Genomic DNA, 247,477 nt, shown 5'->3' on the forward strand with positions numbered 1-247,477 from the left:
TACAGCCAGCTTTCAAGAATTTTTAGAAAGTAGAACAGAACATTAAATATGGACATACACAACAAGACCCTCATGGAACTACCACTGCTTCTAAGCAGTTTATGTCAACAGCAATATAAATGAAACTTCTACAATTGTGCTGCCCATCTTATTGTATAGAATAGTATTTACATTAGAAACTGGAACCAGAGAAGCTGACACGAATAAATGGAGTGTGTATCTACCTTCTTTAAGTGGGGCGACCAAGTACACGTATCTTTTTTTCAGCCGGTAACTGGCTGCAGCATTACAACTATTCTCTGCTGTAAGATAACATTGTTAGGATCAAGACTACAAACATAGAAACAGCACCTTCTGAGTAACAAACGAAGAAAAATTAATGTCACATTTAGTTGGCTTTGTATCACAAAATTTTGGAATCATTTTTAACATTTATGGCAGTTGCCAGAGTCATTCATTCCAAATTTGAACATGTGATGTATTCTGGATCCTTTCAAAGACAAAATTTTATACCAGAATGGTTTCTTCACAACAATTATAGTACAATGGAAGTTCAGTACAAATACACTACTTCTGAAAATGTAATTTATGATAGCAAGAAAATGAAGCAAAGGTGTTAAAATGTTCAAAGAAATTGTTAAACAGCACAGCAGCACATGGCACATGCATATCTTCAGAAACTACATCTCATACACTTAGTTCCTTCACTCCCGCACACAATTACAAAATAAAGGGATTCTACAGCAGCCATACAGCTTACTGTTATTGACACAAGTATTTAAAATGTTCAACTGACTTATTGAATGTGCTAACATAAAGCAAAAATAGTTTAACAGTAACACTGAGTCCAGCTTGTCTAAATAAGACAATTTCTGGCACAAAGGTGATCATGCTTGACATACAAAAAAACATTTTATACTGGTAAGGATTTTTTTTAAGTTTGATGAATCATTGCAGACAGTATTCTGGATCTACATGGATTATGACAAATACCACCATGTATTATGCTGTTATTTTATTATATGTAGTTTTCTATGATACAAAGACTGTTCTTAAAAGTTCTCAAGACCACTGACCCAGTGAGAAATTGAACTTACCTCTTTGTAAGACTTGTTATGACTTTAATAGACAACTAATCACAAAATATTAATGGCACAGTCTGCAGAGACACATATACTGCACACGATAATGGCTGGGATCGGTTAGTAGGTTTATAAAATCTAGTACTGTACTAATCAAAATGTAATGCAGTTTACATTACTTACATCTCTAATTATTGCAGTGGTACTGAGATCACACAGTCAGTAGTCTTTTATTTTTGGCATCAACATCCATTTTAAACCACAATTAAGCAAGTAAGAAAGGCCACCAATACTTAGTAAAGATAACAGATGATCACTACTAATAATATTTTAATTCAGTTAGCAATGCTGAATATATTTAGTGAATATTAAGTTTTTAAACTTAATATTTTTGTCAAAGAAAAATGATTTTTTTTTCTAACGAACACAGGAAACATTTATTGGTATGTAACTTTTAAAGTCAAAGAAATAAAATTTGGAAGAAGAGGAGTGAAACTGTGGGTGGAATGTTGCAAGTATAATTGTAACACGAAATCCAACTCAACCAAACTGGAACGTAAATCCTCCATTTCCAAAGCTGTACTGATCGCCAAAGAAGGCTTGGAACACAGTTGAGGGATCCACCTCACCTGAAAAAAGTTACATGTTTAGATTTTATTAAATATGATATTCATACACCTTGGTATTATAAACAATGTTCGCAGAATTGCACAAATAATAAGACAGAAAACATTTTCAAAATAAAAGTCCACTTTCCATTTAAGCATAGCTCAAAGTGCTTAAAAAATCCAATGCTATATACAATTTTGCAGACATTGTGCATAATGGCAAAATCCATATTGATTCTGAACTGCAACATGTTACAAAACTTAACCAATGATTTGTTGGCTCTTATTATAATGACCACTTCAGGCAACAGAGTCTAAACTCTAAAAGCCTAACATACTGGAACTGCTCAAGAATTTACTGGTGCATAAACAATTGCATACAATTGGGTTATGCCAATTAGGTCTCAGCCCTGAGGAGGAGGACGGGGTGGGGGTGCATAGATTGCTGGCACTCAGAAGGTGACAAAGTTATTTTCTGCCACTGACTGATGACTTTTGGTGACTCAGGCTACAACTCCAGTATTATGCATACTTCCACCTGCATATTAGCAGCACTTTCCACCTTGCTGCCTCATGCTGGTGTGTGTAGGTCTGGTCATTACTGCCAGAGGAAAAGCAGATTACAGCCTGCTCTGTTTACACTACTAGGTAACAAATTTCTGTAGCCTCTCAAATTTTCTGCTTGTACAGTGTCAGCTTGTTTGATGCTATGCATACTCCATCAAAGTTTGTTCGTTACATCCTTTTATGTCCCATTAGAATGGTCTTATGAACCATATGTATTTATTAGATTCAGTTTCTCTTGTACGTAATGTTGGGGTCCAATTTTTCCATAAAGAATTCATTACAGCCACAGCTTAGATTATACATGGCATCCTTTATGGAACTCAGGTCTTTTTTAATCTTTTGCGATTGTAATACATCCTTTGATGCCTATTTGTGATGGTATTTTACCTATCTGTTTAGTCCCTCTTCAGAATATGTCATATGATAGCTCATGAAATTAAATCCACAATTTAAGAAATGCTACAGTTGCTGTAATAGTCCTGTTACTTAAAAGCTGTGCAAAATGGGCAGAGTTCTTCACACACAACTGGTTGCTAAACCAATCTCTGCAGTAAGCCAACTGGATTGATACAGAGCAATGAATATTACTGACTACCAGACATAGATAACTAGTTCTTGTGTATCTTGGAAACCCTGAAAATTCTTAGTGGGTCAGTTGACTTTTGTACTACTTGGCTACAGGTAAATTTATTCTATACTCTAATATTTGGGTCCTCCTGAGTGCTTTTGTCATGTCTTGTAGACTGGACTGTTTAACTGATTATCTCTATTTAATTCACAGTGTTCATCACAACAGTAACATTCCCTTTCTCTGCAAACATGACAACAGTGACACCATGCCTGGTCCAGCACACATACTCACACTTAAAATGATGATAGTCTTAACATAAAACACTAGTTTATATAATGAAGACTAGTACAATAAAAAGCACAACTTTCTATACACACGTGGCTGGCTGTCCAACAACATAACAGAAGGAGCCAGACAGTCAACTGCCAAAATCTGCTCCCCAACAACATCAGGATGAGTCCAGATACCTCACAAAATTTAAAACCTAAACTATATTCTTCCAATCATCACTCAAAACATAGGCTGTGGCTTACAAACAACATATATTCAAAATGCAAGAAACTGTTGTTGTGACACCACTTGTGTTACATTCATAAAAACTTTTTGTGGTTCGCCTGCCATTCTCTTTCCCACAACTGTCCTCCTCACCAGTGACATCAATGCTCATAGAGGAACCTCAAATGACACCACTGAATTCTCCTCACAAGCTTGCTTGGCTGCCACATCTGTTATTCATTAACATGACTGGCACCCAACACAATGACTGATTCTGTGGTATCCTGAATGTTCTGTACAAGATTTACTGCTGGGTACATTTTCTGGATGCTTGCAGGGCACTAAGGCTGAGCAGATGAGGAATATCTTCATATGGGCTCATCTCATCTGAGAGCCACAAGGATTGCACAAGACACAGCACGAAAAACACTTAATTCAGCTCGTAGATTGTCTGGGAGAACAATGGAACTTCTAACTAAGTCCCTTGCTTGGAGCTATCTTTGTAAACCAACGAGTGATTACAATGCTTATATAAAATACGGAGTAATGTATCCTGGTAGATAAATCTAACAATGAAAGTAATCAGTTTTTGACAATATAATGTAGGTTTTCAAATTTCGTCTTGTGCAGTCCCCAACAATCAGTCTTTCCTTCGCATCCTGTTGGATAAGTCTCCCATGATCTGGGGACTTTTCCAAACACTACCCTCTTTTCCCAAACCTCTGTAGTCCTTTTCCTTCAGTCCATTGATACAGATGCTAGGGTAGAGCTCATTTTGTAAATCCATCTTACCAATCTGATGCTCACACGGTGCATCTTTAAGTATTAAGAGGCTGAACCATAAACGGTACACCTGTAGTCTAGACGGGTTGGACAAATACTTTTTAAAATTTTAGTAGGCTAGATATGTCTGGAACACAACTGTTTCCACTGAGACACTTAAAAAAATTTTTAACATCACTGTAGAAAACAGCTACCGCAAGTCCAATTTTAATAAAAAGCAGGTGATTTGGACTTACTTTTTTAGTAGTAAGTAACTGTCCCTAACCCCTACACTGCTATCCTTCCCCTCTCCACACAGTCTCCTCCTAATCCCCCCCCCACCTGTTTGCTTCTCCCATCATGCACAGCTGCTCACAGTCTGGCGTCATCAGCCAGAGACTGTGTGTGTGTGTGTGTGTGTGTGTGTGTGTGTGTGTGTGTGTGTGTGTGTGTGTGTGTGTGTGTGTTGGGGGGGGGGGGGGGCTATGTCGGACAAAAGCCTTGTTGGCGGAATGCTTAGTTTCTAACAGTTTTTTTGGTGTCCCTATCTGTGACTCAGCATCTTCGCTACATGGTGAGTAGCAACTATCCTTTTCATAATATTGTTGCATTCTATCCTGGGTTTTTCATTGTTTGATTTTGTTCATTAATCTGGTTCACAAGATTGTTTAAAAAAACTGTTCAGTACAAGTGAATGCTATTTTGGATTTACTGAAGTGGACACTAATAATATGAGACATCTAGTGGGGATTTTTTTTTTTTTTGCAATGTTTTGTTATTTATTTACATTTAAAAGCAACAAAACAAGTTTATTTTCAGTACCTATATTTTTAAGTGGCTGCCATTTTTGAAATGCTTTTCAGGATGTTTCATTTTTGAGGTTCAAACCATGGAGACTAAGTCTGATAATGGAGGTAAGTTTAATTTTGATTGCAGACCTATACTTCACCTTCAATCGTGCAAACCATTTAGCTATTTGCCATACATGATAAAATCATGAAGTGTAACTAGAAATTCTTTTTTATTAAAAATGATTGTCAAAACCTTTTCATAGCAAATGTGCTACTAAGGTATTTAGGAGGATTGGATTATACAAATGTGTGTCAGTTAATAGGCTGTTGTGTGCCAATTCAGTGGCCATATGTGTATGATGAGGTTCTTATGTCTAATGATATTTTATTATTTTATAGTTTTTGGCAAATCAATTTTAGAGACTCCCATTTTGTCGAATGGACTGTGGGGGAGTACAATACGTACGTTCCATGTATTTTCTTGATTTTCATTTATCAAACTGCAGAGTTACTCCCTTATTCCCTCCTTTTTCCTCCATTTGCATTTTAATAAGATTTCCTTGTACAGTGATACTGTGCACAGAATACAAAATTGTTTAACTTATTTGATAACAAAAAACTGTGCATGTTCACAAGAGACTCTTTACATTGTTCCATTACTTTTCTGTGAGCCATTTTATCCATCCATTGTTTTATTTATGAGCCAAAAATTTGAAATATCAAACAGTTATGCTGTACAGTGGCTTGGGATTCCTGATGTGGCATGTATGCGACTATATCTTTCTAGACTATCTAACACCTATTTTAGCACACTGATATTTATGGTGGTTGTATGGATGATGCGTGGCAATGGTGCTGTGGTGCCCAATAACATTTTTGTTCCATTTTACTGTTGTGCCTGTGGTTTATGGTGAGCTACCCTCTGGTGTGTGTGCTGTGTGAGCACACTGTCTACATTTGATAATGTTTTCACTAGTGAGCTATAATTAAATTGTTTCAATTGTGTAAAGACAATAAGTAACTTTGTAACACAGGCATTTGTTTTAATAAAGCAGCTTTTCCCATTATCTATATTGTGTAAGCACAAGAATTTCTGTTTTATATTCTACATTTCCTTTTATAAAATGTGGGCTAAATTTTTATGTACCTGAGTATAAGGAATGTATTTCTTTGCCATAGGGGAACAGACACAGCTGCTAAAGGAAAAGTGTTTACATGTCAAACAGGAGGCGTGTGGTGCCTTAAAAGACAAAGTAAAACCTTATCAGAAGCTCTCTCATAAAACCCAAAGAAATTCTGGTCATTCGTAAAGGCTGTTAGTGGCACCAAAGTTCTAGCCCAGACACTCATGAGTGACACAGCAACTGAAACTGATGGTAGCAAAGTACAGCGGAAAGACAGAATTCACGTTTCAAATGTTCCTTTACAAAGGAAAATTAAGAAACACTGTCTCAGATTAATTCTTGCACTAATGCAAGGCTATCTGATATTGAAATCTGTGTTGAGAAACAACAAACTGGACAAAGCTCCAGAGTTGTAATGTTACCCTTATCAGGTTCTATATAGAATGTGTTGAAGCAGGCTTTATTTAAACCGTAATGTATTTACATTCCTCAAACAAAAATCTTTTCCCAGTAAATGGATCAAACTCAGGTCAAACTACCTATAAGATTTGTCAGAAGTGATCCACAGAATTAACATTTATTATCGTTGACATCCATCTGTTGTAGAATCTTAGCTCATTTTCTGAGTCCAAACATAATTACAGTGGAACTTCGATTTTATGTTGTCCAATTTTACATTTCAATACATGACAAAGGGACCCAGCTGCCAGCCTTTCTAGTGCCACTTATAATGCAGTCTCATCTTTTGTGAGTATTGCTGATGTACTCTATTCAGCAACAAGATCCATCATCAACCTTTTAAATTTAAACTGATTCTTGAAGAATATGCTCGGTCAGAATCAAGGAAACGTCAGCCACTTCCAGTTAGTGAGCTCTTATTGGCTGGTGACACTCCAACAGCCAGGGTAGCCACCACACCACATTAACACACAAAACGAGATCGCCATTTTGTTTAGCCCACTACGTATTAAGTTCACATACCTCAGCCTACGAAACATTCAAAATTCCTTAAGTATCAACACACACATAAGCTATATATCACAGTTGGTGCAAGAATTTCAGTCTTCTCCTCCTAGGTGGCAATTTTACCAACACTCAATATCACTGAACATAACCAAATCACACCTCCAATAAACAAATAAGAAAGAAATGTCAAAATTTTAAATCATATAATAAATCTATTAGGAAACAAGTGAGTTTTGCCACTACTAATAGAGCAGGGTTTGTAACTGAAAAGACTAATTTTTTCTAATGATGTACAAAGTAATTGAGGTGTTTCCCAGCACACTATTACCACAAATTATACCTTAAAAGATATAATTTTGAAGGTTCTTTCATTTTATGTTCACCTCGAAAATAGTAAAAATTTATGGCCTATATAGCGCAATAAACTGAAAACTGTGGGATTACAACATCTCAGATGTCTGTTTTCCACTTGCAGTGTAGCATAGCGACATCATGTTAATGTAGTGGCTTCTAGCATAGAGTGAGAAACAGCAAGCTTACTTGTTGCCTTGTTCCGAAGTATGGCTGATGTGATCAGTGTACAGCAAATTGGGAGTGTGGCTTCTATTTCAATTTAATTTATATAGTTATACCCTATATGCCCTTCGCTACCATGCATCGGTTTTACTTACAGTAGTTCTGCTCCGAGCACGTTGACAGAATCCAGAATGTACCATGTATCTAAGGTAGCACCCAACATAGGATACTCCATTTGCTATGTGTGGCACCACAATTAACAGGATGTAGTTGTGCGATGGCTTGTTCGTCTTTGTTGCAGTCCACGGTGGTGTTTAATGTGTAGTGATGGCAGACAGATTGTTATGTGTGACGGATTGTTGGGACAGAGAAACAGTGAAATCACAGCAGGCTTGACTTTATTCCACAATCATTGGTATAAATAAGTACCTACTGTGAAGGAAAACTTGTGTGTATACATGTGCTTTCATAAAATCTGCTGTGGTTACACTACAGCAAGTGCTGAGTTTGAAGAGCTTATGGTGTGCGTTGGCAATACTGCAGAATGCTCCACTTCAACTACTCAGAAAAATGCACAAGGAAAAGTTTACAAGCAATACACCACAGGTCACCGGGTTTGCATCACCAGAGTATGCTCTGCTTTCATTGACTACAGAAGGAAACCTCACCTCTCACCACCCCTCACACCTCACCTCACACCTCACCTCACCCCACACCTCACCCCACCCCTCACCCCACCCCACCCCTCACCCCACCCCACCCCACCCCACCCCACCCCACCCCACCCCACCCCACCCCACCCCACCTCCGCAAACACGTTACATTCTGATGCCTATCATACTTCACACTTTTTGGTTTAATTCACCATGTTCATCAATTTTTGATTTTTTTCTAGGTGAGCACAATGGAACGATCTCTCGGAAACATGTGTTTTGATGTATAATTTGTGGTCGTAGCCCATCAGAAAATAGCTCTATTATCTTGCACCCAGACACCAATTTCAGTTTTTTGACCCATTTTTACTTGCTGTTATATATCTGATTTTTTAAAAACTGATGAAATTCATTATCACATATTATTGTATAAATATTGTATTGTATATTTAATTTCCTTCACTTGTATAGATTTTATAAGATGTAATGGAGATGATTAGGATTTTTAATCAGATACACCAATTACATATGTTTTGGCTAATATTTTGAGGGTTTTAATGTTTTACTCTATTTTGGATTTCTCAATTTTGCATTTTTTAAGTCTGGACCACCCAAAAACATAAAATAGGGGTTTCACTGTATGTATATGGAACTGAACAACTATCTCCTTAACAAATAGCATGAATTTCAAAAACGTTTGTATTGTGAATCCCAATGTATACTTTTCTCACATATCATCCCGAAAGACATGGATCAAAGCAGTCAGGTGAATGCAGTATTTCCTGAGTTATGAAAAACAGACTTGGTATCACATAAACCTTTATTAACAAAAAATACAATTATCTGCGGTATTAAACAAAATTTGTGACTGAAGTGGGGATATCTTGGTATGGAAGATGCAACATATATTCTGGAATGCTGAATGACCAACAGAAGTAGTAACTACAGGTGTGCACCAGGTAAGTGTGTTGCAACCCTTACTGTTAATACTGTACATTAACTAGCAATTTCTAATGCCGAACAATTTGCCTGGTGTAGTGACAAATTATATCCATACAAACTTTTCTCTTGACTCAGGCTATCTAGTAGTGATAATTGAACTAAAATATCCAGTAGTTCCTGAGATTAGCCTTTACAGATAAAGAAAAAACACAGCTGTGGACTTCAATGCATAGTACAGGTACATGTAGATGACTTGCCAGACAACATTAATAGTAACCTCAGACATTTTGTGGACTATGCAGTTATCTATGATGAACTAATACCTCAGGAAACCAAAGATGTATCAAGTCAGAGCTCAATATGATTCCAATCTGGCACAATGATTGGCAACTTGCTTCAAATATTCAGAAATGTAAATATTCACACTTCACAAAATGCAGCAAAGTAGTATCCTATAAACACAACATCAATGAGTCACAACTAGAGTTACTTAAGTCACATAAATACTTCGATGCAACAATTTATAGGGATATGAAACTGATTCATCACAAGACTCAGTCACAGCTAAAACAGGTGGCACACTTTGGTACACTGGTACGATAGTGGGTAAGTGCATTCAGTCCACAAAGGATATTGCCTACAAAACAATAGTGTGACCTACACTGGACTGTTGGTCAAGTTGTGTGGAACCAGTATCAAATAGGGCTAACAGGGGATATTAAAGGAATACAGAGAGGAGCAGCACAAATTGTCACAAGTTGGTTTGTGTAACAGGAGAGAATCACTCAAATGCTGAGAAACCTGAAATGGCAAATGCTTGAAGACAGACTCAACTGTCTCTTGAAAGTATACTGATACAACTTCAAGAAACATTACTAAGTGGGCAATGCAGAAATGTACTGTAACCCCCTACATATAACTGCTGCACAGACAGAGATTAGTGTACACAATGACATTCAAGCAGTCTTTCTCCCCAGACACATTATATGAATGGAACGGAAAGAAATCTTAAAATCTTTTACACTGTGCCACACATTTCACAGTGGACACACAAACAGGATGTACATAAAGCCCGGGAACACTTTCAATTATTTATTGTACAAGAACTAAACAGTGTACAGATGTCATGCATATTGCATTCTGAAGAAAAACTATTTTTTTTTTTTTTTTTAAAAAAAAAAAACATTTGATATGCGAAGCACGAGTGATCCAGCAGACGTCAATACCGTAATCGAATTCTTGCCGCACCTGTCCCAGCACAGCATTGTCAACTGTGGCAGTCTCTTTCCGTATTCTCTCCCAGAGCTCTGCTATATAAAGTTTGTCATCATCGTTTGTCATCATCATTGAGTTTCTGCACTAGCTCCAATTTGAATGGTTTCATTGACAGCTTTTGTCACAGGACTTTCCACACCGTCAATGGAGCCATTTCGAGTTCACGGGATGCATGACGCAAAGATTTCTTTGGACTCCTTATGAATGTGTGTCGTACGTGTTCCACATTCACTTCACTCACAATTGGATGTCCACATATCTTTGCCGGGTGCAAGCAACCCGTCATAACAAATTTGTTGTACCAGTGGTAAATGGCCTTCCTTGTTTGTGGCTTCTTACCGTACTTTGTTCTAAACATCCGTCAAGAAGAGCTGTAGTACACTTCTTTTTGTCGAACTCCAACACACAGAAAGCTTGCTCTGCACCTGAACTCGCCATGGTTGCTACTAGCGCTATCGGCCAACTACCAAACTACGCTGTGGAGCTATATAAAAACTTTCAGGGTTTCTCTTCAAAATTACATATGTATGATATGTGTACCATGTTTGGTTCTTGTGCAATATATAATAGAAAGTGTTCCCGGACTTTATGTACACACACGGGAATAGACAATGATCAGTGCTGGGCTTTTTCTTGATTTTAGTTGAGAGATGCTGCTTTGTATCAAGATTACTACTAATGTGAGAAGTTTATGAATGCTTACATACTCTCATAATCAAAACTGAAATTGATTTATAAAGTGAAAGGTGAACAGCAATATTGTATCTTTTTATAAAACAACTTACAATTATACAATGGCTCAAGAATGGAGATTTGGCTGCTATTCACAGCAGATTTTCAAACATTTCCAGACGGCAGCCACTACGAAATGTTTAAAAGCTATGGGCACCCACCCACAATACCCTCCACCTGGTTCAGATTCATTGATGACACCATCATCTGGTTCGAGGGTGAAGAGGCACAATGCATGTTCTTCCAGAATCTCAACACCTTCCCCCCATTTGCATCACCTGGTCCTACTCAACCCAATAAGCCATCTTCCTCAATGTTGACCACCACAAAAAGATGGCAACATCAGCACCTCTGTCCATACCAAACCTACAAACCACCAGCAATACCTCCACTTTGACAGCTGCCTCTCATTCCATACGCAGAAGTCCCTTTCATACAGACTAGCTACCTGTGGCCGTCTCATCTGTAGTGATGAGTGATCACCGTCAAAATATACTAAAGGTCTCACGGAGGCCTTTACACATCATAATTACCCTCTCAACCCTTACTTATCTTTCCAGTCACCCACTATCTCCCAAAGCCCCGCCATTTGGCCACAGAGGAGCATTCCCCTTATGACTCAGTACCACCAAAGACTGGACCAATTGACTAACATTCTCTGACAGGATTTCAATAACCTATCTTCATGCCCTGAAATGAGAAATGTTCTACCAAAGTGGTGTTCTGCAGCCCATCAAACCTACACAATAACCCGTCATGTTCTACAAGCCAAGCTGCAACCACTGTGCTGCATTCTATGTGGGCATGACAACCAACAAGCTGTCTTTCCACATGAATGGCCACCGATGAACTGTGGCCAAGAAACGACTGGACCACCCTGTTGCTGAGCATGCTGCCGAACAAGATACTCTTCATTTTAATGATAGCTTCACAGCTTGTGCCATTTGGATGCTTCCTATTAACACCAGGTTTTCTGAATTACACATGTGGGAACTCTCCCTGCAACATATCCTACATTCCCGCAACCCTCTTGGCCTCCACTTTCGTTACTCATTGTGCTTACCCATCTAGCCCCTTCTGTGTTCCCATTTCAGCACTATACATCCCTCATTCCACCGATACTCCCAGTCTTTTTACTTCTCTCGTTTCCCGCTACCCTCCCCTCCCTCCGTCTAACCTACCAACTGCACCTAGCGGCTCTACTCTTCACCAGGTTTGTGTACACTATCACTAGCAGTACTTTACTGTCCCCCACCCCTACCCTGCTATCCCTCCTCCTCACCCGCACATGGTTGCCTCTCCCACCAGGCACTGCTGCTCGCAGTCTGGTTCCAGGTGTCAGAGACTGTGGTCATGTGCGTGCGCATTGCGTTTGCATGTGCGTGTGCATTTTATGTTTGACAATGGTCTTGTTATCCGAAAGCTTACTTTCCGACAATCTTCTTGTTGTGCCTATCTGCTACCAAGCATCGCCGTTAGGTGGTGAGTAGCCACTATCCTTTTCTTAATATTGTAACAATGTGTTTCGTATTTTTGTATCTATGTGTCCATGGGTTTTCTTGTACACTTGTCTGCTATTGGTGTTGGACTGTGTGACTGAGCATTTTGTTCCAGGAACTACAATAATTTTGTCTAGGCAGGAAGATGGTTTTCCTCTAATTTTCAGGTGTCCACCCAGTTCCTGAATTCTTTGAACAAAGAGATGGTGTCGCCATGGGGAGCCCTTTGTCCCCTGTGATGACTAATCTTTTTGTGGAGGACTTTCAGGAGTCTGCTGTTTTAAAGTCCGTAGTTTTCTGGTGTTGTATAAATGAGACTTTTGTTGTATGGCCTCAAGGCAGACAAGAACTGGAGAAATTCCTTTATCATGAACTCATTACATGAGAACTTCAAGTTTACGATGGAAATTGAGAAAGATGGTCTGTACTAGACAGGCTAGTATGCCAGAACGATGTATCATTGGGTCATTCTGTGAACAGAAAACACGCACACACACACACACACACACACACACACAGACAGACACACACAGACCTGTACCACAAAGAGTCTAGCTGCCATCACCCCGCACAAAAAGCCTGAGCTTAGTACCTTATACACTGGATGCTTGTAATATTGAACGATGCAGTATTAGAGAACTTTGATAAGGGATTTAAAAAAAAAAAAGCTACACTTCACACCAAATGATAAGGAAAGCCATGCACAATTGTAATAAGAAGTAACACACTCAGAACAACCATAAATCAACCATGTTCCTTTCATATGCTGGGAATGTTTCTTGTAAAATAGGCAGATAACTTAAGAAAAATAAAATCAAGGCTATCTTCCATCCACCAGCTAAAAGGTCCTGGTTTGAGCTGTTAAAGATGACTTACGACTGAGAAAAGTGGGTGTTTACAAAATTCCCTGTGAGTGTGGTGCTGCATATACAGACCAAATGATATGGATTATCCAGGAGCATTGTACAAAACATGAAAGGTACACCTGTCTTTGCAAACCATTAAAATCAGCAGTAGAAAACATTATTTCCATGGGAGACTAAATGGAATACAGTACAACAAAGTTTTAGCTCCAGTTTCTAGTTTCTGGGATTCAGTAATCAAGAATCAGTGGAAATGTATCTTGCTCATAATTTATAAACTGTGATAATGGGTTTCAACTGTATAAAAACTGAAATCCTATAGTTAAAATTATATTGTGACAGTGAAATCAACAGGGTCATTTGATATTCAATGAGTAGATCATCCCTCACTTCCACGACTGAAGGCAGCACCTACAACTCGGTTGTCCCATGCACATCATCACCTGATGCATGCACTGAAAGATGCCATCACATTTCGCATGCGCGAAATTTGGAATGAATACCATGACTGCACCTGTACTCTGCTCACACTGAAGATGGCCAGATAGCTCTAGGCAGAATGTTGATGGAAATCAGCTGCACAACTGAAAATTATTAGATAAAGCAATACACTGGGAAAATTTCAGATGGTTTTCCATTTTCAACTTATGGGGACAATTACAACTACATTACTAAGGAATCTATGAATTAGAGAAAAAAAATATACTGGTTTTAAGGATCTCCACACCAGAAGAAAATATGTTGTAAATAAGTCCAGAAATCATTATGTAACTTGTTTAGAGGCATGAGAAGAGGAGTGTAGATTTGCGAATTGTTGTAATACAGTGTGGTGTGATGGTCTCTCTGAATGACCCTGCCACTTCAAAACTAAAGTGGATCACACTCAAACAACCATGCAGAAAAGCCTCCTAACATGGCCCAGAGAAATGTGTGCTTGGCTTGACGATAGCATATTTTTAACCAAATGTTGGTTACCAGCCAGTACAGTCTATTGTATTCAACAATCAGAATTGCTTGCATATAACACAAGGTGTAAAGCAACAATAAAGAAACCAATACGGCACTGCCTTCATTGTTTTTGATGAAACCAGTATTTAGACTGTTGTAAAATTATATTCCTTCTTCAAAAGGAAAACAATACAGACTATTCCTTTTCTCATTTATGCAATTATCTAACTCCTCCCCCCCCCCCCCCCCCCCCCCCGAAACTCTCAATGAATCACAACACTGTTCAGTGTTTCTGGAAACTGTGTTTAGGCACACAATCTCATTTAACCAAGCTGTAGCAATCTTAAGAGTTTTTTAATATATATATATATATATATATATATATATATATATATATATATATATATATATATATATATATATATATATATATATATATATATATTTAAAAAGAAAGATGATGGGACTTACCAAACAAAAGCGCTGGCAGGTCGATAGACACACAGACAAACACAAACATACACACAAAATCTAGCTTTCGCAACCAATGGTTGCCTCGTCAGGAAAGAGGGAAGGAGAGGGAAAGACAAAAGGATTTGGGTTTTAAGGGAGAGGGTAAGGAGTCATTCCAATCCCGGGAGCGGAAAGACTTACCTTAGGGGGAAAAAAGGAGGGAAAAAGGGGTGTATACACTCGCACACACACACATATCCATCCTCATATACACAGACACAAGCAGACATTTGTAAAGGCCTTTACAAATGTCTGCTTGTGTCTGTGTATATGAGGATGGATATGTGTGTGTGTGCGAGTGTATACACCCCTTTTTCCCTCCTTTTTTCCCCCTAAGGTAAGTCTTTCCGCTCCCGGGATTGGAATGACTCCTTACCCTCTCCCTTAAAACCCAAATCCTTTTGTCTTTCCCTCTCCTTCCCTCTTTCCTGACGAGGCAACCATTGGTTGCGAAAGCTAGATTTTGTGTGTATGTTTGTGTTTGTCTGTGTGTCTATCGACCTGCCAGCGCTTTTGTTTGGTAAGTCCCATCATCTTTCTTTTTAAATATATTTTTCCCACGTGGAACGTTTCCCTCTATTATATTCATATCATATATATATATATATATATATATGCGCGCGCATGCATGCATGCACAGAGGAACAACAAATTTTGTGCCTACCTATATACATGACAAGGCATGCAATTTTTACTATTAACAGCACTGTCAATTTTTACTCTGATCAGATCATTTCACAACAATTCAGCACTTCAGCAGCAATAAAGTTGCAGTTTCTTCATGTTTTGCGATCATAATAGTAAAACAATTATGTCTTCACTGTCCACATGCTACTTTTACTTACTCCCCATTCCTTCAAGGTCTTCTAAATCTTGGCCATTGTCATATCTTGCTCTCTTCTTTGGATCTGAGAGTATTCCATATGCTTCTCCAACTTCCTTGAATTTCTTTTCTTGTTCTTTTTTCTCATCACTTGAAGCACTTGCATGACGATCTGGTGCAGCACACATGAGGAAATATAAAAAATATTTCAACACCATTCTGCTGCACCAAGCAGCAAAAATTACCAAAGTCAAGAAACATACAGACTACAAAGAACACCACTAATGATACTATGTTAATATTATGAAAAATATTAGTAAACAATAGATGAGAAACTCTCAAAATGATAACCCCGATTTTAATATATACTATTGTCAGCTACATTTATCACCACTTGGTCTGAGCTAAGTTACGTGTAACTTTTAGCATATAACTAAATGAAAGTAATAATGTTACACAACATATACTTTAAAACTGATTTTACTAAAATGTTCCATATAACAACAAATACTTGAAACAGTTTAAGAAACAGAAAAAGTTTCAAGAATGTGTAATAGCCAAAAGTGTGGGCAGTTTGTTAAATGGTTAGCAGCAACACAACTTAACTAATGCAATATTTTTTATGAATGGATAATATACCACTACTTATGCAGTCTTCATGACCTCTTGAAAATAGTAATACAGATGTCATACTTACACTCGCACTAAACCATTTAGTAATAATAAGCAAGTAATGTGCTATAAAGGAGGAATAAGGTTGACAGTTCTGTACAGTTTCACTTCCATTACCAAAAAGGCATCATAACATAGCCAAAATCTTGAGGTACTATCTGCCTCAGACTTTTCACGTAATACTATTTTCATTTGACACAACAACAAAACACTGTTTAAAAAGGGAAGAAGAAGAAGAAGAAGAAGAAAAAGAAGAAGAAGAGGAGGAGGAGGAGGAGGAGGAGGAGAGTTTAACATCCTATCCAGTGTCGTGGTCATTAGAGACAGAGTTTAAATCTAGATTATGAAACGATGTGGAAGGAAATCGGCCCTGCCCTTTTCAAAGGAACCATCCTAGCTAACAAACTGTGCCACTTCACTTGGTAATGATGACAGACAGTTCTGACATACACCGTACATACGGCCTAAATGGGCAGTGTAGTCCAACAGTTAATATTCTGAATCATTTTGTGAATGTGTCAAATGAAAAAAAGTTGTAATTTTATCACTAATGTTCTACAATGAGAAAATGCCTTTCTTTCCAAAATTATACATCTATTCTTGGTCATTTGTGAGAAACGTTCCACTTCAAACACAAACAGGCTTATATAACTGAATATTCAAAAGCATTCAAATACTGTTAAGAATTATACAACATTTCTATTTAAAGTCACAGCTGGTTACTATGATTAGTAGATCAATTTATGACTGTTGGTCATGCTGCAACACTCCTATTGAAAATTATGTTTCAATATTTAACTGTTTCTCTCATTTTATGGACCTACAATTTTGTGATTTTGTGCCATTCCCATCCAGAGATCCAAATGTGAGGTTAATTTAACTCTGCAATATTTTACTTTACTGTTTCACATTTTGGCTCAAAAGTGAGAAGCGTAATAAGGCAACTCCTAGTAGAAAGCATTAGATATCAGATGTAAAACAAAGGTCAGTGACATAATGGAAAGAATGAATGCAGGAGTTCAAGTCTCGGTCTGGCAAGCAGTTTTAATATGCCAGGTAGTTTCATATCACTGCACATGCCACTGCAGAGTGAAAATTTCATTCTGGAGAGGCAACTCCTAGTAGAAAGCATTAGATATCAGATGTAAAACAAAGGTCAGTGACATAATGGAAAGAATGAATGCAGGAGTTCAAGTCTCGGTCTGGCAAGCAGTTTTAATATGCCAGGTAGTTTCATATCACTGCACATGCCACTGCAGAGTGAAAATTTCATTCTGGAGAGTGTGTTATCCAAACATCTATCAACTGAATGACCGCTAAACCAAACTGTCATTACTCTCACTCATATCTGCCTCTCTCTCCGTAATGGTCTTGTCATACCATGATGAGCTGCCGACAATAGTAACTGTTTGATCTCTGTCATGATCATTTATATCAACTATGCCATCTAAAGTATACTTGTGATACAAAATACCTAAACATGAATGTGTTGTCCTTTCTAAGAGAGATAAATACAAAATTAGTAACAGTTAGAAGAAGGTGAATCTACAACCAAGTTATCTAATGTTTAAAACATTGGTAAGTTGGCAATTACGGATATAAAAACAAAAGACAAGCATTACATATTTTATGCCTAAACTACTAAAGGATCGACAAATCTTAAGACTAAGAAGCTTGTTGCAAACATGAATCTGGAGGCTGTTTACAACCGGTTTATACAAAAAAGATCACAAGGCAAACAGATCTCTGATCCCAGTCTATGCAAAAATTCAATTCAATTTAAAGAAAGTCTTGATGGGCTGTTGAATTTTAAAGCAAGGATAATCTGGTTAAAATGCATTAAATCAAGACAACATTTTTGAGCTTCAAATACAAGGAGAAAAACTGCTGATTCTTTCAAAATCAAACTAAGAGATGTATTGAGAAGACAAGCAGTTACAATGCTGATGACAATGGGCTTAATTGGAAAGCTTTTTTAAGAGAAACTCCTGCTTCAAACTGGAATTGGGAGCATCTGGTACTAAAATAAGCAAGGATTGTATTACTGCTTTGGGCTGTGCTAATGCTAATGGTGACCGCTGACTGCGTATGCTCATCATAGGTAAAAATAAGAAACCGCATTGTTTCAAACACATTAATATGTCTACGACACCCGTTGGTTACACCTAACAAAAAAGCATCAGGGTGTATAGTATGATTTTCACTGTATGGTTTATGGAAGTTTTTGTATCCTCTGTAATTGCTTTGCAAATTTAAAAATGTTTCTACATTAATCTTTACCTCCATATTTGAAAGAAGGAAAGAAAGAAAGAAAGAGTGAAAGATATGACTGAAGAAATGAAGGAAGGAAGCTGTGGCTGTGTCCTTGTCAAAGCAGACTACTTCAGCATTTAGCTTAACTGATTTATGAAAACCACAGAAATCTTAAATCTGGGTTATTAAGACAGGGACACTCAGAAAAGAAGTTGGGCCTGTGTGAACGTGGTTGTGAAAATTGTTATCAGCTGTCACACACAGCTAATATAAACAGAAAATACAATGTGTGCATTCCTGCTGTTAGTCCTTTTATGTAGTCCATGGAAGATTCTAGACCATTAGGTGTCACGCCAGTGTTCTAAGGTAACCACACACCAGCACAGATACTATATGCTCTCTGATCGTATCAAGCTAGTAGACGACATTTACTGACTAGCTGCATGGCATGTTATTTGAAATAAGAAGGAGGAGTTGAAAAGCTAATCACAAAAAGCTTAACCACTCATTTTCAAGGATAAAATTATCACAGTTAAGAATTATTAACTGAAGTAACATTTTCATATAAAGTGAATTACAAATGTAAACACAAATGTAACATATTTTCAATCAAATGCCTAGCAGTTTTTCAGTCTTCTACGAACTGATGTTCCGGCTTTATAAAGGATGCATACAGATACTAGATTTGTGTGTTGCAAACAATTCATTAAAGAAATAATAACAGTGTCAAATCTATATCTACATACATACTCCACAAGCCATTGTATGGTGCATGGTACAGGGGACTTTGTATCACTGCTAGAAATTTTTTTTGTCCTGTTCCACTTGCAAATAGAGTAAGAGAAAAACAACTGTCTTTATGCCAATGTATAAGCCTTAATTTCTCTTATCTTTGTGGTTCTTATGCAAGAAGTATGTTGGTGGCAGTAGAATCATTCTGCAGTCAGATTCAAATGGTGGTTCATCAAATTTTCTCAATAATGTTCCATGAAAATAATGTCTTCCCTCCAGGGATTCTCATTTGAGTTCATGAAATATATCCATAATACTTGTGTGATGATCTAACCTACTAGTCACAAATCTAGCAGCACATCTCTGAATTGCTTTGGTGTCTTCATTTAATCCAACCTGGTGGGGATCCTAAACACACTAGCAATACTCAATAACTGATCGCACTAGTGTTTTCGATGCGGTCTGCTTTATAGGTGAGATACAATTTCCTAAAGTACTCCCAATAATTCGAAGTCATTAATTCACTTCCTTACTACTGTCCTATGTGCTCACTCCATTTCAATCACTTTGCAATAGTTTGCCTACACATTTTTAACTGATGTGACAGTGTCAAGCAGCACACTACTAATGCTGCATTTGAATATTACAGGAGTGTTTTTTCTAGTGGTCCACATTAATTTACATTCTTCTAAATTTACTGCAAGGTGCCACTCATCACAGAAACTACAAATCTTGTCTATGTCACTTTGTATCATCCTACAGTCATTCAACAGTGATACCTTCTCCTACACCATAGCTGTATAAGAAATCAGCCACAGACTGCTGCTTACCTGCTCCATCAGATCATTTATGTATATAGAGAATAAGAGCAGCCCTATCACACTTCCCTGGGGCACCCCTGATGATACTTTGTATCTCATGAACACCCCCCCCCCCCCCCCCCCCCCCCAGAGGACAACAGATGGGTTCTATTACTTCAGATGTCTTTGAGCCAATCTCATATCTTGGAACTTAATCTGTATGATAGGACTTTTAATTAACAGCCTGCAGTGGGGCACCGTATCTAATGCTTTCCAGAAATCTAGGGATATGGAATCTGCCTGTTGCCCTTCATCCACAATTCACAAGATACACAAGAGAAAAGTGCCTATTGAGTTTCGAACGAGCAAAGCTTTGTAAATCGATGCTGATTTGTGGACAAACTTTTCAGTTTCAAGGAAATTTATTATTTTCAAATTCAAAATATAGTGACAAATTCTGCAATAAACCAATGTTGAAGATATTGGTCTGTTAACTTGGAGGTCCTATTCATTTACCCTTCCTGTGCACAGAAGTCACATGTACTTTTTTCCAGACACTTGGGACTTTGCTGTGGATGAGAGATTTGTGATAAATGCAACTAAATAAGGGGCCAATGCCCTATGACACTCACTGCAAAACACTACTGGGATTCCATCTGACCTGGTGGCTTACTTGTTTTCAGCTCCTTCAATTTCTTCTCTACACCAAAAAGACCTATTACTGCATGCTCCGTATGGGAGTCCGTGCGATGGTCAAACAACAGAATGATCTTCCTGCCTGAATCATTTCTTAAATGCAAAATTTAGGACTTCAGCTTTCCTTCTGCTGTCTACTGCCACACCAGACTGGTCAACAAGGTATGACTGGATAGAAGCCTTAGAACCACTTTGTGATTTGACACAGGACTAGAATTTTCTCTGCTCTGGTTATCAGCGAGATCTTTTGCTAAGGTATGACAGTGGTAGGTGCACGCTTCATACATCCATCTTTTTACAGACACTTGAATTTATACTAATTTTTGCCTGTCATCATTTGCATGTTTTGTTTGGAAGCAAGAGTGTAATACTGTTTCCTTCCTCAGCATTTACAAATGTCCATCACATTGGAACTAAATGATGTGCGCTTGCTGTCTTAGTGGGATGTTAACAACTGATTATCTGATCTTTCTAGCAAAAATACTCTCCGAGTCTTCTTGATGGATTTGCTAACTTTAGTAACCACCTTCACTAAGTGACACGATCACTATGTCACTCTGTCAATAAGGTCAGGCCTGTTTGTAGCTACAATGTCTAAAATATTTCCAGTGTGCATGGGTTGTCAAACCAGTTGCTCATGACAGTTTTTGGAAAACATGTTCCAACCTAATTCACAAGACTGTGTCTGTACTACCTGCAATGAGTCTGCAGATGTTAGAGTCTACAGTCTTGAACCAATGTTGCATGATATGGTTATTTCCGCACTAGAAGAGAAGGGACATACTTTGAATGATTCTGAAAGTTTCACAGTGGAATCAGGTGGCCAATAAAAATTCTCCAACAATTAACTTGAATTCACTTACGCCTCTCACTTGTGTCCAGGTAAGTTCACAGTCTGACTCAATTTCAACATATATAGGCACAGTATTTTTATTGATTTCAATGAACACTCTTCAATCTGACACTGCACTGAATCACACTGACAGAACAAGACAAACTTGTTTTTTCTGATGACATTGGCAATTAGTTGTTCACTGCAGCTTAGTGCAAACATGTTAGATTCTTATTTCCTAATGCTAGGAGAGATATATGGCTTTTTAGGAGGTTATTCATTGGCTAGTACTTGAGTTACTATCAATTAGGAGGCTGTACACCATACACAATTGTGTATTTTGTCTCCTCTAATATGACTTTTTGATGTACATTCCATGCCTAGCTAAATATTTCAAAAAGCTTTCTACTTCTGGTTTCAGCCAGCTCTCAGTCCCAAGAATAATTTGAGTGCAACAACTTCTATGCAGGGCAGTTAATTGAGAAACTTTGTTACAAATACATTGACAGTTTACTGTTAAAATTTTTGACAGCCACACATCTTTACTTTGAACTGGTTTGATTTTGCTCTTTGCATATGAACTTGCAAGTGTTCAGAGGACCTCAAACTATCATCACTAGCCCAAGAAACCCCAAGTGCACTCCACAACCACACTGCTACTAGAGTAGCTGCTTCCTGTATGTTGTCCAATTCTGACTTATCTTGATAAGTCCCACAATTCTCCACCCCAAAATGCAGGTCCTGAAATTTGCAGTCAACACTGTCACAGAATCAATGGAGCCTTTAGTTGAGATCCTGCACTCATCTCCAAACCAAAGGATCCTGATCAACACTGGGTATGATGCAATGAACTGTGAGCTCTGCCTGCACTGCCCTACTAAAACGAAGCATTGAATAGGTATGACAACATTAAGCCCTGCCTTATTCCCTCCATCCCTATTTTAAATTCAGACACAATGAAGTTCTAAGTTACAGGTCAGTAGTTTTTTATCATCACTACCAGTTTCAGTTAATAACCATCAACAGAATATGAAGGTTCACATAGTATTTATACATCATCTCATATCAATATGGTAATGTTAATACAAGCATATCAGAACTGCTGAGTATGAAAAGAACAAACTAGTACCCATACTCTGGGTACTTTCTGAGAGCAGTTACCAATTTGTTCTTTTGATATTCAGCAGTTATGACGGGGCTGTATTAATAACATTCCCATACTGATGTGACATGACATGGTACACATATAATATATAACCAGAACTGGTAATGGTAGTAAAGGACATACAAACAGCTATGTGTCGCGTTTTATAAAGTACTGAACAATGAACTCAAAATTGGAATATTAAATACCACAATTTAAAATGTATTCACACACGAATGCACTATCACATCAATGTTTAACCACTGCTCTCGTTCAGAAATTTGTGATATTGCAAGTAGCCCTGTGCTGTAGGGACTGTAGCAGGCCTGTGTAGCCCATATGAATATGTTACAGAGATGCTCAGGGTTTTCGACAGAAAGGCTATGTTCTTATGAGGTCCTGTTGCACAAATTCTGAGAACAAATATTTGAGAAGCACTGTCTAACAATTCTCCTGCTCCATGATTTATCTTGCACAGGAATCATGATAATCCAAATATGAAAGATCAGAATGTGTGTTCCAAAATATAGAATTTTCCCCTGTACTCAATATTTCTGCATAATTAATACAAATATGGAGTAAATACAAAGCCACTAATATTAGAAAGATGTACCCTCTACCATGCAGTTGCAGTGGAGCAAAGTATATTATATGCTGATGTACAAATGTGATCACTAAACACAGAAATGTCCTAAAGTTTTTGCCTCCAGGTTAGTTCAGACTGATAACTGCCACCTCACTAACACCATGCGATGTACTGCATTGAATCACATTGAGAGTACACGATGAATTTGTCTTTTCTGATGACATTGGCAATTAGGTTTTCACTGGAGCTTAGTGAAAACAGGTTAGATTCTTATTTCCTAATGCAAGGAGAGATATACAGCTTTTTCGGAAATTATTCATTAGCTAGTACTTGAGTTACTATCGATTAGGAGGCTGTACACTGTACGCAATTGTGTATTTTGTCTCCCAGCTTTAAACCTTAATGCTGTGACTAAAGAATAAACTGCAACACAATAGTTACTCATAATAATAATAATACTTCAGGAAGCAGTCTTTAGCTCTTTCATATGTATCTAAAGGCTTACTACTAACCTGGATGATGAACCAAAGCTCTTTTGCGATAAGCTTTCTTTATTTCATCTGTGGATGCGTTCTTGTCAATGCCCAGTATTTTGTAGTAGTCTTTACGTTTGGATTTTTTAAGAGCTAATTTGGCTTCTTGTAATAGTCTTCTGTTCTCTGAAGATAAAGCAAAATGTACAAATATACTCTTTACTTATCACAACATATCTACAAAATTTTAATAAAATGTATGTACTAACCTCTGCTTTTATCCATTTTGCAAACATTTTCATAATCACGTACTGCATCTTCATATTCACCTAGTTCCATATAGTTCTTCGCTCTTCGTAGCAGAGCCTTTAAGTAATTAGGATCCAATGACAGTGCTGCTGTGCAATCTGCTACAGACTCATTTAACCTCCCAAGCTGAAAGTTTTGAGGAGGCAGATTATAACTTCAGCCATATATAAGGCTCCTGAGACACTTCTACTAACAATAATAAAGAATGAAGAGGGAACTATAAACAGAACACGAACAATTATTAGCCATTAAATAGTGCAACAATAAAAATTTTAATTCATGACCCACCCCTGTATCCTTACTGTTCTGCTGCTCCTTTCATCACATGTCACAAATTCTTCAGTGAATGGAGCTACTAATTTCTCACTCATGTATTTGCTATGCTATTTATCCACAAAAAAAATCTATAATCTACAGCTGGAAAACACAACTCTGCAATATGCAACATCTCAATATTTTTACTGACCTGCTTTTAAATGCTAGTAATCCCAACAATGTTTACTTGGCTACAATGCCATTTCTGATGCCTGAACTTTTAAATGGTTTTTGGCATTGTTTTACGAGCAAATATTTGTGAACTTAAAGACATGTACTGGAATTATTTCTTAAACTAATTGCTACCCAGCAAGTTACATTGATGATGTATGGACTAATCTTGCGTGTAACATACAATATCTTCTGTAATTGGATGGATAAAAAAAGGTGCTAGCAAGCGGTGGCTGGAGAAAAAACATATGAAAGGTATTATAGTTTGCAAGTTTTTGTACAAAGTGGCTCTTTCTTCTGGCAGAAGGGTTGAAGGGGAAGAAAGACGGGTGACTAAAACGGACTGGGAGGTTTAAGAAAAGGGATGGAGTTTGGAAAAGTCACCCACAATTCCAGGTCAGGAGACACCTATCAAATGGGATGAGAAGGAAAGACCGACTGTTGAGGACTGATCTGTATGAGATTTGAAAAGCTGAGAGCTTAAAGGTGGAAGATACTGTAATATGAAAGACAGAGATTACTGCTAAAACATCATGGACAGGTTAATATGAGCAGAAAGCTACCGTATTTACTCGAATCTAAGCCGCACTTTTTTTCCGGTTTTTGTAATCCAAAAAACCGCCTGCGGCTTAGAATCGAGTGCAAAGCAAGCGGAAGTTCTGAAAAATGTTGGTAGGTGCCGCAACTAACTTCTGCCGTCGAATATAAGTAGCGCTACACAGACATGCTTTGTAGGCACAAAGATAAATACTGGCGCCAAAACCTCTGCATCATTAAAAAAAAAAGGGCGGAAGACGAGCTTTTTTTTCTCCGCCCCGAGTTTCGACCACTGCATTTTCATACATTATCCAACGAAGTAAATACAAATTCCGTATTGTTCATCTTCGAATGTATTAGAATTTCAATGTACTACGAAAATCCGACTGGCAAGACTGTTTGGGATGTTTTTCAATATGGCCAACTCTACGTTCTGAATTTTTTCCTACCTGTGAGAAGAGATGGTTGCTAATAGTAACCTGATGAAATGTGAATCACAAGCAGTATTCTCTTCACCATTCACCATAAGATAATACGAATATAAACATTTTGCCATGTGTTCTTCCGTGTTTGTTGCTATCTCATTTAAATCCTGTCTGCCTAATAAGCTACGAAACTAGAGTGAGACAACAGCAAACGCGGAAGAATACACTTATCGTGTCATGTTTATATTCGTATTATTCTTAGCCTAATAGTGATACCGTCAGAAATGAACCACGGCAACTGACTAGATTTTTAAATCTAAGATGACTAATTTCTGTGCAGAATTTGATGTACTAAAGAAGCGGCCGCAAAGATTTTCAAACGGAGAAAAATTTTCGCCTAACTCTCGTTCAGAACATGTTCTATCATACGCAGCCTATTATTTGGTTCTTGTTGATCATTCTCAAAGAAAGCAGCAGTGTAAGTAACAACAAATAGCAATCTCTTGACATTGCTTCGCTAATGAGACGATTCCTCTCTTTTTAGTTGTAAGCGGCGGTAGCACGCACAAAAGCAAGCCATGTCGCGAACGGCGACAGGCCATAAACACGCACTATCAGAATGCGACAAACAATGCATGACACAGTACAGTGATGCATTTTCAGCTTAGAGTGACTTTTTTTTCTCTCTCTCTCTCAAAAAAAAAAAAAAAAAAAAAAGAGTGACGTAAACACCTATAACAGAGAAAACGGCACGTATCAGATCAAACAAAATAAGCAATCGATTCAAACCAGACGAAGCACGTGAAAAAGGAAGGGTACCCGTATAAATACGGACGCAGCGCCTGACGCATAGCAATGGCTACCTGGTAAAGCTTACGACTCGAACCAAACTACTGTAGCTGTATCGTCATTCATTCGACCTAAATTGTCTCTCATATTACAATGGACCAACTTTGTTTCGATTTGGAGGTGCGCCCTAAAACTTTTCTCTCCCCTTGAATTTCGAGTCTCAAATTTCAGGTGCGGCTTAGATTCGGGAAATCTTTTTTTCCTTTGTTTCGAGTCTCATTTTTCAGGTGCGGCTTAGATTCGAGTGCGGCTTAGATTCGGGTAAATACGGTAAGTGAATTTTAGAGGCGGGAGAAGGATGGCTAAAAATAGACAGGTCAGAAAATGAAAGATGTAGAAAACTAAAAGGTAGTGAAGAAAGGAATATAAATGCCGAGAGTGAAGAAATTAACATACATTAAGACCAGGTGGGCAGGGAGACCCAACGACGCGTTGTAGCGCCAGTTCCCACTTGCGGACTTCTGAGAAACTGGTGTCTGGGGGGAAGAACCCAAATTACACTTGAGGTCACAACTGTCATTTTTTTTGAGTATGCCCTGCAACAGAATGCGTGTGTTGCCAGTATACACCCTCTGTCCATTCATCCTAAATGATAACCTGGTGATAGTCATGCTGATGTAAAAGGCTGAACAGTGTTCACACAAGAGTTGGTATATGGTGTCGTTTCACTGGTGGCTCTCCCTTTGAGATCATGTTTTGCCAGTTAAAGGGCTGGTGTAGGCAGTGGTAGGAGGGTGCTTAGGGCAAGTCTTGCAATGGGGATGGTCACTGGGGTACGAGCCGTAGGGTAGGGAGATGAGTGCAGAAAGAGCCAAGGGTCTGACAAGGATACTGTGAACATTGGGAGGGCGACAAATAGCTGGTCTATGTGTGGTGGGTAAAATCTGACAGAAAGGACTTCATTTCAGAGCATGATTTTTGAAAGTCATAGCCTTGTCAAAGTAACTGGTTAATACATTCAAGACCAGGATAATATTTAGTGACAATTGATGCACTCCTAAGCTGTTTTTTGGAGGGGTCAGCAATACCAGGATTGGATATGATGGCCTGGGAAATCTGCTTTTTAAATAGGCTGGCAGAGTAATTGCATCCAGTGAAGGCCGAGATGAGAATGGTGGTCTACTGCTGTAAAGAGTCTGTATCTGAACAAATATGTTTGCCTCAAATGCCAAGGCTGTATGGGAAGAAATGTTTGACATGGAAAGGATGGCAACTGTCAAAATATTATGGGAAGAAATGTTTGACATGGAAAGGATGGCAACTGTCAAAATATAAGTATTGTTGTTTGTTAGTAGATTTAATATGAACAGACGTGTGAAGCTGATCGTTGGTGAGGATCAGATCAATATCAAGAAAGTAGCATGGGAGTCTGAAGAGGACCATGTGAAATTTAATTGCGAGAATGTATTAGGAGATTCCAGGAATTTTAGCAGGTCACCTATCATGAATCCATATGGCAAAAACATCATCAATGTATCTAAACCAAACCAGAGACTGAAGGCTTATAGGTCTCAGGAAAGGCCCCCTCCAAGTCACCCATGAAAAGGTTGGCATAGGAAAGAGTCACCCTGGTTCCCGTGGCTGTACCCCTGATCTGTCTGTACACCTGCCCCTCAAAGGTGAAATAGTCGTTGGTAAGTGTAAGGTCAACTAAGGTGAGCAGGAAGGATATCATGAGGGCACTGACTGAGGAAATGGTCAGCAGCAGACAGATCATGTACATGGGGGATGTTGATATAGAGGGAGGTGGTATCAATGGCGACAAGCAAGGTGTGTGGTGAGAGTAAATGGGCATCAATTTCAGATGATATAGGAAATGGCTGGTGTCTTTCATATGGGAGGCAAGTCTCTTCTTTACTATGGATTGCAGGTGTTGATCAAGTAAGGCAGATGTACCCAGCAACTTGGGACAAATAGACTGATTGGGTTTGTGCATCTTAGGAAAAAGGTAGAAGGTGAGGGTGCATGATTTGGGTAGGGTAAGAAGTTCTATGGACTAAGGTGTTAGTCCTTGTGACTGACCCGAAGTTTCGAGGAACTGCACGTTAGTCTCAATCACAAGGATGGCATCTTGATAGCAGATGCTGTATGTAGAGATGCCGGACAGCTGGCATAGATCTTCACTGATATACTACCCTCGGTCAATACGAGTGGTAGGTGGATAATGATGGAATCCTCAGCTTTTATGGAACAAAGAGCATGCAGTTCTGCAGAGAACAGGTTAGGATCATGTTGTAGGGACCTGAAAAAGGGTTGTGAAGCAATGGTGGATAATGATGGAATCCTCAGCTTTTATGGAACAAAGAGCATGCAGTTCTGCAGAGAACAGGTTAGGATCATGTTGTAGGGACCTGAAAAAGGGTTGTGAAGCAATGCTGGGTGTGAGAAATTCTTGGAAGCCATGTAAGGGATGATTTTGAGGTAGTGGTTGTGGATCTGTTGGGATCGTGATTGGAACTGTTCAGGGCAGGCGTCAATATCAGGTTTTCTGCTGGAATGGTTTTGGAATTGGGTTGCAAAGTGACATTTCCAGTTGACATTGTGTGAACGAAAGTAAGTCCTTCACCAAAGCAGCTCGATTAAAGGCAGGGTTAGGGCTGAAAGTGAGACCCTTGGATAATACAGATAATTAAGGAGGGAAGAGTGTTTTAGACAAATGTTTGAGACTATTTCACTGTTATGACTGTTTCTTGTGACATGTTATTACTGGTCTGGAAGCGATGGTGAGGCCAGGTGATGTTACGGAGGTTGGTCAAGCTTGGATTTTAGGGGAGGAGTGCTGGTTGATGGTGTAGCTATTAAAGGAGCTGTAGAGCAACAGGAAGGAATACACCACTCTTGAGGCAGTTCAGGAGAAAGTGGGACAGCTTTCTGAGGTGTAGTCTAACAAGCTGTCACAGTCTGAAGTTTGCTTGGTGGATGATACCAACAAGGAAACATGAGGGGCAGATAACAGCAGGATTTTCTAGGAGAGAAGCCTGGTGGAGTGAAAATTGGCAGATGAGGCATATAGGTCACAGATTATTAGGGTAAGTGCAAGAGATTGTTGTATTTGAAACAGTGAAAGAGGCTGGTATAGAGAAGGATTACATCCATATACAGGGACTTTCAATTTTAGGCCTTTGGGACTAACTCCAAGGGACAAGCAGGTTTCAAGAAACAAATCTTGTCCAGTGCAGTCCCCAACAAAAAGTCTTTCCTTTTCATCCCATCTACTAAGTCTCCCCTGACCTGGGATTCTGGATGACTTTTCTGAACTCTACTTTTCCTATGCCTCACCTGGCCTTTTCCATCACCCCTCTTCTTCCCCCTTAACCCTTCTGCCAGGAGGAGGAGCCACCAGTTCTGAAAGCCTGCAAACTGTAATAACTTTTATACATGTATTCTCCTGCCACCACTTGTTGAGTAGATTTCATATCCATCCAGTTCCATTATATTTTCAAAAATTGATTATTTTAACTGATATAGAATATCTTCTGGAATTTTGAAAACTGAGTGAGGTTTAAATTGTTAGACAGGGCATCTTATTATGTAAGCTTCTCTAAGAATTTCAACTAATATCTTACTGTATTTAAGCACATCTAATGCACACTTCTTTCTACCATGTGCAGTATACAAAATTAAGGTTTGCATAAGATTTGATGGTGCAATTCATTCAAGTACAAATTAAAATCTATCACTCCCTGGCATTATTATTGAAATTTAGGTGTTGTACCTTACCCCATAATGAATTATTGTAATTCTCACTTTCATTACATAACATTTGGCCTATTACTGTGTAATGTGTTTCCATTAGGTAGTCACAAAAGAGAAGGCAAGCAGAGAAGAACATTGTACGACACTGCTTTCAAGTGTAAAGTAAATCTTTATGCTGAAAAATATGGTAACAGGAGGGCAGGAAGAGAGTTCAATGTAGCTGAGAATACCTACACCTGTGTCATACTCCATAAGCCACTTAATGGTGTGTGGTAGAGATGCTTCCGTTACCATTAACTGATCCTCCTCCCTTCATCCATTTGTGAATCGTACATGCGAAGAATGCTTATCAATAAGCCTCTGTATTGGCTCTAATCTATCGAATTTTCTGATTCTAGTCATTACATGAGATATACATGTGAGGAAGTAATACGAAATACTTGCTTATGGAAAAAATAGAAATCAGCATTCCGTGACTCGAACTTGGGACCTTTGCTTTTCGCGGGCAAGTGCTCTACCAACTGAGCTACCCAAGCACAACTCACGCCCTGTCCTCACAACTTCTGCCAGTACCTCATCTCCTACCTTCCAAACTTTACATAAGCTCTCCTGCGAACCTTGCAGAACTAGCACTCGGGGCGTGAGTCATGTTTGGGTAGCTCAGTTGGTAGAGCACTTGCCCGCGAAAGGCAAAGGTCCCGAGTTCGAGTCTCGGTCCGGCACACAGTTTTAATCTGCCAGGAAAGTTTCGTAACAGTGCACACTCCGCTCCAGAGTGAAAATCTCATTCTGGGATTTTGGAATTTGTCTGTGAAAGGAGGGTGAATGAACAACCAGTCACTAGGACACCATAAGAAACAAAGCAAAAGAGGAACCTATGATTCTTAATATACTGTGGTAACTGTTTAAGGCTCTCCATGGTGGGGTTAATCGCTGTATGAAACATGTGGGCTTATATCTACAAAGCTGTACAACAGTATGCCAAGTGCTTCAATAGGATTTTGAGAAGAAATTTCAAGAATTTCAGCTTTATGTCATCACCCTTCAGAAAAAGAAGAATTTTTAGATGGGCCAAATAGGCAATGCTGATGAGATGCCAATTTGGTTTGATATGCCATGTAATTACGCGAGTGACGAGAAGGGGACAAACAAAATTGCTGTCAAAACATTATGGTGTGAAAAAACAGCATTTAACTGTAATGTTGGCAATCACAGCAGGTGGGCACATACTTCCTTTTTCTTAATCTTCAAAGGGAAAACAAACCCCAGGACTCCTAAAAATGAAAAGCTGTTCCTTGATGATGTCATTCTTTGAAATCAAGAGAAGGGACAGACGACAAACTTTAATGGTTGATTGGCTCCGAAAAATATGGAAACTCTGTCCTAGTGGGCTTTCCAAACTATTGTCAAAGCTTTGTCTCAATGCATTTTGCATTTATTTAACTGATGATGTAAAGAAGAAAAACCACAGCCAAACCAGTGACCTTCATATCATTCCTGGAGGAATGACTTCCATGTTACAACAGCTGGATGTTAACATAAATATACCTTTTAAAAGTTCATTAGGAATAATACAAATAATGGTTTTGTAAATTAAGCCATGAATTGAATCTGACAGGAGAAATTAAGCATGCTGCACCCCACATATTGCACACTGAGTTTTGGCTGCCTGGAAAAGAACTGAAGCACCAACAGCTATAAAATCATTCAAGAAATCATGTATTTCAAATACTCTGGATGGCAGTGAAGATGGTGTAATATGGAACGGCACCAAGGATCATGGGGAAAGAGGAAATGAATCTGCTTTTGACACAGACACCTTCAAGGATACCAGCAGTGATGACAGTGATTAATGATTATTAACACCTGTAATTTATGGTATGTTTGTTAGCATATCTTGTAGGTAATCACATTAGACATTCTTTTTTTAATAATGACTGTCTCAATTAAAAATTATTATTGTTTTGATAGTTCATGTATACATTCATTGCTGAGTGAAATAAATTTAACCCCTCAGTGATAAGCTAAGAGCTCCTTTTATGATTTTTATTTTTATAACTGGGGTGTGTGTTACATTCAGTGGCACATCAGATTTGCACAAATATGGTATTTCATCACCAGGTTAATTTAGATCAACAAATGTACCACTCAATAAAAATAAAAATCTTACCTTTGAACACACTGTTGCACGGTTAAAATACAATTTTGCATTTGTAGAGTTATTGTATGGGTCAATTTTCAGTGCTTCTGTGTACAACGCATAAGCTTCTGCTAGTTTATTTGATTTGAATGCTTCATTACCTTCCTCTTTTTTCTGTTTTAGCAACTTGGCTTTCTGAAAACACAACAAAATTTATCTAGAAAGAAAAAGTGTACTCAAAGTTTCAAAGGCTTACTATGTGTCTACATAACAAGAAAATTATCATGAAGATTTAATTTCAGAACACATATATGTAACATAGAACAAAATAGGTCAGAAACAGGTAACAAAGATAATGTGTCACTTTCAAGCAGGAAGAACATTAAATATCAGACAAAAGATCTAGTGTCTTGTGAATTTATTCTTCAACAATTATTCCAAATACTACACATAGCAGAAGTTTATTTTTACTAGATCTGTGCTCTGACCCTCAAAACCAAAAGGCTTCTCTCCTACAGCTCATACAGCATTTTTCAACCCTTTATGGTATGACTACACTTATAAAAAAGGTATCCTAAATCGTCCCAAATCTCACATTACTTATTTTCTTGTAAAAGTGAAATAAATGGAAGAGAAATGAGAACTGAAATAAATTGTGCAATTAAGAACTAGGAGGAAAGTGGAAAGGGAACTGGGAAAAAACCAAAACATGGAGGGGGAGAGGGGAAGAGTGAGGGAGGAGGGTTTAGGGGGGAGCGGGGGAGAGAGAGTGAGGGAGGGGCGAGGGGGGGAGACGGGGGGCGAGGGGGGGAGACGGAGGGGGGGACGGAGGGGGGGGAGACGGAGGGGGGGACAGAGGGGGGAGACGGAGGGGGGGGAGACGGAGGGGGGGACGGAGGGGGGGGGGAGAGAGAGAGAGAGAGAGAGAGAGAGAGAGAGAGAGAGAGAGAGAGAGTTGTGCAGTGGGATCGAGTATCTGATTTAAATCAAAACAAAAAAATCCACTGTTGGTCAAAAGAAGAAGATGATGATGATGAAAAAGATCACATTTAGAAGATGCTTACAGCTGACATTTCAGCTGAACTTCTTGGTGAAGTGACCTACAGTAGTCCCCCATCATTTTGGTGCTCCAGTGGCCTTGGTAGAGTTTTTCCATCACTTTAATGTCCTGGTGAAAACACTCTCCTTGCTCTTCACTAACATCTCCCATATTGTCTGGGAAGTAATCAAGGTAACTGTTCAAAAAGGGAACTTTCAGGCTCATTAAACATCCTAAAGCTTTAACTTCTTTAACATTGTAGCTATAATAGAAACATATTCTGGGTCTTTTGCATGCCGTAAGAACTTCTTAACAACTTGCTTGAATGATACCCATGCTACTTTCTCATTTAAGGTCACTGTGGATTCAAAGTTAACATCAAACATCAATTTTCTAATGTCAGGTCCAACAAAGCTTCTGAAAGGTGTGGAAACTTTTGGCAGAGATACTTAAACCAGAGTCCATCTTTAGCCAAAGCCTTTACAAACTGATTCATTAGGCCTAACTTTATATGTAGAGATGGTAGGAGTATGTTTTTTGGATCTACAAGGGTTTTGCATAGAATGTTATTCTCACCAGGTTTTAAAGGCTCCCTCACAGGCCAGTTCTTTCTGCACCAGTGTTGATCCCTAGCCCTACTGACCTATTCACACAAGAAACATGGAAATTTGGTAAAGCAACTTAGTTGACCAAAGAGCACGCATGTTGCTTTTAGGTCGCCACGTATCATCGAACCGAGAGCAGAATAGCCTATTTTATTTAGCACTATTTCTAGATTTTCATAGCATTCTTTCATATGTACAGAATGTCCATCAGGTATAGATGCATACTTGTTACCACTGTGTAATAAAACAGCCTTTAAGCTAGTTTTGGGTGAATCAATAAACAGCCTCCAGTCTTCCTTTTTTGTATTCAATAACAAACTCATTCATCAGACCGGGAATGTCTGAGCAGTACACTAAATCACCTTCTTGTTGAAGAAACTTGGAAAATTGCTGCTATCTCTTTCTATACATGTATATACTGGTTCCAACTGCAAGTACGTTGTTCTCTTTTAATCTAGAGCCAAGCAATTCAGCTTTTTCTTTTGTTAAGCCCAGATCCCTAACCAAATTGTTAAGCTCGGTCTGAGTAAATTTGGGCTCTAGACTTCCTGTATTACAATGGAAATCATCATCATCTGGTTTATCTAAATCATATTGTTCATCAGAAAATACTTCAGTTGGAACAGAATTTAAATCATCTGGTGGTTCAGGAACCAGCAAATCTACACCATGCCCTACTGGGCGGAAGGTTAGGGTAGCTTATTACCTTCTTGTTTTTCAAATTATGACCAGTAATATCAACACTGCAAAAGTAGCAATCATCAGAATGATTTCTTGGCTCCCTCAATACCATAGGAACAGCAAATCTAATGGCCTTTCTTCTCCTTTTTGGACCTTTTTCTCAGATTTTCAACACACACATAACATACCTTATGTGGTGCTCAAGACTTATCTTGATCAAGTTTAGATCCTAAGTATGATAGATAAATCTTTTTCACAAAGACTGTAATGTTTCTTTGGTGTTTTTTAATCACAAATTCACCACAAAAATAACAAAAAACTGTCAGCAGAGTTTTTACAACCACGATTAGACATTGTACTGAGCACATGTACAGGAAACGGGAGAGTGAGGTTAGGTTGACAGTAAACAAAACACCATCTATTGACACAAAAATAGAATCGAGCTTTTTTTGCCAACAAACGTTTTTCAGCAGTGCTACCAACATCATCTACATTCATTACACCTTTTTAAATTATTTTAACTATATAAAAGCTGCTAAAGTCTTTAAAAAATGCTTAATTTAATAAATTTAACAGTTTTAAGTATCATACTTGGATTTTCCACCCTAAAAAACATAAGAATAAGGTATGTTCAACAAAAAAGTTTTTCCATCATTGGCCTATGTTATCTTTTGCCCAACTGCAACAAACTTAATGTGAAATTTTGTTTCCAGCTGTCTCTTCCTTTCCAGCTAAAGAAGAAGAAAATGGCAAGATAACATGACGTTAAACAAAATACAGTTATGTAACTCAAATGAATTAATAAATACCAGTAGCTCTTAAAAGTTTTTTCATCATGGGTGATGTTATAGATAAACAGATTACACCAGTAGAAAATTTGTGCACTTTTCACGGAGACCTTGCACACCAACTGGCAACTTATTTATAATAGTAAACAAAATGTACATCAGGAAAGATGCTGCAATGGTTCTCACAAATTAGTGAAAAAAAAATCACAAAAAGAGCAACAACTTATGAAAGCAGTACTGCAAACAGCTATAACTTGCAAACTGGGATATCTGTAAATAAAATACAGTAGAATGATTCAGATTAGTATGGCAGCTAGTGCTGTGTGAGTGAGAAGACAACCAACGCAGCAAGATGGGAGCTAACGCTATTATTTGCAAGATGAACAAGGATGGGAGACCATTGTCAGACTACATGTAACTAACACTGACATCTGCGGTCCAGTTATTAAATTCTCATTCTCTTGTTATATACAGACTGTGCCAACAATTTAAAATCACAGTTTTGCTGTACGGAAAGTAAACAGAAGGAGCAAAATGTGACACTTTCATCTTCCAAGGCCTCAGAAATTTTTTATCATCAATGTCTCCAACAAAAAACAATAGACTGGACAGTGCAGTCAGTTAAGGTTTTTGACTTTAGTCAAACAGTATGTCACAAACACGAAGAAATATAATTCTGCTCAAGGTCTTCCTCCTCCGACCTTGGCCGCACAGATCAGCTTTGAAAGAAGCACGTTTGCTTTTAATGTAGTGTAAAAACAAGTATTAACAGCATCACACATTACTGTGAGGCATTACTGTAAGCAGTAATTAGTAAATGTTAACATTACTTGTGATACAGCCAACTGCCACATTCATTTTTTACATTTGAATCATGTTTTTAAGTTTACACATATTTTTTCTGTCTAAAGTGTGGTTTAATGTTTAATTTGTGTCAGTCCTCTGTTTTACTATGATGGCTGAGTTTCATCAGATTCAAGGCTCAACTTTTTGAACTATAATTTACTTTTTCTTCAATTTTTTGATACCCACTTTACACAGATTATCTTATGTCAAAAGTTACTTGAGCCAGCCATGGAACATCAGCTAACAGATAAAATACAGCAAAACAATTCTTGGAAATCAGAGTTCTGTTACAGATTTGGTGTATTGTTTTTCTTCTTGGGCTGCCCACCAAAGAGGACTATTCAGAGGAAATGGGAAATGAGCATGGAGATGCAAAAGTGTCAAATTTTTGTTTACCAGAGCAAGTCACACATGCCACATAAACAGCATTCTCAATCATAAAAAGGACTGCTCTTGAAATTTAAAGAATCCTATTTGTGAAATGAACCAAAAAATACATATCACATAATGAACATGGCAATAAATTTAAGGAAACATTTACAAGCACACACAAATGTAGCACTTCCTGCACAACATTTTGTAAGTAGAATATCACAGTCAGCAAAAGAGTACGTAACTTTTGTCACTCTATAAGATGACTTTCTGGGTACAAATATATTTTCAGAGGAGATTTACGTGTATTTATTTAACTTACATCTCAATATATCACTTAAGCATGTAACATGACTACTTCCAGGACAGACAAATCGCCCCCCCCCCTCCTCCTCCTGCTCCCCCCTCCCCCTCCCCTCCTCCTTCCTCATCAGCAACACTGTATGTACTGTTCTGAAACTTCCAAACAGATTTAAACTGTATATCAGCAGGAACTCAAACCTGGAAGCTTACACTTGTGATAAAAACAAAGTTCCAATTTTGAGTTCCAGTCCAGCATACAGTTTTAATCTGCTAGGCGGTTTTAAAATAGTTCATGTCACCTGCCACAACAAACAATGTGGTTGGCAGTCTGCTACAATAGAAAAAATACCAACAACTGTAAATTGTCTTGTTCTGTCAGCAAGCTACTGTCATTGTCAGACCGAAATGTTCAGGATATTTCAGTTAGTTGGATGTATGAAAATTTTAGATAGCACACATTTTAAAGGAATTGTGAACTGTGTTTTATTCACCTCATGATGTAAATTTGCAATCCATTTGGTTTGCGTACGGGAGACAGGTCAAAAATTTATAAAACAGTTACAATGACTTTTACATTAATAAATAATAGCACAATAAGGATATTTCTTGGAATGTGTAACACATTGTATCCAGCTCAAATTTCCAGTTTGTCCAGCATGAATTCATCCACTGAGTAGTAAACACTTCAGTGTCAGTACCTCATATAGCTTTCTTTTAAGTAAACCTAAATTCATCTGCATCAACTTCTTCCCTTTTAATTTATAACAAACTTTCATTCTCATGTATTGAGGTCCCTGGATATACAGACTGAGACAGTGGGTGGGGAGCATTAAATTTTCTTCGTTTCTAGTATCATGTGAATGGACAAAATGGTTTCCCTCAAATAATTCATGTCTGGTACACAAAAATATAATAATCTCATAGGTATAAGGATGGCAGAGTTAATATTTAATGGTTGACATGGTTCTCTGTGATTTGCAGTGCTCATATTTCATATGATTTTTTTCTATATTTTTAGTATCCACACTGTTTGTAGAGTTAGCCCAAAAAGGTATTGGTGACTGCTCTTCTGTGTTTTTTAATTGAAGAGACTGCCTGAGTCTCAATGGCGGAGCAAGACTGTCATACGTGTCATCTGGTATTGTAATACAGAAAGACATATTTGCATTAAAGCAAATTGCTAAGAAATACAATATTGAAAGTTCCTAGCAAATTTAAACTGTGAGCCAGTCTGGGACTCAAACCTGGGGCTTTTGTCTATCACAGGCGAATACTCTACTGAATGAGCTATCAAAGCATGGCTCACGATTGGCCCAGAGAGCTTTACTTCAGCTGATACTTGTCTTACACCTTAATTTTCAGTATATCACTAAAGTAAAGTAAGGAATCTTTTTTATTGAACTCTCACACAGTTTTATTAATTCATATTGCATATTTCAGATAACTAGAATTTCTTAATCCTCAGGAGAGGCATATATAAAGTAAGTGTTTCACTATCTTTTTAAGGTGCACAGCCTTTTATGTTGTTTTATCAAAGAGAAAACTCATTATGAGCAAAGGTTTCTTCTTTAAACTCAATTTGCATTCATACTGATCTACGAGTACATTACCCTTAGTTTAATTAGTACTTGATACTATAACTTTCTAGAGACTGCAAGATAGAATATGTTCTGGATTACTATCCCATTTCTCTTGGGTGCTTTCGACTAACAACATACTAACACTATCATTTTCACACTCATTCTGATTAATTGGGAAGGTAACAATGTTTCACAATTACACTGAGAATGTGCGACAGTTTATACCTGGTTACATTTGCATATGCATATGCGTGACTGAGTTAAGTTGCAGCACTTATGAATTACTAAGGAATTCCCAAGACAACTATCACTGTTTTTATTGTAACAATGTAGCAGTTAACAGCATCATAATTAAAGTGCTTTGGAACAAACCCATCTTTAACCATCTATATTTTTACCAAACCTCAAGCCAACAAATGAATATGTACCACTGCACTAATTTAATAGGTATCACCAAATTCTATAGTTAGAGGATCAAACAATGGAAACTCCAGGTAGGAATATCAATAATGTAGGAAAAAACAGATTGCTACTTACTCTAAAGATGACACGTCAAGTTGCAGACAGGCACAATTAAAAGACACACACATAGCTTTCAGCCCAGCCTCTGTCAGTAGAAAACGCACACACGCGCATCACGCACACTAACTTCAGCTCTTGGGCTGACCCGAAATGCTGGAGTTGGCGGTTGTGTGTATGTGCATATGCGTATGCGTATTCTACTGACGAAGGCTGTGGCTGAAAACTATATGCGCGTGTGTGTGTGTGTGTGTGTGTGTGTGTGTGTGTGTGTGTGTGTGTGTGTGTGTGTGTTTCAATTGTGCCTGTCTCCAACTTCACATATCTTCTTTACAGTCAGTAAATTGTTTACGATTAGAGGATCATACATATGAGAACATCCTTGACTTATCAGGCTCTAAGTGTATCACACAATAGCAGAAGTATGTGTACATGTTCATCATTAACTACAAAAAGATGATATCTTTTAGGAAGATAAGGTGAACTATTTAGGGTTCATACACATGAATAACGGAATATTATTACACAAAATGCCTGTAAGATTTACATATTAGTATGTATTGACTAGACTGCAGTAAAAATCCCTATTTTACAGTTGACAGGGACTTTAAATAACTCTGTACCGGTAAACTACAGGAAGATGTAAATGGTGGAAAATTACTTTTTAAGCACATAGTTTATAAACCTCAATTTTCAATTTCATTATTTGTACCTTTAATCTGAAACCCTTGTTCTTACATAAGTTTTACTTTTCATGAACATATTTGTATCCCGGGACGGTGAAACATGTCACTTGACAGCTCGCATGTAGTTAGCTATACTGTGATTGCGAGGTTGCAATAGCTGCCACCGCACACATCCACAGCTCCGAACTATGTTTTGTAAATGTAATCTACAATCAAACTTTATACGTAAGTACAACAAAGTATGTTTTTCTAACACTGGAGAGGACGATGACGACGACGACTGAGACTAGGCGTTTGATAGTGTATGAAACTGGGAAACAAAAACAGCCGAAGTTAATGACAATATCTACAAAGAGTGGTTCCAAATTGTTACTGCAACAGCTGCATGTAAAATGTTGTATGGCAATGTAAAGCTAAGCATTCCAAAGATCACGTCATCCCACACATCGAAAGAAATAAAGCCAAACATGCACAGCCTACTCGATTGCAGAGAGAAAGAATTAATTCTGTATATATTTACACTCACCAATTTACAACGTCAATGGCGCAATTCCACCCAGTTCTCCTTCACTATCGTAGGAATCAGTGCCAAAACCATCATCATCATCATCATCATCATCATCATCATCATCATCAATTGTTAATTGTTAATTTTCATTTATAATTCCATCTATAGTCTGTGCTTCTCTTATGAGTTTAGCAACATGGTCTTTCTTCCTACATGAGGAAGCGTGTACAGTACTAAGACCTTCACGTGGCAGTCTTTCCACTTATGTTATAGTAAAAACATTCTTGTTACTCCTAATGTACACCTTGACATCACTCCAAACCAACTGAATTGGATTTATATAGCTGTGATTAGACAGTAGCCTAATTACCAAGTGACTGTTCTCTTGCAATTTCGCTTACAATGTATTTGGGTGTCACAGGCTTATTTTGTTTTATGAGCGAATATAAAAATGGGTTTGTCAAGCTCATGTCCACAGCAATGTCTCTTGCCTGCAACCACTGCATCATAGTTTCTATGCGGTCACTAGTGGTGGGAGTCTTGTCAAACCACAGAATAGTAGGGTGCATTGTCCATCACCAACACTGTTGGAACACTAAACTGGAGCAACAGATTTTTATATCACTGTAGAAACTGTGGGTGGTCCATATCCTCGTGAGTGTCACCGGTTTTTCTCAATCAAAAAACTAAAAATCCTTCAGGCAAAAAGCCGTTTGAAGATCCTGCATGGGCCACAATCAATCTGGATCCTCTTCCTGTTGGCTGATGACTGCTGATATTTGGAGTATCATCTGTCCAGCATTTATGAACTGATTCTCCAGCATTGACCCAGGTTTCATCTAACCACATGACTGAGTGTATACAATTTTGTACAATTCTGTGTAAGAAAACGCTACAAGCTGCAATGACATGAGCTTTTTCAAGTACAGTTTTCAGGAATCGACGCATGCCCATGAACAGAAACAAATTAATTTTCTTGCTTCACGTGTCCTCTCTAGCAATTCCAAAGCCTGACTATTTAATGCCACTCCACAGCACAACGAATTGTCACTTGGTGAATGATGTCGTTTTGGTGACACTATTTAACCCTTTATGGCCTGAATTTATTTTTTGACTGACATTTCAAAATTTTTCTGTGGTGTTCTAGTTGTTAGGAAATAAAGAAAAAATAAATCAAATAATATTACGCGAATTTTATTAATTTTTTCCAAAAAGTGACTTGAGAGTCACGTCAGGTCACAATGGTACAGACAGTAACAAATATTACTTCATGAAAAGTGGTACTCATAAAAAAAGGCCTTTCTTTCATTGACACACAAAAATACTTTACAATGAGAACATTTGGAATGAGGTCTTGATTTTATATTACGAACAGCTCAGTTTTCACATCAACCATGATCTGCAACAAAATCTGAGCAATAAGCTCCGAGATTTTGGGTTCTAATTTCATTTGAAGTGGAAAATTATTATGAAGGTCAGATTCTCACAGGAAATGCACGGAATAAAAACTGAAGGATCACCCTGTAACTGCATACAACCAAATACCACGAGGATTGCACGTGCTGAAATTCAAATTGCTTTAGCGTCACAGATAACACATCCATGAAAGAACTGCGATAGATTAACAGTGTATGAAAGCTAGAATAAGTGGCGTGCTACATTTCTGCGACAACTCAAATGACGAATGTTTTACACTCATTTTTATAACATGGGTCTTTGAAGTCCTGTCAGATCACAAAGGGTTAATAAACGGAAACTGTAGTCAAGGCAGTAACACAACACAAAAAAAGCAGGTGGTTGTGGACTAACATACGATGTTTACACGGAAGCCAGAAATGTGGTAGAGTCGACGCGGGGACTGTTATTGGTTCAGAAGATGCACCACCTTGCATTCCTCATTTGTTTGTTAGTCATATTGAGAACTTTGTGGCACTTGGGGAGCGACCTGGAAGCGACATGTTTCAGCGACCCGGTTATAGTCCATACATTTCTTTTTTGTAAAAAAAAAAGGGAATTATAGTTTGTTTCAATTTCTTCTGGTGGATTTTTCCCTACCTGTTTTTCTAGGTCAAAAATATATTTGAGAGTTTGGTGTCTACAACAAAAATTTACTAGAAGCCAGAAAGTGATCACACAGCCTGGACCTGGGCATATATAAATGTGTTACATACCTATTATGACCACAAACTTCAGAAACACTGTACATCCAACTTCCAAATTATGAAAGTATGTACATCACCATTACAAATGATTTTTTTAATGAAAAATATGTGAAATATGGGATATCAGTTGGCAACCAGTGATGGCCAATTACTTAAGATAGTGGACTCAATGAGGAGAACTGTGTTCCACAAATATCACAATGTTACTTGTATGTAGATAAGTGGTGGCAGAACAAGATATACAGTGGACTGTAAAGTTGAAGGTCAGCTGACCCATCACGTCCTAACTTAATCAACTCCTCAGAAATCAGGACATATTCGAAAAATTGCCAAGTGTTTGACATATATGATTATATATAAATACTGTTGTGCTCATTTCACTCACTGCTATTGAAGCTCTACTATTTGGTGTCAAAATAACCACCACCTTAGAAATTGCTAAACATTCTGGCAAGTGGGAGGAACAACATGTGTCACACACTAAACAAAATTCAGTTCCTGTTAGGTGGCCCAGTACCTTTTAACTACCATGTCAAACACAAGCAGTATAAATTGTTCCAACTTTTAGTGACTTTTACCATATCAGAATTAGAAACTCCATGGTTGAAAAAGTTGACTGCAAAATATTTGTAAACACTACTTGAAAATTAGCATCTTGCCAATGTCACTTTATAACAAGTACACTGTTTTGTTTGCTTCTCTCCATGAAGCATAAATGACATGAAATTTATAATTGTGACAATGCAAAACTGGATGAGAATTAATATTATGGACACAGAAAATTTAAGGGAATGATAAAAGAAGTCAAACAGTGGGAAAACATTAATTCAAGGAACATGAAAGTGGTGTTTCACTGTATACTCAAAAATTCATTCATTCTGTTTAAAATCAAAGTTGTAATGGTACAGTTCTCGCTGGCAGAGCACAACTAGGAATCAAAGACAAATGACAACCTCAAACTATAGTCCTATTTGTAAGAGCAATACTAGGTAAATACTACATGGTGAATAATTAAGAACACACCAACATAAAAGATACAGTTTATTATTGTGATGTGTCAAATGTGTCTAGTAACAAGCTGGCGAAACACTAACATCTGGAGCAAAGCTGGAAGACAAATGGCAGAGAAAAAAAATGAGTCTTGAGTTTTCTGAAATTTAAAAACAGAAAGCACAAATAAGTAATGGGACAGGATCAGCAACAACAGGATGCCATGAATGAGAGTAAAGCTGCTGAGCAACTGATATTCTACTGTCACACAGTGTAGTACTGCTGCTAGTAAAAGAACGACAATTAGGTTTTAATGCTCCAATGATAAAGAAGTATTTAAGTAACAGCTCAAGCTCTGTGAACAGATGGGTAAGGAAATCCTACAAACCTTTTTTGTAGAAACCATTTTGGCTTTTGTCTTAAATTTAGGAAAATCATGGAAAACCTAAATATGGATGGGTGAATAAGGATCTGAACCTCAGTCCTTCCAAATGCAAGTCCAGTATCTTACCATTGTGCTGCTACTAATAAAACTGTCCACATGAAAATGCTACAGTAACACTAGTCAATGAACAATAGATAATGGCGGTTTGTTCTGTATAATATAGCAAAGGTAAAGGCAATTGCAGATGAGCATCAAAATATGGCAAGGAAGTAAAATAAATTTTACAAAATGTTGACCAAGTTCCAATGTGACACATGATGGATGAATAAAGAAAAACAATAAGCATATTAGCTTAAGTCAAGAAATCTTTTCCAATTGAATGGAGTACAAATATCAGTGATCTACAAATGAGACAGATGTCTGTGAAAAGAAGACTGGGTCAAAGTAGTACATGGAAGTAAAATGTAGACATAGGAAACCTCAAAAAGGAGAAACTAAGTGTTCTAAAAGAAATATCAAAGAATATTACTGACAAAAAGAGACCAAAATAAGAACAAAATATAAAAAATATATCAAAAAATTGACTGAAAGAGGAGAATGTTGATGGGATTTATGATAAGCCATCCAGAAATTAGCAGATTAGCACCTGAGAAATTAGATAAGGGGGAAACAAAAGTTATGTATAAACAAAATGCATGAAAAAAAACCAAAAACATATTGAGGAATTGAAAATTCTATTTATAAGAGTATTTTTTCAATACTCATACCAATTTTGTATCACGATATCAGTACTGAAATATTACAAACCTTATAAATATCCATTGCTTTTGTGTGGTCTGGTGCCAGTTTAAGAACATGCTGAAAATGGCTGAATGCTTTCTCCACATTATCCTGGTAGTACAAACACATTCCTCTAACATATATTGCATCTGCATTCTGTTTATCAAAATGCAGTATGTCACTGAAATGGTCAAATGACAAATTATCGTACACTACTCTGACTGAAGAGAGAATAATTATCATACACTGACTGGAGAGAGAATAGATAATTTACAAAACAATAACATCAAATTACACACACAATGCTATGAAATGCTATTACAATGAGTAAAAAGAGAATAAAAAGAAACAAAAAATTAATGATGAAATTCCTTATTTGTTACTGTACAAACATGTATTTTAAGATAAACAGGATGGAGAAAATAATTACTCACCAGCTAAGATATCAGTAAGGTAGAGCACAGCTTGAAGCCAAGTATTTGTTTAAAAATAGTGAGTGATGAGATGAACACTTTCTTATCTAACCTCTTTGAATTATGGTAAATCAATTCGCTCCTCTCGTACTATGTTAAATCTGATTTTTAAAAAAAAAGCTTTTCACTAATGCGTGCATACTGATAGAAGGCACAAAATAATGTTTGAAATTATGGGAAATATTAAAAGTAGAAGAGTGAGTTACAAGGATGTGTCTAATGTCATACAGGAATAGCTGAACTGACAATGCAGCAAGAAACAGAGCAGAAAATTTGATGATGAGGACAAGAATTAGAATGTGTACTTTGACAATGGAGTGCAGACTAATCAGAGAATGCTCTTCCACAACTTACTTTGCAACTTCTTGAGCTTCCTGATATCTTCCTATCAGGGCAAGACACTCAGCTCTCTGCAATTTGTACAGACTGCAAGGCACTTGCTCCAGCATACGGTCCATGCAGTACACAACCTATGTGTGACATGTTTCAAATTGACAAATTATTCTCACTTAGCAAAAAACACACACACTACTACTCAGACTCTTACACCTAAAAAAGACCAATGTTGTCAATTTTTTAAACAACACTGAGTTAGAACATATACTTACTGAATTTCTCTTTCGTAATATCAACAGGACAAGCATGATACAAGATCATCAAATACACTTCTTAAAATAAATTTCCACATTTGAATTTTTAAAACAGTTTGCATATTAATTAACACTTCGAAACAACAATGTTTAAATTTCTGAAATGTTATAAATACCTTTCTGTAGTCATTTTTCAAATAAGCTTTCTTTGCTTCTTCTTCAAATCTTCGAACAACTTCAATTTTTTTTTTCTCAGGTAATATTGCAGTGTTAGCAGGCTCCAGCTCGTTAACAAATGAAATGGCATTTTCTGCAGCAGTAATGTCTCCAAGGGCAAGGCTGCACTTTGCAATTCGTATATAGCCCTTAAATAAATTCGCTGATGTAATTATTCACACAAAAAATTTAAAGAAAAGATTGACCTTAATTTCTTTCATATATTCTTTAATATCAGTTAAAAACTAAAAGAAAAAAGAAAACAAAACCACAATGAGCTACATTTACTCCTTTAGGACACAAAACACTTATAACAATTATGAAACTAAACCTCTCGAATAACAAGACTTATCAGATAAACAATGGATTTAATTAAATTTTACTGACAATTCAGATTAAAGCAGGTCACAAACACTGTTATCCATCCATCATATTCTATAGACCTAACAAAGGAGGAAAGTATTCACGGATGTAGAGTAAGTCAAAGCATATATTAACAGGAGATAAGCAAACCATGTATCTTGAACCGCTGATGCGTTACCAGAAAACTATCACTGTGCAGTTTGTAATGCAATGACTGTCACAAACAAAAAGCACTTGGTTAGGTCACAGAGTCTGTCCACAACAGTCCTTACCACAAAGGACCTTCAATTGTGAATAAACTGATACTCACACCATTCAGTTGATTAACAATTCATCAAACCTGATTACTGAACTGATACTACTAAATTAATTTTCCAAAGTACACAGACACCACCAAGGTATTGCCCACATGGACGACAATTGATTGGAGGGGAGGGGGCGGAGAGAACAAATTTGACGTTCCCCATTTAATTAATATAGAAAATACCAAGATAGTGAAATCTGGCTTTATTTTCTGACTGTTATATTGAATCATCCTTAAAGCCATGCAGTGGCAGATGCATAAACAGTTCTCCTGCATTCTGAGAATTTGCACCAATTCAAATCACCCAACTTGGGGGTTGGAACTCTGCCACTCCATGTGGCCAGGATGCCAGGAATGGTTCCACCTCTCACCCCTGTTACATGGGCTACAAGGACCGTTTCACATACAGAGGTGCACTATAACTCATCAACAGAGTCAATAAATAAACTGGGGAGCAGCTCTCCAGCCCACTGAACTGCAGTTTCTAGAGGTGTCAATATCATGAGGTACAGCATTTACCACCATTTAGTGGCTACCTCTTATCCATTATCTCAGGAACAGCCTAGGTTATACATCCACGACCCACTCATGATGTTTAGGGTTACTACGCACATCACAATTTTAACGGCTGTGACTGTACTATTGCTTTGCCTGTGCCACAAGATAATGAAACTGCAGATCAACATGTAGTGCGATATGCTGTTTTGTCTGACCCTTGTTGCCATCATCATATGCATGATCCGGGATTAGTTTCTTCTGTCAAAAGTGATATCCATTATTTAATTTTTATGCTCACTCTGGAAACTGGTCTTTATCTGAAGAGGGTTTTGCTGTGTGAACTCTTGTTACTTTCAACTTGTTCTACAGCAAGTCTATTGCTCTATTATGTGAGTGATAATTTATGGAAACTTGTGACACAGGATATTCTCATTTGTGTGTTTGTTTTTTAAAATATTTCTCCTCCAGATTATCCAGAGTCTTATCGTCTGTAGCTTTGCTATTGTACCCTTTGTAAATCAATTCCTTACAGGCAATGAAACACCAAATAAGAAAAAGTATGATGCCTGGGACAGAAGATCCACAGGGGAATGATCGGCTAGGGTACAATTATAGTTGGTGCTTCTTTCGTAATCTGCTACAGCTACATCCATGAATACCCAAATGCTACAATTTCAGTATTATTCATGCTCATGCCAGTAAAATTTAAATTCAGAAAGAAAGTAACTACTCTGGAAAAAAAAGCTGTTGCTCTCTTATATCAAACAGCTGCTCTTTATCTCTTAGAGGTAAATTAAGATTCAGTTGATTATATAGGTATGTTCCACAGAAAATAATTACCTACAGCTATCAATACAGAGCTGGATTTACAGTACACTAATATTTGTCAATCGGTTTTATAATGAAAACTTATTTATCATGCACCTAAAATTTTTTAAGACCTCTGATCTAGATATTCAGGTTACTCATAAAAAGATTGATACACGTTTTTCATTTTCTATTTAGGTGGTAGGGATTCTCAATTCCTTCCTTTATGTTAAATGGGACCATCTTTAACATCGTTGCACAGGAGTACTCGACTCTGCTCTCAACCTTAAAATGGCAAAAGTGTATGCGAAAATTGTGTTTGTTTCTTATTAAAATTGTCTACATGACAGTGATTTTTACAGCCCACAACAAAAATCGTTTTTGACGTGAGTGAAGTGAGAATTCTCAGATCTATTATGGGACCTCTGCAAGCTTTGCAGTTATCTACTTTACATAATATTATTACACCTTGCTTCTGCAGAATGAATACTCTACTTTGTGTGAACTGTCTCAGAAGATAGTTCTGTACAATAAAGGAGTGAAAATTGCAAATAAGCCACAACTTATTAGTCAATGCATAGAGATACTTTTAATGTAGCTTTTTAAATTCTGTTTTTACCAGCCAGCAGCAGATTGATACATATTAACAACAGATGACAACCTAAGCTTCAGAAGCAGCATGTCTTCATTCGGCATGTAAGAGAAGGCACAGACGTAATGGAACTATTCAAGACTTAGACAAGTTATTTGGGAGGAAAGGTCAGGAGAGAGATAGCAGGATAAGATCACAGTGGAATCAGCAGTGGGATGTCAATGAACATACAATAACTCCCATCTACATAGTACAGAGAAGCTGGTGTTGGTCACCAAGCTTCTACACAGATGGGACTTGTCCTTTAAGCACATTCTTCATTCCCATAAATCTCCTGGGCTCAATTTCCACATGCTCCCTCCCCATACCCTTTTCCAACCAGCCCCAGGACCCTAATTTCACTTATCCTCCACCCATGCCATCTTCCCTGCAGTCTCCTCTTCCTCTGTTGTCACCACTTCCCAATGCACTCCTCCTCCAAGTAATTTTCATTGTGCACTGCACAAACTTACCAGAGTCCATGTAATTCCTATCCCATGCACCTGATGCCTTTCCCTCCAGCATTCCTATCTGCATTCCCATCCCATTCCCCTGCTGCCTCGCTCTGAGCCATCAGTCATCTTTCCACAACCATCACCCACTCTCCCCCTCCTATCTCCTCTCTCCCTCTCCACCCAACAATCCACCACTCTAGTCAAGCTGCAGAACTGCAGTCTTGTTATTACAAAGGAGGAGGGGTGGGGGTGGGGGTGAAGAAAAACAAATGTGAATGTGTGTTTTCAGGATGAAAGGAAGGGTTTAGGGGTGAAAAGATTAGTATTTTAACAGAATCACATAACTGCCGGCAATGTGGGAAGGCAGATTTTTAACAAATGGTAGCTAAGTGATACAACTTTCAGTAAACTGACCTCTGAACAGTCCCCAAACAATTCCTCTTTCCACCCCAAGAAAGGAACTAATTTTTCCAGAAGGACAGACAGTTTCTTGTGCTTTTGTGTGTATTTACCAATAGTAGTGAATTTCAACTCCCGAAGGTAATATTTAGCCAGAATTCTAATAATAATGTTTTACATATATACGTACAACTCATTCTTCCTAAACTGTTCAGATGTTCTCTATTATCTCCACAGCTGGATTTATAAAAAACAATGTATCTTTTTTTGGTTGGCAGCACGAATCGAGCACATGATGTAATACTAATTCTGGTGCTGGAGGACCAATCTGTGTCATCCATACGGTGATGCACACACAAAGGTCTTTACTATAGGACTGCACAACCAATTCAGTTACAGAATATGGTGTGTAACTTACAAGGAGGTCAGAGTCAGTGGTCTAGCAGTTACGGAGTGTGTCTGAAAACCAGAAGGTCATGGGGTTGAATCCTAGTTGTATCATGGATTTTTTCAGTGGCCTTTAACATAGCATCCACCTCTCAATAATGTAAAGATTAACCAGAAAGGACACGTGGATTAGATTTCATATTAAACTAGAGGTCCTTGTTCCCTAGGTGGATAACTGGGGTGTGTTAGGCTATGCAAGTTGCTGAAGTTCTATCCAATTTAAACATCTGGACCACACCAAATTATCATCGTTACTTACAAATTTTACCAGTTGCCATTCCTACTTAAAGACAGCTTAAAGACTGTCACACAAATATAGAAATCTAGACAATTGTAGCACTCCTGATAAGCAAAATTGTGTGTCTTAGTTAACTCTTTCACTGGCAAACCAAGTCTGATCACTGATTGGGCCAGCATGCATGTTTAGAGAAGGGTACAAAACTCTACATGAACCACAGACCTTGCCACTGGTGGGGTGGCTTGAGTATCTCAGCAATACAGGTTGCCATACTGTAGGTGCAACCACATCAGAGGAGTATCTGTTGCAGGTCACACAAATGTGTGGTTCCCAAAGAGGGGCAGCGGCCTTTTCAGTAGTTGCAGAGGCAACAGTCTGGATGACTGACTGATCTGGCCTTGTAACATCAACAAAAATGGCCTTGCTGTGCTGGTACTGCAAATGGCTGGAAGCAAAGGCGAACTATAGCCGTAATTTTTCCTGAAGGGCATACAGCTATACTGTATGGTTAATTAATAATGGCATACTCTTCAATAAAATAATCCTGAGATAAAATAATCCCCTTTTGGATCTCCAGGTGGGGCCTACTCAGGAAAATGTTGTTATTAGGAGAAACGAAACAGACTTTCTACGGATCGGAGCATGGAATGTTAGTTCCTGTAATCAGAAGGTAGGTTACAAAATTTTTTAAGATCAATGGCAGGAAGAACAAGACACCTAGTCAGGTGAATACATGGTTGTAAGTATAAAATCAAAGAGAAGTAACGCAGGAGTATGTTTAATAATGAATAAAATATAGGAATGTGGGTAAGCTACTATGAACAGGATAGTGAAAAGATTATCGCAGCCGAGGTAGACAAAGCCCACAACAACCACAGTAATATAAGTTTATATGCCAACTAGCTCCGTAGACAGTGAAGAGAGAGAGAGAAAATGTATGATGAGAGAAAAGAAATTATTCAAATAATTAAGGGAGATGAAATTTTAATTGCGATGGGGAAATGGAATTTGATATTAGGAAAAAGAAGAGAAGGAAAAATAGTAGGTGAAAATATAGACTGGGGGTAAAGAATGAAAGAGAAAACTGCCTGATAGGATTTTGCACAGAACATAATTTAATCATCGGTAACACTTGCTTTATGAATTATGATTGAAAACTGCACACATGGAAGAGACATTGGAAGGTTTCCGACTGATTATATAATGGTTAGACAGATTTAGGAAATTGTAAGACATTTCCAGGTGCAGATGTAGACTGCCAACAATTTATTAATTATGAACCTTAGATTAAAACTAAAGAAACTGCAAAAAGACAGGGGAGTTAGGAGCGGTATAATTTGAAAGAACCGGAGTTTGTAGAGTGTTTCTGAGGAAGCATTAGAAAATGGTTAACTAGAACGGGGGGACGGAATACAGTAAAAGACAAAATGGTAGCTTCTAGAGATGGAAAAGTGAAGGCAGCTGAGGATCAAATAGGTAAAAAGACTAGGCCTAGTAGAAATACTTGGGTGACACAGGAGACAATGAAATTGACGAAAGGAGAAAATACAAAAATTCAACAGGCAAAAGGGAATACAAACATCTAAAAACAGACTGACAGGAAATGCAAAACAGCTAAGCAGGAATAGCTAGAGGACAAATTTAAGGAATTAGAAGCATATATCACTAGCAGGAAGATAAATATTGTTTACTGAAAAATTAAAGAGGCCTTTGAGAGAAGAGAAGCAGCAATATAAATACAAAGATCTCTGACATATGACCACTCCTCAGCAAAGAAGGGAAAGCTGAAAGGAGTATGTAGAGGGCGTATACAACGGGGAAAAACTTGCAGGAAATATTAGAGAAACGAAAGAGGACCGAGATGAAGATGAGATTGGAAACATGCTACTGTGAGAAGAATTTTACAGAGCACTTAAAGACCTCAGTCAAAACAAGGGCCCAGGAGTGGACCACATGCTGTCAGACCTATTGATAGAATTGAGAGAGCCAGCCATGACAAAATCCTTCGATTTGGTGCACAAGACATATGAGACAAGCAAAATACCCACAGTCTTCATGAAGAATGTAATAATTCCAATTCCACAGAAAGCTGGTGCTGACAGGTGTGAATATTACCCAACTACTAGTTTAATAAGTCATTGTTGCAAAATACTAACACAAATTCTTTACATAAGAATGAAGAAACTGGTAGAAGCCGACCTGGGAGAAGATCAGTTTGGATTCCGGAGAAATGTGGGCATACGCGAAGCAATACTGACGCTATGACATATCTTAGAACACTGGTCATTTTTAGACTTAGAGAAAGCTTGACAATGTTGACTGCAACACACTCTTTGAAATCATGAAGGTAGCAGCAGTAACACACTGGGAACAAAAGGCTATTTACAACTTGTACAGAAATTAGACGGCAGTTGTAAGAGTTGAGGGGCATGAAGAGGAAGCAGTTATTGACAAGGGAGTGAGACAGGTTTGTAGCCTACCCCTGATCTTGTTCAATCTATACATTGAACAAGCAGTAAAGGAAACCAAGGAAATATTTGGAATAGGAATTAAAGTTAAGGGAAACAAATAAAAACTTTGAGATTTGCTGATGACATTTTAATTCTGTCAGAGACAGCAAAGGACTTGGAAGAACAGTTGAATACAATGGGTAGTGTGTTGAAAGAAGGATATATGATGAACATCAACAAAAGCAGAACAAGGATAATGGAATGTATTCCAATTAAATCAGGTGATGCTAAGGGAATTAGATTAGGAAATAAGACATTAAGTAGTAGATGTGTTTTGCTATTTTGGCAGCAAAATAACTGATGATGGCCAAAGTAAAGAGGTTATAAAATTTAGATTAGCAATACCAAGAAAAGTGTTTCTGAAAAAGAGAAATTTACAAACACAGAATATGGATTTAGGTGTTAGGAAATTTTTTCCGGAAGTATTTGTATGGAGCACGGAAATATATGAAAGAGAAACACAGACAAACAGTTTAGACATGAAGAGAACATAAGCTTTAGAAATGTGGTGCTACAGAATAGACCACATGACTAATGTGGAGGTACCGAATGAATTGGGAAGAAGTGATATCTTTGGCACAACATGACAAGAAGAAGAGATCAGCTGATAGGACACATTCTACGACATCAAGGAATCACCAACTTAGTATTGGGGGGGGGGGGGGGGGGGGGGAGCACAGGGGTAAACATTGTAGAGGGAGACAGAGATGAATACAGTATGCAGATTCAGAAGGCTGTTAAGTTGCAGTACTTATCTGATGATGATGATGAGACTTACACAGAGAGCTGCATCACCAGTCTTTGGAATGGATACCACCACCACCACCACCACCACCACCACCACCACAACAACAACAACAACAAAAAGTTTGCACTAGTAGTATAGATATTGCCAGGAAAGCCATATTTTTAATGAAATAAATGTCATACTTCATACTTCAGAATGTATTTTTGCTGTAGCTGGTAAAAATGGTGTTCACAGAGCAAGGAAATTTTATTTGTTATGTAAATATAAAATAATTGCAGCACATCCTTAGTTTGGCACAACATTTTTGATTGAGTAATACATAAGCTCTGTTACAAAAAAATTATATGATGAAATATCCCCCGTAGATCACCACACACAAAAACAACAGCCTGACATACTTGCAGAGTTAGTATATTAATACGATGAAACAGTTTCACAAGTTATCTAGCTGTATGTAGTGCCCTAATAAAAAAAGACATATGGGGACTACAAAGTTCTTTCAGCTGATTTCCTGATACTTCCTATATGGTGAAACACATACAAATCCTGTATGAGAATGCAGGCTTTCTCGGCGAATCTCGATGATAAGATCTTCTCGGGTTGACAGCAGAGTCAATGTGTTTTTTCCCCCGGCAACATTTCAGTAAGTTTCTTACTTGCCATCTTCACTTCGCCTGAAGATGTCAAGTACGAAAGATATCAAGTACGAAACTTGCTGAAACGTTGCTGGGAAAAACACATTGACTCTACTGTCAACCCGAGAAGATTTTATCACATACAAATCCTTTCAAACTTTCACATATTCAGGAAGAAAATCCAGTTTTGACAATATTCAGTAACTTACTCTTTCGCAAAAATGAATTATCGTAAAGTAAATATTACAGTATACTTGCTTTAACAAATCTTGGATCCAGAAGAACTGATTTCCTGGCATCTTCTAGAGCCTCCTTATACTGATGTAGCATCATGTAACAAGCAGAGCGATTCCCATAGTATGATGGCGAATCAGGACACAGTTCTATGTGAAATTAATGAAAAGTATTAGAAGTGAAAACTGGGAAACAATTAAGCATTAGTCAATAAATTATGAAGAGTGTGTGTATTACATTGAAATTCTGATCTTGTTGTAGAAGAATAGTAACATGCAACATCTGTAAAATTTATGGGACCAGTTTACTAATGGCTTCCCACACATTTACCACAAAGCATAGGCCTTACATTATTAGGTTGGTGCAAAAGTTCATAGCGTTTTTCCATATGTTTAATAAACATGACAAATACACATAATAGTTACTTTAGTCATCAATAATATATTCTCCTTCACTGTTTGTAACAGTCTGCCAATCCTGGGGTAACTTTTGATTTCACGACTGTAGAAATCACATGGTTTTGAGACTAAGAACTCATCGAGCCATGTTCGGAATGCATTTTCAGCTGCAAAGGAAGTTCTTTGAAGGTTGTTCGATAGAAAATGGAAAATCTGTGGGTGCGAGATAAGGTGAAGAAGGTGAGTGCGGAATGAGTTCCTGACAGCTCCTGTATAGTGTTTCTTGTCACTCTAGCAGAATGTGGGCGGGTATTATGGAGTAGCCTCACTTCAGGCCATCTCGAAATGACAAAATGTAAACTCAAATACCAACCATAAACTACAAATAAAATATGACAGTCAATAAATAAACTCACAGCAACTGGAACACCAACATTGGGGAGGGGGAAAGGGAACCATGCTATGAACTAATGCACTAACCTAATAGTCTAACAGTAACAGATACTGTGAGCAATTATGAATAGTAAAGATGACGCAGCAGGTTATTCTCAGTAGTCAATAACATAATGACAATGTTAAACAATCAAATTACATTCAATTTTCATTCCACAGACCCAAAACTGAGACGATTCTTGTGAATATGAAACATGTCATAAAATATAACATAGAACATTTGGATATAATGCTCACTTCCCAAATCATTTGTCAGGAGGTTGTCACAAATGGCAATACATTAAAGTAAACAAACTTTTAATATTTACAGAATACACTATCAGAATGAAACGCAGATAGAACTTTTATTGTCATACACCAAATACCTAATCTTGACTGTTGTGACTAAGCTCTGTCAAAATTGAAACCTAACAGACACTTTTACTTAAGCTGGTCTAATAATTCCCATTAAGATCTTCATCTATAGAATAGAAGAAGTTGTCTACCGAAAAGTCTTTCAAACTCTGTATAAACTGTTTTTTATCTGGAACAAAGTTTTTAATGGTTGCTGGCAAGTTATTGAAATGTGTCTTCCTGAATACTGGATCTCTTTTTGGACCAAGGTAAGTGATTTTAGGTGTTTATGTAGATTGTTCTTGTTACCAGTATTGATATGTATTGAGCTATTGCTTGGAAAGAGACATTATTTGCAACAAATTTCAGTAAGGAATAAATATACTGAGAAACAGTGGTTAGACTAAGCAGTTCTGAACAGGTTTTTCCACCATGTTCTTTAATCTACACCACAAACAAGTCTTATTACACACTTTTGTACTCCAAAACTTTTTCTTGGTTTGATGACTTATGCCACAACATGATCCCATATAACATAATGGAATGAAAGTACGCAAAGCATGCTTTTTTTTTTATATTTGTATCTCCTACATCTAACTTCATTCACATTGCAAATACAGACTTGGTTAGGTGCTTCAGCAATTCTGTGGTATACCCTTGCCAACTGAATTTATTATCGAGTTGTAATACCACAAATTTAACACTGCCAACCTCTTCTATCTGCATATCTTTGTATGTTATATACATGTTTGTTTATTGGTCCAGTAAATCTTATATACATATAATGTATTACAGGTGTTGGACATATTTTACAGTACAATAGTATTAGGCAACTGTTCTACTTTGTTACTCATATAATATGAGAAACTGTAAAAACAATTCTTTAATAAAAAAGTTTTCACAACTTTTTTGAATGCATTTATATGTTTGATATTCATAAACATTTATGGAAGCTTATTGTAGATTGTTACACCAGGACAATAAGCACCCTTTTGAGATAGATGTTTGCTGGAATAATTCACATGGATATTTCCACTTAAAGTAGTATGGTGCTCATGCACAGCAGTGTTTTGTATAAAGAGATTTGTATAGAGAGATTTCCACCACCCCGTACACAAGAAAGCTGTCCTTAACATGTTGGTTCATAGAGCCAAGATTATCTCTGATGACGACCACCTACAGTCTGAATTGCAGAACTTGAAACGTGTTTTCGGGGAAAATGGATATAGCAAAAAAGACATGGCAAATGCTTTCAAGGGCCGCCGACGAAAGAAAGCTGGTGAATCAGAAGAAGAAGCCCAACGGACTGTATTCCTGCTATACTGTGGAGCAACTAGCAGTAAGTTAGGACGTCTGCTGCAGAAACATGGGCTAAAACCAGTGTTCCGGCCCGCCCCCAAGATACGGGACATGTTGCGCCCTGTTAAGGACAACATTGCTCTCCGAGTGTCCGGTGTGTATGGTGTACCTTGTGAATGTGGCAGCATGTACATTGGACAGACAATTTGCACGGTTGCGGAGCATTGTACTGAGCACAAGCGCCATATAAAACAAAGGGAGCTTGACAAGTCGGCCATAGCAGAGCATTGCCTAGAAAATGGACATCAGATACAGTTCGAAAATACAAGTGCTGGCTCATGCTTCTACATATTGGGACTCAATTATAAAGGAAGCTGCCGAGATTCGCTTAAACAGAAACAATTTCAACAGAGACCAGGGATACACACTCAGCAGGGCATGGGGACAGGCGTTGGACATCGAAAGAAAGCAGAGACAGATGCACAACGCGGGAGCGGCAGTTTCAAACGTGGCGCCTCCCCCTGGCGCCACCTGACGTCACTGGTGCTGCCACAAGCTGCCAGGGTCGACTTACGCGCGTGCGCCGCATTGGATCGATCTGATTGGCTGCTGATGATGTCATCACGCCTATATAAGCAAGAGACCGTAACAGCCCCGGCAGTCAGTGAACTCCTGACGACGATGGCGGAGATGGCCATCGAAAGCTCGAGCATTTTATTTGAATTGACGCGGCTGGAAAACCGAGAACGTTTTATTCATGTATGCCGTCGCGAAAGACTCCGAGGACACAAAGAGATTCTCTTTCTTCATCACACTTTTTTACAATGAGCATAATTTCTAGGATATAAATGCAGGGAAGAGGGTGAATATTTAAATCTTTAAAAAATTGCTCAGAGAAACTTCTATTTTTTTTCAATTTTTATAATTCAGATTATTTTCTTCTGCTTCCTCACCATTGTTATGGCAGGAGGAGAATTTTCCCAAAATATAATACAATGTCTTAACAGTGTCACAAGTTTTACAGTTTCAAGAGTTGCATTGCTGGGTGATATTCTAACTACGTATGTTAGTTTAGAGTATTAGAAGTTCACAGATGTTATGTGAGAGTTCCATTTCAGATTTCTGGCAGTCAAAGGCCTAGAAATTGTCATAGTGACATTCTGAATTATTTCATGGTTGTTCATGTAAATTGCTGACTTTACAGTATATTTATTTTGGTGGGGCTGAAAGTCTAGAGTAGGGTGAAGGCTCTAGTTTTGGCCACTACCCCACTTATGGCCACCTTGATGTCAAAGGTTAATTTTTAAGCTTCTCTGGAATACCAGCCAGTTCTACTATAGATTATTATAAACTTTGTGAAAGGCTCTCTTCATTTGTCTACATAATAATTCTTTTGTCTGTTTTTGTTTGGAGACACCATTTTGTGAAATGATCAGTGTTGCAGAAGCTGGGTTTTGCAGAAGTTTTCTTTAAGCAACACATGATCTGTTTTTTTGTATTTTACATGTTTAAATAAAACATCAGAAGAAACTTAATCTGTTCAGAGGTAAGATAAGACATTATATTTTCATTTCTTTTAAGTTTTATATCGCTCAGCCTAAAAACATGTTATCAAAAGTATGTGGCCATTAACAGATCCATATTTAGCCCTGGTTCCGTGTTATGGCCACGCATGTGGCCATAAGTGGAGACATATATGTATCCTGTTTTGGCCACTTCTAAAAACTGATACAAAAACATCAATATTAGTGTTCTGTCCTACATTACACTAGGCTAATTTTATTTAAATAGGCTTATTAAAATATTTTTGGTATTTTTATATCAATATATACCTCATTGTTAGTATTGTCTTGGCATATCATACTAATTTACCTATGCTTGTAAGATACAAAATATGCAATAGGCACTATTCAAATATGCAACATTCTTTAACTAAATCTTTGTGCATTATTTATAGGAAAAATGAGTCAATCAAAGAATAAGAAGTTTCAGTATTCTCCCAGCAAAGTTAAAGATGCTTTAAAGGCTATTGATGAGGGAATGAAGGTTGCTACTGCAAGCAAGTTGTACAAAGTTCCAAGGACAACATTAAGAAACAAAATTTCTGGTGTATCTCCAAAAGAATCTACAGGGCACTGTGGTCCACAATCTGTCTTAGGAGAACAAATTGAAAAAAAAATTGGTGGACTGGGTTTTGGACTGTTCTAGCATGGGATTTCCAGTTACTAAAGAAAATCTCTGTGCATCTGTGCACAAACTTATTGAGAATGCAGATATGGAAAGTTGTAAGGCTACATTTACTAACAATCGACCTGGAAAAAAGTGGTATTATGGATTTCTTAAGAGGCACAAGGTTCTGTCACAAAAACATGCAGAATATGTCAATAGGTCTAGAGGTTCTGTTACAGAAGAGAAAATAAGAAACTGGTTTCACGAAGTATCCATCACTTTAAATGATATGGATGTGTTAAATGACCCAAATAGAATTTTTAATATGGATGAAACTTCTTTTTTTCTGGCTCCTAAATGGGAATTAATCATAGGTCCTCGTGGCCATCATGTTTATGAAGAGTCGTGTAACTCTGACAAAGATAACGTTACTACATTGTTTGCAGTGAATGCTGCTGGAAAATTTGCTCCTCCCTTAACACTGTTCAAATATGCAAGGATTCCAGCATCATTGGTGAAAGCAGCTCCTCCAAACTGGGGCATTGGAAAAACAGAAAATGGGTGGATGACAGGTGAAAGTTTTTTTGAGTATATAACAAATGTATTTGATCCATACTTGAAAGAAGCTGAAATTCCCCGGCCTGTAGTAATATTTTTAGATGGGCACTGCTCTCATTTGACACTTCATTTGAGCCGATATTGTAGGGAAAATCAGATCATTCTAGTTGCTCTCCATCCCAATTCTACACACATCTTGCAACCATTAGATGTAGCTGTCTTTGGACCTATGAAAAAAATGTGGAAGAAGATTGTTCAGAAATGGCATTTTGAAAATAATGGCACTGAAATTTCAAAATCTGATGTACCTTCTGTTCTGTCACAAATTATTACAGAACCTAAAATGGTGGCAAATATTCGTGCTGGTTTCAGGGCCACTGGTCTGTTTCCATTTAATGTGAACAATGTAGATTACAGCAAGATAGTTGTTCGTAGTATACCAGCCTCAACCACAGTTCAGACAAATGAGGAACTTCAGAGACATTTCTCATACATAGAAAAGCAAATTGATCCTGTCCTTCTAGATGAGTTCAGAGCAACCAAGAGAAGCAATCATGAGTGGGAAGGAAATCAAGAAGCATTATTACTTTTCAAGTTCTGGAGAAAAATAGCTGATGAGGTTGAAATGCATGGTGCTAGTGGTAACACTGATGACATTCTGACAGATAGCATAGCGCCTCCCTCTGAAGATAATCAAACAGAGAATGTTTCACAAAATGCAGACAGACTTAATCAAAATGTTGATAATATTGACATATTTTCAACACGCAATTCAGATATTCCTTCAACACCCACCAACAGTCTTATTCCTGCAGATATATCAACAACCCCCAACAGTATTTCACATAATTCAGTTACTCCAATATCCAACCATAGTCCATCTTCAGTGTGTATCCAAGTGACACCACCAAAATCATTAGCAACAGTTTTTGAAAGTGTCATCACTTGGCCAGAACCTAAACAACGAGGCACAAAGAGAAAGAAAGAACATACACCCACTGTTGTGACTAGTGACAAGTGGGTGGAATATCATGAACTGAAGGAAAAAGAGAAGCAGGAGAAGGAGCAGGAAAAAAGGAAGAGAAAAGCTATGAAGGAATTAAAGTCCAAAGAGCAGCACTTGGCATTCTCACACGTAAAAAAGGGGAAAACAAGAAACAGACAAGAGTTAAGTGATAGGCCAACAAGTTCTTCCGAGGAATGAGAATGGACGGACAATGGAAGCAGTTTCGATGACTATGTAGAAGGAGATGAAGATGAAATACCAGAAAATGTGAAACTATCTTCGAGTGAGAATTTGAAAGTAGGGGACTTTATTTTGGTAAAATTTAGTTTAACAGGAAATAGAAGAACAAGACCTGCAATTTTTAAGTATGTATCTGTAATTTTGAAAGTGCTTTCTGACTCTGAATATGAAATTCAGTGTCTAAAAAGTTCTAATGTTCAGAAAACTTGTTTCGAATACATTGCAAATGATGTTTCGACTATAACGGGTGAAGATATTATAGGGAAACTGCCAGATCCAGTCTTGATGCAAGAAGGACGTTCATTAAAAACAAAGTTCCCTGGTTCCATTGATACTCGTGAGAAATAAACTTGTGTGGAAATTGATTTAAGTAATTACTGGGACAATTCTTTGCCTAACGAATTTTTTTTTCTGTTCATTCAGTTTCTGTACCTTTTACCTATTTGATGTATGTTTGTTGTCTGTTGTCTTATATACTTGTATAAAGCAGAAATTACTTTCTGGCACATGGATTGACAATTATTTTAGCCATAGTTTTATTATAATATGAAGTGGCCATAAGTGGGGAAACAACTGGCCATAGGTGGGGTTAACATGGCCAAAACTGGGGAAATGCGCCATTTATTTTTCAATATTTTTTTCTGCTTTTGTTAAATAACTTAGAATATTTGTTTTTACATGGTTGTAATATGTAGACTTTGAAGCAATAGATACAATTTTTTTAAGTAATTCGTATACTTTCTTCCTATACTAAAAATGTGGTGTATCTCGAATTGCCCTTAATGTGGCCATAACTGGGGCCTCGACCCTAACTGTACTGTTTTTATGTGGGCCATTGCACAGCTTTATCTGTGATGACACCTGCAGCAGTGGTAAGATCATTATTTTTCACCTCAATAAGCAGACTGGTATCATCTGCAAATAGTACTACTTTTGCGTTATTTACAAGAGGGTAGATAATTAATGTAGACTAGAAAAAGAAATGATCTTATGAAACAGCCCTGAGGTACATTGTGTGTAAGTGAGGGCAGAAGTGGGAGGTAGTTCTGGGTCGTGTTAATGTGTCTGTGTTGGACTTCTGTAACCTGAGACTGATTACTTAAGCAGGATTTCAGCCTCTCATTTGGCACCCCTCCCACACTGTAACAATCAAGCTTTTTTTAAGATAACTTAATGATCTATAACATCAAAAGCCTTTGTCACGTCCAAAAAAGTACCTGAAATTTGTGAGTGATTGACCATTGCAGCGTGGCTGACAAGATGAAAGGTAGCAGTCTCAGTGGAATGTTGTCCTCTGAAACGATGCTGGCAAACTGACAGTATATTACTCTGACTAAAAATTCCGTTAGCTGAGCCAGGAAGATTTGTTCTATACTCTTTGAAAAAGCCAGATTGCAATGCTACATGTCTATAATTTGACATTTTCAAAGAGTCGCCTTTCTTATAGTGAGATGTATAACTTTAGCAGTTTTTAGCACACGTGGAAAAATGCCCTTTGACAGTGAAGAATTGCAAATGTCTAGTAATGGTGTGATGACAAAGTTTGTTGACAGTTTTATTATATGATCAGGGGTCTGATATTGCGGTTTTATAATGAACTTATTATTTTTCGTACCTTACCTTGACTAGCAGGAGCAAGGAACACTGTGTTTTTGTTGGTACTGAGGTTTGTAAGTGAAGTGCCCAGACATCCTTCACAGCTAATTTACCAAATTTTTTGGGCACTAAATCTTTGCAATTGTATGTAGCAAAGCTCAAATTAAACAGGTGTGCAATTAACTTTGGATTGGTCATTATGGAATAGAGCAACACTCTTATCAGTTTCAATTTTCCCATTAAGTTTCTGCACAGCTTTCCATAATGCCTTAGTCTTGTTTGACAATTCCCTGGTATATTGGTAATTTTCTCTTAATTTAGCTTCTTTACAACCTACTTCAGAACTGATTTGTATTTTTTTTAATAGCTTAGAAATTCTAGATCACTGTTTTTTTTTTAAATTAGAATAAAGCTCTCGTCCTGTTACAGGAGACTAATTCCTACTGTAACCCAGTTTTTGTTTGTTAGGATTAGATTTACAAAGAGTTTTATCAAACAATTCATTAGATAGCAAATGCAGAAAATGTTCTATATTTCACTTCTCTTATATACAAGAGGGTCCTCCACATATGGAGGGCAGCTGATGGGCACAGTATGTAGCTGAGCCCAATGATCAATATATCCCGTGTTGAATGTCTGAGCTGATTATCTATCTTCATTTACTCAAACTTGGTCAGGCAGAGTGGCACTAGTTTTTGTAATATGGTTCGGGGAGTTTATTGTTACATGCAGGTTGTGACTTTTGATGACATTAAGAAAGCTCTCTCTTTCTGTACTGCTGCTTATGAAATTGCTGTTAAGATCACCACATAGTACACCAGTTCTTTCATAATTTTTGAATTTACTTACAAAAAGATCAAGATATTTTAAAAATCTGATGATCTATAAATCCATAATATTATTACCTTCAATATGGTTAATTATGGCTGTATCCTCAAACACCACCTCTTTTGCAGTTTTACACACAGAGTCTAATATCTTGTAATCTGAGTTCTGTTTGCCATATATACAACTTCCTCCATGTTTTGATACAGTTTTGCAAAAGGGAGCCTGTTAGTTTAAAGTTCTCAATTTTTAGGTTTTGTAAATAGTCATTGTGCACCCAATGTTCGTACATGCCTAAAACTGAAACATCTCTCCAGTCACAAATTGACTTTTCGGGTTTATCACTGAACCTCATCGTGTAAATCCCACAATATTTCAGCAGTGTGCTGCATCTAGTCATGAATCTGATGTTCTTTTTTTCCCTGTTTTGATTGAATGGCAGCCAGTGCTGGATTCCAGATGGCATGTAACTGAAAACCTGCATTCATGTTAAGATTGACCACTGTACACTTATGTATAGCCTCCTTAACAACACAGTCCCAGGAAAAGGATGCTAACGATAAAATTTCCATCTTTTTGTAAAATGTGATCCCCATGTCCAGGCAAAGTTCACCACCAATGATTTACTTGGTTGCTCCAGGTGTGGTATTGATGGTGTCCCATGAAACGTTCTTGCACAATTCAGCATGTCTGCCTAATAAGATTTTCCACATTGGCACAGGATGTTATATGCACCACATTTCCTAAGGCCAAGGTCATCTTTGACCAAGCACAGTAAAATCCTCAATTTTGCTAGAGGCCAAAAAACACCCTTGATGTCATGCCTTTTGAGGATTCTTTCTATTCTTTAAGACAAGGCACAAAAATAGGGCAATAACTCGATTGCAATGGTTGCCTCCGCATCTTCATTTACATCCCTGCTTTGAATTTGCTTAGAACAGAATGCATGGCGTATCTGTCTATCGGAATAGCCATTCTGTCGGTATACCTTTTTTAGGAGTTGCGGCTCACCAGGTAGACTGTTGGCATCTGAGACCATGTGTGGTCTATGCACCAAAGAGCATAGGACACTACCACATTGTGCAGGGCGATGACAACTTGTGGCCTGCAAATGTAGCTCCATTTAAGTTTGTTTATGATACACACTTTGTACCATTGTACCATTGGCTTTTCTTCTGACCATGACATCCAGGAATGGTAAAATGGCATCTTTTTCCAATTCCACTGTGAACTGTATACTTGGGTGAAGTGAGTTGGATGCTGGAGAAACACAGGTCTGTATTCTGTGGGACCACGCCAAAAATGTACTATCTACATACCACCAAAAACAGGACGATTTGAGACTTCCCAACTGCAGTGCTGTTTCCTCAGTCTTCCATAAAATAGTTGGCCACCATGGGAGACACCACACATTTGTTCAAAATACTGGTCATTGAATAATAAATAAGTTGAGGTAATCACATGTTGAACAATGTCACAATGTCTTTCTCACATTGGCTGCTGATAAGTTGTAACGAGTCCTGCAGAGGCACTTTTGTAAATAAAGATAGAACGTCAAAGCTAACCGAAAGATCTGACTGTTGCAGCTTAAGTGTCTTCAGGTAGCCTATGAAGTCCTCTGAATTTTGGATATGGTGGCCATACTTGCCTGTGAGAGGTTCCAACAGCATACTAAGAGGTTTGGCCAGAAAATCTGATGACACCATGGTGTACAGTAAGGTGTCAAAGTTGAGTGACTGTAGGTACATACAAGACTACTTGGGCAAAAATTTCCAGTTGGTGTGATGAATGGCAGCTAGCCCTAAATACGGAAAAACTTAAGTTAGTGTGGATGAGCAGGAGGATTAAACCTGTGATGTTTGGATACAGTATTACTAGTGTCCTGCTTGTCACAGGCAAGTCATTTAAATATCTGGGCATAGCATTGTGGAGCAAAATGAGGTGGTACGAGCATGTGAGAACTGTGGTAGGGAAGGTGAATGGTTGACTTCGGTTTATTGGGAGACTTTTACGAAAGAGTGCTTCACCTGCAAACGAGACCACTTATAGGACGCTGGTGCGACCTATTCTAGAATACTGCTCGAGTGTTCGGTATTCATACCAGGTCGGATTGAAGGAAGACACTGAAGCAATTCAGAGGGGGGGGGGGGGGGGGTTACTAGATTTGTTACAGATAGGTTCAAACAACACGTATGTGTTATGGAGATACTTTGGGAACTTAAAAGGGAACCCCTGAAGGGAAGATGACGTTCTTTTCAAGAAACACTATTGAGAAAATTTAGAGAACCGGCATTTGAAGCTGACTGCCAAACGATTCTACTGCCACCAATATAAATTGAGTATAAGGCAACAAAGACAAGACAAATTAGGGCTTGTATGAAGGCAAATAGACACTAGTTTTCCCTCGCTTTATTTGAGAATGGAACAGGAAAGGAAATAAAAAGTAGTGGTACAGGGTACCCTGTGCCATACATCATATGGTGGCTTGCGGGTATCTATGTAGATGTTGTAATGTCTCTTACAGCGGTCTCTCCATGATATTTTCAGGAATTTTATAAATTATATAACTCAGTACATATCTCGAAATATCTCTTCTTATCTTACCGATTCCTAAACTTTAATATACGATGATTATCAATGCAAAGTAGTTTCAAGCCCTATTATTCCTTGTAGCGTCCATTTACTCCATGGAATAGCTTCTCTGCTATCTGTTTTCTCTTATGAAAAGAATGAGGCAATGCTTGCCGATTAGCCGTGAAAGGAGGAGGATGTTGAGCTAGTCGCCATCTTGATGAGATTCTGTATGAGAAGGAATTTAATACATGAACTACACTAAAGTAAGTGCGTTCGCGTATTATTTAACTGATTATTAATGACAGTGTCTGCTTACTACGCTGTGTTGCACGGGATCAGTGGGGAACGTCTGATTTACACTGGACGAACCTGCCGTTTCGTATGCTAAAGATATCCAGTTTATTATTTAAAAAAAAATAGGCTAACACAGTCTTACCAGCAGATCTCCGGTCTTCCCCATGTGATCACCGAAAGTTAATAATTATTACAAATGTTTTCAGGAGATCGACTGACAATTTTTGTCGCATCGAGACTTCAAAATTGCTTCACTGCCTTATGGAATTTAACTTAAGCTCAATTTAATCAGGATAGAACCGTATTGAACTGTGTGAATGTGATAAGCCTGCTTTGTGAATGAAAAGTCCCTTCATATAGGCATGTTTTTTTACTATCCTGATCAGTGAAGCTAAATCAGGCCGGTGTGAGAGAGGTTTTAAATTTTAGAGTCCACAAAAAAATATTAAAATGTACATGTTGATGAAAATAGGTAGGAGCTCCAATGTTGCTCACTTCGCCCAATAGCGGCCAGTCTTATCAATAGGGAAGCAGATTTTCAATGAAATGCCACCTGGAATCCAGCACTGGCTGCCATTAAATTAAAACAGGGAAAACAGAACTTTCAATTCATGTCTTGACACCATACACTGCTGAGATTTAATTTAGCTTTCAACCAAAGGAGTGTCAGGCAGCACAGTTGTTGCCTACAGCGCACAAATGAAAGGCCTTCCTGCAGCTCCCAGCAGGGAGCACTAGGAGCACCACTTTCCTCCAACTCTGACTGTCTTCCCTCACATACATATTGGCCGCTTCCGATCTGATAAATTTTGCTGCCACCACGCAATCATCAGCCACGTCTTGCAGCTGTGACAGCAGCATCTATCACCACCTGACATCGAGCAGTTGCCTCGATGAAATATGAGAATTACACAATATGATCTGACAGAAAACCCAAGAAGATTATTTGCAACAGATCTGTCAGGGAAGCCTGAAAAGTCACATCTCTCCAGTCATCAATAAGGAGAACACTGAGCTCATTAAGTTTGTTTGGCAGTGACTGAAAATTGTGATGAGCTACTTTTAGAACATAATTGTTCTTTTGTTTTATTTCATCACCTGTGGATGATCATTATTCAAAACTGACTATTTTGTTTTTTTGTTTCCTAAACCTTGTACAGAAGAGTGAAAAAATGGTAGACTGTTCTCATGTATGTTTAAACCTGTGTGAGGTAGAGGCCTATTTGAATCACTCACACTGTCACTGAGTGGTGTAACATTGGTGGAGAGATTTATTAACATAAAAAAAAACATTACTCTTGTCTTGCTGATGCACTGTTTCACTGACTTGACATTTTGTTGTTATTTTTCCCAAGAGCCAATGATTTTTGTCATTGAGGGTTATATCCTCTGTAGCACAGTATTGCACATTCAATTTGCTGCTTACTATTTCTTTGACCTGCATACTACAAAGTTCTTCCCTCATTTGTTGATGTGTGGACCCAGGGATGTGGAATTTTCTTCGTAAACAGCTTATGTTGACAAAAATTACATATCTTGGATCTCTTTATTTGTACTACGCACTACTTTATTTATACATGACCAACTGGTAAGTCGTGATGGTGTGGGACAGAACAGACAATCATATTTGAGCTTCTCGGCTAATTGAGTCTTCTTTCGAGTGAGGTCAAAAGATCTTTAGCTTCATTTCTTACAACATCAATTGTTCCTGACAAGAACATGAAGTCAGTCTGTTGAGCCTGTTGCCCTGTCATGATTCATAGAAGGCAGTGCCTTCAATTTAGCATCTGGTTTCACTATGCTGGTTATAATATGCCTGGTTCTAGATTTCAGTTCAGCTGCTAAATTCTGCCTTCACTGCCTATTCTAGGTGGCTGGTAGTTACTTGAATTTTCTTCCAAGCTTCGTTCTCTCATTTGCCACAAGTTGATTTCTGCTACACATTTTTTTGAAGAATAAGAAATTCTATCACTTTGCTGATTTTCACATCTTTGTCAGTTACTCTTACTTCGTGAATGTTCTTTGTTATGGTATATAGCTGATGTTTCCACTCTACAACAATTTTATCGACACTTCTGATGTTTGATTTCTTTCTTCAGAAAAATCACTTTTTAGAACATCTATATCACTTAACACCACTTTTATAATTTCATCTTTCACCTGCACTGCCAATGCTAAATATGCATTTTCTTCTTCTAAACAGTCTGAACATGGCCATTGAAAATCATCACTGATAAATTTTAGACATGCTTTGGTGCACTTTTCATGCTACCAAAAGCTGCATTTAACACAATGAATTCCTTTGACTACCCAAACTGATTAATTTATTCCTTTTTGGAGTGATGTGATTAGATCTACACCCAGTGCCATCTTGTACAATGTTGGAAGGGAATTTCCTACCGGTTCTGAACAGCATATAATGAGACTTTTCGAAGTTTAATGACAGTGAATTAGTTTTAAACCATTTATTAATGGCCATAAAAATTTGATTAACAGCCATTTCTAAATCTGTACATGACTTGCTATTTATTGCAATGTTTGTATCACCTGCAAGCAAAATAAACTTAGCATATGGGAATGTAACAGATGAGAGGTCATTAACAGAAAAAAAACAGTGGACCAAAGATGGAATCTGCACATAATTTACTTCCCAATGAGATGAAGATGATTGCTTACTCCACAAGTATAGGTAAGGTTTGATCCATTTTGCAGCACTACCATTGACACCATATTATTCTAATTTACTGAAGAGAATGCTACGTTTCACACAGTCAAAGGCTTTTGACAGGTCACAGAATATTTTTGAAAACACCAGCAAAAGTGAAACTGGTTCATAGCAGCAGTATCTCCTCATCCCCCATTCTTGTAAAAAGGCTTAATTTCAGTATATCTTAACCAGTCTGGGAACGTTCTTCTAATAAGAGACTGATTACAAAAATTACTTAAGACATAAAACAACTCTCACGAATGCTACTTGATTAATTTCGTTGATATGTTATCATACCCACTAGAATACTTTGATTTTAGGAATTTTATGATGGATGCTACTTATTTGGGAGAAGTGGGTGTTATTCCCATTTTACTTTAGTCATTTGTAGATATTGGTCTCAGCTATTCCATTACACTCTTTACTGTACCTGATAACCCCAAGTTGTCAGTAACAGAGAAAGTAATTGTTTAAGAGGTTTGCAACACTACAGCATTTATTACCAATGTCTCATTTATTTTTAGAGCTATATGTTCCTCTTCCTTCCTGGCCCCATGTCACTGAGTTCACTATTTCCCATGCAGTTTTTATTTTGTTGCCTGATGTAATTGTCTTTTTCTCATAATAAAGCTGCTTATGTTTGTAAATATTTATTACTAAAAATGTAAAAATTAGCATTTTTACACATTCTAACAAATTATTTACTCGAAAACCCCCATCCGAAACCTTTTGATGTTATTGTCTGTTTAATATGTTGGTAGTCAGTGCAACCACAGTTGGCAATATTTTTCTGTGTAAATTTTTTTTCAGTATTCTGTATATTTCACATCACTGAATTTCTAGTGTAAAATATGCATGTTGGCAACACTCTTTCCAGCACTCTTCTGGTTATAATAAGCAAGTGAGAACTTGCATATAAACCATTCAGCACTGAGTTTTTCGTTTGGTTTGAACTTTTTGTTAGATACAACGTCAGTGATGAAATATCAGAGGCCACCCCTACCACTCCCCGCAATCCTACCTTCTACATGCTTCCTAAAATCTATAAACCTAAACACCCAGGACGCCCCATTTTGGCCGTTTACTGTGTCTCCACTGAAAGAATCTTTGCTCTTGTAGACGAACAACTTCAACCTATTACCCAGAACCTACCCTCCTATATAAAAGATACCAACCATTTCCTCCACAGACTCTCCATAGTTCCTGTCCCTTAACCACACAGTGTCCTGCTCATCACTATTGATGCCACATCCCTGTACACTTACATTACTAATGCCCATGGCCTTACTGCTATTTAACACTACCTTTCCCAACACCCCATGGATTCCAAATCAAGAACCTCTTTCCTAGTCACCAAGACCAACTATATCCTCACCCACAATTACTTCTCCTTTGAAGGCATTACCAAGAAACAAATCTGGGGTACAGCTATGGGCACCCGCATGTCACCATCCTATGCCAACGCATTCATGGGCCATCTAAAAGAATCCTTCCTAAAAACCCAGAATCCCAGACCCCTCACCTGATTCAGATTCATTGATGACATCTCTGCTATCTGGGTTGAACGTGAGGACACCCTATCCACATTCCTCCAGGACCTCAAAAACTCCTCCCTCATTTGCTTCACGTGGTCCTATTCAACCCAACAAGCCATGTTCCTCGATGTTGACCTCCACCTCAAAGATGGCTACATCAGTACCTCTGTCCACATCAAACCTACTAACCACCAGCAATACCTCCATTTCAACAGCTGCCACCGTTCCACACCAAGATATCCCTTCTGTACAGCGTAGCCACCCGTGGTCATTTCACCCTCTCTAAATATACCGAGGGTCTCACTGAAGCCTTCACAGACTAATTATCCTTCCAACCTTGTACAAAACCAAATCTCCCTTGCCTTATCCTTCTAGCCTCCCACGACCTCCCAAAGTCCAACTGTCCGGCCACAAATAAGCATTCCCCTCATAATTCAGTACCACCCAGGACTGGAGCAACTGAATTATATTCTCCGCCAGGGTTTCGATAACCTCTCATCGTGCCCTGAAATGAGAAATGTCCTGCCCACTATCCTTCCCACAGTGGTATTCTGCCATTCACCAAACCTACACAATAGTTGTCCATCCTTTCACAACCAATGCTTCCAATCCCTTGCCTCATGGCTCATATCCCTGTAATAGGCCTAGACGCAAGATCTGTCCCAGACATCCCCCACCACCATCTGGTCACTAATATCACCTATCCCATCAAAGGCAGGGCTACCTGTAAAACCAGTCATGTGATTTACAAGCTAAGCTGCAACCACTGTGCTGCATTCTATGTAGGCATGACAACCAACACAAGCTGTCTGCATGAATGGCCACTGACAAGCTGTGGCCAAGAAACAAGTGTACCACACTGTTGCTGAACACACTTCCAAACATGATATCCTTCATTTCAATGACTACTTCACAACCTGTGCCATATGTATCCTTCCCACCAACACCAGCTTTTCTGAATTGCACAGGTGGGAACTTTCCCTGCAATACATGCTACGTTCCCTTAACCCTCCTGGCCTTAACCTTCGTTAGTCACTGCCCTCACTCATCCAGCCCCTTCCCCATTCCAGCTTTCATTCCACCACTACACCCAGTCTTTTTATTTTTCTCCTTTGCCACTTGCCACACTGCCCCCCCCCCTCCTTACATTCCCTTGTGTAAACAAACTACTGTGCCATTACTAACGCATCTGGTGCCTTAAAACCACTGGAAGTAGGCCTCGCTTATGTACGAGAGGTTTTTTGTTACTCTAGTGCTAATCACTGTGCTAAACATTTAACCCATGTAACAAATCACACAACAGAAATTTTCATTGTGGCTACCCATACAGATGTGTCATTCAGATGCATACAGGCCTACCCAGCTGTAGAAAAAACTGCAGAACAGTAGTTCTGCGTTGGATACACACAGATTTAGCAGTTCCGACAGGGGTGCAAGGTCACTTCAGTATGGCTCTGACTTTTTAATGCACACAACTGCAGTGCACAGTACAGCCCTTGGAAACTTTAATGGAATGCATCATTTTATTTTACATTGTTCGGAATGAGGAAAAAGCAATGGAAGAAAGTAAGCCCACTTACAATGAAGCTAATCACACAATCTCTTTAGACAAATATAAAAAATAATGTTGTCTCTTTTTTGTAAAGTTGCAAGATCACTTTCACACCTATCGAAATATTAATCATTAATGATACGCAATTTCTGGAGAAAATGAGTTTTTATGAATATACCTTTGGTTGTCTATCCAAGAATCATTTTGCAATGCTGTAGGATTTTTCACCTAAACATAAGGGAAAAAATGTCACATATAAAGGCATACGAACACAAACGATGTGTGTTTAGAGAGGACACTCCAGTATTTGCCTGAAGTGATCTCAGAAGTACGGAATACCAAGATCACCTTCCAGAATCTAAGGCCAGTATCTTAACAAGTGCGTAACCTCATTTGGTTGATGAGAAATTGAACATGGGGGGGGGGGGGGGGGGGGGGGAGGTGTAAAGAGCTGACAAAGAAAAAGTTGGAAGATACATTTGTGTACAGTTCAAATTACACCACCTTTTTCCTACTTCCTTTCCACTTGTCCCTCTGCTTCAACTTCCTTTTCACTATTAAAAAAAAAAAAATGTTAAAAGTTTGAGGTACTCTCTCATGTCTGCATACTACTGACAAATGGTTTTCCCCTTCCAGTGAAAGAGGGTTTTTTAACTCATGTATTATTTGTAACTTTTTTATATAGTTTCCGTTCAAGAAATAAATATGATAAATTTGGACTCACCTATTGCTTCTGTATAGTACGGAATGGCTTGTATGTACTTTTTTGTTTTGTATAATTGATTGCCCGTTTCCTTTTTGATCTCTGCCAACCTGGAAAAGAATAGTAATGTGGAGCATAAAAATTTTACAATATGTGTAGATAAAATTTATAGTTGAAAATTGTTACAGACTAATCTAGTTATATTCTGAAGTGGTGTAGTACAAGAAATTTGCATATCAAGACACTGCAAGGTCTACAAAAGGGAGTTGTTAGGCATATTGTTTGAATGCCCTCAATAAAATGTTGTATGCCTGAATCTACAGAATAAAATATACTGATGACACTATGGGTCTATAAAACTATTGTGTTGGTGGGAAACTACAGTGCATTATTAAATATGGAAGTACATGGCCATACCACAGGAAAAAGAATAACTATATACGTTAACTATGAACCTAAGGAACCTTTAAATGCCAATTTAACACCGATTATGGTGTGGTCTTTTCGCATGAAGATCATAAAAGAAGTACATGAACATAAATAAATTAATATTTCAACTTTTCCACATTGTATTAGATAAGATTTGGTGAATTAATATGAAATCTACATACTGAAAGAAATATACTACATATGGAAATGCATTCTGTACTGGACTTACTAACAGCTTCAATGGTAGAATGTAACTGCTGCTGTTCTGTTTCAGGAACCACTGGACATATGAGAGCATAAAGTACACCAGAGAAGTGAAGTGAACTGTTGAGTGAAGCTCAGAACATGATTGTGTGCAGGTTCATACACAACTTGCCACGGGGAGTGAAAAAGACAATATAAATCCACATTTATACTCCATAAGTAGCTTTATGCTGTATGGTGGAATGTACTTAATGTACCACTCTTACTTCTGTCTTTTCCTGTTCCAGTTGAAAGAGGTGGTAGGGAAACATGGTTGAAAAGCCCAAATAAGAGCTCAAATATCTCTAATATTACATTCATGATCATTTCAGGAGATATATGTAAGAGAAAATAATACGTTTTATGACTTTCTAGGTATGTACACATCTAACAGTGCCTCACAGTGTGGTGCACAACAATCCTCTTGGGCTTGAATGAATATCTTCATGACCCTTACACACTTGCTAAATGAACCCATTACAATTTGTTCCTCTTCTTCTTTTCCTCTATCAATCGTATCTGGTATAAATCATAGACTTAGGTGCAAAGTCAGTGATCAAGGTTGGCAAGGCTGTGTCCCACGCAATAAGAACTCTTTTATAAGTATTTCACACGTGCATTTTTAAAAATGACATTTATTATCTACACACTAAGTTGGTTGTGATCTTCTGCACAAGTATTAGACATCTGTTTGTTACATCACCACACAGTTTATGTCCATCATTTACTGTTGCTTTCTTTTGGGATGTAGTTCAGTATTTTCTTGGGTAGTATTTTGTCTTCCAGTTTATTCACACGTTACTTCCACTGTTCCCTACATTCAGTTACTTCCTCATTAACAGCAAATACATTCCACTCATACTAAGCATCTGCATTCTCCATTACATCTCTCACTATCCTCAAGAATCTCCTCTGTTGCTTACATTTTCCTGTCATTTTTTTCTTTCTATTTTTCCCAGTCACCCTAGTTTCCTAACTTTTTCATGTATTGTAATTAAGTTCTCTGTTTACTGTTCCACATGTCACTTTAAATTCATACAACTTTTCATCTATATCATTATAATAATCATAAATCATGTCACAGTCCAGATATTTATAATGAGACATTCTTACAAATGGCTTCAAGCACTACGGGACTTAACATCTGAGGTCATCAGTCCCCTAGACTTAGAACTACTTAAACCTAGCTAACCTAAGGACATCACACACATCCATGCCTGAGGCAGGATTCGAACCTGCGACCATAGCAGCAGTGCGGTTCCGGACTGAAGCATCTAGAACCGCTTGGCCACAGTGACTGGCTGACATTCTTTCAATTAGCTTGTTGGTACTTAGTATTTTTGACTAAACTGGTTATTTATCTTGAAAAAACTATAATTTATGTAATGAAATTTTAAGAGTGCATTCTGTAAATATTTGGTTTAGCCAATTTATGCTGACGAAGTTTTTTCACTTTTTGGTATTATTACTTGATCGTCTGCAAATAGCAAATCACTTAGATTAGTGTGTCTATCTAAATCAATTCCTGGATATTTTCTGATTTCTAAAATTCCTGGATATTTTCTGATTTCCAACTGAAAGAACATTGACAAGAACATTGCCAATACAAATGTTAAAAAGACTGGTTGAAAGTGAACACCCATCTCAGTCTGATTAATTTTTATTCCATTTGTTCTTTTCTCTCCTGTATTTTATTATCTCTCTTGTTTTACAACGTAAACTTTTTGATTGTCCTTTTGTGGCATAGTGGGTAGCCACTATCATTCACTATTACCCGTAATTTAGTTGGATCAATTCAATTGAGATGTTTTCAAAATTAATAAAAACAATGTTGGTTGCACGTTTAAATTCTTTTCGTTGTTCTATGAGCAATTTTATTGTAAAAATGTTGTCACCACATGAATGACATTTCCTAAATCCACTTCAGTGATCTTTGAGAAGTGTCTCAGCTTGAACTGTTATTCTATTGTTCAACTCTGAGTAGATTTTGAATACAGTATTCAACAGACTAATGGCTATGTAGTTCCAAAGTCTGCTTCTATTGCCCTTTTTTGAACAGATGTAACTCACCTGTATTCCATAGGCTTGGTATTTTGCACCATTGCCAGCAAATATTTATAAAAGACGAAAGGAAGTTCCCATGTATTTGATTAATTTTGTATTTATTCAATCTGTTTTTGCAGCTTGCCTCCTCCTCTTGTGTGCATTTTGTGGTTCATCCACTTTCTTCACCGAAACACAAAATTCACAATGTCTACACCATAACTCTTGTTACCATCTAATCCATTGATCTTTAATTACATCAAGTTTTGCTCTCTCTGCTTCTGACCGGTATTCAAACTATTATGGAGTTATTGACTATCACTGTAATATTGACTGTTCTCTTTCATATTTCTGAACCCCCACCCCCTTCAAAATCTCAAATGTGCAGTGTGATGATAGAAAAGTCGTACCTCTCATAGGCAGGAAGTGCGTGTTACCTGGAGACTCAAATGTGAAATCTGCTGTCAGTGAAGCTACACCTCTCCACGACAAACGTGAAATATTATTAATGCAAATGAACACCCCAAATGTTAACAATTCACAGAAAGGCACGGCAGTTGTGGAACAACAAACACCAGAAATAAGTGAAACAGCAGCAGCATCATTATCATCAGAAGCAGAAGCAGCAGCAGCAGCAGCAGCAGCAACTGGAGCAGCAACACAGAAATGGTTAAGGAGGAGCCAAAGGAAAATTACATCTGTGTCATTCAGTGATAATTTTTTATGGTTTCAAGCCAAGAAGAAAATCAAAATATGAAAAACCAGCCTGCTAACTCACAGATAAGTCACGGCAACATCCTATTTTTAAACAATCAGGGTCTTGAAAGTACAGTTGAAATTCTGGAGGACTCATTGCCACAGAATAATTATTCTTTCTTATGTCTATCTGAACAGTGGCTTAAACCAAAACAAATAAAATACTATGTACCAGAAGGTTATAAACATGGAAACAGTTTTTGTAGATCTCAGTACCGTAATGTTGGTACTGTTATCTATGTTTCAAATGAAGTAGAGTGTAGAGCACTAGATCTCAGTTGGGCATGTGTAGAGAAACACTTTGAAATTACCGGGATCATATGCGATATAATGAAACTTATCACAGTATGTATCTATCATTTCCCTGACTCAGATGATAAACTTTTTTAGATGATTTAGACAGTGTACTCTGCTACACAACAAAGTAGAAACAATATGTAACTGTAATTGGGGGAGACCTTAATTCAAGCTTTGATGTAACATACCCAGTGTAAATAAGTTACTGAATATGCTAAGGCAGCACAACTTCCATCATGTAAATTCAGAACCAACAAGACTAAAAGCGTGCTTGGATAATGCTTTTGTCAACTGTGCTCATGATATGTATTCCACCAAAGTAAAGGAACTTGTTTTTTCAGACCACTCCATATTAACAGTAGAATTAAGACATTTTATAAAAGGGGATGAGAGCAAGGCTGCACAAAAGTTAACAAAATCTAATACCTTAATATTAACAAAACACAATCTCAGAAAACTAACACCAACTGAGCATTACAAACTGGGACAAATTATTTCAAAACTGTGATTCCAGTGCCCAAACAGTTTATGAAACATTCCACAATTACTTAATAGGTACTTTAAAAGCCCATCTTGTTTAAAAGAAATATCATAAAACAAGAAGGGGTAAATTGTGGTACACCAAAGAACTGGAGAATCTAAAAAATAAGCTACTGCTGTTGAAGCGCCTTGGCAAAAGTAAATAATTCTAATGAAATTAAGGATCTCGAAAAAACCACTAAGAAACTGTATAAGAAAGAGTTACAATTGGTGAAACAAAGATGCAACACAAATCTCATAAAAAATAGTAAAAACCAATGCAAAACAGCCTGGTCAGTAATTAATACTGTTAAAGGTGAAGTCAGAAACTGACAAGTCTCAATACTAGCAGATACATTCAACAAATATTTTGTAAGCTGTGCTGGTGATATGAAAAAGTTGATCAGTAAACCCAATGTGTAACATATATAGATTATCTTAAGAGTGCAAAACTAAATCATAATAGGGCCAGATCAATGAAACACTTTAAAGAGGTACGCCAACATGAAGTTCTTAAAATAGTCAAAGACATGAAAAATTCATACAAAACATATTTTTAATATGTCAAACAATCTATTGAAAGAAATCATACATTACATTGCAGCACCATTAACATATTCTATAAAAATGTGTGTCATAGAAGCGGTTTTTCCTGATCCTCTCAAACTATCCAAGGTGACTCCAGTCTTTAAGAAGGGTATCAAATCAGATGCTGCAAACTACAGACCAATTTCACTAATTCCAGTACTAGGAAAAGTCTTTGAAGGCATAATATATCAGCAGATGTATGAGTACCTAGAACTAAATGATATGTTAAGTGCATCACAGTTTGGTTACAGAAAAGGAAGGTGCCACAGAGTTCTTAGAGACATTTTAGCAGCATTTGAGGGCCATGCTCATACACAGGTAACCTTATATGATCTGAGCAAAGCCTTTGACTGTGTTGACCACTCACTTTTGCTCTCTAAACTTGAGTACTAGGGAATGTGTGATAAAAGTTTAAAACTCATCAAATCATACCTCAATAAAAGGAAACAGGTGGTGAGTTCAGGAAGTCATCTGTCAAACACACTCGAGGTTCAACACAAGAGTGCCGAAGGGATCTAAATTGGGACCACTTCTCTTCCTTGAACACATAAATGACTTACCAGGAAACAGAGATGTAAAGATGTACATGTCTGCAGATGATACAACTTTTCTATCTGCAAACCATAAGTATTTGATAACCTCGTAAGCGGTATGAAATTGGCAAAAGAAAATGCATCATTGTTTAATGCAAATGGTCTACTATTAAATGAGGAAAAGACTCAGAATATGTGGTTCAGTCTACCAAAGACTACAAAAATAGAAAAACAAAAGGCAAAGTTTTTAGGTATCATACTTGACAACATGTTGATCACATAGTGGTTATGTTGTCAAGAGTTACATATCTATTGAAGAGACTGATGTGTTGTGTGACGTTTGAGTATGTAAGGAGAGTGTACTTTGCCTTTTATCAATATGTTTTAATGTATGGGTTAATATTCTGGGGAAACAGCAGAAAAATAAATGAAATTATGGTGATCCAGAAGAAAGCAATCAGAGTAATGGCTAAGGTAGATAATAGGACACATTGTAAACCATTGTTCATTAAATATAGAATTTTAACAGTTATTAACTTATATATTCTTGACAGCATTAACTACATACTTGCTGAACTACCTAATTTAAGTGTAACAAATCAAAGGCATGACTACTATACAAGAACCTGTACTTCTCTGCTGTTGCCACAAAATAGATGAGCTAAAACTAACAATAGGCATAAGTATATGGCAATTAAAATATATAACAAATTGTCTAAGAATGTGTCAATCAAGCCCGACAAATTATTTAAAGAAAATGTACATAGCTTCTTGTTAACTAATCCATTCTATTCATTAGAAGAATTTTTAGAAATGTCCAATATCAACTTAAATATGTAAAAATTTATTTTGTAAAATTAATAGGTTAAGTGAACTGACGAAGTCTATTGCATGTAATAATGCTGAATGACCAATAAAGAATCTGAATCTTCCCTCTATCTCCATCCCAAAAAACTGGCAACTTCACTGTTTCACTTTCAAACACTTTCTTTTTATTTTGTCTGTTAGTAGCCTTCAAAAAAGGCTTTTAGAGGAGCAATTATGGATAAATAAATGACACCTCAAAATGTTAATGAAAAACTAACAAAATCTAGCTGAATCAGCAATGAATTATAAGGGTTTCACTGGATGTGACCCCCTACGAGAGTTCAGGATAGCCAAGTGGCGAGTCAGTGGTGACGACCTGTTTCATGCCCAAAGTGTCAATGAGACAACATCCAATTAACATCCATTTATTGACAAGAGTTTTACAGTTATTCAGTCTCCTCTTCAGCATGGTTTGGTAGCAGTCTTGCCACGTCCACATTGCAGGAAAGTGCCGATTGGTACATCAGTGCCTCCCACGGAATCTGCAGTCTAGACCAGGGGGCTGTCCCATGGTACAACTGGTAAGATGGTGCCTACACAAGCACTGCTATGGAGCAGTGGCACTAGGCATCCTACTCCCAAATCAAACAGCTTGCAGTCATTCAGATCCATTCTTCATTCACAGGAGATCCGCTCTATCCTCTCTTCAGTCAGTCACCACTATGACTGGCAGGAATGGGAGTTGAAGTCTCACAGTCTCACCCCCCCCCCCCCCCCCCCCACTTTTCAGATTCACTTAAAACACTTAAAACTAGGTACCAAGTGCTTTGGGGTCTCCCAGCCAATAATGCCACTGACTATTTTTGAAACAATAAAGGTTGAATGCATGCGAAATGGAGCACAAATGCATGCTATTTTTTAATGCTGAAGTTCTAGAGCTGCTACATAATTACTCTTATTCAGCAAAAGTAAATAGTGGCAACTTCATAACAGATGGGTTAATTGAAGAAACAAATTATATTTTGAGACAGGGAGAGAATCAAGAATTACATCACTATACAAGTTGTTTATCATGGCAAGAAAATCAGGATATGGCTTTCCGGTGATGAATGACTGTCATCAAAGATGAATAGAAGTTGAGTTTGGTGTTTGATGTAATGGAACATTTGCAAGCTGATGGCTACAATGTACATACAAAGAAACTCCAACATTGATGTGCACAGCAGACGAACATGCTGACAGACTAAATTTTAAATCTGGCCAAGAAATTCTTGAAGAGAAGGACAAATTTTGTTATCTCTGAAGTAGGTTATATACAGGAAGAAGCAAGGTAGCAAGGTGTGTGCAAAGTAAAAGGACTTTCTTTGAAAAAATATCTGCTAGCATCCAATAATATAGACCTTGACGCCAGGAAAAAATTCGTGAAAAGTTAGGCTGGGAGCTCTGTATGGGTGAAGACATGGACAGTGAAAAAGACAAAAATGAAATAGTAATTATTAAATTAAACTGCAATAAAGCTTTTACACTTCTGTGGAACATACATTTTCAGTTACACAGATTATATACTTTCACTAAAGGAATGCGCTGCTTTCAAGCTAACTGACACACACACACACACACACACACACACACACACACACACACACACACACACTGTTTCATTGTCCTTGCACTGCAGCTCTGTAGGCATAAAGGGTTAAGTACGGAGGAAAGGGTGAGGCGAGAAAGGAGGCAGAGCATGAGATGCAGCATTCATTTCAATACGCTTAATTTTATTCATTGAAATTTTATTGTAAATTCTCTTCATTCTGAAACTATATATACAGGGGGTCCATAAAGTCCCTTTACAACTTCAAAATGTTATTACAGCGGCAGTTGTCTAAATATTTTAACAAAATTTCTTTTATTGTAATTACTGTTTACTAAAGTTTCTATGTATACTAAAATTTTGTTTCAGATACTCTGTTGATGGAAGGAACTGAATCTCTATAAAATGGCAACTCCTCAAGAGAAGGCAAAATGTGTGTCCTGGTTTATTGAGACAAAATCAGATGTTCAGACTCAACGAAACCATCACGCCATTCAGTCCATGCATGGCACAAAAAATTTATGAAGACAGGGACAGTATTGGATAAGAGGAGGAGCGGGTGACCAAGAACATCCGAGGAAAACATCGATCGCGTTTTAAATGTCTTCACTCATTCATTCACTTACGAAGCCCATCCGCACTGCTGCCAGACAGTTGCAACTACCACATTCACCTGTGCATAAAGTCCTCCGCAAGAACTTATGGTTGTACACTTACAAAGCGCAACTGTTACAGACACTTGAGCCAAATGACAAGCCAAAACAGACAGAGTCTGTACTCAACATGGTGGAAAGCCTTTTGGAGGATGAAGCACTCCTCAAGTGAGTTTGTTTCAGTGACAAGGCCACTTTTCATGTTTCTGGGACATTAAACAGACACAGTGTGAGAATCTGGGGATCTGAACACCCCTACATTAGTAGGGAGTTTCACTGGGATAGTCCAAACGTGAGTGTGTGGTGTGGAATCATATGCAACCGAATAATTGGTCCATTTTTCTTCAATGAATCAACAGTTACTGTAGATAGAATGAGATTTTCACTCTGCAGCAGAGTGTGCACTGATATGAAACTTCTTGGTAGACTAAAGCTGTGTGCCGGACCGAGACTAACTCGGGACCTTTGCCTTTCACGGGCAAGTGCTCTACCAACTGAACTACCCAAGCACGACTCACACCCCGTCCTCACAGCTTTACTTCTGCCAGTACCTTGTAAAGTTTGGAAGGTAGGAGACGAGGTACTGGCAGAAGTAAAGCTGTGAGGATGGGGCGTGAGTTGTGCTTGGGTAGCTCAGTTGGTAGAGCACTTGCCCGCGAAAGGCAAAGGTCCCGAGTTCGAGTCTTGGTCCAGCACACAGTTTTAATCTGCCAGGAAGTTTCAATTATTGTAGATGTTTACCTTGACATTCTGACTGAATGTGTAGCACCACAGTTGATTGACTTACAACCAACTATCATTTTCCAGCAAAGTGGTGCACCACCACATTGGGGACTGCATGTTCACTGGTTCCTCAATGAAACATTTCCAGGCATATGGATTGGGAGGAATGAGCCAATTCCTTGGCCACTGTATTCACCAGATATCACTCCCTTGGACTTTTTTATGGGGGTATGTAGAAGATATCATGTATCAGACACAGATATGGGGCATTGCTTACTTTAAGCAGCAAAGGATTCATAATGCCATTGCCACCACTGATAACACTACGCTACAGCGAACTTGGCAAGAAATCGAGTAGTCTCGATGTGCTTCGTGCAACTAAAGGTGCCCACATAGAGGTCTATTAAACAGGATCAAAAAAACTTTTATAAACACTGATTGTAATAAAAGAAATGATGTTAAAATATTGCAACAACTGCCATTGTAATAAAATTTTGAAGTTGTAAAGGGACTTTATGGACACCCTGTCTATATCTGTAATTAGCATCATGAGTTACGACAACAAGGATATGTTGCTGTAGCCAATCCATGTCCAACTGCTTGTTTTAAAATGCATTATTCAGTTATCAGTTATCTGGATGACCTAGATAAGAGAGTTTTGAATACTGGCCACAACTACAGAAACTGCTGTTGTATTTCATTGAAGAATATCAGATATGTTGATTCAGTACTTTAGCTTCCAAACACATTTAGACTGCAATGTCAAATTATGACCATGAAACAAAGGTAAAAGATGAATCTGGTTGCAAGGGCAATGAGTCAGTGGAAGCATCCAATTCCAACTGTCTGTTTTGACCTGTGACACAATGGTGTTGTGGTGTGTAATGTCACTACGGTGTGTAGTTTTTGAATTGGTTGTGTTTGTAGACATTGTGTAGTTGTATCTGATGATGTCTTCTGGTGGTGGATGTGGACGTGTTGAGTTTAATGGGTGGTATTGGGTTCATCTGAATTCTGGTTGTCATCACGCAAAGCAGTTTTGAGTTTAGGTACTTGGGGCGCTAACAAGGGCTCTCTAAGCATTTTCAGTGAGTTAAGAGTTTTTGTTTGTATATTTGGCATATTTGTTAGGTATGATTAGTCTGGTGCTTGTTGTGCAGGAAGAAGTCTAAATTTTTGTTATTGCTTATTTATTAGGAATGGATATGACAGTGAAGTTCATGAATTTATCACTACATTCTGAGATAGGTGGTGATACGATGTCTGTAATACAGTTGCTGTAGACGTTCGGTCTTATTGCTGAATATGGTATGCTGGTTGTGTTTTAACTGATGTAGTGAGTATGGGGTACTTGAATTTCTGAGTCGTTGGGGTTTTGGATTCATTTTTCATAGTTATATAGTTTATTGGTATCAATAGCTGCAGTTAAGCTATGTAAGTTAATGGATATGGTTCAATCACTAAAATCCCAGATGATAATGGGTGGACAGCACATCTGCAGTGATGCGCAATCCCTTTTTTCAGTGTGCTGTAGCTCATATTACAGCCTTCACAGACAGGTACTATCCCTAAAACTTCGTCTCTCCTCCATTCCTCTACATTTAACTTTTTCTTAACACTAGTCCATGCATTGCAACAGCCATAAATGAGGCTATCAGTACTATAGTGGCCTAACCCACAGCATACTGGTTTGTGGGAATGGCCATTGGAAGATATTGACATTTGCAGAATTGATACGTAAGATAGTGATTGCAGCGTATAGCAATGATTGTGGTATACATAACGTGCTATGGCCTCCAGTAATTGGCTATACATGGAGTGAACTGTAACAGTGTTTTTAGACTTTTTTTGTATGTGGGTTAGGCCACTGTTGTTTTGGCACACTTGGCCATAATACATGAAACAAGTGGGATAGGCTTTACACACTGTAGTCAACCTGGACAAGATACACATGAGGTGTTAATGTTCATCATCCGTATCATCATTTACAGGAATGGTGTCACTACTCGGCCATGCAGATGTCTTCAAGTTATGGTAATAACCAAGGTACACCAGGGGTACGAATTGCAGCAAGGTCATTAAATCAGTCTTTTTCAATCCGCTAATAGCATTTCCATTGGGGTATAGTATGTCCAGAGTCAATTACTTTCGACCCTCATTTAGCAAAACTGATGTCAGCAAACAGGACATCTGGCTCATTGGAGTATTTATAAAACATGATATAGTGGGGGATGCTTTATACTGAAGCCACTGAATATGGAGCCATTGCACCCTGGTATTTTGTGTAGACACTTTACGGTTACGTATGTTTCTCTCTAAACGTACTGTGGATATGAAATCATTCCTTGCCAGCGGTATAGCGACGAAGGGTGGTTGTTTTTGTGAAGTAATAATGACATCCAGTCAGAGGGTGTGTATATGTTCGGGTGAAATTTCCTGTTCTTCGTGATGATACTGAATTCCTGGTCACGTGGTAGGTACGAATGCCCACTGATTATGAATTTATGGTGGATTACTTTCAGTGTGAAGTCTGCATGCAGAACCATGAATTGACACAGTAAGGACATTTTTATATTCTGATTTTGTCTGCCACATTGATCTGAGCAGATAATCAGTCATTTTGTTTGGACATTATATTTAATGTAATACATGAGACACAATCCAATTTCTTGTGGTCCTCGGGATGCTTTGCCCTCACTCCATACATCCATGGTAGCTTTCTTGGTACATAGATTGTGTATGCCCACAACTGCCGCTTGTAGTAACAGATACCTGTCAATAAGTACCGGTGTCAGTATAGTCCTCATCAAATCAAAGGCAATCATGGTCGCATCATTGTCCTGATGCCTCCCTTCTGCTGGATCGCAATGCACTCCCGTCTGCACGCTCTCGGCCTTACGTTGATGTAACTCTCTTTCACGTTCCCATTTCCCCTTCTCTTCCACAGTGTCGGCTGCAGCATGTTTGATGTTACAGAGGTCACATTTATGGCAGGAATCACTTACAGGAGGATGAAAGGAGAGATTAAATCTTGCATTAAATACCTGACCGAACATGTAGTATGAGACTGGATCATTATGCTCAACTTTATATAAATGGTATAACTTCCCCATGCTCAGATCTGGTAACAAATACTTCCGATCCACTGTTTCATTCATTCGTGCATAATGGCCCTGTTATGCTGGAAACCATTTTATGAAGCTCTCTACCGCAAGTCTTCGCTATTGGTGTTTTGTTTCTAGCAAGTTATGCACCTCGCTTATCGATGGGTGGGGTCTGGTGCCCACTTTGTGCAAAAGAAACCTTGTAATCCAACCATCTAATATCTGCAAAATGTTCTTAAAGAACATTTTACACACCTTCATATCCACTCCCTCTTCATTCTGGAAATGGTATAGACGTGTTATTGCTCATCGCGACTCTGTAATATCAGAGGAATATGTGTGTGCCGCAGGGACTATCTTCACCACAGCAAAAATGTTTGCCGACTGCAAGTAGAAACTACTTAATGCATAGAACAAGTCAAACAGATGTTGCTGGTGTTCAGGTGAAAAATGTCGACCACATTCCCTCCGACATGTGCATGCTCCGAGGGTGGGACAATTCTTTGGTACTTCATTTCCCTTCACGCTACTGTATTCTTCCCCTTTTTATCACTTTTCTCTTTGAATGTACTGCACCCACAGGTGTGCAATCCAGACTCATTTTCTTCCTCATTGCAGTGCAATTATGGTACCGGTGCTACGATCCCCTCCGATACGTCCTTGGTTGACATAATGGGTGTGGTATCCTTCGATGTATTGGGCAGATTGGGCTCTGCTAACATGACACATAACTCATCCACTGTACCACTTGCATGCTGGCTGAATCGGCCAGGTGCACATTCCATGTCTAAGGCATTGGCCGTAGTGTCCAATTCAAACAGGTCTGAAATGGAAATGTTCCTTATCTGTACCGGTGTTCATATAAAATCGTACGAGTCCAACAAGGGAATATAACACAATCCCTACGTCACGATGTGGCTTTGACATCATCACCGGGGCTACTGCACATGTCGTTCCTTAGTACACACGCACTAATGACCATTCAGTGGCATAAGTCACTATTGTGCTGCGTTTCGTATGGCACTGCACGCTGCATAAACAACATCTGACACTACCACATTGTCCATGATGTCCAAATACATGTCTGGTGTAATGGTAGAGCGTTAAGTGATGTTCTCTGTGAATATCTCATTTTTTCCAAAAATGTGGGTTAGGCCACTACTGCACTGATAGCCTGAAATATGGTTTCTAATCTGTGATTATAACTCTTTGAAGCATGTTGTTAAAGGGAACTGACAAAGGATAAATGGATTAATCAAGTGAGAAATGAAGGCCTGGAGTCAATAATTAATGCCTAATAAAGACTGTCATGAGAAAGAGACCAAATGAGGCAAAAAAAGTTTAAAATGAGAAGTGCTGAAAGAAAGCATAAGCATTCCTCAAATACAGTTAACAGCTGCAGCTCTAACACTGCATCTGGTTAAATTTTATGCTGTCTCTTTATATCGAAATACTTGTTTGTGTGTGTGTGTGTGTGTGTGTGCGTGCGTGCCACAACACACAAACTATAGGCACTTTACTAATTGTGACATTTTCACAACACTTAGAAGCTGGTAAAACATGTCTTGGATAAAGTGCGAAGGTGAGGTAAGAAACTATTTAGGTGCAGTAAGTTAAAAACAGGTGTGAAAACTGCTTTATGAAACCTATTTTGTTAGAAAACTAAATGTTTCAGATAACCCTTGAGTATTCTTAATGCAATGTCAATGTATCATCATACAAGGTCCAGAATTTTTAAAAAAATTTAGCCTAACTACGCCTACTTCTATGCATTTTACACAGACTTATGATTAATTACCGACAAATGCAGTTTTTGTGGCGTGGGATAAAAAAGGTTACTGGAGAGTGAGTACGTTTACGTCTGTTCTACATAACGTGAAAGTCAACATTAGTTAAAACTACGTGTAAATTCTGTTTTCAGGGATTTTGTTACTGGCGAATGACCGCGATTACAAAAAAAAAAAGGCTGCCAATATCTACAGTTCACCCCCAGGATTTCTGATTTTGATTAATAACTAAATTTTAAAACGCAGTTACTATTACCAGATTACAGCATACAACTACGTAACTCTACATTGATCCTCGACAGTCGTCTCTCAGCTGGTAACAGCATTACAACGAAACAACATCGACTGAGCAATAGACAGTACTTTTTCCAGACAGTTTAAGTAAGCTGACTTTTCTCCTGAACGATTCACAAATTAGAGAGCGGTCGGGAAAACAGAAAGATTACTTTAACGTTGCACAATTCGGTGCGTTGTTTTGTGCCATATACGCCTAGTCTCTGAATAACTGTAATAAATTTTATGCACTTAACATTCTCATAACGCGAGTCATACTAATATCACAAATTCCACTTACTCCTCTTCATTATGATCTACAATTTCCGGTGCACTTTCTGTTGGTGCCATCTCCAAATCAATCAATGTATCAGCCATGTTGCCCACTAGAACGCCAAGCTAGCAGAACACAATCCACTGGCAGTTCACGAATAGTATCTCTGGCAAGAACGGCCAAAGAAGTAGGTTTATATAATATTTCACACAATGGCCAATCAAAATCATGCAGTGGTATGTACAACTGTGGCTGGGTGGCAATGGCTGCCAAAGAAAGTTGTCGGTGGGGAAATACACAGTAAAGTTGTAGTAGGTGCGCTATGAGTGACGTCGGAGTGTTACAGGTTGTTTACACCAACATAGTAGTTATTTACAGTGTTTAATATTCAAGCGGTCAGTAACAATTTAGATATAAGAATGACGTTTGAGACCATGCCGGCAACCTAATTTTGGTGAGTAGGCGTAGTCCAGGTTTATGGCTCTGGATGCAGGTGTACAGGGACATAAACGGGTGGTATCGGGGTCTGTGTTGCAAGTGTCAGTTTTGATAAAGATGGTTTCATCAAATCACAGATATGAGAACGCAAAGGTAAGTGAACAGTTACTAGGACACTTGTTATTTTTTGATTATGGAAGCCATAAAAAGCAAAGTAGTGGTTTGATATATTATCTTCATCTTCGTTTTACCCACTTTGTAAGTTCCCTACTTTAAAACTTATCACATTCTTCACTAAGGAATGTTATGACTGCAAATTCAGTGTCTCATATGTGAACTATTATCTCAACCAATAGGTGCATAGACATCCATATCAGTCTACATAATAAGGCTGCATCACGTCATGTTTGTTCTTTCTTTTTAATGTACACTCTCCTCCTGAATGTGACACTTGTTTGTAAAGATGTTTTGTGAGTCGATATTTGCAATTGCATCCTATGTTACATGTACAGTTGGCCCCTATCAGTTTGTTGCTCTGTTGGTAATTGTGGAATAAGTTTTTGCATCAGTAGTACACAGTATTCCAACACAGTTCAGTAGTCTACTTATTAGTACACATTGTGCATTACAGTTTTCTTTATTGCCATAGGCTACATCCATCTTAACACCCTGGGTTGGGTGGAATGATACTGAATATTTAAGTTTTTAAAGGTAGGCTACCAAGCAAGTAAGTGATGACAAGCCTAATTATTTTAGTCCACATTAAATAGGACAGTTACAGTATGTTATGCTAGGTACTGACAGACTTATGACCTACTTTCAAAGCCTAAGAGAAAAAGATTATTATTTAACCTCATTGCCTTGGATGTGAAAAAAGTATTGGTCTCATGACTCACATTTGCAGTTTGAACAATGATGATGTAAGCTAGTCAGGCAGTTTCTTTCCACAATACCAATGTGTCATTGACACCTACATTTCACACTAGCCAAAATGTTTCTTTCTTAGATAGTGAGATGTGCATCACTCCATATTGGACTTTTCTCCCCCTCCCCCCCCCGCAATGAATTTATAGGTTTACATGTTCCATAGTTAGGTTTCCTTGCAGAAATGTTCCAAATTGCAACACTGTAAGTTAGATCTAAAGTAAGTATTGATGAAAAGAGCTTCAAAATTGGTTCTAAGGTGTTAGACTTGCATTTCTTCAAATGCTCATGAAAATCCTGGTTGTGATATTTTTCGTGCAACCAACAAGAATGCTTGTCTTTTTGAGTTTCAGCTTTGACATTTGTTTGTTGTGACGTCACTAATTTAGGAGCAGTTGATAATAATTGTATCTCCCTCATTTCCCCTTTCCCTCCAGTAGGCAATTGAATAGATGGTGATACATACAATGCCACATGACGAACCACATCACAGAATAGAGTTGTATAAAATCTGTAGTGTGCTGTAATAGTTAGACACAATTAACTTTGTAACTGTAGGTTAAATTGGTAGGGAGGGGGATAGGCGGGTTGCCAGTAAGCTGTCAGGATGCACTTGATGAGGCTCTGTGCACATACCTACAAAACAGGGAGCACATAATTCTCAAGAAAGGACTATGCTAAACTGATGGGTGGTCTCTTTGTGTCTGCTGGCTGAAACGTTAACTACAAACAGCTGTCACATTTTCGACAATTTGTTTTCTTTGATATCTACATTTGTAATTGGTGAACTACAGGTGTTTGTCAGACTTAGTTAGGCAGTTTTTGATTATACTTTAATTTTATTGTTGAATGCTGGTAAGGGCTAGAAGAGTGCTGTAACACACAAATGCCAGTAATTGTTGACACACTAATAGATTTTCCACAGAAATGTTTTCACATGCCTTTTCCCACCACCAGAACATTCTTGAACTCCTGAAAATTTGTGTCATGCAAATGCTACTCAATGGTAATGGGATAGTGTACATCTCATCTGTAATGTAACTGCTAAGAAAGAAAAAAAAGGCCAGTGAGACGAAGTTAGGAGATAGGGCTGGCCATGCCACAGTTACTCAATGACCAATCCAGCGCTGACGAAGCACTTCATGCAAGAATGCCCAAACAGTGTTGGCGAAGTGTGGTGGAGCACCATCTTGCTGCCATGTCAGTTCATGAATGCTTGATCTAGTCTGAAGTTCTTGGATGACAGGCACCCCTGTTTAACTCAAGGTAGGTTCCTCCGTGATGCGACCTTCCGGGAAGAATGGGTCAATCGGTACTTTGTATGTCATGCATTATTACTCCCAGGGACAGGAAATGAAATGATTGTATGGCATTATTGGCTGGGAGACACTATCTGGTATTGTTCATCTGCGTAGTACAAGTTTTTGTATTTGCTGCCACTTTGGCAATGACTGCGTCAATGATGATTCTCTAACCCGTCACGGAATTGAACCTGGATCGTCAACATAGCAATCGGGCACATTGACCGAGCAGCTACAAAGGCAGAAATCATATTCATCGATGAAACTGGGGTTCTTTCTTCGCCAAAATTCACAATTGTGTCTGTTCACCGATCCTGGTGATGGAATTTGGCCTCATTAGACCAGACCATTCTCTACTGGTTGGTATGTTTAGGATTCACAGTACTGGCACTTTCATCAAACTGCTTGTTTATTTGAGTGATTGTGTCTCAGTGGGCTGCAGGTGGTCCAAATTCTTCTGACATTCAACATTGGATTTAGGATAAATTGTTTGTAACCAAGAAAAAGTGCATACATTTTATGTGCTGCTCAATAGACAACCTTCTTCATGCCATTATGTGTGCTAACTGAGAAGAACGGCACCCTCAATGGTGCTATCTGTCGACAACTTGAAATACTTGCTACTTTCCTTTGTGGATGGTTATATGATTGTTTAATTAAGTTTGGTCTACCCTGTACTGTACAGTGTGTGGCAAAGTGTTAATAATGTTTCTTCGTCATTATACTACTACTTTATCCTGTTGATAGCTGGGAGAATGTTTAGTATTACACATACACAATAATGTGGCATTTTTTGTGTGAGTTGCTTGATGTGGAGAAGTCTTTAGAAGTCAGCTGGTATTGACTTGTTGCGATAAGTTCCTATCTTCCTTAGCAAAGTGTCTTGTGTGTGGAAGTATTTCATGTTAGTATTTTGTAATTTATAGCAATAATATTTCACTACTGACTGGTCAAAACTTACAGAGGTCGCTACTTCCCTCCATCACTTCTGATTATGAAAAAAGTGCAGAACACCAATACATGTTGTTTTCTGATGTATATTGAATTTTCCATGCCTCTTCTGTTTCTCGAGCTTGGTGAGGATCTATGACTGATGAATAGTTGCGATGTATAGATTCACCAAGCATTTGTGACATGCTTCCTGTATCGATTCCAGTACTGTGGTCTTATCCAATTTATCCCTGGCCTCCCCACAGCTGAATGCCAGCATATTCCATGTAATTTGCTAATTTTATTCAAATTCATTCCAGTTTTAATAAAGTCAGTATCAAACATCATCATTGGTGGATAGGTTATAGCTGCAGTATGAAAACTTAATAACTGTATTTACTTGAAAGAAACCCTTGTTGTTCTGTTGTATACTTCAGTTCTGACAAACTGGTGATTGATCAACGGTGGTGTATGAAACAGTATAGTGGCTCTTTGTGTAATTAAATCAGTTGCATTTCATTTAGATATAGTAAGGATATAGAACAGTGGAATAGCAGCTGAGAAAATAACAGTATGGTTCCAGACTAGGAAAGTCCACAGTATATGTCATATTTGAAGTGAGACAATTGCTGGAACACCACACTGAGTATGGGAGAGCTAGTCAATAGTCTTCTTGAAATTGATGGAAGTGTACGGCACACCTTGGAAGGATGAAGAAAGAGGGGTAGAATAGCTGAGTTTACTGGTGATGTAATGGTTCTATCAGGGAAGTTTAAATTGTTTGAGAATTGGAGGGGACGGAACAGGATCGCAAAAACAGCATGATATAAGGAAGTGTATCTCCATTGTGTTTCACAGTGCTATCTATTAAATTGCACAAGTGGCAAGATACGAGGGTTGACTGAAAAGTAATGTCTCCGCCCTTGTGACTCTTCAACAGTTGGCAGCATCGTTATGCGGCAGGTACTGGCTTGTTCTGTAGCCTTTTCTTTACAGCTCCACTTGACCGGAAGCCTTAGCATTGAACAGTTGTGTTGTTACAGAGTAAAACATGGAACTTTGCGCAGATGGTCGGTCAACGTGATTTAAGCAACATGCAGTCACTGAATTCTTGACAGCAGAAGGTGTCAGCCTAAAGGAGATACGTCAGAGAATGAAAGCAGTTTATGGTGATTGTGTTGATGTTGAGTACTGTGTGTTGTTGGGCGAGTAAGTTTAAAGATGTAGAGGTGGGAACATTTGACCTGCATGACAGACAAAGAGTTGGATGTCCTGTGACAGCAACCACCAAGTTTCACAAGCAAAATGTTGACAGATTGATTCAGGATGATCGTCGTATCACTCAGAGAGAAATTTCAAGCACAGTTGGTATTTTGCAAAAATGTGTGGGTAACATTATTGCTTTGCTTGGCTATCAGAAGACCTGTGTATGATGGGTACCCCAGATGCTGACTCCTGAATTGAAAGTACACAGACTCAAACTTTGCCAGGAACTCCTCTCATGTTACAAGAATGAAAGTGATGCCATTCTCCATTCAGTTGTGACAGGAGACGAAATGTGGGTACACCATTACGGCCCAGAGACGAAATGTCAGTCTATGGAATATCAACACAAAGGTTTGCCCCAGAAAAAGAAATTCAAGACGCAACCGTCAGCTGGAAAAATCATGGCCACAGTGTTCTGGGACACAGATGGCATTATCCATGTTGATTTCCTTGAGTGTGGAACAACAATAAATTCAGTGTGTTACATCACAACTCTGCGAACTCTGAAACAATGGCTAACAATGGTCCGAAAGGAAAAGGGAAATGTTTTCCTGCAGCATGACAATGCCAAACCACACACTTTACAGCAGAACTTCAGAGACTGAATCTCACCACCATCCTCCGTACAGTCCAGATTTAGCACCTTCTGACTTCCATCTGTTCCCGATAATGAATGATGATCTGCGAGGACATCATTATGCTTCTTATGAAGACGTTGAGAGAACTGTGAAACTGTGGTTGTGGAAACAGTGTGTCGACTTCTTCCATGGTCGCTTCGGAAGATTTGTTCATCGTTGGCAGGAATGTATTCAATTGATTGGTGATTGTGTGGAAAAATGAAATTGGTAATTAAAGATCACACTCTAAGGATTATTTCTGCATTTGATTTGTTAAAATATTCCCATCCAAACCCAATTAACAAAGGTGGAGGCATTATTTTTTATTCAACCCTTGTATTTAGGAAGCAGAGTGATAGCAAGGTTGTTTGCTTGTAATTTGATGGTATTGTGGAACAACAAGGAGGAAGTGCTGGAGCAAATACATATTTGTGAAGAAGTTGTACAAGATTTTATACTAAAATTATACTAAAATTCAATTTAAAATAATGTGGGCTGATCGTCAGAACAAGAGGAAAAGGCTAGACCTTTGGTAAGAAGAGTCACTTGGAGGTGAAGAACCGGTGAAAGTTGTGGAAACTTTCAAGAACCTGAGGAGTGTAGCGGAGGAAAGTGGAAGAAATGACAATGATATACAAGTCCACTGATAACTTTATGGGGGGTGTGAGAGGAATCATTTATGGAACAAAGAAATTTCCTAAAGAAGTAAGGTATCCACAAAACATATTATACACTAATTCTGTTGTATGTTGCTGAGACCTGGGCCAAGAGAACAAGGGAAAAAAGTAATGGGCAAGCAAGTGAAATGAAGTTTTTGAGATGTCTGTCAGATGTAACAAAAACAGAAAACGAGAAATGAAAGTATTAAATAAGGTACCCCTAAAAGAGAAAATTGAAAGAAAAAGTTTAAATGCTATGGGCTTGCGAAGAGAATGAATGATGATGCCTAGGAAGAAGTGTAAGATAAAGATGGAAGCAAGAGACAAAGGGGTAAAAAAAAAAATAATTGAAGAAAGGATTTAGGAGAGAGAAGAAGATTGACCCACAGTGACAACAGAGAGGTTGTGGGAAGAACAGAGAAGATATAAAGGCTTTTGTTCCAAGCAAACGCTTCCAGCAGTGGGAAACAATACAAGGTGATGGTGGTTGTCGTGGTGGTGGTGGTGGTGGTGGTGGTGGTGGCGGTGGTGGCGGCGGCGGCGGCGGCGGTGCTGGTTCGGTTTGGTGGTTGGTTGCTTGAGAGATTAATTTGTAGATTTTGCGGTGAGCACATGTTGCTGTACTTTGGACTAATCAGTAATCGTCTGCAGATATCCCTGCGTTATTTAAATAATCTTCAAACAATGCCATTTCTCTGTCCTCAGCTTCATTACCTGTGAATAGCCTCTGAAAACTGCAGACCTTGTCCAGCAGGTCTTTTATACTTATTGTGGTTATTAACAGTACTGTCGTGTTTCCCCCTTTCTTGTTATTTTCGCTTCTAGGTAGACAAATTCTCTTACATAGTATTTTACCCATGATAATACAGTTAACTGTTGTTCCTGTGAATTAAATTACCTGTAGCCCAATCAATGAAGACCAAAGGATATTTAAAGGTCATTTTTTAAAATTTTTTGAGAATGACTTGAAAACTGCACTTTCAAGAAAAATATTCGCTAGTTCAAAATTAAACTACATTAAATTCCCTATAAAAAGGTTCTATTCATTTTTTCTCTGGGGCTAATAGTGGCTGTATTGCAAAGGATGAAGAATCACAGATTATTTAAAGTACTGTTTTAAAATTACAAAATTAATGTTTAATATTAAAAGAATTGAGTTGTGAACAAATATTAAATGTGCAGTAGTACCTTATTAGGGGATTCATTGTGTTCAGGGGATGTAACAGGGTGGGAAAGAGGGGGGGGGGGTAGGAAAGAAGTGTGAGAGAAGTTGGGTTGCCAGATGGTGATCATGCACTTCTCTCCTTTGTATGTCTGTGAATGGAAGAGCAGAGCGAGCTTTCGTCTCCCCACTTTTTCTACCCCACTCCAGCACAAAAACCACTGCGGAGTATTTCACAAATTTATACTGCCCCTTCCTTCACTCGGCCTTTGAATCACTGATACAAAGTGCAGACACTCCGGGGGAGTGTGTTAATATTGGATTTAATACAGACAGGAGTTAGTAATAATACAAATCTGAGAAAAGCATATGAACACATTCTGTGTAAATATCTGCACACTCTTCTTAACTGCTAGAGGGGAAATTGATTCTTAGTCATCGTGTATGGCAGTTGTAGCGTTCTTCTGGGAAAGATAACTTCCTCCACCAGGAGTGCTGTTTGATTTTTAGTTTACAGTCAGACTATACTTCCCCTGATTTCCTGTCTAGTTCTGTTATGTAAGTGAACAAAATAACTTTCCTGAGCTCGTACTTAATATAGTGGAGTTATTTTTAATTTGTAAAGTGAGTATCTATTTGCAGTTGTTAAGGAAGATTTTATGTAAAAGATGTCCCTATAAAAAAAATTGCTGAAAGTGCTTAATTTGTGTGATGTTGACACTGACCTATATATTGTTATTGGGAAAGGGCTGGATTGGTAAATATGGCATCTTATGGGTGCTTGTCATTGACAGCATGTTGCAGATCCTTGTAATCTTGTTATACTCCATTGTTGGTGAATTAATGAATGACCAAAAGTTTAGAGCAGTAATCTGTTGTAATGCGTTATATTGAAATATCTGATGTTCCATAATGCCTAGGTGACCTCCTCCTGTTATAGAGTGGTACAATTCGAGCCTCTGAACTTCTTCATGTGTTGGGAGAGCTGAGGCTGGAGTGATGTGTTTGATGCACCTCATGCTGAAAAAAGTTCTAGCCATTGACAGTGGACACAAATGAAGACAGCTACAGCTGTGGCACTTTTTTATGTAATAGCTTGTTTAACAACTGCAAGCAAGTAATGACTTAATAAACTAAAAGTAACTCCACGGTATAAACACAAGCTCAGTGAAGTTGTTTTGTTTATTCACATGAGAGAACTGAATTGGAAATGCTGGGGAGGTATAGTCAGTAAACTGGAAATTGTACAGCAATTGTGTGCTTAAAGAGGGATAGTTGCCTTTCCAAGAAGAATGCTGCAGCTGTTGTGTAGGGTGACTGAGAATCCGTTTACCTCTAGCAGTGTAGAACAGTATGCAGGGATTTACATACATTCTGTCGTAAGCATTTGTTGTGTTATGTTATTAGTAACTCAAATCTGTATTCTTTGTAGTGTTAACCATTTCTTGTGGAAAAGAAACACCCCCGGGCACATCTGCACAAAGCTTCTCCAGTGATTGATTTGTAAGACGAGCTGCAGAAGGGTCTGGACAACTTTGTAAAATGCCCTGTAGTTACTCTTTGTGATGTAGTGTGGTGGAGAGAGTGGGGAATCACTTGCTTGCTTTTCAGTTTGCAGACATACAAAGGAGGGAAATGCATGACCACAATCTGGTGACCTATTTTCCATCACACTTCAACCTTCCACCTTGCTCCTCCACCCTGTTACACCCCCAGAACACAATCATATAATATGGTTCTATTGCTCTTAGATGTGGTGTACACATTTAATAATAAACATTAATTTTATACCCTTAAAACACTATTTTTAATAATCTGCTATTTCTCTATCCAATTCAATGTGGAAGTCATTAGTCCTAAGGAAAAAAAGAATAAGACCTTTTGTAGGGAATTAAATGTTGTATAATTTTGTACTATGAAATATCCTTTCTGGAAGCTACACTTTGAGTTATTCAAGAAAAACTTTAAAAAAGTAACCTGTAAAAGTCTCCTATCTCCCATGCTTACACCAAACAGTCAGGATTTTTAGTATGTTGTTCATGACACTTCCTCCTATCACTGTACAAAAATTTATGGCTACGCAAATTTTTTTCTCAAATTTTCCTTCATTGACTGGACTATTGAGGAATTACAGCAACTCCTTGATTGATTGCAGTGACTGATCACCCGATACGTTGTAAGACAATGTTAGATATTTTGTATATTTTCGTGCATTACAATACACTTATTCATATTGGTGATCAGCTGCCAGTAAAAATACCAAATGCTTAATATCAAAAAAGTCTTTGTGCATTTGTTAATAATTTTCTGGTAGTTTCGTAGAATACCATTGCATCATATGCAAAGAAGAGAGCTGAAAATGTTGTGTACTCTTCTGTTTGGATACATCATGAACAGTTACAGTCCTATTATACATCCTTGATGTAGTCTAGATGCTGCTTTTTCTTCTGACTACTTCTTACAATTCAGGGTAACATACTGATTTCTGATAAATAGTTAACTTCCATTCCAAATTCATACCCGTATCACTACTTCATAAAAACAAATATTGTTTACTAGGTCATCTTCATTTTCCTCCATAGCACTGAATGTTTGCTGTTGATTGCTAAGGTAGTTTCTGATCATCTTTTTCCTGTTAACTTCTTAAATTATTGTTTAATTTTAATAGACTATGATGCTTTAAACATATCTCTCCCTGTAAATAGCTAACATATTGAAATCTTGCGACATCACTGTGGCATGATCAAAGAATTTACACAAAATATTTTCCAAGCTTGCTTTCCCATAATTTTGATACTTGATGTGGATGACTAAGATAAACACTTGACTAATAATTTTTTCCCATCTTTGACACCTTCACCCAAGTTATCTCAAATTCATTTATATTCATCTTGTTAGACATACTCGAGTTCTTTGCCACATTTAATATGCCACCATCATTAGTGTTCAGTGTATCTTTTTGATATGTATTCCATTAAGAATTTAAAAATGTGGTGCTATTTATTTGTTTACAGCCACTTTTATAATCAGAATATTTTTGTATTCTGTTAAACTGATTTTCCACATCCTTTTCTGTCTGTCACAGGATTACAATGTCAAACCTTAACAGGTGTTCCCTCAGTGGTCTGCTCCCACTAAAAATGTTCTTAGGTGTTCCCTCTTCAGTATGGTGCACCGGGCTGAGTGCTGGTGTTTTATCTTTGATGCAATGCACCCGCCTGCATACTGGCATTCAGTTTTTGGGCCACTGAAAGCATCCTGCCCTCTTCGATCTTCAGTCTGCTGCACCTGATGTTTGTTTCCCATGTCCACACACTCATTTCTTCTTTTGTTGCGTTATGCTGCTGCTTCCATTGCATTTTCAGCAACTTAAGTGCAGGTTCCAAGGCTCTACTAAGTTGGTATCGAGTGTCATCATTTACGAGATTTTCATCAGCTCTATCTCTATAGACTCTCTTATAACACTATCTGAAGGTTTGTTTTATAGCCCTTATTTAATCATAGTTCAGGGAATGATTAAGTTTCACACAGTGCTCAGCAATGGCTAATTTATTTGCTTATTGTAGTGAGGTGTGCCTCTTATGTTCTTTGCATCTTATGGCCACTCTCCTAGTTGTCTGGCTAGTGTACAGCATGCCATGTTGGCAAGGTATATGATAAATTCCTGGTTATCGTAGTTTCGGGTCATCTTTCACATTTGCAAGTAGTTCTCTTATTTTGGTAGGTGGACAGAACACACACTTGATGTTGTGCTTCCTGAGAATCCTGCTGAATTTGGCAGAAATAAATCTCACATGGATCTGGTATGTCATAGTCTTTGACTCATCTTTCTCTTTCTGTAGACCATGTGGCGAAGTGGGTGGTTGATGGGCCTGTGACATCTGTTTTGCATTTACTCATTCTTGTGGAACACTGACTATAGGTGCTCTGTTTCTGCTGCCAAACTGCCTTCGTCTGACAAGTTGTGCATCCTGTGGACATGTCTTCAGAACTCCATTTGTTTGTGTTGTGTGGTGACAACTGCTGGCTAGCAGAAACAGCAGCTGACCATCCTTTTCCAGTTCCATGGTGAACTTAATATTTAGGTGGCATGAGTTAAGATGTTCCAAAAACTCATTGAGCCCATCCCTACCATGAGGCCAGTTCACAAAGATGTCATTAACATATCTGAAGAAGCATGTGCATTTGTGTCTAGCCATCTGTAATGCCTCATCTTCAAATCTCTAGATGATAAACACATTGGCAACCACTGGAGACAGATGACTGCCCACAACTATGTCTAGTGTCTGCTCATAATATTATCCCCCCATACAAAAATAAGTTGATCAACAGGTGTTAACAGAGCATCATCAAGTTTTTCTCCAATTTGTTCCAGCGAGTCTTTTAGTGGCACCCTAGTGAACAGAGGTACTGCATCAGAACTGACCATTGTCGGAGTCTTTGTACTGGATTGAGGCATTGCAAGAAGTCTTTTGAGTTACGAGTCTGGTGAACACAATTCCCCACATATGGAAACAGCAGTTTCTTCACATACTTGGCTGTTAAGTACATTGGTGCACCAGTGTCGTTGACAATTGGTGGGCGCAGTGGCACGCTCTCTTTGTGTGCTTTCGGCAGCCCATATAATGTAGGTGGAACTGGTGCTCTCGATCGTAGTTGTTTCATGACCTTTTCAGACCTTCAGTTTCCTTCAAGAGAATCCGGATGACCACCTTGTCCAATTTGTCAGTCGGGTCATGTTCCAAATGTCTGTATGCAGAGTACTCCAAAAGTTGATGCACTTTCTCATAATAAGCTGCCAATGAAAAACAACTGTGGATTCCCTTTGTCTGCTGGTGACACCATGATGCTGCTGCTTACATAGAGCCTCTTGAATGCAAGCCTCTCGTCACTTAAGATGTTCGATTTTTGGAGACCTTATCTTGGTGTATGCCTTGCAGGTTTCTAGCCGAATTTCTCTTCTGCATTTGGTGGAAATGTGTTCACTACTTGCTCCTCTGCACTGAAGAAAGCTGAAGTGGGCACATTTCTAGAAGTTGTTGCTTTGTTGAGACTCTGTTCAGTAACTTCAACATGGCCTCATCAAACTGCTTGCCACTTCAGTTAATTACGATGTGAGTGTCCTTCATCTCCTGTGCTTTCTTACTCATGTGGTCAAACTTTGCAGACTGGCCATGCTGAGGCATTCTTTGCACATTCCACTAGAGACCAGGGGATATTCCTATCCTGTCCTGATCTTCAGCTGCGAAGGAGGCTGCCATGTACAGGTGAAGGGGTGAAAGCTCCCTAGTTACAGCATTTAGCCTCTGATGCATATCTTGAATCCTCTCCCTCACAAGTGCCACGCTTGCTCTACATTTCATATTCTTCACCGCTCTGGAGTTGACGTGATGATTAATCATGGCGAAAACTGCTACCGTGTCTCCATGCCAACAGGAAACTGAAAGAACTCAGTATCCTTCCTTTCCTCTCTTAGAGCTTGTCCAGCTTCTTGATATTTTGGTATATCTCCTCCCCACAGAGTCTGTTACTGTAATCCTTCAGACTTTCCCAGCAATCTGTTGAAATCTTGAGATGTCGTATATTTTGCTGGATTCAGCATTATTCTTGTACGATATTGGATTTGTTATTGTGTTTCTTCAGCATAATTTCCAAGATAAATCAATGGATAAGTATTGCCTCAAACATTCCTATTGTTCTCTGGAACCCAAACTGATCTTCTCCGCAGGCGACTCGTACCAGTTCCCCATTCTTCTATAAATAATTTCCGCCTGTATTTTGCAACTGTGACATATTAAACTGATGATTTGGTAAAACTCACATCTGTCAACACATGCTATTGTTCATTGTGGAATTGTTACATTCTTCAAGTCTGAGGGTATTTCACATCTCGTATATTATACATGCCAAATGGAACAATTTTATCATAATAATTCTGTCAAATTATTCTCGCAACACCACATCACCCAATTCATCTACATCCACTTCTTTTCACTTTTCTGTAATACCAAACAAAGTGGTATAGTTGTTTATGCACTGGACTCACATTCAGGATGATAACTGTTCAAATTCCTATCCAACCATCCAGAGTTAGGTTTTCCATGATTTCCCTAAATTGCTTAAGGCAAATACCAGGATGGTTGCTCTAAAAAGGGCATGGCTGATTTCCTTCCCCGTTGTTCCCTGATCTGAACTTCTGCTCCCTCTCTAGTGACCTCATTGTTGATGGGATGTTAAACAGTAAACTTACTTCCTCTTCTTAGCCTAATATTGTTATAAAATTTCATTCCCTTTTTGTAGCCCTTCTGTACACCGATAAGCCAAAACATTATGACCACTGCCCACTGTGATTTTGAATGCCACTTAGTGACATTGTGGCCTTGTGACATGGTAACAAAATTATGTAAGTGCAGCAGACATGTATAGGGGATCACTGTAGCGAAAATATGGGCTGCAGATGCGGAAATACATTGAGATAAGTGACTTTGACAAAGGGTAGATTATTATTATCCAGAGCCTGTCAACAAGTATTTCAAAAATGGTGAAACTAGTCAAATGTTCTTGTGTTACTGTAGTGAGCGTCTATGGAAGAGGTAGGAGGACAATGAAACTACTGAAACTTCCTGGCAGATTAAAACTGTGTGCTGGACTGAGACTTGGAACACGGGACCTTTGCATTCCGCGGACAAGTGATCTACCACCTGAGCTAGCCAAGCAAGACTCACAACCCATGCTCGCAGCTTCAATTCTGGAAACATTCCCTAGGCTGTGGCTAAGCCATGTCTCCACTAGATGCTTTCTTTGAGGAGTGCTAGTTCTGCAAAGTTCGCAGAAGAGCTTCTGTGAAGTTTGGAAGGTAGGAGATGAAGTACTGGCAGAATTGAAGCTGTGAGGACAGGTCTTGAGTTGTGCTTTAGTTGCTCAGATGGTAGAGCACTTGTCTGTGAAAGGCAATGGTCCTGAGTTTGAGTCTCGGTCCGTCACACAGTTGTAATCTGCCAGGAAGTTTCATACAAGCACACACTCTGCTGCAGATTGAAAATCTCATTCTGGAATGAAGCTACTACTAGGTGCTAAATGGTTGTATGTCTGTGACTCTTCACAGAACATGGGGTGCAGAGGTTTGTCTGCTCTGTAAAGTAGGGTGGATGGTGATCTGTGGCATCTCTGCTGAAAGAACAGAGTGCTGGTGCACGCACAAGTGTTTTGGAGCAAACAGTTCATTGTACATTGTTGAACATGGAACTCCACACCAGACCACTCTTAAATGTTCATGTGTTGACCCTGTGACATCATCAGTTACAATTGCAGTGGGCACAGCACCATCAGGATTCACACGTCGATCAGTCGAAGTGTGTTGGCTCTTCAGATGTATCACATTTTTGCTGCATTAGGTCGAAGATCGTCTCCATAAATCCCGTCATTGAGGTCATCAGAAGCTAGTAAAGTGCAGCACTCCATAGATGCATGCTAGTGGGAGCAGTATTATGCTATGGAAGACATTCTCCTGTGCTTGCATGGGGCTGTGTTATTAATTGAAGACGCCATGTTAGCTGTGGACCACCTGCATCCCTTTGTGCTTGATGTCTTCCCCAATGGCGATGTCAACTTTCAACAGTATAATTGTCTGTGTGTTGTAGACAGAATTGTGCGACAGTGGTTTGAGGAGCATTACAGTGAACTCACGATGATGTCTCAGCATCCAAATGTACCTGATGGAACTCATCTAGGTCACTATTGGACCCCATCACTGTGTATGCAAATCAGCAGCCTGTTATTTATGTGAATTACGTGACCTGTGTTTAGACATCTAATGCCATGTACCTCTACAAACCTACCAGCGAGCTGTCAGATCCCTGATAAGCAGAATCAGTGATGTGTTTCATTCCAAAGATGGACGAACAAGCTATTGAGCAGGTGGCCATAATGTTTTGGCTCATTGGTGTATATTCTTTCCTTCTTTTAGACTTTACATATTTGCTCAGTACTGGCCATCTGAGCTCTTGGTGTTTATATGGCTGCTTTTCTTTATCTCCAAATGTTTCTTTAATTTCCCTATAAGGTTTAGGTGCAGCCTTCTTTACTATAGTCATGCTTGCTTCTATTACTCAGATATCTTATTTAACAGTTACTGCTTTGATAACTTGTGCTTTCTGTAAGAGTTTTTTTTTTGGCTGTATTCTTTTCTGCTGGCTTCGTTTGCTGCATTTTTATATTTTCTCTTTTCAGTGGTTAAATTTAATGTATTGCATGTTATCCATGAATTTCTGCCGGACATGATCTTCTCACCTCATTGTTCGTTGGTTGCCTTCACTGCATCTTCTCTCAAAGATACCTAGTCTGCATTTCAGTATGAATAAATTATGGTTGTACCCTGCATTTGCATCTGGACACATTTTGTTGCTAAAACCTGGTATCTGATTTGTCATTTCTTTATATAATCCTTTGTCTCCAGGTTCTTTCCATGGTACAGTTTTCTTTTGTGATTCATTAACCAAATATTTGTGATAAATAAATTTTGCTCTATTTCTTTCATGATTTTTTAACCAAATGTTTGTGATTATTAATGTTTGCTCTTTGGAAAGTTCTGTGATGGTTGCCCTTTCAGCTTTGTTGAATTTTGTAGCTACTGTCATTTTAAAATTTACTTGTTATTGTTAAAACATTTGCTGCTCAGAAATTTGCGAAGTAGTTGGTTTACAGTGAGTGTTTAACGAAATGGAGTTTTGAAAAAACTGAATTTCTTGTGAATTATTTAATAATTTTTTTACAATTTTCACAATGGCCTAACTCTGCAACAACACCTCAAATCACTTTGTTCAACTTTAGGGTAATCACCCACCCTAAAAAAATCCTTTCACAATTGGTTACCAAAATTTTGTCATTGTGTTACCATCAGCAATTAATTTCATGAAGATTGGCTAACATGGGTTGTTTTTCGGGGGGGGGGGGGGGGATTGATGCTATGTGCAACATGATTGAAGAGGGTCAGAAGAAGCAGGAAAGAAATAATTATTTAATTATTACATATCCTGTTGGTATCACAGTCATTAAAGATATAGCACAACCTTAGATTAGAGAAGGATGGGAAAAGAAATAGGCCACGGCCTTTTGGAAGGACCATGCCATTGTAGGAAAATATACACCTGGGGAAGCTGGATGGTGATTTGAACCATTTTCCTACCAATTTGAGTCCAGTGTTCTAACCACAGTGCCACCTCTCTTAGTATTAGGATCGGCATGTGACTTAATGCGAGATAGAGATGTCCTTAGACATACCAAGAACAACTGTCTGCTTGAATTTGCATTTAAATTTTGCTGTGAAAGAGATCTGTTCCTGATGAATGATAGTTTACTAAAGGTGAACAACAGATTGCTGTATAAAAAACAGTCTGGTGTTAATTGGCACAATGATATTCTCAAAAAATTTGGAGGAGGAAATGTAAAATCTGTATAGAATATCATAACAGGCGATGAAATGTGGATATATCTGTATGAGCTGGAAACAGTGTATGTATCAACTGTTTGGATGTACATGATGAAACAAAACTGATGAAAGCGGTTGACATCTTTCTAAAGCCCTTCCATGAAAATGATTATATACTTCTTTGTTTATAATGAACATACCACAACCATAACATTATAGAATTTTTTTTTATACAAGTCATTGACAAAATGAGGAAAAATGGTCCAAAAATTTCACATCATTCTCTGTCATACAGTGCCAGATGTCTCACAACACATCAAACAATTAATTGCTTAATGGAGAAAATGATCATGTTAATGTATCATTGCCCATATTAATTGATTTATCACTTAATATAAGTTCTTATTGTTATACCACCAACAATGAAATGTTGACAACGATTTTTATAATTTCAAGTAGTTGTTGGGTCCCTTCAAAACAATGTTTTTGTGGTACCAGTAATGGAAATTCATGGGTGGGCCAATACCTTAAATAGGGAAGAGGCAACTACTCACTTATAACAGATCGATGCTTGGGCACAGAAACACACAACAGAATACAGCATTTGCACTAGCTTTCGAGTACTAGCTCTCTTTCTAGCAAAAGTACACACAGACACCGAAACACACACTCCTGTGGCCATGGCAAGACTTGCAAGTCATACAAGGGTGTATAAATTTTGAAGGCCAGTATTTTGAGAAACAGTTGGATGATTTAAACCAAAAAGTTTTTCTTTCATTGTTTCTGTAAAAAACTAAGTCGGTACTTGTACTAGGCAATTTCCCTTTTTGTATCAATTCCCCAGTCCATTTTCTCTTACTGTTCTTTGTTTTCCCATTATTGAATTCTGGTCCCCCTTACCTTACAATCCTCAACTCCTCTGACTTATTAAATACTTTCTCTTATCTCATAGTACATTTTTCACTTTCTTAATCTGCAAAATTGGTGGGCATGCATACTTGTACTAAAATGGTGAGACATTTAGTCTCTTGGGTATGGTAATCCATTGATCATGTTGTTCATAGCAGTTCACCTGCAGTCTCTATTTCTTGTTCATTGTTAGACCAATTGCTGTATTACCCATATTTGATGTTGTGCTGATAATCATGTGCTCATTTAGCCGGAAAACCTGTTTATCCTGTCATTAATACACCCCCCGCCACACACACACACACACACACACACACACACACACACACACACACACACACACACACCACCCTAAATGTCTAATTTTAACCTATCTATCCGCCACACACACACACACACACACACACACACACACACACACACCACCCTAAATGTCTAATTTTAACCTATCTATTTTTGTTTTGAAATTCTCTAACCTACTGACATGATTAAAGGCTCTAACATTTGACTCTTGAACCCATAGGATGTTAAACAGTATAATTTGGCTTGTGGATAGGGATGTTCCAGTACCAGATTCGATACAGTACTCTGTATCCAAACTAAATCTGAAATTTTATTGGTACCTCGATAATCTCAGAACAAAAGTATGGATACCAACAGTATTGTAAGGTGCTGATTGCTTTTTTCCTGACACACAAAATATTTCTACATAATATAAGACTAAATATGGAAATTATACAGTGTTCACGTGGACCAACATGAGTATGAAATGGGATACAAATATAAGCTATAAAGGACAAATATTATTGAACATTATTTCAAGATTTTTTTTTTTAGGACTAAAGCTCTCGGTTACAATACAAGGCGAAATATGGCACTCATGCTATGTTTGCATGAATCATTTGGAGTATATCATTGAAGACATATGTAAGAATTAATAGTCCAAGAACTCACTAAATACAGTGAACAGAACCAAATTTACTAATGCTCCTTCCCATCTGTGTTGCCTGCCCAGAGCTTGGGATCACTGCAAAATGCTGACACCTTCAGCACAGTTGCTGCGTGACTGCTTGTGAAGAAGGAATTTTCCTGCAGGTGCTAAACATAGGAAGGTGGTTCCCAGATTCCCACTACTTCAGTAACTCAGAGGAATGAAAAGTTCTTCAAAAACTAACATTCTGTATGCGTCCCTTTACCTGTAAGTAGTTCACACTGAATACTTGAATCATTTTTAAAAAGTACTGTTAACATTTATTTATTTATTTATCTAGAGAAAATTTCAAACTGATACATGATTTGTCACCATAATACAATGAAAATAAATAGCTCCAATATAAATACATATGGAATATATGTTTTATGAGGACAGGAAAGTTGTTCAGCTGTGGTGTTATTGAAGGAATCATCCTGAAGCAAACACCATCTTCCTGAAAACAAAGGTATAGCTACAGATTTGTCAGTTATTTCAGAAGGATCTTGAAACCTGTATAGCACAAATATGGATTTTGTTCCCTTGTATGTTGGCAAGAGCAACACAAACTAACAGCTTTTCCCAGGTTGGTATCTGTAAGCGTTTTTGCATAACAAAGACAAAGGTTAATACGATATGACATCTAGTAAATACAACTGAGAATGCTTCTCGGGATGGGGAAGCCAGAGTGCCAAGCAGCTAGTCCTAGTGCCATTGGTGTGAGACTGCAGGAACACAGCATAATGATGTGGCACAGTATTGCCTAGCATGGGCATGGCTGGTGCATGGTGTGACATTGTATCAAAGGCTTAGCAGGAGCCTCGTGTGGGCTACAGCGTAGGCTTGGTAGGATCCCACTGGGAGGCTGCTACGTGGGCTTCATAGGAGCCAGCAGTGCTGCAGTGTATCTTTGAATGGATTCCAATTAGAGTGCTGGCAGGGGCATAGTGGGATGCGGAAGTGGCAGCGGCAGCACCAGTTCGAAAGGAGACTGGCTAGAAGTCTCGTGGGAGTGGCAGTGTCAGTGAATCTGACGAGGTGTCAGCAGCTGATGAGAGGTAGTACTCAGCCAAAGGTGGTCATTCAGCATGCGATGATACAGACAGGACAGCTGTGCAATGTGATGGTGCAGCAAAGATGGCGAGCCAGCAGCCATGACAGCAGAGGTTGGAAGCCAATAGGAGATGAAGCTTGACCAAAGGCAGCTGCCAGGGACAGAACTTTGCCAAGAGGCTGGTGAGGCTTGCAGTGTGACTCTTATGGATGGGCTGAAGGATGCGGCTGGCGTTAAGCCCAGAGCAGAGCCTGTCTGCCTGTTGTTAATCATGCTGCGACCTTCGTGGCCTTGCAGACGGATATTAACATGTGAAACATGAGACTTCAGGTGAAGAATAGTTGTGTGATCACAGTGCTACAAATGGCAATGCGCACACAGCTGGTAGAGGAGCTACTGTCTCTGGTGGCAAAATTCCTACAGCTCGTGCAGGTAGGTGGCCCACAGGTTGCAGATATAGTGCCAGTGGATGTAGTAGCGAGGCATGGCAGGCTGTTATTTACCTCCCCCTTGAGAAGATGCCAGAGCCATCTCGGCAATGGCCAGATGTAAAAACAACAAGAGCAGCAAAGAATATGCCCAGAGGGTGGAAATGGGGCCCTGGGTGGTGGGCATGCTTGGAGTATCAAAAAAGTATGATGAGGAAAGATGGGCTGGAAGGGCTTCTGTGGCCAATAGGAGGCACGGCATGGCTTGGCTAATGGCAGCTGCCAGAAACCTGATGGCTATCTGGGAAGCATGGCGTGTGTGTGAGCGCATGAATAAGAAAAAGGGAGGCTGGAAGGGAGACCCGAATCACTGTAAAAGACATCGCCAGAAGTGTAGTGTGTGCTGGAGCACAACAAGTAGAAAGGACTAGGATATACACTGTGGAAACTTAATGAAGGGAACAGAATGTTGTCCAAGTGTCCAGAAGAACTAATAAGGCAGGAACATGCAAACAGTGGGTTTGGGATACTGCAGCTCCTTGGGCGGCACAGAACAACATCAGGAGGATTGGTGGAGGTCCTGCAGGACTGGGAAAATTGTAGGGCAGGATGTTTGTGACTGATGGAAAGCAGAGACCCAAACAATGGCAGCCACCCTAGACGCTGTGGTGTTGGAAGTACATCTGCACCCAATAGGAGGTGTGGGCTTGACTAATGACTATCACAGAAGATGTGAAGGTGCTGGCAGGGTGTCAGCCCAGAAGCAATGAGACATTGGTGCCAGGATGGTGAAAGGCTCAGCCAGAAGCAGATTGGCTGATGGGACATTGTTGATGTGTCCGCAGCTGATGGGAGGCAGAGGCTCGATCAGTGGTAACCAACTGTTATGCAAGGCAGGGGGCTCGACCAAAGGCAACCACACAAGATGCGGCATTACCAGAAGTGTATGTGCACCTAATAGGAGGCATGAGCTCAACTAATGATGGCCACTGGAGATGTGAAAGTGCCACCAGGGCATCAGCCCAGAAACGACCAATGCATTGAGGTGATGACAACCCAACTTGATGCCAACAGGCAGGTGTAACATCTGCCAATGTGCCGATGGGCTTGACCAGATGCAGATCAGCCATTGCATTGGTGGCTGATGGGAGGCAGTGGCTTGACCTGTGGTGGCTGCCAGTGATGTGTTGATGCCAATGGGTGAGTGGGAAGTTGGCGAACTGCCAATGGGCTTGACCAGATGCAAATGGGCAATGGCCGGACGCAGGTCAGCCACGTCCAAGTATGATGCTGCCAGAGGATGATGATGGAAGTGTTGATGGGAAAGTCTCATTGCCGACTTTTGTGTCCTTGGTGTAGTGCAAGGGCAATGCAAAATAACGGCCCTTGCCGGATAGGTATCTGCAATCTTTATGGCACAACCAAGGCAAATGTTAACATAATGCGACATCTGGTAAATACAACTGAGAATGCTACTCCAGATGTGATAGGCAGGGTACTGACAGACCAGTCCTAAGGGCCATGGTGTGAGCCTGCAGAAACACAGCATGTTGCTGTGGTATGGATTCGGTAGGAGCCTAGTTTGGGCTGCAGTGTCGGCTCGGCAGGAATTCGGAGAGATGTTGCTGCATGGGCATGGCAGTAGCCCAACCATGCTACAGTGTCGGCTCGACTGTAGTCTGATGTGGAGTGGCAACAGGAGCACAGCGGGATGCCGAAGCAGCAGCATCAGTTCAGTAAGAGCCTGACGTGAGCTACAATGTTGACACGGTGGGAGCTGATGGCAGCAGCAACGTTGGTGAAGCAGTGAGCTGGTATCAGCAGCCGATGGTTGGCGGCATTCAACCATTGGCTGCTGTCCAGGAAGCAATGATGCCACAGGCCCAGTGAAGCCTTTGGTGTGGCTCTGATTCATGGGTTATGGGATGTGTCTGGCTTTGAGCTGAGAATAGGACCCATCTGGCTGGTGGTGCTCATGAGTGGTGTATATGGATAGATGGACAGATATGTGCACATGAGAGTATGCGAATACAGGCGAAGAATAGTTCTGTGATTGCAGCACTACTGTTGACATTACATGTGCAACTAGCAGAGAAACTGGCACCTCCGGTGAGGAGTTGCCTATAGCCCATGTAGCTAGATTATGTGCAGCACACAGGTGTTGATAGCAGTAGTGGTGACAAAGTGTGGCCAGATATAATAGTAGACATAGATGATGTGCTTCTGTCCTTTATTTATCTTCCAGCTGTAGCTATTTTAGTTCCTTGCCATGATTCTCTTGTGCTACTGCCAAATCTTTCACATTTTTCTTAATGTTTGTTATTAACCATGGTACACAAAGACATTCAAACACGAGTCTAGTTTTCTTCTTGTGAAGGACATCATATTCGCCATTGACTGTAAAAATTATTTATTTCACAGTTGCATTTTTGGCCTGAAGACAATTATGAAGTGGTACAGCAGAAGATTTTTCATCATCACATCTCAAATGTAATTATCCTCCAACTTATATACAAGTCATCATCAGAACTGGGCCTCTTCACTGTAAGGATACAGCAGCATTGAACGAGGGCGAAGCTCTGTGCATTGTGAAATGATGTAAATTACATGTAAACATTTGTTTATTTTGATTTGTGTTAAGGATGTTTACATTGAGAATAGTTCGTGTAATGTAACTGTATTCCTACAGTGAAAACTCAGTTCAAAGGATTTTAAAATTTGACTTGTGTCGAAGTTAAATCTTTTGCAGCACCAGTTGATATTAGACTCAATGCTTAAACTGCAATTGTGTAATAATTAATCTGTACAGTCAATGGTGAATAGGGCACTCTTTAAAAAATTCTACATGACTGGGAACACCAACCATATGAAGTTAATGTAGTTTCCATTTGGTGGTTTCTTCTGTGATAGCATTAATTTCCACATACTTCGTCTGTAGTTTTTGGACATTTCAAAGTTATCAACCAAATTACTTTAAATATTTGTGTAATGCTCTAATAAATGTTCAAATGGCCATAGGTTGTATATTTTTTTATATACATGTGACACATAAATATAGCAAAGAAAACAATCAATTATTAATAAATTTATTCAATTGGATAGATAAAAAAGTAGTCAACAAGCAGCAGCAGAACACACACATAAAAGACTGTTGTGATTGGCAAGCTTTTTGGAGCCAGTGGGCCCTTCTTCAGGCAGAAGGGTTGAAGGGGAAAGGAAGAAGGGTGAAGGAAAAGGAATGGAGAGGTCCAGGAAAAGGGGAAGATTTTGGGAAAATCGCCCAGAACTGCAGGTCAGGGGAAACTTACCGTACGGGATGAGAAGGAAAGACTGATTGTTGGGGACTCCATTGAACAAGATTTTGAAAACCTGAGAGCTTAAAGTTGGAAGACAGGTTAATATACAAGACAGAGATTACTACTAAAACATCGTGCACGAGTTAATAAGAGTGAGAAGCTAAGTGCATTGTATGTAACAGAGGTGGGAGGGAGTGGCGAAAAATAGATGGGAAACACAATGAAAGATGTAGAAAACTAAAACGAAGTGAAGGAAAGTGTTGTTACAGTGAAGAAAAGCTGAGACGGAAGAAATTAATGTAAATTAAGGCTAGGTGAAATGGGTGCCAAGGTCACGAATGTCATGTTGTAGAGCATGTCCTGAAATAGGATATTGTGAGTTGTCAGTATGTACTCGCTGCCTATGTCCATACATCCTAATTGATAATTTGGTGGTGGTCATGCCGATGTAGAAGGCTGAACAGTGTTAATATAATAGGTGGTGTATGACACTTGTCATTTCTTAGGTGGCTCTACCCTTGATATTATATGTTCTGCCAGTTACAGGGCTACTATGGGTGATGGTAAGAAGGTACATAGGGCAAGTCTTTCAGTGGGGATGGTCACAGGGGTTGGAGCCATAGGGTAGGGTGCAGAAGGAGCATAGGGTCTGACAAGAATACTGCAGAGCTTGGGAGGGCAATAGAAAGCTATTCCAGGTGTGGTGGGCAAAATTTTAGACAAAATGGATCTAATTTCAGAGCATCATTTTAGGAAGTCATGGCCCAGTCGAAGTAACTGATCAACACATTCCATACCAGGATTATACTTAGTTACCAATGGTGTGCTGCGAAGCTGTTTTGTGGAGGGATCAGCAGTACCAGGATTAGATGCGATGGCCCGGGAGATCTGCCTTTTAACTAGGCTGGTGGGGTAATTACGTGCAGTGAAGGCTGAGGTGAGATTGGTGGTGTTTTGCTGTAAAGAGTCTACATCTGAACAAATACATTTGTCTCGGATGCCAAGGCTATATGGGAGGGAACGTTTGACATGGAAAGGATGGCTGCTGGTAAACTGTAAGTACTGTTGTTTGTTGGTAGGTTTATGTGGCCGGAAGTGTGTAGCTGGCCTTCGGTGAGGACGAGATCAGCATCAAGGAAAGTGGCATGGGATTATGCTGCCTGCTGTTGAACATTTCCTCAGTGAGCACCAACCTGATTCCAAACCTATGGCATCCTTCCTGCTCAACTTAATCAACTTTATACTTACCAACCCCTCCTCCCCCCCCCCTCCCCCCTCAACCATGAACCATGGACCTTGCTGTTGGTGGGGAGGCTTGCATGCCTCGATGATACAGATAGCCATACCGTAGGTGCAACCACAACGGAGAGATATCTGTTGAGAGGCCAGACAAACGTGTGGTTCCTAAGAGGGCAGCAGCCTTTTGAGTAGTTGCAGGGGCAACAGTCTGGATGATTGACTGATCTGGCCCTGTAACACTAACCAAAACGGCCTTGCTGTTGTGGTACTGCGAACGGCTGAAAGCAAGGGGAAACTACAACCGTAATTTTTCCCGAGGGCATTCAGCTTTACTGTATGATTAAATGATTATGGCATCCTCTTGGGTAAAATATTCCGGAGGTAAAATAGTCCCCCATTCGGATCTCTGGGCAGGGACTACTCAAGAGGACGTCATTATCAGAAGAAAGAAAACTGGCGTTCTACGGATCAGAGCGTGGAATGTCAGATCCCTTAATCAGGCAGGTAGGTCAGAAAATTTAAAAAGGGAAATGGATAGGTTAAAGTTAGATATAGTGGGAATTAGTGAAGTTCGGTGGCAGGAGGAACAAGACTTTTGGTCAGGTGATTACAGGGTTATAAATACAAAATCAAATAGGGGTAATGCAGGAGTAGGTTTAATAATGAAAAAAAAAAAAATAGGAGTACGGGTTAGCTACTACAAACAGCATAGTGAACACATTATTGTGGCCAAGATAGACACGAAGCCCACGCATACTACAGTAGTACAAGTTTATATGCCAACTAACTCTGCAGATGATGAAGAAATTGATGAAATGTATGATGAGATAAAAGAAATTATTCAGACAGTGAAAGGAGACGAAAATTTAATAGTCATGGGTGACTGGAATTCGACAGTAGGAAAAGGAAGAGAAGGAAACGTAGTAGGTGAATATGAAGAAATGAAAGAGGAAGCCGCCTGGTAGAATTTTACACAGAGCATAACTTAATCATAGCTAACACTTGGTTCAAGAATCATGATAGAAGGTTGTATACATGGAAGAACCCTGGAGATACTAGAAGGTTTCAGATAGATTATATAATGGTAAGACAGATATGTAGGAACCAGTTTTTACATTGTAAGACATTTCCAGGGGCAGCTGTGGACTCTGACCACAATCTATTGGTTATGAACTGTAGATTAAAACTGAAGAAACTGCAAAAAGGTGGGAATTTAAGGAGATGGGACCCGGATAAACTGAAAGAACCAGAGGTTGTACAGAGATTGAAGGAAAGCATAAAGGAACAATTGACAGGAATGGGGGAAAGAAATACAGTAGAGGAAGAATGGGTAGCTTGGAGGAATGAAATAGTGAAGGCAGCAGAGGGTCAAGTAAGTAAAAAGACGAGGGGTAGTAGAAATCCTTGGGTATCAGAAGAAATACTGAATTTGATTGATGAAAGGAGAAAATACAAAAATGCAGTAAGTGAAGCAGACAAAAAGGAATACAAACATCTCAAAAATGAGATCAACAGTAAGTGCAAAATGGATAAGCAGGGATGGCTAGAGGACAGATGTAAGGATGTAGAGGCGTATCTCAGGAGGGGTAAGATAGATACTGCCTGCAGGAAAATTAAAGAGACCTTTGGAGAAAAGAGAACCACTTGCATGAATATCAAGAGCTCAGATGGAAACCCAGTTCTAAGCAAATAAGGGAAAGCAGAAAGGTGGAAGGAGTATATAGAGGGTCTATACAGGGGCGATGTTCTAGAGAACAATATTCTGGAAATGGTAGAGGAGGTAGATGAAGATGAAATGGGAGATATGATACTGCATTGTAGAGTTTGACAGAGCACTGAAAGACCTAAGTCGAAACAAGGCCCCGGGAGTAGACAACATTCCATTAGAACTACTGACAGGCTTGGGAGAGCCAGTCCTCACAAAACTCTACCATCTGGTGAGCAAGATGTATGAAACAGGCGAAATTCCCTCAGACTTCAAGAACAATATAATAATTCCAATCCCAAAGAAAACAGGTGTTTATAGATTTGAAAATTACTGAACTATCAGTTCAATAAGTCACAGCTGCAAAATACTAACGCGAATTCTTTACAGACGAATGGAAAAACTGGTAGAAGCCGACCTTGGGGAAGATCAGTTTGGATTCCGTAGAAATGTTGGAACACGTGAGGCAGTACTGACCCTACGACTTATCTTAGAAGAAAGATTAAGGAAAGGCAAACCAACATTTCTAGCACTTGTAGACTTACAGAAAGCTTTTGACAATGTTGACTGGAATACTCTCTTTCAAATTCTGAAGGTGACGGGGGTAAAATACAGGGAGCGAAAGGCTATTTACAATTTGTACTGAAAGCAGATGGCAGTTGTAATAGTCGAGGGACATGAAAGGGAAGCAGTGGTTGGGAAGGGAGTGAGACAGGGTTATAGCCTATCCCTGATGCTATTCAACCTGTATATTGAGCAAACAATAAAGGAAACAATGGTAAAGTTCGGAGTAGGTATTAAAATCCATGGAGAAGAAATAAAAACTTTGAGGTTCGCTGATGACATTGTAATTCTGTCAGAGATAGCAAAGCACTTGGAAGAGCAGTTGAATGGATTGGACAGTGTGTTGAAAGGAGGGTATAAGATGAACATCAATAAAAGCAAAATGAGGATAATGGAATGTATTCGAATGGAATTAGATTAGACACTTAAAGTAGTAAAGGAGTTTTGTTGTTTGGGGAGCAAAATAACTGATGATGGTCGAAGTAGAGAGGATATAAAATGTAGACTGGCAATGGCAAGGAAAGTGTTTCTGAAGAAGAGAAATTTGTTAACATCGAGTATTGATTTAAGTGTCAGGAAGTCATTTTTGAAAGTATTTGTATGGAGTGTAGCCATGTATGGAAGTGAAACATGGACGATAAATAGTTTAGACAAGAAGAGATTTGAAGCTTTCGAAATGTGGTGCTACAGAGGAATGCTGAAGATTAGATGGGTAGATCACATAACTAATGAGGAGGTATTGAACAGAATTGGGGAGAAGAGGAGTTTGTGGCACAGCTGGCCCAGCTTGACTAGAAGAAGGGATCGGTTGGTAGGACATGTTCTGAGGCATCAAGGGATCACCAATTTAGTGCTGGAGGGCAGCATGGAGGGTAAAAATGGTAGAGGGAGACCAAGAGATGAATACACTAAGCAGATTCAGAAGGATGTAGGCTGCAGTAGGTACTGGGAGATGAAGAAGCTTGCACAGGATAGAGTAGCATGGAGAGCTGCATCATACCAGTCTTGGGACTGAAGATCACAACAACAACAACAACAACAACAACTTACCAACAACTTCTTCACCTTTGAGGTGCAGATACACCAACAGATCAGAGGTACAGCCATGGGAAACAGGATGGCTCTTTCCTATGCCAACCTTTTCATGGGACACTTCGAAGGGGCTTTCCTGGGATCCATAAGTCTTCAGATCCTGGTTTGGTTTAGATACGTTGATGATATCTGTACCATGTGGACTCATGGTGAGGCTGACCTGCTAAGATTCCTGGAATCTCTGAGTACCTTCTCGCAATTAAATTTCACATGGTCCTATTCCGAATCCCATGCCACTTTCTTTGATGTTGGTCTTGTCCTCACTGAAGGCCAGCTACACACTTCTGTCCACATTAAACCTACCAACAAACAACAGTACTTGCATTTTGACAGTTTCCATCCTTTCCATGTCAAACTATCTCTCCCATACAGCCTTGGCATCTGAGGCAAACGTATTTGTTTGGATGCAGACTCTTCACAGCAATACACCACCAATCTCACCTCAGTTTTTACTGCACATAATTGCCCCACCAGCCTAGTTAAAAAGTAGATCTTCTGGGCCATCACATCCAATCCTGATACTGCTGATCCGTCCACAAAACAGCTTCACAGCATGCCACTGATGACTCAATATTATCCTGGTCTGGAATGTGTTAATCAGCTACTTCGACTGGGCCATGACTTCCGAAAATCATGCTGTGTAGTGAGATCCATTCTGTCTTAAAATTTTGCCCACCAAACCTAGAATAGCTTTCCGTCGCCCTCCCAATCTCCGCAATATTCTTTTCGGACCCTATGCCCCTTCTACACATACATCCCTACCCTATGGCTCCTACCCCTGTAACAGTCCCTGCCGCAAGACTTGCCCTATGCACCTCCCCACCACCACCTGTAATAGCCCTGTAGCTGGCAGAAAGTGTACTATTAAAGGGAGAGCCACCTGTGAAATGACACGTCATATACCACGTATTATGTAAACACTGTTAAGCCATCTACAATGGCATGACTGCCACCAAACTATCAATTAGGATGAATAGGCATAGGCAGAGAGTATATACTGGCAACTCGCAATATCCTGTTGCAGGGCATGCTGTACAACATGACATTCATGACCTCGGCACCTGTTTCACCACATGCACCAACTACTCTTTGCTTCACTTCATTTTAGTTTTCTACATCTTTTATTGTCTTGCCCATCTATTTTTTGCCACTCCCTCCCACCTCTGTTACATACAATGCACTTAGCTTCTCATTCTTATTAACTCATGCATGATGTTTTACTAGTAATCTCTGTCTTACATCTTACCCTGTCTTCCAACTTTAAGCTCTCAGGTTTTCAAATCTTGTTCGATGGAGTCCCCAACAATCAGTCTTTCCTTCTCATCTCGTACGGTAAGTCTCCCCTGACCCGTGGTTCTGAGTGATTTTCCCAAAATCTTCCCCTTTTCCTAGACCTCTCCATTCGTTTTCCTTCACCCTTCTTCCTTCCCCTTCAACCCTTCTTTCTGAAGAAGGAGCCACTGGCTCTGAAAGCTTGCCAATCACGACAGTCTTTTATATGCGTTTTCTCCTGCTGCTTGGTGAGTAAATTTTTTTATCTATCCAGTTAAATCATATAAATACATATGTAATATATAAAGGGGAAGTTGTCAGCAGAAATATAGAAAAGTTCTTGACTAATTTACTTCATATTTTTACATGATATTCTAATAAACATTTAGGTGGATGTAGGCTATACATATTTTTTAAACAATAATGTAAAGGTTTTCTGTTAAAACCAACTGTGAGAAAGAAAATGCTGTGCTGTGAAATTATGTGTTTGTTTTCTTTCTCAGAGGTATGATAGCTTGACACATAAACCATTAAGGTAGTGTTTCCCCTCAACAAAAACTGTATGTACAGTGACATCCTGCATTTGCTTTGTACTCCACAGTAAATTTTTAACAGAAAATAGGGAAGTTGTATCTATGGCTTTTTGTTCTTATAGTTAGAATTATACTGCAGAATCTGAATCACCTGAAACTTTGTAATGCTATCCATTCTCAGATTAGAACTATGCGAAATATTTTCATTGAAGCTCCTATCCTCATGGATCCGGTAGCTGGAGAGTCTCTCTTATACCCCGTATACCAATGATCTCAATCAATTTGCCCATTCATTTCAAGCAACTTCAATTGCCAATCAAGGTTTTTGTTTGCAGTAAATAAGGGTCAGTGTCATGGAGGGAGGGATAGAGGATATGGGCAGAGGAAAGGGAAAATGGAAATAGTGGGGAGGTGCGGTTGGACAGGGATCAGGGATTGGGGGGGGGGGGGAGAGAGAGAGAGAGAGAGAGAGAGAGAGAGAGAGAGAGAGAGAGAGGAGACACCATGAAGGGGAATTATGTGACTAGGATGGACACCAGTACACCAGTAGATGTGATGTACATGAACAAACAAATTATTACAGTTTCAGAAAAACTGAATGATTTATTTAAGTGAAAGAGCTTCACAAACAATACATTGGCCCACCTCTGGCCCGTATTATGAAAGCAGTTACTTGGCTTGGCACTGATTAATATAACTGTTACATGTCCCCCTGATGGATATCATGCCAAATTCTATCCAATTGGCATGCTAGATCATCAAAATCCTGAGCTGGTAGGAGGACCTTGACCACAATCCTCCAAATGTTCTCAGTTGGAGAGAGATCTGGCAATCTTGTTGGTCAAGGCAGGGTTTGGCAGGTACGAAGACAAGCAGTAGAAACTATTGCTGTGTGTGTGTGTGTGTGTGTGTGTGTGTGTGTGTGTGTGTGTGTGTGTGTGTGTGTGTGTGTGTGTGTGTGTGGATGGGGGGGGGGGGCATTATTTTTGCTGAAATGTAAGCTGATGATGGCTATGATGGCTTGCCATGAAGGGCAACAGAATGGGGCATAGAATATTATTGTCAGACTGCTGTGCTGTAGGGGTGCCATGGTTGACAACCCAAGTTGTCCTGCTGTGAAATGGGATAGTAACCCAGACCGTCACTCCTGGCTGTCAGGCCACATGGCACGTGACGGTCAGGTTGGTATCCCACCGCTATCTGGGGCATCTCCAGACTGTTCATCTTGACTCACTTTGAAGCAAGACTCATTACTGAACACAGTTCTACTCGTCAGTGAGATTCCAGGCTGAAGACATGTCTGGAGGTGCCCCAGACAGCAATGGGATACCAACCTGACTGTCACCTGCCATACAGCCTGTAAACCAGGAATGATAGTCTGGGTTGCTATTTTTGTTCATAGCAGAATCCCTTTGGTTGTGATCCGTGGCACTCGTACAGCACAGAGGTATGTTGACGATATTGTGTGCCCTTAATGGCAAGCAATCATGGGCTTACATTTCTCCAAGGTAATGCCAATTCGCACATGGTGAGAATTTCTACTGGTTGTCTTCTTGCTTCCCAAATCCTACCTTCGCCAGCAACATCACCTGATCTCTCCCAATTGAGAACGTTTGGTGCATTATGTTCAGGGTCCTACAACCAACTTGGGATTTTGACAATCTAAAGCACCAGTTGGACAGAATTTGGCGTGATGTCCCTCGGGAGGGTATCCAACAACTCTGTCCATAGTGCTTGCACAACACGTTATTAACTTGCTGAATTTGAGAGAAGTCGTTTGTTTGTACATGTGCAGCATATCTACCCTTTTCGGTCCCATTTGGAGTTTTATATATATAGCAATTGCAAAGCACTTCCGAACCAAAAAGTGTTGTTTGTTTGTTTTCTCCAATGAAGCAGCATACAGAACACTGCACACTAATTACAGCTTATAGATGAGATAGTTTCTGAAATGTCTCCCCATGATTACATAGCAAATGTTTGCACCACTGTGGTAGGAGACAGTGGATGAGTATATGGAACAGTTCGCTCACAGGATCATCCCCAGAGAACTGACCAGTAAGACACCAGATTTGGAGTAGGAGTGGTGTAGGAATGGACTACGATACATTGACTGTGGGAAGGGGTGGCAATAAAATACTGTTATCCTATATCAGTACCAAAAAAATGAAGACATATTTACAAATATCCTGCACCAGTGGATGTCTTTTTTTTTTGTGTGTGTCACCTCAACAGACAAATTCTGAGGAAAGTTCACAATCTTAAAAATGAATTGTTGTTTTACGTACCACCCATTTCAGAATCGTGTCTAAAGAAGCAGAGAAAATAAATATTCTTATGCAGGGGTTGATTTTTTAGATGTATGGATAAGTGTGTAAAATGGTAGGAATAAGATTTTCAACATTAAATACTTCTTTATACTTCCAACCATTTTAAAAAACTGTTTGCTTTCCCTTCAGTATTTTCCAATCACAGTGACTCATTTAAATCAGAATTTTGTTAGTAGGTATCAGGAGTTTTGTCTATTTTGAAACTTTTTGCTATAACATAATTCAAAGGATGTGTGTTGTCACTGCAAAAAACAATAAAAAAACTAGCATCTTCCATAGTGTCATGGTCAGCAGATATCTTCCAACAGTAAAAATTGCCCTCTGTTACTGAATAAAGAGGCAAAAGTTTTTTAATTTTACAACAGCTACATTTATATCCATAATGAATTTTCTCTCTGCAGTGGAATCTGCACTGATTTAATACTTCCTGGCAGATTAAATCTGTGTGCCAGATTGGGACTTGAACCTGGCACCTTCGCTTTTTGTGGGCAAATGCTCTACCGACAGAGCAGTCCAAACACTAGTCACGATCTGCCCACACAGCTTTTCATTCTGGAAACAATCCCCAGGCCGTGGCTGAATCAGGTCTGCCCAATATCCACTTTTCCAGGAATACTGCTTGTTCAGAAAGGTTGCAGGAGACATTCAGTGAAGTTTGGAATGTGGGAGGTGAGGTCAGATTGTGAGTTGTGCTGGGGTAGCTCAGTTGGTAGAGCACTTGCCCTCAAAAGGCAAAGGTCTCAGATTCTAGTCCCAATTCAGCACACAAGTTTAATCCACCAGGAAGTTAGATTTTTATCTTTATCTGTTTAACAGATAGGATCAATTCGTAGCATATTAAAATTGATAACACAGTAAGATGAAACTTACATCTGAACCCTGTACTTTATATCTTTATATGTAAATGTTAAAACCACCAAAGCCGTACTCAAAACATTTTTCTACTGTTTAATGGAACCTTCATTCAACATTAGTGACGTACCAATTGAGTGAAATTATTTAAGAGGTTTTTTTTTTTGTTGCAATAATTTTCATTTTTCATTTTCTCTCTTTCCCTGCTCTTTCTTCGGAAAATGTGCCCCACAATCTCAAGACATGTCTCTTAACACCAAGTTCTTCTTGAATCTATTAGTATTACCAGTTGATATATACTGCCTTGTGGGCTGTACATTAGTGGCAAGTTAGTATGAGTTCTGTTTAAATTTTTTTACTTGTAAGACATTGTGAAACAGCAAAGGATTTTTAAGCCCTTAGCTGTTCCTCATTAATGATCCTAATGACACAGTTCTAAGTGTGTGACTTCATATTCATGAACACTGTAAAGAGGGATTTCTGTGTGAGCATTTATGGAACTGAGGGAAGAGTGGAGTTTCGACTAGGCCATTGTTCTTTCTGTTGCACATAGTACTTTTGTATGGAGTTCTCCCTTCCAGATTTTCATATTTGAGTCATAAGAAGGGACATATTTTAAGGTGCCTCTGTAATTTCAATTTATTTCATGGTTAGCATTTACTCTATCCCAAACTTGGAACCTTTGCCTTTCACAGGAACAGGCTCTGTCGACCGACCTATCCAAGCACGACTCATAATCCTGTCCTCACATCCTTAATTCTGCCAGTACCTTGTCTTCTACCTTCAAAACTTCCTTCGAAAGTTGCAAGACTTAGTCATTAAAGCACTTGCCTGCAAAAGGCAAAGATCCTTTTTTCACAGTTCAATCCAGCACACAGTTTTAATCTTCCAGGAAGCTTCACATCAGTACACACACTGCTGCAGAGTGAAAATTTCATTCTGACTCCATGTCCCAATTTGCATGATTATTTTTTTCCGCCAGCTGCTTCACGTTTCCTCTACTTTCCAGTGATAACTGTATGGTAGTAAAAACTAATTTACAGGTTGTGTAATAGTTGTTTGCAAGGCAACTTTCATTGTTGAAAGTAAATTTCTTCTTATCATATTACAGGTGATGTGATCCTCCTTTACACATTCTTAAGCAACCATACAGACTGTAACATAAATACTAGTCTGGAATGGGCAATAAAAATAGTTGTTGTCCTTACTCCAGCCCCAATGCTGGAGGTAAAGATGATGAAAGGATTGAAGAATATCTGCCTGAAGGAGAAGAAAGTGTGGGTAATCTTCAGCATATAAGTGAACGTGAGCCAGAGGACTGGGACACAGATCCATCACTTCATCCGAAGGCAGGAACAATATTCATGGAAAGATCAAAAGCGTCAATTGAGAGTATGTTTGTTCATCGTGTCTCTTAGCTCTAGATTCCCTTTTTTTTTTAAAAAAAAAATTAGTACATTGTTGCATAATTTGTTTGGAAGTTAGTGAATGATTATTAGGTGTGGTAGTCTGTTTTGTAATAGGTGGCAAGATTTTGGTATCTGATATATTACACCCTAAACTGTCCTCCAGAGAAAAAAATTGAGAAGTTAAGCTGAATTTTTAGATTTTGGTTATTACCCTCTTTCTATTCACTGAAGTTTTAGTATTAGAACACATTCAGTTTTGTCTATAGGAATGTGGAAGAATATTTATATTCCTATTTTGTATGTATTTGTAGTTTTTGTATACCTATAAACACTTCCTATCCCTAACCTATTTGTATATTTTGCAGATGGCTTGGTGAGAAAGAGAAGCCAGAATCATGTATGTAAATCAAACTAATTTAGTCAGTTTTATCTGGTACTTCCCAAAAACTACATTATAAAAGAAATTACTATTAATCAGTAAAAGTACTTATAGACCAGTTGTTGCAAAATTTTATTTGTTGTTTTAGATAAATATGATATTCACTTGCTTTTCTGTTTTACAAATTGTTAATTTTAATGTAAATTGTGGTGTGTGTATAAAATATGCTTTATGTTGCAGCTAGTTGACTCAAGACCATTAAAGAAGAGCAGCTCATGTTCCACAATATATCTTGATGACAGTACAGTTTCTCAACCAAATTTAAAAAATACTGTGAAATGTGTAGCTTTAGCAATATATTATCACATCAAGAACCGAACATCGCATAGACAATTAGAAATTTTTGATGAGAAACTTCATCCTCTGTCTGTAAGTACATTTTAGCCCAGGTGTAGTACATTTCAGAACATTTGTTTCTACTTGTGAAATTGAGTAAACATGTACCACCATGCAAAAATATAATAAATTTATCACTGTGATGTTTTCTCATTACCACTATGTTTCCTTTACAGAGAGATGCGGTGCCCGAAGATTATGATAGACATAATCCAGAACATAGACAGATTTACAAATTTGTGAGAACCCTGTTTAATGCTGCACAACTCACAGCAGAATGTGCAATAATCACTCTTGTCTACTTGGAGAGGTATTTTGTATTAATATTTTCAAAAGGAAATTTTAATGTATTTAATTTTCTTATAGATTAGAAAATGATGATAGGATATTTAAAACAGTTTCAATTTGATATAAATAATGCAAGTCTGTATTAATGATGATTCAAGATATTCTGTTTGTTGAGATTATGTGTAAAATAGTCATGTATTTAACTTGACAGAATCAAATTTAGTTAGTTAGTTTCACATTCCATGGATAATTTGCATGACAAATTGTAATGATGTGGAACATGTCATTTTACACACACATCACAGTTTAATTTTTAAATATGGCTACATGCTGAACTTTTATGAAATGGGTAGTGGGCTCAAAAAAAAAAAAAAAAAAAAAAAAAAAAAACTGCAGATGCGAGTTAGTAATTCATACCCACCACCTTTTACAAAATACAGTAACTGAAATTATTATACAGAGTAGGAGGAGTTGTTAATGAGAAATGTTTTTAGTTCATTTTCAAATTTTGCTTTGCTATCTGTCAGACATTATATTTCTTTTGTATTGCAGTGATTATTTACAAAAAAATTTATGGGGCAATACTTACTGTGAAGATGACACATTGAGTTGCCTCCGGCAGCTCGGACCAGCTCTGATCCAAGCTACCAAGTTGGTGGTTTTTGTGTGTGTGTGTGTGTGTGTGTGTGTGTGTGTGTGTGTGTGTGTCAACTTTACAGTATGTAGCATTCTGTTTTTTCCTACATTGCTGACATTCCAACCTGGAGTTTCCAATGTTTCATGAGGGCATAAATATACTGTGATGCTGTTGTCAGAATGCCCAACTTACCAAACAGTTGTCTAAAAGATAATTGTGGGAGTGCACCACATATTGCTCTTACAGCATGTTTTTGACAATCAAGACTTTTTCTTAAAGAAGAGTTATCTCAGAACATTATTGAATGGAAATACCAGCATGTGAAATATGTCAACTCATTGATTTGTCTCTCCCCAAAATTTGCAATGATTGTAAGTGCAAATGTGGCTGAACTAAGTTGTTGTAGGAATTTCAGAACGTGCTTTTTCTAGTTTAAATCCTCATCAATATGAAAACCTAAGAATTCTGAAGTTTCCACACCATTCATTATTTCCTCATGGTGTGTTACTCTTTTCATTGGTGTAGTACCCCTAGATGTGCAGAACTGAACAAGTTGTGTCTTTTTAAAACTGACGGTGAAACCATTCACAGAAAACCAGTCAGTTATACTTGTAAGAACATTGTTTACTACTTCTTCTGTTTCTGTGTGTATACTTGGGTTGATTATAATACTAGTGTCATCTGAAAAAAGAACTAAATATGCTCATTGTATGTTAGATGGAAGATCATTTACAAACATGAGGAACAATAGTGGACCTAAGATTGAGCCTCGTGGTATCCCATATGTGTTCTCTCCCCAGTCAGAATAATGTCCTCAAACTACACTGTTTGAATTACTAAGTACACCTTTCTACATCCTTTTGGTTAGATATGACATTATCATTTTCCTTTTGTGTACAAAATTATGACATACACACATTTGTAAGTTTTTAGGGGGGCAATACGTATACTAAATGTGGTGATAAATTCCGAATAATCTGCAGAGGTTGAAAGTAAGTCACAGTTCTAGCTTTCCTGTCTAGTTCCATATGTGTGCACCAACTAAACTAGAAACTTATATTACACTCCAGGGGACTCAAAGTTCTTTCGCGAGTTTGTGTGTGGCACATGCGGGACCTCGAGCTATTGCATCCCATTCTTCATTCCCTGGCTGCATTTCATTCACCCTGCCCCATCCCTCCCTCCCTATCCTCACTCCTTCCCCATCCTCACTCCTTCCCCCTTGCCACCTCCTTCCCCTCTCTGTGTTCTGATTTATGTTGACATGGCTATCCACCTGGTTTCCTGTATTGGTTGCAGTTTTGTTCCTTTTTGCCTGTTCTTTCATCCTTTTCAGCATTTAAGTCCCCACTTGAGGTTTGACCTCCACTTCAAAACTGTGAGCCATATGGGGAAGAACTCCCTTCCTAGCATCTATGGTGTGGATTCCTCTTCCCCCTTCCTTCCCATCTCCCATTCCCACTGTAGCCTCCCTAGGTGCTAGGTTGCAAGCATGTGTAGCCAGTCCGTGTGGCAGGGCTGTTACCTACCCATATGGCTGAGCCCCCTGACAACCCAGGGATCATACTACTGATACCTGAGCTGTTCCCTCCCCACGTATGCCAAGGAGTGATTGCTTATCTTCTTTAAGCATCAGAACTCCCGGCCAGACGGCCCTTGCTGTGGCTGGGTGGCGCCCATGGGGAGAGAGCCCCTGGTCGGAGTGGGTGGTATCAGGGCAGATGCTTGGCACATGGAGCATATCAAGCTGCAAAAATCTGCCCATTCTCAAGTGGCCGTTGCTTCGAATGGTGAAGGATCCTCGAATGCTGCTTTGTATGACCCGGCAACCTTCCCTTCCCTGGCTACCCATGGGAGGAGGGCCAGGCTCGCCGTGTTGGGACGAAACCCTTTCCCCATTACCTTGTCTGTACTATGACTGATGGGGACACATTCACTGCCACAAAGCCATTGTTTTTCGTGGAAAATATTGAGGACAAGTTTGCTGAAGCGGAGGCTTTTAGTAAGTTGCAGTCGGGCTCCCTGTTGATCAAATCTGCTTCTGTCACCCAGTCTCAGCTCTTCGTGCCTATGATCATCTTGGCAATGTCCCAGTGTCTATCACTCCTCACCAATCTCTGAATATGATCCAGGGAATTATTTTTCATAGGGCCCTCATCCTGAAAACTGATGAGGAATTCTGGGCTAATCTGGAGCAGTGTGGCATTCATTTTGTTCGATGTGTGTAGAAGGGTCCCAAAGATAACTGCACTGATACTGGTGCATTCATTCTGGTTTTCGAGAGGATACCCTCCCAGAGAAGGTCAAGGTTATGTGCTACAGATGTGACGTGCAGCTGTACATCTCTCCATCTGTGCAGTGCTTTCAGTGCTTAGGTTTTGGGCATATGTCTTCCCGCTGTACAGTGGACCATTCGTGTGGTGGCTGGCCACCCACTCCATGAGGGAAGCCCGTGTGTTTCTCCACCTGTGTGTGTCAATTGTGCTGACTGCCATTCTCCTCGCTCGCCGGATTGCCCGGCTTACAAGAGAGAAAAGAAGATCCAAGAATAGAAGTTCCTGGATCGCCTGTCTTATGATGAGGCTTACCGAATGTATGAGAGACTCCATCCAGGGTCACTATCTTCAACTTTTGCATCTGTTACTTCATTTCCTCCTCCTCCTCCTCCTCCTCCTCCTCCTCCCCCTCCCCCCCCCCCCCTTGTCCTTACCCCAGCCCCGTCCCTCTCTTCCTCCTCCTCCCCCCTTGTCCTTACCCCAGCCCCGTCCCTCTCTTCCCTCCCATGACCTCCCATCAAGGAGCCGCTCCCTCTTCCCAGCCGAATAAGTGCCCCCTTCTTCGGCATCTGCCAGTTATCAGGCTCCCTCCTGGAACCCCTCTCCCCAGTGCCTCTCAGGCCAGAAGACTATTACCACCACAAGGTGCACCATCTGTGTACCCCAAAGTTGCCCGCTCTCTTTCGGTTCCAGATGTTGCAGAAGCCTGTACTCCCCCTGTGCCCTACCTTCCTCCACCTCAGAGAGAGAAGAAGAAGAAATCCCAAGACAAGGTGCCCCTAGTGCCCCCGGAGGTGCCATCTCTCCTGTCTCAACATTAGTTTGACATCTTATTTATGGATGTCACCCCATCCTTGTCGGTGATGACTACTGACTGAGTGACCTAACCTCCACCTTGGCTTCTTCAAGTCTGCCTTGGACTCACGCCACACAATCATCCAGTGGAATTTTAACGGATACTATCGTCACCTACTGGAAATGCAATATCTCGTCTCTTCCTATTCTGTGTTCTGTCTTGTTCTTCAAGAAATGGATTTCTGTGATGTCATTAGTGACTGGATCCCCATACGTACCAACTTCGAAGCAAAGTGGTTCGAGTGCAAATGACTCCAGCAATCATCATTTGCAGTGTCTACCTCCCTCCAGGTAGGCCACTTGCTTATGTTACACTGTCCGCCTTAATTCAGCAACTCCTGCCCCTTTTCTCCTCCTTGGGGACTTCAGTGCCCACCATCCACTGTGGGGGAGTGTCACTTCAACGGGTAGGGGTATCCTAATTGACCAACGTATCACAGACCTCAATTTGTGTCTCCTCAATGATGCTTCCCTTACCCACTTCAGTGCTTCTCATGGCTCCTTCTCTGCTATCAATGTCATGATCTCCAATCTCCTCCCCTGCCGTCGTGACTTCCTACATTGGTCATCCCATGATGACCTTTGTGACATGACCACTTTCCAGCATTTCTATCATTCCCTGCTGCCGCCAGGCAGACAGGCCCCCACGTTGGGCATTCCGAAGGGCCAATTGGCCTTTCTATATGTCTGCTGTCCACTCTGACACCTCCCTCTCAAATTTCATTGATGTAGTCATGCAAGGCATCTCTGCCACTATTCTTCATGCTGCTGGTACTGCTGTCCTCATATCCACAAGTCCCCCTCATCGTCGACCAGTACCATGGTGGACCAAGGATGTTGCAGTTGCTGTCCAGGACCATCAACGGGCGCTGCAGCAATTTAAGCAACACACTTCACAGATCAACCTAATCACTTTAAAGCGTCTCCGTGCTAGGGCTCGTTACCTTACTAAGCAGTGTAAAAGGGAATGCTGGGAGTGCTATTTTTCCTTCCTGGAGATGTATGCCTCTTCATCGCAGGTTTGATCCAAGCTCCGTAGGCTTCTGGGCTGCCAGCAATGGTAAACTCTCCAGGGTCCGAACTTTCGAGGTGCTCTGTGCACAGATCCATTGGTTCTCGTGGAACACCTCATGACACACTTTGCGACGGTGGTCTTTTGTCCTCCTCCTACCCTGTTGTCTTTCTCCAGCAGAAACACAGAGTTGAAAACACCCACCTCTTTTTCGTCCCACACCACATTGAGCCCTGAAATCTGGTTTCGCAGGACAGAGCAGATCAGGTTGTGGAAAGGGGCTAAGGTCAATTACTGTTAGTTATGCAAGAACACACACAACTTCATTGCTTAAACCAATGCACAGTTTTCTCTTTAAAACAACAAAGGTAAAGTCAAGGCTGAGGGCCCAAGTAACTTCTCCAGAATAAGTTTGAATGATTGCTTTTAAAACACCAGGATTTAGAGTAATGACTGAAGGCCTTACTTAAGCAAAATTACAATGTCTTCTTGGCTAAACGCCAAAATAATATTTCAGATCAGCTAAGGAAATTCTTTAAAAGCCAAGCACTTACAAATTCCAGCTAAAGGCCATATTAAGGAAAATTCAAGTTAATTCTTTGGCTGAAACCCCAATTAAAATTTTTTTCTTTACATAATAAAAGAGAGACTTTAAAGATAAACCTTTACATAGTACAACAGAAAAACATCTTAAGAAAGCTTGAAGTATCTTGTCGGCTGAAGGCCCAAACAACTACTCAAGAATAATTAAAGACGACCTTAAGATAAACATTTACAGAACACGGCTGAAGGCCGTTTCAAGAATTCAAGATAATTAAAGAGAAACCTTACAGAGAAGGATTTACATATTAAAGCCACAGATTGTGAAACAAACATGGCTGAAGGCCTAAATGCAGAGCAACAAGAATTTTAAATGAAACATGGCTGAAGGCCTAATCTTAAAGTTGTTATGAAGTTCGGCAGAAGGCCATATATTAAACATAAAACAGACAATATTAATACACGGCTGAAGGCCTGGCACAGTACCTACGACCAAATAAAGTGACAATTACAAACGACAAACAGTGGTGCTCAGAAGTCTTCCAAGGGTCAGCCTGGGGAGGAAACTCTAACCACAGTTTAGGTGAGACAGACAGCCACGCGTAACTTTAAACAACCTGGTTGCAGTACGACCTACAGATGGCTGACAAACCTAACAACCACCTAACCAATTCCCTTCCATCTGGCCAACAGCACGACAACCAAAGGTATCAACGAAGACGAAGATCGCAGCAGCACTACATCTTGATAATTGTCCTCTAAACACAGTCAAGGCACACTCTCTCGCAACTGACTGACTGGCTACTCCAGTATGCAGACAGCATTCATCTGCTCAGTGGAAATCACAGAAGCTACACACAATTCCACATAAACACTTGCACCAAGAACTCCGACAATCCTAAAACCAATAACCGTGGAACAACAAGGAGAAATGACAAGGCACAGACATGCAGAGTTTCCATAAGTGGTCGGTGACCAAATACACGTCATCCAATGAGATGACTGACCGAACGACCAACCAAGGTCGTCCCCACTCAAGTTATGAGTGTTGGGAACGGTTGGGCGAGTGTTGCCAGTCCAGAGCTCACTGCAGCTCCAACCCGACTCAACTCAATGTCTGTTGGAAACTCGGAGACACGGCAACCCAGGCACACTGGCTCGGACCCAACCATGCAGAGGGAACACTTGCCCATTGGCCACCCGACATCTCTTCACCAGGAAGGAACCGACACACGTCCAGCAAGATGACCAATTGATGAGGCCCAGAAACAGTCAAAAGACCAAATACACGTCGCCCGATGAGACGACTGACCGAACGACTAACCAGTGGTTGTTCCTGCTCCAGTCTCCTTCTGTCGGACAGTACAAGTGTGTCGCCAGGGCTTGTGACATCTGTTGGGCCTCTGGTTACCCCACTGCTGTAAGTTGACGAATTTTGCATGTGGTGCAGCTCCCACTTGGTAGCGTCTGATAATTGCCAGCTCAAAGGCACCATCTGACGGGCCTCTGTGTGGCCACTGCCCATGGCTTCCAGTTTTTATCACTCCAAAACACGAGTTATGCATTTTTGTTGTCGACCCTTAGTACACCCCGATCCAGAACTTTATTTAGGCAACCAGCTCCTTGATCTTGTAGTACATTCCCATTGGACATTATTTTTGATAACAAGCTGACACGGCTACCCCACATTCACCACCTAAAGATTATATGTATGCAGAAGCTTAATGCTCTCCACCTCCTGGCCCACTCATCTTTGGATGCAGACCATTCCGCTCTTCTCCATCTTTACTTGTCCAGACTAGATTATGGTAGTCAGGTTTATGGCTCAGGAGCTCCTTCCACTTTGAAACTCCTTGATCCTGCCCATTATTGTGGGGTGCATCTGGCTATTGGTGCCTTTCGCACTAGTCCTGTTGATAGTCTCCTCACAGAAGCGAAGATTCTCCTCTACACATCTGACAGAGCCAACTCCTTGTTTCTTATGCAATCACCATTTGCCAATTCCCTGACCATCCTGTGTACCCTGTGCTCTTCGCCAATGAGGGATGTATCCCTCCTAACTCCCGCCTACGAGTGGGATTGCCGGGTGGCATGCGCCTCACTTCCCTCTGTCGGTATCTCCATCTCCACTCACTACACTGCACTCCACTCTGTCTCTTTCCTCCCATACCCCCCTTGGATGGTCCCTAGACCAACTAAAGTTTTCTGGCGTCTTATCTGTGCCGTCCTTGCTGGGTTCCAGGGCGCCACCATCTTTTACACTGATTAGGTGGGGTACACTTTCACATATCTTACTGGCTTCAAACACCATTTATTGCCGGGATCATGTAGTGTGTTCACAGAAGAGCTTCTAGCCATTCACAGGGCCCTCCTTTTTGTTTCTCAGGCCTTCCTACACAGTGTTTTAATTTGTTCAGACTCCATGAGCAGCCTACAGGCTATTGACCGATGCTACTCTTGTCACCCTTTGGTGTCTGCTATCCATGACCTCTCTGCCCTTGAGCGTGCTGCCTTTTCAGTCATCTTTCTCTGGGTCCCAAGTCATGCGGGCATCCCGAGGAATGAATTGGCTGATCGTTTGGCTAGAGAAGCAGATACTTACCCCCATTTCTTTCATGATCCCAGCTTCGGATATGCAGATCTACGTCAAATCTCTCTTTGCCCAGAAGTGGAATACCATCTGGAGTGCTACTGCTCACAGTAATAAACTCTGCACAGTCAAGGAGCCTACTGCAGTTTGGTGCTCTTCATTCCACGCCTCTCAGTAGTAGTCCACTGTTATATGCCGTTTATGCATAGGTCGTACCTAGCACACCCATTGTTTCCTCCTACCTAATAACCCACCCCCACAATATGGTTGTGGAGCCAGACTGATGATATCTCACATATTGGTGGAATGTCCCCTTCTTTTGTCCCTTCATGTTAAGTATAGTCTTCCTGATTCCTTAAATTTAATATTAGCAGATACTCCACAGATGGTTGAACTGGTCCTCGGTTTCCTCCGTGAAACTGGCTTTTATTTTCAGATATAAGGTTCTGCTTTAGTCTTGTTGCAGGAGCAGGCTGATTGTGGTTGGGACTTCTTTTACTGACACCCCCCTCTCCTCTTTTCTTTTTCTCCAGTTTTTAGATTTGGTCTCACCTTTTATGCCCTTACTGCTTGTGTTTAATGTTAATTATTTTTAATTTGACTCCCCTGACTGGATCCGTCCACTTTTAGCAGACCCCCTTTCTTCTATGACTCACTTCGGAATTGCAGGACTCATGATCTTGCTGTTTGGTGCCATAACTCCTCTCAGTCAACAAGGAGCTTAAATCAGGTTTGCACTTCTTCTGTGTGGTTTTTACAACATGCAGAACGGAGATCCACAAATCAGATTCAGCTGTGCTCACTCTTCTTTGTATTTCCAAACATGTCACGCCTCTGTCACTGGATAAAATGTCTTTTGATCCATGACAATAACTATCTCACAATCCAGGTGACTTGTATAGTACAATTTGGTGCGGTCTTGATGTGCAGGCTTGTAAGACATTGAAATGCCGGCAGTTAGTTTCACATAATTGTTGTGATCAGTGTAATAATATAAGCTCTGGTAGACGTGTGATTTTATGGATGATCTTTAAAAGGTGCAATTTTTAACTGTTCTGTACTTATGGAGGTACTTAATTTGAATTTGTTGGCAGCAATTACATTCTAAATTTGCTTTCAGTGAGGAGATAATTTTTAGTTTCTGAAGTTCACAATACTGCCTTTTGCATTAATATGTTGCTTCTGTTGTCATTATATGTTGCCAAAAATAAAATTAAAATTATTGACATAGGTGAATGTGCTATCCTTATCTATGATTGATAGTGTTTCAGTTCTCAAAAAAATCTCTCTCTCTCTCTCTTCTCTCTCTCTCTATCACACACACGCACACACTAACTAACTAACTAACTCTTTTTGTTTACTTCACTGGTGTATCTTGTGCTTTATTAAAGATATCAGACTTGTGCTTTATTATTGTCTGACTAATGGCACTTCATATAAACCAACACACAACTAAAGAATAACTCCACTTTGAGAAAACAGCACCATTGAGCAATGACATGTGTTATGAAGTCGTATAAAAGCCGTACGCAGTAATATTAAGACTTGCTTACATTCTCAGCCAGCTAGCAAAATGAGTTAGTTGTAAAATGCAAAATGCTGTAGTTCTGATTGTATATAGTGTGACCCAAACCTCAAGGGACAAAATTGTACAGGCAGTAGAGGATACTATTTCGAGGTCAGGACACCTCAGGGGCTCAGCATTCATTTGCTGAGTATGGACTTGGCGACTCCAGCGTTTCTGGGCTGGAGACTGGTGAGTGCTGCCAGCCCTCTGTTTCTGTAAGCTCTGGGCCTGCTTCAGTGACAACCGTGCAGTTCAGCAGTGGAATGTTGTGTGTTTTGGAGAATGAGTGTCTTGGCTTCAGCATCTGGACTGCGAGAAAGATGCTTACCTTTATTTTTTATATATATATATATATATATATATAGTTATAATATCATCAAAGACACCAACCACTTTCTCGAACGCCTGGAATCCTTACCCAATCCGATACCCCCAGAAACCATCCTTGTAACCATTGATGCCACTTCCTTATACACAAATATCCCGCACGTCCAGGGCCTCGCTGCGATGGAGCACTTCCTTTCACGCCGATCACCTGCCACCCTACCTAAAACCTCTTTCCTCATTACCTTAGCCAGCTTCATCCTGACCCACAACTTCTTCACTTTTGAAAACCAGACATACCAACAATTAAAGGGAACAGCCATGGGTACCAGGATGGCCCCCTCGTACGCCAACCTATTCATGGGTCGCTTAGAGGAAGCCTTCTTGGTTACCCAGGCCTGCCAACCCAAAGTTTGGTACAGATTTATTGATGACATCTTCATGATCTGGACTCACAGTGAAGAAGAACTCCAGAATTTCCTCTCCAACCTCAACTCCTTTGGTTCCATCAGATTCACCTGGTCCTACTCCAATTCCCATGCCACTTTCCTTGATGTTGACCTTCACCTGTCCAATGGCCAGCTTCACACGTCCGTCCACATCAAACCCACCAACAAGCAACAGTACCTCCATTACGACAGCTGCCACCCATTCCACATCAAACGGTCCCTTCCCTACAGCCTAGGTCTTCGTGGCAAACGAATCTGCTCCAGTCCGGAATCCCTGAAGCATTACACCAACAACCTGACAACAGCTTTCGCATCCCGCAACTACCCTCCCGACCTGGTACAGAAGCAAATAACCAGAGCCACTTCCTCATCCTCTCAAACCCAGAACCTCCCACAGAAGAACCACAAAAGTGACCCACTTGTGACAGGATACTTTCCGGGACTGGACCAGATTCTGAATGTGGCTCTCCAGCAGGGATACGACTTCCTCAAATCCTGCCCTGAAATGAGATCCATCCTTCATGAAATCCTCCCCACTCCACCAAGAGTGTCTTTCCGCCGTCCACCTAACCTTCGTAACCTCTTAGTTCATCCCTATGAAATCCCCAAACCACCTTCCCTACCCTCTGGCTCCTACCCTTGTAACTGCCCCCGGTGTAAAACCTGTCCCATGCATCCTCCCACCACCACCTACTCCAGTCCTGTAACCCGGAAGGTGTACACAATCAAAGGCAGAGCCACGTGTGAAAGCACCCACGTGATCTATCAACTGACCTGCCTACACTGTGATGCATTCTATGTGGGAATGACCAGCAACAAACTGTCCATTCGCATGAATGGACACAGGCAGACAGTGTTTGTTGGTAATGAGGATCACCCTGTGGCTAAACATGCCTTGGTGCACGACCAGCACATCTTGGCGCAGTGTTACACCACACCGTCCGGGTTATCTGGATACTTCCTACTAACACCAACCTATCCGAACTCCGGAGATGGGAACTTGCTCTTCAATATATCCTCTCTTCCCATTATCCACCAGGCCTCAATCTCCGCTAATTTCAAGTTGCCGCCACTCATACCTCACCTGTCATTCAGCAACATCTTTGCCTCTGCACTTCTGCCTCGACTGACATCTCTGCCCAAACTCTTTGTCTTTAAATATGTCTTCTTGTGTCTGTATATGTGTGGATGGATATGTGTGTGTGTGTGCGAGTGTATACCCGTCCTTTTTTCCCCCTAAGGTAAGTCTTTCCGCTCCCCCTTACCCTCTCCCTTAAAACCCACATCCTTTCGTCTTTCCCTCTCCTTCCCTCTTTCCTGATGAGGCAACAGTTTGTTGCGAAAGCTTGAATTTTGTGTGTATGTTTGTGTTCGTTTGTGTGTCTGTCGACCTGCCAGCACTTTCATTTGGTAAGTCACATCATCTTTGTTTTTAGGTATATATATATGAGTACCCAATCGAGGCTGAGTTGCATAACACCCCTAACTTTAGTGAGGGCATAGTTACCTGCTCCAATATAATGGAGGTGGACCCGCGGAGTTATGTCAAAAATGGAAATTATAGACATCACGGAAGTGCGGAACTATAAGAGGAGAGTCAGTGGCAAATTGGAAAAATCAGCAACATTTATTCTGACATTTAGTACACAAGAATTACCTGAACATATGCTTGCAGACTACATCCGTCTTCAGGTTTGCCCGTTTGTTGCTAACCGAATGCGATGCTAAAAATGTCACAGATTTGGCCTTACCACTATGGGATGTAATGGGAAGGCTACAAGTGGCAATTGTGGGGGCTCAGCTCACAAATCAGGCAATTATTGTACACGTCCTCCGAAATGTGTAAACTACTCTGGAGATCACCCAGTGTGGAGCAGAAAGTGAGAGGTTTACAGCAAGAAAAAGAAAATTCAGGAGTTGAAAGTCCAGAGACGCATACTCTATACCCTAAGGTGACACTAAAAAAGCTTTCATATTTAAGCAACTGCTGGGTTTTGCTACTTCTTTTGCATCAACCCTTAAGAATCCAGTCACTAAGTGTGATGCCTCCACACCAACTCATACCACAGATTCAAGTACGAGGACGTACACTTGTCAATATACCTGTGAGGGAAACACTCCACTTGAAAGTGAAGTCGTTCGGATGCCATCAGCAGTGTGCTTACCACCTAAGCCACACACTACTACCAAACATCAGAAGCCAACTAAGCCATCCCCGCAACTCAGGCAACCACCTCCTCCCATCAGTAAAGAAAAACATCCTTCGAAAAGTAGTTCCAAGTTCAAGGAATTGGTAGTTAAACCTTCGGATTGGCGAGTTCTCTCCCTTCCTGATGGGGACTATGCTCTTGAGGATATGGACTTCCAATCAGAGGAATCGGAGTGCAAGGAACTGGCTAACATTCTTCCCTGACCTCCACAGTAAATCACCTCCTCCGAGGGTGAAAGACCAGGACAACCATCACTAAACAATGGCTTCCACAGGGATATGTGGTGCAGTGAAATTTGAGTGGATATTGCTCACATTTGAAAGAATTGCAGCTCCTGGTCTAGGAGAAACCGTTCTGCCTCTGCTTACAAGAAACGCATCTTAAAGTCACTGACACACCTGCATTATGGGGCTACCACACATATAAGGAGGACGATACTCTTGGAGACAGGACTAAAGGTGGAGTGACTGCTTCCATTGATGACAGATGCCACTCCTCTTCTGTCCCTCTTACCATGACCATACAAGCAATTGCCGTGAATGCTCTACCACCCTTTAATATCACAGTGTATTCTTTGTAGCTTCCCCCTAATGATGCTTTGGATGCAGACACACTGGCAGAACTTTCCCGGGCACTCCCGCACCCATTCCTCCTTGCGGGGAACTTCAAGGCACATAATGTCCTGTGGGGCTCGGCTACCATTTGCTCCAAGTGTTGGATGATTGAGTGACTCGTCCATTCTGAGAATATCTGCCTTCTCAGTGTGGGTCAAATGACACATTTTTCCACAGTTAGGTGGTCTTTTTCAGCCATTGACCTTTGTTTTTGTTCCCCAGCTATTGTAGACTCAGTTCAGTGGGAAGTGGCTCCAGATTTACATTCTAGTGTCCACTTCCCAGTGTGGATCTGTCTGTAACTAGGATGGTGGCTGATAGGAGACTATGCAGATGGGTGATACAAAGGGCAAATTGGTTGCAGTACAGTTGACAGGCTCTTTTTGAACAAAAGGATTATGTACAGGAGACAATGGCCCGTATCACTTGTAAGATCCAACGTAGTAACCACCTCAGATAATGGCCTGTATGTTGGTGGAATGATGACTGTCGATTGGCAATCAGAGCCAGATGAACAGCTCTGCGGAACTTCAAACACTGTCCAACTACAGACAATCTTTATGCCTTCAGATCTGTGAGAGCATATGTGAAGTGAGTTATAAAAGAACGGAAGAGGACTTCCTGGAGGGAATTCATGACTTCTATTAATTGGTCCACTTCCACTGCGCAAGTTTGGGAATCAGTAAGGCGGATTTCAGGCAAGGGTAGTACACATCCTGTTACAGACTTGTCAAGTAATGAGGTCTTGGTGGACACACCAGAAGACACGGCTCAGGTTTTAGCTGAACACTTTATTGTTACTACATCATCCAGACAAGCTCCTGCTTTTCAGGTGTTTCGCAAGACTGCAGAGATGAGGAAGCTCAATTTCTTGTCACATAATGAGGAAGCCTATAACCTTCTGTTCTTCGTGTGAGAACTGGAATCAGCTTTGTCTGCAGCCAGAGACACTGCTCCAGGACCTGTTGAGATCCATAATGCCATGCTTAGTCATCTGTGACCTGAATTGAAAGGACAGCTCCTCTCTTGTTTCAATCAGATCTGGTTTGATGGACAGTACCCTACAACTTGGAAGGAGGCAATATTAATTCCATTCTGGAATACAGGCAGGGACCGTAGCACCCCTAACAGTTATTGGAGTTTAGTCCTTACCAGGTGTATGGGTAAGACTCTCAGATGCATGGTCAACTGCCACCTTGTCTGGCTGCTCGAATCCCGAGGTCACCTGAGCCCCTCCCAGTGCAGTTTCAGGCACTGCCGTTCAACCCTTGACAATTTAATTCTACTGGACAGCAATACAGGTGTCCTCCTTACGTCAAAACCATTGGTTTGAGTGTTTTTTTGACCTTGGAAAAACATATGACACTACATGGAGATACAATATCCTTCACCAACTTCATGAATGAGGATTACATGGACGCCTGCCCTTGTTAGCCATTCCTTTCTTGAGGACCGGTATTTTCGATATCGTGTTGGTGTTGCAATGTCTGACTGCTATGTTCAGGAGAATGGGGTCCCCCACAGCAGTGTTGTCAGTGTCACATCATTTGCCATCGCTATCAATGGCATTTACTTTCCTCCACAGTCAGAAGCCCTGTCAAAGACTCTTTGTTTGTGGATGACTTTGCAATCTTGTACTCTTCCTCTGACATTATATCAATGATGAGGCAGCTACAGCTGACCATTAGGAGGCTGGAAACATGGGGTAGGGCGACAGGTTTTTGGTTCTTATCTGCGAAGACAACATGTGTCAATTTTAACCATGCTTGTCGAAGTTAACCAATCAATGCTCACAATGGGGGGCAATATTGTACATTTTCAAGACACTGTGCACTTTTTGGGTTTATTATTTGACTTGAAATTATCCTAGCTCCTACACCTGAAAGACCTACAAACAAAGGGCTTCCAGTCATTGAATATTTTGAACTGCCTTAGCGGAAAAAACATGGGGAGCTGACAGATCCTGCCTCGTGCAGTTTTATAGGGCTTTTGTTCAATCACATTTAGATTATAGCAGTGTGGTCTACAGATCGGCCTGTCCTTTGTACCTCAAGATATTAGATGGTGTCCACCATGAGGGCATTCCGATATTGACTGGAACCTTTCGGACCAGCCCAGTTCCGAGTCTGTATGCAGAGGCTGCTGAACCAACACTCTGGGTTCGCCGACATATCCTTTTGGCTCAGTAGGCACTGAAAATCTCAACATCCCCTCAGTCATTGACATTTAGTTAAGTGGTCCAACTCACATTTGAACGGCTGTTCAGGAATCGGACCCACACAGCCAAGCCATTTGGGATATGTCCTACAGACTGTCTCAAGGATCTGGATCTCTCAGCCATCAAAATACACAGCCTGGGATGGAATGCATTGCCGCCTTGGCGTCTTCAGAGGCCCAGAGTGATTTTACCTGTAAGCTTGGCACAGTACAAGAAAACTTGTACTCCAGATTATGTTTTTAGAACTTTGTTGTTTTTGTACCACAGTTTTATCGTTGTTTATACAGATGGATCCCAGCAAGAGAATGCTCTCGGTTGTTCTGCTGTTTTCCCTGATAGGGTCTTTAAAGTGCGTCTTCTGGAACAATTTACAAATTATGATGTGGTATTATATGGTATTCTGATGGCATTGGGGAGGGCCCACAGACATCACTGTACAAGGTTTCTTGTCTGTTCCGACTCTCTTAGTGCGCTGCAAGCACTTCACCAAATGTATCCAGTAAACCCGCTGATTCAGCTCATCCATGACTCCTTACAGTGGCTCCAACACTGTGGCAATGAGGTGATCTTTTACTAAGTACATGGCCACATTGGGATAAAGGGCAACATGGCTGACAAAGCCACCAAGGAAGCATGTTGGGATGGTGCTATCCATCAATGTCCCATCCCGTTGCATACCATCATCTAATTTTGTGACAGATGCATCATACGTCAGTGGGAGACTGAATGGTTGTAGGTGACAGACAACAAACTGTTGTCACTCAAATCGATCACAGAGGCTTGGTGAACTTCGTGTCAGCCTCACCGCTGGTAGGAGGTTCTGCTTACCAGACGGCTCATTGGGTATAGCCCTTTAACACATGGCTTCCTCCTCTGGCAGGAGGATCCACCCTCTTGTGAAGTTTGTGGTGTACCACTTTCAGTTCAGCATATTGTGGCTATGTGTGTACTATATACTGATAGTAGGGCAGCTCTCAGTATTGATGGGATTGCCCACTATCCTTGCATATACTGATGAGGGTGGTGAAATTTTGTGAACTGTCATGCCTCATCCTTAAATTGGTGGGGAAGGGCAACAGACTTTAATACATTATAAACCACTCCACATGTGGGGACAGCCTTCGTCCTCACCCATGAGATTAGCATGCTGACATTTCATCAGGGCACTGATGACCATGATGTCGAGTGCCCCTCAACCCAAATCATCGCTGCTGTCGAGGTCAGGACCAAATGGTTGGAAATTAGTATTTCAGAGGGGTACAAGATTGTGAATGAGGGATATGTATGAAGCATGTGTTTGTAAACTGCTTATGTTTCATAACAAACAGCTGCCTGCAATGTCTGTGTTGTTGACAGTAGCTTTAAAAACTATACACAACTGCCTGTGATGTTTCCATAGTGGAGCTTTGCTGCTGTTCACTGTTCATGACTGCTTGTTGAACAAGCAGCATTAGTTGACACAGGAGCTTGCTGACCTAAGTGTAATGTATAATTCAGCTTGGAAAGCCAAACAACTGTACAGAGAATAGCTTTATAGCAGGGATCATACCAATTTTAAGAAATTAATTGAGACTGATAGAGAAAAACAAAACAAAAAAAAGAAAAAAATCAGCCACAGATAGCTGTTAGTTTCTTGCCAAGAATGGTGCACACACAAGAATGTGAAGAGATGTTTTTGGATCCTTTGGAAGAAAATCCCACAGTAAGAACCTGTCACTTTATTCACGAAATGCACACTTCGTACAATACACTGTTGTGAGTTCTCATGGAGCAGCAATTACACCCTCATCGTAGACAAAGTGTGCGGTCAATAGATCCAAATGATTTTGAATTAAGAATTCAGTTCTGTTTGTGGCTTATCCATTGATGTTGTATTGTATTCAGATGGGTAGTGGTCATTTTTAGCAGTTAGTATGATCTGAAGCTGGTGTTACAAGGTGTAAGTTGTTCAAGTCACTAAGCCGGCCGGAGTGTATTCATCTCTTGGTCTCCCTCTACGATTTTTACCCTCCCTGCTGCCCTCCAATACTAAATTGGTGCCGGCCGAAGTGGTCGAGCGGTTCTAGGCGCTACAGTCTGGAGCCACACGACTGCTGCGGTCGCAGGTTCGAATCCTGCCTCGGGCATCGATGTATGTGATGTCATTAGGTTAGTTCGGTTTAAGTAGTTCTAAGTTCTAGGGGACTGATGACCTCAGAAGTTAAGTCCCATAGTGCTCAGAGCCATTTGTTCAAGTCACTAGAAAAATTAGATATTTTTTTCCAATCATTTGTTACTTATCTCAAAATACTCATTTTAAGATATTCTATCACATGTATAATTTTCATCCTATAGGTTTGGGACGACGTAGGTAGTTACCACAGTTTTATTGAATCATACCTATGTCAATAACATGAGAATACTTTGTATTCACTACAGTAGCAAAGTATGAGTACTTACTGTACACATCTAAATCAAACAATGTGCCTGTAAGGTGTAAAATCATTATGATCATCAAGAAGGGTAGAAACCTCATGAATATTAACAAATATGTATTTACATAACCAAACAATGGAAAATCCAGGATGGAATGTAACAATATTATGAGAAGGAAAGTTGCTACTCACCATGTAGCAGAGATGCTGAGTAGTAGATAGGCACAACAAAAAGACTTTCACACTTAAAGCTTTCGTCCATTGGCCTGTCAACAATAGACACACACATGTGCGGGCACACACACACACACACACACACACACACACACACACACACGACTGCACCCTCAGGCAACTGAAACCACACCGCAAGCAGCAGCACCAGTGCATGATGGGAGTGGCGACTGGGTGGGGATAAAGAGGAGTCTTTTTATTTTTCTCCTTTTCCCCACTGCCCTCCCCCCTCCCCACGTCTCCCCTGCCCTCCGTCTAACCTGCAGCACTTCACTGTCGACCACCTCCACCATACAATCCCTCCCCCTCCCTGCCCCAGCCTCCTTATCCCAAGTCGCCCCTCTCCTCATGCACTGGTGCTGCTGCTTGCAGTGTGGTTTCATTTGCCTGAGACTGCAGTTTGTGTGTGTGTGTGTGTGTGTGTGTGTGTGTGTGTTGTTGTTGTTGTTGTTGTTGTTGTTGTTGACAAATTCTAATGGCCGAAAGCTTTAAGTGTGAAAGTCTTTTTGTTGTGCCTATCTGCGATTCAGCATCTTTGCTATATGGTGAGTAGCCACTTTCCTTCTCATAATATTGTTATATGCAATATACGTGCATACACGATTACAATAGGATGTATTACTTTGTGGTAAATACATAATGTCTTGTCTTTATGGTAAACAGATTGTCATTTGTTCATGTTCTAAAATACTAAATTATGAGAATGACCTCTCTTGAAAATACATGCTACTTCCATCACCGGATAATTTTTTCTATCAGTTGTATGTGAAGTGCAATGTCACAAGTCTCACTACATTTATGAGTTGTATAGGACACTGTCACAGTAAGAAAAACATGGAAATGCTAGTCATGGCAAAGTGTCTCATAGTGTAGGTCTCTTGTTTCTTCTAAGATATTCCTAGATAGATCTGTGGCAAGCACTTATTCTGTGCATTGAAGTCCCCATAACAGTATAAAAGGAAACAATGTATATAGAGACAAAAATTGATGCCATTTTTGTGAACAACACACTGAGCAAGTTGAAAATAAATGTAATGGGTCTAACAAGGAGAGGTCGCCAGTGGTGGGATTGACTTTTTAGATAAACAATCTATATGGTGATGTTGGGTTAAGGTCTCAAGTATCACAGAGTAATAGACAGAAAAAATTTTGGGGTTTCGCATGATGCGCTACAGCTTTCAAAAATGAATGTTATAAAGACTAGTTATGTAGCATAATTGACAAAGTTCAGTCCTTGCATGCAAAAAGTTGTGGATTTGAATCTTGTCAGGTGCTGTGAAATGTTATATTTTCAAATCATTATCAAAATGACTTTTGTCAAAAATTTTATTCAATTAATTGTTTAAGTGTAATGTTTTTATTTCTGTTCCTTTGACATATCATTTTAATAACCATATTAACTTTTTCAGTTGCTCTCATTTTTTCTTCTTGTCGTTCTTTTTTCACGTGGAATCTGTGCGCATCTGAATTTAATTATTTGTATTCGTCTACCATAATATTTAGACATTTGAAAATATCTATCTTTTCCTTAAAGAGCAAAAGATGAAATAATCTATTTATGTTGACTGTGCAGTGGTGTTAAAAATGTTTTTTTTTTTTTTACAAGATATACATTTTTTGAACAGTAATTGTCAAACAAACATTTAAAACAAACAATGGAAAATCCAGGATGGAATAATGACAATATTATGAAAAGGTTAGAGTGTTACTCACATATAGAGGAGATGCTGAGTTGCAGACATGCACAACAAAAAGATTGCTATACATTTGAGGTTTCAGCCAAAATGCCTCCTTGTAAAGTGGAAAATGCACACAATTCATGCAAGCACAGATCACACAGCTACGACCTCTGTCTCTGATCACAGAGGCCAAAAGCTGAAATGTATAGTAGTCTTCTTGTTGTGCCTGTCTAAGACTCAACAACTCCTCTGTATGGTGAGTACCAATCTCTCATTTAAACGTTTAAAGCATCAATTCTTATTGCACTATGGACAGAATATTGCGGATGAAGATTTAATAAATGCAATAACAAGATGAAAATATAGCATTAAATCACCTGAACAAAGATTACAAATGCAAAAAGATTGATACAAAGAAAAGTGAGAGCACCCGAAATGTTAATATGATGATAAAAATGACATGATAGTGCTATAGGAATGAGGAAACTCCACTTAAGACAATTAGTAACTGAACAAAAGTATGATCAAAGTCATTTTCATAAAGATTTAAAAATAAAATAAAAAATTCAAAGCATCTGATGAGATTCAAACCCAAAACTTCTGCATGTGAAGACTGTTTCTTAACTGTTACGCTACACAACCAGTCAACATTCCTTTTTTAAAGATGCAGAGCATCATGTGAAATTCCAAAATTTTTCATTGATTGCTTGCAAACAAGAGCCCACCTAAATCACTGTATAGGTGGCTTCAAAAAGTTGATCCTGCCACTGGAGGCCTCTCTTTGAAAGGAGATACTAACATATCTTGTCAGTGTTTAGTCAATTTATGTACAGGAAGACAGAAAACTGCAACCTGAAATTCTGTGTATAAATTTATGGATTATACATCTTATTGCATAAATCTGTGTATTCACTGAGGACATTGTCTGTGTGTTTGGTCATGTTAGGGTATACCTCTATTTCTTCAAAGATAATCAATACTCTAACTTTCTCTGCCCTGTGAGAATGGTCATGTTCTTAGCGAAATCATTAACAGAATGCTTGTGCTCTCTTACATAAGCACTAAATGCTGATGGGTTGGACTCACTAAAATCAACATGATCTCTAAACCTTGTTTTCAAGCTACTGCTGGTTTGTCCAACATGAGCCTTACCACTGTCACTGCATGTCATTTAGCATACTACAGATGTTAAATGTCTGGTGCACATTGAATATACTGCAAAGTGTTTTCTGTCTACAGACAATAATTTGTAGATTACTTTCGTGAAACTATCACCTTATCTTACCAAAATGAGATCTCAGCATGGTACCTTTCTTTCTTTGGTTGACTTCTTCATAAAATGACATGATCTCTATTCGTAGTTTCTTCCTTCTGTTTCTTAGTGTATAGTTTCATGGCTGGGCTGGGCCAGAACCATTGTTAAATACTATCACCTTCAGGGTGCGTAATTCAGCACTAACATTTGCCACACGTAAAGGCTATTAGGTTATCCTGTCAATCTCCAAATGAAAATATGGTTTGCTATGGGATTTTGGATGGAAAGTTAATTATGCAGTCAGATGTATTGGGATTTCAGAATACATTGAGCAGGTCGGCATCCGATCCCTTATGTCCTCAGATCCAAAAAATTAATACTGCCATTGTCCTCTGTGGTGAAGGAAATATTGCTATGTAGCATATCAAACAGTTGAAATCAAACAGTGGGAACTCCAGGGCAGAATATCAAGAATGTAAGAAAAAGATAGATTGCTACTTACTGTAAACATGACACATTAAGTCACAGACAAGCACAATTAAGATACTTTCACATTAGCTTTCGGCCACAGCCTTCACCAGAACAAGAAAGAGAAACACACACATTCATTCACACAAGCAAGCATGCCTCATGCACATGACTACCATCTTCGTCAGTTCGGAGGTCAAACTGCTGGAGATGATGATTGTGTGTGTGTGTGTGTGTGTGTGTGTGAACTTTTCTAGTCAAGTAATCACAGAGTTCAAAGCACTTGTTTTCAGCATAACCTAAAATTACATTTTGCCATAGTGCTGATAGGCAGTTACGCAGATCCAGCCTGTCTTTTTGTTACCGTATGTGGCCATTAAAGATAAAATAGTTATCTCCAATTCCTCACCTTCATCTTATACAAAGCAATATACTAAATAGAATCATTTTCTCTGAAAAATTACCTGCAAAATATATCAAGTTTTGAATCTTCAAAATGGTATTGATGCTATATGCACCACAAGCAACTGAAATTATTTTATTTTTATTCATCCAAATATCATTTGACAATGATATAAGGACTGTCAAGGTAATACAGTGCAAATCAATAGCTCAAAATATACAGCACACAGAATGCATAATATGCTTTATGAGAATAGGAGATATTGGCCAGTTTGTATTTTAATGTCGAGTTTTGTCTGAATGCTCTAATGCAGGAAGTATATGACAGAGCATTTCCTAATAGTAAAAATATTAAGTGTAGAATAGATTGTGTTTTAGTCACAGAAAAACGTACGAAAGTACTTCATCTTGCTTTGTCTTTCTGGATTAGTGGGTGTTTCTGTGTAGGAACAAATTCATTTTCATATTTGCTCATTGTTGTTCTTCCTACACTATCATTCAGTTTTTCATCATTAGTGTGTTGATAGCCATACCCTAAGAAGTTTATCAACTGAATCATTTAAAGTGTAAAGACATAAGAAGTACTTGGATCCACAATTTCATTTTTAAATCTGCAGTGATAAATAAAACATTCAGTTTCTTATGACTCATTTTTTGCCGACAAGGATATTAACTGAATGGAAGAGAAGAAACCTGCTGTATTACTGCCAGCAGATAACAACGATGTAGTGATTTATCAGTACTGAATATTAAAATTAGCCTTTTTTTGCTGTATTTTTCCATACTCCTTTGTTATTGAAAGATGAAAAATGGATGATTGTGAGTAGACACAGGGTATAATAACTCATAAAAATATGTGGGAGAAAATACAGAATCCATGTATTGAGCACACATGAGGATATATGGGTGGACAAGCAATACCAAAAGTATTGTAGGTTTGGTGTGGGAGATAGTGCACAGTAAGTACTTAATGACTCTTCCTGTAAAGGTGGTCTTGAAACTTCGCTTTCTAGGGTAGTTTGCTTCTGTCTTAGTATGTGTGCTGCTAGTTCAGTTCCTTCAGAATTTCTGTGTCACTCTCCCATGCATCAAAAAAACCTGTACTATTCATGTTTCCCTTCTTTGTATACATTCACTAACACATGTTTCCTATTTGATATGGGTCCCACACATTTGAGAAATATTCTTGGATGATTCGAACAAGTGTTCTGTAAGCAATCTCCTTTGTAGGCCAATTACATTTCCCTTATATTCTGCCAATGAACCAAAACTGTCACATGCTATATGTATGACTGAACCTATGCAGTCATTCTAGTTTATATCCGTACAAATTGTTACAACCAAACATCTATACTTATACTTTGCAAATTACTGTGAAGTTCATGGTAGTGGGTAGATCCCATTGTACCAGTAATCAGGGTTTTTTCCCATTCCATTCACGTATTTGGTATGGAAAGAATGATTGGTGTGCATGCTGCAATTATTCTAATCTTGTCCTCACAATCCCTATGCGAGTGATATGTAGGGTGTGTAGTATATTTCTAGAGTTGTCATTTAAAGCCGGTTCTTGAGACTTTGCTAGAAGACTTTCTTGTGATAGTTTACGCGTATCTCCAAGAGTCTGTAGTTCAGTTTCTTCAGCATCTCTGTGACACTGTCCCATGGGTCAAACAAACCTCTGACCATTCGTGCTGCCCTTTTCTGTATATGTGCAGTATCCCCTGCTAATCATATTTTGCACATGTCCCACAAAATTGAGCAGTATTTTAGAAAGGTCACATTGGTGATTTGTAAGCCATCTCCTTTGTAGACTGACTGCACTTCCCCTATATTTTACCAGTAAACTGAAGTCTAGCACCTGCTTTACCCATGACTGACTGAGCCTAAATAATCATTTCATTTCATATCCCTACAAAGCGTTACACCCAGGTATTTGTATGAGTTGGCCAATTCCAGCTATGACTCATGGTTCAAAAGACAACACACAAATGATGACAGGCAAAGATTAGTAGAGATTCATGCGTCTGTGTAAAGATCTATGCGCGAAGCGTACAATAGCTGTCACTGTCATACCTTGGGTAAAGAGATGGCGAAGAATCTGAAAAAAATTCTGGTCCTATGTAAAAGTGCTAAGTATGTCTAAGGCTTCCAGTCACTCACTTGTTGACCAGTCTGGTTTGGTAGTAAAGAATAGCAAAAGGTGGGTTGAAGCTTTGAATTCCCTGTTTAAGAAATCGTTCATGCAGGAGAATCGTACAAACTTACCATCATTTGACGGTTGCACAGAGTCCCATATGGACAACAAAGTAATAGAGAGTCCCTAGCATAGAGAAACAACTAAAAGAGTTGAAAACAAATAAGTCACCAGGTTCAGATGGAATCCCAATTCGGTTTTACAATGAGTATGATACATCATTGGCCCCTTACTTAGTTTGCATTTATCGCAAATCTGTCGACCATTGCAAAGTGCCAATCAAGTGGAAAAAAGTGCAGGTGACTCCTGTATTTAAAGAAGGGTAAAAGAAACGACACACAAAATTACAGACCCATATGCTTAACATTGGTTTGCTGCAGAACTCTAGACCATACTCTTGAGTTCAAATATAATAAACTTCCTAAAAACTGAAAAGTTGATGTCCATGAATCAGCATGGCTTTAGCAAGCATTGCTCGTATGAAACCCAGCTCGCTCTGTTCTTACAGGATATACTGCGAACTATGGATGAAGGGCAACAGGCTGATTCCATATTTCTAGATTTCCGAAAACCATTGAACATGGTGCCAAACTGCTGACTGTTAACAAAGGTACACGTGTATAACAGGTTCTCAGATATGTGACTGGCTCAAACTTCTTAAGTAACAGAACCTAGTGTGTTGTCCTCGACGGTGAGTATTCATCGGAGACAGGGGTAACATCAGGAGAGCCACAGGGAAGTGTGATAGGACTGTTGCTATTTTTCAGATATACACTCCTGGAAATGGAAAAAAGAACACATTGACACCGGTGTGTCAGACCCACCATACTTGCTCCGGACACTGCGAGAGGGCTGTACAAGCAATGATCACACGCACGGCACAGCGGACACACCAGGAACCGCGGTGTTGGCCGTCGAATGACGCTAGCTGCGCGGCATTTGTGCACCGCCGCCGTCAGTGACAGCCAGTTTGCCGTGGCATACGGAGCTCCATCGCAGTCTTTAACACTGGTAGCATGCCGCGACAGCGTGGACGTGAACCGTATGTGCAGTTGACGGACTTTGAGCGAGGGCGTATAGTGGGCATGCTGGAGGCCGGGTGGACGTACCGCCGAATTGCTCAACACGTGGGGCGTGAGATCTCCACAGTACATCGATGTTGTCGCCAGTGGTCGGCGGAAGGTGCACGTGCCCGTCGACCTGGGACCGGACTGCAGCGACGCACGGATGCACGCCAAGACCGTAGGATCCTACGCAGTGCCGTAGGGGACCGCACCGCCACTTCCCAGCAAATTAGGGACACTGTTGCTCGTGGGGTATCGGCGAGGACCATTCGCAACCGTCTCCATGAAGCTGGGCTACGGTCCCGCACACCGTTAGGCCGTCTTCCGCTCACGCCCCAACATCGTGCAGCCCGCCTCCAGTGGTGTCGCGACAGGCGTGAATGGAGGGACGAATGGAGACGTGTCGTCTTCAGCGATGAGAGTCGCTTCTGCCTTGGTGCCAATGATGGTTGTATGCGTGTTTGGCGCCGTGCAGGTGAGCGCCACAATCAGGACTGCATACGACCGAGGCACACAGGGCCAACACCCGGCATCATGGTGTGGGGAGCGATCTCCTACACTGGCCGTACACCACTGGTGATCGTCGAGGGGACACTGAATAGTGCACGGTACATCCAAACTGTCATCGAACCTATCGTTCTACCATTCGTAGACCGGCAAGAGAACTTGCTGTTCCAACAGGACAATGCACGTCCGCATGTATCCCGTGCCACCCAACGTGCTCTAGAAGGTGTAAGTCAACTACCCTGGCCAGCAAGATCTCCGGATCTGTCCCCCATTGAGCATGTTTGGGACTGGATGAAGCGTCGTCTCACGCGGTCTGCACGTCCAGCACGAACGCTGGTCCAACTGAGGCGCCAGGTGGAAATGGCATGGCAAGCCGTTCCACAGGACTACATCCAGCATCTCTACGATCGTCTCCATGGGAGAATAGCAGCCTGCATTGCTGCGAAAGGTGGATATACACTGTACTAGTGCCGACATTGTGCATGCTCTGTTGCCTGTGTCTATGTGCCTGTGGTTCTGTCAGTGTGATCATGTGATGTATCTGACCCCAGGAATGTGTCAATAAAGTTTCCCCTTCCTGGGACAATGAATTCACGGTGTTCTTATTTCAATTTCCAGGAGTGTAGATAAATGATCTGGCAGACAGAATGGGCAGCAATCTGCAGTTGTTAACTGATGGTGCTGTTGTGTACAGCAAGGTGTTGAAGATAAATAACTGTAGGTTGATACAAGGTGATATAGACAAGATTTCTAGTTGGTGTGATGAATGGCATATAGAAAAAGGTAAGTTATTGCGGATGATTGGGAAAAGCAAACCTGTAATGTCTGGATATGGCATTAGTAGTGTCCTGCTTGACACAGTCACGTTGTTTGCATATCTGGGCATAATGTTGTGAAGCGATATGAAATGGAACGAGCATCTGAGGATTGTGGTAGGGAAGGCGAATAGTCGACTTTGGTTTGTTGAGAGAATTTGAGGAAGGTGTGGTTCATCTGTAAAGGAGACTGCATATAGGATGCTGTGCAACCTATTCTTGAGTACTGTTCAAGTGTTTGGGATCTGCACCAGGTCAGATAGAAAGAACACATCAAGCAATTCATAGGTGAGCTGCTAGATTTGTTACCAGTAGGCCCGATCAGCATGCAAAGTGTTACGGATATGCTTCGGAGCTCATGTGGGAATCTCTGGAGGTAAAAATACATTCATTTTGAAGAACACTACTGAGAAGTTTAGAGACCTGGCATTTGAAGCTGGCTATAGAACGATCCAGTTGCTGCTGCCAACATACACTCACATAGTGACAACATAGACAAGATATGAGAAATTAAAGATCCTATGGAGGCTTATAGACAGTTGTTTCATCCTTGCTCTCCCTATCTACGAGTGGAGCAGGAAACGAAACAGCTAGTTGTGGTATAGGGTACCCTCAGCCATGCACCTTACGGTGGCTTGCAGAATATGTATGTAGATGTAGATTGATATTATAGTCATAAGATACTATATTTTTTGTTTGTGAAGTGAATGGTTGTATAGTTATAAAAATTTAAAGTAAGGTGCCAATCTTTGCACCACTTTGAAATCTTAAGAAGGTACGACCAAATATTTATGCAGCTTCTTTCAGATAATACTTCATTATAGATAACTGCATCATGTGCGAAATGTCTTGGGGTTACTATTAATATTGTCTGCAAGATCATTAATATACTATGTTAGCAGCAAGGGTCCCAACATATTTTCAGCCGGCCGCGGTGGCCGTGCGGTTCTGGCGCTGCAGTCCGGAACCGCGGGACTGCTATGGTCGCAGGTTTGAATCCTGCCTCGGGCATGGGTGTGTGTGATGTCCTTAGGTTAGTTAGGTTTAAGTAGTTCTAAGTTCTAGGGGACTTATTACCTAAGATGTTGAGTCCCATAGTGCTCAGAGCCATTTGAACCATTTGAACATATTTTCATGGAGTGAACCTGAAGTTAGTTTTACTTCTGTTGATGACACACTATCCTAGGTAACGTCCCATGTCCTCCCTACCAACAGACCTCAGTTGAAGTCATAAATTTCAGTAGATGCATAACATGACCATATTTTCAATAATAAGCCTAGGTGTGGTACTGAGTCAAATGCTTTTTGGAAATCAAGAAATAGTGCATCTACCCAATCACCTTGATTCTTGGACTTCAGGATGTCATGAGAAAAGTGAGTTGGGTTCCTCAAGATTGGTGTTTGTGGCCAGTACACGTGAAAGAGGTCATTCTGTTATTTGCAGTGGTACAAGAAATGAATTTGGGCAGTAATCCAGTATTTTCCTTTGTAAAAGAACATTTGAAAACTGAGTTCAGGATTCCCGCTTTTGCTGTGCTACCCTCAGCTTCAATTTCTGTTAAATAAATGAATGTTTGGACACTAACTTTGGTACCAATAACAGCCTTCACATATGACTAGAATTTCTTTGAGATGTGTGAGAGATATTTCTACAAATAGTCTGCTACAGTAGTTATGAAGGTTTCACAAATTGTTCTCATGACAGCCAAGCACATTTCATGAGCTTCTCTTTATCTTCAGCTTCTCTTTATCTTCAGCCCCTATGCTTTGTTTTATGAATGTTACGCAGCACTCTCTGTTTAATTTAAACATTGTAATAGATACATATCTAGTGTATGGTCAACTATGCTCCTAAACCTGATCACATTTCTTTTCCGTGGAGATCTTCAGAGCTAAATGTTTAAAGTTCCTTATTGAGGTTTGATACTGCTGTCTCTTTATTAGTTTTCTGAACATGTAAATCCTGCTATTGTTTTTTTCCACATATAGTGTGGTAATCATTGTTGCTACAAGTACCTCATGGTCACTGACACTAGTTTCTATGTGAACATCCTAAAAGAGGTCAAATCTGCTTGTTGCTATTAGACCCGGTATATTTCTATCAGGAGTGAGCTCCTGAACAATCTGTTGTAGGTACTTCTCAGAAAAGGCCTTTGGCCTTTAGCAGTGTTTTGCAAGATATATTGTGACACTAACCACTAGTGAAACTGTAATTTCCCCAGTTGATTGCTGGATGATTAAAGTCTCCTCCAATGACAACAGTGAGATTTGGGGAACTTATGCACCAGTGAACTTGGGGTTTGCTCTAAAATGTTCAGTTGAATCTGGTAGTGAGTCTGCTGATTGATAGAAGGATCTGAATAAAAGTTTATGCCTACCCTTAATACTGAGTCTTGCCCAGATGATCCTTGCATGCAGCTTCAATTTCCAACTTGGTGGATTTGAATTTCATGTCCACTGAAACTGATATACCACCTCCATTTACCATTAGCCTATCTTTTCAATATACACTTGAATTCCCCCCCTCCCCCCCCCCCCTCCAAAATCTCACTGCTATCAATTTCAGGTTTTAACCGGCTTTCTGTACCTAACATTATGTGAGCTCCAGTGCTTTGCAGGAATGCTTCAAAATCTGTAATTTCATTGTGGATGCTTTGGCAGTCAATTGCTTGTAGGGAGTGTTTCTTTGGCTCTTATACTAACACTTCTGTTCCCCTACAGATATCGTTATGTGTGTAGAGTAGCCTAATTTGTATTAAAAAACTACTTATGTGCAACTCACAGTCAGGTAACTTGGGTGCAGCCTGTGATTTACAGTGCAGACCTGACCCAGTTGGGGGATCCTACAATTCCCAACACTATGGTGCAAGTCCAGGAAATTGAAGTCTCGCATGTCACAGAACCATCAAAATCTCTGGTTCAATCCTTCCATGCAACTCAGAACCAGGGGAGGTGATCAGTTTTGGGGACAATACTGGAAATTGTGAAATTTGTTGAAAACTATGTGACCAAGGCTTCTTCTCATCCTTCTCTACCAGTTGCCAGAATGATCAAGTAGGCATGAGGCCTTCCGGCACATGGTTTGCTTCCCATCACTTTCTGCAATTTCCATAAGCGTTACAAGTATTTGCCATATGTTGGGACAGCTGACAATTAATAGACCCTACTGTTTTTGCATTTGCTTCCTCTCGAAACAGGGCACAGTAGGTTTTACATCAGGTGAAGTGAGTTTCACTTACTGAAGTTCGGTTTTAGAGTAAGACAGTATGTCGAACTTTTTGCTTAGGGGAACAGTATGACACTCACAGTCTTCATTGGTCGCTGTTTCCCCTGTAGGGCACACAGCCGCACCACTGACAAGCCCCTGGAAGTCGTGCACAAGTAGTTCGGATCTGTAGAGGAGACAGGATCCACAGAAGAGGATAGTATTTGAGGTGCCTTGATATTTCCCAACTCTCAAGAGCACTCTCGGCACACCCATCTGGAGCAGCTTCAGATTGTTTGACAGTAGTCATAGCAGTTTCCAGCTGCTTTCATATGTCAACTAACTCGTCCCTTGTTTGAGAATTGGATTCACACTGTGGCTGGTGCAATGTTTTGCACAAAAGTAAACAAATAGCTGTAGTGTAAACATGTTGATTCTAGAGCTATTAAGCTAAAAGTAAATTTAATTCCATGTAAGAATTTCAAGTAGTTAATAAACAAAATGAGATTTCTATTAAGGCAACAGAAAAATCTAGAATAAAAGTTAGTAATTTTCTTAAACATTTTTGATGTTGTAGGTGCTAACAATCTTGAAAGTAGCATTCAGTTTTGATTAATACAGGCAGTATATACACCTGTTGAAAACATAGGGTGACAATTGTTGAACTATATGAAAAAACGTATGAATTTGTTACAATCTATGGCGTGCACTCACTTCATTCAACATGTAAATGTCACTACAGATAACTGAATTTAGGTTATGACATGTTCGATATGCCTGCCATTATTGGTGATGAGGTGGCGCATATGAATAGCGAAATATTGCATGACCCACTGAAGTGTCAGAGCGTAGATGCTGTCAATGACTCCTGAATTGCTGTTTTCTGCTCAGCAGTGGTTTTGGAGTTTTTGCTGTACTCCTTGTCTTTAATATAGCCGCTCAAAAAGGAGTCACTATTCAGATCTGAAGAATATGGCAGACAATCGAGGCCCATGCCAGTGTCCTCTGGGTACCCCAGGGCCAGAATGCAGTCCCCAAAGTTCTCCTCCAGGACATCAAACATACTCCTGCTTCGATGGAGTTGAGTTTTGTCTTGCATGAACCACATCTTGTCAAAATTAGGTTCACTTTGGATGGTGGGGATGAAATCATCTTTTACACTTTCATGCACCGTTTGGTAGTCACTGTTCCATCAAGGAATATCGCACCAATTATTGCATGACTGGATGTTGCACACCACACAGTCATCCATTAGGGGTGAAGAGACTTCTTAATCATGAAATGCAGATTCTCTGTCACTCAAATGCGCCAATTTCACTTATTGACGAACATGACCAAATGACAGTGGACTTCGTCGCTAAACCAAACCATACATGAGCATACTAATTCCCATCCTGCCCCCCTCCCCCTGGCCAACCGTGCAGTTGGAACATCCTAACAAAAACTGTGCAGATTTTATTTCGTATAGTTCAATAATTGTTACCCCATATGTGCTACAATAATTAAATACAAATGCTGTTTGCTATGAAATACATTGTGCACAACAGTTATAACTTCCAAAAATTCTTAAAAATGTATGTTTATTCATGTTGATATACACTGAAATTTGGAGTGATTGATTCTTTGGATGAGGATAGTACTACTCACATTATATAAAGCACAAAAGAATTTTTTTTACATCACTCATCATACTAAAGTTGACAATATATCACAACAGACAGAAGTAGTATTTGATACACTTGAGACGAAAGGCACATTTAAATTATACATCAAGTTTTTGGACCTTAGTTCTTGATGTGATGTTTTATTTTATTCATACACAAAGGAAATACCAGAAGTTGGCTTATACATATAAATATAAGTTAGGAAACATGTGAATTGCACAGATTTTGTCCTTAGCTTGTTTCATAACACATTTTACATTAGTGCCAAAGATGAACATTGTAGTATCAGTACATTACACAAAACTGACATAAAATGTGGAGTGCAACAATGCACATCTTCCACTTGTGGTGGCTAACAATACATAATAAACAAAAATTAAGAACAGGACACACACACACACACACACACACACACACACACACACACACATCCCAAGCGCGCGCGCGGCACGATCAATCCCGGAGCCAAAGGAAAAACATTATATGTCTAAGATTTCAGCTGAATACATCTGTTGACAGAATTAGTATGAAATAAAAGTAAATTGTAACTGCCTATAAAATTCACTTGTGCAGCTACTTCTATAAACATCTTCTTATATATCTTACATATCTTAACATCATTCAAGAAATGCTTTCTTACATTTAGCGTTACCTTTGTATTAGACTGCTGACGTATGCTGAAGTCGATATAACCCCTGCCAATTGGAAAAGAATCGTTCTTGGAGCAATCTTATTAGCATCAAAAGTATGGGATGATCAGGCTGTGTGGAATGTTGATTACTGTCAAATACTGAAGGACATCACTGTAGAAGACATGTGAGTAGCAAGCAGTTTAACTCATAGTTACTTAATTAGCAGATATTCTACAAGTTTTTTTTTGTCATGCAATGTTTGTGTATAGCTATATAACTGAAAAATAACTTATTTCAGGAATGAACTTGAGCGACAGTTTCTGGAAATGTTACAATTCAACATTAATGTTCCCTCCAGTGTTTATGCAAAGTATTACTTCGATCTCCGAACTTTAGCAGAGGCAAACGATCTTTCATTTCCTGCTGAGCCACTCAGCAAAGAAAGAGCTCAAAAGCTAGAGGCTATGTCACGTGTCTGTGAGGACAAAATAACGGCAGAGGCATTACGTAATGGACACAAAAAATGGTCAAGTATGGATAATGTGAGTACTGGAGGACCTAGACGCAGTGTAGCAATTCTTTCGTAACACAGTGAGTTTTGTCTGTTGAGTTGCACACTGCTTGAAGTTTGATCACCATGTGTTAATGAAATGAGACCACTGAAAAAAAGGACTGATGTATACGTCCAGTCTTATTTTTCTTGCCGATGACTTTCATCATGAAGAATTATGAAACTGTCAGACAAGCAGTGTATGAAACACCTACATTTTAAACACTTTGTACTGGTGGTGATGCAACGAAGTTATGTACGAATGACTGAAAATTTTAAATAAGTTTTATTTGTCAATTGTATGTATACAAATTACCAAAGGATGTTTCTGCAATACAGGTCCTGTGTTGCAGTTAAGAGGAGGATAAAATTTCACATTATATTTCTTTTTTATGTAAAGATTGTTTCTTCCAAATCCTGTCTTTTTTTCCAGAAATTATTGGGAAGTATCCAACATAGTTTTTATCTTTTGTATTGCCTTGTACAGTAAACAAAGTAATTTAAAGGTTTGAAATTTTAATATGACTGTGTAGTCATGCAGTGATGTAATGGCTGTAACTTCCTAACAGTAATATGTTGTCAGTTGTAGGCAGCTGAAATTGTATTGAAAGTCAGTACATATATGTAGCACAACACCAGCCATCTTTTCTGTGATTAAATTTTGTTATTTTAAATACCAAAATATTTTACTGGTAATTGTTAGCAAAAATTTTATGCGTCTTCGCTTATTAAGAAATTTCTTGTACTTGCTATATTTTTGATTGCTGTAACTTTCAAAAAATATGTAATTATTTAATTTTCCCTAGGGAAGGCATTTATAGTGTTTCCACAAATACTTGTATATTTTTGTAGAACTTATATGAAGATTTTTTTAATGTGTTGACAAGTCTGTTTCATTCCTTTGCTTTTATATATATGTATAAAATAATGCACCAGGGCGATAATTTTGTTTGCCCATTACAATATTATTTTGTTAAAGTGATGTGTCACTTCTTCCACTATTCCTTCAGAAATATGTCTTGAAAATTTCATAGTGCAGAATATATAAAAAGAAATAGCACCTTTTTCTATGAAGTTCAGTTCATAAAATGTAAATCATCAAATCTAATTATTTGACATGATTTGTCAAGAATTTAAGTTCATTGTTTCTTTGATTCTCTTGAGTTTACAGAACAGCAGTTTGGACCTCAGAAATGGATACAGATTGCTATTCTCCTAAGAGAATTATTTGCTTTAAAGTAATTGTTGTGTATGTGACCTGTGCCAGACTTTTGTAATGAAACGCCTTTACAGAAATTTCATATTGAAATATATTTTTAAATTGCTTGAAGTTTAGTTGTAGTTCTTTCTGTGTGCCAGTTATTCATTGTGAAAAAGTGATGTTACTTTTTTGCTTCAATAGACACACTTCTCACAAGCAGTGAGAAGTGCGCTCTGGGGGCAAAGTAATGATTTTGGTCCAGAATTACTTTAGTTGCTCAAGGGTTTCTATCACTAGTGTATTGTTATTGATGGTGCACTGAGAGATTTTTTTCTCAGTGTTCAAGCCTGCCAAAAAAAGGGTCAGTGTTTCCTGACATAGAACAAAAACGAACAGCATTTAAAAGATGAAGATTTAGAAATGCTTCTTCATAAGCTGCCAGCAGAGGTTGGTGGCTAACAAAGTTGAAAGCCTAAGAAACAACTGCACAAAATGAAATTGTGCCAGTTTGTATTGACACTGACTGAGTGATAACTTCATGTACAAAGCTTTATAAATCAATGGTTAGTGGTCTCCTTTGGCCATAATAGTTTGTATGAGCAGCTCTGCTGATTTTGTTGGAAATGTGTGCAAATCACTTTATACTATCAGTGCATAAAGGAACACATGTAGGTACTTACCAATAGCAAACATTTTGTCGAATCGTAATTAAATACATATTTCTGTTTCCAACAGTGATGTAGATGTCAGTGTTTTGGCATTTCTGTTCATGTTACATTTGCAGATAGTAAAATAACAAGGGATACCTTGCAAATTAAAAGCATGTAAATACATTGTATTCATGATGATACCTTAGAGACAGTGGAAATAGAAAAAGATTTTGTTGCTTCCATATAAGAAAAGAAAAAGTAGAAAGATAGCTAGCTGCCCTTGCACATTATTCAATATGTGTATAACGTATTACATGAATGAATGTCAAAGCAAGCTATTTTGTATAACTACCGGGTGATCACAAAGTCAGTGTAAATTTGAAAACTTAATAAACCACGTAATAATGTAGACAGAGAGGTAAAAATTGACACACATGCTTGGAATGACATGGGGTTTTATTAGAACAAAAAAAAAAAAAAGTATTGCTAGACTTGTGAAAGATCTCTTGCGTGGGTCGTTTGGTGGTGATCGTGTGCTCAGCCGCCACTTTCATCATGCTTGGCCTCCCAGGTCCTCAGACCTCAGTCCGTGTGATTATTGACTTTGGGGTTACCTGAAGTCGCTAGTGTATCGTGATCGACCGACATCTCTAGGGATGCTGAAAGACAACATCCGACGCCAATGCCTCACCATAACTCCGGACATGCTGTACAGTGCTGTTCACAACATTATTCCTCAACTACAGCTATTTTTGAGGAATGATGGTGGACATATTGAGCATTTCCTGTAAAGAACATTATCTTTGCTTTGTCTTACTTTGTTATGCTAATTATTGCTATTCTGATCAGATGAAGCGCCATCTGTCAAACATTTTTTGAACTTACGTATTTTTTTGGTTCTAATAAAACCCCATGTCATTCCAAGCATGTGTGTCAATTTGTACCTCGCTATCTACATTATTCCATGATTTATTCGGTTTTCAAATTTATACTGACTTTTTGATCACCTGGTATTTTGAAGTTGTGCACCTCAGTAATTTTGAGATTGTATGTTGCTTGCAGCTCATAATGAGATTGGCAGAGGACCAACAATAAAACAACATTGTAGTACATGATCACACATCATCTGTATCTTCAGGTGAACAGACAAGCTAAAGACAGAGACTGTAATATATAGCAACAGTGATATTTGTGGAGGCTCTTGTGGTAGTGTTAAAAATTCTTAAAAAAGAAAGTAATTCCAGTTCATTTTATGAAACTGAAAGTAAATATTTCTGCACTTGGTATTGTGACATCTACTCAAGCTCTTCTGAAACATGGAACAGAGAAAGGTTACACCCGAAACAATGCCTACACATTATGGTAAGAGCCTGAAAGAATGAACACAACAACCCACATAAAATATGCCATTTGAGGTGCAATGCAAAGCGTAACAAAAATGATTAAATGTTACACAGCTGGAGGTGTAATTTTTTATGGATGCTAAGATTTAGTTAGGTGATAGTGGCAAACAATATGTTCACTATATCGTCTTCCAGTACTGCAATCTCAAGTAAGACACTAACAAGCCTAAACATTAAGTTAAGGGCAGTAGGTATTTTGTTTGGTTTAACAACAGCATTTGACTTTGTGGACCATGAAGTATTTTTGCACAAGTTGGAACATTACAGGATTGTGGAGAAAGCTCACTTCATATCTGGAAAGAAGAAAGCAGATGTTGCCCTTCAGTCTCAAAATCTCATTAGGATTGAGATCATGTGAAGTGTGGGTTGCCACATGTTTATGTTCTGAGGTTATTGCGCTTCTTGGTATATATCGAACTGTGACTGAACATAACAGGTTGACTCAAAAAATTTTCCCTTTGCAGGTGCACAAGTGTTGAGAAAGTCACAAAAGGGAAAGTAAATGATCTAGCTAATAGGGTAGTTGATTATATCACAAGGGGGTTTCAGAAGCCAAATTAAAGCTTAACTACAACAAAACACCATATAATTTGTCATGGAACTATTGTAAAAGTGAAATTTTACTATCTCGAGGTGGACAAACAATCTGTGAAACTGACAATTTTAAATTCTTAGTTCTGCTGAGGTAGATGAAAAACTTTCTTGGAACTATCACATTCAGGGTCTTGTGCAGAATTTGAATGCTCTTATCTTCTTCTTCATAAGAATAATCTCTGTTGACTGCCACACTGAAACATTAAGGCTTGTTTATTTATTTTCACCATTAACTCCTGTGGTACATATTTTGGAGTAGCTCTGTGCACACACTGAGAATATTATTTGAATTACTATTCATGCTGAGAAAAATTTAAATTTAAATGAGAATTGTCCATAATAAACTGACAAACATAAAGACCTATTCACTACGCTGATATAGACTGTGCATACTGGACAATGCACAAATGAAAGGAAGAAACATTTAGTAGTAATTCATTATTGTGGTACACTCTTTTTTTCTGCAACAGTGTCTGCTGATGCCACTATTAAACTCTGTGGTTGCCTTTTATAAACAGCTAACTCGATCTTGGTATGAAAATTACATAATATTTTATATCTGGCATGAGCCTGAAGGAGCTAAAAGGTGGAAATCATATGGCAATATATATTTTCAGATACACTGACTGATCTATATCTCCACCTACAGATGTGGTGGACAGACAAAAGCTGCCATGTAACTACAGCATTCAGGAAAATAAAAATTTGTATATTACTGATTATAAATTTCATCACTCGTATATGGTGTGACAAACAGAAAAATAAGATACAATTACCAGTGGTTAACTCCAGCATTTGTACAAATAGTTCCATTGCTAACTAATAATTCTAGTCATCAAGTACAAGATTTTCTTTTTAATATTTATTTTCTAAGAAAAATAATGAAATGTTTTTGTTGTAATATTCCACTACTGTGTAGTACACAGCTAACCGATTGTTACTACCAGCATCCTGCCTCCAAATTCCATGTTTGTTAATCCAAGGGTTGGAATGACAATTCCTTCCCTTCATCAACTGTGCAATGTATTTTTCTGTTTCTTATATGTCAAGTTGATTGATGAAATAACTGCTCAAAAGTTGCAGAAACTAAAAATTGAACTACAGTTTAAAGTTTTTGAATTACTCGGGTACAGCAAGAGGTAAATAGACATTCCTTCGCTCTTATACAGCAGTATTATTGTTCTTGGGTTTCTATTTTGAGTTAGATAAAACTTTAAAAATGTATGAAACTCCTGGAACTTTTTCTACAATGTTGTTCACTACTTGCTAGTGATACTTGAACCTTTATTCCTTCATGCAATGACTGGAAAGGTGTCAATATATGAAAGCTGACTGCCACTGTGTAAAACTATCAACAGAATATAAGGCTTTGTGGCCTGATGGAGTTAATTTGAACAAACAGAAATGAAAATCAACCATGGCTATAAATGCTAATGACCGGTGAAATGTCCAGTGAACATTCGATCTTAGGCTTATACTTTTGCATTTCTAAAAACCAATATTGGAAAGTAATGGGACACTACGGCTGTTATATTTTCTGAGAACATGGTGCTGTACTGTATGGCTTAAAGGTGATGTCATCATCCTGGGTAAAATAATTACCTATTCGGATATCCCAGCACAGAATACGTAGCAGAATTTTATCATCATAAGAAACAGAACTGGTATTCTTTCGGTCAGTGTGTGGCTTTGAGGTGGGTTAGAGAATTGAAAAAGATGAATTAATAACTATAATGGAAATGCCTGGGTGGAATAATAAATAAGATAAGGGAAAGGTAATTGCTCAGATATATTGGACCAATGTGTGGCACATAGAAACACTAACAGAAAACAAGATTTACACTAGCTTTTGAACTATTTCTAGCAAAAGTGTTTACACACACACACACACACACACAAGAGAGAGAGGCACACGCATACTCCCGTCATTGCAGTGAGACTGATTACTGATTATTGAGAGCAGTTGCTTGGATGGATGGAAATGAGGAGGAAAGATGGAAGGATGCTAAAGGCAAGTGGGTGTAGTGGTACGGGGATAGTGTGAGCTAGGTCTTTCATCAGATGACTCAGCGACTGCACAAGGACAAGAGGAATTCAGGAGGAGGAGCACATAGGGGATGGAGAAAGGGACATAGTAGGGCAGAAAAGGAGGGGAAGGTTCAGATGAAGAAAGAGAGGCATGGAAAATGTGGAGGAGAGTGTCTGCATGGAGGGTAGGGAGGTGGAGGCCTAGTGGGGAGGAAGTGGGCGGGGGGGGGGGGGGGGGGGGGGAAGGGGTTGAGTGTTGGGAGAAAGCAGTGCACAGTTTGCAGCAGATACTTCACTATGTGAGTTTCTTGGATACTCCATTCTAGCACTAGTTTCTCTGATGTACGCATGTGGGAATTCTCTCTCCATCATTACCTGGGCTCCTGTAATTCATGTGGCCTAAACCTTTACTAACCTGTTTCCTTCTGCCTCACATTATATTTTCTCTCTTCTTTACACACCATTCTTTCCATTCCAGCAGATTGTGCACTGTCTTCTCCTTCCATTCTCCCCCTCTCCTGTCCAATTCCTCACCCACTCAGGCTTTCCTCCCCCTCACCCTCACCACCCATGCAGGCTTCCCTCCTCCTCACCCCCACCACCCACGCAGGCTTCCCTTCCCCTCAGCCCCACCACCCACGCAGGCTTACCTTCCCCTCAACCCCACCACCCACACAGGCTTCCCTTCCCCTCACCCCCACCACCAACACAGGCTTCCCTTCCCCTAACCCCCACCACCCACACAGGCTTCCCTTCCCCACACCCCCACCACCCACACAGGCTTCCCTTCCCCTCACCCCCACCACCCACAGAGGCTTCCCTTCCCCTCACCCCCACCACCCACGCAGGCTTCCCACAGCCTCACCTCCACCACCACAGAGGCTTCCTACGCCCTCACCACCACCACCACCACGGAGGCTTCCCACGCCCTCACCCCCACCACCACAGAGGCTTCCGCCGCCCTCACCCCCACCACCCACAGACGCTTCCCACGCCCTCACCCCCACCACCCATGGAGGCTTACCACGCCCTTACCCCCACCTCTCACGCAGGCTTACCACGCCCTTACCCCCACCACCCACGCAGGCTTCCCACGGCCTCACCTCCACCACCCACGCCCTCACCACCAACACAGAGGCTTCCCACACGTTCACCTCCGCCACCATGGAGGCTTCCCACACCCTCAACCCCACCACCACGGAGGCTTTCCACGCCCTCACCCCCACCACCCACGGACGCTCCCCACACCCTCACCCCCACCACCCACGGACGCTCCCCACACCCTCACCCCCACCACCCACAGAGGCTTCCCATGCCCTCACCCCCACTACCACAAAGGCTATCCATGCCCTCACCCCCCACCACCCACGGAGGCTTCCCACACCCTCACCCCCACCACCCACGGAGGCTTCCCATGCCCTCACCCCCACCACCCACGGAGGCTTCCCATGCCCTCACCCCCACCACCCACGGAGGCTTCCCACGCCCTCACCCCCACCACCCACGGAGGCTTCCCTCCCCCTCAACCCCACCACCCACATAAATTTCCTTCCCCTTCACCCCTACCACCCACACAGGCTTCGCCCATCACCCCCACCACTCATTTTCAAACCCTCCCACTGTCCCCCTTCTCTCACCGCCTCCTCCCCCACTACCCCTCTCTCTCCCCCCACTCACCCTCTCTCTCTCACCCCCTTATCCCCACTACCTCTCTCTTACCCCTTCTCTCACCCCTTCTCTCACCCCCTTTCTCACTCCCTTATCCTCCACTACTCCCTCTCCCCCATCACTCTCCCCCGTCGCTCTCCCCCCCCCGTCGCTCTCCCCCCCCCGTCGCTCTCCCCCCTCCGTCGCTCTCCCCCCTCCGTCGCTCTCCCCCCTCCGTCGCTCTCCCCCCTCCGTCGCTCTCCCCCCTCCGTCGCTCTCCCCCCTCCGTCGCTCTCCCCCCTCCGTCGCTCTCCCCCCTCCGTCGCTCTCCCCCCTCCGTCGCTCTCCCCCCTCCGTCGCTCTCCCCCCCTCCGTCGCTCTCCCCCCTCCGTCGCTCTCCCCCCTCCGTCGCTCTCCCCCCTCCGTCGCTCTCCCCCCTCCGTCGCTCTCCCCCCTCCGTCGCTCTCCCCCTCCGTCGCTCTCCCCCCTCCGTCACTCTCCCCCCTCCGTCGCTCTCCCCCCTCCGTCGCTCTCCCCCCTCCGTCGCTCTCCCCCCTCCGTCGCTCTCCCCCCGCCGTCGCACTCCCCCCTCCGTCGCACTCCCCCCTCCGTCGCACTCCCCCCTCCGTCGCACTCCCCCCTCCGTCGCACTCCCCCCTCCGTCGCACTCCCCCCTCCGTCGCTATCCCCCCTCCGTCGCTATCCCCCCTCCGTCGCTATCCCCCCTCCGTCGCTATCCCCCCTCCGTCGCTATCCCCCCTCCGTCGCTCTCCCCCCTCCACCGCCCTCAACCCCCCCCATCGCTCTCAACCCCCCTCCGTCGCCCTCCCCCCCGTTGCCCTCAAACCCCCCCACGTCGCCCTCAACCCCCCCCCCCCATGTCGCACTCAACCCCCCCGTCGCCCTCAACCCCCCCGGTCGCCCTCAACCCCCCCCTCCGTCGCCCTCAACTCCCCCCTTTCGCCTTCAACTCCGCCCCCCTTCGCCCTCACCCCCCCCTCCTTCGCCCTCACCCCCCCTCCTTCGCCCTCACCCCCCCTCCTTCGCCCTCACCCCCGTCCTTCGCCCTCACCCCCGTCCTTCGCCCTCACCCCCGTCCTTCGCCCTCACCCCCGTCCTTCGCCCTCACCCCCGTCCTTCGCCCTCACCCCCGTCCTTCGCCCTCACCCCCGTCCTTCGCCCTCACCCCCGTCCTTCGCCCTCACCCCCCCTCCTTCGCCCTCACCCCGTCCTTCGCCCTCACCCCCCTCCTTCGCCCTCACCCCCCCCTCCTTCGCCCTCACCCCCCCTCCTTCGCCCTCACCCCCCACCCCCCCTCCTTCGCCCTCACCCCCCCCACCCCCCTCCTTCGCCCTCACCCCCCCCACCCCCCTCCTTCGCCCTCACCCCCCCCACCCCCCTCCTTCGCCCTCACCCCCCCACCCCCCCTCCTTCGCCCTCACCCCCCCCACCCCCCTCCTTTGCCCTCACCCCCCCCACCCCCCTCCTTCGCCCTCACCCCCCCCACCCCCCTCCTTCGCCCTCACCCCCCCCACCCCCCCTCCTTCGCCCTCACCCCCTCTCCTTCGCCCTCACCCCCCGTCCTTCGCCCTCACCCCCGTCCTTCGCCCTCACCCCCGTCCTTCGCCCTCACCCCCGTCCTTCGCCCTCACCCCCGTCCTTCGCCCTCACCCCCGTCCTTCGCCCTCACCCCCCCTCCTTCGCCCTCACCCCCCTCCTTCGCCCTCACCCCCCCTCCTCCGCCCTCACCCCCCCTCCTCCGCCCTCACCCCCCCTCCTCCGCCCTCACCCCCCCTCCTCCGCCCTCACCCCCCCTCCTCCGCCCTCACCCCCCCTCCTCCGCCCTCACCCCCCCTCCTTCGCCCTCAACCCCCCTCCTTCGCCCTCAACCCCCCTCCTTCGCCCTCAACCCCCCTCCTTCGCCCTCAACCCCCCTCCTTCGCCCTCAACCCCCCTCCTTCGCCCTCAACCCCCCTCTGTCGCCCTCACCCCCCCCCCCTCGCCCTCACCCCCTCCTTCGCCCTCAACCCCCCTCTGTCGCCCTCACCCCCCCCCCTCGCCCTCACCCCCCCCCCCCTCGCCCTCACCCCCCTCTTTCGCCCTTACCCCACCGCCCTCGCCCTCACCCCCCTCTCCGTTGCCCGCCCTCACTCCGTCTCCCTCCCCCCCGCTCCCCACTCCGCCCCCCCAGCCCCCCCGCTATGCCTCCTCCCCCCTCTGTTTCTCCCTCCTCACGCCCTTTGCACCCACCTCATCTTCCTCTCTGTGTCCCTCATGTGCTCTACTCTCTATGAACCCCTTTCATCTTGTTGTGCACCTGCTAAGTTATCTATATAAAGACCTGCCTCAAACTATCTCACTATCCCTCCTTGCCTTGTGAATCATTCCGTGTCCCCCACCACCTTCATCTGCCCAAGCAGCTACTCTCAAAAATCAATCAATAGCTAGTCTCGCCACAGGACTGTGCCTTGGGGTGTCATTTTGTTTGAGCAGGAACTCAAAGCTAGTGCAAATAGTGTTTGTTGTTACATGTTTCTATGCAAAATGCATCAGTCAGATATAGGTGAGTGGTTGACTTCTTATTTTATGTAAAAAGAAAAATGAATAGGATATGCATAAGCTACTATGAGCAGCATAATGAACACAATATTGTAGCCAAGATACATATAAACTGAAATGTACTACAGTAGTAAATGTTTAAATGCTGACTAGTTCTGCAAATGAGCAGATTGTAAAGAATATGTGATGAGATAGTTATTCACATAGTGAAAGGAAATGAAAAATTTAACTGTAAAGGGGCACTGTAATTCAGTAGCAGCAAAAGAAAGAGAAGAAAATATAGCAGAAGTAGTAAATGTTTAAATGCTGACTAGTTCTGCAAATGAGCAGATTGTAAAGAATATGTGATGAGATAGTTATTCACATAGTGAAAGGAAATGAAAAATTTAACTGTAAAGGGGCACTGTAATTCAGTAGCAGCAAAAGAAAGAGAAGAAAATATAGCAGAAGGTAGACTGGGGTACAGGAATGAAACCTGGTAAAATTTTATGCAAAGCCCAAGTTAATCATTTTTAATAATTGGTTTAAGCATCACAAAAATGAGCTGTACATATGGAAGAGATATGTAGGTACCAGAAGGTTTCTATAGATAAAGTAATGCTAGGACAAATTTTGAAACCCGATTTTAAATTACAAAATAATTCCAGAGCATTTTCATTTGTTACCATTATTTATTATCTGTGAAATGCAGATTAAAAGAAGAAATTGCAGAAATATTGTATATTAAGGAGATGAGACCTGGATAAAGCCCATCTGCAAATTATTTTCTTTTGGGGTGCAACTGTACAGTCTTATAGTATTTACTACATCAAAGGATTCTGTGGTCGAGCAGCAAGATATACATGTGAGTGTCTTTCATATCAATAATTGTGCCAGAGTGTATAAAGATGAAACAGTAAAAGGATTTTTCATAATCAGTTGCAACTAAAGTAAACAACAAATACCATTGAATGGAAAATCAGTGTGAAAATATCTTGTACATTCTAGAACAAAACCGATCCCACAAGGTAAGGGAAACAACAGAAGAATGAATATAATAGGAGGCACAAACTGGACTCAGGACACGCAACATTTTTCGTCATTTGTATGATCATAGTAAATACCCTTGTATCCTGTAGCTGCAAATCCAAATAATGAATATTATGTAATTTCTGTACAGGAGAGGACATTTTAATTGAATGTTGCCGCCTGGTTAAGGCAGGTAAATACTAAATACGGTATTGCAGTACCTCTCTTGTTAAGAAGAGAAAGCATGTTGCTTTTCATCTGTTTACCATATAGGACATAACGGTTACCTGCCTGAATGAGCTAAAGCTTTCCTTCACTCTGCTGCATAGGTTACAATTAATTTGCAGATGTCATTACCCACAGGGGAAGGCATCAGACAGATTTTGGAGTCTGTTCCGTATTATGAGCTGTGTTCTTCCTTCATTGGGTACTACGAGTACTACACGTACATATTGTTGCTGTTGCCATAAATTCTTCTTTGGTTTTTGTCGTGGCACGTGCGCACACACATTAGCTATTTCTTAAGTCGTCCCTATATAAAATGCGAACACGAACTTCAACATCATGTATGACGAATTTTGCGACATCATAATGTCTGAAACATTTGCTAGCTTAGACCGTTGATAAATAGACTGCACAAGGCGGCATTGCACTGAAAGTAACGTCACGATCAGCTGCTGGGTGGATACCGGCTGCAGGCGGATTATGGACCTGATGTTAATTTTTCCTTATTATACGTGTTTTCAATCTTTTTATTATAATGGTGAAGGCTTGTGCAGCATTTGGTTACACGATAAAATGTGTCAAACACAGGAGGTGTAAGACACCCTTATAACAGCTGCCTCTGGATCACGGGGTTCTGGGTTAGATTCACAGCCGGGTTGGTAATTTTGTCTGCCCGGGAACTGTGTTGTACTCACCATTTCATCATCATCATCATCATCATCATCATCATCATCATCATTCTTGGCAGTGGCTAGATTGGACTGTGTAAAAATTGGGACTCTGAACAGTGTAACTCCGCTTCCTTTGGACGATAAATGAAAAATATAAAAATTGTACCTGAAAAAAGAAAAAAAAAGTCCGTTTTGGAATAATGTTGCTTGAATAGGAGCACATAGATAGAAAAGAAATTCAGTACCAAGTAGCTTAGTGTTTTGAAAAAGAAAGAAATAAAAAAGATATAATCCGATTAGTTTCAAAATAAAATCATAGTAGATCGCAAAGTACCGTAATTAGAAATCACAGAGTAGGACAAACGGTCTCAAAGAATACTCCTTATGAGTACTCTTAAGAATCCAGATAGTGAAAGTTTCGAAATTGTCTTAAATTGAATATTTTCAATAAAAGACTGGACATTACCTAAAGTTAGAAACTAGTGATGATGGACCGATGTAGGGACTAAACTTTGAAACTGAATTGTGAGAAAAGAATTAACTTTCGTAAAATCAGTAATGGAGTCTGGAACTTACATAATATCTTGGACTGAAGTATACGTCATTAATTCCACCCAGATAGGAAAAGCTACTTCCGTACGGCAATGTTAGGATGTGAAAATAATGCAATAAACCAGCATTCAGTGTTATTACTGTGTTAATAACTTCTTTCAATCCATTCAGTTTTGTGTACTCAGTAAATAATTATCTGTGCGACGACATTGATTGTCCAAGGAACGTGGCGTGCATAAGTACTCTTTGCCGCATTAACAAATTATCGCTCTGTTACGAACTGTTAGGCTCTAGTAAACTGAAAAACTTTAGTGGAGATATTGGTGTTGTGTACGTACTGAAGCTATGATTAATACCGGAATAGGAACTGATACATCCCTATGTGTAGCTGTATTTGAATACGCTGGGGAGCATGTAATTGCTTGACCTGATCGAGACAAATAATATGCACTTGGTGGGATTTCAGCGCAGCCCGAATAGATTTTTTATGTTGTTGTTGTGGTCTTCAGTCCTGAGACTGGTTTGATGCAGCTCTCCATCCTACTCTATCCTGTGCAAGCTTCTTCATCTCCCAGTACCTTCTGCAACCTACATCCTTCTGAATCTACTTAGTGTATTCATCTCTTGGTCTCCCTCTACGATTTTTACCCTCCACGCTGCTCTCCAATACTAAATTGGTGATCCCTTGATGCCTCAGAACATGTCCTACCAACCGATCCCTTCTTCTAGTCAAGTTGTGCCACAAACTTCTCCCCAATCCTATTCAATACTTCCTCATTAGTTATGTGATCTACCCATGTAATCTTCAGCATTCTTCTGTAGCACCACATTTCAAAAGCTTCTATTCTCTTGTTGTCCTAACTATTTATCGTCCATGTTTCACTTCCATACATGGCTACACTCCATACAAATACTTTCAAAAATGACTTCCTGACACTTAAATCTATACTTGATGTAAACAAATTTCTCTTCTTCAGAAACGCTTTCCTTGCCATTGCCAGTCTACATTTTATATCCTCTCTACTTCGACCATCATCAGTTATTTTGCTCCCCAAATAGCAAAACTCCTTTACTACTTTAAGTGTCTCATTTCCTAATCTACTTCCCTCAGCATCACGCGACTTAATTCGACTACATTCCATTATCCTTGTTTTGCTTTTGTTGATGTTCATCTTACATCCTTCTTTCAAGACACTATCCATTCCGTTCAACTGCTCCTCCAAGTCCTTTGCTGCCTCTGACAGAATTACAATGTCATTGGCGAACCTCAAAGTTTTTATTTCTTCTTCATGGATTTTAATACCTACTCCGAATTTTTCTTTTGTTTCCTTCACTGCTTGCTCAATATACAGATTGAATAACATTGGGGAGAGACTACAACTCTGTCTCACTCCCTTCCCAACCATTCCTTCCCTTTCATGTCCCTCGACTCTTATAACTGCCATCTGGTTTCTGTACAAATTGTAAATAGCCTTTCACTCCCTGTATTTTACCCTGCCACCTTCAGAATTTGAAAGAGAGTATTCCACTCAACATTGTCAAAAGCTTTCTCTAAGTCTATAAATGCTAGAAACGTAGGTTTGCCCTTCCTTAATCTAGCTTCTAAGTTAAGTCGTAGGGTCAGTATTGCCTCACATGTTCCAACATTTCTACGGAATCAAAACTGATCTTCCCCGAGGTCAGCTTCTACTAGTTTTTCCATTCGTCTGTAAAGAATTCGCGTTAGTATTTTGCAGCTGTGACTTATTAAACTGATAGTTCGGTAATTTTCACATCTGTCAACACCTGCTTTCTTTGGGATTGGAATTATTATATTCTTCTTGAAGTCTGAGGGTATTTCGCCTGTTTCATACATTTTGCTCACCAGATGATAGAGTTTTGTCAGGCTGGCTCTCCCAAGGCCGTCAGTAGTTCTAATGGAATGTTGTCTACTCCGGGGGCCTTGTTTCGACTCAGGTCTTTCAGTGCTTTGTCAAACTCTTCATGCAGTATCATATTTCCCATTTCATCTTCATCCACATCCTCTTCCATTTCCATAATATTGTCCTCAAGTACATCGCCCTTGTATAGACCCTCTGTATACTCCTTCCACCTTTCTGCTTACCCCTCTTTGCTTAGAACTGGGTTCCCATCTGAGCTCTTGATATTCATGCAAGTGGTTCTCTTATCTCCAAAGGTCTCTTTAATTTCCCTGTAGGCAGTATCTATCTTACCCCTAGTGAGATAAGCCTCTACATCCTTACATTTGTCATCTAGCCATCCCTGCTTATCCATTTTGCACTTCCTGTCGATCTCATTTTTAAGACGTTTGTATTCCTTTTTGCCTGCTTCATTTACTGCATTTTTATATTTTCTCCTTTCATCAATTAAATTCAATATATCCTCTGTTACCCAAGGATTTCTATTAGCCCTCGTCTTTTTACCTACTTGATCCTCTGCTGCCTTCACTACTTCATCCCTCAAAGCTACCCATTCTTCTTCTACTGTATTTCTTTCCCCCATTCCTGTCAATTGTTCCCTTATGCTCTCCCTGAAACTCTGTACAACCTCTGGTTCTTTCAGTTTATCCAGGTCCCATCTCCTTAAATTCCCACCTTTTTGTAGTTTCTTCTGTTTTAATCTACAGATTGTGGTCAGAGTCCACATTTGCCCCTGGAAATGTCTTACAATTTAAAACCTGGTTCCTAAATCTCTGTCTTACCATTATATAATCTATCTGAAACCTGTCAGTATCTCCAGCCTTCTTTTATGATTCTTGAACCAAGTGTTAGCTATGATTAAGTTGTACTCTGTGCAAAATTCTGCCAGGCGGCTTCCTCTTTCATTTCTTAGCCCCAATCCATATTCACCTACTACGTTTCCTTCTCTCCCCTTTCCTACTACCGAATTCCAGTCACCCATGACTATTAAATTTTCGTCTCCCTTCACTATCTGAATAATTTCTTTTATTTTATCATACATTTCTTCAATTTCTTCGTCGTTGGCATATAAACTTGTACTACTATAGTAGGCGTGGGCTTTGTATCTATCTTTGCCACAATAAAGCATTCACTATGCTGTTTGTAGTAGCTTACCTGCATTCCTATTTTCCTATTCATTATTAAACCTACTCCTGCATTACCCCTATTTGATTTTGTGTTTATAACCCTGTAGTCACCTGACCAGAAGTCTTGTTCCTCCTGCCACCGAACTTCACTAATTCCCACTATATCTAACTTTAACCTATCCATTTCCCTTTTTAAATTTTCTAACCTACCAGCCCTGTTAAGGGATCTGACATTCCACGCTCCGATCCGTAGAATGCCAGTTTTCTTTGTCCTGATAACGACATCCTCCTGAGTAGTCCCCGCCCAGAGATCCGAATGGGGGACTATTTTACCTCCGGAATATTTTACCCAAGAGGACACCATCATCATTTAACCATACCGTAAAGCTGCATGCTCTCGGGATAAATTACGGCCGTAGTTTCCCCTTGCTTTCAGCCGTTCGCAGTACCAGCACAGCAAGGCAGTTTTGGTTAGTGTTACAAGGCCAGATCAGTCAATCATCCAGACTGTTGCCCTTGCAACTACTGAAAAGCCTGCTGCCCCTCTTCAGGAACCACACCTTTGTTTGGCCTCTCAACGGATACCCCTCCGTTGTGGTTGCACCTACGGTACGGCTATCTGTATCACTGAGGCACGCAAGCCTCCCCACCAATGGCAAGGTCCATGGTTCATGGGGGGGAGATTTTTTATAGAACGTCAATATATACAGCTCTGCCGGTCGGTGTGGCCGAGCGGTTCTAGGCGCTTCAGTCTGGAACCGCGTGACCGCTACGGTCACAGGTTCAAATCCTGCCTCGGGCATGGATGTGTGTGATGTCCGTAGGTTAGTTAGGTTTAAGTAGTTCTGAGTTCTAGGGGACAGTTAGGTTTAAGTAGTTCTGAGTTCTAGGGGACTGATGAAGTTAAGTCCCATAGTGCTCAGAGCCATTTGAATCAATTTTATACAGCTCTACCGCTAGTTAGCCAGACTGCGACGTTATAATGAGCGCTGATGACCGCGTAGTTGAGTGCCCCACAAAACCAGACATCGCCATCACTGTGTATACAGTACTACCCTTCATGTCCTTCATGTTGTTTCCGTTATCGTCCTTGGCAATCTGCAAGTGGTATGCCAATGTTATGTACCTTCCGAAGTAACAATTCTGATATACCTTTTCCAGTTGTGTCATTCACTTGGGAAAAAAAGAAAAATATTCTTCTTTTGCAGCTGATTTGGAAAACACATCTATCACTCTTAAAACCATGCTTAGTAACTCCTTGAGACTTAAATCTGGTGTACAGTCCAATATTATCGAATAATATTTGAGTATGATATTCTTCATGATAGATATGATCTCATCAGAAATTACGTTAATGATTTCATTTTGTATGCCCTTACTTGAGTAAGTAACCAGTCTTCCAGGTCTAGACACACGGTTATTATGATCATTTAATATGGGATCGAACTGGGCCCATTGATACTACTTGCCCTAAAAAGTTTCCCTTACTCAGATTTTCCAACATTTCATGGCAGCTCTTAATCAAAGATTTCTTCTGGCAAGGGAACATACCATGTGTAACAACCGCAACAAAACCAATATTCACCTCTTTTCTTCCTGATCAGTTTGGTGTTGAGTTGATTGATACATTAATTTTAACTTTCTGCAAAATCTGTTTCCACTTGCACATTTCAATAATGTGGTTCCGGTACAGTTCTTAGAGAATTTTTGACAAGCATTGCCAGTCTCTCACACCATTTCATGTGAGAAAGTCAGCACTCGAACTGAACAAGTTTCAATAAAAGCAACACAGACCATCTTTTGTTCTAGAATATAAAAAAAAGCATGTTCGCTTACCTTTTTCATCATTTGAGAGATGACGGAAGCAATGAAAAACTGTAAAACACCTTCTTGTCTTGCTATCCACAGGAAATTTTACAGTTTTTAACTGATGTCTTGAAGACCTTTCTGAATTGCTCTTATCCCAAAATTATCATTTTTAATATCTAGCCGGGTTCCTGGATCGTAAGATCACTGACGGCTTGAAAGCTGTTACCATTCTTAGGCGATTTTTTTCTTCTTGGTGATGTTGGCTGCTCCGGTTTCTTCTACGGTAACATTATCCGAAGTTATTTCGCTAGTGGAATAGTTTTATCAACCATTAGTTCTTCCTTGCACAAAAGATACGATTCTTCAGCCTTATCAACTGATGAAGCTTTAGGCCATGCTGAGAATGAGTGACTGAAAATCAACATAACCGGCAGGTGATCTAAATCGGCAACTGGTTGGTGACTAGTTGGCAATGCAGTTCCGTGCATGGGACAACTCAGAAATGAGGAACTGTAGTTGCTGTATGCGAGTGTGGAGGAGAGGAATCATTCATTGTCGCAACTGAACATCTTTTGGTTACACTTCGTGTATTGAGCACAGATTCAAGTTCAAAGGAAGATGTGACACTCTGTTGTTATTATTATTATTATTATTATTATTATTATTATTATTATAACAATTGTTCCCCTTTAGGAGAGCAATTGAACTTGAATTCATAATTTCATCTTCGGATTTTTTCTTCTTTGCTTCCCAAAACCTCCTCATCCTCTCAGAATGCTCCTTCTTCCGTTCCTCTGTCCATTTTTTACCAGGCTGACGTGATGTTCTTTCCCCAAACTTCACACTTGTGATTTTATGCCAGCACTTGGTGCGATCTTCGAGATTTTTTATCTTGATCTGCTGTAGACCACTCTGGACTTCTTTCAGCCATTCTGTGCCACATTTACTCCTTGTTATAATATTGAATAATTTCTTTGCTGTTCTGGAGTCTTCCATCCTGTAGATGTGTGTATAAAATTTGGCTCGGCACTTTCTGATTTCATCTGTTACTATGTTGATCTTTCTATAGAGTTCGTTTTGTGGTCTCTTCATCCAAATGCCATTTTTGTTGATTGGACCGTAAATCTTCTTGAGAATTTTTCTTTCCTGCTTTACTTTTTCCTTAATTTTTGAATGACCATCAATCACCATTGTTTCAGCTGCATAGATTGCTTCTGGAAGAATCACCGTTGTATAGTGCCTTAATTTTGCGTCTGTCGAAATGCACTTCTTGTTGTAATGCGTCCATGTTAGCTTGTAGGCCTTCTGGAGCTTGGTGATTCTTTGTTCATTGGCAATTTGGTTTAATCCTGAGGACTTTATAGTTTCACCGAGGTATTTAAAATGGCAGACTTGTGCAATTTTACCATATTTTGTTATTAAAGGGGATTTATTTTCTGGCTGCCTTTCCATATATTGGGTTTTTTCATAAGACATCTGTAGTCTGGTTTTTTGTGACATTTCGTGTAGTTTTTCCACCGCGTGAATCGCTTCTGTTCTGTTATTGGTGATAATTGCAATATCGTTAGCGAAAGCAAGGCACTTGGCTTTAATTCGGTTCTCTTTCTGGATACCAATTTGGATACCCTTTACGTGAGGTTCCCATTCCCTGATTATCTTTTCTAGAACAATATTGAAAAGGATTGGGGATAGTCCGTCCTCCTGTCGGAGTCCAGATTTGATTTCGAAGGGTTCTGATACTTCGCCCATGAATTTCACTTTGGCCGTTGTTCCTGTAAGTGTCTCTTCTGTAATTTTTCGTGTTTTTCGGTTGATCCCAAATTCTTCCATGATTTTAAACAGGGTTCCACGGTCCACTGAATCATATACTTCCCTGAAGTCGATGAATGTAACTACTGTGTTTCTGCATTTCCTCATTTGTAATATTGTCTTTAAGCATCAGATCTGTTCCGCACATGAGCGTCCTTTTCTGAATCCGGCCTGGTATTCACCAATTAGTGTATCTGTTTGGGATTCTATCCTGTTTAAAAGTGCTTTGGAAAGGACTTTGTAAGCGACTCGGAGCAGGAAATTCCTCTGTAAGTGTTCATGTCTGTCTTGTCGCCCTTTTTGTGTAGCAGGTGAATTAGAGCGCATTTCCAGTCTTCTGGTATCTGCTCCATTATCCATATGTCTGACATTATATGGTGTAATTTCTGCATAAGTATAGGATCGTTTAGTTTCCAGAACTCAGCAATGATGCCATCTTCTCCTGGTGCTTTGTTATTTTTCAACTGCTTGACTATCTCCATAATTTCTTCAAGATCCAGGGCATGTGAGTCTGGGTGTGTGAATACTGGAGAAGAGAAGACAAGTTTTTCTTGGGGTGGTTCGCAGTTGAGGAGGGAACTGAAATATTGGGCTAAGATTTTGCAGTTATTTTTCGTGTTGGTTTCCAAAGAGCCATCGGGTTTCTTGAAGCACAAGCTAGGCGCTTGGTATCCCTGTAAGTTTTCTCTGAAAGTCTTATAAAAATTTCTTGTATTATTTTTGATGAAATCCTGCTGGATTTCAGAGAGTCTGTTGTTGTCATATCCCCGTTTTTCTTTTCTAATTATTTTTGAGGTTTGTTTTTGGGTTTTAAGAAAGTTCTCCCAGTTTTCTTCAGTTTTGTGACTGCTAAATTTTTTCCATGCAGTTATTCGGTTGTCGACTGCCTCATCACAGGTTGCATTCCACCAGCGATGTTTCCTGTTGCGAGGGGGTTGTCCTAATTTGAGGGCTTCCTGAATTTTCTCTGTTAGTTTCTTCCAGTCTGTTGATTTTTCCTGATTAATTTGCATGATGATTTTTTCTTTGTTGCAGATATTCCGGATCTGGTTTGGTACTTTTGGGTGGCCTTTTTAGCATTCTGTTGGGTTGGAATTTTGTTTTTATTTGGAGAAGATGATGATCTGATTCAAAGACACCTTTGCGGGTTCTGATGTTTTGAATTTCTTTTATGTTTTCTTTGGAAATTGCGACATGGTCTATTTGGTATTCACCCTGTCTAAGACTGGGTGATCTCCATGTGGTTAATTTATGTGCAGGTTTTTGAAACTGGGTACTCATTATTTTAAGTCCAAAGTTTCTGCAGAAGTTGATTAGTTTTTCACCATTCCTGTTGGTATGTTTGTGTTTGGTGTGGGGTCCAGTGGTATCTCTGAATTATTTTTCCTTTCCTAATTGTGCATTAAAATCGCCTACTAAGATTTTCACATGGTGCCTAGGTACTTTATTTGTTGTTTCTTCTAGTGTTTCCCAGAAATTGTCCATTGTTTCAGGGTAGATTTTATTGTGGTGATTTGTGGGGGCGTGCACATTGATCAGAGTGTATGCTTTATTAGCTGATTTTACTGATAACAGGGAGACTCTTTCATTGGGAGACATGAAGTCAATAACTGAGTCGAGTACGGAAGTGTGTACGGCGAATCCTGTTCTGAAAAGTGGTAGTTTGTCTCTTACTTTTATGGCAGGTTTGCCCTTGCAGATCCTGTAATTCTCTGTGTTAAAGTGTCCTTCATCTGTGAATCTTTACTCTTGCAGTGCAGTGATTTTCAGGTTAAATTTTCCCATTGCATTGGTAAGTTGCTTAATTTGCCTGTTTTAGTGAGGGTGTTCACATTAATTGTACCAATAAAATTTTTACGTTTCATTTTGAGGGTGTGAGGAGTTTTTGAGAAGCTCCGATTCTTCTCCGCATGGTGTCCCTGATCCCCCAGAATCCGATGATCAGGTGAATCCAGTCTATCGACTGGTGCCTGGGGTAGTGACTCTGTGGTCGTCTTTTCCATCATGCGTTCAAGTTGAATTTTAAGTTTTTGTGGTGATCTCTGTTGAGACCACAGGTATACGACTCGATTTTTGAGTTCGAGAAGATTTTGTGCAGCCGCCTCAACTAGAGGAACAGACGCTGACCACTGGCCGCCAGATGCTGAACGGACACCACTGGGTTTATTGGTTTTTGGTCCGCCCTGGGTATTTCATTTCGCCAGTACCACCTATATCTAGGTCTGTTATTATTATTATTATTATTATTATTATTATTACACTTGAATAAGAAAATGAAGAAAATCATGGATTCTTCCATACACCCAAAGAAATATAAGCTACAGGTCTTACGTAGCAGCCAAGGAGCTGCAACAGACGTATTCGAAATTCATAGCCTTTTATAGAACTACTGAACAGTGCTTCAGTGATCTGTCACAGTTGATTTCTTCCACAATAACGCATTGTTACTTTTATTTGGAAAACCTAAATAGCCCGAGGGTTATGTACATGGAAATGCCAATGGGGTTGTGCTCATTAAATCATTTGTTTGTGAACACCATTGTCTTTACAAGTACCGGAGATTTGTAGCTTTCCACTGTTCGATTACACTTGGCAATGTAATTTTACAGAACAACAAAGGCTGCTAATCACAGAAAATTATTTACAACTTTTTGTACATTTGCTTCCATTGATGTACCGGTAATTTTATTTTAACAATAGATGTACAGTACTTTTCCTGGCCAATATAAGTCTATTTAGGCTTTAATTTGAGGGAGAAATTTTTTGAGAATGTGCATTTGGAGTACAGCTTTGTATGGTAGTAGATTGTAGGAAAACTGGAACAGAAAAGAATCGAAGCATTTACGATTGGGTGACACAGACGGATGTTGAAAATTAGGTGGACTGATAAGGTAAGGAATGAGGAGGTTCTTTGTAGAGTCGGCGAGGAAACGAATATAAGCAGAAAATTGACAAGAGAAACAGGACATGATGATATGACATCTGTTAAGACATTAGGGATTAACTTCCATGATCCTATGGGGAGCTATAGAGGGTGAAAACTTTAGTGGAAGACGGAGATTGGAATACATCCAGCAAATAATGAGAACATAGGTGGTGTTTTTTTTTTTTTACTTGACGAGTACTGTTGCAGTTGTACTCTGAGATGAAAAGGTTGGCACAGGAGATGAATTCATTGTGCGCTGCATCAAACCAGTCAGAAGACATGTCATATGAAATTCTTTACCCTCTTCACACCCTGTTTTTTTTGGTCAAATCTATCCTGCAGTGTGTGGTGGGACGTTTTTCGACTTCCGAAGCAAAGCTAACATTCACAATCTGTTCGTTCGTCTTCAAATTAAATCAATACATAGGTGTGTTCAACAACACATTACAGGTGTGTTCAACGACACATCACTTGCAATACGTGTGTCGAGTCACTGGCAACTGCTTGGAAACGTGTTGCAAGTGAGTGATTGGTGAGTTGCTCTGCTGTCGCATTATCTGCGAAATTGTGTTTAACTATACACGAAGTGATTTGCTGCTGACTCGTTACCGACTCGCGTCAGCAATGCATTGCTTATGACTCGCTCCGTGTGTGGAGGGCCTGAGTAACGGGACATTCTTTCAGATCGCACTGTACATTCATGGGAACTCTGTCAGTTTGGTTTAAAAATTTAGTTAATGAATCCTTTTGCTGGAACTGCTCTCTTAGAATGTCACATCTAGGTGGTGTTTTTTTTTTTTTTTCAATTGACGAGTACTCACGATCCATTTGACACTCCTGCATAAAACAAATCACAGGATCCGACAACACCACCGTGGCGGTCAGTGACATCAAATGTTTCTGGTATTTCTGCATACGCAGGCGGCCATCTGGGAAAGAAATGAAAGTGAATATTGTTGTCGGTTTATGTGGAGAACGACTGCCATGGCACTCATCAAAGCTACCCAGGTTAAGGAAAAGTAGTATCAACAATGAAATTGCTCTTTACAGCCAGGCTAGAGCGAATGCATCCCATTAACATTCTAAATTTCAAGTTTCTTTGTTCTTTTAGCAGGAAACTGGGGTGTTCATTAAATGACAAATTTTGACATGGACCATGGCAGGGTCCTCTTAAAGTTAGAGCCCCCTTCCCCCTTGCTTCTGTGGCTATTGCATTAGTGTTAGACCGGCCCTACTTGTTGGCACACGACAAAGCGGAAGCAAATAGTCTCATGTTTGCCACACCTCAGGAGGCGACAAGGGTGCCGCCTGTAAGCAAAATGGGCGACACTCACCTTTACAGTGTCCACTGCTGCTGTATACGAAAACCAATGCTAATGTGTCAGCTGAGAGTGTTTGCATGTGGTTCCCAAAGTAGCATTGCATGCAGATCCTATGGTACCAAAACCTACTGGACACGCCTGTTACTGTTGGATGAAGCATTCCCCTCCCCCCCCCCCCCTCCCGCCCCCCTCCCCGCAAGGGACAGATGGTTGCTCTATCTCGATGTTTGAGTCATCGGCATTTGTCGGAGGTGATATCCCCGGTCTGTCACTGTTGGTCTCCATTAGGATGGGTGCTGCTATCATGACAGTCTCCCTGTCCTAGATGATGGTGTCGCATTGACTTGTTTCAGCTGTAGCAGTGGATGGAGCAACAAAGAGCTCGGCTGTGGCATCCCTGGAACAGAAAGACTGATGGAATCGCTAGAGGAGTCACCTGGGCTGCTGCGAGTGTGTAGCTGGTTAATATACACGTGGTTTTACTATTGGTCTTGTAACAAGACTTCTACCATGGCCCTGCCCAAGAGATATACGATCAACACCGGGCCAACAATCAGTTACCCTGGGTAAAAACCGTCATCCACACATTGGCTTGAAACTGGTAATGGTGTGGCTGCAACTATGGTAAGGGTTGTTGTCGGCTTCTGACATTACTATAGAGAGCTTGGTTATTTTGGGGGTGCGATGCAATTTTTCTGATAGAGTAGCCACATCTTACAGAATGGAATGGTATGACAAAAGGAACAGAGTGAGTGCATCATTGGCGCTGTAGCTTTACCACAGCTTTGCAGTTTGAGATTTAAAAGTTCATGTGAAGTGTCCTGTCGTACTGTTTAAAACCAGGTGAAAGAAGCTGTCTGCACATGTTGAATGCAGTTGGACTCACAAACATGTTGGAAATTTGCAAAGATAAATTGTGGCCCATTGTCAGTGAAGATTGTTGCCAGAAGACCTTCAATCTACAAATTCCTAGCCAATGCTTGAATGGTCTTGGCCATTGCTCTAGATCTTACACTGACACATAAGAGACGTTAAGCATCCACAAGTATGTGCCATCAAGTCTCCATGAATGGGCCTGGATCAAGGCTGCGCTGTCTGAGGGCGTGAAAAATAGTTCCATGCAGGATCACCATGATTCTGCTGGCATTGGCGACAATGTGCAAGTGAACATTCAACATCTTTATCTAATCCTCTCCAATAAACGCGCTTCAGGGCATGCATTTTGTTAATACCATTCCCCAATGATCTTGAAGCAGTAAGTCAAGATGTGTTGCTGCGGAAATTTTGGAATACACACTATTGTGTTTAAAAGGGACGTCTGTGACTAGTGATCAATAAGTAGAAAGAACTTTTTTTTATGCAACATTAGAAAAACTTATAAATAATACAACATCAAGTAAGATATTAATAAACAAAACGAAATTAAATATTTAGAAAGAAGGAAGGGAGAGAACTGAAAAGAGAAGGGACAGGTATAATATTGCCCGTCACCTGGTTGTGGGCGGCGGCCTGGGTCTTGGAATGGCCCTCAAGACGCTGGCCGTCGCTCACCATGCCTTTAACATCTACAATCCTAAAAACTAACTTAACTAGAAGAGATTAGAGTATGTTACAGCTAGAAACTAAGACCTCCATGTCCAGCCTGCTAAACTATTTACGATATACAATAGAGAGGTAACTGATTTTGTGCTTGGCTCAAAGTTGCTAAATGAAAGGGTACTTGTGGTAAAAGTAATAAGGTAATGACGCTAACGGTTTGGGTTGAGCCTACAAGGCTCCTAGTAGAGTACATCAGGCGCAAGCACCTCCCGGCCCCGCTGACAACACGACCTGAACAGTGGTTTTCCCCGATCTACCATGGGTATCCGTCGGGTTGGGCTCAAAAGAGAGGAACCACAATTAAGATCCTTCCATCCAGTATGTGTGCCGCCTCTTACCAGGGGCATAGGTCCCTTGAAGAGGTGCCTAACTTTAAGCTTCAGATCAGAAGTTATTAGTGTAGTGGAGGTTGAGGTATTGGCTGTGTAGGTTGGTTGTACAAACAGTTTACGCTGAGCCAATGAGACTTACAATGATACATGGTGTGGCAGTTAGCACCTTCCGGCCATGCCAGCAACACAGCCTGACGGTGGTTTTCCCCGATCTACCATAGGTATCCGTTGGATTGGGCTTAAAAGAGTGGGACCACAATTAAGATCCTTCCATCCAGACTGTGCGCTGCCTCTTAACGGAAGGCGTAGGTCCCTTGAAGAGGTACCCAGCTTTAAGCTCTTATTAGACATGGAGATGCTGTTAGAATGAACTGCTGCCTGTGGACATAATCATGAAACTTATGTAAGGCAAAACTTATGACCATGGACTCTTTTTCAATCTGGCTTTAATTCGTTGTGCTGTAATCAAGGTTTTGGACAAGAATGTTACGAGGAATTCTACTCCATTTACTTTTTGGTAGAGAACCACTCTCAGCGTCGGTTGCAACAATAAACAGGATGTGGGTTACAATGTGAGTTTCGCGGGAGGTGTGCCAGAGATAAATCCCTGCAGTCGCCCTATCCTCTGTGTCCTCAGTGGCTCAGATGGACAGAGCGTCTGCCATGTAAGCACACATTTTCATCTGTCCCCGTTGACGTATGTCAACGCCTGTAAGCAGCTAAGGGTGTTCATTTCATTGTAATTTCATTCTAACGAGCTGCATGGTCACCGATTGTATCTGTTCTTTCGGACATGTCTTAGTATATATATACAGGGTGTTACAAAAAGGTACGGCCAAACTTTCAGGAAACATTCCTCACACACAAATAAAGAAAAGATGTTATGTGGACATGTGTCCGAAAACGCTTAATTTCCATGTTAGAGCTCAATTTAGTTCCGTCAGTATGTATTGTACTTCCTCGATTCACCGCCATGATTTCATACGGGATACTCTACCTGTGCTGCTAGAACATGTGCCTTTACAAGCATGACACAGCATGTGGTTCATGCACGATGGAGCTCCTGCACATTTCAGTCGAAGTGTTCGTACGCTTCTCAACAACAGATTCGGTGACCGATGGATTGGTAGAGGCGGACCAATTACATGGCCTCCACGCTCTCCTGGCCTCAACCCACTTGACTTTTATTTATGGGGGCATTTGAAAGCTCTTGTCTACGCAACCCCGGTACCAAATGCAGAGACTCTTCGTGCTCGTATTGTGGACGGCTGTGATACAATACGCCATTCTCAAGGGCTGCATCAGCGCATCAGGGATTCCATGCGGCAGAGGGTGGATGCATGTATCCTCGCTAACGGACGACATTTTGAACATTTCCTGTAACAAAGTGTTTGAAGTCACGCTGATACATTCTGTTGCTGTGGGTTTCCATTCCGTGATTAATGTGATTTGGAGAGAAGTAATAAAATGAGCTCTAACATGGAAAGTAAGTGTTTCCGGACACATGTCCACATAACATATTTTCTTTCTTTGTGTGTGAGGAATGTTTCCAGAAAGCTAGGCCGTACCTTTTTGTAACACCCTGTATAGTTAAGGCTCACCAGCCACTTGACCATCTTCTTCTTCTTCTTCTGTGCAAATGCACAAACAGTGCCCGAACTCTTACGGGAATCGGCAACGCGCCGCGAGTAATGAGTGTAATGAGTGGGGGCACTACGAATGTAGTGCGGGACAATACGTTGAGAATGTGGGCATTTCACTGTTGCTAGGCAATGTGTGGCTGGAAATGTTCAATGCAGAGATGTCACCTCAGAGACCACTGGCAGTCGTGCTATCCTCTGTGTCCTCAGTGGCTCAGAGGGATAGCCGGCACGGTAGCTCAGCGTGTTCGGTCAGAGGGTCAGCAGCCCTCTGTAATAAAAAAACTGAGTTAAGGTATAAACGACGAACTGAAATGGGTGTCTTGTGACGTCCGCCCCGAGCAGATGAAAGAAACTAAAAAAAAAAAAAAAAAAAAAAAAATCCGAACAAAATGAGATTAAAAAAAAAAGAGGGATAGAGCGTCTGCGATGTAAACAGGAGATCCAGGGTTCGAGTCCCGGTTGGGGCACACATTTTTATCTGTCCCCGTTGACTTATGTCAACGCCTGTAAGCAGCTAAGGGTGTTCATTTCATTGTAATTACATTGACTTATCCAAGATGGCCGCCGAGTGAGATACAAATACAAATTCCACACAAAAGGTATTTATTTAAGAGTACCAGTATATATAGTGTTAAATGTAAATTTATTTTGTATTGTGTACTTGATGTAGTGTTTCTTAACGTTTCAACCGCACTTTTTCTTAAAAATGAGCCGTTTATTCGAAATCCCGGCATTTGCGGCGTTGGCTAAAATTTTGCGTGACATAAACGTTGACAGTTTATTCAAGTTTTCTCTGCAGTATAAATCTCGGGAACACAAGACAGCTGCTAACATCAGTAGTGTCTGTTTCCGCCATCAAAGTTTAATTAAACGCTTCTAAATTACATTTCTCAACACATGTTGAGTTCTTTACTAATTATATAGGCACGATCTAGGGATCTAGGCCTAAATTATCCGAGTTACAAACGTTTAAAAACCTAACCAAACAATCTTGATAACTCGAATTCTATAAAAATAAAGTAGCTACTAATTAATTCTCCTGTCATTATATCACTAAATCAGTAGAAAAGCAGTGGCAATGCTAGTAAACTTTTTAGTATCGTTGTAGCGAGAAACGGGTTGTTTTCACTGCTTTCTAGTCTGTTGTGCGGTGCGCCGGCTTGTACTGCCACGCCCACATATCAAGTTCAAGGTGTAGGCTCAGGTGACATTAATTTATGTAATAATAGATTTATTGGCAAAGGTTGACACACTAACAAACTTACAAAGGTATTGTCTGAAATGTTCACATGCCGCAGTTGTATGACTGTGGTAAATAGCTTGAGCAGTGATCCCGGATGGTGCAAACTCTTTAGTGATTGAGCATGTAGTATGATCTTGTGGTCGCAGAGAGAGAAAGGGCGTTCAAATTACCTCTCATCTCGTGGGGCACTGTTCAATTTGCAGACGCAACGGGAGGGAGCGAACCATCAGTGCCTGTTGAAACTCGTGAACATGTCAATGGGAGCGCGCATTATACTTGACTTACATGGTCTGCAGCTGACAGAATCTGCGATCAATAAACATCCACATAACACGGAGGTCCTTGCACTGGCTTTCGCTTTGTCTCTTCCGTGCCTGTGGGCATTTCACTGTTGCTAGGCAATGTGTGGCTGGAAATGTTCAATGCAGAGATGTCACCTCAGAGGCCACTGGCACATAAACAAAATCTAGTTAATAAATAATAAAAAACTTGAAACAGAACGTTCATGCAGAAGAGCTGTTCATACTGCACTGAGTTCTTGCACACATCAGATCTGGAAAAACAGTGTAGCAGCCAATGCAGTCTCAATGTGTACAGAAGTGATAGCATGGAGACTATGGAGAGACAAGGCTTGCGTGAATCCTGATTCGAACACGGGACCGAGAAATTGAATGGAGTAACCTGGCAAATTGTGGTAGCAGTGTCTGGAGCTTGATGGGAATATGATGCAGAGACCAGCAAAGTAGTCAATGCAGCCTCAATGCCTGTCATGCCAGTGGGTCTAGGAGCTACAATGGAAAAACAGCCAATGAGATGGGAGGTGATGTCCGGAGCTTAATGGAGACAAGATTACAGCTGGTGAGCCAACCCGCTGGAGACAGTGTTTCAATGGCAGTCAGCAGGTGGGGTGCACACTGGCTGCACTGTGTGGTGTGATGGCATTATGATGCTGCATGGGTGCCTGAAGTGCACACAGCAGCTGGCTTGTGTGATGCAAATCCTTTGGCTTTTATGGTAGGGGTGGCCATCGTGGTTATGTGGAGCAGCATTGGGCAGCTTCCAGGGCAGGGTGGGGGTAGGCTGAGGTGCATGTGTCTGCAGGAGCAGGCTCTGCCTCATCAGTTGTGTGGGGGGAGTTGTCCATTGCCAGATCGAAGAAATGAATAGCAGCCAGGGTGGTCATGCCATTAGACCACGTTGACTCTCTCGATGGAGAATTTTATTGGCTTGCTGTTACATTCAGTCAGCAGAGTCTTCACATCATAGGTAATCATGTTGTGTGATCTGTAGTATGGCTGCCTAGGTAGTGGGTGTACTGCGTCTACGCACAACATAACATGAGTACAACACAGTAAGTTCTCATGAATGAATACTCTGTGAGTTCATGCTGTGTTGATGCATTTGATGAGAAGCCAGCCATGTAACTGTGCAGACATTTTGCCAGTGGTGGGGTTGAGGCATTGCATGGTGATGGCGCTTCCTCCATGAATTTGCTGGTGATGGCAAACAATTGACTGCAGATGACATTTACAGGTGAAATGCTGATCTAGTACTTTGGTGTTACTCACAGGCTGAGGAGTACAAGTGGAGGTGCTTCTATCAAGGTGGTGATGTGATACATCAAAGATGCTTTCAGCACCCAACTGAGCCATTAAACCATGCCATTAGACATGCTGATTCCATGTAGCCACACACCACACAGTCAGGTGATGTGTGAAAATAGCATGCTGTCGAACAGGTGGCCATGTCCAGTTGTTACATGACTGGGTCAGCCAAATGAAGTGACCCAGGTGTTGTTGAAGGGAATGGGGACGGTCTTGGTTGTGATGTACAATATTGGTGTTGCCCCTGGACAGCAAATGAAATGGTCGACCATTGTCAGTAGATAGTGCTTGCCTTGGGACAGAGGAAGTGGGTCCACAATGTCCATGTGGACATGAGTGAAATGGCATGTCATGTTAGGGAAGGCGCCAATGGCTGCATGGGTATGTCTCCTGACTTTGACACGCTGCATAGGTGCGTACCAATTGCCAGCAGTCTTTCCAGAGTCCTGGTGAGACGAAACACATGACCAGGAGCATCACAGTGGTGTTTACACTGGGGTATCAAAACCTGTAGCCGCAGCCAAATGTGCTCTGCCAGAATTTCGCTGGAAGAAATGTGTAATGTGTGTCTGTAGGGACATTGCACCAAATGTTGTGGAAGGAACTGAGGACGGGTACTAGTTCCAGTTGTAGGCTGCTAGAGGTGTCATAGCAGAAGCTATCCAATTATTCATAACTCTTGTTCTTGTGCAACGTCCTCAGAGTTCATGGGGGAGGAGACAGCAGCACAACAGAAGGGCCGAGCGGATGACGCCTCTCCACGATGTCAGGAATCATCTGGAAGTGCTCGTGGCACTAAGAAAACATGATTATTCAGGGAACCGTTTATTTTGACAACTTTTACAAGGGGTAGTGCACGGTTGGCCAAGGCTGCCTCCTGTTCTGGTCATGTACAGACTCTCAGTGTTTGACGCTGCAACAGTCCTTGCGCTTGAGTCCTAGTGAGACATCATTCCTCTTGCATCCATACGGGTGCATAGCCAGCCTGGTACAGCACGGATAGCCGCTATCGGCTGAGGGAGTGTACTCGATCCAACTCTGTGCCTGTTCTCCCCTGGACCACCCCGTACACAGGGTAGTGTAGGTGGCAAGCATTGAACCCAGAACTGCCAACCTGGTAGGCCCTGCACCCGGATGAACTTACGCATACCAGACCATGGCCCGCCAGAAACACAGGTTGTTGTCTTCCGTCCCACACACAGATAGTACAGCACCTGGTACTGCACTGCTGCTGGTAGTCCATCAGCTCTCCCATCAATAGTGGTTGGTATGTGACAGCATGAAGTTCGTCAGTGGAGTTCAGCTCTGCAGCACTCCACGGCTGGCTGGTACTGCGCCTTGTTGATCTGAGACAGACTTGCTAAAACAACATGGTTGTGGAATGGAATGTCGTAGACAAGGACTCCATCGTTCCCATTGACTTGAACCGTTCTCCCCTACTTGGAGCTGGGGCTCCGGTATTTGAAGAGCTCTCCGTAGTTCTGTGACATGCGGTTTACTAGCGATGACTGCCTGTGGCCTCTTTGTTCTGCTATTCTTGCTTTCATTCTCTCTTAGCAGTTACTTGAATTGGTCTCTGAGTGTTCACCCTAGCCATGTCTATCGCTTCTTGCGGCATCCAGTCGCGCGAACGAGCATACATTTTATTTTGCTTAGTCACTGTCCTTTTCTGTTTCGCTGCAGGTGTGCTCTCTCTCACTCAGCTACTGCAGAGTTGGTGACTGTGCTGCCCGTCTATCTTGTATCACCGTGCTTGCTGGTCCGCCGGTAATCGTGACGTAGCCAGCCTATCTTATGTCAAGGTGGTTGAACTCCGTTAAAAATTTTATAACTTGGAACCTGTAGTACTCTGTGCCAGACACATCCCTCCCCTTTGTTAAAATTCGTCCCGAATTTTCGGCTTCACTTGTTCTTAGTTAGCCTATATATTCTTAAACATTAGTTTTCATTTCTCTTTGTGCTAAGCTACAATGGAATATTGAATCTTAGTTGATTCTACAGGGTGATTCAAAAAGAATACCACAACTTTAGGAATTTAAAACTCTGCAACGACAAAAGGCAGAGCTAAGCACTATCTGTCGGCGAATTAAGGGAGCTATAAAGTTTCATTTAGTTGTACATTTGTTCGCTTGAGGCGCTGTTGACTAGGCGTCAGCGTCAGTTGATGCTAAGATGGCGACCGCTTAACAGAAAGCTTTTTGTGTTATTGAGTACGGCAGAAGTGAATCGACGACAGTTGTTCAGCGTGCATTTCGAACGAAGTATGGTGTTAAACCTCCTGATAGGTGGTGTATTAAACGTTGGTATAAACAGTTTAAAGAGAATGGGTGTTTGTGCAAAGGGAAAAGTTCTGGACGGCCGAGAACGAGTGTTGAAAATGTAGGCTGGCCTCCAAGAAGCCCTGATCTTACCCCCTGCGATTTTTTCTTATGGGGGTATGTTAAGGATATGGTGTTTCGGCCACCTCTCCCAGCCACCATTGATGATTTGAAACGAGAAATAACAGCAGCTATCCAAACTGTTACGCCTGATATGCTACAGAGAGTGTGGAACGAGTTGGAGTATCGGGTTGATATTGCTCGAGTGTCTGGAGTGGGCCATATTGAACATCTCTGAACTTGTTTTTGAGTGAAAAAAAAACCTTTTTAAATACTCTTTGTAATGATGTATAACAGACGGTTATATTATGTTTCTTTCATTAAATACACATTTTTAAAGTTGTGGTATTCTTTTTGAATCACCCTGTACTATGTTTACCTAATTACAGTGTTGTGTTTTATGCTTCCATCTTATGACTAGGTTGTATCTATTTTACTGGCATTTGGTGGTTTGCTGTTTCACTTGAGTGTACCATCTTACATTTCAGGCAGAAGTAGATTGCACAAATAAATATCAGAACCAAGATTACGCTCATGGTTGACAAATTGCAAATAATTGTCTTCTCGTATGCTTTTCATGATACCGCTCCCACATGCTGCAGTATTTGGTTTACTGAGATTTGTTGGTTTTCGGATTTATCAAGTTGTCTATCAACTGTAACAAAGTTGAATCCAAAGAGTTGTTGACGAAAGTTAGGTTTTGGTGGGATAGAATGTGTGGGGGTTTCTCTGGACACGTTAATTAGTGTTGTACCCGTAATGGTAGCTGAAAGGTGAAACTGTTTTCCTGCTATCTCGCATCTAGTCCCATTTATTATCAATCCGTTACCTTGTAAATCTAATAGCATAATTCCTACAGGTTTTCCATTTTCGTAACAAGTAATGATTACTGTTTCTGACGTAAATATAGAATAAAGACAGTGGCCTCCGATTGTCTGCAATTCAATTTGTGGCACTAAAACTTTTTTCTCACACTCTGCCGCTTCTAGCTTACCTAAAAACAATCGCATTTCACATGACTTTTGATTGGTCTGTATCACTCTTGCTAGACAAATACCGGTAATACTTCTTTCCGGAACGCAATCGTTCAAATCCGCCACGGACATGACAACATGAGCATCTCTTTTCTTACAAACAAATAATATTTCTCGTATTTGTAACTGCACCCATTTCTGAATTGTACTCCATTTTATTGGACATGGATGTACCGTGTAACATTAGTATTGTGCATTCATTCCTACTACTGGAAATTTAATTCTGACATCTCTCTTAGCTTGATCAGTGGTTACTTTTACAATAAATATACGATAAAATAAAGCTATACTCCTACTTGTTTTTGGCACGATATGCTGCAACCACTCGGGAAGTCTCTTTGTGCTTGTTGTAATGCTACGAGAATTTGCTGTGGACTTACTAATGTTGAACTCAACTGCCCAAATATATTCGATACCTCATCCAGAAACGCACCCTCTCGAAGCCTGGACAGCAAGCTACACCGCGATGCAGAGCGCCTCTCTCACAGAGTCTGCCACTTGAGTTTGCTAAACATTTCCGTAACGCTATCACGCTTACCAAATAACCCTGTGACGAAACGCGCCGCTCTTCTTTGGATCTTCTCTATCTCCTCCGTCAACCCGATCTGGTACGGATCCCACACTAATGAGCAATACTCCAGTATAGGTCGAACGAGTGTTTTGTAAGCCACCTCCTTTGTTGATGGACTACATTTTCTAAGGACTCTCCCAATGAATCTCAACCTGGTACCCGCCTTACCAACAATTAATTTTATATGATAATTCCACTTCAAATCGTTCCGCACGCATACTCCCAGATATCTTACAGAAGTAACTGCTACCAGTGTTTGTTCCGCTATCATATTATCATACAATAAAGGATCCTTCTTCTATGTATTCGCAATACATTACATACAGTTGCCACTCCCTGCACCAAGTGCATATCCGCTGCAGATCTTCCTGCATTTCGCTGCAATTTTCTAATGCTGCAACTTCTCTGTATACTACAGCATCATCCGCGAAAAGCCGCATGGAACTTCCGACACTATCTACTAGGTCATTTATATATATTGTGAAAAGCAATGGTCCCATAACACTCCCCTGTGGCACGACAGAGGTTACTTTAACGTCTGTAGACGTCTCTCCATTGAGAACAACATGCTGTGTTCTGTTTGCTAAAAACTCTTCAATCCAGCCACACAGCTGGTTTTATATCCCGTAGGCTCTTACTTTGTTTATCAGGCGACAGTGTGGAACTGTATCGAACGCCTTCCGGAAGTCAAGGAAAATAGCATCTACCTGGGAGCCTGAATCTAATATTGTCTGGGTTTCATGAACAAATAAAGCGAGTTGGGTCGCACACGATCGCTGTTTCCGGAAGCCATGTTGATTCCTACAGAGTAGATTCTGGGTTTCCAGAAACGACATGATACGCGAGCAAAAAACATGTTCTAAAATTTTACAACAGATCGACCTCAGAGATATAGGTATATAGTTTTGCGCATCTGCTCGTCGACCCTTCTTGTAGACTGGGACTACCTGTGCTCTTTTCCAATCATTTGGAACCTTCCGTTCCTCTAGAGACTTGCGGTACACGACTGTTAGAAGGGGGGCAAGTTCTTTCGCGTACTCTGTGTAGAATCGAATTGGTATCCCGTCAGGCCCAGTGGACTTTCCACTGTTGAGTGATTGCAGTTGCTTTTCTATTCATTGGACACTTATTTCGATGTCAGCCATTTTTTCGTTTGTGCGAGGATTTAGAGAAGGAACTGCAGTGCGGTCTTCCTCTGTGAAACAGCTTTGGAAAAAGGTGTTTAGTATTTCAGCTTTACGCGTGTCATCCTCTGTTTCAATGCCATCATCATCCCGGAGTGTCTGGATATGCTGTTTCGAGCCACTTACTGATTTAACGTAAGACCAGAAGTTCCTAGGATTTTCTGTCAAGTCGGTACATAGAATTTTACTTTCGAATTCACTGAACGCTTCACGCATAGCCGTCCTTACGCTAACTTTGACATCGTTTAGCTTCTGTTTGTCTGAGAGGTTTTCGCTGCTTTTAAATTTGCAGTGAAGGTCTCTTTGCTTTCGCAGTAGTTTCCTAACTTTGTTGTTGAACCACGGTGGGTTTTTCCCGTCCCTCATAGTTTTTCTTGGCTTAAACTAGCTTGTCACTGGCTAATGAACACAACTTATAAATACTATTACGCAGAATTACTGATTCCTCCATCCTATATCCACATATTACTAAAGTACTGACGCCAAAGATGTCTTCTACAGATTCAACCCGTGACATAGCCACCAGAACAGGAAAAATGTTTTTATGATGCTCACCACGTTACAGTTGCTGTTGCAAAGTCTGGATTCTCGCTATAGTGATCTTCCGCAACTGTTGAGACGGAGCACCTCCGATGCCCAACCTGCAGATGAAAACAGCGGAGTTGACACTTCTGACGCCAATTTACAGAGGGACCTAGCGGATGATGCCTCTGCACAACGTCAGGCATCGTCTGGAAGCGCTCGTCGCGCTAAGAAAACATGGTTACTCAGTGAGTCGTTTATTTTAACAACTTTGACAAAGGATGGTGCACTGCTGCCCGTAGTTCCCTCCTGCCCTGGTCATGGACAGACTCTCGGTGTTGTTCTTGCACCTGCGTCCTACCGACACGTTGCTCCTCTTGCGTCGATACGGATGTTTAGCTCATCCTGGTACTGCAAGTATAGCTGCTCCCAGTTGAGGGAGTGTACTAGATCCCACTCCGTGCCTCTCCCTTCCTGGACCAACCCATCCGCAGTGTGGTGTAGGCGGCAGGTGCTGAACTCAGTAATGCTGGCCCGGTAGGCCCCGCTTAGGAGTGCTGGATGGTGGTCTGCCCGGAACCCTGGTTGTCGTCTTCCGTCCCGCACTCAGAGAGTACAACAACTGGCAGTGCGCCTCTGCTGGTCGTTCATCAGCTCTCCACTCAGTAGTGGTTGGTGTGACACAGCATGAAGTTCGTCAGTGGAGTTCAGCTCTGCGGCACTCCACGGCTGGCTGGTACTGCGCTGGTTGATCTGAGACAGACTTATTAAAACAACATGGTCATGGAATGAGAATGTCATCAACACGGACTCCTTCGTTCCCATTGGCCTGAACCGTTCTCCCTACTTGGAGATGGGGCTCTGGTATTTAAAGAGCTCTCTGTAGTTCTGTGACGTGCGGTTTATTAGCGATGACCGCATGTGACCTCATTATTCTGCCGCCCTTGCTTTAATTCTCTCTTAGCAGCTAGTTAAATTGGTCTATGAGTGTTTTCCCTGGCCGTGTCTTTTTCTTCTTGCAGCATCCCGCCGCGCGAACGAGCATGCGTGTTATTTTGCTTAGGTCGGTATTACACTATCAAATTTCTTTGTCAAAGATTTGATCAAAGATGTGATCAAATATTCCGTCAAATATATTTGACAAAGATCTTTGACGTAGCGCTAGAAGGGGTGTTACACTGTCATCAAATTTTTCGTCAAAGTTCAAGATGACTGACAACAACAACTTGTTATTAACCGCAGCAGTTGCACGTACCGCAATTGCATTGTGTGCACATGCGGAAGAGAAGTGGGGGAAAAAAAGGAACCATACATACGAAGTTGACAGTCTTAAATTCCTGGGTTACAACTTGATAACAAATTCAATTGGGAGGAGCACACCACAGAACTGCAGAAACGCCTTAACAAATCTGTATTTGCAATTCGAGTGTTAGCAGACATAGGCGACATAAAAATGAAAAAGCTTGCGTACTTTGCCTACTTTCATTCCATAATGTCATATGGTATAATATTTTGGGGTAAATCTTCAAGTCAAACAAAAGTTTTCAGAGTCCAAAAGCGTGTAATACGTATTATTTGTGGAGTAAATTCACGGACGTCCTGCAGAAACCTCTTCAAAGAACTGGGTATACTAACTACTGCCTCTCAGTATATTTACTCCTTAATGAAATTTGTCCTAAATAATACATCTCTTTTTCCAACAAACAATTCAGTTCATACATACAATACCAGGAACAAAAATGATCTGCACAAGGACTTAAAAGCACTTACTTTAGTTCAAAAAAGGGTCCACTACTCAGGAACACTCATCTTCTATAATTTGCAAGCAAACATAAAAAATTTAGTTACAAATAAAGATCAGTTTAAGAGGAGCCTGAAAGACTTACTAGTGGCCAACTCCTTCTATTCCACTGACGAAATTTTTAATAGAAACAAATGATCTATTGTATATATTCATACTATTAGTATTGTTATTTCAGCTTCAAAAAATTGACATGTTCCACATCCACGAGGATCTCCTCAGCACGGATCTATGGAACGAAAAACTAATCTAATCTGGGTGAAGCCGTGGGTTTTACGACGGCACGATAAAAGCATTCAACAAAACTTGTTACGTGAGCTTATAGTGGAAGATGTCAAGCCGTACATCAATTACTTAAGAATGGATGAGCATACATTTCTGTATGTGCTCAGTGAAGTGTATCCTCATATCACAAAGCACAATACTCACTTAAGGGCTGCTACATCTTCATGAGACAGGCTCACTGTAACACCCCGATTCCTTGCAACAGGAGAGGGCTATTAGCCCTTTATTTGGCAGTGTTGCTCTCAAGCAACATCAAATTTACGTTGGCCATACGGGACAACTTACACCTCCCAGTGCCTTTTACTGACATTGTTGCCTCCAGGCAACGTTCCTTTACACACTGCGAATGCCAGTTGTTGTAATAGTTCAAGGTTTTCCACCCGAGATGGCAGTTTGTTCAGTGATGTTGCAGAGATCTCGTGTGAGCAACAGGGATGTCTTATTTTGGTTCTGAAAGAGTGGATTTCAATAAATTGGCAGTAATCTTAGCAGATTTTCTTCAAGAAATACCCAGAGGTAAGTTTACAGCAGAAATTTTCAATCTAACATTGTTTTGAATTACGTAAATAGTATAAAACTTTTATGTTGCCTGTGAGCAACATTGCCCATAGTTGGGACATGTGCCATTAATATATTACATATTCTTACGGCGGATATTCAAAACAATAAAATCGTGACACTTGCAAGCTCATTTTGTGGTGTCCAACCACTCTCAACAGTAAAATGATGAGACAGCAATGAAAAAAGAGGAATTGATGTGCCATGTCCCAGTATTGTACGTCAGTACAACAAGCATATGGGAGTAGTTGATCTTGCTGGTATGCTGATAGAGCTCTACAGAGTACCAATGAAAACTAGGTGTTGGTACATGAGATTGTTTGGATTTATGCTGGATCTGAGAGTTGTAAATGCCTTGCTGGTATTTCGAAGAGAATCTCTGGACAAGAAGACGTCACTGAAGTCATTCAGGGCAGATATTGCCAATGGTTTGATGTTTTCAGGGAAAAGGAAAGCAGGAAGGCCCTCATCAGACATAACACCACCACAAAAGAAGAGGAGGAAGCCAACAGCTCTGACTGTTACACAAGATGTTCGATTTGATAATATGGAGCATTGGCCTGTATATGGTCCCAAAGGTCGTTGTCGTTATTGTCCATCTGGATTTTCTACAGTCATGTGTTCAAAATGCAATCTAGTATTGTGCTTCGTTCCAAAGACGAACTGTTTCCAAAAATTTCATTGCAAGAAGAACTAGAAGGGAAAATGAAAGTTATATTACACAGCACGAATGCATAAATGTGTTTATAAATTAAATTATTCATGTACAGGAAACCTTTTGCTTGAGGTTACTGGCAAACACTATTTTCCTATAATATGTATAAATGTGGTCTACTGCTGGCAATGTTGCTTGTAAGCAACATTTCATAATTTTCATAATTTTTGTCAAAAATTTCTAAAACTGACTGAATTGTATTTCTTTAAGCATAATAAATAAATATAAGCACTGAAATTTTTTATTTTTTTTTATTTTCACCATTTGCCAAATAAAGGGTTAGGTTAGGTTAGGTTAGGTTAGGTCAGGTCAGGCCAGGTCAGGTCTCGAACCTTCTTAATCTATTTTTGTATTTAGGGTGCCTCATGTTGTAAAGCGCCTCATCAGCTTCATACATCTCTATTAATTTTGTAGTTGTCGGCACACACCAATTGTATTTATCGGCAATGTTTATAAAAACACTACAGACGACAGAATGCTTCAGCGATGCTAGCGCTCCATGTGGTAACATGTCACATTGCTGTGAACAGAAGACAAGCGACTTCTTTGATCAAATCTACAGTGAGGCCCTAGATTTGATCAAATATTGGACGACATTTGACAAAGTTCCCTCTTACACCATCAACTATCTTTCACAAAGATTTTTGACAAAGATATTTGACAAAGAAATTTGATAGTGTAATACCGGCCTTAGTCACTGTCCTTTTCTGTTATCCACAGCGTGTGCTCTCTCTCACTCAGCTGCTGCAGAGTTGCAGACTGTGCTGCCCATCTGGCCATCTGTCTTGCATCACAACTATTCCTGGTCCGCCGCTAATCCTGGCGTAACCAGCCTATCTTGCATCAAGGTGGTTGAACTCCATCAAAAATTTTATAACTTGGGACCCATATTACTCTGCGCTGTAACAACACAATCGTGAGTCAAGCAGCCAGCAACGACATTCTCCACCCCAGAAATGTAATGAATGTTCATGGTGAACTTCAACATGTACAAGAGCCGTTGAGTTGGTATCGTGAACAGTTCATGTTATTGCTCTGAAACACACAAGTTATTGGCTAGTGGTCAGTGAAAACGACGAAATGGCGGGCTGCTATGAATAAACGGAAGTATTCCACTGCCTGGTACATTGCAAGCGATGTACCAGGCATTCCACAAGCATTGCCACACCCATAACTTATATGAAAAGAAACCGAGAGGCTACCAGCTGCCGCCAATATGCTGTTGGAGTCCTGCACCCAAAGCAGTTTGGCTGATGTCCCCAACTGTGGCTAACTCGACGTTGTGTATTGGTGTGGGCTAGCAATGTCGCTTCTTCAAGGCTTCATTTGAACTTGCAAAGCTTTGTTTCATTTCATCAGTCTAACTAACAAGGGTCCTCCCTTTGTCAGTGGAGCTGTGTAGGAACGCAGTCATGTGTTCCAGCATTGTGGCAGTGTTATGCAGATAGCGCTGATAAAAATTCGTCATATTGAGGTACTGTGACTTTGTAGGCTTTCCTGGCATAATAAGTATTGAAAGTCTCTTTGGGTTTCCTGCCGAATCCTAAAATCAACCTGATTCAGTATTTCGGCGATCCAACTATTCGCCATCTTCAGGAGAGCTCTGCTTCTGCTGACGAGTACCACTGAGGACTTCGAGGATATGGCGCTGAGGACTTCGGCTTTGCAACCAACGTGATTCTGATACCTTTTTTGTCTGGACACATGAACGTGATGTTCTCAACACATTTTTGGACCACTTCTACTGTCTTCATCCCAGCATTAAATTTACTATGGAGGTTGAAAATGATGAGATGCTTCCATTCTAGGAGTTATGGTTTACAAGAAAGCAGATGGTACTCTGAAACATAGTGTTTACCGAAAGCCGAGGCACATAGAGTGGTATCTGCATTCTAAGTTTTGTCATCCACCATACCAATGCAGTGGCGACCTTAGGACTCTGATACGCAGAGCATATGCCATTTCTGATGTGGACAGTTTAATCCAAGAACTTGTGAATTTGATGGCTGTTTTTAAGGAAAATAGATACTCTGAGAAGCAGATCCGTTGGCCTAAGGAGATTGGACGATCACTGAAGGTTCATGAAGAGGAGTGTAGATTGGTGGCCTTTATTCCTTATGCAAGGGGCATATCGTTTAAGATTGGAAGTATTTTAAGGAGTTTTAACATTAAGAATGTGTTCTGTCCAGCTTCCAAGATTAGGGCACTATTCGGCTCTGTGAAAGATGATTTGGAGGTTAGGAAGCCTGGTACATACAAAATTCCGTGTCAGTGTGGGAAAGCTTACATCTTCCCTTCGATTCACACAGTTCATCACAGGTGCGTGGAACATCACCATCATACTAGGATAGAATAGCCGGAAAAATCGGCGGTAGGAGAACATTGCCTTAATGAGGGACCCAGTATGAAATTAGATGAAACAGTGATAGTTGCCAACAACTCCAGTTTTTGGAGCAATGTCTATAAAGAGGCAGTTGAAATTAGGTTGGCAGATAATTTCATTAATAGAACAATGGGTTCTCTGAAACTTTCTGGCAGATTAAAACTGTGTGCCGGACCGAGACTCGAACTCGGTACCTTTGCCTTTCGCGGGCAAGTGCTCTACCATCTGAGGTTCCCAAGCACATCTACATCTACATCTACATCCATACTCCGCAAGCCACCTGACGGTGTGTGGCGGAGGGTACCTTGAGTACCTCTATCAGTTCTCCCTTCTATTCCAGTCTCGTATTGTTCGTGGAAAGAAGGATTGTCGGTATGCCTCTGTGTGGGCTCTAATCTCTCTGATTTTATCCTCATGGTCTCTTCGCGAGATATACGTAGGAGGGAGCAATATACTGCTTGACTCTTCAGTGAAGGTATGTTCTCGAAACTTTGACAAAAGCCCGTACCGAGCTACTGAGCGTCTCTCCTGCAGAGTCTTCCACTGGAGTTTATCTATCATCTCCGTAACGCTTTTGCGATTACTAAATGATCCTGTAACGAAGCGCGCTGCTCTCCGTTGGATCTTCTCTATATCTTCTATCAACCCTATCTGGTACAGATCCCACACTGCTGAGCAGTATTCAAGCAGTGGGCGAACAAGCGTACTGTAACCTACTTCCTTTGTTTTCGGATTGCATTTCCTTAGGATTCTTCCAATGAATCTCAGTCTGGCATCTGCTTTACCGACGATCACCATTATATGATCATTCCATTTTAAATCACTCCTAATGCGTACTCCCAGATAATTTATGGTATTAACTGCTTCCAGTTGCTGACCTGCTATTTTGTAGCTAAATGATAAAGGATCTATCTTTCTGTGTATTCTCAGCACATTACACTTGTCTACATTAAGATTCAATGGCCATTCCCTGCACCATGCGTCAATTCGCTGCAGATCCTCCTGCATTTCAGTACAATTTTCCATTGTTACAATCTCTCGATACACCACAGCATCATCTGCAAAAAGCCTCAGTGAACTTCCGATGTCATCCACAAGGTCATTTATGTATATTGTGAATAGCAACGGTCCTATGACACTCCCCTGCGGCACACCTGAGATCACTCTTACTTCGGAAGAGTTCTCTCCATTGAGAATGACATGCTGCGTCCTGTTATCTAGGAACTCCTCAATCCAATCACACAATTGGTCTGATAGTCCATATGCTCTTACTTTGTTCATTAAACGACTGTGGGGAACTGTATCGAACGCCTTGCGGAAGTCAAGAAACACGGCATCTACCTGGGAACCCGTGTCTATGGCCCTCTGAGTCTCGTGGACGAATAGCGCGAGCTGGGTTTCACATGACCGTCTTTTTCGAAACCCATGCTGATTCCTACAGAGTAGATTTCTAGTCTCCAGAAAAGTCATTATACTCGAACACAATACGTGTTCCAAAATTCTACAACTGATCGACGGTAGAGATATAGGTCTATAGTTCTGCACATCTGTTCGACGTCCCTTCTTGAAAACGGGGATGACCTGTGCCCTTTTCCAATCCTTTGGAACGCTACGAGAGACCTACGGTACACCGCTGCAAGAAGGGGGGCAAGTTCCTTCGCGTACTCTGTGTAAAATTGAACTGGTATCCCATCAGGTCCAGAGGCCTTCCCTCTTTTGAGCGATTTTAATTGTTTCTCTATCCCTCTGTCGTCTATTTCGATATCTACCATTTTGTCATCTGTGCGACAATCTAGAGAAGAAACTACAGTGCAATCTTCCTCTGTGAAACAACTTTGGAAAAAGACATTTAGTATTTCGGCCTTTAGTCTGTCATCCTCTGTTTCAGTACCATTTTGGTCACAGAGTGTCTGGACATTTTATTTTGATCCACCTACCGCTTTGACATAAGACCAAAATTTCTTAGGATTTTCTGCCAAGTCAGTACATAGAACTTTACTTTCGAATTCATTGAATGCCTCTCGCATAGCCCTCCTCACACTACATTTCGCTTCGCGTAATTTTTATTTGTCTGCAAGGCTTTGGCTATGTTTATGTTTGCTATGAAGTTCCCTTTGCTTCCGCAGCAGTTTTCTAACTCGGTTGTTGTACCACGGTGGCTCTTTTCCTTCTCTTACGATCTTGCTTGGCACATATTCATCTTACGCATAATGTACGACGGTTTTGAACTTTGTCCACTGATCCTCAACACTATCTGTACTTGAGACAAAACTTTTGTGTTGAGCCAACAGGTACTCTGAAATCTGCTTTTTGTCACTTTTTCTAAACAGAAAAATCTTCCTACCCTTTTTAATATTCCTACTTACGGCTGAAATCATCGATGCCGTAACCGCTTTACGATCGCTGATTCCCTGTGCTGCGTTAACTTTTCCAAATAGTTCGGGTCTGTTTGTCACCAGAAGATCTAATATGTTATCACCACGAGTCGGTTCTCTGTTTAACTGCTCAAGGTAGTTTTCAGATAAAGCACTTAAAAAAATTTCACTGGATTCTTTGTCCCTGCCACCCGTTATGAACGTCTGAGTCTCCCAGTCTATATCCGGCAAATTAAAATCTCCACCCAGAACTATAACATGGTGGGGAAATCTACTCGAAATATTTTCCAAATTATCCTTCAGGTGCTCAGCCACAATAGCTGCTGAGGCAGGGGGCCTATAGAGACATCCAATTACCATGTCTGAGCCTGCTTTAACCGTGACCTTCACCCAAATCATTTCACATTTCGGATCTCCGTCAATTTCCTTCGATACTATTGCACTTCTTATCGCTATAAACACGTCTCCCCCTTCACTGTCCAGCCTGTCTCTGCGGTATACATTCCAATCTGAGTTTAGGATTTCATTACTGTTTACGTCTGGTTTCAGACAACTTTCTGTCCCTAGTACTATATGGGCGTTGTGACCGTTTATTAATGAGAGCAGTTCTGGGACCTTTCTATAGACGCTCCTGCAGTTTACTATTAGCACATCAATATTGTTATTCCCTGTTACATTTTGCCTACTCCTACCTTGCCGCGTCTCAGGAGGCGTCTTGTCGGGCCTAGGGAGGGGATTCTCTAACCTAAAAAACCCCCATGTGCACTCCACACGTACTCCGCTACCCTTTTAGCCGCTTCCGGCGTGTAGTGCACGCCTGACCTATTCAGGGGGACCCTACATTTCTCCACCCGACAGCGGAGGTCGAGAAATTTGCACCCCAGATCTCCGCAGAATCGTCTGAGCCTCTAGTTTAAGCCTTCCACTCGGCTCCAAACCAGAGGACCGCGATCGGTTCTGGGAACGATACTACAAATAGTTAGCTCTGATTTCACCCCGCGAGCGAGGCTTTCCGCCTTCACCAATTCCGCCAACCGCCTGTACGAACTGAGGATGACCTCTGAACCCAGACGGCAGGAGTCATTGGTGCCGACATGAGCAACAATTTGCAGTCGGGTGCACCCAGTGCTCTCTATCGCACGACTCACGCCCCGTCCTCACAGCTTCACTTCTGCCAGTACCTCGTCTCCTACCTTCCAAACTTTACAGAAGTTCTCCTGGGGTAGCAGGAGAGGTCTCTCGTCACTGCATTCCTCTTTGTGCGGCAGTTGGTGCACCTGTTGTTCTTAGGACAACAAAAATCCATCGGATTAGTTCCTCCTTCATCTGTTTATGAGGACTGTGTTGGCAGGGCAGTGATTATGTTACACACTTATGCAACGTAGTTTTAATCGAGCTGGCTCACTATGTGTCCAAATTTGGCGAGCTTGCAAGTAATGTCACTTTGAAAAACTACCTCTGCTTGACTAAACCACATCGATGGGTCATAGGGCCACAAGGGGGCCAGCCCAGCAAACACACTTCCTGCACTAGTCGTCATCCCACTGGCGATGGTTGTCGTTTTTATAGCAACGTGTTGTGCATGCAAATCTCGTGAACTGCCTCTAGGCGTGGTGCGTCTGTGCATACAGGCCGTGTTTGTAGCTCACCCTCCAGGAGCCAATTGCATGCCAACAGCTCCTCTATTGCCTTTTCGAGTTCCTTCGTAGTCGTCATACTGCAATAGCTAAATTCTCATGCAAAGGGGAAAACACACACAAGGAAAAAAGTATACACAAAAAGAATAAATGTTCAAGGTCCACCACGTGTGTGCACAGCTGTGGCCAACACGCAACCATTTGTCCGGAGGTCCATTAGTGGCTATGCGACACTTCCGAATATCAAGTCTATCACCACATGTTTGACTACAGAACACGTCAGGGTCACCGCTGAAGCGAGGAACGTGTTGTTTTCATCTGTCGCGCCCATGCGCTAAGCTCAGGGTGTAGGTTCAGGTGACAAGAATTTATCAACCAAGTAATTACGTAATACACTCCTGGAAATTGAAATAAGAACACCGTGAATTCATTGTCCCAGGATGGGGAAACTTTATTGACCCATTCCTGGGGTCAGATACATCACATGATCACACTGACAGAACCACAGGCACATAGACACAGGCAACAGAGCATGCACAATGTCGGCACTAGTACAGTGTATATCCACCTTTCGCAGCAATGCAGGCTGCTATTCTCCCATGGAGACGATCGTAGAGATGCTGGATGTAGTCCTGTGGAACGGCTTGCCATGCCATTACCACCTGGCGCCTCAGTTGGACCAGCGTTCGTGCTGGACGTGCAGACCGCGTGAGACGACGCTTCATCCAGTCCCAAACATGCTCAATGGGGGACAGATCCGGAGATCTTGCTGGCCAGGGTAGTTGACTTGCATTGTCCTGTTGGAACAGCAAGTTCCCTTGCCGGTCTAGGAATGGTAGAACGATGGGTTCGATGACGGTTTGGATGTACCGTGCACTATACAGTGTCCCCTCGACGATCACCAGTGGTGTACGGCCAGTGTAGGAGATCGCTCCCCACACCATGATGCCGGGTGTTGGCCCTGTGTGCCTCGGTCGTATGCAGTCCTGATTGTGGCGCTCACCTGCACGGCGCCAAACACGCATACGACCATCATTGGCACCGAGGCAGAAGCGACTCTCATCGCTGAAGACGACACGTCTCCATTCGTCCCTCCATTCACGCCTGTCGCGACACCACTGGAGGTGGGCTGCACGATGTTGGGGCGTGAGCGGAAGACGGCCTAACGGTGTGCGGGACCGTAGCCCAGCTTCATGGAGACGGTTGCGAATGGTCCTCGCCGATACCCCAGGAGCAACAGTGTCCCTAATTTGCTGGGAAGTGGCGGTGCGGTCCCCTACGGCACTGCGTAGGATCCTACGGTCTTGGCGTGCATCCGTGCGTCGCTGCGGTCCGGTCCCAGGTCGACGGGCACGTGCACCTTCCGCCGACCACTGGCGACAACATCGATGTACTGTGGAGACCTCACGCCCCACGTGTTGAGCAATGCGGCGGTACGTCCACCCGGCCTCCCGCATGCCCACTATACGCCCTCGCTCAAAGTCCGTCAACTGCACATACGGTTCACGTCCACGCTGTCGCGGCATGCTACCAGTGTTAAAGACTGCGATGGAGCTCCGTATGCCACGGCAAACTGGCTGACACTGACGGCGGCGGTGCACAAATGCTGCACAGCTAGCGCCATTCGACAGCCAACACCGCGGTTCCCGGTGTGTCCGCTGTGCCGTGCGTGTGATCATTGCTTGTACAGCCCTCTCGCAGTGTCCGGAGCAAGTATGGTGGGTCTGACACACCGGTGTCAATGTGTTCTTTTTTCCATTTCCAGGAGTGTAATACATTTATTGGCAAAGTTTGATAAACCAACAAAGTTGAAAAAGTATTGTCTGAAATGGGCACGCGCCGCGGTTGCGTGGCTGCGTTAAATAGTTTGACCACTGACCATGGAGGGTGCACATTCCTCGGCGATCGAGTATGTAGCATGGTCTCGTGGTCGTGAAGAGACGAAGGACCCGTGTCCGGGCGAACGCGCAAATTACCTCTCGTCTCGCGGGGCGTCGTTTAATTCGCGCACGCGACGGGACGGAGCGAACGATGAGCGCCTTTTCAAGCTCACGAAAGTTTCGATGGAGAGCGTGCATTGTTCTCGACCCATGTCTGCGGCTGATAGACTCTACGATCGGCTTAAACGTCCACACGGTACGGAGGTCCAGCTTGCACTGGCTTTCTCTTTATCTCTACCGCGCCTATGGGCACTGTGGCGTTGCCAAAAGCTGGGCTAACGATAAAATCGGCACTCGCAGGCGTATACTGGCGCACCGCCGTACGTGCGAGTCTGTCGTATGGCTGCCACGTCGTCAGGGCCGCTGAGAACCATGACTTGGCCCAGGGCAGGATGTGTGACTGGACGCCATCTCCAAATATAGCAATCAAATTTTATCGTTATTTTACAGAAGGTTTGACAGCATAACGAAATTCGGGGAATACTGGACTAATACAAAAAATACTTATTAGGATGAAATATAGAAGAAATACACTACTGGCTATTAAAATTGCCACACCAAGAAGAAATGCAGGTGATAAACGGGTATTCATTGGACAAATATATTATACTAGAACTGACATGTGATTACATTTTCACGAAAGTTGGGTGCATAGATCCTGAGAAATCAGTACCCAGAACAACCACCTCTGGCCGTAATAACGGCCTTGATACCGGCCAGGGTGGCCGAGCAGTTCTAGGCGCTACAGTCTGGAACCGCGCGACCGCTACGGTCGCAGGTTCGAATCCTGCCTCGGGCATGGATGTGTGTGATGTCATTAGGTTAGTTAGGTTTAAGTAGTTTTAAGTTCTAGGGGACTGATGACCTCATATGTTAAGTCCCACAGTGCTCAAAGCCATTTTTAAACGGCCTTGATACGGCTGGGCATTGAGTCAAACAGAGCTTGGATGGCGTGTACAGGTACAGCCGCCTATGCAGCTTCAACACGATACCATAGTTCATCAAGAGTAGTGACTGGCGTATTGTGACGAGCCAGTTGCTCGCCCACCATTGACCAGACGTTTTCAGTTGGTGAGAAATCTGGAGAATGTGCTGGCCGGGGCAGCAGTCGTACATTTTATGTATTCAGAAAGGCCCGTACAGGACCTGCAACATGCGGCCGTGCATTATCCTGCTGAAATGTAGGGTTTCGCTGGGATCGAATGAAGGGTAGAGCCACGGGTCGTAACACATCTGAAATGTAACGTCCACTGTTCAAAGTGCCGTCAATGCGAGCAAGAGGTGAACGAGACGTGTAACCAATGGTACCCCATACCATCACGCCGGGTGATACGCCAGTATGGCGATGACGAATACACGCTTCCAATGTGCGTTCACCGGGATGTCGCCAAACACGGATGCGACCATCATGATGCTGTAAACAGAACCTGGATTCATCCGAAAAAAAGACGTTTTGCCATTCGTGCACCCAGGTTCGTCGTTGAGTACACCATCGCAGGCGCTCCTGTCTGTGATGCAGTGTCAAGGGTAACCGCAGCCATGGTCTCCGAGCTGATAGTCCATGCTGCTGCAAACGTCGTCGAACTGTTCGCGCAGATGGTTGTTGTCTTGCAAAAGTCCCCATCTGTTGATTCAGGGATCGAGACGTGGCTGCAAGATCCGTTACAGCCATGCTGAAAAGATGCCTGTCATCTCGACTGCTAGTGATACGAGGCCGTTGGGATCCAGCACAGCGTTCCGTATTACCCTCCTGAACCCAGCGATTCCATAATCTGCTAACAGTCACTGGATCTCGACCAACGCGAGCAGCAATGTCGCGATACGATAAACGGCAATCGCGATAGGCTACAATCTGACCTTTATCAAACTCGGAAACGTGATGGTACGCATTTCTCCTCCTTACACGACGCATCACAAGAACGTTTCACCAGGCAACGCCGGTCAACTGCTGTTTGTGTATGAGAAATCGGTTAGAAACTTTCCTTATGTCAGCACGTTGTAGGTGTCGCCACCGGCGCCAACCTTGTGTGAATGCTCTGAAAAGCTAATCATTTGCATATCACAGCATCTTCTTCCTGTCGGTTAAATTTCGAGTCTGTAGCACGTCATCTTCGTGGTGTAGTAATTTTAATGGCCAGTAGTGTATATTTCTTGTTAAACACTAAACATTTGTTCACTAATGCAGTTTATACTGTGGGACTATAAGTTACACAAGACATCTCCATGAGAATTCGAGCGAACTAACAGTTGCTTGTGGCGTGAAACAGAGAGCACATATTTATGCAAACAAGTATTATTGAGCTACTGTTAATAGCACTAAGTTCGGTTGCATGTTAGATACAGAGTTATCTTGTAATACAGAGTTTGTAAACATTCAAGGAAACTATACAGACTGTGAAATACCACTGCATATTTAGGTAACAGATGGCCAGAGAAATCATCCAGTGTTAATACGCAGGTGTACCAGAGTAGTTGTTTCAAAATTTTACGATGTAGAGGACATGGGCATTATACTACAATGTCTGTAAATGCTTAAGAATTAGAAAAGACTGCAGTGGGTACAAATTTAAATAATATTTATAAATAAATTTGCAATGTTCATTATATTTAATTACGATAATTTTGTGGAAAGAAAATGGTTTGTAGCGCACTTGCTTGAGTGATATTGCTAAGATCATACACTAAATTTCACTCTCGTTTTGCAATGAAGTCCTTCCAGCTATTTTGTTATAACATGCAGTTCTATTCATCCCAGTACAACTTCAAAATGACTCATTAGCGGGTATCGTTTTGTTAAGCAAAACGAACTTCACGCCCTGCAATATTCCATAAAACTAGAAATGCTGTAGCTATTATGATACACCATGTACAGAGGCGGCCAGAAAAAAAGTGTACACTCTTTGTCAGGCTCTATCAAGATATCGATATTGTCGCTCGATTTCAGTTATGAGTGTGTTGTGGTATGGTGTTTGGCTCAACAGATGTTAGTACTTTCATCTCTCTATTGAGAAAATAAGATGGCTTGAGCACACTTAACATTCGGGCAACGAAAATGTATCGTGAAGTGGTTTTTCAAGTTTGATAATGCCGTTGAAGTGCAACGTCAGTGGAGGCAGGATTATGAAAAAGAACCGTCAACCCGCCTAACAATTAAACGCATCATTGACAAGTTTGAATTGCATGGAACGATTTCTGATATTCTCAAAGGAAGTTTAGGAACACAGCGTACAGCTACAAGTCGGCTCTCGTGTTGGAAACGTTTGTTAATTCACCACAGAAGTCTGCTACGCAATGTGTACGTGAAGTGGGGTTAGCAGTACGACTGCACGAAGAATTCTGAAAGCTGCAAAGCGGAAAGTTTACATTCCATGATTACTGCACGCGATTAATGAGGATGATCATGATCGCCGAATGCAATTTTACGAATGGTACCAGCAGATGGTGACTGATGACGAACAATTTGTAACACATAATGTAATTATACCCTCAGATGTTACAGATTAAAATTGCGGAATAAAATGTATCGCCGAAAACCTTCTCCGTACGATTGTAGTTCAAAAGATTTCTTAAAAGAATGTTCCAAATACAAAAGGTAATCACTCAAATGCGTGCCCTGTAGCGCTAAACAAGCTTCGTACTGTAAGATAATTTCTGTCATCGCTTAATGGTAAAAATGTACCAAGTGTCGTAGTTATCGTCGTTCATAAGCAACGTTCTCCAGAAGTCAATGTACTTACCCTGTCATTTACAAACGTAAAGTGCTATGCGTAAAAATGTAGTTATTGCGTTCATTGCCGTGACCCTGAGAGTACCATACTGTGACGTATTATTGTGTTACGAAAATAACTGTCTCATTGTAGCTATGCCACAAAAGTCATTACCAAAACATATTTTACTTTCCAGGAGAATGTAGAAAAACTGTGTAGGCATAAACAGACACAGGGCAAAAGCAATAATGAAGATTGTGTCACTCCTAAGTAGCGTCATACTGTAATAGTATAGCTGTCAAATAAACCATGACCTCTGAGAAAGTACTTTAAATAAAAAATGTCTTAATTGCAATAACAATGAATTAGTGTCTGAAACATGTTCCGTTGTGTCTTTCGTCAGTGCGTTTGCACCGGCAACATTCATACTTTGAAAGGCAGAAAATGTGTTTTGACTTAATTGAGGAAAATGTGATGACACAAAACCTGAATCTACGGTATTTGCAAGATTTAGTTCTGTTATTCCGCATTCCCGAGGTGAACAGATACTGATCCATCGATCGACAATAGTTCTCTGTTCACTGATTGTTTCCATTTCTACACCGTTATTTACTGCGCTGTCCATGTCCCTATGTACAACTATCAAATTAATGTCTTGAATATTTACCACAAGGTACGCTACTCTCATCTTCATTGTAATTTCTCAATTTGCTTTCAGCCTAGCATTACATTTTTCACATGCCATGATTGTCACATGATTGTATTTTGCACAATTACACACATAAAACACAATTTGAAAAACAAAAATTGGAAGACACACTAAAATAACACTGAAAATAATAAATATCCAATTAGTTGCAAATGCGACTGCGAAATACTTGGTTCAAAATCCACATGCACCCACAACTGCTTTGCTCATTACAATACAGTACAACAATAAGAAACTATAGCTACAAAGGAAATTCTTCAAACAGTTAAGTGCTGGCAGTAAACAATAACTGATTTCTAATCATGCACTAATTATTCAAACTACAAGAACATCAGAAGGTTCCAGTGAGGTATCCTTGGCTAAGGATCGACAGGTGAAACTTCTTTACTATGAATTTACTTGAACTGCAGAGTGAAACCGAATGCAAGTGAACCTGCTTAAACTGCTGAGTGAAACAGAATGTACTCTCACTTTGCTTGTCTTTATCATTTCATTTCTGACCTACAGAATTTGCTTTGACAAATACAACTCAATCGCAATCTGACTGCTCAAAAATGATAACCTGACTTCAAATAATTAATACAAAAGAATGGCCCTGAAATATAAGAAATCCTAACAATAACCCATACATATCGTAAGTCACTTACCTCACAGAAAATCTTCATTACACGAACTACAGCAATGCAGCGCCAATACTGCCAGCTAAATAAGAGATTCTAACTACTGAAGGCTCTAACAACTCAAAGGCATGTCGTTAGCAAAGGAAAGATTTTGTTGCAGAGCAAACAATGTACTTATATTTAGCAGATTTTACCTTAATAAAGTGACGAACAGTTCAAAAAATTATATAATCTTCAGTAATATATCACCATGACTGATGCACATTTAGACCGTCGACTTGTGCTAATACTGCAAACTTCCAACACTGCTAATTATTAATTTCTAACCTCCATCACTGCTGACTACTCACTCCAAACATCCATCACTGCTGGCTGTTCACCTCCAACTGCTAGCTTGACCAGTCACAGAGTCTCTTACGGAGTGCGCACAGTGCTGTCAGAGTTATTAATGCAGAGCGCTACATAGTACTGCCAAAATTTTTTTTTTGGTCTACTGACTGGTTTGATGCGGCCCGTCACTAATTCCTTTCCTGTGCTAACCTCTTCATCTCAGAGTAGCACTTGCAACCTACGTCCTCAATTATTTGCTTGACGTATTCCAATCTCTGTCTTCCTCTACAGTTTTTGCCCTCTACAGCTCCCTCTAGTACCATGGAAGTCATTCCCTCATGTCTTAGCAGATGACCTATCATCCTGTCCCTTCTCCTTATCAGTGTTTTCCACATATTCCTTTCCTCTCCGATTCTGCGTAGATTCTCCTCATTCCTTACCTTGTCAGTCCACCTAATTTTCAACATTCGTCTGTAGCACCACATCTCAAATCTTCGATTCTCTTCTGTTCCGGTTTTCCCACAGTCCATGTTTCACTACCATACAATGCTGTACTCCAGACGTACATCCTCAGAAATTACTTCCTCAAATTAAGGCCGGTATTTGATATTAGTAGACTTCTCTTGGCCAGAAATGCCTTTTTTGCCATAGCGAGTCTGCTTTTGATGTCCTCCTTGCTCCGTCCGTCATTGGTTATTTTACTGCCTAGGTAGCAGAATTCCTTAACTTCATTGACTTCGTGACCATCAAACCTGATGTTAAGTTTCTCGCTGTTCTCATTTCTACTACTTCTCATTACCTTCGTCTTTCTCCGATTTACTCTCAAACCATACTGTGTACTCATTAGACTGTTCATTCCGTTCAGCAGATCATTTAATTCTTCTTCACTTTCACTCAGGATAGCAATGTCATCAGCGAATCGTATCATTGATATCCTTTCACCTTGAATTTTAATTCCACTTCTGAACCTTTCTTTTATTTCCATCATTGCTTCCTCGATGTACAGATTGAAGAGTAGGGGCGAAAGGCTACAGCCTTGCCTTACACCCTTCTTAATACGAGCACTTCGTTCTTGATCGTCCACTCTTATTATTCCCTCTTGGTTGTTGTACATATTGTATATGACCCCTCTCTCCCTATAGCTTACCCCTACTTTTTTCAGAATCTCTAACAGCTTGCACCACTTTATATTGTCGAACGCTTTTTCCAGGTCGACAAATCCTATGAAAGTGTCTTGATTTTTCTTTAGCCTTGCTTCCATTATTAGCCGTAACGTCAGAATTGCCTCTCTCGTACCTTTACTTTTCCTAAAGCCAAACTGATCGTCACCTAGCGCATTCTCAATTTTATTTTCCATTCTTCTGTATATTATTCTTGTAAGCAGCTTCTATGCATGAGCTGTTAAGCTGATTGTGCGATAATTCTCGCACTTGTCACCTCTTGCCGTCTTCGGAATTGTGTGGATGATGCTTTTCCGAAAGTCAGATGGTATATCGCCAGACTCATATATTCTACGCACCAACAGTGAATAGTCGTTTTGTTGCCACTTCCCCCAATGATTTTAGAAATTCTGATGGAATGTTATCTATTCCTTCTGCCTTATTTGACCGTAAGCCCTCCAAAGCTCTTTTAAATTCCGATTCTAATACTGGATCCCCTATCGCTTCTAAATCGACTCCTGTTTCTTCTTCTATCACATCAGACAAATCTTCACCCTCATAGAGGCTTTCAATGTATTCTTTCCACCTATCTGCTCTCTCCTCTGCAATTAACAGTGGAATTCCCGTTGCACTCTTAATGTTACCACCGTTGCTTTTAATGTCACCAAAGGTTGTTTTGACTTTCCTGTATGCTGAGTCTGTCCTTCCGACAGTCATATCTTTTTCGATGTCTTCACATTTTTCCTGCAGCCATTTCGTCTTAGCTTCCCTGCACTTCCTATTTATTTCATTCCTCAGCGACTTGTATTTCTGTATTCCTGATTTTCCCGTAACATGTTTGTACTTCCTCCTTTCATCAATCAACTGAAGTATTTCTTCTGTTACCCATGGTTTCTTCGCAGCTACCTTCTTTGTACCTATGTTTTCCTTCCCAACTTTTGTGATGGCCCTTTTTAGAGATGTCCATTCCTCTTCAACTGTACTGCCTACTGCGCTATTCCTTATTGCTGTATCTATAGCTTTAGAGAACTTCAAACGTATCTCGTCATTCCTTAGTACTTCCGTATCCCACTTCTTTGCGTATTGATTCTTCCTGACTAATGTCTTGAACTTCAGCCTACTCTTAATCACTACTATATTGTGATCTGAGTCTACACTCCTGGAAATTGAAATAAGAACACCGTGAATTCATCGTCCCAGGAAGGGAAACTTTATTGACACATTCCTGGGGTCAGATACATCACATGATCACACTGACAGAACCACAGGCACATAGACACAGGCAACAGAGCATGCACAATGTCGGCACTAGTACAGTGTATATCCACCTTTCGCAGCAATGCAGGCTGCTATTCTCCCATGGAGACGATCGTAGAGATGCTGGATGTAGTCCTGTGGAACGGCTTGCCATGCCATTTCCACCTGGCGCCTCAGTTGGACCAGCGTTCGTGCTGGACGTGCAGACCGCGTGAGACGACGCTTCATCCAGTCCCAAACATGCTCAATGGGGGACAGATCCGGAGATCTTGCTGTCCAGGGTAGTTGGCTTACACCTTCTAGAGCACGTTGGGTGGCACGGGATACATGCGGACGTGCACTGTCCTGTTGGAACAGCAAGTTCCCTTGCCGGTCTAGGAATGGTAGAACGGTGGGTTCGATGACGGTTTGGATGTACCGTGCACTATTCAGTGTCCCCTCGACGATCACCAGTGGTGTACGGCCAGTGTAGGAGATCGCTCCCCACACCATGATGCCGAGTGTTGGCCCTGTGTGCCTCGGTCGTATGCAGTCCTGATTGTGGCGCTCACCTGTACGGCGCCAAACACGCATACGACCATCATTGGCACCAAGGCAGAAGCGACTCTCATCGCTGAAGACGACACGTCTCCATTCGTCCCTCCATTCACGCCTGTCGCGACACCACTGGAGGCGGGCTGCACGATGTTGGGGCGTGAGCGGAAGACGGCCTAACGGTGTGCGGGACCGTAGCCCAGCTTCATGGAGACGGTTGCGAATGGTCCTCGCCGATACCCCAGGAGCAACAATGTCCATAATTTGCTGGAAAGTGGCGGTGCGGTCCCCTACGGCACTGCGTAGGATCCTACGATCTTGGCGTGCATCCGTGCGTCGCTGCGGTCCGGTCCCAGGTCGACGTGCACGTGCACCTTCCGCCAACCACTGGCGACAACATCGATGTACTGTGGAGACCTCACGCCCCACGTGTTGAGCAATTCGGCGGTACGTCCACCCGGCCTCCCGCATGCCCACTATACGCCCTCGCTCAAAGTCCGTCAACTGCACATACGGTTCACGTCCACGCTGTCGCGGCATGCTACCAGTGTTAAAGACTGCGATGGAGCTCCGTATGCCACGGCAAACTGGCTGACACTGACGGCGGCGGTGCACAAATGCTGCGCAGTTAGCGCCATTCGACGGCCAACACCGCGGTACCTGCTGTGTCCGCTGTGCCGTGCGTGTGATCATTGCTTGTACAGCCCTCTCGCAGTGTCCGGAGCAAGTATGGTGGGTCTGACACACCGGTGTCAATGTGTTCTTTTTTCCATTTCCAGGAGTGTATATCTGCTCCTGGGTACGCCTTACAATCCAGTATCTGATTTCGGAATCTCTGTCTGACCATGATGTAATCTAATTGAAATCTTCCCGTATCTCCCGGCCTTTTCCAAGTATACCTCCTCCTCTTGTGATTCTTGAACAGGGTATTCGCTATTACTAGCTGAAACTTGTTACAGAACTCAATTAGTCTTTCTCCTCTTTCATTCCTTGTCCCAAGCCCATATTCTCCTGTAACCTTTTCTTCTACTCCTTCCCCTACAACTGCATTCCAGTCGCCCATGACTATTAGATTTTCGTCCCCCTTTACATACTACATTACCCTTTCAATATCCTCATACACTTTCTCTATCTGTTCATCTTCAGCTTGCGACGTCGGCATGTATACCTTAACTATCGTTGTCGGTGTTGGTCTGCCAACATACGAATACATAAACAGCCTACTTACGAAATAAACCCATAAGTAATACTTTTAGTTCCTTAAAGCATGTATACATTTTTCTGGCAGACTCTGTATAATGTTCTGTTGCGATTCAAATTCATTTGGAATGTAGTAAAACAAAACATAGTGGTAAACCATGACTCCAGTTCCCCACTGCGTCTTTCTGCTTCAACTACAGTCACTGGAGAGAGTAAAAGACAAGGCCACTTGTACCGTTAGACAAAACTAGGCGGCCACTTAGGGCCGCAAAATTTTAGGGACGACAAAGGGCAGAAAAATTAATTTCAAATCACACAGCGAAAAGACTGAAAAAATGAAGAGAAAAAACGAAAAATAGGAAAAGTCAAAACGCCAAATTATTTTAAAAGCGTACAGAACAGTTATTTAATAAGTATATACTTCGATGAAATTAAACACATTGCCTGTGCCTACTTCAAAACTGAAGGAGCTGCTACTGAGTACAAAATTAAAACAAACATGACCTTGTGTTGCTTGAGGCTTTCCCGACGGACATGTTGTATATATGGTTCTCTGGCGAGACGTCGGATGTCATAGTGAAAACTCCACAATATTTCGTCAGCACAACTGGCTGACATCTTCAGGTGCGACGAACACACTGCTAAGGCAGGTTTTTTTTTCCTTTGTTGATTTTCAATTCCCCCCGAAGGGGGCGGGCTGGCAGCAGCTTAGTACGCTGCTCTACAGCCTACAGACTTTTATTTTAAAAAACGGAAGAAGAAAAGAAACAAGAAAAACAGGCGATAAAACGGTGACGTCAAGTGTAAAATGGCGGAAAAATGTGGATAGTTAAAACAGAAAGCAAAAGGGGTGGGCAACCTTACTAAAAGACACAGGAATCAGACAAGTAACATAGTACACACACAATTAAAAAAAACGGCGACAGTCTGGTTTCTGTTCGCAAGAGATAAAAGGCACACCCAGCGACAGTATGATGGCCATTCGCAACACTTCCCACAAAAACACAACATGGAACACTCTCTGTAAAACGCTCACTGTAGAACACTCAATGTAGAACACTGCACGAAAGTGGCGGCACAAAGATGACACTCCCGAGCCAATGGCAGATGGGGGGGGGGGGGGACCTGGACGAGGAGGAAGAACAAGGAGGGAGGAAGGAAAAACACGAAAAAGGGGGGGGGGACCAAGGAGGCAGAGAACTAATAAAGGGGGAGAAGGGCAGACGCAAGGGAGAATGAGAGGAGGCAGAGGAGGGAAATGTAAAAGGACTCGGGGGAGAGAAGGGGGCAAAGAGAGGGGAGGTGGGTCCGAAAGAGGATGGAAGGGGGCAGAGGGAGCCCGGGAAAAGGACAGAGGAAAGGAGGGGGAGTGAGGATCCGAGTTGATAGGAGGAATAAATGGAGGGAGAGAGGGCATCATCTGGGAGGGGGAGTTGATGGAAGCCACCTTGGGAAAGGAGATGTAGGGTGTAGAGATGGAGGGTAGGGGGGACACAACATTGAAGATGTGGCAGGGGGCGGGGATGGGAGAGGAGAGGAGCAACCGGGGGGTGAGGGGGTTCAAGGTGGTGGGAGGTGTAGAGGATGCGGATATGTTCGAGGAATAGGAGCAGATGGAGGAAAGGAATGAGGTCATAGAGGATCTGCGTGGGGCACGGGAGGTGTATACGGAAGGCGAGGTGGAGTGCATGACACTCAAGGATCTGGAGGGACTTATAGAATTTGGGGGGGGGGGGCAGATATCCAGGCAGAACTGGCATAACAGAGGATGGGACAGATTAAGGATTTGTAGGTGTGGAGGATGGTAGAGGGGTGCAACCACCATGTTCGGCCAGAGAGGAGTTTGAGGAGTCGGAGGTGGTTGTGGGCTTTGGGTTGGATGGAGCGGAGATGAGGGATCCAGGTGAGGTGAGGGTCAATGGTGAGGCCAAGGTAGGTGAGGGTGGTGGTGAGGCGGACAGGACGGGCGCAGACAGTAAGGGAGAAATCCAGGAGCCGGAAGGAGCGAGTGGTACGACCTACGATGATTGCCTGGGTCTTGGAAGGATTGAGTTTCAGGAGCCACTGGTTACACCATGCAGCAAAAAGGTCAAGGTGATTCTGGAGAAGGCGCTGGGACCGTTGGAGGGTAGGAGCGAGGGCGAGGAGTGCGGTGTCATCAGCATATTGCAAGAGGTGTACTGGAGGGGGGGTGAGGTTGGGGCATATCTGCCGTGTACAGGAGGTAGAGGAGAGGGGAGAGGACAGAGCCCTGGGGCACACCTGCAGAGGGGTAGAAGGTGTGGGAATTGGCATTATGGATGGTAACATAGGAGGGGCGGTGGGAGAGGAAGGAGGCCATCAGACGGATGTAGTTGATAGGAAGGGCGTAGGTTTGGAGTTTAAACAGGAGACCGAGATGCCAGACACGGTCGTAGGCCTTTTCGAGGTCAAGGGAGACAAAAATGGCGGAGCGACGGGAGTTAAGCTGGAGGGAGAGGAGATGAGTGAGGCGGAGGAGTTGGTCATCAGCAGAGAAGGAAGGTCAAAAGCCACATTGGGTGTTGGGGAGGAGGTGGTTTTGGTGTAGGTGGTGATGGATGTGCCGGGAAAGGATGGATTCCAAGAGCTTGCTGAACACCGTTGTGAGACAGATAGGATGATAGGAAGAGGCATCAGATGGACGCTTGTTGGGTTTGGAGAACATCAGGATACGGGAGGTTTTCCACAGGTCGGGATAGAAGCCAGTGGCATGGATGACATTGTAGAGGGTGGCAAGGATTGAAAGGAAGGAAGGAGGGCAGTGTTTGAGGTGGCGGTAGGTAATGCAGTCGTGGCCGGGAGCAGTGTTGCGTTTAGTGCGGAGTGTGAGGCTGATGTCCTGTGTAGTGATGGGAGTGTTAAGTTCAGATGGTGGTGTGTGGCCCAAGTACTGGAAGCTAGGAGCAAGCTAAGGAAGGTTTTTTTTTTCTTTATTGAATTTCAATTCCCCCCGAAGGGGGCGGGCTGGCAGCAGCTTAGTATGCCGCTCTTCAGCATATAGATTTTGCGAGAAAGTTCAAGAGAATAAATAATGAAAAACAGGTGATAAAATCGGAGACTTAAAGAGTAACATGGCGAAAAGAAATCGTGGAACTTAAAACAAAGAACAGAGGGATGATGATGCTAATAAAATACATACGAAGCAGACAGGGAAAACAATAGACAGACAATTAAAAAACACGGCGACAGTCTGGATTCTGTTCGCAGAAGACATAAAATTCACACCTAGCGACAGCATGGTTTCTGTTCGCAACACGAGAAAGACAAACAACACTGAATAGTCACTGGAGCACTGCACTAAAAAGTTGGCAAATGTGACATACCACAGTCGAGAGCAGGTGGGGGGAAACTGGACAGAAGATGGGAAAACAAAAAAGGGGGCAAAGGAGAGTAAAAGCGAAGGGGGAAACCGGGAAAGGAGCTGATGGAGGCTGAGGACCCATAAGAGGGGTGGGGGCAGACGCGACAGGGAGTGGGGTAGGCAGAGGAGGGGAATACAAAAGGACTTGGGGGGGAGAAGGGAGGTAGGGAGAGGTTTAGTGGGGAGAAAATAGGACAGAAGGGGGGGCGAAGAGGGAGCCCAGGGAAAGGACAGAGGAAAGGAGGGGGAGTGAGGATCAGAGTTGATAGGAAGGATAAATGGAGGGAGAGAGGGCATCGTCCGGGAGAGGGAGTTGACGGAAGCCACCTTGGGAAAGGAGATGGAGGGTGTAGAGATGGAGGGTAGGGGGGCACAACGGTGAAGACGTGGCAGGGGGCGGGGATGGGAGAGGAGAGGAGCAACCTTGGGGTGAGGGGGTTCAAGACGGCGGGAGGTGTAGAGGATACGGATATGTTCGAGGAATAGGAGCAGATGGGGGAAAGGAATGAGATCATAGAGGATCTGCGTGGGGGACGGGAGGCAGATACGGAAGGCGAGGTGGAGTGCATGACGCTCAAGGATCTGGAGGGACTTATAGAATATGGGGGGGGGGCAGATATCCAGGCAGGACTGGCATAACAGAGGATGGGACAGATTAAGGATTTGTAGGTGTGGAGGATGGTAGAGGGGTGCAACCCCCACGTCTGGCCAGAGAGGAGTTTGAGGAGTCGGAGGCGGTTGTGGGCTTTGGATTGGATGGAGCGGAGATGAGGTATCCAGATGAAGTGACGGTCAATGGTGAGGCCAAGGTAGGTGAGGGTGGGGGTGAGGCGGACAGGACGTGCGCAGACAGTAAGGGAGAAATCCAGGAGCCGGAAGGAGTGAGTGGTACGACCTACGATGATTGCCTGGGTCTTGGAAGGATTGAGTTTCAGGAGCCACTGGTTACACCATGCAGCAAAAAGGTCAAGGTGATTCTGGAGGAGGCGTTGGGACCGTTGGAGGATAGGAGCGAGGGCGAGGAATGCGGTGTCATCAGCATATTGCAAGAGGTGTACTGGAGGGGAGGGGTTGGGGCATATCTGCTGTGTACAGGAGGTAGAGGAGAGGGGAGAGGACAGAGCCCTGGGGCACACCGGCAGAGGGGTAGAAGGTGTGGGAATTGGCATTATGGATGGTAACATAGGAGGGGCGGTGGGAGAGGAAGGAGGCCACCAGACGGATGTAGTTGATAGGAAGGGCGTAGGTTTGGAGTTTAAACAGGAGACCGGGATGCCAGACACGGTCGTAGGCCTTTTCGAGGTCAAGTGAGACAAAAATGGCGGAACGACGGGAGTTAAGCTGGAGGGAGAGGAGATGAGTGAGGCGGAGGAGTTGGTCATCAGCAGAGAAGGAAGGTCAAAAGCCACATTGGGTGTTGGGGAGGAGGTGGTTTTGGCGTAGGTGGTGATGGATGCGCCGGGAAAGGATGGATTCCAAGAGCTTGCTGAACACCGATGTGAGACAGATAGGATGATAGGAAGAGGCATCAGATGGACGCTTGTTGGGTTTGGAGAACATCAGGATACGGGAGGTTTTCCACAGGTCGGGATAGAAGCCAGTGGCAAGGATGACATTGTAGAGGGTGGCAAGGATTGAAAGGAAGGAGGGAGGGCAGTGTTTGAGGTGGAAGGAGTGAGTGGTACGACCTACGATGATTGCCTGGGTCTTGGAAGGATTGAGTTTCAGGAGCCACTGGTTACACCATGCAGCAAAAAGGTCAAGGTGATTCTGGAGGAGGCGTCGTGGAGGAGGCAGTCGTGGCCGGGAGCAGTGTTGCGTTTAGTGCGGAGTGTGAGGCTGATGTCCTGTGTAGTGATGGGAGTGTTAAGTTCAGATGGTGGTGTGTGGCCCAAGTACTGGAAGCTAGGAGCAAGCTAAGGCAGGACCAGGGCCCCCTATTTATGCCAGTTTTAGGCAGGAAGTGCGCATGCGTGGAGGCGCCAAATTCGATGGCCAATAGCGACGATATCAACTGATAGCTAGAAGGACAGTAACGCCACCTACAGGATGAAGAACCAAATACTGCGGCGCACGCGCGAAGGCTGCCGCCACTGCTCTGCGCTGCCATCGGCCGCCCCAGCGACCTCTGTGGGAAGCCGCAAGCGCGGAGGCTGCCGCTGTTACACTGCGGTGTCATCGGCCTCCCCAGCGACCTCTGTCGGAAGCCGCAAGCAAACTTGCGCGTCCACGTAGGCGCCTTGATATTCCTCCCGTTGTCAACAGAATATTTATGTTGGTGGCGAATCGTCGTCCGTCTTATGACCAACAGTACTCCTCTTTGCTCGAAGCGACTTCAATATGGCCAGTGCTCGATCCCAAGCTGTACTAAGCTGAATGCCCGTGTCTCTGTTTACAAGATTTGTCGAGCTACGTATTTCCACTGCCTCCTTAATAACACTGTCCCAGTACCAACTCGTCGATGCGAGAATTTTTGTATGTTGATAATTCACAGAATGGCCTGTACTGAGACAATGCTCGGCCACTGCAGACTTTTCTGGTTGCTCCAGACGAGTGTAGCGTCGGTGTTCAGTGCATCTCTCTTCTACAGTGCGACAAGTTTGTCCGATGTACGACATGCCGCAGCTACAAGGAATCTCGTAAACAATAAAAAGTACGTCGAGGCGAGCACATGTTGGAATAATTCTAAAAGTTCCCCATCCAGCTTCTCGCTAATGAGCAACAACGATTCCTGCAATGGTACTCGCGTAAAAAGTGAGACTACGTCAAAACTCACGAGTATATCTGATGGTGCGAGTCGTAAGTTCTTGAGCCGACGAATAAAGTCTTGTGAGTTACGGATATGATGCTCACATTTTCCTACTAAAGGGCTCAGGTGCGCTGCCAGATGTTTCGCGAGATTATACGTTGGTGCCCCGATATTACTCACTATAGGCCGCAGTGGCACATTATCCATGTGAATTTTGGGCAATCCGTATAGCCTGGGAGGTACGGGCGCCTGTGTACGTAGTCTCTTAGCAACCACATCGGAGATCGTGCTGTTTTTTGGAGCTCCAAAGTTTTTCGCTGAATTTTTGCTGTGGGGTCCTTATTTAGTGTGCGATATGCAGAGTCGTCCAGAAGCTGGTGCATCTTGCTCAGATACATTGACGTGGAGAGGATAACAGTCGCATTTCCCTTATCCGCCGGTAAAATCACAATATCAGGATATTCTCGTAGGGATCGAACAACTGACCTCTCTGCAGCTGTTATATTGTTCTGACGAAATATTGTGGAGTTTTCACTATGACATCCGACGTCTCGCCCGAGAACCATATTTACAAACATGTCCTTGATTCATCTCAGAGTGTGCTGGAATGGATCTCATGCGCTGGCTTGCAAAAATATTGCGACTTAATACCTACCTCCCTCAACCCCTCTACTTGTTTTTTGTGTCTGCAGATCGTTAGTCATGCGTGAGTTGAATTGGAGACTGTCCCCAGACATCTGGTCGTCTTAGATGAATGATTAAAAGTATAATAGGAGATTTGCGTTGTTGTGCCATTGTTTGTAGTGATGGTTGAGGGGGACAGGGTTTATGGGAGACCGATGGTAGTAAATAAGGGGGGCATCATTTTTCACTTCATGTCTAGAGTGGCAAAACACCTAGTAACAGCCCTGGGGATGCACATAGGTACATGTACATTCGGAAATATACTTAAAGTTTGAAGCATGTGCATCTTATGCAAAAGATCTAATGACTCCAGTGTAATACATTCAAAGTTTGAAGTATGAATTATTTTCAAGTATTTAATTTCTTCAGGTTACTTTCCATTCAGAAGGCTGTTGCATGCAGCGACTGTTATATTGACTTGTAAATAATAGATTCCAGCTATCAGTCGTCTTTTTTAAATTTTGTTGGCAGATCTAGATTTCAGCTAGAAACTAACCATTCTTAATGCACTATCATTTTTGCTCAAAGCATGTGATGCCTGTTGGTCGGGCTTCATCCACAGTTCATTGAATTCAGTTCTATTCAATGAACTGTGGATGAAGCCTGACCAACAGGCATTACATGCATTGATCAAAAATGATACTGCATTGAGAATGGCTAGTTTCTCGCTGAAATCTAGATCTGCCAACAAAATTTAAAAAGGACGCCTGATAGCTGGAATCTATTATTTACAAGTCTATTTAGTTTCTTCTTCTAAATCTGTTTCGGTTTCATTATTTTATTCATTGATAAATAACTTGCATGCCTCAGCGACCTGACCATTTTAATATTTCCATAAAAACCGAAGTTCATCTAAAATCTTCACTGATTTGTATCAGGTTTCCAAGCTAGGCACTGGCCTCAATCTGTGCTTGTCACTGTCCTTCACCCACCTGTCCCCTTCCCTGTTCCCGTTCCAGCACTGCACAGCCTTCAGTTCCAGCAATGAACTCACAGTCTTTCTACTTCTCTCCTTTTCTGACGCCCTCCCCCATGCCTGCCCTCCATCTAGCCTCCTGTCTCTGTCTAGCTGCCCTGCCCTCTCGCCACCACAGCCCCGTATGCTCCTATAAGCAGCACTTCACTGTCCCTCACCTGTAACCTGATATCCCTCCCCCTCCCTGCCTAGTGTCCTCATTACCCCTAGCAGCCAGACTGCTTCTCCCATCATGCACTGTTGCTCACAGTCTGGCCTCAACAGCCAGTGATAGTGGTCATGGTTGTCTGAGTTGTGTTTACATGAATTTGTGTGTGTTTTGTCTATTTCAGAGGAGGTCCTTTGGCTGAAAGCTTTTTAGCAGTCTCGTTGGTGTGCCTGACCGCGACGCAGCATCTCCACTATAATGTGAGCAGCAACCTATCCTTTTCATAATATTGTCATTAATACATCCTGAATTTTGCATTGTTTGATTATAAAACTAAGAAATAAAAGTCAGTACGCTTAGATGAAGTACTAATGTGTGTACTGAAACAATGGACTGAGAGTATACCAGTTCCAGTAACAAATATAATCAACGAATCCTTTGCATCTGGAAAATATCCAGAATATGTAAAACAGGCAATAGTTCTATCTCTGCTAAAGAAAGGTAATGCAGTAGACATAGAAAACTACCAACCCATTTCCCTACTGTCACCAATCTCAAAAATTATAGAATCAATTATGAAATCGATAAGTATAGAATAAGCCATAGTAGACTAAAGAAAAGTGTTACATGATGCTCTTGATAGGATGAATGTGTTACAGGGCATTATTTTAGACCTTTCTAAACCTTTGGATACTGTTGACTATAAAATTCTGCTAATTAGGAACAAGAGAGTAGCTAGTGACTGGTTCCAGTCATACCGAGCAGATAGGATACAAACAGTAGAGGTAACACATACCTCAGGTAAATCTAAGCTTTCAGTAAAACCCTTACTGGAATCAAAACACGTTAATATAGGAGTTCCTCAGGGTAGCATGCTAGGACGAATACTATTCCTGATATACATCAATGACTTTCCAGGACTGCCAGTTATGGGGAAAAAATTCTATTTGCTGATGACAGAAAACGGGAGCTCTCCTTGCGGAGAAAGCAATAAAACCATCATAGAAGTTTAAAATAAGTTTATAAGCAATGAAGTGACTCTGAACATAAATAAAATTAATGCCATGAATTTAAATTTGAAAAGGGAAAAAGATGCTGTTAAATTAAATGCAGGTGGCACCTCTATACACTGAGTAACAAACGCAAAATTTGTAGGAATGAATTTGATTCTCAGCTGAAGTGGTGTGAACACACAAAGATACTTGCAAACAGAATGTGATCAGCATGTTATGCCTTTGGAGTCCTGCCACCAGTGTGAAACAGCGAGTGTCTTTTAGTTACATACTGTTCATATATACCCTGAATTCTTAGTTAAGGCATTCTTCTCTGGGGCACACATGCACAAAGTATGAACACCTTTTTTCAAACTGCAGGAAAGAGTCATAAGAATAATAACCAAAAATAACAGTTGAGCTTATTGTAAAGCTCTGTTCAAAACACAGGCGATTTTAAGTGCATCATGTGACTACATTTACCAGTCAGTTGTACATATAAAAAATAACATTTGTAATTATTGAACAATAAGCTCTGTCCATAAGCAGGAAACAAAATCTAGACTGAACTTACATTTACCAAGAAAGAATAAACTTAAATTCAAAACGGCATTTCCCACGAAAGAATAAAACTGTACAATAACTTTCCAAAAGAGATTAACGAAACTGCTAAAACAAACTTATTTAAAATTCAGCTGAAAAGTATCTTTCAACAGTTAATTCTATACATTTAACGATTACTTACATAAGGAGGAGTGGGGATTTGGTAAACAAAGTAACACAAATAAATTGTTCGACATAATACTTTCATACTTCGTTTTTTCTCTCTTTTTCTTTTCTGTAAAAGCTTACTCCTAAAGCCATGCAATGTGTAATACTAACACGTTATCCTTTTTCTGAGCTGAACGACTCACTCATTATAGAGGGATTTTGACTCAGTTGTTCGGGCTGGCAAATCGGAAGTTGTGGTACACAAAATGGGCCTGTTATCAGCTGATAATATGTGTGTATTGTTAGAAATAATGTGTTTATAAAGTATCTGTAGTGTGCGCACTGAGTGGGAGTGAGAAATGAATGAACAGTATACCAATAGTCTTTCACACTATTAAGTAACTTATTTGTAAAACATTGTTGTACACTAGGTATAAACAGGAGGGCATAATCTTCATCCAGCCATCCTGATTTAGGTTTTCCTAGGTTTCCCTAAATTACCTCAGACAAAAGCTAGAATGGTTCCTGCTACAACACCACAGCTGACTCACTGTCATACTAGACTTATAAGAACGTAAATGTCTGTATTTTTTAGTTGTTTTATTTTTGTTATTCTTAAATTGCAGTACCATGAGATGTCCACTATCCCTTAGAAGAGATGTATGGATGATAAAATTACTACTATTGCTACTACTATTATTATTAAATTGGCCCACAACTTCAGTGTCAATGTTACTGTGACTCCTCAGTTGTTTGGCAAATGGTCAAAGTATCAGTGACCGCAGCACCTGGTATATAAGCAAGTTGATGATCGTTGATGGGGTTCCTATATTCAGTTTCTTTTGGAACTTGACAGGAGTTGTATTGATGAACACATCAAAAGGAAAATATACAGATCAAAGTGGGCAACATAGCCTGAACTTGGAGCACATCTCGATCTTACCCAGAACGTTGGCCTTGCTATCAAAGTATGTGTGCTGTCTACGTTCATTTTGGTATGGGAGTTGCATAATTCTGCCTTGTGACCCGGCTTTCTACTAAATTTACATTTTGCTTTCCAAAAATGGAATTGCTGCCTTTCATGGATAATGAAACAATTAATACATGAACATGGCCTTCCAAAACCTCTTGAGAGTGGGTGGTTGTGTCCTGGAGGAATGTGTTTAATTTACTTGTCGTCAAGGACAGGCCTTGTTCTGGCGTGGCTGACCAGTGGAAAACACCTGAGATGCCTTCTGTAGGACAGCCGAGGATTTCATCGTTTCTTCGAATGCCTGAATGAGCGAAAGATATGATGGCAATGAGGGGTAATTCAGTTTCAGTAAATCGTTCCTAAGTCTCTTGTCCGGTGAATGCGCAAGGAACATGTGACACATGTGTGTATTAGACTGTTTACACTTCGAATTGGCATACTGAAACTGACATTCTAGAGAAAACTTTGTAACTGCGCTGTCCATTCGCGATATATTTGGTTATTGTTTTTGTGACTTATGGCAGGGCGTGGTCACGTGGATCAGGGAACGAAAATAATCTCCTCATTTAGTGTTAAGTTGCTCATACGCTAAGTCATGGCTTTGACCTTGGGATTTAACTGTTGAAGCAGTCTGTAAACCTCGGCACTAGAATAGGCTAATAAGATGGCTCATTGTGGGTATCACGTGTGATTATGTGAATGACGAAATTTTGTTCAGGGCCCTTAGTGTAGTTCGCCCAAGGTTCTGCCTTCTTGACAAAAGTAGGAATGACAGTGGCGTTGGCCTTGGAGTAGATCCATGACAGGCAACTAGACACCCAAGGTGACATGGTGACTCCAGCCATCTCCTCCAACAGCAATTCCTGGACTTTCTGCATGTTTTGCAATGACAAAAGAACGTGGGTGCTCACATCTGCATTGGCCATGGACATACTGAAATGGGAACGTAATGTTACCACACTGGCTGAGTGGTGTGAACAATTTTGGGAAAATGTCCCACTGGCACTTACTGTACTGGGTACTATCATAAATTCAGAGGCTGTTGCATTTAAAACCTTGTCACCATTAACTTCGGTGAGCTTACCCAGGTTCACATCAGCAGTCAAGACTCCCACGTGGGGATAAAACCATAAATACTTTATTTTGATAAGAATAAAATTAATGATTCGCAACTGATGCTCACAGTTGTAGCAAATTAACAAAATTTGCTGAACACAAATTAAAGACCCTCTTGACTGATAATTGACACTGAATTATTGTCTCCAATAGTTCGTGTCCCATACACTAACACCTGAAGTAAACATGTCCAGGCCAGACTTCAACCAATGTTGATTGCTTAATACTACAAGTCCAGATAGACCAAATCTTGGATGGTAGTCCTTGAAGATAATCACAAAAGTCAGTATCAAGAACCAGATACGATTTGCTGATGTCCAGAGTACTTGGGAGGCCACTGACAGAGAGGCAGAGGCTCAGACACAATGGACGTAGTGGCTGCAGAGGCGTAAGTTCCAGATTCGTATGGCTGCTGAAACTGCTGGCTCCGTGGCTGAACCGCTGCCTCAATACCACTCTGGCGGATGGATATGGTTTGGACTACTTGCTGGTACATGGCGAGGTAGAAGCAAATAGTGCCTTGTTTACAGCACTTCTAGTAGCGATACGGGCATCATCTGTAGGCGAATTGGGTGCCGCTCGTCTTTGTGTTGTCTGCTGGAGTTGTGCACGAAAACAAACTGGTTTTGATGTTGTCAGCCTGAAATATTTATGTGTGGTTTCTAAAGCACCATTGCCTGCAGAACTGGTGCTCTTGCAACCCGCTGGACATTCCTGCGTTGTTGCTGGATGTAATGTTCTGATAAACCAGTTACAACAAGTGTCTTGCGTGGACGCCATTTTGATGGTTCACTATGGCTCTGTCATGTGTTGGAATTGTTAGAAACATCGCACACATGCAGTAGAAATATTGAAACTGAAGTACCGAGAAAGCATTTTTCTATACATATTAATGGCTGTGAAAAATTTAGAGCATTTTTAACTACACATACCTCACAGATTAGACTCGCTAGACTAAATACCTATAGCGACAAACAGAATCATTGGGTCTAGGGAGATTCAGCATGAATCTAATTCCGAACGAATATGGACAAGAGTAACTGGGTGTGCCGTCCCCAGTGAAAGTATTGGAAAAAACTCGAACGCAAATATTTAAAACAATTAATATGGGCGAGAGCTTTTGTCTCGATGCTAAATATTATATTGAGTGCGATACTGGCTGCTCAGGCGGCAGATAATTTGTGTCATTTGTATTATTATTATATAAAATGTTGACATCAACTTTCGAGTACAAAGAGTAATAATTATGCACCACACCAACAATGAAAATTAATGTAAAGAAGAACTGTGTTCAATTGTCTTCTTTTTATCAGTTCATTCTCTCTCTTGTTTGCCGTGCTAGATGTCGGACATATTGGTTCACTGCTAATGAATGTAAGTGCATTTGTAATATTAATTTGACAATATATTAGTTTAATGATATTATTCACTTTTATTTGTAGAAGGTGAGCCCTGTGTCATGTCCGTTTCCTTTAAATGTTAATATTCTGAGTAATCAGCGCAACAACTGCAGCAACAGCCATTAAGTGGCAATCTTAATTCATGAAATTCGCGGAAGCGAAGAAATCGTCCACTTATAATATAATAAATATTTTTTCCGACGCAGTGGACGAAGACGTAGTTTTTAAGATTTTCATTTTCAGTTATTGACCGAGATCCAGAGCCACGACTCCGACTACAATTAATTGCTAAATGTCGTAAGAACAACTCTCTCGCGTGTGTGGACAATTACAAATGATAGTCAAAGATCTCATGCTTGTTAATTTTAGCCGAGGCAAAATACAAAAATATTATTTCAGTTCTTAACTAAAATGCAATGTGTTTCAAGATTGGTTCGCATTACAGTAACTAACATGAACAAAAAGTTTGCTCATGATTAATCATTATTGACCAACTAGTTGTAAAAAGCATAAAAATCAAATTAAAAAAAATTATTTAAATCCAAACCAAAACCAAATATCAACCGTTTTAAAGAGCTCATCACGCACCATTTAATTATTATTTTATTAATGTACGTACTATATATAATTACGCGAGACTGGTGCCGCAACCCGGGGCTCGAACTATGTACCGTTATGACTAATGTAATTATGTATATACATAACCGTTGTAATGTATTAATGTTTGTGTAAATTTTCTTACATGTACACCAAACCGTACCCTGAGGCTAACCTGAGAAGACAAAGACTATAAAGGAAAACGAAATTGATCGAAAGAAAAAGAAAAAGGTAAGACCTATTGTGCAAGCATTCTAAAGAATTCTGTGCGAAATTTTCAAGCCACATGCACATGAGATGCCTTTGGTCCAGAACAGTAAGTAGTGAAAAGTGAAGTGAGTGTATTTTTTGTTGGTATTTATATGTTTCTTTTGGAAGGAATATCTGTTCAGTTGTGTTAGAGTTAGAACTGGTAACTGTGTTGAACTGAATCCACTATGGGTAAAGTAGGGCAAGCTAAAGCACCTGTAACGGACGAGCGAAATTTATTCGATATGGAAAGTGAGAATCATATTCAGAATGTAAAAGAATCCCATGCCATAACTACCGAAGCGGGGGGCAAGGATTTGTGGACGTCAAATGATGCTCCACGGCAGTTGCCGGGGGGCCAACCAAGTGTTAGACTAGGTGGGGCACCTGTGTGCTGGCCTATCGCAGATCCTTTCGCAGAATTTTTGCGGAAGCTTGAGGAAAGAGATAGGGAAAGAGGCCAAAAATTAGCTCAAATGCTTCATGAGCGTGAAGAGAAAGAAAGAGAAAGAGACCAAAAATTATATCAAATGCTCAGTGAGCGAGAACAACGTAGTGAAGCAAAACTAAGTGGTATACAAAATGATCTTGTCGAGATGCGGGATGTGTGTAAGGAGATACCCGATTCTGTACAAAGTTTGTCTAGTGAGATGCAGAAATTGCAAATATGTCATACTAGTCTCAAAGACGATGTTCTGAACCTAAGAAATTGTGTAGGCAATGTGGAGCTTGAGACGCGTAAAAACATTGATGGGTATTTAGAAGCCCAAGCACACAAAGTTGAGAAGGAACTTGAAAATCGCGAAATCTCATCAAAGGTAGAGAGCGATGTAAAGTCAGCTGTGGAACAGGTGACATCGGCTATGAGCGTATATACTGACGCCAGTCCTGCCGCAATACAAGCCGAACTAGCGCAGATAAAGTCACGTGTGGTGACAGAGTTACCAATTTGGCAACGAGATGTCGCACGAAGGCTATCTGAGTTAGAGAGTCAGGTAAACAGTGGAGGACTGACAGTTAATCAGACTCAGTGTACAGATCGTTACAACATAAACAGCGTGCAAGGCGTTTCCGTGCAGACACAACCAGCTGTTAATAACAGACAGGAACAATATACAATACCGTGTAGTTCACAACACGATTTAAGAAACGAAACGGACAGTAGCAGTCCACTGTACCGGAAGGAGGATAATTTGATCAAACATCGAACATTTCAGCCTTTCAATAGTGAAAAGCGTAATGTCCACCCAGTAGTGTTTATTAAGAGCTTTCGTAATGTTTTTCCCAGGAGTTGGACGAAAGGTCAACGCATGTAGTTCGTAGTCTCCTTTATACAAGGTGACGAGGCACTGTGGGCAACAGATGTATCTTAAAAATGCCTCACTATGCATCAATTTGAGTGTGCATTTTTGCAGAAATTTTTTTCAGACAGCGTACAAGAAAGACTGCGTAAAGAACTGCACAGCCCTGAAATGTATAATCCGAAATTAGGAACTTTGCGCAAGTACTTTGAAAAGTGCATAAATAAAACTAGATATTGGGACGAATCCCCAGCGATATTAAGAAATATTATCAACGTACCCGAGTATGACATTGAACAGTTCATGGACATAGTTGACTCTGTAGATCCGTTAATCGAGGACATGAAAAGCGAAAATAAATGGAATCATGCAGGTTGTAACCAACAGAAAGCTAATTACAATTGTGGTAATAATGACCCAGTATCAAATGGTAATGGGAACAGACAAGAATATAGGCAACCGAATCGGGGGCCAAACAGCAGTAATAGTTATAATAATCAAAACCGAAAAAGACGCCAAGACGAGTGCATGAGTAATGGGTACAATGGTAACGGTAATCCGCAGTGGTGGAACAACCAGAAGCAGTGGCGCGGATATAGCGAACCACCAACACAGTGGCAACAAAATACAGCGCCACAATGGAACAAATTCAGGTCCACAACAAAACATGGCTGGGGGCTAAAACCGACCGCCACAGAACCAGAACAATGCGACGTATCAAAACGCACCATCGAGGAGGCAGGACAGCTAACCCAATCACAGTAACAACAACCAAAATCATAGTGTGAGGATAGTGGAGGTGACAGATAACTGTCAACCCAATGTCACTCACCCGTCAAACTAAAGACAGCCGCATTCCGCTCTCCGTTGTTGGCTGCAAGATGGTGTAGTGATGGCACATTCAATAATGACAATAACAAGCTCTGTGTGCTGACGTATAATGACGGGGTGAAAGTAGAGGAGGAATTAGTAAATATACCGCCAGAATGTAAACAAACGAATGAAGATGTTGTGAAAGCAGTATTACAAGCCGAGCACCGATCCAAATAATAGTAGACACAGATGTATCAACTAATGTCATGAGTTTAGAACTTTACAAGTACTTGAGCGGTTCTAGGCGTTACAGTCTGGAACCGCGCGACTGCTACGGTCGCAGGTTCGAATCCTGCCTCGGGCATGGATGTGTGTGACGTCCTTAGGTTAGTTAGGTTTAAGTAATTCTAAGTTCTAGGTGACTGATGACCTCAGTCCCATAGTGCTCAGAGCCATTTGAACCAACTTGAGTCAAAACAATAACATACCTGTATTGCCAGTAAAGAAGTGTCGAGTGACAGGTGCAATTGGTGCACAATCCCAAATCATAAAGCACCAGGTGCAAGTCGAATTTGTGATAGGAAATGAAGCAATAAAAAGCTCATTCCTTGTTGTTAAAGGATTAGGGGTCGCTTGCATTCTGGGAACAGAATTTTTACGCCAGAGGGACGCAAAAAATCGACCTCTTGTGCGGTGAATTGAGCATTAGGAACAAGGGTAAACGTGTGACATTGCCAATGTTACGAACACGGGAAATATGTTAGGTGTGTGAGCCTACGGGTTATGAACTTGTACTCTGGCTTACGTGGAAGAAATGAGTCTTATAATGAATTGATTACTGAAGACAGTGAAGAGGAAAGGAATCTGATGAACATGAAGGTCATGGAATCAGAATATTTGTCAGTGGCACAACACAATGAACTATCTCAGCTGCTCATAAATTATGAGAATGTGTTCTCAGAGAAACCAGGTGCTATCAAAAGCTACACTTACAACATTGAGGTAGTGCCTCATGATATAGGTCTGTGGACTTTGTTTAGTAATAGGGTGTTGCCAGCGACCATCAGCTTCAGATACGGCATTTGCCCAGAAAGTATGCAACGCACTTTTTTACTCAGCCGAAAACAATGCTACGAATGCGAAACGGTAGCGTATGTGTTATCTGAAGTCTCCTGAGTGAGCGCGCCCAGTTTCCGTCACTTCCGACATATAGCGTGGCTGCAGGAGAATTTCAAAATGGCGTCTATAGGTGATGTAAGTTACGCAACGTGCCGTCATTGAATTTCTCATTGCAGAGAAAGAAACTGTAGGGAATATTCACAAACGTTTGACCAAACTCTATGGAGCATCTGCTGTTGACCGAAGTACAGTTAGTCGCTGGGCACAGAGTGTGAGGTCATCTGAAGGCGGTTCGACGGAGCTCCACCATTTGCAGCTGTGGGGGAGACCATCCATGGCTGTCACACCTGGCTCGTTGCAGCGAGCTGATGTCATTCGCGAGGACAGACGCATTACGACGCTGCAGTGGGCGCTGCATCTGTCAATCAGCAGAAGAAGTGTGGATGCAATTATCCGCACTCTTGGATGTTTAAAAGTGTGTGCAAGATGGGTCCCGCGGTGTCTAATGGTGAATCATAAATCGCACAGAAAAAACACTTGCCTTGATTTGTTGCAACGTTTTGAAGCTGATGGGAAGGCCATTTTGCCTCGATTGTGATAGGTGAGTAAACCGGGGTTCACCATTTTGAGCTGGAAACAAATCGACAATCGGTGCCATTCTCACTCCCCACAGAAGAGAAAATTCGAAGCAACTGCTTCCGCCGGTAAGGTAATGATCAACGTGTTACAGGACTTTGAAGATGTGTTTCCCATTGATGTGATGCCAAGAGGCAGTGCGATTAATTCAGAAGCATATGTCTACAGACTAATAAAATTCAAAAGCGCTTCCACCAGCTTCAGCACCACAGTAACCCAGGAAACGTTCTGCTGCAAGACGATACCACGCGGCCCCACAGAAGTCTGAGGACTGCTGAACACATCCCTCTACAGCCCTGACCTAGCCTCCTCGGACTTCCATTAAAGGATGTCATTCATGGAAGACATTCTGAGGACGATGAGGAGGTGATTCACACAGTGAAACACTAGCTCCGCCTCCAGGACAAAGATTGGTACCGACAAGGCATACACGCCCTTGTTTCGCGCTGGAGGAAGGCCACGGAACGGGATGGATATTACGTGGAAAAATGGGGTGCATATAAGATACACCATTCTTTCGTGTGTATAATTCTCATTATGTTCAATACAGAATTATTGAAGAAAAAAAAAGTGATGCATTACTTTCTGGGCAACCCTCGTATATTGCTCATAGAGTCATTCCAAGATAGTCTATAGTCAATAGCTTGAAAGAACCCAGAACATCTTCTAGTAGTAGGTGGTGACTTAAGCCTTCCCTGTATCAACAGGGAAATGTACGTGACCATTTTTAGCCATAAGAAAAAAAAGTCCTGTGAAGAAATACTGAAAACTTTGTGTGACAGCTATCTTGAACAACTAGTCGACAACCCACAACCAAAAGAAACATTCTGGATCTCATAATTACAAACTGACCGGAACTTTTTGGGAGTGTCATCAACGAAAGAAGAATTGTGATTCTTGAGTTTCTCCCGGCGTATTTGATAATCAAAATATCCACGGGTGTACTGCCGGTCTACAGTGTCCAACGGGCACTGTAGACCGGCAGTACACCCGTGGATATTTTGAAAGAAGAATTGATGGCTATGATGCTATTATGTCTTATGCAGCTTGAAAGCTGTTTACAGGATAATAAATAAATAAATGAATTACAGGAACAATAGTCACCAAAGGCAAACAGGACATCAAGGATGCAAAGAGAGTGTTTATGTTTGGTAGTGATAATAGACATTCATTATCAACTTGTTTAAATAGTGAACTGAGAACATTCTGTTCAGATATGAAAAATAAAGAACAACTGTGGCTTAAGGTGAAATATGCTACAAGCCGCGGTCTATACAGCATGGTCAGAAAGAGTCTGGAAAGCTTGTAAGGGTGTTGCAGGGTACGTTGTTCTGAGAAATAGGTGTTAAGAAAAAATTAGATACATTGCGCCGTTTCCGAGTTAATTAGCATTGAAGTTAGCCAACCATGCCTTTGCGCGTGCAGTTTCAAGCGGCCCACCAGATGAAATTAGTTGTTCTCATAGCGTAGTGACTGCGCGCGAGGCTGCTCAGCGTTTGGCTCTGGTTCGATCCTACCTACCGTCCCGTGTCCAATTTTTTTATCGCGCTCTTGTTAGGTTCTGGGAAACCGAATAATACGTTTGGCGACACCATTCTCTTGCGCCACTTGAATTTGCGAGGAGACGGCCTTTTTGGCTTACTTCAGTGCTAATTAGCTCGGAAACGGCGCAACAACCTTACAAACTTTCCAGACTTTCTGACACCCTGTAGAAGTACATTGGTGCGCAAAACTTGACAAAAATATTTTTCGCGTGATGAGTCACTGCCAAGTACTATATCTCGATAGATCTCGGGCCATACACAGAAAGAATCGATACAGTGTAGTACAGAAGATAACTCAAAGAAATACGCAATAATACGAGCAGGAATGACACTTTTATTCAAAGATAATAGTTATACTGAAGTCACCGCAATTGATGATGGCCCTATGGACGTTACAAAAGGCGGGTCATGGTTCTTATCAGGATGTGTGATCACCACGGACGGCAGTGAATCCTCTGCAATGAGCTCCTATGCTGTCCACGTGGTAGATAAGGAGTTCTTGAGGTTCCATTGCTCCAGTATTGTACTTGACAACTGCTGGAAGGTCGTTGGTGCACGTGGACAAGCTGCAACAGGTCTTCCCTATGCATCCCACATGTGACCATTGAGATTCAAATCGGGGGATCGGTCAGGTCAGTCCATTCGCTGTATACGAATATTCCCTCGTTCCAAGAGCTCCTCCATCTGTGCTGCTCAATGCTGTCGCACGTTGTCATCCATAAAAATGAAGTCTGGGTGGAATGCACCCCTGAAAAGACGCACAAGGAGAAGAGTACAGTCTCACAATAACTCTGACTGGTTAGTCTATCATGTTCGAAGGCCTGGAGGTCACTACGGCCATGCAACATTACGCTTCGCCGCAACATAAGCACATTCGATAGTGTTCCTGGGAGCATTACGTACCATCGTTGGCGAGAGGTGAGAATACCTAATGCACACAAAAACAATGTCAAACATGATAGTTTTGGTTGTCCAGGTGTTATGGCGTGCGGAGGCGTAATATTGCATGGACGTACTGACCTCCAAATCTTTGACCACATTACACTCAGCGGTCAACGATATTGTGTTCGTCCCACTGCGTATTTCTTTCAGTTACCTTCTGTACTGTACTGTACTGTACTTGCGTCTGGTCCAAGTTACTATGTTACTTGGCTGTGACATATATTGCGAAAGTTACTTTCGTCCTTAATTTTTGCACACAAGTGTTCATTCAAAGCAAAGTAATAAAAGGTGGCAAAGAAGCAACCTTTGTTAATGGGATCCACCGTAGAATGTTTCGGAAACAGAGACTAATACACTATTACTAGAGAAGAGTTTTCAGGGAAGCTGATAAAGAAAAGTTAACAGCAGCTTGTGATCGGTAAAAAGGGCCATGCGTCAGCATACAATAATGTTCACAGTCGGATTCTGGCGAAAGATTTATCAAAAAATCCTAGGAAGTTCTTGTGATACGTAAAATCAATGAATGGATCTCTACTTTCCATTCAACCTGTCGTGGACCATCCTGGTATCGAAATTGAAAAAAAAAAGAAAACCCAGACAAAAAACAGAAATTTTGAACTCTACGTTTAAAAATGTACTGGCGCAAGACGATACGACCCTACCAACGTTTGACAATTGTGCAGGATCACAGATGAGAGGTATCGACATTAGCATCGCTGGCACTGACAAACAATTGAGACTACTAAACTGAATAATACACCAGGCTCCGACAGACTTCTAGTTAGACTTTCCATTGGATACGCTGTGGTGTTTGTACCTTTTCTAGATCATATTTAATGAGAATCGCTGCTACAGTGAATAGCATCATGTCACTGGAAAAGAGTGCAGTACTCTCATGTTAAAAAAAGGTAATAGATAGGTTGTAGCACAGAATTATAGACAAATATCGCCGACATCCATCTGTTTCAAGGTCCTAGAGCGTGTTCTAAGCTCAAATATAAGATGTTTTCCTCACAAAGTAATCACACGGAAACTGTGAATCTCGTGTCACTTTTCGAGTAATCTTCCGACAGCCGTAAGAGTTTTCACAATATCGTACCTTGATTCCATGGCCGCTGCTAACACTTCTTTAGGTGTCTGGTTTGACCACTGAAAAATTGCTGACGCAGTAGTGGCACGGCTAGTGAATGTGAGACCATGGAGAGTGTCTTTCATCGTTGGAAACAGTCAAAAGTTGACAGGAGCGAGGTCAGGTGAGTAGAGAGCATGATAAATCCTTTCAAAGTTGTTGTTGTGAAGAAACTGCTGTCACACATTCGTTGCACCCACTTGGAGGACATTTCTCGCATTTTTAGGTTTTCATACATGATTGTCTGCACAGATCCCATGGAAATGCCAACTTTAGAGCCCATCTGATCAGCGCTCATTCGTTGATCCTCCAAAACATCTTTTTGCTTTCTCTCGATTATGAGCTAAATCAACTAGTGGTGAATACGGGCCATGCAACGAGCTTGTGTCGTCACTCTACTGACCTTATCCGACATACATCGCGAAAGCTCAGCTACGTCCTTGGCCAGTCATTATGTCAATCAAAAGGCACCCAATTAAGTCTAAAGCTTTGTCATATGTTATCGAGAGCGTGAGTCTGTTTAAAAGCGCAGCTATGAAGTATTAAACTAGTCTCAAGTGGGAACTCGCTTCCTGCTAGAGTTCGGGCTGATGCGAGGCCCAGATTACCATGGTTTGTTATCACATGACGTTCTTTGAACTGTCACACCCACGAACACACATTACACACTTCCATGACACCATCACCACATATCTAACTCCATTGGCGGAGAGTGTCACACAACGCAAATGGAGTAAACGAATGATTACATTCTATTCTTGCAAAGAAAATATCGCCATCAAAAACAGTCCTCACTGTCGCCGTTGCCGCTAGCGTTCTTTGTGCCGTACAGCGCTGTGATCTCTGTCACATGTCAACAACGAGTGCGTGCGTATTGTAAAACCTGCGGCACATTTCTATCTGTTCCCAGCCTTGATAAAGAAATCGGAGGTGTTATAACTTGAATACACCTGGCGTAAAGATGTTTTAGGAAAATACAAACTTCTCTCAGGGAATCAGTACGGGCCAGGAAAGTAACTCTCACATGAAACACATCTTGCTTTCTTCATCATTCGCGTGATACCATGCAAACAATAAAAGCAGGTGAACAGGTAGGTTCTGTCCTCCTAAACTATCAAAAGGCTTTCTGACACTACAACACATCGTTGACTGCCAACTAAGACACGATCGTTTCAGACGATTTTGTAACTGTGTAGAGAAATATTAGACTAATAGGACCTAGAACTGGATGACAAATGTTCTACAAGGACGAAAGTAATATCGGATGTTTCCCAAGAAACGTAATAGGACTTCTAACGTTTTAAATTTACGTAAACAGTTTTTCAGATAGGATCAGCACTATACGCTTGTTCGCTCACGATGATGTAATGTACAAAAAGTAGGTTGTTGGATGATTGCAACGAAACTGCAGAGAGACTTGGGTAAAATTTCCCCTTGGTGCAATGAAATATCGATAAATCCATATATAGGATCAAACTGGATGTACACTACGTGATCAAAAGTATCCGGACACTCCCAAAATTCACGTTTTTAATATTAGGTGCACTGTGCTGCCACCTACTGCCAGCTACTCCTTATCAGCGACCTCAGTAGTCATTAGACACGGGGTCAGGGATTTTCTCTGCCTCGTGATGACTGGGTGTTGTGTGATGTCCTTAGGTTAGTTAGGTTTAAGTAGTTCTAAGTTATAGGGGACTGATGACCATAGATGTTAAGTCCCATAGTGCTCAGAGCCGTTTGAACCATTTGAACCATTAGACATCGTGAGAGAGCAGAATGGGGCGCTCCGCGGAGCTCACGGACTTCGAATGTGGGCAGGTGATTGGGTGTTACTTGTGTCATAAGTCTGTACGCGAGATTTCCACACTCCTAAACATCCCTAGGTCAACTGTTTTTCGATGTGATAGTGAAGTGGAAACGTGAAGGGACACGTACAGCACAAAAGCCTACAGGGCGACCTCGTCTGTTGACTGACAGAGACCACCGACAGTTGAAGAGGGTCGTAATGTGTAATAGGAGGACATCTATGCAGACCATCACAAAGGGATTCCAAACTGCATCAGGATCCACTACAAGTACTATCACAGTTAGGCTGTAGGTGCCAAAACTTGGATTCCATGGTCGAGCGGCTGCTCATAAGTCACACATCACGCCGATAAATGCCAAACGACGCCTCGCTTGGTGCAAGGAGCGTAAACAATGGGCGATTGAACAGTGTAAAACCGTTGTGTGGAGTGACGAATCACGGTACAAAATGTGGCGATCCGATGGAAGGGTGCGGGTATAGCAAATGCCCGCTGAACGTCATCTTCCAGCGTGAGTAATGTCAACAGTAAAATTCGGAAGCGGTGGTGTTATGTTGCGGTCGTGTTTTTCATGTTGTTTTGTGTGGCACTATCACAGCACAGGCCTACATTGATGTTTTAAGAACCTGATTGCTTCCCACTGTTGAAGAGCAATTCGGGGATGACGATTGTTTCTTTAAACACGATCGAGCACCTCTTCGTAAGGCACGGCCTGTGACGGAGTGGTTACACGACAATAAACTCCCTGTAATAGACTGACTTGCACAGAGTCCTGACCTGAATCCTACAGAATACTTTTGGGATGTTTTGGAACGCCGATTTCGTGCCAGGCCTCACCAACCTACATCAGTACCTCTCCTCAGTGCAGCACTCCGCGAAGAATGGGCTGCCATTCCCCAAGAAACCTTCCAGCACCTGATTGAACGTATGCCTGCAAGAGTGGAAGCTGTCATTAAGGCTAAGGGTGGGCAGCACCATACAGAATTCCAGCATTACCGATGGGGCGCCACGAACTTACAAGTCATTTTCAACCAAGTGTCCGGATACTTTGGATCACATACTGTATGTGTGTATGTTGTACATCTCATCCTAAACCACATCTAAATCATCTACATTTATACTCCGCAAGCCACTCAACGGTGTGTGGTGGAGGGTCCTTTATGTGCCACTGTCATTACCTCCCTTTCCTGTTCCAGTCGCGTATGGTTCGCGGGAAGAACGACTGCCGGAAAGCCTCCGTGCGCGCTCGAATCTCTCTAATTTTGCATTCGTGATCTCCTTGGGAGGTATAAGTAGGGGGAAGCAATATATTCTATATGTCATCCAGAAACGCACCCTCTCGAAGCCTGGACAGCGAGCTACACCGCGATGCAGAGCGCCTCTCTTGCAGAGTCTGCCACTTGAGTTTGCTAAACATATCCGTAACGCTATCACGTTTACCAAATAACCCTGTGGGGAAACGCGCCGCTCTTCTTTGGACCTTTTCTATCTCCTCTGTCAACCTGACCTGGTACAGATCACACACTGATGAGCAATACTCAAGTATAGGTCGAACGAGTGTTTTGTAAGCCACCTCCTTTGTTGATGGACTACATTTTCTAAGGACTCTCCCAATGAATCTCAACCTGGCACCCGCCTTACCAACAATTAATTTTATATGATAATTCCACTTCAAATCGTTCCGTACGCATACTCGCAGGTATTTTAGAGAAGTATTCGCAATACATTACATTTGTCTATGTTAAGGGTCAGTTGCCACTCCCTGCACCAAGTGCCTATCCGCTGCAGATCTTCCTGCATTTCGCTGCAATTTTCTAATGCTGCAACTTCTCTGTACACTACAGCATCATCCGCGAAAAGCCGCATGGAACTTCCGACACTATCTGTCAGCCAAACTTGGTGCCCATATCACTTACTGTCTGGAAAGAAAGACTGTGGGGCTAAGAACCACCTACCTCGAAATGCGGTGTAGGTGGGGGTGAAAAAGAAGCAAAATTCACGACGCGCAAATAGCCATATTATACCCATCCAGTATATGAGAGTGAGAGCACTTAGTTTACTTGCAAGGAGTTTTAGGCATTATTTGAAACCTTTACGATACTTTTCCTCGCTGACACAGCCCCCCCCCCCCCCCCACCAGCCCCACAAATAGATAAAAGGAAAAATGTTTGTCGCCTATTTCATTCTCGCAGTTCATGCAGTAAAACTGACGCATTAGACACGACGTTTTAATTTATTATTTCTTTCCTACTCACTCCATTCGCATCAAATTTTGCTGACTGTACACGCATATATAACTGGATATACCTGCAAAAATATAACATTGTAAGACACGTGGTTCAGGATATATGACGTCATAAACACTGAGATGCGAGAAAAACTGCCGCATCAGACATGACGTTATAATTTTGTGACTTATTTACTACCAACTATATTTGCAACACACAGACGGTATCTACATCCATCACTGGATGTATATGCAAAATTATATCACTCTACGACCTGTAGTAGGTATGACATTAGAAACATTGAGCCGCGGAAAAACGAAACTAAAGGGCAAAATTCGCAAGAGATACACGTGAAATATGCGTACAAATATGTGTGAAATATATTAAATATACGTTAAATGTATGTGACAAGTGTGAAAACGGGCAAAGCCGCTTGTAAGACGCTCCTCCTAAACAGCAGGATCGATATTAATCAAACTTGTTACACATGTTACTATCTGGAAATAAATGCTGCGGGGGTGAGTAACACAACTGGGGCGGGGTGGTGATGCGATGATGGAGAGAGAAGGGAGAGAAGGAGATGTACAGACAGAGAGCGGAAAGAAGAGATGGACACAGACCTGGCGGAGGAGAAGACGAACAGAGGGAGGGGAAGGCTGAAATGGAAAGAGAAAGGGGAAAGGAGGAGTTTAACGGAGAGAGGGGTAAGGAGGAGAGGGACAAGGAAGGGGAAGAGATGGAGATTGTTAGAGAGAGGGAAGGAGGTCCATCACTAAACAAATATTCCTCGTCAGCAACTGGCACTTGAAGCACCCATAAGATTGTCCTCTTCAGTTGAAAATCAGAAATGAACCCAGATTAACGAGCTGATTAGGAAATAACACGCAACTGAATGTCGATGAAAATGTGCTTTCTGTGAGATCTATCTCCAGTACTACATTTAAAAACAGAGTGAAGCAGAACTCCACCGACAAACTTTCACTGGCTGTTCAGCGTTACCTTCTGAGTATTTCGGTATGAGTAACATACGGTCCCCAGCGGCTCGTCATAGAGTTACTGCATTTTTTTTGGTTTCTTGCCCCAGTCAGCTTCGTATTTGTAATAGTGCACAAGAGTGCAAAAGTCGACGTATGCGCTGTCTGTCTTTTTTACATTCGTTCATGATACATACTGTTGCCTCCAAGTTTGCATTCAATTCGGCTCTGTTCTGTATACGGTTTTGTTTTCTGGTAGTATTAGTTTTACGTTAACAGCGGTACACAGCAGTACTGCGGATAGGTTTAGTGATGAAGAGTTGACCGTTAAGCACTTCATGTCTGGGTTCACTGAATGAGTGGCAAAACGACGCTATGTTGGAGTACTGCCCCAGCGACGGCAACCACACCACAGCACTTTTGTGGACAGATGTTGTCGTATGACTCTGTGTTTTGTGTTGTGCGTTTGGATTATTGCATACTGCAGGCTTATTCACTGTTGTGAAGGTATTATGTCAGAAGCAAGGTGATTGGGGTAAGGAACCGAATAAATCATAACTCTATAAGCAAGGTGATTGGGGTAAGGAACCGAATAAATCATAACTCTATAAGCAAGGTGATTGGGGTAAGGAACCGAATAAATCATAACTCTATAACGAGGAAGCAGAGACCGTGCCTCGAGAAGTAAGTTAGGTCATCTATCTTCCGTGGATTCCCATTTAAGCCAACTGAATATTTAAGCTACACTCACAGGTGACATGAACCTGTTACGACATTATCAGCGCATCCCTGAATTCATTCTAAGTCTGAGAACCCTGCTTGAAAGGGGCTCAAAACACTGAATAACATTGTAGGACTAGTCGCACTAGCGTCTTGTACGCTAGATGCAATATGTTTTCCCAGAACCCTTCCAACAGATCTCCATCTTCCAATCCCCGTTGCTATAATTATTTTACTTGATCGCCTCATTTGGTTTCAAGCTCTAGTCATCTGTTGGCGACGTCACCATGCACAACTTATTCACCGTGTGGTTCAAATGGTTCAAATGGCTCTGAGCACTATGGGACTTAACAGCTGTGGTCATCAGTCCCCTAGAACTTAGAACTACTTAAACCTAACTAACCTAAGGACATCACACACATCCATGCCCGAGGCAGGATTCGAACCTGCGACCGTAGCAGTCGCGCGGTTCCGGACTGCGCGCCTAGAACCGCGAGACCACCGCGGACGGCTATTCACCGTGTGGTTTGCAGAGAGCTCAGCCGTTACAGTGCAAACGACATGGAACTTTGCAACCCCGGAATTCCACGGCCAGATCAGCAGAGAACATCAACAGATCCCTCGCCAGGTCATCAGTTAGCGTACACGGTGATGATAGAAGCCGTTGGCAAACAGCACTTCTTCATGCCTCTGCCATGTCACGCGCCAAAAATAGATCCGTATGTATTCATCCACCAGACGGCTATTTAGGCCAACGTACTTGCTTCGGAGGGCAGTACCGTTGCAGAAACTAACCTGCCGAGGACTGGGCCTCGACTTATGCACCGCACACCACTACCTCAGCTGGGACTCTAAGTGATCTGTGATATGATCATTGGGATTAGGTATAATTGTATTGTTGCTCTTTTAGCCGACAAGATAACGTCAGACTGAAAGTGTCTACCCATGTCTGGCTTAGATAATTTATTACTGTTGACTCTCAATTCTACTTCAGTGAAGTACACCATAACATTTGTAAAGTGTTTATTCTTCTCGACTGAAGCTTAGATTTGGACGTTGGTTTTGAATCTGAAATGAGAAACTTATTTTTCCGTTTTAACCTTAAGTTATTAGGAGTTAAAGACTCTGTTAATTGTAGAGCATGTGATTAAAGAAACTTAGGTTACTGTTTTTGATGTAAAGCTGTTAAGACTTTCACATTGTGTTCAGTGAAGTGTGTGTGTCTCTTTTGAAGTATACTAGAACTTATTTATTTACTCTGTGAGTCTGGAACTGTAAGTGGCTCCGTTATTTACGAATCATCATTTATTTTGTTTCACTTATGGAAGAACCATCCTTTCTCTTGTTTCACCGTGGAGAATTTTTTTGTGGCAATTGTGTTCAATAAACGTTCGTATGTTCCTGTATCTTGGCTGTTTACTTGTGCCTGACAGTAGTTAACACATCACTATGTGACACCACTTCTTAGTATTAACGCTAAATATTATAAGAAGTGACTTGCTTAAGATGTTCACAAATAACACACTATCCGATACTTTCTCTTTGTTGTCGGCATATTCTCATACTAACTGAGTGCCCGATCATCTCCTCCTCTTTCTATTCCTGTCCATCTCCTCCACCTCCCCCTCCCTCCACTCTCTGTCTATCTTCTACTGCATCTCTCACTTTCCATATTCTCTTCCTTTCTCTGTTTCCCTTCTCTCTGTACATCTGCTGCTCCCTTTCCTCTGTGTCCGTCTGCTCCGCCCTTCTCTCTGTCCATCTCCTACCACCCCTCTTAGTACCCATATCTTCCTCCCCCTTTCACTGTACAAGTCTCCCTGCTCTCTCTCTCTTTTCATCTGCTCCTTTCCCTCTCTCTGCCCCTCTCCACCCGTACACTACATACATAATATCAGAAACATAATTCTACCTACATTATGTATCTCGATATCAATGATATGCATGTCAGATTTAAATTCTTTATACTGTTCGGTTTGATGTGCATTTAGAGAGCGAACAACCATGCAGTATAAAATTGCAAAGTAATCCAACATATCATGTCAGATTAGATAATGTTACATGCAATTTGTGGACGAAAACCGAAAATATTCAGTTAAAACAATGTTGACATTTTGAGTTTACATCTTATTTCCAAACTCTTTTCAAACTGGGAGTTTTATCGTATGGATGCATGTTTCAGTTTCTTATAGAATGTTTAATAATCTACCTTTTTCTGAATTGTGAAGAATGGTGTTGTTTTTATTATGTCTTAAGCAGAGTGCTTGTATAATCTTAAATGGGCACAGAATACTGAATGGATTCACTAACATTAATTTGTTTGGTTTGGAAAATCTTCATATGCTACACGTAAAATTGTGTAATGTGACATAATATGTCGGATTATTTCGCAATTTTACGCCTTTTGTATTTTCTCCCCTCATATACCAACTGCCTAAACGTGATATTTTCAATTTATGAATGTATGTCACGGATGTATATACATTTGATCTTAGAAAAGCAAAAGACGTGTAATATATAGCCTCTCTGACCTATCATTTCTGTGTTTATACTATGTGACAGTTACGTCAGGTGTGTTCAAGAATTGTCACTGGCTATGATGTGACAGCAGTAACATATATGGTAACCTGTGTACTGTGAGGTGCCGGCCGGTGTGGCCGAGCGGTTCTAGGCGCTACAGTCTGGAACCGCGCGACAGCTGCGGTCGGAAGTTCGAATCCTGCTTCGGGCATGGACGTGTGTGAAGCCCTTAGGTTAGTTAGATTTAAGTAGTTCTAAGTTCTAGGGGACTGATGACCTCAGATGTTAAGTCCCGTAGTGCTCAGAGCCATTTGAACCATTTTTTACTGTGAGCTAGGGTGGATTTAACATGCTATCGTATTAATGTTGACATGGTTGTAATTTAGTTCTAGATATCAACGTGATTGTTTGCTTTCTAAATGAACAGAATGCTGAAAATCATAAAGAATCTACAACTAACAAACATGTCGCTGATATAGACACACATAATGTGAGTAGACTTCCATTTCTGTTATTATGTATTCAGGTTTCATGTTGTGAGAAATTGATGTTCTTACAGTCGTTGGTTCTTCTATATCATGTGCCACTAATGATATGTTATTCATCCGAATATCGGTCTAGCTAGTAAACATTTAAAGTACAGCTCATGGTGTTTAGATGATTTGCTTTAACGAATATCTAAAGGCTGCGGAGTACGAAGCATTCTCGATTTCCAGGAGAAAATACTGTTGCAAATACAGAACACTAACAATTTATTTCCTGTATGGAAATAGTGTAAGAAACAACGTTAACCTCATCTTGAATTGAAAATGTAAAAAGAGCAAATGCATCTTACCAAGAAAGTTCTCTGTCGTCTGACTACTTACGAAATAATATTTAACTTTTTTGACAATTGTTTACAAAAAGGATTCTAACTGAAACCGATCTGTTACAAGGATTTCCTGGTTTTTGTACATGAATGATTGTTTCTGTGCCATTGGCAGAGCTGTAGAACCTAGATTGTAAATTGCAAACAAACTGAGAAGTGATTTAAAGCCTGGTGTGTACTTGGAATTTGCCTTAATACTGTTGAATTTGTAACAATATGATTAGTTTTCCTATAAATAAGCTATCTGCTTGTCGCAGTACTCTTTGTTTGCTTACACTATAGGACCAAAAATATGGATGCTCATGTGGTTGATTATTCGACTGTTTACAAATTGTCACAAGATATCTCTGTTTATGGCAAGTTGTACAGATATGTGAATGATGCTGACAGTCAGCTGCGGTGTACTTTTTGAAACATCTCAAGGGCTGTAGTAGCATATGTCTCACCCGCTGTGCTGCTAAGGTGTCTCTCCAGATTGTTTCTGTTGAGCACGTGGATGGTATACAACTTGATTCTTGTACAGAAGAAATCAGCAACCAGCCTCTGTTAACAATGCTATATATTTACACTAATAGCGCCGTTGCCGGTTTCGAACCGACAGGTTCTTCTTCAGACGACTGCCCTCGTGTAGATTAAGTTTGTTGTTGTTTACATTAATTGTCTGCAGTTTTCAATAAAATAGCACTTGAGTGGTGTTGACAAATGACACTTGGGTCGACCTTAAATATCCTACAATTCTGCTGTGTGCTGTTCTCGGATATAATATTCTGTCTATTTCAACCTGCGGCATTTCCTCAAAATTGTTATTGACTTTTTCAGATGTTTCAAATGGTTGTGTAACGTGAATTAACTTGTCTAGAGATAACTCACAAAATTTTGAGACTTTTTTGCATATTTCTTAATCAGGAAATAATTGGACAATGATATTTCAAATTACACATTTGATAAAGGAACTTTCAGGTTTTGGATCGGCATTTTTGAATTTTAGCTTTTTATAGAGTTCTTGTACATTTTTCATCCACAAGCAATAAAACTTGTCTAGTTGCTTGTTGTATTGATGAAAAACTGTAAGCCAGTTGCCGTACCAGATAACTGAATGATAAAATGTCATACATTTTCCTGAGAGACAATTCTGCTCGATCTTATGAGGATACTAATGTACATACAAGGAAAAAAGATTTAGATGCAGCATATGAGAGAAACAGAGTAAACTGTTTCTGTTGTGAAACGCTGTTGCGGCTGATTCAGATATAAATTAACTGTTCTTTCGCATCAGTGGAAGGTGGCAACTCGATGTGAAGTGCTTAGTTTTTACTAGATTCTCCCGGTGACTGTAGACCGCTCTTGAAGTAAGATCAGCTGGTACTGATGTTACTGTATGTACGCTAAGTGTTGATAATGGTGGACTTCTCGCTGTTCCAGAAATTTCAAAAGTACTATGTTTCGAATGGAAGTACTACTCTTATTTTGTGTATGTGGCAAAATACTATTTATTTCTTTACGTTACGGGCGTATATAAAATACGGATACATAATTAACACGTTAAGCGTGTAGTTAGTGCCGTGGTACCGACGGTGGGCTATTTGTTTGGACGACATCAGTGCATGGGAACGCTAGTATCAAGGTTATGAAACAAATGAAATTTTAATTAACTTTATTAAAACTTTAAATACAAAGATGGGGTTTAGATTTGCACGTATCAAAAAAAGGTAACCACTTTTTTTTTTTTTTTAATTTTCTTGCTGCATTGCTCCCGAATATTTTTGTGTTTGTTGTGTAAACTGAGTACAGTATCTACGCACTTCATACACTTTTAATTCCTTTGTTTTCAGCTGGCGTTTGCTTCTTTCTATATCGGCGCTGGCTGCACTTCTATCATGTGAATGTCGTGCAAGCTCATCTCCCATCCGTTTCCAAAAATTGTGATTGACATTTTCCGTCTCGTCACTTCTTGGAATACACATGACGCATTCATAAAAGCGGTGCCGAGAAAGAGATCGAATGATAACTTTCGATACTTTTTTACTGCCTTCCTAAATGTACTGCTATACTCACTCATCTGAGCAGAATAATCAGTAGCAGTTTTCCCTTTATTATATTCAGTAACAATTTGTGGTTTTCCATGAAACCTCTTCTGGTTGTCACTTTTACCATTTCACTCGAATGTTTTGTGAGAAGTGCAGAACGTCTTTTTCGTCTATCTGTTTCAGGATCGTAAGTTCTCGAATGTTCTCTTTTTTTGTTTATTGGCGCCCATCAGTTCAAAGTTTGGAAACCACTGTCGTTTGTGAAGCACAAATATACCGGGTGGTCAAAAAGTCAGTATAAATTTGGTCATCACTGTTTGATCATAACAACACATCCAAGTTTGTTGTTCACGTACATGACAAGGTTTGGCTGGACGAGGCTGGTATGAAATTATGGATTGACAGAGTGTAGGAGAGAAGGAAAGCTGCTTTATTGAAGAAGAGTTCTCTTCTTGTGCTAGATCAGTTTAGTAGTATTTGAAAAATTCTGTGAAAGAGAAATTGAGATAGGGAAATACAGAACTTCTGTTGTGCCGGGAGGACTTACTTCACAGCCTCTTGATGTCTCGATAAATAGACCATTTAAAGTGTATATGAGAGAGGAATGGAGCAAATGGATGATGGATGAAACCCAACATGAATTCACGCCAAACGGAACTTTAAAACAGCCTACAATCAAACAAGTGTGCTATAGAGTGAGAGGAGACATTACTGTTAAATATTTCAAGAAGTGCGGCGTAAGTAACACTATCGATGGTAGTGAAGACCATCTTGTATGTAAGGAGAACGACGATGACGACGAAGAGGATGAGGAAGAAGAAGAAAAAGAAGAAAGAGAAAAAAGTTCAGACGATAAAGATTTTGAAGGTCAATTTGGTTTTATAAACAAAGATTCTTTTAGTCTGACTTTGCAATCTAATATTAAAAATGGTAAAAATGTTATTTAAAAAAATTGCTTAAAAATTAAGTTGTGTCTTGTACTCTGTAGCGCCTTATATTCCGTAAAATGCGGTACCAATTACGCACATGAAGTTTGGTCTTTACAAAATACGTCTTGATGCAAATTAATCGCATTTGTCGGTGTGGTATTTTCTTTATAAGTACTTTACCAGTGTAAATTCGAAAACTGTAGCTGTATCCATTATCGCAGCGTAATTTAAACATTTTTCAGCCATACTTATGTATATTTTGTTCAGTTCGTCGATTGTGAAATCCACTTATGAGACACGAACTACAGCATCGACTTTTGTACTGTCTGCGAATTGTGGAATTCTCAATGGAATTCCAAAACAATCTCTGCTCAACGCCTTTCGTGGGAACGTTCGAATCAACCTTGTATCATAGGACCAATATAAATGTATGGATGGAATTTTCAGCAATTCCATTCAAAAAATCAATACAACCAACTATTTTATTTCATACTTGTTTATTGGCGCCCATCAGTTCAAAGTTTGGAAACCACTGTCGTTTGTGAAGCACAAATATACCGGGTGGTCAAAAAGTCAGTATAAATTTAAAAACTGAGTAAACCACGGAATAATGTAGATAGAAAGGTACAAATTGACACACATGCTTGGAATGACATGGGGTTTTATTAGAAAAAAAATACAAAAGTTCAAAAATGTCCGACAGATGGCGCTTCATCTGATCAGAATAGCAATAATTAGCATAACAAAGTAAGACAAAGCAAAGATGATGTTCTTTACAGGAAATGCTCAATATGTCCACCATCATTCCTCAACAATAGCTTTAGTCGAGGAATAATGTTGTGAACAGCACTGTAAAGCATGTCCGGAGTTATGGTGAGGCATTGGCGTCGGATGTGTCTTTCAGCATCCCTAGAGATGTCGGTCGATCACGATACACTTGCGACTTCAGGTAACCCCAAAGCCAATAATCACACGGACTGAGGTCTGGGGACCTGGGACGCCAAGCATGACGAAAGTGGCGGCTGAGCACACGATCATCACCAAACAACGTGTGCAAGAAATCTTCCACGCATCTAGCAATAGGGGGCGGAGCGCCATCCTGCATAAACATCGTACGTTCCAGCAGGTGTTTATCAGCCAGGCTGGGGATGATGCGATTCTGTAACATATCGGCGTATCTCTCACCCGTCACGGTAGCAGTTACTGACGTTTTGCTGTCCATCGCCATCTGTCGGACATTTAGTGAACTTTGTTTTTTGTTTTGTTTGTTCTAATAAAACCCCATGTCATTCTAAGCATGAGTGTCAATTTTTACCTCTCTGTCTACATTATTCTGTGGTTTATTAAGTTTTCAAATTTATACTGACTTTTTGCTCACCCGGTATATTTGTTCACTGATACGGTCAAATATTTCACCTTTGACAAAAAGTCAACTTTGTTACTTATCTGGTCGTTTTCATCAGTCATCCTTTTTGTTCCTAATTTTGATTTTTTTGCATAAATGATAGTCCCTCATGGCGACAGCACTTGACGCTTAAGACTATAAATGGGTGCGTAATGGCACGCCTGCCGGGCGGCTACCCGTCCGACGGCGGTGTAGTAGTTGCCACATAGCACACAGGCGTTACCGTAGAAAAAGATTCTCTCGGGAACTGCCGCTGAACTGAGTATGGAAACAAAATGTAAGTACACCACCTGACGGTTCTTGAGCTAGAGTGTAAACGGCCGTGTTATGGGAAGAAGAAATTCTCCAAAGGACGATCAGTTAGATAAAGCTACAGTTGTGTAAGGCATGTTATACAAGTATGACTTTCCGTTCCAAATCGACAACTCGAAGTGCGCGCACCTTTCGAACCTGCGTGAAAATCAGCAGCCAATCACGATGCGAGTGTGTCTGTCTATGACGTCAATGACTGTGCCGAGTACGGAATAATAAATTAACTAGCATGCTGCACACTTTCACATACACAGAAACGGAGGACTGTGAAGAGGTCTGTTAACATGGGAAGTTAAACTTTTCTAGCCGAGCTCAGTCCTATGTTAGAAATGTTGTGCTTTCGTGTCTTCTTAATCTTTGCTGTGTTGCTCGCTTTGTTTTTGTGACACACTGAAAAGTTGCACAAGGTCCTTAATCTTTATTGTGTTGCTTGCTTTGTTTTCGTGACACAGTGAAAAGTTGCACAAGGCCCTGGAATTTTTTCATACTAGTGCTCGCCTACAAGAGAGACTAAATGCCTGAAACCAAAAAGATATTTACATTTTACAGAGAAAAAGTCTGCACTATGCATAGATAACAACGTAAATAGATAAACCTGTTTTAATGAAAATTATTTCAGCATTGAAAAAGT

The 247,477-nt window shown here is 41.0% G+C and overlaps 3 protein-coding genes across 4 annotated transcripts; 2 read left to right on the top strand and 1 right to left on the bottom strand.

The window, feature by feature from the left end:
• Nucleotides 1–273: 273 nt before the first annotated feature.
• On the bottom strand, nucleotides 274–87,187 carry LOC126188880 (dnaJ homolog subfamily C member 7). Its single transcript, XM_049930546.1, has 11 exons — nucleotides 87,039–87,187; nucleotides 72,416–72,504; nucleotides 54,177–54,301; nucleotides 45,844–46,032; nucleotides 45,432–45,547; nucleotides 44,632–44,785; nucleotides 32,391–32,555; nucleotides 24,188–24,353; nucleotides 23,958–24,104; nucleotides 15,753–15,902; nucleotides 274–1,711 (listed from the first exon to the last, which is right to left on the bottom strand). Exons 1-11 carry the CDS (start codon nucleotides 87,113–87,115, stop codon nucleotides 1,623–1,625), a joined length of 1,467 nt encoding a protein of 488 aa, XP_049786503.1. The 5' UTR covers nucleotides 87,116–87,187; the 3' UTR covers nucleotides 274–1,622.
• A 76-nt stretch (nucleotides 87,188–87,263) lies between these two features.
• On the top strand, nucleotides 87,264–156,156 carry LOC126188881 (cyclin-Y). Of its 2 annotated transcripts, XM_049930548.1 has the most exons (8): nucleotides 87,264–87,602; nucleotides 105,660–105,842; nucleotides 121,091–121,371; nucleotides 121,754–121,785; nucleotides 122,008–122,196; nucleotides 122,340–122,473; nucleotides 154,308–154,460; nucleotides 154,575–156,156. In XM_049930548.1, exons 3-8 carry the CDS (start codon nucleotides 121,158–121,160, stop codon nucleotides 154,861–154,863), a joined length of 1,011 nt encoding a protein of 336 aa, XP_049786505.1. In that variant the 5' UTR covers nucleotides 87,264–87,602; nucleotides 105,660–105,842; nucleotides 121,091–121,157; the 3' UTR covers nucleotides 154,864–156,156. The 2 variants fall into 2 exon arrangements, with proteins under 2 accessions (XP_049786505.1, XP_049786504.1); XM_049930547.1 differs by lacking the exon at nucleotides 105,660–105,842.
• A 5,116-nt stretch (nucleotides 156,157–161,272) lies between these two features.
• On the top strand, nucleotides 161,273–179,860 carry LOC126188575 (uncharacterized). The gene is made up of 3 exons (XM_049930177.1): nucleotides 161,273–162,211; nucleotides 178,118–178,264; nucleotides 179,711–179,860. The coding sequence occupies exons 1-3, from the start codon at nucleotides 161,273–161,275 to the stop codon at nucleotides 179,858–179,860; spliced, it is 1,236 nt and encodes a 411-aa protein (XP_049786134.1).
• Nucleotides 179,861–247,477: the final 67,617 nt, after the last annotated feature.

Source organism: Schistocerca cancellata, chromosome 5 (assembly GCF_023864275.1).
Source record: "Schistocerca cancellata isolate TAMUIC-IGC-003103 chromosome 5, iqSchCanc2.1, whole genome shotgun sequence".
Lineage (NCBI taxonomy): Eukaryota > Metazoa > Arthropoda > Insecta > Orthoptera > Acrididae > Schistocerca > Schistocerca cancellata.

Excerpts from the sequence above, each read along its gene's own strand:
- LOC126188880 (XM_049930546.1), bottom strand. The coding sequence starts at position 87,115 with ATGGCTGATACATTGATTGATTTGGAGATGGCACCAACAGAAAGTGCA. Across the intron at positions 54,302-72,415 it reads GTACTATACAGAAGCAATAG|AACTGTGTCCTGATTCGCCA; the intron begins GTGAGTCCAAAT and ends AATTTCACATAG. Across the intron at positions 32,556-44,631 it reads AAGCAATGGATATTTATAAG|AAAGCCAAGTTGCTAAAACA; the intron begins GTTTGTAATATT and ends TTGTGTTTTCAG.
- LOC126188575 (XM_049930177.1), top strand. The coding sequence starts at position 161,273 with ATGCAGGCTTCCCTCCTCCTCACCCCCACCACCCACGCAGGCTTCCCT. Across the intron at positions 162,212-178,117 it reads CACCCCCACCACCCACGGAG|GGTCCTCTTAAAGTTAGAGC; the intron begins GCTTCCCTCCCC and ends GGACCATGGCAG. Across the intron at positions 178,265-179,710 it reads AGGCGACAAGGGTGCCGCCT|AAAGAAGGAAGGGAGAGAAC; the intron begins GTAAGCAAAATG and ends TTAAATATTTAG.
- LOC126188881 (XM_049930548.1), top strand. The coding sequence starts at position 121,158 with ATGGGCAATAAAAATAGTTGTTGTCCTTACTCCAGCCCCAATGCTGGA. Across the intron at positions 122,197-122,339 it reads AGAAACTTCATCCTCTGTCT|AGAGATGCGGTGCCCGAAGA; the intron begins GTAAGTACATTT and ends TTTCCTTTACAG. Across the intron at positions 122,474-154,307 it reads ACTCTTGTCTACTTGGAGAG|ACTGCTGACGTATGCTGAAG; the intron begins GTATTTTGTATT and ends CCTTTGTATTAG.